Source organism: Melozone crissalis, unplaced genomic scaffold, assembly GCF_028551555.1.
Source record: "Melozone crissalis strain CALT ecotype California unplaced genomic scaffold, PUWL_Pcris_2 ptg000034l_1, whole genome shotgun sequence".
In the NCBI taxonomy this organism is placed as follows: Eukaryota; Metazoa; Chordata; class Aves; order Passeriformes; family Passerellidae; genus Melozone; species Melozone crissalis.
The window spans coordinates 25,517,292-25,774,822 of NW_026535812.1; the positions used below are offsets into that span (position 1 = coordinate 25,517,292).

The 257,531-nt window shown below is 54.4% G+C and overlaps 14 protein-coding genes and 2 long non-coding RNA genes across 21 annotated transcripts; 10 read left to right on the top strand and 6 right to left on the bottom strand.

Annotated features, from left to right (window-relative positions):
• Nucleotides 1–1,458: 1,458 nt before the first annotated feature.
• Nucleotides 1,459–2,240, bottom strand: RAP2B (RAP2B, member of RAS oncogene family). The gene has a single exon (XM_054282733.1). It carries the CDS (start codon nt 2,200–2,202, stop codon nt 1,651–1,653), a length of 552 nt encoding a protein of 183 aa, XP_054138708.1. The 5' UTR covers nt 2,203–2,240; the 3' UTR covers nt 1,459–1,650.
• A 32,445-nt stretch (nt 2,241–34,685) lies between these two features.
• Nucleotides 34,686–35,527, bottom strand: LOC128940925 (uncharacterized). Its single transcript, XR_008483318.1, has 3 exons — nt 35,158–35,527; nt 34,993–35,036; nt 34,686–34,926 (listed from the first exon to the last, which is right to left on the bottom strand). It is a non-coding gene; the product is annotated as an uncharacterized LOC128940925 (long non-coding RNA).
• Nucleotides 35,528–37,159: 1,632 nt separating this feature from the next.
• On the bottom strand, nt 37,160–39,486 carry P2RY1 (purinergic receptor P2Y1). Its single transcript, XM_054282730.1, has 2 exons — nt 39,395–39,486; nt 37,160–39,039 (listed from the first exon to the last, which is right to left on the bottom strand). The coding sequence occupies exon 2, from the start codon at nt 38,969–38,971 to the stop codon at nt 37,880–37,882; it is 1,092 nt and encodes a 363-aa protein (XP_054138705.1). The 5' UTR covers nt 38,972–39,039; nt 39,395–39,486; the 3' UTR covers nt 37,160–37,879.
• On the top strand, nt 38,989–51,697 carry LOC128940926 (uncharacterized). Its single transcript, XR_008483319.1, has 3 exons — nt 38,989–39,077; nt 49,417–49,539; nt 51,528–51,697. It is a non-coding gene; the product is annotated as an uncharacterized LOC128940926 (long non-coding RNA).
• A 15,309-nt stretch (nt 51,698–67,006) lies between these two features.
• Nucleotides 67,007–126,003, bottom strand: MBNL1 (muscleblind like splicing regulator 1). 5 transcript variants are annotated; one of them, XM_054282723.1, is made up of 11 exons: nt 125,924–126,003; nt 110,014–110,901; nt 87,059–87,229; nt 84,807–85,007; nt 79,604–79,861; nt 78,680–78,733; nt 77,731–77,884; nt 71,795–71,830; nt 71,012–71,106; nt 68,039–68,113; nt 67,007–67,265 (listed from the first exon to the last, which is right to left on the bottom strand). In XM_054282723.1, exons 2-10 carry the CDS (start codon nt 110,185–110,187, stop codon nt 68,057–68,059), a joined length of 1,200 nt encoding a protein of 399 aa, XP_054138698.1. In that variant the 5' UTR covers nt 110,188–110,901; nt 125,924–126,003; the 3' UTR covers nt 67,007–67,265; nt 68,039–68,056. The 5 variants fall into 5 exon arrangements, with proteins under 5 accessions (XP_054138698.1, XP_054138699.1, XP_054138701.1 ...); XM_054282724.1 differs by lacking the exon at nt 125,924–126,003 and adding an exon at nt 125,691–125,764; XM_054282726.1 differs by lacking the exon at nt 78,680–78,733.
• LOC128940700 (basic proline-rich protein-like) lies at nt 121,157–126,240 on the top strand. The gene is made up of 4 exons (XM_054282309.1): nt 121,157–121,163; nt 123,924–124,018; nt 125,119–125,832; nt 125,965–126,240. Exons 1-4 carry the CDS (start codon nt 121,157–121,159, stop codon nt 126,238–126,240), a joined length of 1,092 nt encoding a protein of 363 aa, XP_054138284.1.
• A 15,129-nt stretch (nt 126,241–141,369) lies between these two features.
• On the bottom strand, nt 141,370–143,640 carry SUCNR1 (succinate receptor 1). Its single transcript, XM_054282310.1, has 2 exons — nt 143,593–143,640; nt 141,370–142,317 (listed from the first exon to the last, which is right to left on the bottom strand). Exons 1-2 carry the CDS (start codon nt 143,638–143,640, stop codon nt 141,370–141,372), a joined length of 996 nt encoding a protein of 331 aa, XP_054138285.1.
• Nucleotides 143,641–143,749: 109 nt separating this feature from the next.
• Nucleotides 143,750–145,557, top strand: LOC128940702 (nematocyst expressed protein 3-like). Its single transcript, XM_054282311.1, has 4 exons — nt 143,750–143,968; nt 144,239–144,310; nt 144,662–144,724; nt 145,486–145,557. The coding sequence occupies exons 1-4, from the start codon at nt 143,750–143,752 to the stop codon at nt 145,555–145,557; spliced, it is 426 nt and encodes a 141-aa protein (XP_054138286.1).
• A 3,262-nt stretch (nt 145,558–148,819) lies between these two features.
• AADAC (arylacetamide deacetylase) lies at nt 148,820–155,137 on the bottom strand. The gene is made up of 5 exons (XM_054282728.1): nt 155,000–155,137; nt 151,281–151,503; nt 150,983–151,052; nt 150,487–150,658; nt 148,820–149,428 (listed from the first exon to the last, which is right to left on the bottom strand). Exons 1-5 carry the CDS (start codon nt 155,135–155,137, stop codon nt 148,820–148,822), a joined length of 1,212 nt encoding a protein of 403 aa, XP_054138703.1.
• A 20,608-nt stretch (nt 155,138–175,745) lies between these two features.
• On the top strand, nt 175,746–187,884 carry IGSF10 (immunoglobulin superfamily member 10). The gene is made up of 8 exons (XM_054282722.1): nt 175,746–175,942; nt 177,002–177,131; nt 177,756–178,146; nt 178,653–181,541; nt 181,722–182,337; nt 183,172–183,494; nt 184,414–185,308; nt 185,966–187,884. Exons 1-8 carry the CDS (start codon nt 175,746–175,748, stop codon nt 187,872–187,874), a joined length of 7,350 nt encoding a protein of 2,449 aa, XP_054138697.1. The 3' UTR covers nt 187,875–187,884.
• An 11,675-nt stretch (nt 187,885–199,559) lies between these two features.
• On the top strand, nt 199,560–203,724 carry P2RY12 (purinergic receptor P2Y12). Its single transcript, XM_054282732.1, has 2 exons — nt 199,560–199,601; nt 202,578–203,724. Exon 2 carries the CDS (start codon nt 202,595–202,597, stop codon nt 203,600–203,602), a length of 1,008 nt encoding a protein of 335 aa, XP_054138707.1. The 5' UTR covers nt 199,560–199,601; nt 202,578–202,594; the 3' UTR covers nt 203,603–203,724.
• A 2,427-nt stretch (nt 203,725–206,151) lies between these two features.
• P2RY13 (purinergic receptor P2Y13) lies at nt 206,152–207,947 on the top strand. Its single transcript, XM_054282729.1, has 2 exons — nt 206,152–206,301; nt 206,885–207,947. The coding sequence occupies exons 1-2, from the start codon at nt 206,252–206,254 to the stop codon at nt 207,927–207,929; spliced, it is 1,095 nt and encodes a 364-aa protein (XP_054138704.1). The 5' UTR covers nt 206,152–206,251; the 3' UTR covers nt 207,930–207,947.
• A 15,063-nt stretch (nt 207,948–223,010) lies between these two features.
• On the top strand, nt 223,011–225,260 carry GPR87 (G protein-coupled receptor 87). Its single transcript, XM_054282999.1, has 2 exons — nt 223,011–223,044; nt 224,239–225,260. Exons 1-2 carry the CDS (start codon nt 223,011–223,013, stop codon nt 225,258–225,260), a joined length of 1,056 nt encoding a protein of 351 aa, XP_054138974.1.
• Nucleotides 225,261–233,004: 7,744 nt separating this feature from the next.
• On the top strand, nt 233,005–239,964 carry P2RY14 (purinergic receptor P2Y14). Its single transcript, XM_054282891.1, has 2 exons — nt 233,005–233,044; nt 238,263–239,964. Exon 2 carries the CDS (start codon nt 238,281–238,283, stop codon nt 239,292–239,294), a length of 1,014 nt encoding a protein of 337 aa, XP_054138866.1. The 5' UTR covers nt 233,005–233,044; nt 238,263–238,280; the 3' UTR covers nt 239,295–239,964.
• Nucleotides 239,965–242,955: 2,991 nt separating this feature from the next.
• GPR171 (G protein-coupled receptor 171) lies at nt 242,956–244,569 on the top strand. Its single transcript, XM_054282312.1, has 2 exons — nt 242,956–243,910; nt 244,502–244,569. Exons 1-2 carry the CDS (start codon nt 242,956–242,958, stop codon nt 244,567–244,569), a joined length of 1,023 nt encoding a protein of 340 aa, XP_054138287.1.
• A 7,271-nt stretch (nt 244,570–251,840) lies between these two features.
• On the top strand, nt 251,841–256,016 carry CLRN1 (clarin 1). Of its 2 annotated transcripts, none has more exons than XM_054283054.1 (3): nt 251,841–252,093; nt 254,687–254,920; nt 255,751–256,016. In XM_054283054.1, exons 1-3 carry the CDS (start codon nt 251,841–251,843, stop codon nt 256,014–256,016), a joined length of 753 nt encoding a protein of 250 aa, XP_054139029.1. The 2 variants fall into 2 exon arrangements, with proteins under 2 accessions (XP_054139029.1, XP_054139030.1); XM_054283055.1 differs by having other exon boundaries at nt 254,687–254,866.
• The last annotated feature ends 1,515 nt before the right edge of the window (nt 256,017–257,531 follow it).

Genomic DNA, 257,531 nt, shown 5'->3' on the forward strand with positions numbered 1-257,531 from the left:
ATTGACCTTTAGAACTTCACCCCAATAAACCACGCTGCTCCCAGGAGGGAAAAAGGGCCAAATCTTCCAGGGCCTGATGCAGTGAGCCCCCACTACCTTCCTAAAGCTGCCTCTGAGCACAGCCTGCTCCCCACAGCTTGGCAGCACACTGGGCCAGGACTGAATGCAAGCAAAAACCTGCATCAGAAACGACTAAATACCAGGTAAAACAGCAATCTTGTGGTTTGCCTTTTTTCCACCACTGTTCTCAGCTAAATCGACCCCTCCACCTTTCACTGCTACTGATACAAATCTGGATTAAGATCCTGTGTGAAAGTCAGTGTTTCATGTGATACATAACAATGCACAAAGTTGTTTTCTAAAAAACAGCATTTGTATTAAAATTCTTCAAATGGATAGACATCTCTTCAATGCATGTCTGCAATTAAAATGACAGTTTTTGGAATTTTCTTGGTACATCACAACGATAAGATTTCCTTCTTTGCTGGCTGGAGGCATATCCCACGACAAAAATCAAAGGGAAATAGAACCAAAAAAAATTTTTAGAAGCCCCCCCACCCAAAAATCCCAAAAGGCTAAATTCTTGTAAATTTGAAGTAAATGAAGGCCAAACTTGCAAGACATGGAAATAACAGGTAAAAGGCTCAGATGGAAATAAGAAATAAATTCCACTAACAATAGGCCCTTTTGTCCTGGCTTGCTCGGTGTGATTACTGCAAGGAAACTGTTAAGTAGTTTTTGGAGTAGTAGATAATGGGATTCTGTGGAGCTTTCACAGGTTGGCACCGGCTGGAACAGCTGAGTTTTGAAGGCACTCTACAGACACAGGGCTGCTGTTGGCCCTGCATCACTCATGGGAAGTCTTTGCACTTGAGAGAGCTAATCATCAAAATCAGGTATTGCCAACCCAAATCCAAAACCCCTCGGCAAAAAAAGCACCACCGCCCTCCCACCCCCCGCCAAAGGAAAAACCAAAACCACAACGAAATCACACACACACGCACACCTAAACAATTGTGCAGATTTGTAACATTTTCACAGCTGATTTAAAAAATAAAAACAAAAAAACCCAAACAAAACCAGGAGAAAAACCACCACGCTACCACTCTCCTGCAAACTCCCATCCGATACAGCAGGTAAACAAAATAGAGCATTATTCCAGGGATATCGGCGGCGCTGCCCGGCGCGCCGTGCCTGGCAGCACCGATCGGGTCACAGTCCCAGTTCCATGTGCAACTCTCCGGGCGGGACGGCCCCGCACCGCTCCCGCTTGCATAGAGACGGCGGCAGCGCCGGGCCGGGCCCCGCTGCTGCGGGGCTGCCGGGGTGTCCCGGGGTGTCCCGGGGGTGTCCCGGGGATGCGGCCCCGCTCCCGTCCCGGGGGTGCGGCCCCGCTGTCCCGGGCCCGGCCGAGCTGCGGGCCCCGCTCCCCGCCGCTGTTCCGGGCGGGCTCCCCGCGTGGCTCCGCTCCCCGGGCGGCGGGACCGGCCGCTCCCGCGCCCGCCGCCGACACCGACAGGAAATATGCCATGACCGAGACTGGACGAAACGTACATGCCGAGAAAAGCCACATTTCCACCACGATGAGTTTTGCCGCCGACGTTTTCTCTCCCCGAGCGTGCCCGCCGGGGCGCGGGGCCGCCGCCGCCCTCAGAGGATGGCGCAGGAGGCGCAGCACGGCTCGTCCCCGTTGGGCTGCGCCGCGTAGTTCATCTGCCTGACGATCTCGGCGAACAGCTCGTCCACGGACGCTTTGTTTTTGGCCGAGGTCTCCATGAAGGGGCAGCTCCACTCCTCGGCCAGCGCCTTGCCCTCCCCGAAGGAGACCTCGCGCTCGCCCTCCAGGTCCACCTTGTTGCCCACCAGGATCATGGGCACCCGCTCGTACCTCTTGACGCGGATGATCTGGTCCCGCATGGGCTTGATGTCCTGGAAGCTCTGCTGGTTCACCAGGCTGTACACCAGGATGAAGCCCTGCCCGTTCTTGATGTAGAGGTCCCGCATGGAGGCGAACTGCTCGGTGCCCGCCGTGTCCAGGATCTCCAGCACGGACGGCGACGAGTCCACCTCGATCTCCTTGCGGTAGAAGTCCTCGATGGTGGGGTCATACTTCTCGATGAAGGAGCCGGTCACGAACTGCACGGTGAGGGCGGACTTGCCCACGCCGCCCGAGCCCAGCACCACCACCTTGTACTCCCGCATGGCTCCCGCCTCCCTCCGCCGCCTCCCGCTCGGGGCAGCCGCGGCGGGCGGGGACGGGGCGGAGGGAGGGAGGGGACGAGGGACGGCCCCGCGCCGGGGCGGGGAAGCGGCGGCCGCGCCTCGCGGAGCGGCACCGGGAGAGCCCCGGCGCTGGGCAGCGCCGAAGAGAAGGAGGAGGAGGAGGAGGAAGGGGCTGAGGAGGAGAAGGAAGGAGGGAGGGAGGGAGAGCGGGCGGCAGCGCCGCCGGTACCGGCCCCGCTCCCGGCGCGGCGGGGCGGAACAGCGCTACCGCGGCCCATGGCGGCCGCCCCCGCCCATTGGCTGCGGCCCTTGGACCGCCCCCGTCCATTGGCTGCGGCGCTTTTGCCGCCCCCGCCCATTGGCTGCGGCGCGGCACCGCCCGCCCCCATTGGCTGCCGGCGGAGAGCGGCGGCCCGCGCCCCGCCCCGCGTGTGTGACCCCCGCCCTGCGCCGGGCCGCGCCGCGCCCGGGACCGGGACCGGGAACTGGAACGGGAACGGAATCGGGATCAGGAACGGGATCAGGATCGGGAACGGGACTGGGAACGGGATCGGAACGGGATCGAGATCGGGATCGGGATTGCGATCGGGATCGGGAACGGGAATGGGATCGGGGATCGGGGATCGGGAACGGGATCGGGACCGGGACCGGGATCGGGATCGCCGCGCGTCCCCTCCCGCCCAGGGTCCCTCACGCGGCGCGGGAACGGGGGCCGGGCGGTGGGGCCGGCAGCCCGGGTGCCCCGCCCCGCTGTCCCCGCCCCGGTGTCCCCGCCCGCTATCGGCGCTGCCCGGGCCGCTGTCCCGCACCTCCCGCCCTATCGCCGCGTGCAGCCCGTGCCAGGCCGGGCCGTGCCGGGTCGCGGTGCCCCTGTGGCTCCGGAGCCCTGCCGTGCCCCGTGTCCTCCCCGCTGGCCCCGGAGCTTGCCGTGCCCCGTGCCCGGTCATCCCCGCGCTGGCTCCGGAGCTTGCCGTGCCCTGCCCGCTTGCTCCAGCCCGGAGGACAGCCCCGTGCCCGGCTATCCCCGCGCGGCGGGTCGGGAGATGTGGCCGCGGCCGTGTCGGTGCCGCTGCCCCCGGTGCCCCGTGAGCGGCGTGCCCCGCGGGGCTGAGTCACGGCGCTGGCTGCTGCCGCTCTCTGTGGAAGTCGTCCCCTGCGCTTTCTGTTAGACATTCCTTTCAGGAAAGTATCGTTAGTTGTTTTGGCACCCTCCGGTCCTTGCTGTTGCATCTTACTCAGTTCTTCACAACTCTCGGTATTTATTCACATAATGGTGACATTTAGATCCTTGCTACCACACCTTGTTTCCAAGCCTAATCTAAACACAGCTCTTGAGTAAGCAAAGTCTAAAGGATTTGACATAAGTTTTGTAAATAATGTTCTCTTCTTCCTGAACAGTTTTCACAGAGGCTGAATTCTACTGAAATTACTTTTGCAGCATTCAGGTGCTGTGGGGATTCACCCTGTGATCACCGATCCCCTGTGAGTCCTGCACCCCTGGTGATCCCCTGGAGCTCCAAGGGAACCCCTCTGCTGCTGGTGTGTAAGTCTTTGCAAATAAACCTCTCCCGAGGAGCAGAAACGCTGTGTTCCAGCTGCCCTGCTGTGGAAGGGACAGGGGCAGGAGCAGCTTTGTTAAATATGAGCGTGTGTGAAGGCCGGTGTGTGGTTTGTGGGTGCAGCCATGGCAGATGGGTGTCTCCGGGTGGGGAGCTGCCCTGTAGGCCCCACCTGGTTCCTGCCAGGTGCACATTCTTCTCATGAACCTGCAGAGCCTGTGGGCTGCAGGCTGCTCCTGAGGCTGGGCGCAGGTCAGCCTGGGGCTGCAGCAGGTGTTTTATCTGCCATCACAGCTTTGGGCCCCTTTCTGTTCTAGACTGCCCAGGTGTTTTATCTGCCATCACCTCTGGGCTGTGCTTTGGGCCCCTCTCTGTTCCAGACTCTGCCCAGGTGTTTTATCTGCCATCACAGCTTTGGGCCCCTCTCTGTTGGACACTCTGCCCAGGTGTGCCTTGCCTTGTGACAGGCTCTGGGCCCTGGTTTCCCAGAGCAGCACTGCAGCTCCTGGAAAGGCTGAGGAAGAGCTCTGGGTGCTTCCAGCCTCTTGTTCTGGGAGTTGTCTCCATGGCTGCTTAGCCCATCCTTTGGAAAATGAACAGCTGAGCTCCCTTGGAAGCTTTCAAGCCATTTCTCCACTTGCTCTTGCTGTTCCTTTCAGTGTCCATCTGATTGCCCCTCCCAGAAGTGCTCTGGGAGCAGAGCTACCACATCCCCCAGCTCAGTGTGAGCCAGCCAAAATCAGTCACAGGCTGGCAAAGTTCTCTTCAAAACCAGCTGTAAGAATTGCTGAAAGGCCCCAGTGTCACTGCAGAAATATTTTATTTTCTTCATCTGTGCTCAGGTTTTGGGTTTGATGTGGGCTTGCCCACCTTCATCACTTCTGTAGCAAACCCACATCTGAATTATTCACACTGCACTTACTCTCAACATGCCAGTAGCCAGTTTTATAAAGACCAGGCTGTAATGTTGGTTTTCATCCTATCTATTTAATCCCAGCTCACTGCTGGATTGTGGTATGTGTTGTTTTTTTCAGTGACAGAATAAATGCTCTCCATTTTTAAATTCTACACTCTGCTATTAATTGTTGCTGTTCTGAAGAAGGAAATGTATCACGTTCAAAGTAATCAACGATCTTTGTGCTGTTGAGTTTAAATATGGAATATGATTTCTCAAGTGCCGGTGCCCTACTACATGTATTAATTTAATCTCTCATACTACCAGCCAGCTCTAGGTAATTAGTTAGTGCAAGGAGTCTGTGGGAAGTAAGTGAAAGAATCAGGTCTGGCTTTCTCAGAAATGAATTCTGGTGCATGGCTACAGACCACTGAGGGATCTGTGGTATGGAAAGTTTGAAAATCCCTGGCTCAGGGTTTAGGCACAGAAATTAAATAAATTATGAGAGGATGCAGCACATAGTATTTGAATTATGAAGCATCCATTGCATTGGGTGGTTGTGCCTCATGAATGGTACTGGTTTAGATTTTCAGGAAAAAAATTAATGTTTTCCTGAAACAAGCTCCAGTTGGGCAACATGAAGGCATGGCAATGCGCAGAGTCTAGGCAAAATATAATCATGAGAGTTGGCTGATTAATTTGATTTTCAAAGCGATCAAGCATATTTTAAAAACAATTTCAGGATGATTTGGTGCTGTCTTAAAAATGCCAAAATAAAAATCAGCTGAAAAGCATAAATTTGGTTACTAAGCAGTTCGCCATGCAATATTTACATGTATAAGCAGCTTTTACTGTGCTGAGTAACCCTGCCTGTTCAGTAAAAGTGCTCGTACAGGCCGAGGTTGTTTCTGTGCACAGAGAGTGAGTCGTGAGCTGCTGCTGCTGCTGGGGATCCTTCGTGCAAGTGAAGCACAAGTGGCTTTGGTGGGTTTTTAATCTATTGCACTTGGTAGGCAAAGGTTAAACAGGGTAGTTTAGGTCGGTAACAGGTGCAATATCTAAAGTCTGGGTGCCCTGAAAGTTTGTGAAACACACAGAGCAGGCAGAGCCAGGTGGGACAGTGCCTCTCTGAAACCTGCAGCTCTCTGAAGGCAGAAAGAGCCGCTTGCCTTCACTCAGAGTTCCCTGCCCCTGTTAGTGGCCGCACATTGAAATAAGGTTATTAATACATGGGAAGTTCTTGTGGAAGAGACTTCTGAGATCGCAGTGCTCTGCCAGGTACCAGCTAGGCAGGGTGATAATTGAATTTTAAAGCTACAAATCATACTAAATGTTGTATTTTAATTTCTCAGCACTGCTGCTGAGAAAATCCCAAGGGAAGTGACGGGCTGAGGATACTGCACATCATTTCATTCCTAAGATGGCAATGTTCCTGGATACAACAGACGTACCTTACCACTCACTTAAGATTAAGTGACTTTGCTGGCTCACAACCCAATATAAAACAGTTAAACTGAGAAGATGCAATCATTTGGGGAAGAGTTGCTGTTCTGTCACTCCCATGCTGTCAGTATGTGACATTAATATTAATAGTAAACCTAAAGGTAAAGGGAGAATAATTACCAAGGGAAATTACAAAGATGAAATAATCTCAGAGTTCAAAGAACAGAATTGCACCAAATGTTTTCTGGCACTGAACAAATCTGGAGAGATTTATTAATGTTTACTCATTTTGAATGTATGAAATTGGGCAAGATTTTGGGGCCTGAATTAGTTTTTAGTGCAGTGGTGTGCAGAGAAGTCTTTATTTTGGATTTGGCAGCAGGATGATTTAGGTTGCTTTGGAGGGGCTGAGGAAGGATATAAATATAAAAATAACCTGGCATCCAACAGCATTTAAATCAAATATTTTGCTTATCTGCGCCTTGAGAAATTCTCAGTAATTCCATATGTGAGTCCATATCTGCAGCAAGCCTGCCTAATGTGTGTCTCTCTTAATGCAGTGGCATTGCCAGTTCCCGTTCCAGGACCAGGGTGTGCCCAGGGCAGGCAGAGCAGCAGCCAGGGTAATTCCAGGGGCAGCTTTCCCTGGGAGTGGAGCTGTTCATGGCAGCCCCGGGCAGGCAGAGAGCCCTGGTGGCTGCAGGGGACTCAGGCAGGGCTGTGTGTGCGGAGCTGGGCTGGGCTGGCTCAGCCCTGGCTCTGTCCTGGCACAGCCCTGGTACAGCCCTGGCTCAGCCCTGGCTCTGTCCTGGCTCAGCCCTGGCTCTGTCCTGGCTCTGCCCTTGCCCAGCCCTGGCTCTGTCCTGGCACAGCCCTGGCTCTGTCCTGGCTCTGTCCTGGCTCAGCCCTGGCTCTGTCCTGGCACAGCCCTGGCTCTGTCCTGGCTCAGCCCTGGCTCTGTCCTGGCTCTGTCCTGGCTCTGTCCTGGCTCTGTCCTGGCTCTGCCCTGGCTCAGCCCTGGCTCAGCCCTGGCTCTGTCCTGGCTCAGCCCTGGCTCTGTCCTGGCTCAGCCCTGGCTCTGTCCTGGCACAGCCCTGGCTCTGTCCTGGCTCTGTCCTGGCTCAGCCCTGGCTCTGTCCTGGCACAGCCCTGGCTCTGTCCTGGCTCAGCCCTGGCTCTGTCCTGGCTCTGTCCTGGCTCTGTCCTGGCTCTGTCCTGGCTCTGCCCTGGCTCAGCCCTGGCTCAGCCCTGGCTCTGTCCTGGCTCAGCCCTGGCTCTGTCCTGGCTCAGCCCTGGCTCTGTCCTGGCTCAGTCCTGGCTCTGTCCTGGCTCAGCCCTGGCTCTGTCCTGGCTCAGCCCTGGTTCTGTCCTGGCTCAGCCCTGGCTCTGTCCTGGCTCAGCCCTGGCTCAGCCCTGGCTCTGTCCTGGCTCTGTCCTGGCTCAGCCCTGGCTCAGCCCTGGCTCTGTCCTGGCTCTGTCCTGGCTCAGCCCTGGCTCTGTCCTGGCTCTGCCCTGGCTCAGCCCTGGCTCTGCCCTGGCACAGCCCTGGCTCTGTCCTGGCTCTGCCCTGGCTCTGTCCTGGCTCTGTCCTGGCTCAGCCCTGGCTCTGTCCTGGCACAGCCCTGGCTCTGTCCTGGCTCTGTCCTGGCTCAGCCCTGGCTCTGTCCTGGCTCTGTCCTGGCACAGCCCTGGTACAGCCCTGGCTCTGTCCTGGCTCAGCCCTGGCTCTGCCCTGGCTCTGTCCTGGCTCAGCCCTGGCTCTGTCCTGGCTCAGCCCTGGCTCTGCCCTGGCTCAGCCCTGGCTCTGTCCTGGCTCTGCCCTGGCTCTGTCCTGGCTCAGCCCTGGCTCTGTCCTGGCTCTGTCCTGGCTCTGTCCTGGCTCAGCCCTGGCTCAGCCCTGGCTCTGTCCTGGCTCTGTCCTGGCTCTGTCCTGGCTCAGCCCTGGCTCTGTCCTGGCTCTGTCCTGGCTCTGTCCTGGCACAGCCCTGGTACAGCCCTGGCTCTGCCCTTGCCCAGCCCCTGCAGCTTCTCCCTCCCGAGGAGCAGGAGCTGTGCACAGCCACCCATCCTGCCTGGCTGGGGGCTGGAGAGCCCCTCGGGGACTTTCCTCTGCCACAAGATCCTCAAATGCTAAATACCAAACTCGCACTTGTTCAAGAAATAATCACAGCTGCTGGTGGGTGTAAATAAAGCATTAAAAAATAAAAAAGAAAGAAAGAAGTGACACACATACACAGAAAAAAGCGTTCATTATTTCCATCAAAAGTCCTGCCAGAGATCTTATCACTATTGCTGAAGTAGCCTGTGCTGCCAGAACTCATCAGATGTTTCCCTTGAATTGGTGTCATAATGCCACTTTCTGGTTCTTTATAAAGAACATGTTCCATGGCATGCTTCTATCCCACTCCTAGACGTGATATTTATGTTCAAAATAAGCATAATGGCCAAAGTTCGGGGCTCTTTCTGTGTTCATTATTTGTTGTCAGCTCTCTCTGTTGACCCCAGGAGCAGTTTACCTGAAAGCTTGCAGGGTGTGGGTGAGCACACAGCACAGGGAGAGCAGTTCTCTGTTCCTGTGTGCAGCACTGGGTTCTGTGTAGGTGTGGTGAAACAACTTTTGGAACCATAAATGTAATCTTGATAGCACTTGCATGGAAACAGTGCTATTGTACGCTAATGAAACCGGTGTAATCAGCCTGGAGTGAAACTGGTGACTAATTCAAAAAGCAAACTTCCTGTCTGCAGCAAAAGCCCTTCTGGAGAAAATGCCTTTTCTTCAGTGCCCCGTGGCACCGTGTGACACTGCAGCCTTGCCTCTGCTGCTGGGGGTGCTCACACACGGGGATAATTGTCATTTGGGCTTGGCACTCTGGGTTTGTTTCATTCCTCATCTCCTGACCAGGAGCAGAGTCCCGCTGACAATGGTGTGTCAGGGCAGGGGAAGGAGCGCCGGGCTCTGGGGATGAGCTGGGAGAGTTGAGAGGTGCCACAGAACCAGCACGGGGGTGCCTGACCATGCCTTCCCCTGTGTGAGGGGTGCCTGCAGCACTCTGCCTTTGCCCGGGGCTGGGGTGTACAGCTCTGCTGGGGCTCTGGGTGGGTGCTGAGCTCTGGGGAATGTCCCACTCCTCAGGCAGCTGGAGGGACACCAAGGGCAGATTTGGGCAAGGATGGCATCGCTCAGCGCTGAGCTGAGGGCTGTGCTGTGCATAGTGCACAGAATAGCTCCTGCAGTACCCAGCAGAGCTCTGCTGCCTCGGGTCCTGGAAAGCATTCAGGTGTAAATATTGATTGTATTTGAGCATTTTAAAGTGATCTGGGGCTAAACATATCAACAAAGGAGATAAGGATTTTTTGAAACCCGTGTTAGGCTCAGTCTGATGTCAGTAGTTTGCAGCCTCAACAGCCTCCAATTCTCATGCAATCCTTAAACACAAGGCCATGTTTTCTGATTGTTTTACAAGGGCTGCTGCTGTTTCTGGCTGCTCAAGGCTGCAGGCATCATTGTGACTGGGCACTGATTGTGTCACCAGCCTAAGCACTGTTTCATCTTCCAGCCTGCAGCTGCTGGGGCGGATCAAGGTGAGTGTGGGAGCAAAGCAAGTCTTGCAACACGGGGCCTGCAGATAACCCAGGCAGCAAACAGCACTGATGGGCTCTGACAATGAGCAGATAACCCAGTGCTGCTGACAGCACCAGGTCTGTGAGCCATTGTCAGGCAGGGCAGTCAGGAATGCTGAGGTGAGCCCGGAGGGTTTGCTGAGGGCTGCTTGTCACAGGCTGTCAGGAGCCAGGGCTGTGTCCCTGGGGGCTGCCCACCCTGTGCAATGAACCCACTGCTCGGGTTCCTGGGGCCCTTCTGCAGCCCACAGCCCACAGCTGTGAGTGGGAGATGTTAACCCTCCTGGAGGGAGGTGCATTTCCATTCCTGTGTGCTGCATTTTGGCATTAACAGCTCCACGAAGAGGACACTGTCCACCAGTGTAGTGACCTCCCCTGGTGGCACCAAAGTGCTCCCAGCAAAACACACCCAGACTGTCCTGTCGTGGGAGAAGTATTGTCATGTACCAGAACAAACAGGGTAAAAATGGCTTTAAACACGAATTGTGTCTGTGCTCCATCACTTCACAAGGCTGAGGGACCTGCAGCAGGCTCCCAGAGACAGGTCCTGCAGGTCAGGAGGATGGACCCTGACCGGGCATCCTGCCTGAATGGAAGCACAGCAGTGTGGAATCAGGAGCTGGTCACAGTAAGGGGGAAGAAAACACAAGGTACTTTATTGGCAATAAACATATTTCCCAGGACAGAGTTGAATTCAGCTTGTTTGTCCCACTTGCAAACAGCAATGAGACCCCTGATCCTAGGAGCTGTTCCAGTAAATCCTGCTAACTCTGCCCTTCACTTCATTCTTGGCTGCTCAAGCACAGATGAACTTTGAGGCTCCCAGTATCACTGAGACAGATGTGGCATTTTAACACTGTCAGCAAGACAAAATGTCAGCATGGTCAGAGTTTCAGTTTTCCTCCTTGAAGGATTTTTGCCAGGGTTTCCCCCAGCAGCAGAGCCTGGAGCTGCTTCCCCTGCCAGCAGATCCTCTCTGGGTAATGTGAACTAGAGTTAAAACTCCTTGCACCCTCACAGATGGCATCCAGGCACAAATGGCTGTCAAAAACCAGTTTATCAAAATCACTGACAATTCTAATTCTGCTCTCCAGAGTGCTGACAGCAAACTCGATAGCATCAGCAAATTTTGGGTTTACACTCTGGTTTTCAAGGCACTAATACAAATACAAGCCATAGACAAAGCCCTGGTATGTCTTCCAGTTTCATGGCAAACTAGTGACACATCAGAAGTTTTTAAACAGGTTATTTATCTTCTGGGTGTTTTCCCAGGCTGTTTGATGGAGTGCTGTAGTGTTCAGCCAGGGCTGTGGGCTCTGAGGTGACTGACTAATGCAAATAGATATCCAAGAGTCGGGTTGGATCTCAGTGTTAACAAGTACCTTGGAACCTGTCTTTGTTCAGTAAACAACATATTTCATAGTTTACATCAGATTGGATCCTCCTGCAAATACAAACAAATACATTCATGGAACAAGAAAGTAAACTCTGTGGCACTCGTGGCTGCAGTGACTAATCAATTAAAAAGTCTTTTTATTGTTGACTGTTTAAATCAAAGCACCCAACCCTGTAGTGCAGGGCACCTAAAGCAAGAAGAGTTTGGGGTCTGCACAGCCTGGAGAAGTGTTTGGAAGGGGTTTGGGACCTGGTGATTCCTGGCATCTGGAAGGAATGTGTCAGTTCTCTGTGCCATGAGCTCAGCCTGCACTGTCATTGCTTAAATCATGATTTCAAAGCTCCTGTTATTCTCCCTGATGACAGACTCCTGTGAAAAGGCTCAGGCTGAGCAGGGAGGGTCCCTGTCCTTTGGGGAGGGGGCTGCCTGCTCCTGACAGGCCTCCAGCAGGCTGGCAAGGCTTGGCACAGGGACACGGGGACACGGGGACACGGGGACACGGGGACACAGGGACACGGGGACACAGGGACACAGGGACACAGGGACACAGGGACATGGGCAGCGTGGGGGCTGTGCTGTCTGCTGGGTCACACCTGCGGCAGCACCTGCAGCTACAAATACCCCTGAGCCTGAGTCACCCTCCAGTGGCACCCAGAGCCTTTCCTGCCTCTCCAGGCACTGCAGGCACAGCTGGGACGTTTGATGAGGTGTGGTGCTGACTCAGCTTTGGCAGCTGCAGCCAAATCTCACCATTTCCTGACCCGTGAGCAGAATGAATCAGTAGCAACCCAACAAACTCCAGGACTCAAAATACACTGGCTGTCCTTCTGCCATGGCTGAGAACACCTTACATCACACTGGGTGTCCTTCTGCCATGCCAGGAGAACACCTTAAATCACACTGCCCTGTGGCTTTGGGCAGCCCTGATTGGGAAAAAGGAGCCCAAGTCACCCAGAACGTTAAAACCCTCAGTAAATGGCAGTGCTGCCTCTGTGCTGAAGCTGTACCAGCAGTCTGCAAACAGACAGCCTGTGTTCTTACTACAGTTACTTCACTTCTAAAATAGCATACTGGTAGCAAAAGTACCATTTCAAAGTAAAGTTTGGTGTAGATATGGACCCAGCCACCGTTCCCACTCCTACTTACCGTATGGAGAAGCCAGTGACTGTTACAGCTCTGCCAGTGACTGAGCTCACGGCACAATGAAACTGTAAATAGTGGTTAAGCCTTGACAGTATTTAAACATTTAACTCACCGAGCCTGGTGTGAGTACACTTCCTCAGCATTAGGAAATCTATTGCTTAATTAATGTTTTATGGCAGTTTGCATATATAAAGCACTATATATGAATGCTGAGTATGATTCAGTTGTCAGTATCTGAACATGAATTACATTTCACACAGGGCTTGGGAGAAGAAATTCCATAACATTAGGCAAAATGGCTTATGCATTCCCAGTAATTTTACATAAAATCTATTCATAGTGCCCATTGACTGGAAACAATATATGGGATTCTTTTAGTTGAACTACTTAATTCAGCAGATAACCACTGCTGCTCCATAGTTCACAGATGAGAATGTGAGGGAGCAGCTGAGGCATCCAGCTGAATTGGATTAATGACAAAGAAACCTTTCAGAGGACAGAGGGGACACTGTCCACTGTGCCCACAGCACGGCCAGGGAGTGAAGTGACCACTGCGAGCTGGGCAGTAAATCTGCCCAGTAAAAATCCTGGCCTGGGGGCTGATCCTGGCCTAGAGCTGGTCCTGTCACAGAGCTGATCCTGTCCTAGAGCTGATCCTGGCCTGGGGACTGATCCTGGCCCAGAGCTGATCCTGGCCCAGAGCTGATCCTGGCCTGGGGACTGATCCTGGCCTAGAGCTGATCCTGGCCTGGGGACTGATCCTGGCCTAGAGCTGATCCTGTCCTAGAGCTGATCCTGCCCCAGAGCTGATCCTGGCCCAGAGCTGATCCTGGCCCTGAGCTGATCCTGGCCTGGGGACTGATCCTGGCCTAGAGCTGGTCCTGTCACAGAGCTGATCCTGTCCTAGACCTGATCCTGGCCTGGGGACTGATCCTGGCCTAGAGCTGATCCTGGCCTGGGAGCTGATCCTGGCCTAGAGCTGATCCTGCTCTGGGGACTGATCCTGGCCTAGAGCTGATCCTGCCCCAGAGCTGATCCTGGCCCTGAGCTGATCCTGTCCTAGAGCTGATCCTGGCCTGGGGACTGATCCTGGCCCAGAGCTGATCCTGCCCCAGAGCTGATCCTGCCCCAGAGCTGATCCTGGCCTAGAGCTGATCCTGCTCTGGGGACTGATCCTGGCCTAGAGCTGATCCTGGCCCTGAGCTGATCCTGGCCCTGAGCTGATCCTGTCCTATAGCTGATCCTGCTCTGAACCAGCCCAGAGGCACAAGGAGTTGTGGGACACAGCCAGGCCTGAGTGGTCCTGCCGGATCCAAACTGTCACAGTAATTTTTTCTATATGTACATAAAAATATAAACCATGGTATTGTATATTTATATACACAAATTTTGAGTATATATTTAAATATATAAATATAGATTTAAAGAGTATATATTTAAATACATGTGGTTTTATATGTAATACATGCTATACATACATTTGTCTTTAATGGAATACAACTATTCCACATTAAAAACAGATCTAAAATCCTGCATTCTCTGCAGTTTTTGCTCTTCTGCCCTGGGAATTACAGGCATCATTCTCCCCACCTTGCTTCCCAGGGATTCTGTGGCCTGAGCCCACCACCCACAGTTCAGCCCACAGCCAGGCTGGCTGCCTCCTCCCACAAATCCTCTTTTTCTTTCTTTCTTAGGTTTTCTGTTCCTGCTAAAATCGTTATTCCAGTTTCCAGCTCTTCCTAAATGACTTGCAGAAGGCAGTGACAGGTTGCAATTTGAAATCCACTTAGCTGGGTTTTTCTGTGAATAATCCTGTTTGACAGGCTTTCCTGCCCTCCCTCCCTGTCATTAGGCAGGGCTGCAGCTCGGGCTGTGCCAGGAGCAGGGAATGCTTTGGTTGGGGACAGAGGGGGATTTTCAGTGCTGCAGCCGAAACAGAAACAACAGAGCTGCTGTCTGGAACCCAGCTGAAAAGCAGCTTGATGGGTTAGATACCATGAGTATCTATTAATTAATGCTTGAGCTGACATTTCAGTATTGTGCCGGAGTAACTCGCTGTGTGAAAAGTTGTAATTTTATTCATATAGTTTTTAACAATGATCTATTAGATATGATGAATCTCCTTTTTGTTAACGCTTATATTAATGCATTCCAGGGGCAGGGATGGGGCAGCCACAGCTCCCCTGGGCAACCTGTGCCAGGGCCCCAGCCCCTGCCAGGGAAGGGCTGCTCCCATGTCCATCTTTGGGAACTTGGGGAGGACAGCCCAAGGCACGGCATGGCACAGCATGGCACGGCATGGCACAGCACAGCCTGGCATGGCCTGTGGCCGCTGCCCTCCTGCCCTGCAGGCGTGCCAGACCCCAGAGTCCATGCACAGCTCTGCAGAGTGGGGCTGTCTCCTGCAGCCAGCCCTGTGCCTGCCCAGGGAGTGCTGGGCTCACGGGGTCCTGCCCTGGATGTCCCTGCCCTGGATGCCCCTCGGGATGTCCCTGCCCTGGATGCTCTGTGGGATGTCCCTGCCCTGAATGCCCCTCGGGATGTCCCTGCCCTGGATGCTCTGTGGGATGTCCCTGCCCTGGATGCCCCTCGGGATGTCCCTGCCCTGGATGCCCTGTGGGATGTCCCTGCCCAGGGTGCCCTGTGGCAGCAGGGCCAGGGCCCTCCCTGGGCACAGAGACCCCACTGTTGGCAGCAGCAGCAGCAGCAGCAGCAGCCCCTGCAGCAGGATCCCCAGCAGCAGCAGCAGGATCCCAGCAGCAGCAGGATCCCAGCAGCAGCAGGATCCCAGCAGCAGCAGCAGGATCCCTGCAGCAGGATCCCAGCAGCAGCAGGATCCCCAGCAGCAGCAGCAGGATCCCAGCAGCAGGAGCAGGATCCCAGCAGCAGCAGGATCCCAGCAGCAGGATCCCAGCAGCAGCAGGATCCCAGCAGCAGGATCCCAGCAGCAGGAGCAGGATCCCAGCAGCAGCAGGATCCCCAGCAGCAGCAGCAGGATCCCAGCAGCAGCAGGATCCCAGCAGCAGGATCCCAGCAGCAGCAGCAGCAGCAGGATCCCAGCAGCAGGATCCCAGCAGCAGGATCCCCAGCAGCAGCAGGATCCCTGCAGCAGCAGCCCCTGCAGCAGGATCCCAGCAGCAGGAGCAGGATCCCAGCAGCAGCAGGATCCCAGCAGCAGCAGGATCCCTGCAGCAGGATCCCAGCAGCAGCAGCAGGATCCCAGCAGCAGCAGCAGCCCCTGCAGCAGGATCCCAGCAGCAGGATCCCAGCAGCAGGAGCAGGATCCCAGCAGCAGCAGCAGCCCCTGCAGCAGGATCCCAGCAGCAGGATCCCAGCAGCAGGAGCAGGATCCCAGCAGCAGCAGGATCCCAGCAGCAGGATCCCAGCAGCAGCAGGATCCCCAGCAGCAGCAGCAGGATCCCAGCAGCAGGAGCAGCCCCTGCAGCAGGATCCCAGCAGCAGCAGCAGGATCCCAGCAGCAGGATCCCCAGCAGCAGCAGCAGGATCCCAGCAGCAGGAGCAGCCCCTGCAGCAGGATCCCAGCAGCAGGAGCAGGATCCCAGCAGCAGCAGGATCCCCAGCAGCAGGAGCAGGATCCCAGCAGCAGCAGCAGCCCCTGCAGCAGGATCCCCAGCAGCAGCAGCAGCCCCTGCAGCAGGATCCCAGCAGCAGCAGCAGCCCCTGCAGCAGGATCCCCAGCAGCAGCAGCAGGATCCCAGCAGCAGGAGCAGGATCCCAGCAGCAGGAACAGGATCCCAGCAGCAGCAGGATCCCAGCAGCAGCAGCAGCAGCAGGATCCCAGCAGCAGGAGCAGCCCCTGCAGCAGGATCCCAGCAGCAGCAGCAGCCCCTGCAGCAGGATCCCCAGCAGCAGCAGCAGGATCCCAGCAGCAGGAGCAGCCCCTGCAGCAGGATCCCAGCAGCAGCCCCTGCAGCAGGATCCCAGCAGCCCAAGGCGTGTGCCAGGAGATAACACCCTGCACAGAGCTGTGCCTTGGGCTCTGCCTTTCCTCTTGGAGTCTGCTTCCCAGATCCAGCCCCTGCCCTGCAGAGGTGCTGCCAAGACCGTGACATTTCATTGCACTGGCCACCATTGTGCCACTGCCCTTTGCAAGCCAGAGAAGCTCAGTCTTTTCAGCTACGCTTTTGACAGGAGCTTTGAACAGCTGCAGTGAATGTGGGGAGCACTGCAGGAACAGTGTTAGCTTCAGCCTAACCACACACTGCAAGCATTTGCACTGCTGCGTCCCTTCGTGTTGAGGCAGTCTGGGAAAATTAATTTATTTGGCTTCTTATTGATTAGTTTGAAAGGGTTTTGCTTACCCTGTGCTCTGTAAGAGATATAAAGCCAATTATTTTGAAAAACTAATGGGATTTTCCAAATTGTAACAGACACATTTATTGCCATCCTATTTAAGAACAATTTCCCTCGCATCAAATTGTCCAAGTAATCCGTGCACACGGCACATTCGCTTGGAGATGTTTATTATTCTGGAGGGAAGAGAGGGAAATAAAAAAATAACCTCCTGTTGCCTTTTAATTGCTCATTTCCTGCTCGAGACAGCAAATGCCATTTGGCTGCTGCAGGAGAGATAAATGGGTGGGCTGGGTTCTGCCTGCTCCGAGGAGCCAGAGCTAGCTTTGTGCATTAGCACAGAACCAAGCGGAAAAATAATCACTGGAAAGCCAGCCAGAGGCAGCATTACTGTCTTAAGCAAGGAATAAATGCAGATTATTCCCTCCAAACACAGAAAGGTTCCAGAGCCACCTATGGTGGCACTAATTGATTCCATTCCCCTGTGCTGCTGCTGAGCACAAAGGGCTGTGTCAGATCCAGGGATCCAGGGAATTGTGGAGCATCCTGGGCTGGAAGGGACCCTGAGGACCAGCAGGTCCAGCTCCTGCTCCCTGTGGGTGGACCCTCAGTGTGAGGGTGGCTGCTCCCTGGCAGGGCAGCACCAACAGCCTACGTGCAGCCTCTCAGCATTTTTAGCACAGCAATGCCGTGAGTGTATTTTTGTTTGCGTTACAAAATCTCTGCCTTTAATTTGAGTCTGGAATGGGTTTTAGATTCAGTTCTATTTAAAAATGAGAAGAACAAGACCCCACAAACAAGCTGCTGCTCCTCACTCAGAACTGGTAGTCAGGGAATCAAAAATGAGGGTCCGGTTTTAAACAACATCCAACAGCCTGCACTAAGGAGCTTAACCTGCTGGGTTTAACAGAAAGATCATTACAGAAATTGGATTACAGCTTACACCTGCAAGGAGAACATGAGAGCCTCCAGGTCTGCCCGAGCTGCCAGACAGGTGTGAGTTAACACAGTGACAGCAGCCTGGAGCTCCAGCGTGGCACAGATCTGACCAGCCAGGATAACCCAGCACGGAACAGGGTCCTGAGCGCTGGAAGGAGCCTCCTGCCCCTCCTGGGTTTGTGACACCAAGAGTTTTCCCTGCAGGAGCTGCTGCAGGAGGGCAGGGATGCGCTGGAGAACTGCTGCAATTCATGGTCAGACTGGAAACCTTCAGTGATCTCTTTGGGTTTGGATTCCTTGGGTGTAACCTCAGAGTCCACAGCAAGCAGAAGTGCAGCCCAGCTGGGCCAGCCCAGCAGGAGTGACAAACGCAGCCCCCGATGGAAGGTGCAGAGCTCAGTGCCTCGTGCTCCTCACTGCAGAGATAACAGATAACCCTGAACAGCCCCACCCTGGCGGGCAGGGCTGTCGGCCTCGCTCCATCTTGTGCAAGATGTGATGAATCACATCCTGGGCGAGGAGGGGAGACAGCACCATGGAGCCAGCCACAATCCTCGAGGTACTGAGGCAGACGAGACGCTGAAATCCAAGGAATATCTGAATGCCAGACTGGCTTGTGTTGCAAGGGGCCTTAAAGCTCACCCAGTCCCAGCCCCTGCCACGGCAGGGACACCTTCCACTGTCCCAGGTGCTCCCAGCCCTGTCTGGCCTGGCCTTGGGCACTGCCTGGGATCCAGCCAGGCTGCTCTGGGCACCTGTGCCTTCCCACCCTGCCAGGGAACAATTCCCAATTCCCAATCTCCCACCCATCCCTGCCCTCTGGCAGTGCAGCCATTCCCTGTGTCCTGTCCCTCCATCCTTGTCCCCAGTCCCCCTCCAGCTCTCCTGGGGGGGGGGGGGGGGAGGCTCTAAAGGCACTGGAATGGGCTCAGAGGTCTCTCTGGAACCTTCTTTTCTCTGATACCTCGCGGTGGGGGCTCAGGCAGCCCAGGCGGGGATGGCAGGGACAGATGGCTCTGACCGGACCCGCTGCACTGCCCCAGCCCCGCTGTCCCTGTCCCGCCGTGCGTGGGCCCCCAGGAGCATCCCCCCCTCCCCACCCCGAGCATCCCCCGTGCTCCGTTCCGACCCGTTCCCGTCCCGTTCCAATCCGGCTCCCATCCCGTTCCCATCCCTCCCGTTCCTCCCGTTCCCGTTCCTCCTGGCCGGGAAGGAGCTGCGGACGCCGCGGGCGCCACCTGGCGCTGCCGGGGCCGGGGAGCGGGGCAGGGCCGGGGGAGCCGGGTCCCTAAAAAACGAAACCAGGAACTCCAAAAATTGGGGATTCTTTCCCAGTCCCACAAGCCGATAGCATTTAATCCCTTCCCGCTGAGGAGTTCACGGTAAATGGCAGGGCGCCGGCCAGGGCAGAGCGTTCTGTGTGTTTTACCGCCCGGGGATGCTGCCGTGGGCAGAATGCCGGCAGCAGTCGCTGACCCCGCTGGGCTGGGGTGGCACCGGGGACCCCGCTCCGCTCCGGCCGTGGATCCACAGCCGTGGGCACCGTGCCCGCTGTCCTGGCCCGGAGAGACCCCCACGGGCTCCGTCCGGCCCCCCGGGCTGTCCTGGCTGCATGGAGGGCGGATGGGAAGGAAGGCGTTTGGTGGGATACTGGAAGGACTGGGAGCGGGGCCGGTGAGGGGCAGCAGAGCCGTGGGGATGCGGCAGCTGCCAGCACAGCGCTGAGCCAACAGCCTGGCAGTGCCCGGGGTCCCGCAGAGCCCCCGGGGTCCCGCAGAGCCATTGGGTCCCACAGAGCCACCGGGATCCCGCAGCTCCCGGGGATCCCTCCGGAGCTGTCCTGCCCCATCCCCGCGGGTTTCCATCGGGAGCTGTCCTGCCCCATCCCCACATGGATCCACCCGGAGCTGTCCTGCCCCATCCCCGCATGGATCCCTCCGGAGCTGTCCTGCCCCATCCCCACAGGGATCCCTCCGGAGCTGTCCTGCCCCATCCCCACAGGGATCCACCCGGAGCTGTCCTGCCCCATCCCCGCGGGTTTCCATCGGGAGCTGTCCTGCCCCATCCCCACATGGATCCCTCCGGAGCTGTCCTGCCCCATCCCCACAGGGATGATCCACCCGGAGCTGTCCTGCCCCATCCCCACAGGGATCCATCGGGAGCTGTCCTGCCCCATCCCCACAGGGATCCCTCCGGAGCTGTCCTGCCCCATCCCCACATGGATCCACCCGGAGCTGTCCTGCCCCATCCCCACAGGGATCCATCGGGAGCTGTCCTGCCCCATCCCCACAGGGATCCCTCCGGAGCTGTCCTGCCCCATCCCCACAGGGATCCCTCCGGAGCTGTCCTGCCCCATCCCCACAGGGATCCCTCCGGAGCTGTCCTGCCCCATCCCCGCATGGATCCCTCCGGAGCTGTCCTGCCCCATCCCCACAGGGATCCCTCCGGAGCTGTCCTGCCCCATCCCCACAGGGATCCCTCCGGAGCTGTCCTGCCCCATCCCCGCGGGTTTCCATCGGGAGCTGTCCTGCCCCATCCCCACATGGATCCACCCGGAGCTGTCCTGCCCCATCCCCACAGGGATCCATCGGGAGCTGTCCTGCCCCATCCCCACAGGGATCCCTCCGGAGCTGTCCTGCCCCATCCCCACAGGGATCCACCCGGAGCTGCCCCATCCCCGCGGCCCCGGGCACAGCCTTCGCTCTCTCCTGCCTGTGCAGGGTGTGACCAGCAGCCCTGTGGGTGCCGGGGGGTTTTTGTCCCCCCACCCCGGTGTGCAGCTCTCGGAGCCGGCCGCTGCTGCCTCGCCGTCCGTGGCTCCTCGCCAAACGTTACTCACCGCACGGTACAAGACTTTTATATTTAGCCGGCGTAGAGACAATATCACCGACTTAAAAATAGGTAGAGATGAGGCTGCAGCTCACGAACGGCTCTGGGTGCCCAGGAGGGGCCTGGCCGTGCTCAGCCCCCGCGGGCAGGGCAGGGTCGGTGCGGTGCCCACCACCACGGCCCGGTGCCGCCACCAAGGCCGGAGCCGCCTCTGCCCTGGCACATCTGGTGGCACCGGGGCTGGGATGGGCACGGCAGCCCCGGCAAGGGAGCCCCATCCTGCCCCGGGCCCCTGTCGGGTCCGGCCGACTCCCGGTGCCCCCGAGCCCCGCGGAGCCGCCGCGCTGTCACCATGGAGATGGCGGCGGCTCCGGGCCCTCCTTCGGGGGGATGCAGGGAACAGAGAGGCTGCCTTGCAGGAAATTATCAGCAGCAATCTTTATTTCTGTGTAAATCATGATTTTCATTCATCCCCTTCTGGTTCCTTGTAGATACTGGATACCCATCCCAGCGCTGCTCTGACCGGGCTCTGCCTCACACAGACTGGGTGCCACCCACGGAGCCAGGCCTGGCTCCCCTGCAGCATGGCACACGGGCAGCATGTGCCAGGGACAAACTCGCCTCAGCTACGCCCGTCCCTCAGAGCCCCTGTTCCCGGGGCAGCTCTGCAGTGCCACCCTGGCAGCTCTGCAGTGCCACCCTGGCAGCTCTGCAGTGCCAGCCTGTCCCTCAGAGCCCTGCAGTGCCACCCTGGCAGCCCTGCAGTGCCACCCTGGCAGCTCTGCAGTGCCAGCCTGTCCCTCAGAGCCCTGCAGTGCCACCCTGGCAGCCCTGCAGTGCCACCCTGGCAGCTCTGCAGTGCCAGCCTGTCCCTCAGAGCCCTGCAGTGCCACCCTGGCAGCCCTGCAGTGCCACCCTGGCAGCTCTGCAGTGCCACCCTGTCCCTCAGAGCCCTGCAGTGCCACCCTGGCACGCTCCACAAGGGCTGCTCAGGAGGGGAGGCAGCCAGAGCTCCTTCACAGGCTTTGCTCATGGTTGTGTTTCCCATAAAGGAGCTGAATCTCTAGAGCAGGTTTCACAGCAATTACCTCTGCTTGGAATGTTTAACAGGGGCTTTCACACTCCTCCCTGAGCCACCCCATTTGGCTGAGGGGGTTCACCCTGGGGATTCACCCAGGTCCCCAGTGCCATCATACCCATGGCACATTTGGCTGCAGAGGCCAGAGGAAGGGAACACCCCACTCTGTGCAGTGAAAATCCGAGTCAGGGTGAGACCAGCGCCATGGAACAGTGACAGATTTCATTCTCTGCCCACACTTTGAAGGAGATGATGCTGCCTTCAACTGTCCAACAGCTCCTGGTCTGCCCCTGAGGTTCCGAGGGGAATGAGTGCAAGTGGCACTTGCAAAATAACCCTGGCTCCCACAGCTCCCTCCCTGCACAAGACAGAGCAGCTTTGGAGGCACGTGCCCACCAGAAACAGCAAGCCCAGCTGTTGCCAAGCATCTGTGAGTGGTGGGCAGAGGCAGCACTGAGGCACTCGCAGTACCTGAGGCCCTGGAAGCCGAGGGATGCATCACCGTTCCCACAGGAGTAAAACCCTCCACACGAAACCATGCCTCGTCGTGTGTTTGTAAATTGATTTGTGAGACATTGTTTAGGAGCTCACATCACGAGACCATCGTTCTTTCAGGGGGATTAGGAAATTGTTGAGATCAGGAGGAGCAATACATCATCTTTCCAAAAATAGAGCACCTCATGATTTTAGTGTGACTCCTTGTTACTGCCACACGTGAGCAGCCCGTGGTGCCAGGGCCTGCCCCTCACCCTGTGGGTTCTTGGGGAATGTGACATTTGCCCTGCTCCATCTCGGTGCGTTTCCTTTCCCATGGGATGCCTGTTTGCTGAGTGTGCTGCTGCAGCTCTAATCTGCACTTCCCAAACATCACGACTCCTTCCTCAGGGTTCCACCCACCTGCTTTGGGGGTGCTCATGCTGCTGTGCACGGTGCAGGGTCTGTGCCTGCACACAGGCGCTGTTCCCTGAGCCCCTTCCCCTGCCTCGTGTGCCCCCCACTCCCCAGGGCTCCTTCCCCCTGCTGCCACGGGACCTGGCACCCACAGCCCCTGCCAGCCCCCAGCTGGCAGCCCTTGTGTGCTGGCTCTGCCAGGCTCTGTGCCCGGAGAGCAGAGGCCAGGGTGCCAAGGGCTGGGAGCTGCCAGCGCCGTGCCCATCCCATCCCGTCCCGTCCCGTCCCGTCCCATCCCATCCCACCCCATCCCATCCCATCCCATCCCATCCCATTCCATTGCATTATCCCATCCCACCCCATCCCACCCCAGGCAGTGCAGGGGCTGCTCGTGGCACATGAAATCCAGCACCCAGGTTTGATTCCAGCCCACAAGTTTTCCTGGCAGAGCTGCTGCTTCCCATGGAGTCCAGCTGGAGCCCAGCAAACCCAGGAGGTTTCTAAGCAGGAGAGACACAAACCCCTCAGCTGTGCCAGTGGCACTTGCCTAAGCCAGCGGTGGGTTTGTGTCCATGAAGGTGACACAGAACTACCTTGACGTCTCCTTGCTTCAGCTCCTTACAGCCCTGACATATTTTCCTGAGTTTTTATAAATAACGAGTGCAGAACACACAGTGGTTGTAGAGAACTGGCTCTAGCAGCAAATCTCCCCTAATGGTTTCAGCTCCCGTGGGAAGAGGGATTCTTATCCTCAATGCATTTGTCAAAGAAGCTTTGCTGAGATATAAAATTAAGCTACTTTTTTTCTTTTTAAATGGTACTAATCAGCTTAACACCGTGAAAGACACCATGGAGAAGTTGCTCTGTAATTTCGGGAAACCTCGGAATGCTGACCTCACTGTGGAATTACCGCAGGGTGCTGTCCCCAAAGCTGTGTGTCGGCACTGGGAGGGGAGGGAGGGACACGTTGTCCTTCCCAGACGTTCCCTGGGTGGGGCTCAGTGCACCTGGGATGGACATGGGGACCCCAAGGTAGCACCCAACTTCCTGGGGCGTCCCCCCAGTGTTGGGGGGCCCGTCAGAGCTGAGCTCCCTGCTCTCAGCCAGGGGAATGCTTCACTGCTGCCTCTGGGGCTCCTCCAGAACAGCTTTTGTGGCAAAGGCACAACAGTGCAAGAGGGGAAGCGTCCTGGCCCTGCACTGTTTGATTCTGATATAAACAGCTCATTTCTTTCATTTAAGGAAAGTTTGCCCACAATTATTCCTCCCCAAAGTCTGGACAGGAGCCTCTGTGTGCTCCCAGCTCCCTGCAGGATCTCAGTGTGGATCCTTCAGCTGCAGCCTGGCCATGCAGCAGCTCCTTGGTGGCCAGCAGGGGAAAAACCTCCCTGTTACCCAAATAAAGCTGCAGATAAATATGGATATTGCAATGGAGCACACCCACCCCCTCCCTCCTGTGCTGCTGCAGCCCTTCCATGTGCATTCCCGGCTCCTGGGGTGTTTATAACCCTGGAAATGTGCATTTATAACCCTAGAAATGTGTGGAAATGTGCATGTCCAGGAAAGCACGAGGTGCTGCCAGCCCTGGCTGCTGTGCAGGGCTGGGGCAGCAGGGCTCAGGCCAGCCCCCCCAGCCCTCTCCCAAAGGGTGAAATCACATTTCCTGAAGAGGGATCCTGCTGCAGGTGTCTGGGAAGGGTGAGGGGCAGGAGCAGCAATTTCAGAGATGGATTTCAGCCACAGGCAGTGAGTGCCCCAGCAGAGCTGAGGTGCAGCAGCTCAGAGACACGTGGAAGGGAAGGGATAAAAAAACAAGAGAAGTAACCCCAGCAAGGTTCCTGCTTCCTCAGGAGGTTGTAAATGCAGTCTTTGGAGGCCCAGGGATGCTGATTAACTTGCACAGGCAGATAAAGACCTTGACATCAATTAAATACTGCTGATGAGGTGAGGTCAATAGTAATTATAACCTGCTCATATCTTCACACATTAGAGACATGTTTAATCTTTTTATTGAAAAGCTTTTTACTGAACTGAAGTAGTATGATAATTTCCTGCGGTGTCCTGTTTCTGATTAAGTAGGTGGAAAGACAGTGGACTGCACTTCATCAGCTCTGCTTCTGTCAAGTTCCTGCTAGAGAAACACCTTTAGGGCTTGTTTGGTGTTTGGGCTGTTAATTTTTTTAAAAGTCTTTTAAGTGGCTTTGAAAAGGAGGCTCACACTTCTATCAATATTTACACCCTTTCCAACGCGAGCCTCAGCGCCAGTGACCGGGACCATAGGACAGCAGCGTTTTGTGTTTGCCAGGGCAGCCCCCGCTGTGTTTCTGGCTGCTCTGCGAGCAGCGGGAGTGCCGGGAGGAGCGGCGTGCCCGGGGCGGCAGGGGGAGCACGGGGAGCTGCGCAGGGAGCCCTGCCCGTCCCGAGCGTGGCACAGCGAGCCCTGCCCGTCCCGAGCGTGGCACAGGTGTGGTGCCAGCTCCTGCCACCGCTGCTGGGCCTTCTGAACGAGTGTCCCGCAGGGAGCTCTGCCTGTCCCGAGTGTGGCACAGGGAGCCCTGCCTGTCCCACAGGGAGCAGAGGGAGCCCTGCCCGTCCCGAGTGTGGCACAGGTGTGCCAGCTCCTGCCACCGCTGCTGGGCATTCTGAACGGGTGACCGTGCCAGAGGGCTCAGCCAGCCCTGTGAACTACCCGCGAAGCCTGACGTCCCTTAACCCGGGCGGTTCGCAGAGGGAGCGGCGGCTGAACGCAGCCCTGGAGCAGCGACCCCGGCAGGGCTCGGGAAGGGGTTTGGATGGAGCTGCGAACCGGGAGCTGCAGGGGGGCGGCCGCGGGCTCCCGCCGCGCTGCCGGGGCTGGGAGCGCATCCAGGGACGGCAGCGCTGCCCCTCCTTGGCCGCCGCCCGGGGACGCTCCTCGGGGCTCCTGGCCCCGGCTGGGCTCGCTGCGGGCTCCCGGGAGCGGCGGCCGTGAGGGCACGGCAGGCAGTGCCCGGGGCTGGCAGCGGGCACGGAGCGCGCTCTGCCAGCGCCCCGGGGCGAGCCGGCAGCTCCCCATGGCTCCTGGGCTCCCCTCTGTAACAACACCCCTCCGCTCCTGGGCTCCCCTCGGCTCCCTCTGCTCCTCAGCTCCCCATGGCTCCTCAGCTCTCCTCTACTCCTGGGCTCCTCTCTGCTCCTCAGCTCCCCGGGGCTCCCCTCGCTCCTGGGCTCCCTCTGCTCCTGTTCCAGAGGCCGTGCAGGGCTTTGTCACAGCTTCTGTCACCTCACGCCGTGGCAGGAGCCATCCCGAGCATCACTGCTCATGCTGCAGGCGCAGGAGAGCCAGGGGCTGTGCTGGTCTGGGACCACGGCATGTCTGCCTGCCCACATCTGGCCCTGTGGCATCACCCCGGGGCTGCTGGCCGTGAGGAGAGTCCCTGTTCCCGCAGGACGGACCTGCCGTGCCCACCAGGAGCTCCTGTAGCTGATCTGGAGCAGCTGCAGCTCACACGGGCTGGGCTGGCATCCTTGGCACCCCCACGGCAGGATGGGCTAACGTGGGTTTGGATCGTGTTCCTGTAATGGCCACTTGGCACCAGGAGAGGTGTATTAGATTTGACAGGGAAAGTTTGTGTCCCAGTGAAGTGGCTTTCACAGAGAGCTGATGGAGTTAGTGCTTCTGACTCAGGGCTTTGTGCTCCACACTTCCCACATGGTTTGGGGTACCCCAGCACTTCTTGCCACTCTTCTGCCCTATGGCACCATCCCCTGGGCCCAGGGGCAGCTGGGGGAGAAGCAGATCCTGAAGGCACCGAGGCTCAGATCCAACAATGAGCAGAGGGATTGAAACACCTGTGGTGGCTTTGGTGACCCTTGGGGAGGCAGGGAGTGCCCGGCCAGGCTCAGGGCATCTGCAGAGGGAAATGGCAGTGCCAGAGCCTCATGCCCTCTCAGAGGTGTCACTGCCACCTGCCCCAAAGGGCACCTCATTCGACTGGATACAGCAGGTGAGCAGCTCTACAGGTTTGGGGATGATGAAAATGAGCACCACACTTTAATCCATTCAAAGCAGAGACCTCGTAAACCACTGAGCCTGGCACAGCTCTCAGGGTTATGTAAAGGAACCGCTCACAGCACGAGCTGGCAAATATCATGTACACTATCTAACAATTAGATGGCACTGAAACATGACTCATTTGCAGTGACTCCATGTGGAAGTTTCTACCCTGCCAATGGTACTGGGAAAGGGGAGCAGGAGCCTCTGGAGGAGCCCCAGGCTGGGTGTCCCTGTTCCCATGGTGGCTCTGGGACACACCTGCCCAGCCCTGGGGAGCGCAGAGCTGGGGCTGCAGCCAGCCTCTCACCTGGGGCTGCTGCTGGCAGCACCCTGCTCCAAAATCCCCCTGGGCACCTCCGTGGCCAGCAAGGCTCCTCTGGCAGCTCTGCTCGTGCCCTGCACCCTGCGCAGCTGCAGATGCCCAGTCTGTGCCCAGGGGCGGTGCTGGGCTCAGCCTCAGCACGGTGTGCAGCCTGGCTCGGGGCTGCAGCAGGCAGGGCCGCTGCTGGGGCCGCGTTTCACAGCGTGCAGGTTGCTCCTGAGCTTTGCTCTGCACATCCTGTCATCAGTTAGCTGCAGTTCATCTCATCTGAGAGGCAAATTCTTCTGTTTGCTATTTTAAACAATTCGGCCCAAGAGGCAGCGCAAAGCCCAGGATGCAACCCCTCAGCTCTTGGTGTCGGATGCTGACAAGGACAAGGGGGCAGAGTGGCTCTGGCTCCTCTTCCTTCTGGAGGTTTCCCTCCTGTGTGAGCTCTCTGATGCCTCTGGATCTGCTCCTGAGCCCTGTGGGTACAGAGTCCCCATGGCAAGGGACAAAGGCCCCATTTGTGCTCTGCCAGGGCATGGTGCTTTCTGCCTGCCGTGTTTTACAGGAAAGTATCAGGAATCTGTGTATCTCAGAGCTTTCGGGACATGTGCACATAGTCACACACACACACATCCCTTAGATCCATCTGTGTGTGGCTGATGGTGTATTTTTAGATGTGGTGTAAGCTGATCCTGCTCATGAGCTCTGGTCAGCGTGAATTGATCAAGAAAAGGAACGACTGAAATTCGTGTTTCTGTACGTTCTATGGAGGGGATTCGTGACAGAGGGTTTTCTAAGGAATCCCACCCTGGGCTGAGGGTAAAGCAGGTGAAAAGGCAGGGCCACCCGAGGTGCCAGCAGGGTCACAGCCCCAGCTCTCAGTGATTTAGGAGACGCTCCTGCTGACCCACACTGGGTGCTGCAGGGCCTGGCTCTATTCTGGGTGCAGGTGGCTATACTTAGGGCTGACTCATCCCTCCCAGTATCACTTACAGGAGAGATTTAATGAGCAGAGGCGGTGGCCAGAGCTGGTGGCGAGGGCTGGGGGCCGTGCTGGAGCCTCTGTGGTGGCGGCAGCAGCCGTGGTGGTGAGGGCACAGCCCCAGCCCAGTCCCAGCCCTGCCCTGCCCTGTCCCTTGTCCCTGGCTGCTCCCAGCTGTGGGACAGGGGCTGAACTGCAGCTGGCAGCCGAGAGGGAGGTGCTGTCAGTGCCCAGCTCCATCCCTGCTCTGGGCAGGGCACCCAGGAGCCCCACGGGGTTCTAGAGGCAGCATCCCTCTGTGCAGCCCTTCCTTGATGGCACCATGGCCTGGCACGCTACAGAGAGCTGCTAAATCCAGCCAAAAATTCAGCTCTGCTTCCTTCTGTGCACACACCAGGGGCAGCTGCTTATGAGCATTCACTGGGGAATGGGGCCCACTGGGACTCACTGGGGCTCATTGGGGCTCACTGGGGCTCACTGGGGCTCACTGGGACTCGCTGGGACTCACTGGGGCTCACTGGGGCTCACTGGGGCTCATTGGGGCTCACTGGGACTCACTGGGGCTCATTGGGGCTCACTGGGGCTCACTGGGACTCACTGGGGCTCACTGGGGCTCACTGGGGCTCATTGGGGCTCACTGGGGCCCACTGGGGCTCACTGGGACTCACTGGCACTCACTGGACTCACTGGGACTCACTGGGGCTCACTGGGGCTCACTGGGACTCACTGGGACTCGCTGGGGCTCACTGGGGCTCACTGGGGCTCACTGGGACTCGCTGGGACTCACTGGGGCTCATTGGGGCTCACTGGACTCACTGGGGCTCACTGGGGCTCATTGGGGCTCACTGGGGCTCACTGGGCTCACTGGTGTTTAACCTCTCAGCCTGAGCAGCCTGCTGGTGGCCCCGCAGCCAGAGCAGCTGCCACAGCACCCAGTGAGGAACGTGCCCCAGGGCTGTGGCAGTGCCGGAGCCGCTGGTGTGGCACCAGCCCTGCCAGCACGCCGCACCGAGAAGCGTTTTCCTTTGCAGATTTATCCCCATGCAGCGAGGGAAGGGGAGAAAACATTTTCCTTGAATCACAGCCAAAGAGACGAGTCAGCTCCTCCATCTGCTCCCCGCCAGGCTCTGGCTGTGGGTTTGCCTCTGTGGGTCCCTCTGGACCTGCTCTCTCTGTGTTCTACAGGACACCTGTGGGCAGGGTTCTTCTGATTATTTGCTGCTCTCACTTGTCCCAATTGAGTGACACTTTGCCCAGAGCCTGAAGGAGAGGAAACAGCCCAGGAACAAAGGAATACCTTGGTGAAAAGCTGTTCTGATGGTAGCGAGAGATGGCTTGAAAACCCAGAGTTTTATTCTGAAAAGAGTCCCTCAAGTAATACCTGAATATTGGCATAATTTATTTTTAAAAGTGTTTAACTTTATTTTTAGTGTGTCAATGTCAAGGTGAATGACAGACTTTCAATCTTCCCTTGGCTCCTCCTGCTCCGTGCTCAAAGCTCAAAGCTCCCCTCCATCACCCTCCGAGGGGCCAGGAGCCCCTCCATGGGCCAGGAGGAGGAGGAAGAGGAGGAGGAGGAGGGTGCTGCACCTTCCAGGGCGGGAGGTGACCAAGGAGGGGGTGATGGGATGGGGTGATCAGAGGTGAGGGGATGGGGGGTGGCCAAGGTGATGAGGCTGGGAGGGCAGCGGGAGGAAGCGAATCTCCCGGCTCCCTCCCTTCCCCAAAGGACTTTGTTTTAAAACAAGTAGTCTTTTAAAAATCTAGGGCAAGTCAGCCTTCTGCCAAAATTAGTCTTTGTGCAGGAGCATGAGAAGGAATTTTAATGGGTAGCTGCTTTGTGGGGATGAGGGGAATGACTGCTTTTACTATCTAAATGCTGTTTAAATAAGGCTGTAACATCAAACAGCTTTGCCACGCTCGCAGCTCTGTTTTACAGGAAGCATCACTGCCACCGCTCACAAATACACAAGAATGTTAAACAACAACTTTTAATTGGTGCCAAACGTGTCCTGACACATCGCTGAGGAGGAGGAGGAGAGCTGCAGTGCCAGGGCAGCACCCGGACCTGCTTCCCTCTGCCTGGCTGCTGTCCCTGTGCTGGAAGCTGCCGCAAGCCCCTGCAGGGCCGTTTGTGCTCCTGGATTGGCCCCATTGCAGCCGGGGGAGCAGGGAGAGGGGAAACCCACCCTGCTGCACCCATCTGGGTCCTGGGGCCTGTGCTGAGCCCACCGTAGGGATGGGGACAGCGATGGGCCAGTAACACCAAACAAATAAATAATTGTCCCCCTACAATGCAAAGCTTTATTATCTTCAATGTATGACTGAACTACTCTGGTGTTGTTACTGAGGATATTAAAACCCAATAGTCTGCTAAGAATTTAACTTCTGCGGAGTCTTAAAAGTACCCTTTAATTCTGAAATTAGCAATAACATAATATTTGGTATTAAAACTGTGTTATAATCCCCAAGAGCTCCTCCCAGCTGGGTCCCAGAGAGGCCGAGTGAGCAAATCCTCATCTGTTGGTCCCAGGGCTGTGCCTCGAGCCTCTGGCATGTGCATTTGGGATGCTTGGCTGCGTGCAGGGCATCCCTTGCCCTGCTCTGCCAGTCCCTGGGGTCTGTTTGGGTGGTACCAAGGCTGGTGCCCCTGCACAGCCCCTCCCCAGCTCTGCCTGGCCCAGCCCCTGACCCTGTCCCAGCGCTGGGCCAGCCCCGGCTCCACGGCTGGGTCACTTCTCAGTCACTGTCTTGGACAGAAATCAGCTCCCACAAAAGGCCATTATTCTCAGTGGAAGGAAGTGCATTGGTGACCCAGCAGCCTGGCTCCCCCAGGGAAATCTCTGTCAGCCCGTGCCTGAATGCCAGCACAGCTCAGGGCACAGCCTGCCACCCACCAGGAGCCAGCCTGGCCCTGGGCACTGCCAGGGCAGGGGCAGCCTCAGCCCCTGAGGAGCCTGTGCCAGGTTATACCACCCTCTGCATTAACGTTAGGCCTGGTTTTGGTTAGGAATGGAGCCAAGTGGGGCTCTCAGCTGCAGGGGAAGGTCCCTGGAGCAGCAGGGGTTGAAGGTCTCAGTGTGACCCAGGCCATGGCCCCAGCTCAGGAGGAGGGTGTGGGCAGATCCTGGCGCTGCTGCGTGGAAGAGCCATAAACCAAAGGGAGAAGTCTCCTATGAATTATTAACACAAACAGCTCTGCTGTTCCCTGGCTGTAGGGGAATGCCAGGAAGGGCGAGTGGTGTTTCCAGCACTTTAAATGAGCAGATTTCCTGATGATCACTCAGGGATGCAAGGATGCTCCCGCGGGCAGGCAGCAGCCCCTGGAGACCCTGGGAATGGGTTTGCTGGGGGGAGCCTCTGCCTGGCTCTCCTTTGGGATAGCCAGCTTGCCCTGGGGCTGCAGGACACGGTGCTGGTGGCTGTGGCAGGCCGTGGGTACCCCCATTCCCCAGGGAGCACTGTGTGGGCTGTGTGCCCCTGGGGACACAAACACAGCCAGCACTCACTCTCCTCTCGGTGAGGACAGCGTGGCACCGTGCTGGTGACATCCACAGCGAGATGCCACAGAGCCCAGCAGCCCCGGGTGTTGCTGTGGATGCCACGGACACGGCCCAGCCCCTCTGAACCATGCCAGGGCTCTCCTGCCTCACCCTGAGCATCTCCAGCCCCATGGGGATGCCAGAACGGGCTGGGCAGCGCTCCCGCCTCGCTGTCTGTGATGGTTTTGGGCAACCCCCTCAGGTCTGGGTAACCCCTCCAGCCTGTGAGGGTTTTGGGCAACCCCTCAGGTTTTGGGTAACCCCTCAGGTTTGTGTAAACCCCTCAGGTTTTGGGTAACCCCCTCAGGTTTTGGGTAACCCCTCAGGTTTGTGTAAACCCCTCAGGTTTTGGGTAACCCCTCAGGTTTGGGTAACCCCTCAGGTTTTGGGTAACCCCTCAGGTTTTGGGTAACCCCCCCCAGTCTGTGATGCTTTGGGTAACCCCTCAGGTTTGTGTAACCCCCCCAGCCTGTGATGCTTTGGGTAACCCCTCAGGTTTGTGTAAACCCCTCAGGTTTTGGGTATCCCCCCCAGCCTGTGATGCTCAGGGTACCCCCTCAGGACGTGTCCCCAGCAGTGTCTGGGCTCTGCCCCTCAGCCCTGCCCCAGCTCGGCTCCGTCCCAGCACGTTCCCGGCAGCTCCCGTTGGAGCCAGGGCAGTGCTGCCAGCAGAAACTCGAGCTGCACGGTCTGAAAACCCCATTTATTTAATTATTTACCTCTTCCACCCTCTGCCTCTCGCCACGGGCTGGCCTTTGCTTTCCCAACGCTGCAAATGAAAGTTTACAAACAAATATCCCCCGGGTCTGGGTGCTGCCTCGCCTCTGCCAGGGCACAACCTGCCTTTGCCCGCTTGGGCCAGGGGTAGGGAAACCTTTGGAATTGATGGTCTGGGAGGCCTTTTCCCACATAAATTATTCCGTGATTTTGTGGAACTGGGGATAAATTCAGTTAGCTGAGATACTGAATCTGGTGTTCACACACTGCCTGAATCTGCTGTGTCAAACACAACCAGAGCAGGGCCCTGGACTGGCCTGCCCTGGAGCATTTAAAGGTTTATGTGCTGGGGGAAAACGAGGTCTTCTCAGCAGGTTTGGGAATGGAAAGGGAATTTTGGAAAGGCGTGGAACAGCATGATTTGTTGATAGACAGAATTCATTTACTGGTAAGAAAATATCATTTTAATGGAATAATTCTAATGGGTAGCTGAACCATTTGCATGAAGGGCAAAGATAAATGAAGAGGAAGAAAATTAGGAGAAATGTAAATAAATCTTAAGATAAATCAGGTGAAATCAGTGAAGTACCAATACATACCCACAGCCACATACCCACAGGATGAGGAGGGAACAGAGGGAAACTGCTCATGGTGTGAGGCTGGGGCAGCTGCAGGCAGCCAGATGAGACAATGGCATGGAAAGGCAGCCCAGCACAAAAACTGAAATACCCACATGGCAGGGGAGGCGCAGCTAACATGGTTCCACGTTTCAGTGGGGTCTGAGCTGTTAACTCTCTGGGAAGGACAGTCCCTCCATATCCTGCAAGGAAACTGAGGCACAGCCACTGCCAGAGGGGAGAAGGCAGTTCCTGCAGGACAGGCTGAGCTGTGATCTGTACAGGGAGAGGGGCTGGCAGCACGTCCACCTCTGCCTGAATTCTGGGAATGGGAGAGGGCCTGGAGTGGGTGGGGATGGGGCAGCAAGTGAGCCTGCTGCCTCTGGAGCTGCACAGGGGAGAGCCTTGCTTGTGCCGCCTGCTGACCCCAAACACCACAGAGCCATGGAATGGTCTGGGCTGGAACAGACCCCACATCCCGTCCAGGGCACCCCAGCCACGGCAGGGACACCTCCCACTGCCCCAGGGGCTCCAGCCCCAGTGTCCAGCCTGGCCTTGGGCACTGCCAGGGATCCAGGGGCAGCCCCAGCTGTGCCAGGGCCTGCCCACCCTCCAGGGAACAGCTTTCTTCCAATATCTGATCTCTATCTACCTTCCCTCAGCGTAAAGCCATCTCCAAATGCCTCCTTTGTCTTTGAAGGCTAAGCATCACTCATTTATTCACTTTATTCACTTATTTCGATTCTCATTTGGTCTGCCTGCTTCCTCTCAAGGTTTTAAATTGCATATATTCTGCAAGCCTTTTATTACCTATTTTTAAAGACAGCACTGCCGGAAGAATCTCCTGGAAGCATGAATTACCAACACAAAAGGCAGGAGGAGTGTTTCATAATGCTACTGGGGCGGCTCCAACACGAGCTGCTCGGTGCAGCCAGCAACGCCGGGGCCACACTTCTGCTGCCACTAAAAATAGTGGCAACTTCAAACCCAAATATATTTTCGCTCATTAAAATTATGGACAAATAAGAGGATTTTTTTTACTCTTTAATTAAAGCAGCCGCGTAACCTGAGTGTAAATAAAAGGTAGCTAAAAGGTAGCACTGCCCCCGCAGATGTTGCAGTCAGGTTTCAGTTGTGTTCACAAAAAAAAATTGAATTTAACAATATTAAAATCACAGCACACCAGAAAAATAGGCATTTTCACATCCGCCCTTGGAACACACAGTAATTCACAGCCACATGCCAAGTCATGAGTTCTGTGCCTCCAGAGTATTTGAAATTGCTGTGGCTGTGCAGTCGGGCTCAGACACCCCAGGAGTGCCCCAAGTCCTTCCTCACCCAGAGGAGGAGGAGGAGGAGGAGGGCACACCCAGGGCACCCAGGTGCTGCTGTACCCTGCCCAGGAGCCCATTGATTCTGTGGTACATGAACTGGATTGAAACAAAAACCCATGCATGCAAATGTACAAACCGACAGCACTTCGCTGTGGGTCTCATGCTGACCTCAAGTTGTGTTCAAGACATGAAAGAGTTACTGGGCATAAATAGGAAAAAACATTAACCCGTGAGCTGCAGGAAGCAAGTACAGCCCGTGAATGAGAATTGGTGTTGGCGTGGGTCTGCCAAATGTTAAGCTCTAAATAACTGTTTACTTCAAACTTTGTGGTGTCTTAAGAGAATGATTTGTAGTTAGAAGATTCCCAAACATACCCAGGGGGAAAACAGGTTACAAGCATGACCACAAAATCAGAACAGGTTTAATCTCATTTGCTAGTCAAAGATTGCACAGCATGAGGGAAGGTGGAACTTCTAGGTGGTCAAAGTAGAGAGATAATGAGCTGGATCTTGTCCCTAGTAATCACAACCCATCGTTGTCACTGATTATTAATTCCCAGCCCAAAGGCCGGAGCTGCAGTCGCATTCACCTCACATGTTGGATGCATTAGAAGCTCCAGGTGAGTGTCTCAGGGAAAGGCCTCTTCAACCACACCCACCCCTGAGGGTGATGGACAATCACAGGGATCACCTGGGCCCCTGGAGCTGGTGGGCTGGTTGCCTTCCATAAATACAGCCCAGGAAGGAAGGGCCAGCTCAGGGACAGGCTGGCAGCTCCCCAGGGCTCCTGGCTCTGGTCCTTGCTCTGCTGGGTGCCCAGCTCCTGGCTGAGCAGCGCTCTCTCAGGTGGGACACCCAATGCATGGTTCTGGTGTGCTCCAGGTGAGGAGGAGCTGTGGGAGCAGGCAGGAACCTGGTGGGATTTAGCAATGGCTCCGAGTGCCCCGTGCCAAACAGCACGGCTGGCAAACGGAGCAGGAGCCCTGCGGGAGGCTCTGAGGCTCAGCTGCAGCCCCAGCCAGCACGGAGCGTCACAGGGCACGGAGTGAGGTGTCACCTCGGTGTCACCTCGGCCAGCACGGAGCGTCACAGGGCACGGAGTGAGGTGTCACCTCAGTGTCACCTCGGCTGGCACGGAGCGTCACAGGGCACGGAGTGAGGTGTCACCTCAGTGTCACCTCGGCTGGCACGGAGCGTCACAGGGCACGGAGTGAAGTGTCACCTCGATGTCACCTCTGCCAGCACGGAGCGTCACAGGGCACGGAGTGAGGTGTCACCTCGGTGTCACCTCGGCTGGCACGGAGCGTCACAGGGCACGGAGTGAGGTGTCACCTCGGCCAGCACGGAGCGTCACAGGGCACGGAGTGAGGTGTCACCTCGGTGTCACCTCGGCCAGCACGGAGTGTCACAGGGCACGGAGCGCGGTGTCACCTCAGCTGGCATAGAGTGTCACAGGGCATGGAGCAAGGTGTCACCTCGGTGTCACCTCGGCTAGCACTGAGTGTCACAGGGCATGGAGTGAGGTGTCACCGCGGAAGACGCGGTTACTGGCCCTGTCGCCGGGCGGCTGGTGGCACGGCTGGTGGCACGGCTGGTGCCAGGCGCCTTGGTGCCATGCAGTGTCCGTGCCAGCACCTGCAGGGCACCCGCACCGCTCGCTCCGGCCGGCCCGCACTGAGCGGGGCTCGGGGCCACCCCCAGGTCCTGCAGCTCTCCGGCCCCGCTGGACACAGCCCTGTCCCCGTGTCCCCTCCGTGCCCGCAGCAAGGGCACACGCAGCCACAGCCCGGGCAGACTGCGGGGGCTGCAGCGACCTCTGCCCAAACCGGAATTACCGGACCGTCCTATTTCCCAATGAACGCGAGGAACTGACCGCACGATGTTCGGAAAAGAACGGGGTTTTCAGCACAGAGCAGCAGATTCAAAGAATATCCTATTTTTATGCTCCCTCTCCGTGTAATTCATCTGCCGTTCCAAACAAGACGTGCCTCAGCTGAATGAAGCCTCAAATAATCACATAATAGGAGAAGTCATTTATTGTGAATCAGGCTCTTTCTGTGGTATATAAATAGTCTGTGCTGTTCCACAGGCTTTGTCAGTCAGGATTAATTAGCAATTGACCCTTGCTTGAGATTTCTTCGCTACCTCTACATTTTTCGTGGGGCTAAATGAGCTCTCCACATTGCTTTAAGAGGCTTCCTAAGCTGGAGTTTCATTTACCTCTAGGCTATAAATCAGTAGTTTAATTTATCACTAGGTTACATATCAGCAGTGAATAGTCAGGGTGGAATTGAGTTTATTATAAAGGTGTTCTGTTAGAAGACACAGTATTACAGTGATTGAAACATGCTCTTCAATTTTCCATTAATGCCCAATTCTGAATATGACCACAGAGAACCACACTTTACAAACTTTACATTTAGCATTCTAATAAATAAGTTCAATAAATAGGGACTCTGCAGAGGAAGCCGTACATATGAACAGAAGCTGCTTAACAATGTTGTCAAAAAATAACTAGAGCTGCTCTCATTTGTAACCAATCGCTGGAATTGGTAAGTAAAATATAAATATTTTACTCTTATGATGCAGACCAGAGGAACAAAGATCTGTTAAAAATCACCCTTAGGATTACATCAAACTTAATTTTGTACACTAAATTCGTTATTCAGAGCATGCTTTGATACCGCTTTTAGCACAAAATATTTTCAAATACATTTATTAAAAATATGAGAAACGAGCAACACTGCCCATGTAGAATTTCATCCGTGCCTGATCACTAGCTCTTGTGTTACACAATGTTGCAGTTTGGCTAATTTTGGATGAACTATCCCACATTTGGAGGAGATCTATAGTAAAGGGCCAGATTTAGCCTGTAGTATATTGCAACATCTTGTTAATACAGTAATTTATTTGTCAAAGTACAAAAAAAAATTAATTCCCCCCAATACTGTTATATATATATATATATATTATATATATAATCCATTTATATTATCCACTTTAATATCCACTGTTCTTGGCACACCACCTGTATGTGTAAAGGCTGCAGGGGCAGAACCTTTGTGTCGGCCACGGCAGGAGCACGTGTTCCTGCTGGCCTCGAGGCCTGGCTGCTGCCAGCATGCCCACCTGGGCTTGGCACGGCTGCGGGGCCGGCGTGGTGCCGGCGCGGTGCCAGCGCTCCCTGGCCGGCCAGGCCGTGCCGTGCCCGTCCCCGCGGCTGGCACCGGGCACCCAGCGGAGCCCGGAGCCGCGCCGTGCCCGGCAGCTCCCCGTGCCCGGCAGCTCCCCGTGCCCGGCAGCGCCCGCGCGCCCGGCAGCGCCCGGGGACGCTCCCGTGCCCACCCGGGGGGCACCGGGGAGCCCTGGGGGCAGCTCTGCCACGAACAACCACCGCAATCCCAAAGCACAACCATGCACACACCAGCAAAGCCTACCTGGAGTAAAACACCGGCACTGAAAGAGGACTGAACCATAAATGCCACCAAACTATCGAGTAATTATCAGCACTAGAAGTAGATGAAAAAAGATACTAAAACTGAAAACGGTAACTGCATCATGACTTTGATTTAAATCCTTGCGTACGACAGCGAGTCAGCAGAGAGCCTGGTCTGTGACTGAGCCTCAGAAGACAAGATACTGCTCTTATTTTTATTTCCTATTTTTAAAGACAGGCTGACTGAGAACATTTTCAAACGTGGGAGACTAAGTCATTAAACCAGATGCACTTGGATTGCTCTCCTCCTTTAGGGGATTTATTTCATTTTACTTTATCTGACAGAAGTCAGAAATAAATGAAACTACTGAAGGAAAGCTGAATTCTAACACGTTATTTTCCCTTAAAATTCTTCCACTGACTTTGTTAAGCTTTTCCTAAGACCAGAAAATGAGGCTTTATCTAAAAAAGAATTTGAGACTGGTAGCTTTTCCTCACACACTCGTAAGCCCTACAGTCTCCTACTGCCTCAAAGCGGAGGATTTTTTCGAACCGTTCCCAAATCTGCATTCGTTCACAAACTGGTATCTCCGTTCTGTTTGTACTCTGTTAAAATATTGAGAGTCATTTCCTCGCTTTTGGACTGCACGTTGTGCTCGCTCCTTCTGGATGATTTCCTGGTGGCCCTGGACAGCTTCCTTCGGAAGGTGTCGCCTGCCAGGAAGTAAAGGATGGGGTCAACGCAGCTGTTGAGGCTGGCCAGGCCCCTCGTCACTTGGTAAGTGGCATAAACCTTATCGTTGAAGGCACACATATCTGGGGTTTGAAAATCCACCCTGGCCCTTAGATTCAAGGTCTTCATCACGTGGAAGGGAAGGTAAGACACCGCAAAGACCGTCAACACAATGATGACCAGGTAAATGGATTTTCTCCTGAGAGGAGAATTGTCCAAATCCTTGTAAATCAAAGCTTTCACGATGAGCCCATAGCAACCAAGAATCACTATGAAGGGGATGCAGAACATCAGCACGGTGGTGCACATGCTGTAAATGAAGTAACTTCTCAGGTAATCGTCAGCCGTCGTGTCGTAGCACGTTATGGTTTTATTTTTCCTTATCCCTGTTCCCGAGTAGAAGAGTATTGGAGAGATGGCGGCCACCACGAGGACCCAGACCAGGCTGCTGATGTACATGGCGTTCTTCTTCTTCAGCCTGCCCAGCGACTTGAGGGGGTGCACCACCCCCGTGTACCTGTGCACGCTGATGCAGGTCAGAAACAGGATGCTGCCGTACAGGTTCACGTGGAAGATGAACCTCTGCAGCTTGCACATGATATCTCCGAAGATCCAGTCTGTTTTGTTGAAGTAGTAAAAGATGAGGGCGGGCAGAGTCAAGACATACAAGAAATCGGCCAGTGCCAAGTTGAACATGTAAACCGAGATGCCGCTCCAAGGCCTCATGTGGAAGACAAACATCCAGATAGCCACGCTGTTGCCCAAAAACCCCGTGATGAAGACCAGAATGTAGACGGTGGGCAGGTAATAGAACTGGAAGCCGGTTTTGGTCAGGGAGCACTTGGTGGTGACGTTTCCCGCAGACCAGCCGCTGCTGGACAGCAGGTTGGGCTCAGTTCCGTTCAGAGCAGCAGAGAGAAGGACTTCGGTCATGATCCTTCCCCCAGAGTCACATAGGGCTGAGGCGAAGCAACGAAGTCTCCACAGGCACAGAAACGCATCTAAAAAAGGAGGAGAGCAAAGGAGACCCAGCTGGAAGGTGAGCCCTGCCCTGCCTTCCCTCGGAGGTTTGCGAGCGGCGGCACCGGGCCCCGCTGCGCTCCCCGCCCCGCTCCGAGGAGCCGCGCACGCCGCCGCCACCGCGTGCTGGCCCGGCCGGAGCGGGGCCGGGGACAGCGACAGGGGCAGGGCGGCGGCCACGGGGCCGAACGGGGGCAGGGAGCGGCCGGTGCACCCGCGCCCCCGGCGATCGCCGCCGCCCCGTCCGGCTCCCTCTGCCCGCCCGGCCCCGCTCCCTCTGCCCGCCCGGCCCCGCCGCACCCCAGCCCGGCTGCAGGAGCGCCGGGGCCGCCCCACCTGCCTCCTCCTCCTCCTCGCCGTCGTCGTCTCAGCCCGCGCTCGCCGCTCCGCGCCGCCGGCAGCGCCCGCCCGCGGGGGGCGGCGTCCCGGCCGCGGCTGCCCCGGCGCCCATGGCCGGGCAGGGCCGGGGCCGCGGGACGGGCCCGGACGGCGGCAGCGCCGCGGAGCGCGGCCCCTCGGCGGGCACGGCGCGGCCCCGCCGGACTGAGCCGGGCGGGACGAGGCGCGGCTCGGCCCCGGCGCGCCCGCCCCCCGCGCCGCCCCCGCACGGGCGGTGCTGCCGCGCCCGCCGCACCGGGGCCGCGCCGCGGGCACGGGGACGGGGCCGGCGCTGGCGCTGGCGCTGCCCTGCCCCGGGGCGCCCGCCACGCCGCGCTCGGAGCGCTCCCGCAGGGCGGGGGAGCACACGCGGGGCGGCGGGCGCGGAGCCCCGCACGGCCGCCGGTGTGTGACCGTGTCACCGCACGGCCCGGGCGGGCGGGACAGCAACGCGGGCCGTGGCAGGGTCCCTTCAGCCCTCCCGGGGATAGGCAGCGTCACTCAGCTCCCGCAGCCGTGGGACGGGGTCCCGCAGCCCTCAGAGCGTGCGGCAGGGCGGTGCTGCGCCGGGGCTGAGACCTCTCCCTGCCAGCCGGTGGGTGCCAAGGGCGCTGCTCCCGAGCTGCTGCCAGAGGTGGAACAGCCCTTCCCTCGTTCTGCTTTCACTCAACCCTTTGAAATCTGCTCTGCAACCCAGTTTAAGTGACACGAACATGTTAATTGCTGCAAATGGAACAGCTGAGCAGAAATATGCTCTACTGACCTCTAATTAAGCGCTATACATTTGGCACTTGAGTCAGAATATGGTTATTATTTATTGTCTTGGCAAAACACAATCTGCTGGTTTCAGCCATTTCTTCCTCGCTCCCATTTTCGCTAAGTATGGTGGGTGAGACATGAGCCAGTCAGAGCTGCTCTCAGCTCAAAGCTGTGTTCTAGACAGAGTGTTATTAGTCCTTCATGAATATGTATTCATTCCTCAAACTTTTCAGTCTGTTTAAATTATAAAACTTCTTTGCTGGGAAAGCTTAATTGGGAAATCAGCTGCATATTGTACCCCTGTGGGAATATGCAAGTGGCTGCAGATGGAGTCGCTGGCCTGGCTTCACTTTTGGGGCAACTTAAGCTACCATGCCAAAGCAACAGCCTCAGTTCTGTAAATACAATACCTTTCCTTCTCGTATGTTAGTTTTTTTCCCTTCTGTTTTCATCCACTAACAACTGCTTATTCAGTATTTTAAGATTCTTTTAAATTTTAACACAAAATGGATGTGAAGTGAAAGGAAAGCAAAAAAGGAGACAAGAAGTGTAACACCTATGAAATCCATGTTGTACAGGGAGCCCGGTTTGCAGAGCTGTTCTGTGGTGCCCTCTAGGATTTGAGAGCACTGGAAAAACAAATCCTGACTCTTCATATTCCCAGGAAAGCAAACACCCAACCCACGAGGCAGACACATGGCAAATGCAGCGCAATGATATCAAGCCTACCACGCCAGCATAGGGAAAAGCCATCTTGCTCCTCTGAGAGTCAAAGCAGAATTTATTTTAATGAAGGACTTGGATTATTGTGTAAAAAAGTACTAAAATATGCAAACAGATGCTATTAGTAGAGGAGAAACCTTTTAGTTTCTCTACTCCTTTGTCAGAGCAGTTTCACTAGTGACTTCTCAGTGCCACGGCTCGCTGCAGCTTCTCGAGGCAGCTTGCTGGAGTTTCCTGTCTTGAGCAAATTTCGAGCCACGCCGAAGCCGTGCCGATAGCATCAGCAAACACACTCCGAGCTGCAGCCTGCTCCCTGGTTACCTGAGCAGCGCTGCAAACCCAGGCTGCGAGGCAAAAGGTTGAGCAGCCATTCTGGGAGCACACAGCTGCCGAGCAAGGAGGATTCCTGGGCTGTGTGCTGCTGCTGGAGCCAGGCTGAGGGGCAGGGGAGCGGGCCCTGGGGAGCTGCTGTGCTGGCAGCGCGGCCAGAGCAGTGGGAGGCTGAGCTGCAGGGAGGGTGAGTGCCCAGAGGATGATGCTCTGCCCGGAGGATGAGATCTGCCCAGAGGAGGCTGATCTGCCCGGAGGATGGTGCTCTGCCCAGAGGATGGTGCTCTGCCCGGAGGATGGTGCTCTGCCCAGAGGATGGTGCTCTGCCCAGAGAATGAGATCTGCCCAGAGGAGGCTGATCTGCCCAGGGGATGATGAATCTGCCCAGAGGATGGTGCTCTGCCCAGAGGATGAGATCTGCCCAGGGGATGATCAATCTGCCCAGAGGATGGTGCTCTGCCCAGGGGATGGTGCTCTGCCCAGAGGATGGTGCTCTGCCCGGAGGATGATGCTCTGCCCAGAGGAGGCTGATCTGCCCAGAGGATGATCAATCTGCCCAGAGGATGGTGCTCTGCCCAGAGGAGGCTGATCTGCCCAGGGGATGATGAATCTGCCCAGAGGAGGCTGATCTGCCCAGAGGATGAGATCTGCCCAGGGGATGATCAATCTGCCCAGAGGATGGTGCTCTGCCCAGAGGATGAGATCTGCCCAGGGGATGATCAATCTGCCCAGAGGATGGTGCTCTGCCCAGAGGATGAGATCTGCCCAGGGGATGATCAATCTGCCCAGAGGATGGTGCTCTGCCCAGAGGATGAGATCTGCCCAGGGGATGATCAATCTGCCCAGAGGATGATGCTCTGCCCGGAGGATGGTGCTCTGCCCAGAGGATGAGATCTGCCCAGGGGATGATCAATCTGCCCAGAGGATGATGCTCTGCCCGGAGGATGATGCTCTGCCCAGAGGAGGCTGATCTGCCCAGGGGATGATGAATCTGCCCAGAGGAGGCTGATCTGCCCAGAGGATGAGATCTGCCCAGGGGATGATGAATCTGACCGGAGGATGATGCTCTGCCCAGGGGAGGATGCTCTGCCCAGAGGATGTTCCACATGTGCTGCGCTTGCCCAGGTCACGCTGACCTCAGGGAGAATTCTGACACGACAGAGAGACACCCCTGGGGAATCTGTGGCTGCATGGAGAGGTGACAGCTGGACTGGCAGGACATTGCTGAGGTGCCAGTGTGCGTGCTGAAGGATGGACACAAAGGTGCAAACACCTGAAGGCAGAAGTGCTCTGTACTGAATCCATCCTTCCCATTCTTCACCTGCAGTACTCTTGATCTGTTACTACACACTCCAAACTCAGATTTATAATCTGGTCTGAGACTACAATTTATTCAGTCTTCCCTGCCAGGGCAGGATTTTCCCAGACACCTGACTCATCCCTGTAACCTTGTTCTGAGTGTCATCTCATTTTTCAATGGCTCTTGGGAAGGGTGGGTGCTGAGCAGACTCTGGTTGTGACAGTAGCTGACATGGATTACAGGCACAAGCTGCCTCCCTGCCCCGGCAGGGCTGATGGCAAATCCCTGCACCAGGCAGCCTGTGCTGTCCGGGCAGCTCATCCCTGCCCTCAGCACGGCCCTCTGAGCCTGCTGGGAATGGAGCTCTCACACCCTGGCTGCAGCAGTTTGCACATTCTGGCTGCAGTGCTTCAGCTGCAAAAGGTCCAAACGCATGAGTAAAGAACGAGGCAGATTTTTTCTCAGCCCCGCTGTTCCATGCCTTCTCCCACAGCCAGCAAACGAGTGCCTTCCTGCTTGCCATGCCGAGCTGTTCTTATTTTGGAGCACAACACGAAGCATGTTGCATTAGCACCTTCTCCTCCATCGCTCCGGCATATGCCTGGAGCTGACTTGGTTGCTGTCTGGTGGAGCTGGAGCTGAATTCCTTCCAGCTCTGCCTCTTAATGCATTTTCTGCAAAATCTGGGATTTTATACCGCTGATTTCCATTAAACTGAATGTTTTGTTCTGCTAACAGCTGATTTAACCCAAACGGATGATATATCCCTAACGAGGAACCAAAGTGTGCTGGAGCACAAATGGAAATTCCCAGCCAGTCCAATTAGTGCTGAGCTGTTGTGGCGTGGGGGAGTGGGAAGGGAACAGGCTGCTCCTACCTGTTGGTGCTGGTTATCAGGGGGCTCAGATGTCAGCATCTCAGGGTGTGCTGGTACCAGCAAGGGGCCCAGGCCAGGAGCAGGCTGAGAAATGCTGAAAGGACCCTGTGAGTGCTCACCACAACACCTGCCCGGAGAGAGGGAAAATATGTACACATATACACACAGAGAGGGTCTAAGGCATGCTGCATCTCACTCAGGAGAGCTGCTGGAAAGGACAGGTGAGCACAGAGATTGTGGGGTGAGCACAGAGCTTGGAGATCGAGCTGCTCTCAACTCCCCACCACAGGACACCTTACCTGCTGCAAAAATGCCTGTTTCACACTTTACCTCAATTGGCTTGTGACCTACCTATGGGCTTCTGTAGAGCTTCATTCGCCTTCACCTTAGGAAACTCTTCAGGTCAAACAACAATTTACCACACTGTTTTCTTTCTTCAGTTCCTGAAGCTTCTTTTATTCCTTTTTCATGTGCCACAGAAGACAGCAGCATCTCTTCCCAGCACTCGTTTATACACCCTGCAGGCTTTCCACGGGGAGCCCAAAATACAATTTATTTCATTTTAAAATACCTCTGCCTGCAGTGTACAAAATATTTTACAATATTCCCTTTACCACAAAATATTCCCCTTTTCCCCTTGTGAAGGGCAGGTTTCTGTGGGCAGCTCTGCACCAGCCCCGGGGACCCTGCGGCCCAGGGCAGCCCAGGAGCTGCTGAGGTAAAGGAAGGAGTTTGTGTGCCCGGGCAGCCGTGCCCAGGTGAGGGCAGGGAGGAGTTCATGCCCAGGTGAGGGCAGGGGAGCAGCCCTGCCATGCATTCTCCCTCACCATCAGCCCAGCCGCCGCTGTTTGCCTTTCCTCTGAACGCAAACCGGGGAAGTGGCAGCTCAAGAGCTGATAAGGGTAATTGGACGCGTCCGTGGCAGATAGGGCACGCAGGGCTGCCAGGGATGTGCAGAAAGGAGCTCGCCCTGCCCCATTCCCCGACAGGAGGGTGCAGGTGGGGACGGGCTCTGCTCCCTCAGAACCAGGGGATAACAAAGCCCGGTTCTGCCAGGGGAGCCTGAGGCCGAACGGGGGGAAATGTCTTCACCCAAAGGCCTGTGCAGCCTGGCACAGGGGTTTTAAATCCCTCCAGCATGGGGAGTCCACATCCACAGGGCAATGGTGGAGTCCCCGTGCTGGAGGGATTTAAAATGCCCGTGGATGTGGCACTGGAGAGCCGGGGTACGTGGTGGCACTGGGCAGGGAGAGGGGACTCGGTGGTCCTGGAGCCCCCGTCACTCTGTGGCTCTGTGGCTCTGGTGGTGCTCCCAGGTGGTGTCCTGTCCTTGGTGCCCTGGCAGAGCAGCAGCCGCTGTCCCTGGGGACTCCCCCGCAGCTGAGGGGTGACAGAACCGCGCTGTGCTCAGCCCTGCAGGGGCTCCCCAGCGCCTGCTGCGGCCTGGGAGCAGCTCCCTCCCCTCCAGCGCAGGAGCAGCCGGCTCCTCTCTGCTTCTCATGTCTGAGCTGACATTTGGCTGTCTGGAACACAAAAGCTGTTCCCGGGCTCGTTAAGTGGATCTCACGCAGCGCGGTGTGTGCCCCGGGAGGCAGAGTCCCACACGGTGTGGGCTCTGGGGCGCAGTGGCAGTGCCATGGGGACAAGGGGGTGGCTCTGCATCGGCAGGGGAGGCTGGGCAGCGTCCAGCACTGGGCAGTGTCCAACACTGAGAGTGTCCAGCATGAGCAGGCAGTGTCCAGCAGCCCAGGCTGGGGTCCCATGGCAGCCCCACAGAGTGCTCCCACAGGGGACTTTGCTTCTCCCTTTTGGCCTTTTTAATATTATAAACCAACAAGGATAATGAAGCTGTTCTGGAGTCCCTTCTGTATTCCAGAATATGCAAATGGTTTGTGATAGCAACGCACACAGCAATAATTGGAGTTAATGGAGGTGAGTTATTAATCCTAGTGGAGCAACTACACTTCCAGAGCCTAAAGATAACACAGGATCCTGGAAAACTTGTTCTAATTACAGCAGGGAGCAATCTTGCCTTCTTGCTATATGGCCATTTAAACTGAAATTACTATCCTCTGTAGAAAAGCTCTTTTGTTCAGCTCCTGGCCAAGAAAGACAATTCTGCTGAGGCAGTTTGATAGCACATTAATACTCACATTATACAATTTCCTCAAATGGCCAAGAAGACAAACAGATCACATAGCTGGGGAGACAAAATTAAATATTTCAATTAAGAATTTGCTAGCTAATGCATAGGGGGGATGAATGTGGCGCTGCCTCTGAGGCGCTGTGACCAAAGCTGTGACCCAGCTGCTGGTTGGGCACTGCTGAGGATCAGTGGGACCCTGCAGGTGCCTCCTTCCAGCCCTGGGAGCTCCTCACGTGGGGGCAGCAGCCAAGCCTGGGACAGAAGAGGTCAAACAGAGCTCAGAAAACACCTGTCGTTGCATCAGCATCACATCGTAGCCAGCTTCATCTGCTGATGTTTAGCAAGTGTTAGCAATACGTTCACACTGGATTTTCCATTAAATTTCCCTTTTGGTATTTCTTTATATATTTGTTTAAATGTTGGCAAAATCGTTTCTTGATGTTTCAGTGTAGATTTATCAGGTGCTCTGTTTGGTAAAATAAGTCATCTGAACCCTCAAAGCTGTTGGAATTCATAAAGTTAGGGACACCCATCCTCTGGGAGTTTGGTTGTTCATTGCTGCCCCGGGATGTGCAGGGTGTCTCTGTTCCAGCCCATGCAACTGAAGAACGAGTCTGGACTCTTCACTTTTCGCTCTTGAGGTTGTTTATTAATTCTTATCTATAAAATTTTCTTTCTGCCCAGCCGAGGTCTGCTCAGCAGGGCAGCCACAGGCACTCTGTGTTGTCCTTTTATACTGCAAACTACATATAACATATTTACACTTAATTCCTGATACCCATCACCTATGTTAGACAGTGCACTTCTATTCTAAATATAACATATTTACAATTACTTTCCAATACCTATCACCTATTTAAGACAGTGCACTTCTACTCTAACCCAATCCCAAAGTACCAACATCACTGCAGAAAATGGAGAACAAGAAGAAGAAGAAGAAAGGCTGGACACACCCAAGTTCCTCCATCTTGTCTCCATAGCCCCCATACCAAAAATCCTAAAATCTACATTTTCACCCTGTGATAATTTTATTATTATACTATTTAAACTTCTGTGACTTTCAGGTCCTCGTACAAAGCTGGTAACTTGCTCCAGGGGTCACAATCAAATCCCCAGGTGCTCTGGGCTGTGTGCCAGGGTCTCTGAGCCCCCAGAGGGGTCCTTGGTAACTCTGGGCACCCAGAGGGATGCGCTGAGCTCCGACACCTCTCTGCTCCCCTTGTACCCGGCCTGGAGCGCCCACAGCTCCCGGCAGTGATCCCCATGGCTCTGCCTAATGGGTCCAAAGGGCTGCTCTGGCCCTGCTGGTGCAAAGCATTGCAAACAAGGAGCAGCAAGGTGCAATTCCCTCCCGCCTTTCATCCCTGGAGCCTGAGCCCCCTCCTGCCCACAGCCCCAGCTCCCCCTGTCCGTCCCTCACAGCCGTCTGTCCTTCTGCAAACTGCCCTCCCTCGCTGCCTCCCACTCCTGCCCGACGGTTAATAGGGGAAGGAATGGCCTGGAAAATCCCAGTCGTGGAAACGGGAATCAAATCGTTCAGTTTAGCGCTGCCCCATAATGAATCCCGATTTTACTCTGACGCAAATCCTCACTTTTATTTTATTTCAGGAAAACCTGAACATGCAGTAATGACAAAGAATTTAAACTGAGCATTAAAAGCCCCCTTTTCTGAGCTCTCTTCCAACAGGTTTGAGGCAGATGGGGGTAGGAGCACCTTGAGCAACACCTCTGCACTGCTGTCTCCACAGCCAGATCCTTTCATCCCTTCCCAGCTATTGTTCCCTCCCTCATTATGCTGCAGCTCTCTGTCCCTGGCTGCTCTGGCCTCCTTCCTCCCGGGCTGTGTGGGGCACAGTGACCCCTGTGTGGGGCACAATCACCCCTGTGTGGGGCACAGTGACCCCTGTGTGGGGCACAGTGTGGGGCACAGTCATCCCTCATCACTGGGGCTGTGTGGGGCACAGTGACCCCTGTGTGGGGCACAATCACCCCTGTGTGGGGCACAATGACCCCTGTGTGGGGCACAGTGTGGGGCACAGTCATCCCTCATCACTGGAGCTCTGGGGCACAGTCACCCCTCATCGCCGGCTGCTCGCTGTCCTGTCTCTCATGACCGGATGCTCCCGGCTGGTGTCGGTGCTGCCCCTGGGCTGAAGCCCAGCAGATGAACGTGCTCCTGTCTCAGAGCCCCTGTGCCCCTCCACGCTGGCCTCGGGACTCCTCTGTCTGCACACACAGCCGAAGGTGGAGCTCAGCGGCCCCCGGGGATGGTGGGGAGGGAGGTGATGCCAAGGAGCAAACACAGAGGCACATCAGTACCGTAAATAAACCCCCAGAGCCAACCCTGCAGGACAGACATGCCAGCTGAGCCCTCGCTGCAGCAGACCCCGGCACTCCTCCCAAGGCCGTTTCCAGCACAGGGCAGCCCCTGAAGCACGGCTTTAGCTGGAGCTGCACAGCTCTGCAGTGCTGGGGGCTGCCCTGCTGCAGGGACCCTCTGTCCCCACGTTCCCTCCTCCCTGTGGAAATGCCAAACACGAATAAACCCATCTGTTTGCACCCTGAGCATGGCCCTCTGCCCCTGCTGCGGCACTGGGACCCCACACCCCTGCAGCAGGACCTGGCACCCGCACCCAGGTGAGGCCAGGGCATCTTCCCCTGCTGCCCTTGAGCCTCTGCTCGCCCTGTGCTAATGTTTTCCATCCCTTAATGACTGATTGTTTATCCAGCTCTTAAGGGATTAACCTTTGTCTTTTCAATTTGGAGCTTCAGGAGCTTATTCCATGAGCCCAGTCTAAAAATGTACCGGGAAAAAAAAATCACTGGCATAGATAATCCTTTTTATAACCTCTAGAATTTGACTAAAAGAACCCACTGTTAAGGAAAAATACATCTGTTAATGTTCAAACATGAGTGAGCCTGGTTGTTGCTGTACAAACCTTTTAAAGCTATTAATGATTGATTTTAAAGTCTCATATTTAGTGGGGGGGCAAGATCAGCACTGACTTGGAACCACAGCAACCTGGGGTGTGGGAAGGCAGAACCTCCTCTGTGAGTTCCTCTTTGCTGCTGTGATTCCTAAATGAGGTGAAATCAATTATAAATGGGGCAGATACTAGAACTGCGCTCTCAGATCTGCAGGGATGGACCCCAAACCATTCTGGGCCTCGGGGTTTCCTAAAAGCAGCTCATCCTTCATGGCCAGGAGCAGCAGCCGGGCACAGAGCTCTGGGTTTCCCTTGGCACACCGATTCATGCCTGACACTCCCATTGCAAACTACAGATTGAGGTGTTTTGTCCTGTTCTGGTGAGGAGCCCAATGGACAGGAGCAGGCTGCACAGGAACTAAGTTCAGGTTTAGCCCAAAATTGGGCACGGGCAGGAGGAGCAGGAAGTGGCACCTCTGCAGCAGCATGCCTGTCCCAGATGTATTTAAAAGAGAAATGATGATTTTCTTGAAAATCTGTTTGCATAATAATTTGCAAGACATTGGAGGGATTCTCCACATTCTCATTTCTCCATGCGGCTTGAAAGTATATTTGATAAAATATGCAACAAAGCACACGATTTATAAGGCAGAGTAAAATGGACGATTTGGGAATTGATCTCTTGTTGATATGAAACCTCATATCCGCTCTCTGTGGAGGTCTCTGAAAACAGCCAAGCTGCTGGTTTGCAGCCCAGCCTGGTTTGCTCAGCTGGCCTAACAGCGTGTGAGGGGAGCAGGGCTCTGTGTCCCGCTGTGTTTGTGCTGTGCCTGCCAGGGAGGCACGCTCCACGCTGTCTGCATGGAAATAAACACCTCCCTGCCACAGGTGCTAATGAGGCTTCGTCTGCTTGGCCAGGGAGCTGCCTCAGGAGCCCTGCCAAGCCCTCGGCCTGCCTGCAGCCCAGGGAGGAGCAGCCACAGCTTAGCACGGCTGGAAAGCAATGAGGAGTGGGATCAGCCTGCCCAGCCCATGGGACAAGTAATGGCATCACAGCTCTGAGGGCAAATCTGGGGGTTCAGTGAACTGGGGATGGATGGATGGGGATGGATGGGGATGGAGGGATGGAGGGATGGAGGGATGGATGGATGGATGGATGGATGGACGGATGATGGATGGATGGATGGATGGATGGAGGGATGGATGGATGAGGGATGGATGGATGATGGATGGATGGATGGAGGGATGGATGGATGAGGGATGGATGGATGATGGATGGATGGATGGATGGATGGATGGATGGATGATGGATGGATGATGGATGGATGGATGGATGGATGGATGGATGGAGGGATGGATGATGGATGGATGGAGGGATGGAGGGATGGATGGATGGATGGATGGATGGATGGAGGGATGGATGGATGGATGGATGATGGATGGATGATGGATGGATGGAAGCAGCTTCCCTGTGCCTGCCCTGCATGCCAGGTCCCAATGCCGCGTGTTTAAACCTCATCCCTTCTCCGTGCTTGTCTCTAGTGGGTAAAACCTGATTTTTAAAAAATTATTTTTTAGCACTGATTAATATTAAAGCACATCTCCTTTGGGGCTGTTGAAAAAAATGCAGAACCTTTGGTGAGGGGAAACACTAACGAACACCAAACCACATAATTTAATTTATATTTTCCCGTTTAAATTAAGGCAGAGTTTTAAAAGGCTTTTTAAAACCAGGGCAAAGGATTCTCTGGTGGTGTTAACTGGGCCACTTAGAGCAAATGGGCTTTAGCAGAGAAATGCCCAATTAAAGTGCTGTTCTAGCAGGGATCACGGAGCAGGCAGCGAATCCTCAGTGAAAGCACAGAGAAATGACAGGCTCGTGGTTATTGACTTTGGGTTTTGAAATGAAATTACAGCAATTATTTTGCTCCTGCGAACAAGAGACGCAGAATTAATAGAATTCGCAGGAGATGAATATTCAATTATCCCGGGCTGGGGGGGTTTGCGGTGCTGCCAGCCCGTGCCACGGCGGTAAAACAAACATTCCTTGGGAGAGCTGAGTCCCAGGCTGGGGCCAGCCTGGCCAGGGCTCCGTCCCTGCAGCGCCTCAGGCCGGGCCGGGCACTTTCCCAGCCCCAGGGACGCTCTGCAAGGACAAATTCGGCTGGAGAATTTCAGACTGCCCTGCTCGGTGCGGGCTCCAAGGCCAGGGCAGGCCCCGTCCCCTCCCCACGGCCGAGCCCCACGGTGCCCCACAGGCCTCAGCCACGCAGCCCGGGTGTTGAGGGCACTGCAGGGCACAAACGCAGCTCCACACACCCGCGCTGCAGAAATCCTGCCTCCAACAAGCCAGCAATAAGCAATTTACAGCCTTAAATCAGCCAGCAATAAGCAATTTACAGCCACGCTCCACGGCCAGGCTGATGTGCCGTGCCCACCCTGCCCCGGCCCCACAGCTCTTCCATTTAAGGGAAATTGAGGGCAAGACTTCTTTTTCCAGCTCACAGCTCAGCATTAGAAAAGACACAGGCAAAGATTTTTGAAAGTATTTTCTGCTGATAATGAAAAGTTTTGGTTTGGTTTGCCTTTCGAAAGTAGCTAACTACCACATGGCAGAAACAAATGGGAGACAATGATCTTTGAAACAGTAAAATGCATCAAAGTTGGTTTATTCCGGTGCTTGCAAGGTCCTTGAGCAGCCTGTCCGTGTTTTGTCCCGGCACTGCTGATCCTCAGTGCCCTGTGTGTGCCCAGAATAGGACAGAGCCAGGCCAGGAGGGGAGGATGTGGGCAGGCATCACACCTGGGGAGGCTCCTGGGTGCCCTGACACCCTCCTGCACCAGCAAAGCGTCCTGGCAGAGGAGACTGAATCCCCTTTACAGGGAAGTAGGAGGGAAAACATAAATATAAATGTAAATATTGAAATATTTAATTATATAAATACATAAATATGTATAAATATATAAAATAATATATAAATATATATTTCATATATATATGTATTCCCTATATATATATATTCTTTTAGGTTCCCACAGCCTTGCAGAGGAGGCATCAGAACAGCACAAGCAAATGTGTTTACAGCTTCACGCTTAAATTTGAAACGTGTTTCTAACCTGACATCTGTGTATTTTCAGCCCTTTCCAAAGCTCTTGTTTTGCTTTCTGTGGCTTCTGCTTCATTATTCTAATTTAATAAAGCCGCAGTGAAGGCAGAGTGCCGACTCTTTGTGGCTAATGAAAGACATTGATTTGTTTGTACTTCTTGTTATAGATTTTTCCTAATTACAGGCATTTTTCAGAGGCAGTTGAAAAAATAAACGAGCAGCTGGTTTGAATGTGCAACCTATTATTGTATTTCCTAGAGCTGCAGAAGAAGCATTAACGCTCGCAGCGGGATGGTTTCAATGCAGGAGGCAGAAAAGGTATTTTCCAGGTGGGAGGCCACTCACTCATCCACTGCCTTCCTTCCTTCGGTGCTGCTGACAGGAAGGGCTGGAAATTGGCTTTTTCTGAGGCAGCAGCTGCAGGGGTGGCACCTGGGCTCTGCGCAGAGCAGGGGGCAGGAGGAGCAGGAGCAGCATCCGCTGGAATGGCTGGGAATGGGCAAAGCCAGGGCTGGGCAGCACGGCTGGGATGGGGAACAGCAGGAGCCGGGGGCAGGATCCTCTTCAAAGCACATTGAAATGGGGGGGACAGAGCCAGGGGCAGGAGCAGCGCCCCAGAGCCTGCCCTGAGAGACCCCAGGACCCCTGGAATGGTTTGGGGTGGGCACGGGCCCAGCCTGGCCCCAGGGGACCCTGCTGCGGTGACGGGGAGAGCCAGGGACCCACACACAGAACACCCTGCATACACACCCCAGGGACCCACAAACACCCTGCACACTGACCCCAGGGACCCACAAACACCCTGCATACACACCCCAGGGACCCACAAACACCCTGCACACTGACCCCAGGGACCCACAAACACCCTGCATACACACCCCAGGGACCCACAAACACCCTGCACACAGACCCCAGGGACCCCCACACGGAACAGCCTGCACACTGACCCCAGGGACAGCCAGGGACCCACACACAGAACACCCTGCATACACACCCCAGGGACCCACAAACACCCTGCACACAGACCCCAGGGACCCACAAACACCCTGCACACACACCCCAGGGACCCACAAACACCCTGCACACACACCCCAGGGACCCACAAACACCCTGCACACAGACCCCAGGGACCCACAAACACCCTGCACACTGACCCCAGGGACCCCCACACGGAACAGCCTGCACACAGACCCCAGGGACAGCCAGGGACCACACACAGAACACCCTGCACACGGATCCCAGGGCAGCTCCCTGGGACCCCACTCACACCACCCACAAAAACATTTCCCCTTAAATGCTGGTGGAATATTTCCCCAGGTACACGCAGGCCTTTCTCCCCAGGCAATGATGCTGTTCCCCACAATGTGAATTCCAGGCCACAGGCAGCCCTGGCACCGAGGAGCTCTGCCTGGGGCAGGACCGTGGCAAACCCTGTGCAGCCCTTCCCTCCCGCTGCTGAGCCTGGCCACTCCTCATCACACAGCGCACCAGAAATCACACACGTGTTGCAAACTATTGCTAAACCCTGGAAACTGATCCGAGTCCCAGTCCCTACACGTTTGAATCACGCTCCCAACAAAGGCTGATTTTCCTATGAAAACAAACCACAACATGCTCCTCCACCCCTGGGCAGGAGGAGCTGTGGAGGTGGCTGTGTTTGTTTGTTTGTTTGTTTGTTTGTTGGTTTGCTTTTTTCCTTGGAGAAACCATTTCACACTCGAATCAAAACAAAGATCTATTTGGAGCCGGTTCTCTTTGCCAGGGCAGATTAAGAGAAAGCTGGATTTGAACCCAAACCATTCACATTTTGCCCTGGCAATGTGCTGTGGAAGGGCACAGCACAGTACTCCTGCCAGCTCTCGGCAGCTCTGCCTCTTCCCTGCCCAGATTTCTGCAGAATTGCAGCGCCAGGGTCAGGAGGGGGCTGCTGCTGGAACCCTGCTGCCTGTTGGAATTCCCTGCTGCCCCTGAGGCTGCAGCACGGTGCCCGGGGGCAGGGAGAGCGGGGCCAGAGCAAAGGCTGAGAGCAAGGTGCAGAGCAAAGGCTGAGCTGCACCTGAAACCTGGGCCTGAGAGCCTCCCCTTGGGCTGGGCTCATCACAGCCCCACGGCCCCACAGGACACAGGACACAGCCCCATGGCACACAGCCCCACAGGACACAGCCCCACAGCCCCACAGGACACAGGACACAGCCCCATGGCACACAGCCCCATGGCACACAGCCCCACAGCCCCACAGGACACAGCCCCACAGGACACAGGACACAGGACACAGCCCCATGGCACACAGCCCCATGGCACACAGCCCCACAGGACACAGCCCCACAGCCCCACAGGACACAGGACACAGCCCCATGGCACACAGCCCCATGGCACACAGCCCCACAGCCCCACAGGACACAGCCCCACAGGACACAGGACACAGGACACAGCCCCATGGCACACAGCCCCATGGCACACAGCCCCACAGGACACAGCCCCACAGCCCCACAGGACACAGGACACAGCCCCATGGCACACAGCCCCATGGCACACAGCCCCATGGCACACAGCCCCACAGCCCCACAGGACACAGCCCCACAGGACACAGGACACAGCCCCATGGCACACAGCCCCATGGCACACAGCCCCACAGGACGCGGCTGGGGCTCTCTGGGGCAGCTCGGGTTTCGCTGCCTCGGGCTGAGCTGCAGCCGAGTGGGAGGAGCAGAGGTCACTCTGCCAGCATCCGTGACAGAAGCAAAAATAATCCTGCTGCTCCCACACCGTGCATTTCTCAGCATGATTCATTGGAAAGCAGAATTAATTCCAGTGGGGCTGGCCACGAAGGCTGTCGCAACCGAGAAGTGGGGGCGGCAGCGCTGGTGGGAGGGCAGGAGCTTCCAGAGGGAGCCTGGCCATGGCAGGGAGCAAACCCCTGTGCCTGCCCCTGCTGTAGCTTCCTGGTGAGCAAACGGGATGATCCAAATTTACACCCCGGTGAAACACTCGGGAATGCAGGACTGGAAAGGGCTGTCAGAGACCTGAATTATCGCTGCAGGAGCGTTGAACTGTGAGATTCCCTTGTGACTGTCAATGATCCCAAGGCTCAGAGCCGCACACAGGGTCTGGGGTCCCGGTGGGTGCCTCGGGCAGGAGCGGCACGAGGGGCCACAAAGGAGAGAGGAGGAGAAATCCTCACAAGTCCGCTTGGAAAACAAGGAAACGGCATTGCCAGCTCGTTCAAACCCTCCTTGGCTGCCTCGGGGTGTGAGCAGCCAAATCCTCTGGGTTTGTGCCGGGTGCCGCTGCTGCTGCTGCTGCTGCGGGCGGGGATGAGCGGCGGGAGGGGATGACGGGGCCCAGCTCCGCTGAAATATTCTGGGACGGAGCGTCCCTCCGCTGGGCTGGGTGCCCGCAGAGCGTCCGGAGAGGCCGCGGCCGCAGGGGCGGGGGCAGGAAGCGGATCGGGCTCGGTGCCTCCTGCCCGCCGCAGCCCGGCCGCAATCGCCGAGCGGAGCTGGGGGCACCGGGACGGGGGGAGCCCCGGCCCTGCAGCATCTGTTTCCTGTGCCAGCTGCACCAAAAACCCCTTGGGGCCCCGCAGCCCCCTGAAAATTCAGCGGGGGTCAGAACCAATTCCCGACAGCCACTGCCCCGTGAGCAGCACCAGCCCCTTGCTCAGGACAGGACCCCCGGTCAATGAGCCAAACCCGGGCACAAACACAGCAGGCACGCAGGAGCCAGGGGGCCGATCTCGCTGCTCAGCCCGTCTCTGTCCCCTCAGCGCCTCCAGGATCCCGACCCTCTCTCCCTGGATGTGCCAGTGCTGGGAGATGCTTCTTGTGCACACGAGCTGGATGTGCCGTGCATTCCCAGCCCGTCTCTGTCCCCTCAGCGCCTCCTGGATCCCAATCTCCCCTCCCTGGGTGTGCCAGTGGTGCCTGCACGCCGCTGACGCTGGGAGCCGCTCCTCATTGTGCACACGGGCTGGATGTGCCGTGCATTCACAGCCAGCTCTCGCTGCCCAGGAGCCACCTTCCTTCCCCCTCACAGCCTGGGTGAAGCTGGGGCTTGAGCCAAGCTGGTGCAGCAGAACCGGAGCCTCTGTGCTCTCTGCGCTTCCCCTGCCATCCCAGGTGAAGGAGCTCAACCGTTTGGGGTGGTGCTTTGTTTGGTTTGGGGTGTAAGCACATCGAGTTTATTACTTTAACAATAAAGAGGAGATTGCACTCCTCACAGAGCAGGCACCCGGCCTGCAGGTGCCCATGCCCTCAGAGAGGGCAGAAAGGTGCCCTGGGCTGTGCAGCGCTGGGCCCCCACACCTGGAGAGGCTGCTGGGCCAATTCTCTCCATTCCCTTCCCCTTTCCTGTGGGAGCTGCTGCTGTGCCCCGGGCCAGGCCCCCGAGCCCAGGCTGTGGGTGACTGAGAGGGGCCCGTGCTGAGCAGAGCAGGGAGTGGGGAACGGGGAGGGGCACTGGGCTGGGGCTGTGGGGCCTTCCCCCTCCCCAGGCGCTGAAATGCAGCTTCTCCTCCTCCCGCCTGCAGCCTGGATCCCGCAGCACTGCCCCGTGCCTTTCCTGGCTAAAGGAGCCCGATTGCTGCCCTGGGGCTCCGAGCTGGGCACAGCCCCTGCCCAGCACCCTGCTCGGTGCCACAGGAGCTCGGGGCACTGCCCTCAGCCAGGACACCTGGCACCTGGACAAGGTGAGGGCCCTGCTCCTCCCTGCCCCTCGGTGGGCTGTGTGCGGTGGCCGTGGGTGCTGTGCCTCAGGAGCTGAGAGCCCGGAGCACCCCCAGCCCTGGCACGGGCCCAGGAGCTCTCTGGGGTTCAGGGGCTGGCCAATCAATCTTCATTCCTGCAAGTTCCCAAATGCTCTTCAAGGCCTAAGAAAAGTGACCCTCAGTAGCTCCCCTTTTATCTGAACTCTAGGCCGTTCGTGCCAAGGCCTTTGTTGACAGTTTGTAATTCTTTATTTATAAATTCCCTTCCCTCCACCGCGGGCTGCTCTGCGCAAGCAGCTGTTCCACACAAACACTTCTATCTCCCGGCCTGTGTTATCAGACTTCCCCCAGATACAGCCCTGCTTAATAATTAACGACTTTTTGCATTTGCTGGAATCCGGCATGGATTCCTGAGGCGCACTGAAGGAACCCAGCCCTGGAGGGCAGCTGGGGATGAGCGCTCCGTGCCGGGCGTGGGGCAGAGCCAGCTCCCAGGAAATTCATTCCTGCTGGAAGTTCGCTCGTTTTGCTAAGGATTGCAGCTTCCTGCAGCTCTGGGGAGCAGCGCTCAGCCATGGAAAACCCGCGGGTGTTTGACAGAGACCCCGAGCTCAGAGCCACGGGCGCTGGGTTTGCCACAGCTCCTGCCTGTCTGTGCCTGTGGGAACGCCGAGCACCGGGACAGCCTCACCTGGAGGCGCTGCCTCACCTGGGGGCCCTGCCCCCTCCAGAGACCCCGAGGGCGATTCTCTGTCCCCCCGAGGGCTCGGGGTGTCCCGGGACAGAGCCTGGGCCGTGCCCGCACACCCAGAGCCCGCCCGGCCCCGTCGGAGCTGCCCCGAGCAGAGCCCATCAGCACTGCTCTTCTTGGGCAGCTCTGACAGGTTTGAAGGGAGCTGCGAAGTTTTTACATTCATAGCTGCTATTCACTATTTCGAGTCGAAATATTAATTTTTTTTCACATTGAGTAGTGTTAAACCCAAAGTGCTGGAGCATGGCAGTGCTTCAAGCTGCTAACAGCATTCTACTCTGAAATGTACCCATAAATAGAGAGACTGGATAAATTATACTGTACAGCTCCATAAAACTGACATAAACCCATAAGCAAAACTAACAGGGAAGAAAACCTCTCCTCAGCAAAGCTTATCCGAGCCCCTTAATTCTCATCTCCAAGTCTTTCCTTGTTTAACCTTGGTTTTAAAAGACCTTTGATGAAAGTTTACCCTTTTCCCCCTCTTTCTTAAAATAGTTCCAGTTCCTTGCAGTTTTGCAGAGTGAGTGACAGAATTTTTCCTCTCTCATTGCATTTATTCCCTTGCCAGTGAGAAAGAAAGGCAAACATGGGATTCAGCCTGGGTGGGGAAATACCAGTGGGGCAGGCAGAGCCGCTGGTACCTGGGGCTGTCCCGCACCTGTCCCCCAGCGGCACTGTCCCCACCCTGGGCTCAGAGCGTGTCCCAGGAGCTGTCCCTGGGCTGTCCCCCAGCGGCACTGTCCCCACCCCGGGCTCAGAGCGTGTCCCAAGAGCTGCCCGAGCCCCTCGGAGCACCTCCGGTGAGTGGCTCTGGTTCCTCCCCGATAAAGCCCCGCACATTTCTGCGTTATCGCGCAGTTGCTGCCCCAGTGCGATGCAGGAATGCGCGGCGGGGAGCGCGGGGTGCCCGGTGAGCATCACCCGTGCCCGGCCCCGCTCGCTGCTCCTCCCGGGCCGGGCACGGGACCGGCCCTGCCCCGCCACCCTCTGCCAGCCCGGGCCGGGCTCTCCCTGGGCTGCTTTGGCTGCTCTGGCGCTTTTCAGATGTTGATTTCCTACAGGCACAGCAAATGGAGCTGCAGTGCTCCGCGGACAGATCCCCTCGCTCTCAGGCCTCTGCCACCCAGCAGGAGCCTGCAAGGAACATTTAATTACAGCAAATCCCCGCGTGATTTGCAAACAATTTTTATTTTAATTACAGCGCATCGGAATTATATTTTTAATGGATTGTACGATGCTGTGGTGATCCCCACCCACTTCCAAAGCTCAAGAGCACATTTTCAGATCTCCGTTAGTTTTTTACCCGGCACGAATGTACAAAGACAACAACCCGCCTGCAGAGACAGCCCCTGGCCGGGGTGGTGCCCACAGAGGGGCTCGGGCACTGCGGGACCAGCGCCGCTGGCGCCGGGGCCGGCTCTGCGCGGGGAATCCGTGCGGGAGCGCCCCGCTGGCTCCGTGCGTGCCTGGGCTGCTCCCAGAGCATCGCTGGGGTCTGGGGTGGGGGCGGGACCGCAGTGACCCCGCGGCTCTCCCCAGCGCTGAGCTCCGGGGCCCAGCTCCGAGCCGAGCCCACCCCTGCCGCACCCTCTGTCCCGGAAGCGCCCGGTCCGACCCGGGAGCGAGCCCGGGAGAGGAAGGGGCACGAGAGACCCCGCTGGCAAAGCCGCAGGACACGGCAGCAGCTCCAAACTGCGGGTTCAATGCTCCTGTCCCCTTCCTTTCGGGGAGAGGGCGGAGCCCAGCCCGTGTCAGCCCCACCGAGGCTCACGCAGCATCCCCGGGCAGCGGCGGGGCGGCGGCGGCGCTCGCCGTTCCCGGTGGCAGCGGCGGGCGGTGGGCAGGCACCGCGCACGGGGGCTGGAGCCGCTCCGAGCTGCCGAGGAGACAGCTGGGCCTCCCCCGAGCGCAGGGCCGGGCTGACTCAGCCCCGGCTGCCGGCGCTGCCGAGCGCGCCCGGGGATGCGTGCCCCCTCAGCCCGGGGATGCGCGCCCCCGCAGCCCGGGGATCCGCGCCCCCGCAGCCCGGGGATCCGTGCCCCCGCAGCTCGGGGATCCGTGCCCCCGCAGCCCGGGGATCCGTGCCCCCTCAGCCCGGGGATCCGTGCCCCCGCAGCTCGGGGATCCGCACCCCCGCAAACCGGGGCTCCTGAGCCCGGTGCCCCCGCAGCGCGGGGCTCCCGTGTCCCCACAGCCTGGTACCCGGTGCCCGGTGCCCCCGCAGCCCGGGGCTCCTGAGCCCGGTGCCCCCGCAGCCCGGCCCAGGTGCGCGGCCCCGGAGCAGCGCCGGGACGCACGGGGATGCTCGGCAGGCAGCAGCCCTGCCAAAGGCAACCCCGGCTTGGCACGGGACCTGCTCCCCAGGCAAGAAGAGACACGAAGCCGCTGACACGTTTCTTCCTGTTCCCTTTGAAAACTGCGTCGGAGCAAGGCTGACAGATATCATGTGCTGGGCTTAACAGATTTCTCCCCAGAATGAGGCTTCGGCTCAGGAGGGGAGGATGGGAGGGCGTACAAAAATAATACAGAATTCTGTTTGCCCAGGGGTACTGCCGCAGCACGCTCAGACAGGCTGCCAGGCCCCTCACCGACCCTCCTGGCCTGCAGCAGTCTGAGCTGGTGCCCCTCGGGAAGCAGCAGCTTGGTTTGTGAGATCATTAATACCCACCGCATGTGGAAAGGATTTGCAAACCAAGTACAAGAAAATGCTGCCCATCTGTTCTGAGTGGGAACCTTCAAAGTGCAGCATCACAAACTCTCGCCCAGGACTGTGGGGAGAGAAAAAGGAGGGAAGAAAAGAAAAAGGGCTGGAAGCATGCCCCTTCCGGCTGTGTGTGTGGCTGGCTGCAGGCTGGAGGGACATTGACCTGCTGGGCAGAGCAGGGGTGGGCACTGCCAGGGGCTGGGGCTGGCAGGGGCCAGGGAGGGGTACCAGGGGCTGCAGCAGGGAGAAGGAAAATGCCCAGAAATATCCAGGAATAGGAAAGGGCCAGGTTCCGTCAGTGAATGTGGAATGACACAGCAGAGGCACGTCAAACACAGAGCAGGGCTCTGGCCATTTCTAACACTGGGTGCTGCCCGTGGGTCATTGCCATGTTAGGGCACCTCGGGGCATGGGGCTGGCCCCATCCTGTCCCCTCCTGTCTGATCCCTGTGCCGGCCCCACAGGAGGGGACAGAGCTGGCTCTGGGCAGCCCCAGCTCAAGGGGGCTCATGGCCCCTGCTGTCCTGATCACCCTGCAACCCCCCAGGGCTGGCTCAGGCTGCAGGATGGGGTAGGGAGATAGAATATTAGAAAATAAAGATCGTGTAGAAAGTAATCTCACCCCTAAGGGGTTGCAGCTGGGCCAATTATCAAAGATTAGGAACAGGCCTGACTCTAACAGGCCACAACTGTACCCAAAGAGAAGAAGAGTGCTATAAAAGAGTGGGGTGGCTGGGTGAGAGTGGAACTGGAGTCAGTTGGCTGCTTTGTGAAGAAGAAACAATCAGCATTCTGAGGAGCTGCCCACAAGACAATATCAAGAAGGTGCGAAACTTTTGTGATAAGGAGACAACAGTGTGGAATCCCTGCAATGAGATGGCACCAGGATGGAAACCCAGGGGAGCCGGTGGCAGCCCCCGGGGCTCAGCAGCGGGCACTGGGCACAGCCCTGCCTCCCTTCCCTGGAAAACGCGGGGCTGTGCCGGCACCTGCCGAGCTGCGTGCGGGAACTCGCAGCTGGATTGGGTTCCTGCTGCCCTGGAAGCAACCTGGTGGCTGGATTCCTGAGCACGAAAACAGATTGGGAAAGAGAGGATTGCTCAATGCACCTGCTGGTGAGTCAGAAGGCACAGAGGCAGCAGGGAAGGACCCTGGGGGGACCAGCCCCTCAATCTGCAGGGAATTGGCGCTCCAGGCTCTGAACCACTGCCCAGGGCAGGGAATTGCCAGGGCACTGGGCTGGGCACGGAGTCCTGGCCAGGTACTGCAGCCAGAGCTGCCCCAGGCAGCAGCACCTCCAGCCCAGCCCGCCCTGGTGACACGGGCACGGCCAGGAAGGGGCTGTCACTGATGGCTGTGCCCAGGGCTCACAGCAACGGGGCTCAACAGGCTCACGGGGAAGGTGTGCGGCACTGCCAGGCCACAGGAGGCTCCTCCAGGGGAAATGACATGGATAACGCCATGAATGACTGGTGGATAACCCCCATGAATGACTGGTGGATAAACCCCATCAATGGCTGGGGGATAACCCCCATGAATGACTGGTGGATAAACCCCATCAATGACTGGGGGATAACCCCCATCAATGACTGGGGGATAACCCCACAAAAGGGCTGCCCAGACCCAGGGTGTGCATCTCGCAGCAGAGACACGCATCCTCCAAACAGCGTGGAGGCGTTTTGGAGAACAGGCACAAAGTGACTGATACTGGGTATGGGGAGAGGTGGATACAGGTGGGCAGGGGGACCCTCAAAAGGGAATGTTGGTACAGGCTCAGGGACCCCCCAAAAAGTTTTATAGGCCAAGTTGGATTTTGTGAATTCCCTCCAGCTCTCTCCTGTGAGCTGCTCCTCTCTCCTCTCTATCTGTGCATCTATTTTAGGATGAAGTTTTCACTTCAGCACAGATGTTCAGAACAGGGTTTCGTGCAGTAACGATATGTTCACATCATTTTCCTTTTTGCAACAGAAACCACAAGCTGAGGAGCTGGAGCCAGCAGCAGCTGGCAGAGCTGGTGAGGGGCACTCTGGGCACATTTCCCCCCCTTTGCTTATGGCTGCTGATGCCACGGGCACGGTGGCCACAGCCAGAGCCCTTGGCCACCACGAGTCGGGGTCTCCCTGGCAGCAGCCCTGGCTGTGGCAGTGCTGCCACCCCTCGGGGCACAGCCAGCCCCCAAAGCATCCAGTGCACCCAATATCTGGAGCAAAACCACCCTCACAATTATTCTGCTTCCTTCTTCCTGCAAGCATTTCCTGCTCAGGGAGCAGAGGCGAACCCTCCCCGGGTTCCTGTTCCTCCCTCCCTGAAGGGCCAGAATCCTCCCCCAGCTCAGAAAAGCCTCCCAGCTGCAAACACAGGTGATCCTTGGAACAAAATCCGTTTATTTTGCTTTTCAAAGCTGATGCAGTTGTCATTGCTGCTCCCGTGGTTGTCATTGTCCTGGCACTGGCCAGCGAGGTGCCACATCCCCTGGGGGTGGCAGGGACACCGAGATGCCACATTCCCTGGGGATGGCGAGCACAGAGAGGTGCCACATGCCTGAAGGGTGGCAGGGATGTGAGGTGCCACATCCTGAGGGGTGGCGGGCACAGCGAGGTGCCACGTGCCCAAGGGGTGGCAGGGATGCAAGGTGCCACATCCCCAAAGGGTGGCAGGGACAGCGAGGTGCCACAGCCGCACTTCCCGAGCCGCCTTGGCCCCAGCTCCTTCTCGTGGCTCTGCTCGGCACCCCAGCTCTGGATCCTGGATCCTCCTGCAGGGACAGCCCTGGGCAGAGCCGCTGCTCCGCGCCCTCTCCCTGCCCTGAGCCCGCAGAGCCCCGCGACAGGCCCGGCCCGAGGGTCCCGCAGAGCCCGGGATGGACCCGGGACAGGCCCGGCCCGAGGGTCCCGCAGAGCCCGGGATGGACCCGGGACAGGCCCGGCCCGAGGGTCCCGCAGAGCCCGGGATGGACCCGGGACAGGCCCGGGAGCCACCGCAGCCGAAGCTACAGAGGAAAATCGAGCTGGGCTCTTTCTGCCAGCCCTGAACACCGGCACTGCTCGACACGCCGTTTGCCCTTGGCAGCCAAATGTGGGGATCAATGAAATGCCGGTGCCATCCTGAGCATGGCACAAAGGGAGTGCAGGGGCCGGGGTGCTCGGCCAGCAGGAACGGGGTGTCCAGGTGCGCTGAGCTGGGAAACGGAGCCAATAGACCTGTCTGGGAAAGGCCAGTTCGTGCTGGGGGTCACAGGAGACACCCGCAATCCCCCTGGAAAACAACTGCCCCGAGGTGTTTCCTTCAATCAATTAAAGTTGTGACGTTGTGATCAAAAATTTTGATAATCAGTGATTTGGGAAACTGGAGGAACTGCAACAGAGGAACCGCAACACGTGGCAACAGAGCTCCCTCTAATGTCAGCTGCTGCCTGGCTGCACCCACCTGCTGCCCCATTCCCTCACCTCCCTTCCCAGTTCGCTTTGTTCGCTGCTCCCCCTTTCCCTGCACCCCCAGGTTTCTGCTCCCCACTCCTAACCCTAACCCTAACCCCAGCTCCCCTCACTCCCTTCACCCTGAATTCCCTGCACGCCCAGCTCCCTGTTCTGCACTTCCCCGAGGACCCAGCTCCCCGTGCCCCCTCGTTCCCCGTGCCCCCTCATTCCCCGTGCCCCCTCATTCCCCGTGCCCCCTCATTCCCTGTGCCCCCTCATTCCCCGTGCCCCCTCATTCCCCGTGCCCCCTCGTTCCCCGTGCCCCCTCATTCCCCGTGCCCCCTCGCTCCCCGTGCCCCCTCGCTCCCCGTGCCCCCTCATTCCCTGTGCCCCCTCATTCCCCGTGCCCCCTCATTCCCCGTGCCCCCTCATTCCCTGTGCCCCCTCATTCCCCGTGCCCCCTCGCTCCCCGTGCCCCCTCGCTCCCCGTGCCCCCTCATTCCCCGTGCCCCCTCGCTCCCCGTGCCCCCTCATTCCCTGCAGGGAGGGCCTGGGGTCCCAGTGTCCCTGAACCTCAGAGGTGTTGTCACAGGAGGGTGACAACAGTGGGGGCTGATCCAGAGATCCTGGTGCTTTTTAGATCTCCCAGGATCTAACAGGAATATCCTCAACAGGTGCCATTTTCATACACATCCTGTGGATGGAACGTGCTGGTGCAGAGAAGCCCCAGTACCAAATAAAATAAATTGTGGGCAGTCCCACAAGTGCTCAGACACGTTCGAGCCTACGTAATGCGGTGGAGCCGCTTTTAACCTGGTAGAGGAAAAGATAATTAAGAAAGAGAACTTTTATTAGGGCAATTTCACTTTATTTTTTCCATACAGCAAGGTCAACTATAGCAGTAATAATAAAATAAGCATAAACCCAAATTGCAGCCCAGGACAGAGTACGTAACTGGAGCAACTACAAGCAAAGTAAGTCTGTGGTTACGTAAGAGCAAACCCAAGCGCGCCCGTCCTTCCAGCAGATGGCCCGGGGGCTGCAGCTCGTTAATTCATGAATTCATTAATCACTGATTGTGGCAGCTCCCAGCCCTGGCACCACAGCACGAGCGGGCTCCTGCACCGTGACAAGGGAACCTCTCCCAGGCTGCTCTCACCTGCTGAAAGAACAGGAGCGCTGCGAGAGAACACGATCCCCTATCCTGCAGCTACGGGTGCTGATCCGTTTGCCTGTCCGTGGTTGAACTCTGTGAATGTCAGTACTTGTTTTGAAGAATCTTTTTTTGTGAACAAGAAACCACTGAAATTGTCAGAAACTGGTTTGAATAGCATATATCTTTAATATATTTTGATACTTTAAACATGCAGTAGATTTTGAATAATGTACGGAATATCTGAGCCATGATTCCCTGGATGGGCTGAAGTACCTGCGGTTTTTTTTTCTTTTTTTCCTTTTTTTTTTTCCTTTTTTTTGTTTCTTAATGATTTTCAGGCAGATTTGACCCAGTGGAGCTTCTGTCAGTCATGAGATCTCGGAAGGATGGCAGATCTTTCCAGCTGAAAAAATCCTGGCAAACTACAAGCTGTCCACATAAAGCAAAGCAACTTTTTGGAAGGGGGATGGAGTGCTAACTCTGTGCCACTTTTGCAAGCAATTTTGTTCAGCCTGTCATTTTATTTAGCCTTAACAAAACTCCTTGTAATTATAGACATTTTTATTCAAAATAAGATCTTACTATTATACAGGTTTCTCTCTTTTTTGACTATATACAGAAGTGCAAAAAGTCAACCTTCGCTCTCGACGTCCCAACTGCAGCATAATCAACCCTCAAGAGTTTGCACACACACACTAGAATTCTTGTTACGTAAACTTTGAGTATTTGGATTATCAACAAAAAGTCCCTTGATCTATTGATTATGCAGCTTATTTATAACAAGGCCTGATATTCAGGGATTTCAAAAAATATTTAAACAATATTTTAACATTTGAAATGGATACAGTAGAAAATAAATTTTATTCTAATATCTAGGAACTAGATTTTTTTTTCTCATAATAACTAATTACAAACAAAATAAATCATCAAAATATTACTCAATTGTCTGCCAGGATTGTTGCCATAGCAACAACTTAACTTCTTACTTAGCAATGATTATATAATTATAAGATATCCATATAAAAGATCTTTGTTCTTTGAATGAAAACTAGACAAGAACTAACAATGACTGACATTCTTACATTGTCGTATTAGATCAGTAAAATAGAAATCATTTAGTTAACAATAATACGAATACTCATAAGACACTACATATAGATTCCAAACTGAGTATGTTATGAAGAAAACTACTTTTTTTTTTTGTATTTTGAAAAAGTCATCAGTAAACTCTAATAAAACAAAATTCTATGAACTGAAATGGTATCAACTGGTAATAGAAAATGAAAACGAGCTAATAAATGTAAGAAATAAAAACTACACTTTTAACAAGAAAAAAATAAGTAAATTCTCTATGGTAAGTCACTACAATAACATGTGAAGTCACCTATACTTTCTTAACACGATTGAAATTACATTGGTATGGGTTTTAACCCGTAATGTAATAATCTAAGGCTTTAATAGATGTACAGTACAATCAGGAAAATCAACACATCATTCTTATCTATAAAGCATCTCTCTCAAGCATAAAAACTCGCGGTAAACTCGGAGTATGGCGAGTTCTAGAACCGAACCCGCGCCTCTCCCTCCCTGCCCGCCCGGGGCCTGGCCCCAGGCAGCCCCTGGCTGAACAGAGCAAAAATATCCTTTACTGGCTGCAACATCCAAACCACAAAAAGGAATTCCTTTGGACGAATCCATTCTTAGAACTTGAATGCACATCTATTTGTTTGTTTTCATTTTGTAAAGGCTTTCTAAGGCTATAAGCAGTTAATCTGAACAAAAAAAAAAAATCACATATAAAACTCACCCGAGTATTAACCCACCCAATTTCTACACTAATTAACGTCTCATTTGTCCTATTTTGGTTTGTCATGCATCTGCTGTCAGTGCTTCTGCGTCTTTGTTTAGAGTCGCCGCGGACGCGGGACTTGATGAATTAAAGTGAAACCCATCTCTGCAAAACATTTATAGTCCTTGTGACTCGAGACAGAGGCTATAAATAGAGCAAAAGAAGTTCCTCAAACATTTGTTACTGTGTCTCAGAAATGGCTTTTCCCTTTGCAGATCACCTTATACAGTAACTATGCATAAATACGACATACAACGCCTTGGGAGAGTTTCTAGGTAATATTGTCCGTAAGGGTTATGCACAGCTGGAGCATCTCTCTGCTGCTGCCCACTGGCTGTGAGGAGCAATTGGCCATTTCTGAGACAGCTTTGGTTTGAAACAGAATGGTGCCCTTTGACTGATCAGTACTCATCAAGTCAGTGAAAACGCGGTTCTGAAAATAACACTGCGGAAATAATACTCTGATGGATGTACAGTCTATGGCACTTCATGAGAATCCTTAACAACGTGGTACTTAAAGCCATTGATGTGCTTTAAAATATACACAGTTGTGGTTTTGCTTGGCACATTCATCTCTGTCAGATTCCTCTCTTCTCATTTCTTACAATCTATTACATTAAAAATATTACTCTTAAACAAAAAATTACTGTGCATGCACGCTCTCGTCTATAATGGCAATTTTAAATACAAGGTGCACCTTTGTTATTTGTAAACCTTGAAAGAAATAAACTTACTTTAAAAAATTATATCTTGGTCTACAGACGTACCAATACATAATAGATGTCTGGTTACAGCATCGTCGGTCTTTCGGGCGGCGCGGGGAGAGCCCGGGAAAGGCGGACGATGCTGCGGGCCCGGACAAGAATCACCTCAGCACAAATACCAATTCAATTTACAAAGTAGATAGGCAACAGTGTGCAGCGGAGTCCCACGGTCTCGCTCCGTCTCGTTAACATGCAATGTGTGATGTCACTGCTGAGGGGTTCCCGGTGCTGCTGGACAGTATTTACATACGCTATGGCTAATGAGCTCGGCCTCTTCCCACCCCGATCCGGCCTCTTCGCCGCCGACACCATCTGGGAAGGGAAGAGCACAAAGTGTTCTGGGCACAGCCAGGACTCGGGTCACACACACCAGCCCCAGCTCCACAGGGGCTGTGTCCCTGCAGGGCAGCAGAACCGTCCCATCCCACTCGAGGCATCCCACGCACCCCAGCCCGTGCCATCCACCCTCCCCGCATCGCTCCAGCACTTTAACAATGTCTATGCTCAGCTGAAAGGAGCAGCTGTGACTAAAAACCCACTGTAGCCAAAGGGTCAATCCTCACCCTCAGAAATAATGCCATTATGGCCAAGGAGGTCAATAAAAACACGGCAGAAATGGAGCACAGGAGAGAGGAAGGTAACACAAAAGAGGAGCCATCCTGGGATGGGACGGCTGCACGGGTGGGAATCTCACAACAACAGGAGAATTAAGTGTTTCCAAACCCAGGAAATGCTGGAGTTCCAAATTTTGAGATTTAAAAGCCATTCTTTCTGAAGAGAACCTGATGGAATCGTCTTCCCCCCAAGTATGCTCTCAGCTCAGTGCTGAGGCCACCACAGACAGAGCATAAACCTCTGTGAACCCTGATTCTGCTGGGTGGGCATGTACAAACTAACACATGATGTGCCACTGGTACCCGTGGGATCTCCCCCCAGAGAGGAATGGCCCCTCAGGGGTCAGAGCCTCCACCCCCAGAGCTTACTGGTTTTATCAGAAAGAAGTTAAAAACATTCTGTCCCTTACAGCAACAAATTGCACACATAAGAGTAAGAAAAAATACAGCAACAACTCATTGGGAACTTACTGTTTGATGACCAAATGTCTACATCTGTGTAACATACTTGTGGCTAGTCAGATGTTCGGCAGATATTATGGGTATCTACAGGTAAGAAATGTAAACAGTGAGTGACAGGTGCAATGAGCCCACCCAGAGGCACAGCATTTGCTACAGAACATCAGTTTGGGAAAGGGATGATCAGCTGTGAGTCGGTGGATTTTATATTGTAACTATGAGTTAAAGTCAACTGAAGTGCTACAATAGCAACTTATAACTGGAAAACACTGGGTTAAGTACTAATGGACAAATATAAATAAGTATTACTGGTTGTTCAGGAAATAGGAGAAGTTAACATCTACAAGTCATGCAGTGCAGTAATTGAAAATAGCCCTTTTTGTTGGCCTACACAAAATTCTGTGCTTTCAGTGTCTCAGATGATGAACTCTACAGTGGCCTCGGTTCAGTGCGATTTTGCGAAGCGTTCACTGCTGTCGGTGTCCTGGGGTTTGAATGCCAAGCCTACGATGCCCTGAGCTGGTGAAGATGCCTGGCAGAGAAGGGCTCTGCCCTTCCCGGAGCGGCCGGCACGCAGAGCCTCCCCAGCAGGGAACAGCCCCAAAGGGCTGGGCTGCACACGCAGGGCTGAGCACGGGGCTCCCCTCGCGGCCCACCTGCCCAGCGTGCCGTTTAACAATCCAGGATCACACAGAGGGCCAGCAGTGCCGCTGGCAGGGGACTGCGCCCTGGCCGCGGGTCACGGTGACACTGCAGCGCCCAGGGGAGCAGACGTGCCCGGGCACAGGGAACTGAGCTGGGGCCGAGCACACAGCGTGGATCTGCACAATCCCAAATGGCCGTGGCACCTGGAAAGACCCTTTTCCCTGATGGGCACCAAGGCTGGCCTGTGAATCTGCCCACTAAAGAGAACGGGGGTTCCTTCTCAGCTAACTCACTGGCAGGTCCTGCTGCTGTTTTCCACCCATGGGCCCTCTCCTCCCCTGGCAGCTCACACATCACAGCATTGCCAACTCCACAGAAACGGGCTCGGAGCAGAATGAAGCTTCTCGTACCATGTTTTCCTGCTGCTGCAGGACAGGCTGCGGCACCCGACTGGAGCAGCATCAGGGGCAGTGCTGTCGAACAGACCAAGGACCTTCCACACCAGCCCGGGCAGATGAAGGGCCACATCTTTATAAGCCTTTGGCATGCAGGCACACGGCATTGGGTGGCATTAAATACCTTCAGCATTGCTCACAGGGTATATACATATATGGGCATATATGTATATATGGAGGTTTGGCTGCAGAACTGCACTAAGGGTGTTATGAGGCTCTGGGGAGGAAAGGCATGAAATGACCAGATTCTACAGCAGAAGGTTTTCCCTGTGGTCTCCCTGGGAAGTGCATGGTTACTAACAGAGAGAGGATTTAAAAATAATGACTTTTTCTGTGGCTGGTCTTGTTCTAAGAACCCTCAGGACATGCACAGGATACAGAGACACACTGAAAGTAGCTGTCTGGTGCAATAAACTACAATATTAAGAGACTTTGGGCATACAGGAGGTTGCTTGCTGAGGTGGCACATATGCAGAGGTAGCCCCACCTATGAACTAGCTTTTCAAAACACAAATTCTTAGGCCAAGTTTAAAGCCCTGAGTGAGCTGTTCATTCAGCAAACACTTCTCAAGAGAAGAACGTGCCAGCTGCTGAGCAGACTAACCTGGGCTGGTTTTGGCATTCTACAATATCCAGGTCCCTTTGGAGGCTCGGGATGTGCATGCCTAGGTGTCACTGCAATGATGCCATTTGGAATTGTATTTTTTGAGAGATGAGGAAGCAGACAGGTTAACGAGGGATGTACAGCTGGGGCAGCACACAATGGTAGTGCTCAACAGGTAAAGGTGCAAAGGCTCGAAGCCAAAGGCCCTGGGGCTCACTCTGCAGCTCTGGCTGTCCTGAGCCAGGAGCAGAGTGCATCAGGTAAGCCTGCCTTAACATTGACATTTACCTGCACAGGAGCGCACCTGCACAACGCTGAGGAGAACCTGGAGCTCCCTTTTCTAAGGGGCACACATGTGATCCCACTGAGCTGGAACCAAGACCTGTGTATCAGACCAGGACTGACAGCTTCCTGGCATGGACAACTAACTGCCCAGCAAATCTCAAAGAACAATTAGCTTTTAGAAGAGGAACAGGAGGCTCTTTAAAATGTTTTTATTGTTTCAGCCAGGTGTTGTGCAGAAATCTGCTTTTCTGACAGCGTCCTGTGCTCAGGTGCAGCTCCAGGCGCTCCTCTGGCCCAGGGACTCATCTTTAGAGCACTGGTTCTGGCTTTCCTGGCAGGACTTCTAATCACTTACGTGGCAAAGCTTTACTCTCATGTTCCTGAAATACATCCAAACACGGCAATGACTGGGGTGCCTACTGAGAAACAAACCCAGACTCCAATGGGCATTTTCTTATCTGAGCTCTGTTCAGAGCAACGGGCCATTGCAAGGAGAATCACAAGGCTGCAAACGAGGCTTCAAGGAAGCCTTTTTGTGTGCGGCCCATGCTCACAGGGTTTTGTTTTACGCTTGGAAGAGGAGAGTCAGAACATGTTTGGACTGCTAAACTCACACTGTAAGGACCTGCAACCCCTCTGCACAAAGACTCCCCTGGCTTTCCCTGAGTTCTGCACTGAAAGGAGCTGTTGGCTCCACAGAAATGGAAATAAATCATGGGTTTGTGTATTATCCCTTGCTCTTTGCATCCCTGAGAACAGAAATAAGCAGCGTGGCCTATAAATGTCAAGACTGAGTCAGAAACTCTATTGTCAATTATTTTTAGCATCAGAAATGGAACTGCAGCACCTTTGGAGCACAGCTAAGGGCCGATTAGGCTGTGCTGCAGCTCTCTGAGAGAATGTGTAGGCCAACAAGAGGTCAGATCCAAACCCCCATGCTCATTAAAGCACCGATTTCGAGTTGTCTGTAAGGAACAAAGCTGTAAATTAGCAAACCTGGTTGGCTGTGGCTGTTGCAGCGAAGGGAACACTTGTGGCAGATGTTGTTGCTGCAGACACAGTGGCTGGCGTAGCACCGTGCACCATGGGAACTTTCGGAAGGAAAATCAAATAAGCAAACGTACAGAAGAGTGTAGCAGTATGGGACCAGAGCGACACGTGGGAGGGTCATTGAGCATGGTTTACCACAGCAGAAAGCCCGAGACACCATTGCCAGCGCGTGACATGCAACCACAGTGCAAAGCAGGACAGCATTCCAGGAGGGAGGGGAGGGAGATGGAAGAGAAAAAAAAGGGGAAAATGCTCGTTACCATCAAATCAAGAAAATCGACACAAACAAGCTTAACCATTTCAATATGAAAAACAACAGGAGAGTTTTTTCAATGCCCTTACATTTACAAATTTTTGTCCTTTAGAAATTCAACCCAAATATTAACTGCTAACAGAAATTAATCTCGTAGAAGGACAGAATACAGCTACGTGGTTATGGTAAGATACAGTCTTTAGTTAACACAAGATAGGTTCTAAACACTGGAACTCATAGTCCAGTCAAAATCCACCAAGGAACAATGTGCAATTAAAAACTGCTGTACAAAATTAACATCTACGTGTCCGTGTCAATTAAATAAAACAATCACATTTAATTGACAGGTGTTAGTGCAGGAGGCTCGGGGAGATGGACCGGCACGAGGGCTGTACGTTAAATCTAGCAGTGGATTTTGAGGGTCTGTGAGCTGCACCACAGGTTTAAGATAATCAAGAAACAAAGCTGGCACCTACCAACACTTGTAGCGGGTGTCATGCACAATATTGAGCCTGCTCATCATGCATTGCAACAGGAAGGTGGATTTGGAAAGGGAAAAGAATTAAAACAACCCATCACACGTGTAATTAGAAATTTCATTGAACAAAGAAGAAAAATTGTTATTACGGGCACAGTGGCATGTAACTGTCAGCACAATCAAACCACACAATAGCACAGTGATCCGTTAGCACGAGGCCCGGGGACAGGTGGGGCTGTGCTGGGACCCTGCTGGGCCCTGCACGGCCAGGAAAGCCTTCCTCAGCTCTAACTCACAGCTCCTGGAACCTTCCTGCCTTGGGACACAAGCTCGTCTTCTCAGATCAAAGGAGATGCTTCCAACTCGCCCTGCCTGGCGCCTGCGGTCCCCAGTGCAGGGACCAGGGACCAGGGACCAGGCCCTGCTGCCCTTGCTGGAGCCAGCCAGGCAGATGGGCAGCGGGACAGAGAGAGCCTCTCCTCTGCTCTCCTCTCCTCTCCTCTCCTCTGCTCTCCTCTGCTCTCCTCTCCTCTGCTCTCCTCTGCTCTGCTCTGCTCTCCTCTCCTCTCCTCTGCTCTGCTCTGCTCTCCTCTCCTCTCCTCTCCTCTGCTCTCCTCTGCTCTCCTCTCCTCTCCTCTCCTCTCCTCTCCTCTCCTCTCCTCTCCTCTCCTCTGCTCTCCTCTCCTCTCCTCTCCTCTCCTCTCCTCTGCTCTCCTCTCCTCTCCTCTCCTCTCCTCTCCTCTCCTCTCCTCTGCTCTCCTCTCCTCTCCTCTGCTCTCCTCTCCTCTCCTCTCCTCTCCTCTCCTCTCCTCTCCTCTCCTCTCCTCTCCTCTCCTCTCCTCTGCTCTCCTCTCCTCTCCTCTGCTCTGCTCTGCTCTCCTCTCCTCTCCTCTCCTCTCCTCTCCTCTCCTCTCCTCTGCTCTCCTCTCCTCTGCTCTGCTCTCCTCTCCTCTCCTCTCCTCTCCTCTCCTCTCCTCTCCTCTCCTCTCCTCTCCTCTCCTCTGCTCTCCTCTCCTCTCCTCTCCTCTCCTCTCCTCTCCTCTGCTCTCCTCTCCTCTCCTCTCCTCTGCTCTCCTCTCCTCTCCTCTCCTCTGCTCTCCTCTGCTCTCCTCTCCTCTGCTCTCCTCTCCTCTCCTCTGCTCTCCTCTGCTCTCCTCTGCTCTCCTCTCCTCTGCTCTCCTCTCCTCTGCTCTCCTCTCCTCTCCTCTCCTCTCCTCTCCTCTCCTCTCCTCTCCTCTCCTCTCCTCTCCTCTCCTCTCCTCTCCTCTCCTCTGCTCTCCTCTGCTCTCCGAATGGTCCCTGTGCCCTGAGCAGCTCCCAGTGACACCCCACAAGCCCTGCTCAGCCTTCTGTTCTACACTGTAGGATGTATTTCAAGCTGCTGGTGCCTGGGCTCACAGCCCCAGCTCCCTTCAGGCCACACACCTGCAGAGTTCTGCCCTGCAGCCAGAGCCACAGCAGGAAGGTGATTTTAGGATCATTCTGGCATCATTTTAAAGTACCACCAAGCTGGCAATTCTCTTTAAGTTACACAGCAAAATGCCTTCCACCAGATTGATCTCACAATCTTCTATTTCTGCTTCCAAGATGATAAGCATATACTGATCTTCCAGAATATCCATTTTAATAAGTTATTTACTTTTTAATTTAACAAATAACATTTATTAACACTGTTAATGATAAGTGACACAGCAGAAATGGAAACAACCTCTGAACTCCAGGAATGAGGTTGCAGTGGGAATGGAAACACATCCTAGCATGCTGGCAGAGGCAGCCAGGCAAGGCTGCCCCTGTGACATCCCAGGCTGTGCTGGGGACAGGAAATGGCCCCGGCCGTGATGCTCAGCCTCAGGAGCATTCCACCATGCAGGGGAGAAGTCAGGCCACTCTAATTACTGCTGGGGCCAAGGTTATCCTCTGTCACTGCTGTATCTGTAAGGCAAGGGCACCATCCTGTTCCCTAATTCCTCCTCTGTGTCAGGGAAGAGACTGGAACACTGGCAAAGAAAGGGTAAAGGAAGGGCGCCTCTCCTGACCTGCCCTGGCACAAATCACGGCTGAAGCCAAGGGAATCTCCACAAGATCAAAGAATGGAGCAGAATTTGGCTAAAAAGTACAAACAGTAAGCAGAACTGCTTTCTTGGTCCCTCTTGTGGGCTCTCCGTGGCATTAACGGGGTTTCAGAGCAGAAGCTCTGAGCTGTGGCTCTGCAGAGGTGCCCCATGCACACGGCTGTGCATCCTCAATGGTCCATCAGCCCAGGCACAAGTGTATGTTACACCTGCTACACATGGGCTGGGTGTTATACCCACTCTGAAACATCCCTGTAACACTCTTCAGTGAAAAGCTCCAAATTCCAGTCTGAATGATCATCATTCACATTATGACCAGTGCCCACAGTTTTGAAAGGGAATTAAAGCAAATGAACATGAGGCAGAAAGTGGAATGCCTGCTGGGGTGGCATAATTCCCAAATAGAGATATTATGCTTTATGACTCTCTTACCAGTAATAAAAATAATTTTTGCTATGATCCTAATATTCAGCTCGACTTCAGATGCTTTGACTTACGAATGAGAACACATGAATAATGAATGTTCACTTTCAATGTTCCCTGGCTGTTCAGCACAAGGCAGATTTTTAATTTGAGGATGTTCCGACTTAAATGACCACAACTTCATAACCAGATTATTTCTGCAACACAATAAAGCTATTTCTATAAATATTCTAGGTTTACTGTTGTTTTAATGATTTTTTTCTCTTCTCTCCCTTGTATTATTTCCCTCAGTCTATTTTTTCTGCCCAATCTAACGCCTAATTAAAAACAACACTCCAGCCAGCACAAGCACTCCTGTGGAGGTGAGCAGTGGTGTGTGGCCTTTCCCTCCCCAATGTTTTGGGGGACAGCAGTGGTTTTGCTCCCAGGGAGGAAAGTCCCTTTAGGAAAGCCTCTGGGCACTGTCCCAGGCAGGAGCAAGGGAGTCTCTGGTGCTGAAGCTGCAGTAATTGAACAAATACACAACGGGTTAACCTGACACAGAGGGAGCTGCAGCCTTTCCTCACTGGCTCTGGGGTTCAGCTGCCAGTGCAACCCTGCCCCTTGCAGCTGCACCACCCCACTCCTGGGAGCATCCTGCCAACCTTGCTTCTCAAGCCAGCCTGGTCACCTGGGGACACACCTGGGGCAGAGCAGCTGCACTCACACCCCTGAGGAGAAGGGAGCTGAGGCACAGCACGGCCCCAGGCACGGGGCAGGATGTCACAGCAGCCCCAGGAGCACTGCAGCAGCCCCAGGAGCACCGCAGGACAAGGAGCAGCTGAAGGTCTGAGCACCTGGAGCTCTGCACGTTCACAGAGGGTCACCCAATCTGCCAAGGTGTCCCCAGCTTGGGGACCCAGGGACCAAAGCCAGGCACGCAGAGCCTCCTGACTCTAGGGCACACTAACTGCCCTCATCTCAACAGCACAAATGCTCCTGGCTCTTTCCTGCCCTGAACCCCCTCTCAGCCTGGGGACAGCTTCCAGCAGCCACGGTTTTGGGGACACCTCAAGAGGGGAGCTGTGCACAGAGGGAGCTTTAGCTGAGAGAGGTGATGTGAATGTCTGAGGAACATTTCATCACTTGAGGCGTGCTGGAGTGCATGCCCACTCCCAGGCATGGATGCTCCCTGATTGTGATCACATCCCTGGCACACAGGCAGCCAGAACAATGCCCCACAGCTCAGAAGAGGTACCTGAGGTTTCCTGCAGTATCACTGGGAGAACATGAGCAGTGAGGGGCCCTGCAGAGGGGAGGGTCCTGCCCGGGGCACAGCCACCCTGTGTGGGTTCTGCAGGTGTCCTGCCCTCCAGCTCTCCTGCACGCTCTGCCTGAGGCAACTAGAACACAAATGAGCACTCACACCTTGGGTGTGTGAACCTGAAAAACGTCACTTTAATGGAGAGGCCACTGAGCTGCCCTGGCCCTGCTCCGTGGCCGTGGAGCTGGGGGCACCCACGCTCCGTGCTCTCCGTGGCTTCGCAGGGACAGATGGAGAAACTCTGTGTCCACGAGACTGTGCCCAAACAGGAACTGATCCCGGCTCATTTGAAGCGGGATAAACTAAAAACGGCAAGAAGCCAAAGACATTTTTCAAACTTTTTGGAAAGTACTGGACTACTGGAAAGCTCAAATTGCAGCTATCTGAAAAATATAAAGAGAGAATTCATAATAGCTCAGGCTAAAAACTCCCTTACTTTTATTGTGTAACATACACTACACTCCAGTGGTCAGGAAAGGTGTAATGAAGCTCAAGAACCACTGCCAAGCTCCTGGAGGTTCCAGGGTGGATCTGCTGGAGGAAGAGCTGAGGTATGGTGTGTCAAGAGCCAGTGGGAAAGACCCCAGTCTATGATGAGGTGCAGATGGGGTCTGGCACACACAAACCACAACCCCAGCTCCTGAGTTCCAGGGGGAAGTACAAATGCAGCTCCAGCATTTCCAGAAACCATCCAGCCCCTTGCTGCTTTCATGGAAGCCAGAAAATTGCAGGTTACAGACTCCACTGGTCATGCTGTGCCAAAAGAGATCTGTGAATTGTTTAACATTCACAGGAAGGATTCTGAGTCTATCTGGACGGGGCTCTGAGCAGCCTGCTCCATTGGAAGGTGTCTCCCCATGGCAGGGGGTCTGCAATGAGGTGGGCTTTCAGGCCCTTCCCAACCCCAACCATTCAGCAGTTCCACGAGCCTGTGACTGCCTATGCATTTGTATATGGATTTTAATATGAGGGCTAGGGATCTGACCTGCAGCTTGCCCAGCCCTTCTTGCTATTGACTCCAGCAAGCCTTGCAACATTTACCAATACATTTCAGTGGCTGCAATGCATTTTTGCATTATTAAAATGCACTAGATCAAGAAACTGATTTTGTGCCATTTAAAGTACACAAGTTGGTTGCATGCCAGATCAAGACATAATAGTGAAGGGCACTGTACTGATCTCCTGGGAACATACTTGCCAAAGATGCTCTGGATAAAATCTTTTAAATTTTTGGGTAGAGATTGATTAGCTGTATTTCTTCCCCTTCCCAGTCTGCATTATGAAGGGCTGTCCTCACAGACTCTATCCCATTTTTGAGTACAGATCTATCAGCTCTGCACACTCCTGGAATGATGGTGCTGCTTTAGTGTGGGTTCAGGATTCAGCTGTGTAACCAAGGGCAGAAGCTCCCAGGACATAGTGGAGATCATTTCTCATGCAGTGCCATCAGCAGAACCAAAGCACATACTCCAGCTTTATGTTCCATCACTAATCCTCCAAAAGGATTTCTGCTTGGTCCATAGTACAGGCATCAACTCCTCACCAATTACACCAGGACTCTTGGCTGAGAACAAAGCACTTGGCTTTACTCAGTCTAAGACCAGCCCTGAGACATCAGTGGTGGATGCCCAAACTGTGACAGCTTGTGTAGGTTTGTGTTTCTCCACCTGTGAGACTGCCTGTGCTGCCTGGGATCACTGCACCCCATTAAAACCTCATTAAAAAACCCCTTCGTGTGTGTGTGACGCAGAGCCACCACTGCCAAGGCCAAGGGGCTTACAGGGAAACAAGCACAACAGCTGAGGGATGTGGAAGGAAGAGCAGTTAATCCAGGGAAAGAGGAAGGAGAGAGGAGATTTCAAATTCTGATTGGGGTGAGAGAGCACGATGCTGATTTTGTGTTAGACTGGAAAACACCCACCCAGCTTCTGCGAGGAGCAGAGAGAAGGCAGCGTGCCCACAGGCAGCCCCTCCTGTGCCCAGGGGCACTGCTGTGCCCTGCCTGGAGGGGCTGCCTGTGCCTGGCACAGCGGCCTCAGCACACAGCACACAGCACCAGCGACCTGCAGCTGCGTCCTGGTGTGCTGCTCAGAAACGCCCCGCTCCCGCCCCTGAACAGGCCAGCGATGCACTTACCTGGTGGGAGGAAGGCTGTATGCTGCTGTAACTGCATGTTGGCAAGAGCTTGCTGGTATTGGAAGATACCAGTGTTAAAGACTGCGGTGGCACCATTGGTTTTTTCAAGCGCAGGCCTCTTTGGTAAGGGGGGAAGTACAGCTTGAGGAATTCCCTGAATGGTGGATGGGTATAAAAATAAAGTCCAGTAACAAAAAGAAAAAAAAAAAAAAGGGAGGGGGTGGGTGGGGTGTGGAGGAGGATGGGAGGGAAGGGGAGAGGGAGGGAGGAGAAAAGGAGAGAGAAAAAGGAAAAAAGAAAAATCAGTAGAAGGCAAAATAACCGGGCAGCACCATGTTTCTCCATGAGCAAGCAAGCGGCATAGCAGACTGAACTACCAAATAAAAGGCGAGGGAACAGCTTTCCAGGGAGCACTGTTTGCCTACCACTACAGCGGCACAGGGAGCGGCGCGACGGCCGCCGCGGGCACCGGCATCAGTGCCACGCCAGGGAAAGCTTCGGGTGGGCCAGGAGCGAGGCTCTCGGGGAAGCAGCACTGCTAGCTCCATGAGGATCACACGTAGAAGCCATGTTAATAGTCACCGTCTGGAGCGGATGGCAGGGCCGCGGTGACACCCCAGCCCCCGGGCCCCAGCGCTGCCCGGGCATGCAGAGCGCGCCGCATGCCGGCCCCGGCCGCCTCCGCGCCACCAAGCCATGCCAACGCCCCAGCGCCGGCACCCGGGAGGGACAGGGACGGGGACGGGGACGGGGACGGGGGAGGGGACGGGAAGGGGCCGGCGGGGCGCGGGGGCGGCGGGGAGGGCACCCAGCCTGGCCCGGCCGCCCGCACGCCCTGCGCCGGGGACGCGGGGAGGGAAACCGGGATGTTCCATCGCTACACATTAACCCCAAACTCGACTCTACGATACAGCTACATGCCAAGCTAAAAGGTGAAAGGTCATAGTACCAGGTCAAAGGTTGCCTCGAGGGGTCGCTTCAGTGATTTGACAGCCGACTGAGTCTTAATTAGCAGGCAGCGAGCACATGATGGCAATGGCCAGTGGGGTCAAGCGCATTAACATAAACAGCAAGCAGAGGTGCGTCATGGGGGCAGCAGTGCATTTGGGGAGGTGAGAAAAAACAAATAAAAACAAATCACCGGATGCCGTGTACAACGGTAACAAGACTAGGCATGCACGGGCCGGCGGGCAGGGCGGCGGGGCGGCAGGGGTGCCCGCACGGCCGGGCTCACGCGCGGCCTCCGCCTCGCCCCGCCGGCCCCGCCGCCCCCTCGGCGCTCCGCTTCCCACACCCACGGGCTCAGCACAGGCGGGACCCCCTGCCACCACAGCCCCCCGCGCTGCCTCGCCTCGCCAGCACGCCGGCTCCTCACGGGGCCAGGCCCGGCCGCTGCAGCTACGGGCCTGCACCGCGACCGGGACAGCCACCGCCAGCCCGCGGGGACACGGGACGGGGACGGCGGCAACACGGTAATCCGCTCCGAACTACACCTCTACAAACACGGGCTTGCAGAAACTAAACACGGGTTTATCTGGCTGTGCAGCAGGACAGATACACATCTGCCCACACACACAGATGTACAGCCAACCAGAGGCGCGAGGAGCCCACACGTACAGACACGCGCACACGTATGCACGCACAGAGGTACGCACAGAACTCTGGACATCAGCAGGCAAAATTAGTCAAACACCTCAATGGTCCGGAACCACTTCACGGCACATCTGGCACCACATGCTGAGAAAGCTCATCGCACCGGGTAGTGACCGGGTCCCCAAGCACACGCACCCTCCTCGGCAAGGACAAACAAACACACATCCACCATTGCCTCTCCTCAATGTATGGCTACGTCCACAAGCGCTCCCACACTCACCATGGCAGCTGCAGTCGCTGCTGCTTGGGCAGCTGCAGCTTGGTTAACCTGGTACTGGGCAGCCTTGATCTTGGCTTGCAGGTGTGCGGGAGGGTGAAAATATTTGCACTTTTCCCGGGAGCACCTCCCTTTGATGTAATCCATGCAGACGGTGACGGTGTTGTCGTTGGTGTCAATCATGGCGCTGTCGGCGGGGTGAGCGAACCGGCAGTCGTTCTCTCCCCGGTTGCAGTTCCCCCGCTGGTACTCTCGACACACCTGTGACACCAGGAAAAGAAAGACACTCACTTTGGGTGATGGGTGCCGCAGGCACGGCTTGGAGCAGAGAAAGCTTTCTGAAAATCCGCCAGAGCATCACGAGGAAGGGGCCTGGCAAGGCGGCGCACTGCAGGGGGATGGAGGGCTCAGGCAGCCAGGTCTGGCTTCTCCAGAGCCACTTCTGATGTGGAGCATGAAACCCCACGGTGGCCAGAGCCAAGCACACAGCAGGTGTCACTCTGGCTCCCACTGAGCTGCCCAGGGGGCTGTTCTGTCTCCTGAAATGTGCCGTGGCTGCTCTTGGGCACCACCCAAGCACCCCAAGGTGCTCAGCCATGCCCTGCTGTGACCTGGCTGTGTTCCATGTCCTCATTAGGGTGAGTGGATGGTGTGTGGCCACCCCCAGGGAGCCCAACCAGGTGGGCACTCTGTGTCCATGCGCCCCCACGATCCAGGCACCTGCCAGGAGGCAGCAAGCCGAGCCCACGGTGGTGGCACAGCCCCTGTGCTGCCCAGCCACCACCCTGGGGAGGTGGGGAACAGCTGGAGCGGCCACAGCTGGAGCAGCCACTGCTCTCGCTGTCACACGCCAGCAGCCAGATGGAGCTGAGGGCTCACACACTGCAGCTGCGTGGGTGACAGCCCCTGCAGTGTCCCCGTGGGCTCCAGCCAGCCCGGAGCCCACACAGACCCCCAGCCACCCCAGCACCACAGACACAGACTGTGCCACCAGTGGGACAAACACCAGCCCCTCTGCACGCGTCCAACCCTGTGTCTGACGCCCTGACTGACACACTGACACAGGCTCCTGTCATGGTCAGTTCTCCCCAGACTGCAACAAAACACACTTTGCATTCCAGATTTCCAAAGGCCATCGGAAACAAGGGGACAAAAGCAACCGGGTCTGCATAAAAATAAAACCCTTTAGTAGATGGAATTTCCTGTTCAAGGTGGGTGCCTGTGAGCTTGGATCGTAAGTATTTCCTCAAGGACGTTGCTCTGATCCCTGCAACAACCCAGATTTGGTGGTGGTTTGGTTTCCCTTCGCACCAGTCCTGTGGCCGCTGTTTAACCCTCGTGCCAGTGCCACCTGCAAATCCTCCATGGGTATGAACTGACCCCCTGCAGGACCAGGACCAGGACCAGGTCAGCTGTCAAAACATTTGTGCAGGGCCACTCCTGCAGGATCCTGCTCATGGGCTTTTTCACATGGTGGCAGGCTCCAGGTGTGCATTGACACTGAGCCAGGCCCGGCCCCTGCTCATCCCGTGCCCTCCTGCTCAGGGCTCACAGAACAGATTCTGCAGCACAGAAACAGCTCAGGCAAATTCCTGGGCTGGAAAAGATCCACTGGCCTGCCAGGTAATCCTGGAGCCAGATCCCTTCCCTGGTCCAGTCCCCTGCAGTGACAAATGCCAGCCAGCACAACAATCCTGATCGCCCCGAGCTGACCAGCTCCAAGAACTTCTAAGCTGCTTCTTTCTGGCAAAGCATGGCCTGTAAGAGCCAAGCAAGAAACAGCAGCTTGGCTGTGGTCATTCCTGACTTGGGAACGCTTCTAATAGAAAATGATGGCATTCCAACAGAAACAGCTGTTTTTGATAAAGTGTTAGGCAATTCCTTTTTCTCTCACTTTTCTGTTCTTCTTGCTTCTTTTCTAGTTCACTGAAGAACCACACTTTGTTCGAGCTATTTCCTGCAGGGGAGGAGTGTGAGGAAAGCTGTGGAAAAGCCTGAAGCCATGACATTTCCATCCTGAGATGCAGATTCCTTACAGGAGTGGCTGAAAGCACTGGACACCCAACACCTGCACTCTCAGTGTGAAATCCAGATGAAAGCAATCCCACTGCTAGTATCAGTCCCTGACCTCACTTCACCAAGACTCACATTAATTCAGGAGACACAGTGCTGCCCGACAGAGTGTGGTGTCTGCCTGCATCCCTGAAAACCCCAGGTGTGCCTACTGAGAGCTTTCAGCCTGGGAACAGCCTGGCTCTGTATGCCACAACGTGTGCTGACTTAATTCCTGCCAGAGTATATCACTCGTGAAAATAAATATTTAAAATTCTAAGCAGACCCAATCATACTCCAAGATTAGATGCTAACATCATTGTGGTTATTTTTCTGCAGGACAGTTCATTCCAAGGGAGAGCGAGTGGAGCCTTATAAAGCTCTGACCATGCCATAACAAATGGCAACGCCACAGCTGCAGCTCCCTGGAAGGGCAGGTAGACACTGCTGGCTCCTCTGGGAGGCAATAGCCAGGTCATGCAGAATCCCCAAAATCCATTCTGCATTTCTACAGCCTATAAAGAACATTCAAATATTTTGCTGTTCATAAAAACTACATGCTTGTTTAGTGTTTGGATACTAAATTTGGATACTCCAGATCAGATGACCACTGTACTGGAAAGCATTTGCAAATTATGTTCTCACCTACATGTTTCACTGTTTAAACTGAATTTGCAGAAGGGAAAAACAGTATTGTGACCCTGAAAGTGCTACTCTATCATCTCCCTGTCATGCAGAGGAGTTTGGCTCAGCAGTGCAGCACTTCTCTGAACAGCAAGAGAATGCAGCATCCAGAGGGACAAATCCTGCCCACTGAGGTCTCAGACGACGTCAGCTCCCTGTGCACAGCAGTCACAGCCTGTGGCCAGCAGCAGGGCTGCCTGGAGGGGCACACAAAGGGGTGCTGCTGCTTCCCGGGCCGCCTGGGGACAACGGTACATCCTGCTTATGGCCAGGATGCTTTTGAGCCCTCATGTCCCACCCTGACCATCCATGGGCACTGCAGGGCTAGAAGCACAATCAAACACAGCAGCTGATCTTGGCCGCACACCCCAAAGGGTTCCCACCATAGGCATCCTCCTCTCCAACTCATTTCCAAATCCATTATGATTTATTTATGAATTTACCTAATTGCATTTTGGTTTTAATCCACCTCTGGCAGGTGTCCATCTTTACACAGAGTCCTCAAGGGAAAATCCTCCCTGGGTGATTCCAAGCAGCCACCCGTGTGCCAGCTCAGAGTCGGCACGGCCGCCTCCCCGCAACCTGAGCGTGCTTTGGGGAACGCTTCCCTCGGGGAAAACAGCTCTAAAAAGGGAAGTGATGTGATCCCACAGGAGGGTGACCTGCGGTGATGTGAGCTCTGAGAATAGTGACAGCGGCAGCGGGAAACGCTGGCTGCCAGATGACCCCGCACACTGCTCCCAGCTCGCCCCTTCTGGGCAGCAGCCTGTCAGCCAGGGATGCAGCTAAGGAAAAGGAATTCATTTGGAAGGAGAGCTCATCCCTGGTAGTGCAGATGCACGGGCAGAAGGAACAGAGTTACACATACAGCAGGCTGCATAAAACAGAGATCCTTCTTGCTCCTCCCAGCGTGCCCCCTGAGCTCAGTGAGCAGACCCACTGCCAGAAGGGAGACAGCAGCAGCCGTGCAGGAGACAGCAGCCTTGACCCTCACCCTGCTGTGTGCAGCACACACCAGGGTGACAGCAGGGCAGCCTGGCTGCTCAGCCTCCCCCTTTGCTGCCTTTCAACCCAGCCAGGGCTGCCAAGCACCTGCTCTCAGGCTGTGCCCAGGGGCTGAGCTCTGTGCTCCCAGGCTGTGATCCACACTCCCAGGCTGTGCTCCAGGCTGTGCCCACGGGCTGTGCTTTCAGGCTGTACTCCCAGGCTGTGCCCACGGGCTGAGCTCTATGCTCCCAGGCTGTGATCCACATTCTCAGGCTCTGCTCCATGCTCTCAGGCTGTGATCCACACTCCCAGGCTGTGCTCCCAGGCTGTGCTCCACATTCTCAGGCTGTGCTCCATGCTCTCAGGCTGTGTTCCACACTCCCAGGCTGTGTTTCACGCTCTCAGGCTGTGCTCTCAGGCTGTGCTCCCAGGCTGTGCTCCATGCTCTCAGGCTGTGTTCCACACTCCCAGGCTGTGCTCCCAGGCTGTGCTCCATGCTCCCAGGCTGTGTTCCACACTCCCAGGCTGTGCTCTCAGGCTGTGCTCTCAGGCTGTGCTCCATGCTCCCAGGCTGTGTTCCACACTCCCAGGCTGTGCTCCCAGGCTGTGCTCCATGCTCCCAGGCTGTGCTCCCAGGCTGTGCTCCATGCTCTCAGGCTGTGCTCCATGCTCCCAGGCTGTGCTCCCAGGCTGTGCTCCCAGGCTGTGCTCCATGCTCTCAGGCTGTGCTCCATGCTCCCAGGCTGTGCTCCCAGGCTGTGCTCCATGCTCCCAGGCTGTGCTCCATGCTCCCAGGCTGTGCTCCCAGGCTGTGCTCCATGCTCTCAGGCTGTGCTCCATGCTCTCAGGCTGTGTTCCACACTCCTAGGCTGTGCTCCCAGGCTGTGCCCACGGGCTGTGCCCCAAGCTCACGGCAGCCTGCAGCCCATCCCTGGCTCCCTGCCCACGCTGCCGCAGCACCGATAAGGTGCTAAAAACACTGTCGGGCCTTTCAGATAAGAGAGACTGGGAGCGAGGGAGAGCGGCAGCTCGAGAGCACCGACACTTGGCAGGGCTGTCGCGGGGGTGATAAGCCAGGTGGGGAGGCCAGCACGGAGCGTGGGCACCGTCTGCCCGAGCAGAGAGGCCGAGTCACCTGCACCCAGCAGCTGCAGCTCTGCACCTCTCCCTAGTGCCCAGGGGCTGTGCCCCCACCATGCCAACGCCTTCTGGGCACACACTAACGGCTCCGGGGCACCCCTGCTGCTGCCACGATCATTCCTGAATATTCCCATTTCCCTCTGCAAGCGAGGGTCAGAGGCAGAGTGGCAGCCTGAACTTACTGTACAGCCACTCAGTCACTTGTTCTCACCATCACACAGACACCGCATAACCAGCCCAAGTGAAACCCGCATTATTTGCTTGCACAAGGAAAGTATTTCCCACCTAGAAGACACAATAAATGATAGCGCTTGTGAGATAAGTTCCAGCAGGCAGCTCCTACCTCCAGCCTGTCTGTCCTCATCAGCTTCTGGGCGGCGGCGGCGGCGGCGGCGGGGACCGGCACGCCGGGGTTCCCTGTCACCAGCATCGGGGCCGTGGGCAGGATCTCAGCAGGGACCAGGCCTGGGGACACGGGCCCCAGGTAGGGGTTGAAGGCGGCTGACGCGTTGGTGGCTAAGCTGGGCGCAACAGAAAACATTGGCTGCAAGTGGAGACAGGGAAACAGACATTTAACATTTGCTGTGCAGCAGCTTGCCACGCTGTCACCAAAACAGCTCCTCAGCATGCCCTGGAGCCGAACGAGGTGAGTTTCTGCTGCTAACTGGAAAGGAGCATTCGCTGTGTTTGTGGCTCGTGGGGAACACCCCTGCAGGTGTTGCCATGAGCAGGAGCGCGGGACAGGGATCCCCACCAGCCTCTGCTGGCCCTCCTGCTCCTGCTCCTGCTCCCTGCACACTCACAGCACGTGGCACCCCTGCAGCAAACTCACAGGGACCCACACTCCAGCAATGCCATAACGAGTGACAGACGCTCTCTGTGGGGTCACACAGAGCCTGGGGCTACCGGGGGAACATGGGCACACCAGTACAATGCTGGCTCTTGGGGAAAGGCACCTGAGAGCCCTGACCAAGCACCAAGCACACTCCACTTCAGGCACAGGCAAAGCTCTTCTGACCCTGGTGCAGCTAGAGCTGGCCCAGAACTCCTGAGGTTTCACAGCCACAATCCTCCCGTTTTACAAACAGGCTGGCCTTGCAGATAATCAGACACTCACTGCATCAGGGAGATGCTTTAGCTAGGCCAAAACATTAAACCAGTGGAAGGAAGAGCACATGCAAACATGATTTTATTTTGTTTGTTTGCAAGTTTTCAAAAGAGAGTCAAGTACCCTTGTGGGTGAGAAGATAACTGGGTGTAGAGCCCAAATAATGCTGTGAAAACCCAACATTGCAGCAAGGATTAAATAACTCTCCTGCCCCCAAATGCAGTGTAACTGCCAAATAAAATTCAGCCAGGAGTGTTTGTCTTTCACTATCTAAATAAGGCAGCTACTCAAGGCATTTAGGTTCTTTTCCCCAACTAATTTTTAGAGGGAAAAACAACTACAGAGTTAACACAACTCTTTCTCTGTTTCATATCAATTTAAGGCAGACAGCAGAGAACAGCACATGTTTCTGTATTTCTGAGGAAATGACTGAATTGTTTGGAAGCAAGAGACATTGGAAATAATGAACAAAACCATGCAGAGATTACTGGAGAAAACAGAATGAGAGTTGTGTAAATGGGTATAATTTCTGTAATGCTTATGATTCTTCATCCATGTGAATGAAAAACAACCTGGCAAATATTACAGGAAATTAAATATTACCCTTAAATACACTATTAATTAACTGCACTTTTCATTACTGGGTTATCAGCTATGTAATAATGAACTTCAAAACAGAACCAGTCTGTTAGTGTGTAACTTAAGAGATGTTGGTGTTTGATTTCAGCCCAACACACTCAAACAGACACCTGTGTGCCTGCTGTACAGCAAATAAGAGTACCCCAATTATTTTCTACTGAGCTTATTTTCTAGCAATATAAATATCCTGCAGCCTTTTGAGCACTGCAGAATGACAGCATGTTATCAGAGCCAGCTGGCATTGCTGGATGGGCTCACACTACTGATGCACCAGCCATGGCCAAGCTGAGCCCAGCTCCCCCTAAAGCTCAATTCCAGCAAGCAATTCCCTGGGACAGCTCCCTTGAGTGGAGGGAAAACACCCAGTGGGCATCCTCTCAGAGCCAGGAGTTTCCTAGAGCACATAATATTGCAAAGGAAACGAAAATCTCATGCAGATCACTCCCTTACCAAACTCTGAGAATAAAGGTGCGAAAGATAAATGAACCCAAGATTACTGAAATAATTAAAAATATCACTTCAGGCAAGGCAGAACTAAGCAACACCAAGACATACAGAGAGGGATTTCAGCGATTTCAGAGGGGCATTTCACTGATTTCAGAGGGGAGTTTCACTGATTTCAGAGGGGTGTTTCAGCGATTTCGGGGGGGAGTTTCAGCGATTTCAGAGGGGCGTTTCAGTGATTTCAGAGGGGCATTTCACTGATTTCAGAGGGGCGTTTCAGCGATTTCAGAGGGGCGTTTCAGTGGGCTCCTCTCCCATTCCCGAGCTCTGTGGGGTTTCCCTGGTGTGCCAGCCTGTGCTGCCTGCACCCAGCCCAGCTCCTGGGGACCCTGGGGTGCACGTACCACGGGCTGCAGCGGGGCTCCGGGCATCATGGCATTGGCCAGCTGCATCTGCTGGGCCAGCATGGCCATGTTCTTCTGCTGGATCAGGTTATTGCGCCCATTGATCTCCAGCTGCGTTTTTAAGTGTGGTGGTGGGTGAAGATATTTGCAGTTTTCCCTTGAACATCGACCCTGAAAGAGAGAATGGACACAGCAGGATTAGAAGCTGCATCTTTGCTCCTTTTGCCATGGGCTAAAGCAAACACAAGCAGACACACTTACCAGATACCTGGAAAATGAGACCTTACATGAGCACAATGTAAAAGTCAGAGCAAATTACTGCTAAATGGGTAACATGGAACTACAACGTGTGGCTGGAATCAGAGGAGCAGTTAACCAACCTGATTCTGAAATCCAGACTAAACTCAATGTCCTCACTTCAGTGCTGGGGTTTAGGCTGTTCCACAACTCTCTGGATGAGATCCAGAGCCCGGCAGTACACGTTGTACATCCCAACCACTTAATGTACTTCATACACTCAAATGCTTTACAGCCATAAAAAATCATTCCTGTGATCTAATGCAATGTCCTCTGGCTCCCAGGAAACAAGGAGCCTCACTGCTTCCCCACTGACACCAGCATCTCTATCCACCTAGGAGATGGTCTTTAAGGAAAGCTGTTTACTCAAAGACTACCAGAATGTACCACAGCCCCAGGTAAATTGTGCTTATGCTTTGCTATCACCAGCTACCATCAAAACACTTACATCCTCCTTGTTTGCATGCAGCTCTGGAGCTCAGGGCACCTTTAACCTTCAATCTCTTTTAATTTACAGATCTTAGCCAATTTCCCAGAAGAAATGCAGACTCGTCTGTCTGGGAGCAGGGTTTCTTGTCTCACTTTTATTCCACGGACCTTTACCCACAGAGGGCCCAGGAGCTGGGAGCTGCAGCTGGAAACCAGTGGCACAGATGTCCCCAGAACACGGGCAGCATTCGTCCCCTGCCCCTGCAGCGAGCAGCTCCCAGTTACCCCACCACTGCATCCTGCTGACTGCATCAGCAGAGGGCAAGGCAGATCTTCATCTCTCTGAACCTGCTCTGAACTCTTCCAACCATTACAAAAGGAATACTATAAGTGAGTAAATTCAGAGGTGGCAGGGGATGCTGCAGTGCCACACTAACTCCCCACACTTATTGGAAGTGTGGCTGCAAGCACACATTTGCTTTGCTCTCCCTGCAGCAGTGAGTCTTTTAATCTCATGCTGCCCCTCCATTTCTTTTTTTGGTGTTTAACGCACAGATTTATTTCCTACTCTGTATAGTTCACTTTCATAGTCAGAAATGAAGAAATGCCATCCGCTCCGGACGGGAGCAGGATGTGCCTGACCTTGCTGTGCTCAGCCTCCTGTGACACCTCATCAGGGGCAGCACAGGGCTCAGCACGGTCTGGTGATCAGGACTTGCATTGGGGGGACTTTTCACCTTGCCTTCAGGGGAGCAGGAGCTGGTACCTGTCCCCAGGCGCCTTCCCACAGGGCACAGGCATCCCCAGCTACTCACCACGGTTTCACGTCCCACAAAGCACAAGGCACTTTGGGTGAACACTTACAGAACTGTGCAAAACGTGGCAAACTCAGACTAAAGAAAATGACCAATCATGCCTTGGAAAAATCACTCCCAAATTCTACATTCAGAAAATCCAGGGTATTCCTAGAAGACTTGGATCCTCTGACAGGTGTGTTGGATCATGACAGCACACCTGGGTTTTTCAGACCTGCACACAGGTGAACGGGAGTGTGCCCATTTCTGTGTGGTCCCCACCAGGCTCTTCCACACACCTCCAGTTTTCTGGGAAGCACAGCACACCCTGCTTTTAACATCCCACACTATATGTTAGGAATATAAGTGCAACTTCTATGATAATAATCTCCTTCCAGAAAACACGCCAATTGCATATTTAATAATGGAAAAGCTTTCTTGGGATCCCCTTCTGACACTGCAAGCTCCTTTACTCGCTGAGTCTGTGACTGTGTAATTTGAAGCGGCCATTCATGGTCAGACCTACAACCCTCTATCATTTAACAGGCCACCTCCTAAAGACCAAAGCAAAATCTCCTTGTGGCCAACAGAGACTCCAGTGAGTGCTGCACATCCCACCTGCCCTGCATGAACACACGCCAGCCCATCACTACTGTACAATTCTTAATGACTGACAGAATTTTCAGCACTGAAACACGAGTGGGTGCTCTGGGGGTGCTGTGGCACCCACTGCCGCTGCTGGAGCTGTGTGTTCCCTCAGCCAGGGGCTCTGCCTGCCCCCTCTGGGGATGCCAGAGCTGCAGCAGCAGCAGCCACAGCCCAGCAGTGCAGCTGGAGCTCAGGGAACCCTTCTGATCCAAAGCAAACACACAAACACCTCCCTCTGTCAGGGAGCACAAATCCCTGTGGCCCAGCGCGTTTGAACCCGAGCAGGACGATGGCTGCTACGTACCAGGAACTATTGCCTGAAAATGGGAAAACTATTTATCCTGATGCCCAGGGGTTTTACAGGAAAACATTTAACTCCACGTAAGCTATGGTTTCCTTTTTAAAAATACACTGCTTGCGGGCGCTTTGTGTTGAGGCCGCCTGCCACATTCAGAGAACCCTTTCCAGTATCTCACGGGGCTGCATGGCTGCCTTGGAGCAGCCAAGAGTCGGTGACTGACACCCGTGAGGCCAGCCAGAGGCAGGGCTGCCATCCTGAGCTGATGCACACGGCTGATGCACAGCCTGCCTGCAGGCCAGCCCAACACTGCTGCAGGGGCACTGCACGCGGCGGGACCATGGCCCCTCTGCCCAGAGCTGGGACCAGGCCGTGCCCAGAGCTGGGACCATGGCCCCTCTGCCCAGAGCTGGGACCAGGCCGTGCCCAGAGCTGGTTCAGGCAATGGGGGCAGCGCTCGCCCCCAGACCCGCAGCTCCCCCAGCCCACAGCCCCACAGCCTGCCATGGGGGGCTGTGGGTCTGGACACCCCCAAACAACTCTCGGAGCAAGCAGAATGGCAGCTGGGGCAAACACACATCTCCGGGGCACGGAGGTGAGGGCATCACCCCTGCGAAGCCCCCTCAGCTCCCCAGGGCTGCTGCTGTGGCACACGATACTGATGGCAGCGCTCTGCAGACGCTTTTTAAAGTGAATGCTTTCCTGTGAAAACACACCAAAGTGACCACTTAGTGACGTCTTTGTGTGTGATTTTGCACATAAAAGCCTCAACCCCTCTAATGGATCATTTGGCTAGCACAGCTAATAGCACTCCTATGGGAGCTGTCCTACTGCCATGAAATACAACAGGATTTAAAAAAAGAAAGAAAAAAGCAAACAGAGCAAGCAGACTGCCAGCACACCAAACAGGAGGAAAGACACCAGCTCAGCAGCAAAACCCTCCCTGTGCTCCTGCTGTCTGTGGGTCCCTCCTCCTCCTCCTCAGCCCCGAGGGAGCACAGAATGATCCCCAGTGCCACAACAGTGCCGTGAGGATGCGGATAAGGGGACGTTCACACCTGTGCCACTTTTGTTTGCACCCACAGTGATGTTAACTGAGCACCTGTCCAGCCCCAGCCACCCTGAGCCGGGGTAAGGTGGCTGCTGGGACACCCCCAAGTGAGCCCAGTTCTCATGTCGTAACAGCATCAGAGATGCATCAAGCACATAGGGACATACAAGTACTCACATAAATTCTTTAACTTTTACAAATTTTATTTATATTTATGTATTTAAAATTTTATGTGTTTTTAACATTTATATAAATATTCGATTTATTTATATTTATGTATTTAGAAATGTATGTGCTTTTAACATTTATATAAATATTCAATGCAATATGTGGTTGATCTCGGTATTACTACAAATGTTTGTATATCCCCATGTCTGCACGGACACCACCACAGCACTGAGCCCATCACAGGGACCCCAGCTGGGCACCCTGGCAGCTGGAAATCACTGCTGGATTCACTGCTGGATTTTCAGACACTGGAATTGAATCCTGAAATGCCAGCACACCCACGTGTTTGGGGTTTTTATTGACAAGAGTTTATATAAGAATTATACCTTTCCTGATTTTCTTGTTATACTTTTAGTTGTATTTTTCCCTTATTTTTAGCAAGTACAGTACCTTGACATGCTGTTTTCAATACAATTTAAACATTATTAGAATACATATGTCAGGCAAATATATTATTGACTGAAAAATAATAAATTCCCCAACACTAGTGGGGAAAATAATTATTAAAATATTATTTTATTCAAGTGAAGTTAAACGATAAATTCTGACTGAAATTTGGGAAGTTTATTAAACTTCATTTCAAACCAGGATTTGAGTATACAACTGAGCACAGGTGAAACTAAGCACTCTGAGAGGAAAAGTTCTAAATGTGAAATTTCATAGCATCACAGAATGACAGACTTGTTAGGGTTGAAAGTGACCTTAAAGATCACCCAGTTCCAATCCCCCTGCCATGGCAGGGACACCTCTCACTGTCCCAGGTGCTCCCAGCCCTGTCCAGCCTGGCCTTGGGCACTGCCAGGGACGCAGGGGCAGCCACAGCTGCTCTGGGCACCTGTGCCAGGGTCACGCCAGACTCACCACCCTCACAGAGAAGAATTTCTGCTCAAAGAACAAATTTGCCTGCACCTATCTTTACAGATAAATAAAACATTTTTTCTGAAACCAAGGTCAGCCTCAAATGGGAACTGTTCTGTGGACCAATGCCGAAGCCTGGAGATAAGATTTCAATTTAATCCCCCGAGCTCTGCTCCGAGATGCCACTTTTCTCAGAATCAGACAGCGAGCCCTGCCCAGGGGCACGGCAGGGGCACAGGTACCTGTGCACAGGTACAGAGCGGGTTCCTGGCACAGGGGGAGCAGGGGCTGCTGGCACTGGAAAAGCCAACAGCCGCTGTCTCAGCGTGAGGAACTTTGGCCCAGAGTGTACAAAGGATCCAAGTTTGAACGAGCGGCATGAGAAATGATCGTGACTCCCTTCAGCAATGCCAAAGCCCTGACAGAACAAACCCAGGGGCTGCAGGGCGTCCCCTGAAATCCCTGAAAGCACCATGGAGAGGTGCCCTGATTCTCAGGAATGCAAACAGCTCCAGGTCCCTGACTGACACATGCAAGAGACATTTTACAGCACAATAAACGCCTAAGAGGGAATCATACTGCTTGATGACATCCAAACCTTTCTACTTAATTACCACACACCTCCAGGACTGCCAAAATAACCCAGAGTGGCGTGGAGGCAGCAGGGAGAGCTGTCAGGGCTGGGACGGAGCTTCTTGGGCACTACAGAGCCCTCAGCCCGTCAGAGCAGCAGGGACCCCTGCGTGGGTGCCATGCCCACTGACAGGCTGCCTTTGGCAGCTGGCACCAAGTTCTGCCTCTGGCCACCAAAAATTTCACACTTCTGGCTTTTCTGTGCGGTTGGCTGACATGATAAACAAATGAAGGCCATTCAGTCCAGTCAGTAATAAAAGCAAAGAGAGGCCCATATAGCACACCTGGCACCCAGGACAGGCTGCTGGGGGAGGCAGGGCGCACCTCACCCTCAGGGCTCTGGAGCCCCAAAGCAGTGCAGTCTGATGTCACTGCACCACTGAACACTAAACTTGGAGAGCAACTTCCACAGGGGGCTGGGGCAGCACTGAAGTCCATCAGAGCAGGTGGAAGGTGCACACTGAACCCCTTGGAGCAGCATGGGGTGACCCACAGGTGTGACAGCGAAGGCTCACGGCTGTCACCACCACAGCGCCACTGACCGGAGGCGTGTGGGGAACGGCCAGCGCTGCCCTGCCTTGCAAACCCAAAGAATGAGAGAAGTTCACACAGGAATGGAAGGAAAACCACCCAGAGCTTCCAGTAACAGGACACATCAGGCCAGTGGATGCCTCTTCCAGCCAGAATCCCACTGTGACTAAAGGACAAACCCACAAACGCACTTGAGTAAGGCAGAAAGCACTGCCACTGTCCAACAAGAATTTTAGGAACTAAACAAAGTAGAAGAATTTATCTTTTGGGAAAAAAAAACCCAACCAAAACAAAATCAGGGAATCTTTAACAACTTCTAAGAAAAAATTGCACCTGTTTTCCACAAGAGGGAACTTTTGACAAGACATTGATTTCCTACAAAACACCCTTTAACATCAGTCAGCGCAGCTTGCCAGGACCAGCGGCAGACAGGAGACCCTTAATCAGCAGATCAGGAGGAATTAATGAACCCAGCCACGATCACCTACGAGGGCAACACACGAGCCTCGTGCCCAGAGGCACCCCCAGATCAGCAGCAGCCTCCAGCACCGTGGTGCCCAGCCCAGGGCACCGCCACATCCCCCTGCCAAGGGCACTGCCATGTCCCCCTGAGACAAGGGCACTGCCATGCCCCAGCCCAGGGCACTGCCACATCCCCCAGCCCAGGGCACTGCCATGCCCCAGCCCAGGGCACCGCCACATCCCCCAGCCCAGGGCACAGCCATGTCCCAGCCCAGGGCACTGCCACATGTCCCAGCCCAGGGCACTGCCACATCCCCCTGCCAAGGGCACCGCCACATCCCCCAGCCCAGGGCACTGCCATGTCCCCCCCCAGGGCACTGCCACATCCCCCTGCCAGGGACCACCCCCTCCCACCCCAAGGCACCCTCCTATCCCACACTGTTCCTCTTCCCTTCTGTGGCCTGGCAATCAAGTACCCCTGGTCACTTTGAATTTTAATTTTTTAATAGCTCATACTGTCTGGTTTGAAGTGAAAATCAAAGAACAATCATTAAAAGATAAATATTGGGCTGACAGAAAACTAGCCTTGCATCTTTCCTTAAATGTGCAAGACAGACTGAACACAGCTCTTCTCCCTTTACTCTCCACCATATCACAATTATCACATAAGTAGGATTGTTAGCCTTGGCCTTTGTTTCTGCACGTGTCGCCACCATAAAACCCACGGAGCCTGATGGGTACGTCACCCTGGAATTTGGCAATTGACAGAACTCAGCGCGTGCAAAGTAAAACAATCAAAATTACTACTTGTTGTAGTGCTAAAGTGCCATAAAAGAGTAAAACAAAAGAGAGATGCTCTTTCCCTGCGTACCCAGCCCTGCTGTAGCCTCGGGGTCATGAGCAGTTTAATTCTACGTATCAGAAACTATTTTACATGCTGTGACATTTATGTGTCAGTTTTCACACCCAATCTCGGCCAGGCACTATTCATTTCCTACCAGCCCTGTCCCTATTTGCTTCCAGGTAAAGTTTCCCTCCCTACCTGCTGCAGTCCCATGTAATCAATTGTACCTGGGCACAAGCAGCACCCGAGCCAGCAGCAGCTCCAGCGGGACCCGGCCGCGCTGCTGGGGCCCTGAGGAGCTGGCACTGGCTGTGCCCTGCCCGGTGGCACAGCAGCAGCGCCTGCAGCCAGCAGCCCCTCTGGGGACAGGGACACCTCCGGGTGCCACTGGCACCATCCCACCCTCCCAGCACCGAGGGAAGCGCCTCAGGCCGCTCCCAATGTCTGAATGAGCCCTCGGTGGCAGCGCAGGGCAAGGCCCCGAGCCAGCTCTGCAGGGCCACCCCTGACACACAAAAATAGCTTGTTTATTCCTCCCGAGGTGTTATTTTTACACCGGCGGTACTGGGCGGCCATGGCCGTGTGCTGCTGCGGGTCCCGGCGGAGGCACGTGGCGGGGCCAGGTGCGCCAGCCTGGCACGGTGCCGGACTGGGGACATCCCCACCCTGCCTGAGCCCTGCCTGGGCACAGGGGCTGGGACAGGTCCGTGAGGGAAGCCTTCAGCCACTGCCCCCTGCCAGCCGTGCCCAGCACGCAGGAGAGGCAGAGAGTCACCCTCCACCTCCCCACGGCATCGCCCAGTGCCTCCAGGCTGCCCGGAGCTCCAGAGGGAAAACCTCTCCCGAGCTGCTCCTTCCATCTCCCATCATCCAAAGGAAAGCCCTGCTAAACCAAAGCGTGCCTGTGGCTTCAAACGAGGCAGGAACGACTCCTCTGGACACACCCAACAGGCAGGGACAGCTCAGGACAGCGCTGCAATGCCACCCTGGCTGCACCTGTGCCAGGTGTGCTCACATTGTGAGCCACAGTGCAGCTCTCCCTCCACAGACCAAACAGTCCAAGTGCATTTCTGCAGCATCCAGGTAACGTTCTCCTGGGGTTCACAGCTCTCTATAAATCCTGGCTTTAGTGGAAATAAGCCCAACAGAGTGAAAGTGAACATCCCTGAGGGCCACAAATAACAAATTAAGATGCAAGTGGGAGCAGGACGGAGCAGAGTGGGACAGCGGCAGAGGAAGCTGCTGGCAAGTAAATATTGCCCAACACGACAGCAGGATTGGGGAAAAACTGACAGAGTGGAATAACAGGAAGCTTAGTCACTTCTGGACAAAAAAAGCGAGCATGTGAGCGAGGCGGAGGGGAGCGGAACACCGGGACGGATGGGAGGGCTGGGAGAGGAGCAGTGCTCCACTATGGCAGGGGAGGCATGGACACATTTCCCTGGCCAGGAGAGGCTGTCCTGGGTGTCCCACTGCACCAAACCCTGCACAGGCTCCCCCAGGGGAACTGTGACCCCTTAACCCACATAGCCAGCTCCTCCCCAGCACGGAGAGCACGCCAACTCAGCATGGAGAACACTGGTCTGGGGTGGACAAGAAAGCACCAGCAACAGCCCCCAGAGAACACTGTGCTGGGGATGGAATTACCGTGGGTCTGGCGGCTCCCAGGCCAGCTGGTACTCAATCATAGAGGCACTTTGCAGAAGCCTCAGGAGTGGGGAGCAAAGCTGAAAGGAAGATCAGATTTCCCTGATGGCGAGGAAAGTACCCATTACTGTTGAAATATGGTCTGCCCGTCACTGATGAGGGGATAACAGCGCTGGGTAAAGGGACTAGAAAAACACAAACCCAAGACTTTACTACATCATCCACAGAGGCAAGAGAAAAGACAAATTTGAAGTAATCAGAAGCCAGATAAAGAAAGCCACCAAACCATGGCCAACTGATGACAAGCTTGAGTAACAGTTTTTTACTGCTTAGGCAAATGAGGAAAGAAAAAGATATAAATAACAAAGGGTACAGCAGAAGAGAAATAAAAAAACTTAAACTAAGTTTATAGTTCAAAAATTCATAAAGGGGACTCAATCTAAGTAATTCAGACTTCAGGGACAAAAAAAAACGATACCAAAAAATGTTGATGCATTCAACATTAGAAGGCAAACAGAGAGTTAAAAGTCTTTAACAAAAACAAATTGAAGCAAGCAAGAGTAGGAAAGGGAAAGTGTCGTGGGTAAACAAAGGGTGACACATCAGGTTTGTTTTACCTTGCAAGTGTGCACGAGGCCCAGCAAAAGCTTCCTAACCAAATAAACACCCTGCAGTCCCTGCGGGAACCAGCGGAGCCAGGGCAGGGCTGGGGGCCCCGCTGCAGCAGCACTGGGAGCTCACATGCAGCACCGCTTCCATTGCGGGACACACTTGTCACATTTCCGTCAAAAACCAAACCCTGAGGCACTCAACAGCTCCCTGGAAACCAAGCAGGAGCAGAGGACACCCCAGCAGGGGCAGGAAGCTCCGTGTCCTGTGGCAGCCAGCAGGGCAGGGCACAGAGGGGCACGCAGGGCACAGAGGGGCACAGGGGGGCACGCAGGGCACACATGGCACAGGGGGGCACGCATGGCACAGAGGGGCACGCAGGGCACAGGGGGGCACGCAGGGCACAGAGGGGCACGCAGGGCACAGAGGGGCACGCAGGGCACAGGGGGGCACGCAGGGCACAGAGGGGCACGCAGGGCACGAGCAGTGCGTGCTGAATTTCTCACCGGGGGGCTCAGCCATCCCCAGGATAACCAAGCAGGGCAGGGCACAGAGGGGCACAGGGGGGCACGCAGGGCACAGGGGGGCATGCAGGGCACAGAGGGGCACGCAGGGCACAGGGGGGCACGCAGGGCACAGAGGGGCACGCAGGGCACAGGGGGGCACGCAGGGCACAGGGGGGCACGCAGGGCACAGGGGGGCACGCAGGGCACAGAGGGGCACGCAGGGCACGAGCAGTGCGTGCTGAATTTCTCACCTGGGGGCTCAGCCATCCCCAGGATAACCAAGCAGGGCAGGGCACAGAGGGGCACAGGGGGGCACGCAGGGCACAGGGGGGCACGCAGGGCACAGAGGGGCACGCAGGGCACAGGGGGGCACGCAGGGCACAGAGGGGCACGCAGGGCACAGGGGGGCACACATGGCACAGAGGGGCACGCAGGGCACAGGGGGGCACACATGGCACAGAGGGGCACGCAGGGCACAGGGGGGCACACATGGCACAGAGGGGCACGCAGGGCACAGAGGGGCACGCAGGGCACGAGCAGTGCGTGCTGAATTTCTCACCTGGGGGCTCAGCCATCCCCAGGATAACCAAGCAGGGCAGGGCACAGAGGGGCACAGGGGGGCACGCAGGGCACAGGGGGGCACGCAGGGCACAGAGGGGCACGCAGGGCACAGGGGGGCACGCAGGGCACAGAGGGGCACGCAAGGCACAGGGGGGCACGCAGGGCACAGGGGGGCACGCAGGGCACAGAGGGGCACAGGGGGGCACGCAGGGCACAGAGGGGCACGCAGGGCACAGGGGGGCACGCATGGCACAGAGGGGCACGCAGGGCACAGGGGGGCACGCAGGGCACGAGCAGTGCGTGCTGAATTTCTCACCTGGGGGCTCAGCCATCCCCAGGATAACCAGGCAGGGCAGGTGCAGCCTCCCTGCCCTCGGGGCAGTGTCCAGCCCCACCCCTGACATGCCCACGGCACGATCCAATAATCATTAACACTGCACACGGAATCATTAACACTGCACATGGAAGCACCAACCAACACGGGAAGGTTCAGCCCACACCAAGGCTGAATCCCCTGCTCAGCTCTGCGCTGCACTGCTCAGGAGGGGAAGGCAGGACACAGGGCTCAACAGGCCCTATATCAGTCACAGGTTTCTTTCTCATGCAGCTCAGGAATAATTTCCTGCACTAAGTGCTTTCCAGGCCTCTTAACATTGATATTGCAGATCAATATTTCACAAAGACAAAGCCGTCTGATGGATGTGTGCACTCATTTAAGCATCTCTAACAGGCGGTGCTGCTGTAACTACACACTCTGCACCCCTGCTACCCTCTACCCCAGAGGTTTGGCCTTGCTCACTTTCCACATGAAACAAAATGACAGCAAAATGACAGAACAAAGACCTACTGTAAGGCAGTGTGCAAATAAAGACAGTATCTATCTGCTCTGTCCGCACCAGTGCAAATACAATTACAGCTACCAGGAAACACTGCTTGCTCTCAGCAGCTCTCCAGCCTCTCTCTGATAAAGCCTCTGCATAGGCTTTGCTTCTAAAAATGCAGCTCCTTGCTAGAACAAACACTCACACAGAGCAGGACCAGGTGAGAGCCTCTGTGTGCTCAGAAACGCAGGGTGAATATTTGATGCAAAAGTCTTGAAAAGCTCAACTCTGTCGGGCACACACTGAGGAGAAAAACGCTCAGAAAGGCTTATGAAAGAGGTGACAGTGACACCAGAGGAGCAGAAAGGTGTTTTCAGTGTCTGTAGGGCCTCGCAGAGCTCGTGGGCATGCAGGAACACAGAGGTGCAGACCCACCTGCCCTTGCCACGCTGTGAACAGAGCAGGTCAGTGCACACGGACTCGTGGCAAACAGGCGGCAGGGTTTATTTTTCTGAAGCTAAATAGCCACAAAACATGCCGAGCACTGCTCTGCGGTCAGAATTCCCTTTGACAGTTTATCTTCACCTGCCGTGTCCCGTCCCAAAGGAGAGCTGGGCAGGGCTCTGCTCCTCCCGAGGGCAGCACAGGAGGAACACACAAAACCCCAGCCCACTGGCAAACAGGAAAGAGGAGCGGCATCGTTTTACAGAGGCAGACCTTCTGTGGGAAGCAGCATTGCCAGGAAGAATTTCTTTACAGAAAGGGTGGTCAGGCCCTGGCAGGGGCTGCCCAGGAGGCGATGGAGCCCCCAGCCCTGGAGGTGCCCAAGGAATGACTGCGGGTGGCACTCGGTGCTCTGGGCCGGGGACAAGGTGGGGATCGGGCACATCTGGGACTCGGTGATCCTGGAGGTGTTTTCCACCCCAAATGACCCTGTGGTTTCTGCTCCTGGCAGTCTGATGGCGTTGTAGGACATTTCAGCAGTGTCACCGCCTTGGGGCACACGCTGAGCTGCAGGAAATGCCACCTCTGCAGATCCTGTGTGTGTGTGACCTGAAGACTCAAGCACTCTCACTTCAAGTGTTCAGCCACATAGCTGGTGGGAAATGAAAAACTTTCCATGTGTGGGAGCCAACCGAGCTGATGAAACAAACAGGAACATTCAGAGGGAGGACTGGCGTATCATGATCTCACTGCAGAAGCACTTTTTCCCCAAGTTCAGCATGTGTGAGGCACAATCAAAGCTCCAGAGATGAGAGCATCAGCCTCGGGGCTGGGTTGCAGGGCTGCCTTACAGGTGCTTGCTCTTCAAAAACCTCCATTCTCTTTTAATATATTTCACTTAGATCTATGAGAGGAAACAACTTGTTTGTGAGTATTAAAAGGAAATAAATATTGAACTCCTCTCTTTTCCATGACCTTTTTTTTATCTGAGACCTGACTCACTCTAAAAGTAGTAAAACAGCAAAGCAGTGAAATAGAAAATGAGAACTTTGTACCCCACAAGCTCCCTACAAAGACACAAGCTGACAGTGACAGCCTTGCCCACCATGATGCCCACGAGCTCAGAACCCCAGCATTCCAGGGACACGGAGATGTGCTGCTCCCAACAGCTGATCCTGCTCTTCCCTGGCCCCACAGCCTCGGGGAATCCCTGCCTCTGCAGCTGCCAGGGCTCAGACAGCTTCTACACAACATTGAGGAGCAGAAGCTGAACCAAGTCATTTGTCAGGTGATCAAAACAGAACTTGAGCAGTCACTCAGAAACACTTAATTATTCGTGATTTAAACAGAACAGAGAAGAAAGAATGGAACAGCTACAGATGGTGCTGGACAACTGACCCATGGCTGTACTCCAGACAACGATAAAATCCAGCAATGCCTTCCAAATTTTAAATATTAAATACGAGTGTATTTTTAGCAGCTACGATTTTAAGTATTTTTAAGCATAAAGTAGCTTCTTAATTCACAAAAGGTCTTTGCAGTTTCTGAATGCTCCTTTTTGCATAAAGTCAACACACAAAACACACGGCCTGGAAAAAACCTGGAGGAGTCATATACACACAGACATACATACATGATATATAAAATACAATGAGCACAAGCACATACACAAGCAGTCTACAGTGCGTGTGTAGCCCAGAGCAGAACAGCTGACAAGTATAACAAATAACTTCAACCTTCCAGTGTTGCTACTTTGTCAGTGTCTAATTCCTTAGGTATCTAAATTTACCGGAAACATCTAAACCATAAATATGTGACAAATGCTGTGTAGAAATATTCTACATTGTTACAAACATTAGCGGTGTCTTCAGCCAATGGACTAAACATGGACAGGAGACCTCACTTCCCTTCTGATTTTCAGCGCTGGACTTAATGAAGCCAAATGCTAAAGGATTCCAACAAGGCAAAACAGAGGTGTGCTTTCCTCCACAGGAACAACAACAAAAAAAAATCCATCAGCAAGTGTTATTTTTCTTTTCGGATATATTTAACCACGCCAGTAACCACGTTTGGAACTAGGTGCAGAAGACCTGTTGCACAGAGCTGGCAGAAGCGGGGAACAAACACATTTTGTCAAGGAATCTTGGAGCCTGCCCGCACACTACACCCTCTGATATCTCCTGATCTCCCTGGCTTGTGCTTTGCTCTGGCTTCCCCTTCCCCTCCCATCTGCTCACACAGAGCCCTCTCTCCTATAACAGCATCTGACCTCTTCAGCCTTTTGTCTCTCTTCCGTCCCTCCCTTTAATTTCTTTCTCTCTTCTGCCTTGTCTTCTCTTCTACTTGGAGACTTAATCACCTTTACCACTCTCATAAAAAATCCCATTTCCTCCTGCTCAGTGCAGCCATGGAGAAAATCCCCAGCCCTGTCCTGGCTGCAGTGAGCTCACTCTGTGCTGCATGTCTGTTTTGCCAGCTGCAGGTGCACACACTGCCACTTCCGCAGCAAATGCCCAGCCTGGTGAGGTGCTCCCTGGACTCACCAACCCCACCACAGCCCTCCACTATCACCTGGAAATTTAAATCAGAAATTAAGTATTTTACTATGAAACAATTCCTTGTGTTCCACTTATGAAACAATTCCTTGTGTTCCACTGTCAACAGAGCTTTGCATTTTAAGGTACTTTACTGGGAATTAAAGCTGCCATATCCATCCATCCATCCATCCATCCATCCATCCCTCCCTCCATCCCTCCATCCATCCATCCGTCCGTCCGTCCATCCGTCCATCCATCCATCCATCCATCCATCCATCCATCCATCCATCCATCCCTTGCATGCCCAGCCCAAGGGAAGCACCTCACTCTGCTCCACAGACAGGAGGTGCAGCCAGCAATCAGCCAACAGCAGGAGTAAATAACAACTAGTAGACACAAAGTACTGACTCTTCTGTCTCCTCTAAGGGAACTCTTTAACCCTTCAGTTTGCCCAGGCAGGGGCTTTCCCAGCTCACCTGCATTTTTATTTGGTTACAGCCACTGCAGACATCTGGGCTGTCTCCTGACTCAGCTCACTGCAGGGAAAATTTTACCAGGGCACCAGACAAGCAAGGGTATGTCAATGCAGATGATTTTCCGAAAAAATCATCCACCCTACAAGCAGAAAGCAAGCAGAATTGCAGGCACGGTTTCCCACCTAGAGCAGGCTGTAAACCCTGAGTGCACTGTGAGAAAGGGGCAGGGACAGCAGCCCAGCAGCCCGTGCAGCTGCAGCCCAGCCTGTCTCTGATGGCACAGTGTGCTCCGAGCTGCTGCCTGCTGGATTCTGCACACACACACTGCCAAGTGTGCTCTTCCTTTGCACTCAGTATTCGCTTCACCAATGTCACTTTACAGCGAGCCCCAAAGACCCAGAAAACATTTCGTTCTGCCTATTCTTTTCAAAAGACTTCGGTTAAATGTGCACACTCTTGTTCCTATATAACAGAACCAAGCAAGAAAAATGGTGCTGTTTGACATTGCTGTGGGGGCTACTGCACACCTAAAAACCTGCTGGGCTCCTGGGGGGAGTGAGAACCTCTCCCTGAGACAGACAGAGCTGGAAAGATGCTCTCAAATTAACAAAACACAACCTCTTCCTCACCCAGTATCGTGAGGGTAAGCAATGAACCAAGTAAGCAATGAACCTTACAGGATTTTAGACAGAATCCCAGTCTAAAGATAAAGAGCGAGCAGAAAACAATGATTTTTTACTCCTGCAAAGTGCTAGTTACCTACTACACCTGCAGCTGCCCTGGCTTTGGAGCTTTCCAGCATGTCCACACACAAATGACCCTGTCCCCCAGGGCTGAGCCAACTCCTGCCCATGCCCTGCCCCAACCACAAACTGCCCCGTTCCATCCCAGATTCAATGGCATGTTCGCTCCTCCTGTCCCACAGGTGTGTCCCCCCAGCAGAGGTGGCCCTGCAGCCAGCCACCCTCCACATCCCCACAGCTCCCTGTCTATGGCAGCTGGCTCCTGGTCCAGTGGGCACGTGTGGGACAATTCCCGTACTTTGCAATTCCTCTCTTTCAAATTTAAATCTCAATCTCACAACCGTTTATGCCTTGATGTAAGCCTGGAATTAACCCATGCACATTCAGTGAAATGGCACCAACAAAAAGTAACCAGCTTTTGTCTCTCCCAGAACTGCTCCTCTTTTCAAGCAGCACTCTCTTTTTGCTAACTCTCGGTACTATTTTGCCAAGTTAGGAATGGTCCAGAGAAATCTGGAGCTCAAGAGAGTCTTTCCAGGAACTTGACGGGACTTGAAGTGCTCTGAGATGAAGCTGGATCCAGACCTGCTCCCCAGCCAGCCCCTTCCCCCTGCCGCTCCTGTCAGCAAACTTGGGAGGCATCATCAGCATTCTCCCATCAGAGCCCACCAGCCCCTTCTGAAAAGAGAGACCTTCTTGGGATCTCCAGGGCTGAGGGCTGAGAAGCCTATCCAGGGAGTGGAATATAACGAAAAGGCAATCTGAGGAAGCAGCTTGCTAGTGCCAGGGTGAAGCCCTCCACAAGCACTACACTGCATTTCTTCTTCTTCTTTAAAAACCCACTTCATCAGATCTATTTTCCTTTATTTGATCAAATATTGCAGTTGCTTTCAACTACCTCAATGTGTGTTCTGCATCAGTTAAATCCTGAGATGTTTCCTAATGAAGAGGATAAGTCATAAGTATTTCAATAAATTCAACCATGAACCCAAAGCTTTTCTTACTAGCATAATCCTGTGTTTCAGGACCTGACAATTCAGTGTTGACTTAAATCTTATTTCAACAGCAGTAATCCTCCTAGTGGCACTGTGAATCGGGGGACGAGGCAGCGCTCTGGATCGGGATGAAAGCAGCTCCTGTGATTTCCTGGGGGCGTTTGGAGTGCTGCCGGGCAGCCCTGGGGCAGGAGCAGCTGTGAGGCACCGCCGGGAGCACAGCCCAGCACGGGGCACCAGGGACAGCCCAAACCCTGCTGCTCTGTCTCTGGGGGATGCTGGAGCTGAGCACTGGCAGGGAGGGCTGTGGGGCTGTGCCCTGGCTTTGGTGCCCACCTGCAGGACAGGCTCCTTCCCAGGCAGGGACATGGCAGCAGCTCCTGGCACGCAGCGCACGCTCCTTTCAGCAGCACCCGGGGCAGTAGTTCCTAAATAACATCCAGCTGGGCTGACCAGGCTCTGCAGTCCCAGCAAAGAAACACCAGCGCTTCTCCAAAGTCAAAAAACAGATGCGATCGTTCGGTATTGAATGTAATTTGTTGCTTCCAACAAATTTCAGCGAGCCTTGGCAACAAGGCATCTGTATTCGGAAAAACAGACACTTGGGGTCATCCTGGGAAGGAGACAGGCCTCACAGGCTGCTCCTGATCACTCAGTTAGGACTTGGGACAAAGGTCTGAATGTTCTTGACATGAGGTTTTCTTATTTTTTGCCTCTTTACATCTTCTCTACAAACCAATTGAGAATTGTACTGATTTTGACTATGCCCAGCAGAGTTCCTGACTGTAACAGGAGCCCACGCTGGTTTCTATTATGCACAGCCTTTAAGAAATGACAGTGCAAATGCTGCAGTGCAATGCTTAAATTTCTACCTAATTTCTTTCTGCCGAGGCAGAGCTGAAACTGTAAAATGAGCTGCGAAGGCTGGAGTTAGTTGTAACTCCTCTGTCCAAAGGCCTGATAAGATTTCAAAACACCATCTATCTTCCCACAGAGGAACACACGTGCTTTCAATTGTTTGGTTTGCTAATGGACTATGTGCCACTCCACCTAACAATTGCCCCATTTTCTCCATGTGTTTGCCACTTTTCCCTTTGCTTCCTCTTCTGGAGCTCAGCCTGCTGGCAGACGCACAGGCTGGAGAGGAGAAAAATGGCAAATCAGACCTTAGGAATTTGAACATTGTTTATGTTTTCGTTTTTTGCCAGGGGTTACTGCTTTACGAGCTTCCTTGAAATCAGCCATGTGTCCGTGTGCCTCCCAGCCCCGAGCCTCGCCTCCTCCCTGCACCCCCGGTCCTGCCACCGCCCCGTGCCCCAGGGATGCCAGACACCACACAGGTAAAACCACCCGGGAATCACCTGCTCAGGTGCTCTGCGTTTCTTCTTCTGCCTTCACTGAAGAGGAATCAGACCCATGATCTGCCACTCTCAACATGATTAGTGCAATAGGCTTAGGGGATTTTCTTCTCTTTGTAATAAATGAAAGAGTTCTTACTCTACACCCTTAGGAAAGCGTCACACGAGGGAGAACAACAAGCCAAAAAAATCAGTATTTTTTAAAGCAGTGACAAAGTAGAGGGACTTTAGTAGAGAGACTTGAACAACTAACAATTACATCTCTGAAGTAGAAGAAATAAGATGCTCGTGAATTTCAGCAATAATATTAAGAATAAGTTTATGTATTTTTAAGCCTTCTTGGAAAAAGTGGCAGTCACTTTTACAGAATTCAGGTGTTCTATTTAAAAAAAATAAACACTTCTACATCAGAAGATAAAATACTATCATGCCAAGTGCTGGTGGGTCTCAGACACAAGGCACCAGAGTTTCAACCTCAGACATTGTCACTAAGTGACTTACACTTCTGGTTTCCAGCTTTTTCTTAGAATTAAAAAAAAAAAGCAGAGAAATGTGGAAGTTTAAGACTTTCCAGCTGTTGAACAGAGAGTAGAAAAAGCTTTTACACTTCATTGGGACACCCAGCTTGAACACGAAGGAGCCGCCTTAGTGGGAGCATAGCTTAGGAGACCAAAGGCCAACTTGGAAGCGCAGCACGCGCGGCGCACGTTATCTCCAAAGCCACGGGCTGGGACCTGCGCTCACCACGGCCACCGAAGCCACGTGAGGCTCCGATCACTCTGAAGCAGCAGGTTTGGGAACACAGCAGCCCCCACCCTGCAGAGAGCCGGTGTGGGGCTGGGCCAAGCACAGCGGGGCAGCGCTGGGACAGCACTGGGACAGTGCTGGGGACACACTGGGACAGCACTGGGACAGTGCTGGGACAGCACTGGGACAGCACCAGGTCCGCACTGGGGACAGCACTGGGACAGCACTGGGACAGTGCTGGGGACAGCACTGGGACAGCACCAGGGCACTGCTGGGACAGCACTGGGACAGCACCAGGTCCGCACTGGGGACAGCACTGGGACAGCACTGGGACAGTGCTGGGGACAGCACTGGGACAGCACCAGGGCACTGCTGGGACAGCACTGGGACAGCACCAGGTCCGCACTGGGGACAGCACTGGGACAGCACTGGGATAGCACTGGGATAGCACCAGGATAGGACTGGAATAGGACTGGGATAGCACCAGGGCAGCATCAAAGGCAGCACTGGGACAGCACCACAGGCAGCACGGGGACACCCAGCCCCCTGCCCCTCCTGCCGTGTGACACTTTGCCCAGCACAGGGCTGGCAGTGGCCACGGTGACGGTGGCCTCGGCGCATCTGCAGCTCCCCCAGAATTTGCATTTGACATCCATCTCCCCATTGTTCAGACATCTTTATCTCAGCTTTCAGGAAACGCGGATGACTCATCTATCGGAACATCTGACGAAGCTAACGTAATTTCAAAAACGAGTTCTACTTCGGCTTATTTTTCCAAGAAAAAGAAAGAAGAAAAAATGTTTCAAAATTATGGTAAAAATCAAATTTCTGTTGCAAACCAGTTTCCTGATTTAGGAACTCGAGCTTATTTTTGCTGCAGACAGTCTAACAGGCTTTTAGGCATCCAAATTTAGGAAAAAAATCCTACGGCATTTAAACAAGGCAGAGCCAGAGCTGGAGCTGAGTCAGCCGCTCCAGCGCATAATTTGAATACACTACATAATCATTCTTGGTTTAAAATTATCCTGCTAATATCTGAGGGCCAGATTATCCCACACACGTTCATCTTGATTCACGCGCTCCCCGAGGCCAGCCCCGCAGGTTCCATTAGCGCTAATTAGGCAGCAGGACGATAACATCTATAACATCTCGCTGGGGCTGTCCCAGCCCTGACCTCCTGCAGCACCTCAGAGGTCAGAGCCACCGGCCTGGCTGCCTCTTGCTCCCCACGCTCCCAATTACCACGGGCCAGCTCGTTCTGCTCAGGTGAGGAAAGGAGGAGCTGCCAGGTGCACCCACGGGACGTGTTTGCAACCAGAGACGGTGCCCAGAGCCCAGCGCCACTGCTCCCACACAGCACAGCCGGGCACCTCGGGGGGCAACACGGCTCTCCTTGCTCTGGCCCTGCACAGAGCTTGTGCCTTCATTTCACAGCAGGGGGAAATAGTAATTTTAAAAAAGGCGCTTTAGCCAAGCTGCAAGTTTCACTTCTGGCATCTATTTTTGCCTCCTCCCGGCAGGGCAGGGCAGGGCAGGGCAGGGCAGCGGAGCCCGGCTGCGGCGGCTGCGCCCGCAGAGGACACCTGGGCCGGGGCCAGAGCCGAAGGGCACCGCACGCACAGGCTCCCTCCGAGATCTGCTCCTGCTCCAGGAATGGCCCAGCACACAGGCCAGCCCCAGCCCCGAGGAGTCCTGCCCAGGGCTGCGGCTCTGCGGCACCCACACCTGCCTGACGTCAGCTCGCACACCGAGCCTCGCAGCGACACATCACAGCATCGCGCGGCGCGCCGGGCTGCAAGGCACCGCAAAGGTCGCCTCGTTTCAACTCTGCCAACATGCAGGAGTTTGTAGGGAAAAATTCACTGACTAAGTATCTGTCTCACGTTCAAGAGATAATGCAAGAATAGCAGTATAATTAATACTATATACATTAATAAGAAATCAAATATTTTAACATTAAGGTCAATTTTTCAGCGTGCTGCTATTTTAGTAAAGAACAAGGACATTACATCCATATTGAATTACTGAAAAATTAAAAATTACTTCTGAATGTCCTAACCAAAAATCTTTTTTAATCTGCACTAAAGTATTGACTGACCTTATAAGGTCCAGACAGAGCTGGTGCAGCATCTCCCTAAATTGCTTTTGCAGAACATCTAAAGTTTGGGATATTGCAGACAAGGTAATGACTAGAGCCTGTTGAAATTGGCGCACACCAAAACTGACACAGAGCTGAAACAAAACCAAAACTGAGCAATGGCTTCAGCAAATGGGATTGGACTGGGAATTCCCCAGAGGGGGATATTCCAGGTGCCGTTTCCCCAGGGTATTCCCGTGCCTGGTCCAGCTCCCTAACTAACGCCCTGCCCAGGGGCTGGGACACCGCGGGATCCTGCCCCGCATCCCCGGGAGCCTCTCCAGCACACAGAGCTCAGCCCCTGGCAAACCTTTCAGCATGAGCACGAGTAAACAGCTCTGGTCAGCAGTGTATTTTTAAACAGCAGATTCTTTCCCAGCTCCCAGCTCGGCCCCTGCGCTGACTCCACAGGGCAGCAGCACGCTCCTTTCCGAGGATCCGCAGCAGCGCTGTAACGTTACCCACGGTTATCACCCACGGACCTTGCAGCGCTTGGCAAAGGTCAGCCTCAGCTCCTGCATTAAAAAGGGAAGCGAAGAGCCCTGCTGACGGCAGCAGAAGACCAGTCACGCTGCCGGGGCTGGGGAAAGCAGGCCGGGCCCTGCTCCATCCCCTCTCACACAGACACCAGCTCACGCCGCCGCCCGGCTCCGGCACCGGCAGCACCCCCGTCCCGCACTGAGATTTTAAGGCACTTGCAGCGAGCACTGACATCATGTCCGGGTCACTCTAGCGGCCGCTTTCCAGCCTTTCGGCAGATCCTCGCCACGAGCAGCAAGGCCAGCGGGGTCAGGCCGCGCTGGCCAGACACACGTTGCTGGGAAACCGAGCCGGGGACACTGCGGGTGCTGCTGCACCAGCAAACCCACGGTGGCACTCACAGCAGCGGCTGAGCGGCTCCGGGGCCGGGCCCGTGCTCCGGCAGCACCACCACCCCGCGGTGACACCGCGCAGCCACCCACGGCCACGCCGACACGCGCTGGCACACGGGGCTGGCACTCCCCGCTGGCACCACGGGCAGCCCTGGCTCTGCTCCTACCTCCGGCACCTGCTTAATGCATAAAAACGTCTTACTTCCACATTTTAAAATTGATACCCTGCACTCACTGTAATTGCTGTATTTAAAAATACATTGAACGACAGAGAAACAAACCCTTTCAGTATCTGCAAGTTAAGCCATGGCTGGGGGTGGTGGAGCATTTCAGGCCTGAGAGCACTGTAGAGCTTCACCCCATCCCCTGACCAGAGACAGGACACACAGTGAAGCTCGGGATGCTGCGGATCTACAGAGACCTGCTGTCAGCCACTTCCTGCCCCGCTCACGCTGCGCTGGGCCCGGCTGAGCCACGAGCTGCACGAGCTGCCCCAGCCCCAGCTCCCTCCCAGCACGGCCCTGCCAGCAGCCAGCTCCCCTTCTTGGGGTCAGGGCCCAGGGAGAGAAAATCACACTGGAGAAAAAACTGACAGACAAATTTCTGCTTCCCGAGTTTTGATGCTTTCAAGACTCCGCTGGATTAATTCTGTGCTGTTTGTGGTATGAGTATTTTACATGTGAAGTTACTCAAATCGTGAAAACCCAAGGGAAGGAGCTGGGACCTGTACATTTAACACCTACCGCTGACACAGCAGCTACAGTGAAACAACAGCCCTGTATTTATGGTGCCTAGATGGGATGTACCTCCTGAAAAGCCTCTCTGCTCCTGCCACGCTTGCACGTCCAGAGGCACCTTGCTTCTGCTAAGTGCTGTCCTTCCCCTAAGCGAGAGCACTTGGGAGAAAGATGGGATAACCACACCAGTGCCAACACAGAAAGGCAAGCAGGGTGCTCACAGGCACCCGAATAACCCAGGGAGGAAAACACTCTTCTAAGGTTCACCATCAGCTGTCCAGGGACACCAACAACCCGCTGGTAGTTACGAGATGGAAACAAATCCTCATATTGCTTACGTGGTTTGTGCTATTAAAAACAAAGAATCCTCACAGTGACTTTGCTGTTTCTACGTGAAGTGCCCTTTATTCCAGCTACAGGCAGGGAATAATTTGGAGGCGAAGAATGAGCCCCTGTAGCCATACTGAGGATTTGAGCCCCGCCAGACGTATTTTCCCTTCGTTCCCTATATCCTTCCCCTTCCCCTGAGGAAAGCAGCAACACAAATCGACAAGCGTCAATAAAATAAAAGCAGCAAAATACCCCACTGCTGGCAGCCAGCACTTGCTCCTGCTCGGCTGCAGGATTTCTCTGGCTACAACTGCTTCTTTCATTAACCATTTATCCTTGAAAATAATGTAATATTTACTCACTTTCAATGAGTCAAAGCAGGCGATTACGCGTCCGTTTTCAACTTGGCAGCTTTTCGATGGGTGTGCAAATTTACATTCCGTGTCTGGTCGTGAGCAAGTCCCCCTTTGGAACTCCCTACACACTTCCAGCGTTAGCCATTTTGTGTCCCGGATCGGTGTGACGCTAACAGCCATCTTTAGATTTTACAGGTAGTTAAAATTTCCAATAAAAACGGGCAAACGGGTAGCTGAACTGATAAACTGAAAATTACGAAAGTGCCACCTCCAGAACACTTTTTTTCCCCGCTCCCTATTTTAAAACGAGTGCGTGTAAAACCGGGCGGCTGCGATCCCGAGAAGAGCTGTGTCACAGAGTCGGGAGCCGGCACCGTTAGCGGGGCTGGGAGGCCGGGCGGGCGGCGGGAGGGAGCGCGGCCGGACTAGCCCCGCGCAGCGCTCAGCATCCCGTCCTGAGCGCGGCCGCCGCAAGCATGGGCGCGTGGGGCTCCGGCAGCGGCTCCCGAGCTGCTCCCGGGGACGGCGGCGGGCAGGTGCCTCCGGGCAGCGGGCTCGCAGCGGGCTCTGCGGTGCGACCGGGATCGATTAGTTTGGCATAGACAGATGCAGCAGTTTAGAGCAACGACCGACACCGGGTTTAGGCTGGGCTTTTTCTCCTCCTCTCCTCGGCTTTCGGGCAGCAGAGCTCTGACCTTCGCGGCACACTTTAGTGCACAGTGCAGCGGCGGCGGGGGAGCGGCGCCGGACCCTCCTCCCGGCGGGCACGGGGCTGGCAGCGGCGGAGCGCTGTCGTCGCAGTCTAGCTGGCAGCAAGCAAGGCAAAAGCAGCGGCTGCTCTAGAAGCGGTCCCAAGCAGCAGCGACGTCAGGAAAGGCACTTCTTAGTACCAACCTGTGGAGAGAAGAGACACGTTACGAGCGGGCGGCGCGGGCGCCCCGCGAGCCGCCGCCCCGCGCAGGGCACTCACGGCTGCGGGCGGCGGGGCCGCGTCCCCCCGCGGGGCCGGGCGGCAGCACCGCCGCGGGCCAATCGCGGCGAGCGTTGCAGCGACACTCCGGGCAGGGAGCCAATGGCGGGGGCCGTCTTATGAAAGGTCGCGCCTGTCAGACGCCGGCCGCGCCGCGCTGCCCCGAGCGCGCCCGCCGGGGGCCGCGCGTGCGGCCCGGCGGTACCGGCGAGCGGGGCCGGCCGGGAACGGCGCCGGGAACGGCGCCGGGAACGGCACCGGCAGCGCCCGCCGGCCCTCCGAGCGGCTCGGGCCCGGCGCAGCCTGACCGCCCGCCGCGGCTCCCCCCCCGGCGCGCGCAACGCGGAGGCCGAACGGGACCGGCACCGCCCCGTCGGGCCGCCCGGCGTGAGCGCACACCGAGACACGCTGACCCCGGAGCGGCTCGGCCCCGGCGGCGCCCGCCCGCCCGCTCGGACACGGCCGCGGCCCCGGGGACAGCGGCCCTGGCCGCCGGGAGCAGCGCTGCGCCCGCAGCGCCCCGCGGGAGCGCCGCCGGCCGCCGCAAAGCCGCCCGGCAGCGGAGCGAACACCGCCCGGCAGCGGAGCGAACACCGCCCGGCAGCGGGGCAAACGCCGCCCGGCAGCGGGGCAAACGCCGCCCGGCAGCGGGGCGAACACTGCTAATACCGCCCGGCAGCGGGGCTAACGCCGCCCGGCAGCGGGGCCAACGCCGCCAAGGATGCCCTGGGGGCTGCAGGGATTTCCCTTCATGCCGCCGCTCACATGCCCAGCTCTGCTACAGAAGCTGGTGCCACCTGCAAATGCAAATCCACTATAATGAACTACATTATAGTTCTGTCCCTGTCTGTTATAGTTATAGGTATATATACTACATTATAGTTCTGATCCTGTCCCACCTGAGGATCGCAGTGCCCAGAGGACGCTGCACAGGGGGGAGGGACCCTGGTGGCACTGCGGGGACGCACTGGCAGCGCCAGCCACGGGGATTCTGCCAGCACTGCAGCCCCAGCAGCATCCTCTGCCTCTGCTGAGGGCAGGACTAGCCCCATACCTGTCTTTCTAAAGACGCCGCTTCATCATCTTCCCATTTCCCACCGCCCTCCAATGCAGGTCACTGACACAGACCCCAGAATCACACCCTGGGAAGCAACGCTGTCAGCGTGCATGCAAACCAACAGATGAGAAAAAGCTACAGTCTTTTTCTAGGGACACAGTGATCAGAACAACCAACTCCAGGGGAAGGAAAACACACCTAACAGCTAATGAGATTACAACAGGCACCGTGTGTTCTTTGCCAGGACACTTGAAATCATGCCACGTTTTTAATCCCTGCTAGCAAGAGACAAACAACGACCTAATTACTTGCAAGCACAGGTTAACAGCTAAGTGTCTTTGTGGTAAACACAGATACTCATTTGCTTCAACTGCCTAAAAGTCTGAAGTTCGGGGTCATCCTGCACCACCGGTCACTACTCCTCAGTGCTCGGGATACTGAATTCTTAGGTCTCGAAAACTTGTTTTGTTACAAATGTCCAGGCAAAGCAGTTTGGTTCTTGCACTTCCCAGCCGTGACAGATTAGCACCAAGAGATCTGAAAGCAGAGGATGTGCTGCTGGGGCCGTGTGCCAGCAGGTCCCCCAGGCCTCCCTGCAGCCTCGTGCAGCAATACCAGCACATCAGAGCGCTCCTGGAAGCCTAAACACATCCCCCAGCTCTCAGCCAAGGTGCACTGCAACTCGTCCTCCACAGCCAAGAGCTGGATCTGTGTCCTCCCACCGTCACTCCTGCACTGCACAAAATGACTTGTGTTATTGTGCTAGGAACATCTGTTCCCTGTGAGACCCTCAGGACAGGGTGCTGCCAATGCCAGCAAGAAGGGCTCTACCACAAAGCTGTGGAACAGCTCTAAGCAGGGTTTTCTCCTGTTCATCAGCTTGGTAACCAATCCATACCAAGCATTGATTTTTCCAAACACCAAGAAGAGTTAGAACAGCAAATTGATGCATTTTATATGCTAAAGCCAATGCAAGTTAAAGGCCACAGTTCCCAAACAAGATATTTCACTCTCATTACAGAAGCAGTCACCCCTAACAAGAAAGGAAAGAGAGCATGAAGGCAGCACCCAAAATAAAAACAGATGAAAGCTGGCTTTTGTGCTCTCATATACTGACAGGAGAAATATCCCTGGGAAGGCCATGTTTTACTCCCAGGTTTGTAAGAAGTTTTCTGTTAGGGTTTGGACAATCACCACTCAGAGAGAAATCCTGCTCGTGCTGAGGTCAGTGACACACTTGTGACTGCACTAACTAATTCCACCCTTCCTTCTTCAGGCTGCCACCCACAAAAAGAAAAGCATTGCTCCAAGGAGCTGATGCCTCGAAGGTAAATCTTCAGAACACAAAAAAATACTAGATGTATATATTGTACGAACAGTTGCTTGAAGAAAAAGTGTTTTGTCATAGTTTGTTGTCTACCTGAAAACAGCCAGAAATGTCAGCTTTAAAAATAGCCTTTGAGCAGAAATAAAGCCTGACGTCAGAGCAGAAGTTCATCTTCAATATCCACTAAATAAAGGGAGATGTTAGCATAGAATTATCCTTTTTTATCTGCATAAACTGTTTTCCCATCACTTGAAAATTCTCTTGTGATACTAGTTCAGTCACCGAGGAGTCCCCAGCAAGCTTCACACGCTAGAAGATACACTGTCTGCAAAACCCAGCTGATACACGTGATGTCTCCTTGGGGCTGTCCCTGATAAGGTGGGAACGACTGTAACAAATCCAGAGGGAGAACCATAGGGACAGGACAGGAAAAGGACTGAACTTCTTATTTTTCATTCAATTCAAACTGATTTAGGGGCTGACAGTTTCTAGACCTCACCTAGCAGAGCAGTCAGTACTAAAGATTCTTGTGATCCACAGGTGGGTTTTAAATTTCACCTTTTGAAATCTGGAAGCGTTTGCCACTTGTCTTGGGAATACTGCAGCAGTGGTTTGGCCAAGGCAGAACCTTGCCTTGACTGAATATCAAGCTGCAAGGATTGATAGCAAATTAAAAAGTAATTCTCAGAAGAGACAGAAGAGAGAATAACACCGAGGAGTCATTCCTTAGGAGGGTAACAGAGATGACTTAGTTGTCTCCTGAGCTGGGTCAATGAAAATGATTAAGAAACAGCCTCACAAATCAATGGAAAGGTTACCTGGAAATGTCCAAGAAAGTGAATCTGACACAGAAGAGACTCCTGTTACTTCCCCTGATTGCTATTAAGACATGTGCAGACAGATTAGCAATGCATTTTCCCCTCTCATTACAGTCTTTGACACAAAAATAAGGTAACTCCCTGCATCGAGAATCGCTCCCAAAGAGGCACTGTTTTCACTGTTCCTGTAACTGGGGTGGCTGGACATCCCTGGTTATCTCAATTCACACACGTCTCTCAAAGAAAGATGTAGAAAGCTGGGCAGGCAAGAAGCCCAGCTCTGAAGAAGAAGATGGCAGGGAAGAATGCTATTTTTATGCTTAGAGAAAGTGGAAGCTGAAAACACCAGTCTCAATGACATGAGAACTGTCAGCAAGAACAGATAATTACACAACGTGAATTCATCCTCATGACAATGACTCTAATGAGATAGGAAATGGAATAAAATCAATATTCTATTTACACTGACAGGGCAGTCTCAAAGCTTGAAATTGCCAAATGGCTGTCTTTTAAATCAAGGAACACAAAATTACTGACTCCTTACAGTATTTTCAAAACACCTCTGCCAAACTCAAAGTTTACCAATAACATATCTCAATATAAAATTTGGAAGAGATACAGCAATTACTCCACGGCACAACTGAGGGATATAATTATAGCACTGTCACAAAATTAAGCTGAAACAATGAGCTAATTAACATCTTGTCACATAACAGTATAGGACTGGATAAAGGAAAATGTTCCTTAGTAAAGTGCAGCTGAAGATTGTCTCACACTCCGGGCTGCACCCGCTGCTCCCATGGGCCAGCAGGGAAATGGAAGCGGATTCCTTTTACAGTTTTGTACTTTGTGCATTTCGGGCCAGAATGGGAGGGCAGAGGCAGCAGCAGAGAGCAGCCGGCCCCGGAGCAGGGCTGCCAGGGCTCTGCAGCCTGGGCTGCGTTTCACAGCAGCCTGGCACTGGGAGCTGGTAAAACTGCAAGCGCGTGTTGGCTTTGAGCTACCCAGTGCCACACCAGATTAGTAAAAAAACTGCCAACACTGCTTCTGTGATGCAGATATTCTGCATGACATACATAGCTTTAGTACTACTACTACTGCTAGTAGTAGTGTTTTAAAGGTTTTTTCTGTACTGTTTTAGCTCTGACAGACTTTCCTGGTGCAACCTCCCACTGACTTCAGTGGCTCCTCCAGCACATTCCCATCAGACATGGTTTTATCTTGAGTCTATTTCACAGTTTCTGAAACTGTTTTAGCAGAACCACCTAACTGTGACATTCCATCTGAATTTAACACACCCAGGAGTACTCGGTTCATGAAAACTTGATAAATAATGAACAAAGAGGCACCGTGTTGTACACTACATGCCCCGGCCACGTGCAGAAATCAGGTATTGCCCCGAGATTTCCATCCCTAATCAAACCGGGAGCCAATTCCCACCAGCAGCGCACGGGCACTGACATACAAATCCCACAGCCCAATCCTCTCTTACTTTAGATTACAGTAATGCTATTTTCAAGTCAGAAAGCTACACTGCAAATTCCATAAACCCTCTTACCTTTAAGGAGCAGACAGTTACGGATTAACTGCTCTTGCTGTAATTTAAAAAATATTAAAGTCAAGAAACATGCCTGCTGATTTTTTTTTTTTAATAACCTGGAGTATATATTAATCCCTGTTACAAAATGTGAGACTTCAGGGACACACGGGATTCACAGTTTGACAGCATGAGCTGGATGTGTACTCATGAGCAAGAACAGGCACGGGCCAGGCCCTGTCTCTGGACGAGGACGTGGCACACAAGATGCTATTCTGTTCTTGCAACTTTAAGTCAGGGACACAAAATGGGCAAGGACTACTCTGCCTTTAATCCACTTTTCATCAATTTATGTATTACAAAGCATTTACATATCCATCCCCACCCACCACTGAAGTCACAAATACTGCTTCTGGTAATAAAAACATATTTGCACTGTAATTCCCTTGCCATAACATTCACATAGTGTATTTTAGAAATGGGAAGTTCTGTATTATCCTGGCACAGGGGAATTCCTACCATAAAAGAAGTGACATTGCCCAAGCAAGCCTAAAAAGAAGTTGTTTATCTTTAAAAATAACAGTAATCTAGTGATTTAAGTTAAAATTCCAAGAAGTAACAAACTGAATTGAAAAAACAAAACCTGCTTTACTAAAGTAATTTTCATTTTCTTGCTCTAATACTAATTTTAAACATGTTTCTATACAAAGGCTTTTGAGAGGCCATAATAAATCAAGTACGCACCCTTCCAAAAACTACAAGCTATTTATTAATCCGGCTCTTGCACATTTTGTTTGATTAACTGCGAATGTACACAAGCCCAGCAAGGCAGGAGAGCAGCAGGATGGCCACGGCAGCGGGGTCAGCCCAGGAGCAGCCCCCAACCCTGGGGCCTCCCCGGGCAGCACAGGGTGCATGAACAGAGCACGGCCCCTGTAAAACACACGCTGCAGCTGTGCCTCGGGCCCACCAGGAACACAGCACTGCTCACTGCAATTTCACTGTCATTCTGCTCACGCCTGTCTCGGCTGCGGGGGCTGTCCTCAAGAACAGCCACACGGCAAACCCCAGCATGAGTCCCACAGCCCAGGCTCAGAGCCAGCAGGCACCTGCAGCAGCAGCAAAGAGGCAGAAGCCGTCCCATAGGGACAGGTGATTTCCAGCTGCACGTGCGTGTATGAATTTATACAAAACACAACGATTAGCTTCATCCATTAGAAGAATCTCAACAGAAAAAACAAAACCACATCCATGACTCAGCAAGGGAAGGAATCACTTCCCTCTGACACCAAACTCAGCTGATGCTGATGGTTTCAGCAGAAGTGACCCGGAGGAGCTCTCAGTGGTGAGAGGGGCAGCATTCACCAACCCTGGCTTCCCACGGGTCTGATGCCTGAACATCTCCAGCCCTGCAAGGGAAAACAGACCAGCACCTCAGTGCTGCCCAGGTCCCACCTCCCTTCCTCCTGCAGCTGCCACACGGCCCCGGTGCAAAGGGTGGCTTTTCCTTCCCCAGAGACAGCTGCACAAAGCAGTGGGCAAAAGGAGTCCCGAGGGAGCGCTGCAGACAGCACCTGACGGATCAGGACGTACACATGGTCACTACTAACATTATTAATTAATTAATAGCACCACTTCCTCCGGACAATAAGCTCCTCCCCTTGGCCTCACTAACTCATGGCTGGGCCACTCCTCCTACCTTTGCCCACATCAAAAACTCCAGATTTCAAAGTTCTTGCCCGTTCACATGACAACCACTTTGTTAGGACAATAATTTCGAGTCAGGTGTCTGGATGCGGCTACCACATCCCTGCACACATCAAATTAACTAACAAGATTAAATCTGAACCTAATTACCAGGAATAGAACAGCCATTCATGTCACGTGCCCCACGCTGGCGTGCGGTCCTGCTCCTGGTGACAATGGCAGCAGCTCTCCTGGCCCCGAGGACACCTCAGGAGCACAGTGGGGCACGATTCCGTGGGGGACACCTTGCTGCTCTCTGCTCATCAGGCACGCTCCCAGGCAGGCCCACCATGGATTGCTTCACCTTGCATCTGCCTTGAGGGCAACCGAACGGGGACGTGAGTCCAGCTCATGAGGAACTCCTTACACCGAGCTCTGCTCGCAGCAGCCTTAGGCCCGGTCACTGCAGCTCAGCCACGGCCAGCTACGGCAATGCAGGGACAACCACGAATTACAACTACCTGGGAACGAGGGACAGCAGAGCACTCCAGCTTGGACTGAAGGACTGCTGCCCAAGTGGCAAACCAGCGGCCTGGCTCTGCAGCATGGCCAGGCAGTGCCAGGCACAGCACCCCCGGGGAAGGAGCAGAGTCCCCACCCTGAATCCACGGCAGCATCACGGAGAGGCAGCACTGCCACGCTGGGGAAGGAGCAGAGCCCCACACCCCGAATCCACGGCAGCATCGCGGAGAGGCAGCACTGCCACGCTGGGGAAGGAGCAGAGTCCCACACCCCGAAACCACGGCAGCATCGCGGAGAGGCAGCACTGCCACGCTGGGGAAGGAGCAGAGCCCCACACCCCGAATCCACGGCAGCATCACAGAGAGGCAGCACTGCCACGCTGGGGAAGGAGCAGAGTCCCACACCCCGAAACCACGGCAGCATCGCGGAGAGGCAGCACTGCCACGCTGGGGAAGGAGCAGAGCCCCACACCCTGAATCCACGGCAGCATCACAGAGAGGCAGCACTGCCACGCTGGGGACACCTGGAGCGGGGAGGCGCTGCCAGCTCAGTGCGATGACGACACCGCCCACACCGCCCGACTCGGTCACCAACGTGAATCACGGCAAGGACAGTCCTGAAAACACTCCAGCGTCTGCTGCGAGACAGGAGACACAGCCGACCGCATTTGCATTCACAGCTGCCTGCTTCTCAGGGAATCTCAGATCCAAAATAGAGCACTTTCGGCGCTTTGATTCATTCTGGCCTTACATTTAATTGATGTTTATAATCACATCCTTCCAGGATGACACAAACGTGTACGACTTCTCAGAAAATACAATGAATCTATGTAATTTATTTAATTAGTTACATAAGAATCTAAACCATGGAGAATGGGATTTTTAATTCTCTCTGCCCTGTCACCATCTGAGGTATCAGAGATGACTGTTATACACTAAATATAAAATGTTTTTTCCATACACAGCAAAACTAAACCTGTTTAGGAGACGCTTTCCTTGACTTAATAGAGATCCTTACATATACAACGCTCAGCAGCACAGACACGCTTACTGATGTGATCAGTTTTGGATCGTGACCAATCTCACGCAAACTAAACAAATACACACGTCTTCGGATAGCAAGCAAAAGCTCCAAATTAGTCACTGGTATTAAAAAGAAGTAATAAAAACTGCATGACTTTTATTTTAGGAAATAAGTGGAAAATATCTTTGAGACACGTTTTTAATCAGTATTTGCTTCAGTATATTGTTACGCTTGTTCATTTTGAATTATGGCACGTACGCAGCTAACAATAACCATGAGGAACAAGGCTCTAAGAGCCCCTGTTCAGAACAGCCTCTCTGCACACAAGCCCAGCCAGCAGAGCTTCCACCACACAGGGGACGAGCCACAAAGGGGCTCCTGAGCTGGGCTGGTCCCTGCCGCTGTCCCTTGGGACTCCTCACACGGAGCACTCTGTCCTCTGCTCGGGTTCTCCTCAACGCGTCCCTTTTCCATTAACACAGCAAGCTACCCAAGTTAAACCCGATGAAGGCATTTTGGAAAAACCTCAAAGATCACTGCTTTCCTTGTATTTTCCTTCCTACCTCTAAAAGCCATATTTTAAAACACCAAGAATGAAAGTTTAAATTTCTACTCTTACACAAAAAACAAAAATGGGGATATTGGAAAACAGAAATAGGGATATTTGGAAAACGGCTTCTGAAATAACTTAAGAAAACCTAGCTTTTATAAAAATGGTGATTAAAGGCAGAAGTTGTAGAATGCTCAGAAGTTGTAGAAAACAAACCAAATCCAAAGCAATAATTTTGGCAGTCATGCAGAAAAATTAGTGAAAGAAGTTCAAGTGCTTATATTTCTGTTCCACCATTAGCTGTATTTAATTATAAGAATTGAACAGAGCTGTGTCTACTTTTCACAACAAAAATCACATCATTAAAGATTTATTTATTGAATATATTTGCACACAAATACAGGAGCTCAATAAAATGTTGATAAGCAGCAAATAAGATATCTGCCCAGGGACTTTCTTCCCAGCAGCCTGCAAAGCTCCAGCACCACAGCAAGCACCCACACTCCCAAAACAACACTTTAAACTGCTACACATCAAAAAGCTGAAAAATACATAATTACATTATCAGGATCACGGACTCACTACCTTTGATTTGTCACTGCTTGAAAGAAGGCTCAAAGTCCACAGGAGTTGTGCCTACGTTTGGAGCATGGAAGGATTCATGACCCAGGTAAAGAGTACCAGACTTCCCTGAAAACCAGAGGTGGGAACACGAAAGTCAGGAATGCTGCCCAGGCACTAATAAACTCTTCTAGACACTAGAATCAACACTTTTGTTCGGATTTTATTCCAAGATTGGAAGAGCCACAGAAGAAAAAGGCAGAGTTTATTTCTGCCCAGAAAGCGCCGCCGTGTTTATCAGGAGCCTCCTTCCACGGGAGCCAGAGGCACGGGCAGCACTGACACAGCGGCGAGCGCGGCCCGGGGAGCGGTGAGGAAGAGGAAGGGCGGGTGGCCCTGGCAGCACCCGACACCTCCTTTATATGGCCAGTCCGGGCCCGCTGCTGCGCCTGCAGCTTGGCATCCTGCTCGGAAAGGCTGAGCCAGCCCGGCCGCTCCTGCGCGCTGCCCGGGGAGCAAAGGCTCCCCACCCCGGGTACATGCAGAGCCAAGGGACATGGCAGGCTCGGCGTGCTCCCACAGCAGGGCACTCACATCGAAAGGCAACGCTTATCTCCCGAGCGCCGGTACCGTCACTGCAGTGCAGATAGCGCCACTGCAGCGCCACGGCCCCAGCAGCCTCGGAGCGCAGCCGGGGCTCCGGCCCGCACAGCGCGCTCACGGCAGCGCCCGCAGCCCGTCCCCGCCGGGCCCGGGGCAGCCCGGCCCGCACAGCCCGGGGCAGCCCGGCCCGCACGGCGCGCTCACGGCAGCGCCCAGGGCCCTGCGGGGCTGAGCGGGCACCTCTGACTGCTCTCCCTTTTTTAGAAGGCAAAAATTCCAATTAACTTCTCGGGAAGCAGGATTGGGCCGGGAGCCCAAGCATGCTCTGGGTTCCCCGGTCCTTACTCACCGCTCGCAGTTGGGCTCGCCGGCCGGGACACAGCCGGGCAGCAGGAATGCGGGGTGCTGCGGGAGGGCCGGCAGCCCGGGCCCAGCCCGCTCCTGCAGCCGTGCCCCGGCCCGGCAGGGCTGGACGTGCTGCAGTAAACAGCAGCCATGTACGGTACAAACGCTGCCCCCGGCCTGCCGGGCCGTCCGAGCGGGAATGCAGATGCCAGCAGCCGCCTCCCGTGCCGGCTCTGCAGGCAGACCTGAACCCACGGCCACCCCAGGCACGACACGCTATTTATAATGCTTTCAACATTTCGCTTTTCTCTGCAAATAATACCTGCTCCAAGTTCAAGTCCAAGGCTTATTTTGCCTTGCCAGATGATCTGCGACCGTCTCATGACTTATTACATTGTTATCGCTGCTAAGCTGAGCAAACAGGGCTGCTAAGTCTATTAATCTTCTGAAACACGAAGTCTGAAACTGCAGAAACAAAACATCTCACTACAAGATACATAAAATGTGCTATAGAGAGATAAGGGGGGAATTCAGTGCATGCTCTGTTAAGTTTTTTCAGCGCCACTGCAAGCAAGACTGACGCACTTTTGCAAGAGCCGACTCTGGATGTAACACCAACAAGTTACATAAGGGAAAAGAAATTCCTTTTAGGAGAGCAGCGTGCCCCAGGGCGGACAGCGAGGTGCACTTCCCACAGGAAAAGCCGGGCCCTCAGCAGGCGCTGGAGCTGCCACCTGCACATTCTCCAGAGGGGCTGATAAAGGAGCCCAGCCCAGCCAGGCCAACCGCGGCGGGCTGGGCAGGAGCTCTGAAACACGCCCAGCCTTTGGCGTTTAGAGCAACCCATCTAGCACTTACTGCTTTTTATCCTGTGGAAATCCACTCCTTTCAGCTATTCATATACACCTTGCATATTTGTGTACCAAAATATTTTTCTGAGAAAACAAGTATTTGGCCTATTTGACCAAAGCAAAGAGAGCACACAGGAGTCATAGATTTTATCACAGTGCTCAGATCAGGGCAGCTCCAGGAGGGGGTTTGGAAGGACAGACAGACCCAAGCTGAGCTGGCCCATTCCCCAGGCTGGGCTAATGCTGGTCGTGCACTTGCCTTATGGGAATTATAATCTGGCTACACAAAACTCAGGCCCAGCTGCATTTTCCTCAGGCCTGGCTGCCTCAGTTTCCCTGTATAACCCGTATATTCAAACCAAAATGAACTCAAACTGCAGGATTTTGCACCCTTTTGACAGAATGCTGTCATCTTACACACCGCTGCTGCTCTTACTAATTTGTACCAACGGCAATTTTACCTTCAAAATTTCAAACTTAATCAAGTTGAACTGTAAGAACTCAAGTCAGATTTTACTGAGGATAGATTATACCTATTGCAAACTTTTTTTTATTCCCAGCTACTTTGAATAAAGATATTTTGGATTAAAATATTCTTCTATAACAATTACATGCACATAATCTGAAACGTGGACTGTTTGACAGGGTAGAAGTTGACACAAAGTGGACATTTAAAAAATTTAATTGATCTTTTAGGAAAAGCAATTCTTCTGACAGATAGTGGGACTTCACCCTGAGGTCAGCACACATCAAACCCAGCGCCCAAACCGCCCAATGGGCATAGGAAACCTCCTATCTGTCAGCCTGCCCCAGCTCAGGGCGCTGCTGTCGCTCTCCTGCTGCTGCCTCTGACACTGCTGAACAGACTTCAGAGCATCCTCACAACAGCAGAACTTACTGCTGGTCTTGAATGCACAGATCAGGGCAAGCAGCATTTGTCTCTGGCTCTTTGCTCTGAGCAAGGCACTGACCAGGCCATTGCCCCTGCACAGACTGCTGAAGGGAGAGTGGGCTGCAGCATCCTCACAGGAGCCACACCAAGCCTTCACCCCACAACTCGGGACATTACCTGTATTTGCTCAGCTCAGGATGCATTGAAGCTTCATCACAACCACAACATGGTTTTAATAGTCCCTTCTCTTTCCTTGTTAATTGCTGGGAACTCTCTTTGACACTAATGGAATCGCAATTGCAAATATTCACAGCAGAGCAGATATGTCCAAATGTCACTGAGGACAGCACTCAAACATATTTACATGTTTATTCTTTTGGTAAATAACTATGGGGTAGGAGGAAAGAAACGTTGTTTACTTTGCTGCATAACTTGGGAAACTAAGTTTACAGTATATAATTGTTAATAAAATTAAATTTAAAAATAATAAGCATAGGCAACTGCTCTAATGCCTAAGGCACACAAACAGTGGAGACCACAAGTCATGCGAGGCAAAGGAGAGCCCCTGTGTAGGGCTGAGCACAGCAGGACACACTGAAGTGTAGGAATTCCCAGGGAAGCAATTGAACTCTGCCAGATCCTCCCTCTCCCTTCCCTCCGGACAGAAGTAGTAGCAGGAATTTGCTGATAAACTCATAGTTGCAAAAATCATCCTTGGCATGAACATAAATCATGAGGAATGGGAACAGAATTTTTCCTGCAGTTTTACCTTAAGGAGCTGGCCTTAGCTAACATGCTGTTTACAGCATTCCCATCGAAAATATGCCTAAGGAAAACACCCATTAAGCCTTTGAAAGTAACGGAGTTACCACAAGGCCTTTTACAACCCAACACGCATGACTTCCCCAGTGTCAGAAAATGATGTCTGCAGATTATTATCCACCAGCTCCTGAGAAGGAATCAGCCACTATTTAGGAATCAAGAGGTGCTGAGGCTCATGCCCCTAATTACAGGCATCTCTGTGTCACTACCACCTCCCCACTGACGCTGAAGCAGCAGAATAAAAAAGTACTCGAAGGAAATAAAAACAGGGAGGGAAGCCTATGATTTAATCTGAGCTGACCAGCAGATCTTCATCTACACCACACGTGTAAGAACCATCCTGTGGCCACAGAAACCCCCCTGGACAGCGAGGTGAAACCAGGCGGCTTTGACAGCCTGTCTGCTCCGGGCAGCCAAACCCTGCAGGGCAGCACCTCCCACGGCCAGGTGGGCTCCAGTGTTTGCTGGCACCCATGTCCATCTCCTGGGCATCACCCTTGTGCTGCAGGCTTCCAGCACAGGCGGCTCGAGGGCAGTCAGAGCAGCACCCAACGCAGGGACGGAGCAGGACATGGCCGGGACATCGCACCGAGGCCACGGAATGGGGCACTCACCTGCCCTCCAGAGGACAGGCTGCAGGAGTGCATTACAGATCCTCCTACGCAGGGGAACCAGGCTGGAGGCAGCTGTGGGATACACCCCACTGGCTCTTTATTGCCCATGCCTGCTTTCAGCCCAGAGCAGAGAGACGCCCAACACCTCTGGTTCCTGCAGTGGCACAGCCCAACCTTCCACATGCAGCAGTCCTGTCACCATTGCAGTGAGCACGGGGTTACCAAGCCTTTCATTTCCTCTTTTATCTACTTTAAATTATCATAATACTGCTCTGTGCCAGTGGGCCTGCCCAGGGTCAGTGTCACATGCAGCCAGCACGAGGGAAGCAACCTGCAACCTCTTCTCAGCTCTCACCCCAAACCTCCCCTGCAGCAACAAGTGCCATCGCTTAATTATTCATTATGCAAATAATTTTCTTGTCACTTTGGAATATGTTGTCGTTTCATTAGAACCCCTTCTCCGTAGTGCCAAAAAAAAAAAATACAACCCAGTTAAGTTATTCACCATCACTATTCATTACTTCCATCCCTCTTTCCCGTTACACCCCTTCCCTGAACCTGCTCTCCTGCACTTCATTACCTCTGTCACCCGTGTCCTGCTTCTCCCTTTCCCTGGGGCATATATTCCCCACCTCAAAAAAATCACCAAAAGAAATTATTTCTTTCTAAGTCAGACAATCACATATTTTTCCAAGACAACCATTTTACACAAACATCCCTGCATTTTCCTCTTCCACTATACCGACATCTTAACAAACTGACTTGTTTGCACCTGCAAACCAAAGTTCGGAATTCAAGAACTTTCTCCAAAAATGAAACAAAAAGCTCTCTTTCCGTCACGCTACCGCGGCAGCCGCCGGGGCCAGGCCGTGCGGTGAGTGCGCACGGGGCGCTGCCGCCCGCCCCGCCGTGTGCGGCTCCCGCCGGCCTCAGACCCCGCACCGCCGTGTGCGGCTCCCGCCCCGCCGTGTGCGCCTCCTGCCCCGCCGAGCTCCCGCCGGCCTCAGACCCCGCACCGCCGTGTGCGGCTCCCGCCCCGCCGTGTGCGCCTCCTGCCCCGCCGAGCTCCCGCCGGCCTCAGACCCCGCACCGCCGTGTGCGGCTCCCGCCCCGCCGTGCGCGCCTCCTGCCCCGCCGAGCTCCCGCCGGCCTCAGACCCCGCACCGCCGCACCGGCCCCGCGGCACCCACCGCCCGCCGGGCGGCCCCGACCCACGGCCGAGCCCCGGCCCTGTGCCGCGGAGCCGCTGTTCGCCCCGCGGCCGGGCGGGTCGGGCTCCGAGCTCCGGGCGGGGACCCGCGTGGGGAGCCCCGCGGCGGGCGCTGCCGCAGGGACGCGCGGGCAGCGGGGCCGCGCCCCGGCCCCTGGCGGAGGCCGGTGGCTGTCCCCGGCCCGCCGAGCGCAGGCTCCCCCGTTCCCGCGGAGCCCCCGCTGCCGCGGAGCCGCCCCGCAGGGCCGCCGCCCGCCTCCCCCCGCCGCGGGCCCGGCCTCGCCGCCGCACTCACCCGGGCCTGCCGGCGGGGCCCTGCCGGCGCGGCCCGCTCGGCTCAGCGGCTCATGCTGACGGTGCCGCCGGCGCGGCGGGCGGAGGCAGCGGCGGCCCGGGCTCCCCGCGCCAGCCCCGGGCCCGCTTCCGCCGCCGCCCCCGCCCCGCCCGGAAGCGCCGCCCGGCCCCGGCCCCGCCGGCAGCCCCGGGCCCGCGGGGCGCCCGGCCCGGCCCCGGCCCGGCCGCGCTCACCTAATCCCGGTGCGGCCTCCGCGCTCCGGGCGCCGCGGGAGCGAGGGGAAGGCGCGGAGCGGGGCGGCGGCGCGGCGGGCTGCCCTCCCCCGGGGCCGCCCTCCCTCATCCTCCCCGCGGCGGAGCGGCCGGCGCCTCATGAGTCACCGAGCCCGGGCCCGCACACGTGCCCGGCCCCGCCGCCTCCGGCCGGGGGAGGCACGGCAGGGGCGGCCTGGGGGCGGGCGGCGCTGCCCGGGCCCGGCCGTGTCCGCAGAGCGCCCGGCGCGATGGCTCCGGACCCCCCCAACGCCGTTCCTGAGGACGCGATCCTCTAGGGAATTGCTTCCCGAGGCAGGCAGAGGGACCCTGCTTTCCTCCCGGCTCCCGCTCCTCCTTCCTCTCAGCGGGAGCGGCCGATGCAGAGCGGCGTTGTGCCGGCTGCTGCGGGGGCTGGCGGGGCTCGCCCGGCACCCACCGTCAGCGGCTCCCCGCTCCCGGCCCTCCGCAGCAGCAGCAGCAGCAGCGGCACAGCCCACCGCCCAGCCGACAGGTCCGCTGTGCCCCGGCACAGGGCACGTGTCGGTGCCGCCGTGCGGGTGACACCGGCTGCAGGGCGCAGAAAAGGACACCCAGCAGTCTGGATGAGCCAGAGGGGTATCGGTGTGTCCCCTGCCAGGACACGCGCACAGGGCCATGTGCAAAGGGCTCATCGAACCCCCGTGGTGCTAACCACACTTTAGGAAAGACAAACAAACTGAAAAGCGACAAGGAAAGAGACGAGGAAAGAGACGAGGAAAGTGACAAAGAGTTTCTCTCCAGTGTCACATATATTAAAAATCTTTTAACACAGACACATGAGCAGAGGGTTATGTTTTGTGAGATGAAGTAATGACAAATCCTTACTTTACTTTGGAAGACAGATTTTGTTACCTGGTCTCAAGATCTAACTCCAGCTGCTTCCTTCATCAGGCTTTTTGTTCTATTTGGCAGCCTGGAGGGGATATAATTAACTTTGCTTTTCTTGTGCTCTAATCACCCCTGCAACGGAGCAGGCAGCACTTTGGAAACAGGATGGGTTTAGTGAGCATCCCTCCTCAGAGCCGCCCGGCCTGGGGAGCATCCAGGTGTGCCACATGCCCGAGGGAATGCCGGCACCTCACTGGCTGGGAGAGCTTTCTGATACCTGCTGGCTAGATCTGGTGGCTTTTTGCTAGAAACGGGAGACTGAAAGGACAAAGCATTCAATTTTCTCTCAGAAAAATGTTGTGTTCTTACGCTTGCATTTCAATGAAGTTTAATCCCGATCAGAACAAAATCCATGACAACTGGTATGCCATGGTATTTAAGATTTACCTGCCTCACTGTGGGGCAGTGCAGGTGTCCCTGGCTGCACAGCCCCGATGGGCCCTGGGAGTGAACATTGTACTGGGCCATTTGTGCTCTTCCTGTTCCCGTTCAAGCACAAAGAGCTCCCTGGGCCATTTCCTCCCTGAGAACCGACATCACCGCTCTGGGCGTTTTCAAAGCACTTGTTCTGCTCACAACGTTTTTGTACAAACTCCTCCCTGCCCAAATTCTTTCTAAATAATGGCATGAGACAGTGTCTTGGTGCTGGGAGACTGGAGCTGTGTCCTGGGCACAGTGAGGGCATTTCTCACTGTATCCTGAAAAGTGAATGCATTCCATTCACGTTGGTTTATGCAGGTCACAGGGGATCAAACCCTAGGGCATGGATGTCAGGCACAAGCTTTGTCATAACAAAATGTCCAGGCAGGGCAGGGTCAAGAGAAAACCGAGAGGAAATTTCAGATCCAGGGGTCTCCCACAGCAATCACCACCTGCGGTTCCAACAGACTAATTGTCTTACAGCAAGGATAAAGAAATATGTCATTGCACACTCAGCATTGTGTGCTGCTCAGCCCAGAGGACAAAGAGAAACACTGTGTGCTAAGGAAGTTTTTTGAGGGCTACTTTGTGTTTTAGAGTCCCTTTTTGCTTACACAAGGCGAACAAGAAAGAGGAGCTCTCCCGGCTGAGTCAGTGCAGCCCTGGTGCTGTGGAGGTGAGAGGCTGACCTGTGAAATTGGTGCCTGCCCTTCCCTCTGAGCCTGGCAGGCAGCAGGGCCAGTGGTCACCCGGACGTGGCACAGGACCAGCGTGTCCCAGAGGCTGATGCCAGGGTGCCTGTGGGCATGCTCTTGGCAGCTGCACCTCGAGCAGAGCAAACACACGCCCCCGCTGCAGGGCTCCCCCCCGTCAGGAGCACAGGGGCTCTGTACCTGGCCTTACACACAGACAGAAACCACCTGAGCTCCAAGCGTGTCCCGTGTCATCATTTTATCTCACCAAATAGCTGCTATACAGCAGCCACTAAGTCAGCCTACACTCTGATCTTCCTTCCCTCCTAGAGCCTTTATTAAAGGCAGCCACACGAGTTGCTTCAAACCCGGACTGAACACGACTGCGGCCCTGCAGAAGCCGTTTGCTTCCTGATGCCCTTATTTGTGCAACACTGGCGAAGCTCAAGTTCCCCAAAAAGGCCTGACACAAGCTGCAGCGCTGCTGCCGCACAAGGCCCTGCAGCCTCCCTGCTCTTCCGGAGCCGCTCTGCACGGCGCACGCTTCCCGCCAGGCCACAGCACATCGCTTTCTTTTAATGAGCTCATCTGCATCTGCATTTCTGTAAATATAGCACGCACAGTTACCACTTGGCCCTTACACTGTTTTGTACTTTTGTTTCAAAGCCTCCTGCAACTACGGTGTGATAGTATGTTTGTTGAAAGCAATAAGATACTTAAAATCTCTCCTAGTCTACAAGCACACAAATGAGAAAAATCCACAGTGCAATTCCTAGCAAATAATTGTGATACCCATTATAGGTTTTGCACTTTGTACAAAGGCAATTTCTTTCCTTCTCTGCAGCAGCTCATGCTGGAGCCCCTCCAGCAGCACCTGTTCACTCCCCAGCCCCATGGGAGCAGTGTGGGTGCTCAGCCCCATGGCTGCTGCGTGTGATCCAACGTGGTGTTTAGTCACAGAAAACTGGCGGGACGTCCACCGGCAGCAGCGGATTTCACGGTAGGAAGCTGAGGGTCGCTCTCAGAGGATTAATGTCATTTCAGCCTCCCATGTGCTTAACCAACAGCCCTCCAGAGTGCCAGAGCAGGGCTGAGGCGCTCCAGGGATGGACACCCACCCCCATGTGGAGGGCCAGCACTCACCCCGCTGGGAAATGCACCCAAAGCGGGGCACAGCCATGGCCTCACCAGCCCTGTGTCCCCTCTACTGCCAGAACTCAACAGATGTTAGACCAGCTCGCAGGGCTCCTGTAAGCATGTGAGAACCTCTCTCAACTTTTCCAGCACAGTAAGCACCACAGGTGATGAATGGATCAAACTGCAGCAAAAGCAGAAGAAAGAGAAGATGCACATGCCGGCACCGTGGCAGTGCTTGTTCCACGTGTCCCTGGGAGCAGGCTGCTGCTCACTCAGGGTGCAGCTCCTCCACACCACAGGGGTCCCAGTGGACCCCCAGCACACACCAGAGAGGGTCTATGGTGGGTCTGACTGCAACTTTTAATGCTCTTCAGAACCACAGACTTTTGTTACTCATGCCCTGCATAAAAGCATTAACTGTTCATTTCTCTAATAAATTATTCAAGTCTTCACTAACTCAAGATAGCGGGGTGCACATGCAAAAGCAGCACAATGAAAGACGACAATGAAACCGTCCAGCTTTGTGAACAACTCACCGTCCGTCCTTCCCGGCGGCCGCAGTGTCCTGCTGCTCTGGGCACGCCGGTGAGCCCCGCTCCAGGGCAGCGGCTCGGTGCCACCTGGGCTGGTGCTGGGGCACAGCAGCGCGGCTGGCACAGCCGCCGCCCCCGGGGCCAATGACAGCCAGCAGCTCTCTGCGGAGGTAGCCTGGCCTGGGGAAGCGGTGACAGGCCGGAGAATGACACTTACCAAACCTGGGGAGCCAAGGAGTGAAGTGAGCCCTTCCTGCAGCGCTGGCCGCGGGCTGGGCTTTGCACATGTATTTTCTTAAGGAAGCAAAAGTTCCTTTCTGCTGGTAGAGAAGGCCACGGCAGAGGAAGTGCTTTGCATGGCGCTGCAGCCCCGCTCGCTGACGGAGCTCACCCGCACCGGGGACACGGACACGCGGCTGCAGCCCCGCTGTGCCCCGTTAATCTGCCCGCTGGCAGCTGCTGGGGGAAGCGGGCCATGGGCCACGCTCCCTGGAAATGGGGCAATGGCTGGGGCGTGCCCGGGACTCCTTCCTGCTGCAAGCCGCAGATAACGGCTGCTGGCCTCGCAGCCAGGGGCTTTCGGGCCCATTTTCGCTCTTTCTGCTGGGGTTACCACCGGCTCCGGGCTTCCAAAGGCAGCCGCCCTTCCACCCAAAGCTCTGCTGCGCTCAGGGCCAGCTGGAAATGTCCCTCGCTAATACCAGGGGGAAGCACCGTGGTGCCCCACGTTCACTGGCCATGCCAGCTCTGGTACACCGTGCAGCGGCTCCCGCCTGGCATGTGCACGGTGGGCATGGCCCAGGACAAGGGGTGTGTGGCAGTGCTGCAGGGGAAGGGCCGTGTGGCTCGGCTGTGCCAGCTGTGCCCCGCAGCCGGAGCAGGGGGCTCGTACCCACAGCCCCGTGCCAGCAGCGGAGCCGCCTCTCCGGACCCGGGCCCTGCGGTGCCCGAGCTCAGACTGTGCTGCGGGTGCAGCTGGAGGTGCACACAGGCTGAGCAGCCTGGAAGCGCTGCTGAGGGAGCCTGCAGTCGGCTCAGCCATGCACAGCATTTCCTGTCATTTCTTTCCGCTCCTGCCCGGTGTCCCCCTCTGCTCCTGCCCTGCAGAGCGCTGCTGGATTCACCATCCCACCCTACCGGGCACTGCAGCAGTGGAAGGAACAGCTCTCCACGAGTCCCTGAGCCTGCTCGTGGCACGTACCAGCCACCAACAGCCTGGCACGGCCCAGCTTGGCCCCAGCACTGGCAGCACAGTGGGGGGAACAGGTCTCTGTGTCTGCACAGCTTCCTCACTGAGGCTGCCCCAAGAACTGCCCTGTGTGACAAAGACAGTCCCGAGTCCTGATTTCAATCACTAATAAATAATAAAATCAATTACAATAGTCACCTGAGAAACATCCATTCCTATTACAGAATTTTGTGTTTTGTCAGGGATAGGGATGCTCTGCACTAGGGGTCTCTTCCCATCCTGAAGCCTTTTCCAAGCAGAGCACAGGCACCCTGGTCCCTTCTCTGGGATTCCCAGAGATTCTCTAGCTTGGTCAGAGTAAAACCCCCAATAAGGGTGAAAGGTACCCAGAAATCTCACCCAGAGAGATACAACAGATAAAATTTCCCATGGGTCAGCTGTCTGTGCAGAAACCCAACATCCTCAAGGCCTCCCTCAGAAAAGAGGCCTCCATGGAGAGGGGGCCATGACTATCTGAAAATCTTGGGTGAAATGACAGATTTCTCCTTTCTCCTGATGCAGCTGTGGCACTGCCAGGCACAGTGAGCTGCAAACAGCAAACAGCCCCATTTAATGGGATAATGACACGATTACCCGGGCTGCAAAGGGAGCAGGGCCCATCCTCCTTCCCCTGGTGCCAGACGTGCAGCAGGGGCAGTCTCCATGCTCTGCTGCATGGGTAAAGCTGCTCACTGAATACTCATCACAGACACACTCGTTGGCACAGTATTACTCAGGCCATGGTGTGCTCTGTGGCGTTGCTTCTGGATTGAGACAAAATGTGTCATCAGCCCCAGATGTGCAGGGTGAGCGCTGGTGGTGGCACAGATTACAACGCTGCCCAGCTTTTTTCCTTTTTTTGTTATTATTCTTGAAGAGTCCAAAGCCTGAAGTTTTTCTTATGCTGCAATTATTAAAATAAAGAGTTCCTTCAGAAAGGCAGCAAGGCCAGCCCGTGTCATGGTGCTGCTGAAGGGGTTTCTGTTCCCAGCATTTCAGGAGCTTTAATTCTTTCTCATTAAAGCTGACAGTGTCTGACCAATTGCCCTACTCTGTCCTTCTTATTATTTTTCCAAATTTCGTTCACATCTTTGTTTTGAAAAATAACAATTGTTAAAATTTTCAGGGGCAGGAGCATTTTGTTTTGTTTGCAAAGGATAAGAAGTCTCTGGTTAATCTATAAAAGATTATCTGAATCAGAGGAAGTGTGGGAAACATATGGACAATCTCATCTCTCCCTCATTAGGAGATAAAGTGTCCATGCTCCTCATTTCCATCCCAGCAGTGGAGATAACAGCTTTGCCTTCCTGCTGAATATCGTGTCAAACAGATCCAGATTGGAAGCAAAGGTCTCTCCCCTGATATGGGAACCAGGAGCAGGATCCTCATGTTTTTATATTAAACCCCTGTGTGAAATAATAATAAACTGACCCTTTTGTACCTTATTGTGCAGTTTAGGCAGGTTTTGTATTTTCCGTGAGGAATTGTGTCACCAGGGCAGACCTGCCCTGGGCACGCCGGCCTGGCGGGCACTGGGCAGGAGTGGGAGCATCTCAGCATCCATGAGCTCCATCCCAGGGAGGAGTGCTGGAGTCCAGCATAAAGGAGGAGGAGGTTGGCTCAAAATTAAATAAAACATGTAAGTCCCAAAAGTGAAATTCATATGTAAATGCAAACTGCACCAGGTGAAACAACAGACACTTATTTGCTTTGTTGGGCATTTTTCCCTTTCAAAAGGTAGATCCCGAACAAGTGATGCTACTAAAGACATTCCCGCTGTATTCTTTTCCTTTTTTTTATTTTTTTTCTTTTTTACTAAATGTATCTAGGTATAAAATAAAATCTAGTTTTAAGAAGTTTGCAGATTTTCAGGCCTAGGACTTTTTAAATTTTCTTTTCCAATCCTACTTGTTATCATCCCAGTGCCCAGCCTAGCGCCAGTGGAACTCCCCCCTTCCCTGCCTTCCGCAGCCTCCCTGGGCTTCCAGAGCCACGGCACATTCCTGCCCGCAGCGTGGCAGCCAAATCAAATACCAGCTCCTGGGAATGTGGCTGGTTTCCCTCACATGCCCTGGGTGAGGCTCTGGGGCTGGCCGTGCGCCGTGCCCGCGGTGCTGCGGCACATCGGGCACTGCCCGCAGCTCCCCCGGCCCAGGGCGGGTGCAGGTGGGGCTGCACCAACTGCACACCTCCTGCCACCTCCTGTGCCTCCTGCACACCTCCTGTGCCTCCTGCACACCTTCTGTACCTGCTGCACACCTCCTGTACCTCCTGCACCTCCTGCACACCTCCTGTGCCTCCTGCACCTCCTGCACACCTTCTGTACCTCCTGCACCTCCTGCCACCTCCTGTGCCTCCTGCACCTCCTGCACACCTCCTGCACCTCCTGCCACCTCCTGTGCCTCCTGCACCTCCTGCACACCTTCTGTACCTCCTGCACACCTCCTGTGCCTCCTGCACACCTTCTGTACCTGCTGCACACCTCCTGTACCTCCTGCACACCTTCTGTATCTCCTGCACACCTCCTGCACACCTCCTGCCACCTCAGCACGCAGCTGGCATCTCCAAACCAGTGCACAACCGGGATTTGGGCGCTTTGATCCCATCTCCAAACTGCCATCTCAGATCTGAGCTGCCCAGCTGTGGGGGCACTGCCTGTCCCCTAAATGACAGAGGCATCAACAGCTCACAGCCACATTTAGAAACAGAGAAATTCTTCAGGGAAAAACCACAGCCAACTACCTACTAGTTACTCTCAATATTTAACCCAAAGCACGGCTGCTGCTGGGCAGGGAACGCTGCTCTGGTGAAAGCTGTGGAGTTTTACCAAAGTATCCCTTTTGCTTCCAGAGCGCTTGCGCATCTGTGACCCAAAACAGCCACGTTTAAAAGTGTTCTGCTGTCAAACTGCCGAGGGGCACAAGTGGAAGCGCAAGGTGAGTCTGCCTTCACACAGAACACAGTAATTCCAGCCATGGAGGTGTTTCCACAGGACAGCAATAATGCACAGCATCACTCTGTATAACCCAGCCATGCTCCAGCATGGGCACAGACCAGCAGGCAGTGACAGGGAGCAAGTCCCCTCTGCCAAAGGAGGACATGAAAATTACATTTCAAAGTCTGGTTTAATTTCTGTGTGGCCATGGAGGGTTGTTGCTACTTGGCCTATGCCCACACTGAAATATTACATATAAGGAGAGAGGCAGACGTGACAGTGACCCATACATTTTTAGCCAAATAACAAGGATGGGATATTCTCCCATGTTTTAGCAAGCCCCAGCAGTGCCCAGCTCCGGCCTGGCGCCGTTTGACAGCACCCTGGTGTGAGTGTCGCAGCCCTTCACCGGCTCCGGCAATGCCGAATCCGCGCCGCTCCCTCTCGGAACGCCGGGCTCGGGCGCCAGGAGGGCAGCGCCGTTCCTGCCCTGCCAGGGCCCGGCCGGGGGCAGCGCCAGGGCCGAGCCCCGCCGGGCAGCGGGCACGGCACGGAGGCAAAGCCGAGCAAAGCACGGCCGCGGCCCTGCGGCACCTGGCGGGCAGGGAGGGACACGGTGTGCGTCGCCGGGCCGCCCGCAGACAGCCGGGCCGGGCACGCCCTGCCAGGAGCGCCGCGGGGCCGGGGCTGGCACCCAGCGTGTGCCCGCCGTGCCGGGCACCGGGGCCGGGGGCTCCGCGCCGGGGCTCGGCACCAACACTCACCCCGAGCCGGTGCCGGTGCCGGTGCCGGTGCCGGCCAGCGGGGTCCGGCTGGGAGCGGCCGCGGGACCCGCCCTGGCCCGGCTCGGGCACAGCCTGGCCGGGGACATCGCAGCCCTGGCGGCTGCCCTGGCCCCAGCCCGGGGATGCGCTCAAAGCCCGGGGCTGCCCTCCCTGACAGCACCGACAGCAGCCTCCCAGCGGCTCGGCTCGGCTCGGCTCGGCTCGGCTCGGCTCGGCTCGGGAGATGCTGGCCGCAGAGAGGATGCTCAGCTGTGTGGGACAGCCAAGACCCTCCATGTCCCTGCCTGGGTGAAGGCATTGACTTTTTGGCACTTTTTGAAGGGATGCCTAAAGGCTTCCTCCAGCCTTGCAAACACTCCAACCAATCTATCTTTCTGTCTCTTCAGGAAACCACAGTCCCCAGTTTCTTGAGAAGACTCTGCTAATTCACATGGGTCTAGTTGAGACCTACTTTCAGACACATCCTCTGCTAACAGACACCCTCCAAACAAGCACTTTATTGCACATTTTCCCAGCCTGAGGAATTAGCCGACACAGATAAAGACGTTACTACCATGGAGCAACTTCTCTGGCTGACAGCCCTCATCTGGACACACCAGCCCCATCCTGTCAGGCCCAAAGCAAAATAATCCGAATAAAAACATAGGAAGGTGACAAGAGTGTTGTTTCTGTCTTGCTCTCATCAAGGCCGAGTCAAAGAAGACAATTTCAGGGTTTTCTTCTGCAATCACACGTTGCTCAAGAACAGCCAACAGGATGATGGGCCCCCAGTGAAGCAGAGCAGGGTGACGAGCACAGCCCCAGAGAGGACAGACAGAACACACACACCCTTCTCTCTGACACAAACCAGGAGCTGCCGTGAGCTGCTGTGCTACGGCACAGCTGTTCACAGAGCACCCATCCCCTTGGGCAGTGTCCAGGCTCCTGGATTCCAGCCCCTCCACAGCCTGCCGTGCCACGGACAGAAAACCTGAGCAGTGCCCAGCACAGACCAATCGGTGCACTGGGCATACTGGGATGCAGGGTGACACCCCCAGGGCCCGGGTTAATGATCAGCGCATTCTGCAAACACCAGCTGCTTTCTCTAACTCGGTATTTGGAGATGCACTCTTTCTAATTAAGTAGTGACTATAGTTACGTGTCGTAAAAATCAGATTGCAGATAATTAATCATTAGGTCATATTTTAATTGGGTTATTTTTAGTGAAAAGGCATCCTTTGTCTCTTGTGGTTTTGAAAAGTATATAAAGAAAAATATGAAAGATACTATTACAGCAGGAGAGAAAAATAAATAAGAAGTGGCACATCCAGACAGTGAGTGCATTCAATAGGTTTACAGTCTGCATGATACAGGCATCAACCAGAAACTTGCTTTAAAATAAGATGTAAGGAGCCCAAGGAATCAAAATCAAGTCTGTCATGCTAAGAAATACTTTTGGAGAAACTTACATTCGATGCTATCAATACAACAGGCTGAATCACTGTAATGATAGGCAGCAGCTTTCAGAAAAACTGATTTCTCTGCTATAATTCAATATAGGAATAATGTAGCTAAGAGGAACCATTTAACTCTGTTTATTTTTATCTTTATCGGTGTAAAGCAATACTGGGTACTACACAGAGTGGTCTGAAAGGCATTTCAGGAGGTAAGCAGGCTTATCCTTCCTCACACAGGCAGCAGGTCTGGAAAAGCTGCTTTCATAAATATGGCAAAAGTCACACCAAACCCCTTGGAAGTTTGTGTGTCACAGCAAGCAGAGGAACTGTTAATGAGAACAGGATAATTGTAACTAAACATTAATTCCTCTGTATTTATTTTGGTACAAGGTCAATTCTGATGTTATTTCTTCCCTTGCCAAGTTGTACCAAACACTCTGCCCAAAGGTGTTGCGGGCAGGAGAAAACAAAGACTGAATTAATCTCTGATGGGAACAGGAAAAGTCATTTTGGGATCCTTTGAGGTTACTACTGAAATCCTTCTAGGAAATGACAGAAATCAAAGCAGAGGAGAGAGCATCTGCTCGTCAGCTCTAGCTCCAAGCACGGGATGAGGATGAAGGAGGTGCCCTGGTGGCGAGGCAGGGATGGGGCTGGGACAGGCACTGGGGTCACAGCCAACCAAACCCTGCATCCAAAGGGGCTTTATGCAATCAAGCCATCTAAAGCATCCTGTGGCACTTCCCCCAATGGAGCACAATGAGCAGCACAAAGCATCACCATTTTGTAATGATTGCCCTGAAATGCACAACAACTAATTAAAAGGAAATAAGAAAAAAACACCCTGAAAGACAAATGGGCACTGAAAGTAATTTGATCCCAGGGATCAGGGAAAGTTTATTTCTCTGTGACAGAACTATAGACACAAACCTCAGAGAAACCAGCATTTCTTAGGGCAGTCAATAGCTAAAACATTCCCTGCAAAGATATTGGGTTGAAATACACAGAAACTAGAATATCCCCATATACACCATAAAGAAAAATAAACATTAGGGTGATAAAGTACTTCCTCTCCTGTCAAAAATGTATTGCTAGATATAATATCATGGCAATTGGACCTCATACATGAGGTTTTTAAATCCAGGCCCCTGTAGAAATGTGCTGTAACAGGATGGTGTTTGTTTTCCCTGGCTGCTGCTCACCCTGGAGAGCCCCCAGCCATTGTGCTCCTGCAGGAGGAGGATTTCCGCTGGTAAACCTGCCAGGGAGCACAGCCAGGCACCCCAGGAGCTGCATTTCCTTAGGAGAGCGGGGAACCCCTCGAGTGCCAGGGGCTGCCCAGTGACAGAGGCCATGCGAGCAGCCCAAGGCCCACCAGGTGAGGTCGTGTTTGTTCTGAGCCTCTCCATGGGCTGATCGGGGGAAAGGAGCTGTGGGGACTGTCTGCAGAAGAGAACGAGAGAAAGTCCCAATTGCTTTATAACTACCATTCCAAGGATGGGGGGAGCCCATGGGAGCACTCACACAGCCCCAGCCGTTTGCCAGGCCAGCTGAGGACACAAGTGCTGTGTGTCCCTGCAGAGGCAGAGGTGCTGTGTGTCCCTGCCGTGTGTCCCTGCCGTGTGTCCCTGCCATGTGTCCCTGCAGAGACAGAGGTGCCGTGTGTCCCTGCTGTGTGTCCCTGCTGTGTGTCCCTGCTGTGTGTCCCTGCAGAGACACAAATGCTGTGTGTCCCTGCCGTGTGTCCCTGCCGTGTGTCCCTGCCGTGTGTGTCCCTGCCGTGTGTCCCTGCAGAGACAGAGGTGCTGTGTGTCCCTGCCGTGTGTCCCTGCTGTGTGTCCCTGCTGTGTGTCCCTGCAGAGACACAAATGCTGTGTGTCCCTGCCGTGTGTCCCTGCCGTGTGTCCCTGCCATGTGTCCCTGCAGAGACAGAGGTGCTGTGTGTCCCTGCTGTGTGTCCCTGCAGAGACACAAATGCTGTGTGTCCCTGCCGTGTGTCCCTGCCGTGTGTCCCTGCCGTGTGTCTCTGCTGTGTGTCCCTGCCATGTGTCCCTGCAGAGGCAGAGGTGCTGTGTCCCTGCCGTGTGTCTCTGCTGTGTGTCCCTGCCGCGTGTCCCTGCTGTGTGTCCCTGCCGTGTGTCCCTGCCGTGTGTCCCTGCCATGTGTCCCTGCAGAGGCAGAGGTGCTGTGTGTCCCTGCTGTGTGTCCCTGCCGTGTGTCCCTGCCGTGTGTCCCTGCCGCGTGTCCCTGCAGAGCCCGGGGCAGCTCCAGGCAGGTCCCTGGGCTCTCAGCTGCTCCTCGTACCTTTATTTACAGAGACATTTCCCCGTGGTTTCACTTGTAACCCAGCTCGAAGGGTTGGTTTTTTTGCACACTGCCTCTCCGTTACTCCACCTGCAGAGGCCTCCCTTCACCCCTCCTGCCTCAGCACAGAGCAGCTCTCCTCACGTTGGTGCTCATTTCCCACAAACCAAACTGGGTCCCTTTATTTCTCTGCAGGAGCTCCTGGTTCCATCTGGCTGTCCCACCACAGCCCTACACCACAATGCACATACAAGCTCTCTCTCCAGCACATCACCCAACCAGCCTTCCCCAAGAAGTGCCACACTCTGCGGTAAACATTTCTGCTGTAACTTTAGTTATAAAAGAGACTTTTGAGAACTGCCGCCTCATTCTTACCTGCTCAGCCTGCTCCTTCCTTGTGGCCCCCACCAGCACAGCCCACAGGCAGCACGGGATCCTTGTGCAGGCAGGAAAGCAGCACCACAGCCCCTGTTTAACCCTTTGGGCCCCACATCCTGTCTGATGGGGCTCCTGGGGCAGGTGGGACCCATTGCCCCCTCTGGCCCCTCACCTGGACACTGCCCAGCCCTGCAGCCCCTGGCTGGGCGGGTAACAGCTCCCTGTCCCCCAGCTGGGCTGTGCCAGCTCAGCCCCACCGTCCCATCAGAAAGAAGGAATTGGGCCAGAGCACGAGGGCTGTGTCTGCCCCTGAACAGCATTCACCAGACAGGGCAGGCCTCTGGGAAGGGAAAAGAATTCCTAAGACCAAGCCTTGGAGCAGCCAAAAGCACAGGATTTATTTCAAAAGGCAGCGGGCAAACTGCTGGATTGCTTTATTTATAAAATAATTGCTTCATCTGGACGGTTGTGAGACCTTCCATCCTGTGACTCTTATGTGGCTGAGTCAGGAAGTGAGGCAAGAGTGCAAGAATGAACAAAGCAGCACTTAAATGTTCCACTTCACTTATGTGGGTCAAAATCTCGATAAGACACAGAAAGCCGAAAGGAAAACGAGCCTTGCAGGCACCTTGCTCTGGCATCCCCGCAGTGCTGTGCCCCCAGGCGTTGCTGTGCTCTGCTCAGGCCCCGATGCTGCTGACCCAAAAGCTGCTGGAGCAAACAGGTGAAGCTCCAGGCGTTTCCATGAGTGTGCCTCACACCTGGGTGCTGCCCGGAGGCCTCGGGGTGCAGAGCTGCCCTCACCTCACCAGCCCGGGGGCAGCCTGCCCAGAGGGTGCAGCTCCTCCCGGGCTCCAGGAAGGCTATTTTCAGCTCATGTATTTTTAGAAAGTGAAAACCAAATTGAAACCAAAGCAGAAGTCAGCTGAATTAGTATCTTCATTACTGTCAACATGGGCAGTGAAACTCTGAATGAGTGACATGGTCAGGACCCCTGTGCTGGTGCCCAGGGCAGCCGCCCCTCACACAGCACTGCTCTGAACCCACGGCCCCTGTGCGGGCAGCCTTGCTCTTCTCTTACAAATCATGGTTATTGACACACTGCAGAGCAGCAGCTGCTGTGGCACAGAGCACCGCAGAGAGCTGGGGCAAGGGGCAGAGGCAGCTGAGCACAGAGCTGGGCAGTGCAGGGCAAAAGGTGATGGGAACAAACCCGGGAAATTCCCTCTAAACGTCAGGAAAAACACATTTTACACATTCCAAGCTGCAGAGGACCTGAGGTTTGGTAGGGTTTGGAATGAATAAGAAATAGATCCGCGTGTTTTCTCGTGGGTGTGGAGCTGGTTGTGGGTTCCCTGCAAGGACAGGCTCCTGCAGCTCGCACTGAAGGGGAGGCTGGGCCCAGCCCGGTGTGCTGGCCCTGGGAAAGCGGCTGTGGGGCTGCAGGGAGGGCCGGGGCAGCCCCAGCCCCAGCCCCTGCCCTGCCCTCGCCCTCTTCCCAGGAACAGTTATTTTTAGGTCACTTACCGCCACTAAAACATACTTGGACTGTTTTCAGGCTGACTCACAGCTGAATTCCTGTTCTGGAGGCATTTTCAGTCCACACCCAAAATGAGGAAGACAAAACAAAATGAAACCAAAAAGGCCCTGTCTGAATCAGAACCAAAGCCTGTGCCCAGCTGTGCTGATGCCAGTGCCTGCAGCCCAGGTGTGATTCTCCCTGGGGGAACCTGCACCCACCTTGGTCCTGCTTAGCCCAGCTCAGGTGAACCTGGCGGTGCTTTGGAGCTTTATTAACTGAAATTTCTCCATGTACCACCCAGCAGTAGAAGAATCAGGCAGAGAGGAACATGCATGTGAAGCTTGAACATGGTGGTTTATATTCTCTTTTTTATCACATTTTTAATTGCAAAACCAGCAGCATCACAGTTAATTGTGTAATGATCAGAAGTTTCACTCATTAGTTTAGGGAAATAGAAGTCATGGAGGCTTTAGAGATTGCCACTAATTCAAAGGTACAAAGGGCTGTCCCAAAGGGGGAAGGACCAGAGCCCAGCAGGTTTTTGAGTCCCTCTGAGGTGCTGGGCTCTGTGTAGGGATCAGGCAGGGGCTGGCTCCTCATTAGCTCCTGGTTCATTAGTGCAACTGCTAATGAATTTGAACTCTGAGGTCGGAGTTCTGCCTCAGGCTATAGGTTCCACGGGCACTTATAGACAGCTATAGTGAGGCTAGGTGGCTCCATACGCTGTGAGTGCCCCTGTGAGCGTGCCTGGCTGTCCTGGTGACCCATGAAGGCACGTTTGTCCCAGCCCAGGCCCAGGTTGTGGCTCACAGAGCAGCTGTCTGAGAGCAGCGTGCTGTCCCTCAGAGAGCTGCCTTGGTGGCCTTTGATGGCAGTGTCAGTGGCCTGTGGGGCACCCCACTGCTGGCCTGTGGGAGCGAGCACAGCATCCCTCCCGGCCTGCCGGAGGCAGCTCAGCAGAAATCTCCCGCACAACGAGGTGACAGGCGCATTTAGAGGAACACAGTCAGCTCATACCTATCCTATTGCATGAATAAAGTTATCTAAAACAATGGCACATTGCTGAATGCTCTCCCTCAGAGAGTTTCCTCCCAGACCTCTCCCACCACAAGGAGACTGCTTACTCATTCACTTCCCAGTGGCTGTCAGCCTGCCCAGGAGCTGCCTTGTTTTGGCCATCAGCATCTCTCTGAAGTGGTCACCCATCAGGAAATAAAAGACGGGATTAATGGCGCTGTTTAGGAAGGCGAAGGGCCTGGTGATGATGTAAGCAGTGGTGATGACTCTCTGCGTGCCCCCGGAGACGTTGAGGGCCGGGATTCGGGAGGCGATGCGCACGTTGCGCATGACGTGGTAGGGAGTGAAGAGCAGGGAGAAGGTCACCACGGTGAGGATCACCAGGGTCAGGGGCTTCTCCAGGGTCAGGGCGGAGCGGACCTGCTCGCTCCTGTTCTGCAGGAAACAAACCATCTTCACGTAGAAGCAGCCCATGGTCAGGAGCGGAATGAGGAAGCCAAAGACGGTCAGGAACATGCTGTAGACGAGGCTCGCCACGGGGTCCCCAGAGCTGGCGTAGTCGAGGCACTTGTAGTTATTGGCAGCTGTGACGGGCTCCAGGAAATGCAGCAGGGGCAGCAGCTCCAGGATCACCCCGACCCACACGGCCACAGACACCGCCACAGCCGTGCTCCTCTTCTGCAGGATGTGGTCCCTGAAGGGGTGCTTCATCAGCATGTACCGGTCAACGCTGATGACCATGAGGAACAGGACGCTGCTGTACAGGTTGGCGTGCAGCAGGAATCTGTTGCTGTGGCACAGGGTGCTCTCTGCCCACTGATCTTTGGAGTAGCTGTTCACCAGATTTGGCAGAGTGCACAGAAATAGCAAATCCGATATGGATAAATTGAACAGGTAGACGTTGCCGCTTTTCCATTTTTTCAGGCAGAAAACATAGCCAAACACCACGATGATGTTTCCAAGGGCACCTATAATGAACTCAAGGCTGTACATGGTGGAGAGATAATACTTTTCCAGTACTCTGTTTGTCGGAAGATGGCCACTGGTCTCGTTCACAGCCTGGAAAATCACAAGAAAAAAAATAAACGGCGAACCCAAGTAAAGGATCATAGCACAGTTATTGTTATATCATTGCTGTAATCAGTGCATGCAGCCTGCAATTTCCTTCCAGCCTACAGGGTAAGTAGATATGTGACCTCAAATATCTCTCCCACACGGGACTGGTACTTGCAGACACTGATCAGAGTTACAGAAGGAGATGAAAACTCGCCCGAGCAAAGACCTGTGTGAGGAACTCAAAGTGGGAGCATCACCCGAATGAAGGCATCAGTCACAGTGTGCCAGCTTGGCCAAAGCCACGGCAGTGCCGGGGCCAGGAAAGCGAAACCAGCCCGTGGGTGCCCTGTCAGAGCCTCGTGGAGCCATCTGCCCCTGTTACCCAACACCAGTCCCGTGGGTCCTGCCTCGTCATTGAGGGGTTTGCTGACAGGGCTGGTGAGGGATGAAGGCAGCAGCCCTGCTCAGGACTGGCTGGGGAGCCAGGAGAGATGTGTTTGTTAAATTAACCCAGCCCTTAATCGAGCGCTTGGTGAGCTGTGCTGCAAACTGGGTACCGGAATTGCACGGAGGATGGAGCACATCTCCTGTGCCTTCTGCCAAAGCTTCCTTCAAAGCTGCACCACACATGAGCTTGCTTTCTTTCTAAAGGCTGGTTAAAAAATGCTTTCCACTCCAGGGAAGGAAATAGAGCAGCATCTCAAGTGTTTACTCCTCTCCCTCCTCAGCAGCCACCTGTCCCTGCCACAGGACACACAGAGCTTTTGGTGACAGCCTTGGATAAAGTGTCAGCAAACAACAGGAAAGCAGGGAAAACCACATGCCAGAAACTGGGATATAGATCAAAACTGAACTCAAGCTAAGGTTAAGATTTCCAAAGCTGTTTTGGTGTCAGGAACTTGTTCACAGGTCTCTGTCCTCAAAGCAGAGATCAGCTGTATTTCATTTTGAAGGGAGATCATAAGGCAGAGCAAAAACTCCATCAAGCCATTTCCATCAAGCCTCTACACTTACTGTGTGCCCCCCAGGAGACAGAAATGCTACAGAGAGCCCTTGCTGTCCTCCGACCTCACCTGCTGAGCCCTGTCTGCTCGGTTCTTGAGGAGAAGCTCAACTCCTTAGTGAGATTCTAGTCCAGAAAGCACATCCCAGACATCAGCAATTTAAATAGCGACAGATATTGAAAGTTCGGTATGGACAGATGCATTAATTCAGAAGTTGTTAGGAAAAGGCTGATGGATCAGTTTAAGGCGAGAAGGAAGAGCAGTTGGAGCCCACCCAGACGCGTGGGTGCCACGCAGGGTGCCCGTGGTGGAGCCTTACCATGGCCGGGCCGCGCTGCCTCGCCGCGGGTCCGGCGCAGCTCTGCGATCCGCCGCCTCTCGCTCAATCATTAACGCCCGGGGCGAGGCGGATCTGTCTGTGAGCTGCCGGGATGCCAACAGCACTTCCCCTTGGCAGGAACCCGCGGGGAAGCAGCGGGGAGAGGCACCCCCTGCTCCCGTCCCACGCCCTGGGACAGCCGGGGCTGCAGGAGGGCAGGGCCGGGGCAGGAGGAGCGCCAGCTCCTCACACAGCAGCACCAATTCCTCACACAGCATCGCCAGCTCCTCACACAGCATCACCAGCTCCTCACACAGCATCGCCAGCTCCTCACACAGCAGCACCAGCTCCTCACACAGCATCGCCAGCTCCTCACACAGCAGCACCAATTCCTCACACAGCAGCACCAGCTCCTCACACAGCAGCACCAATTCCTCACACAGCAGCACCAGCTCCTCACACAGCAGCACCAATTCCTCACACAGCATCGCCAGCTCCTCACACAGCAGCGCCAGCTCCTCACACAGCAGCACCAATTCCTCACACAGCAGCACCAATTCCTCACACAGCATCACCAGCTCCTCACACAGCAGCACCAATTCCTCACACAGCAGCACCAATTCCTCACACAGCAGCACCAGCTCCTCACACAGCAGCACCAATTCCTCACACAGCAGCACCAATTCCTCACACAGCATCACCAGCTCCTCACACAGCAGCACCAATTCCTCACACAGCAGCACCAATTCCTCACACAGCAGCACCAGCTCCTCACACAGCATCACCAGCTCCTCACACAGCAGCACCAATTCCTCACACAGCAGCGCCAGCTCCTCACACAGCAGCACCAATTCCTCACACAGCATCACCAGCTCCTCACACAGCAGCACCAATTCCTCACACAGCAGCACCAATTCCTCACACAGCATCACCAGCTCCTCACACAGCAGCACCAGCTCCTCACACAGCAGCACCAATTCCTCACACAGCAGCACCAGCTCCTCACACAGCAGCACCAATTCCTCACACAGCAGCACCAGCTCCTCACACAGCAGCACCAGCTCCTCACACAGCAGCACCAGCTCCTCACACAGCAGCACCAGCTCCTCACACAGCAGCACCAATTCCTCACACAGCAGCACCAGCTCCTCACACAGCAGCACCAGCTCCTCACACAGCATCACCAGCTCCTCACACAGCAGCACCAGCTCCTCACACAGCAGCGCCAATTCCTCACACAGCAGCACCAGCTCCTCACACAGCAGCGCCAGATCCTCACACAGCAGCACCAATTCCTCACACAGCAGCGCCAGATCCTCACACAGCAGCACCAATTCCTCACACAGCAGCACCAATTCCTCACACAGCATCACCAGCTCCTCACACAGCAGCACCAATTCCTCAAACAGCAGCACATCACCGCCCCACAGCTCCCTGCTCTACTGGCATTGCTGTAGAAACTACTGGCAAAGATAAAAATATAATAACACTGCTAATGCGGAGTGACCACACCCCGCAGCCAATAATTGCGCCCCTCTGCCGTGGGCAGGGACGCTCCCACTAGAGCAGGCTGCTTCAAGCCCCATTCCACCTGGCCTTGAGCATCCTCAGGTATGGGGCAGCCACAGCTTCTCTACCTTTCCCTCCCCTTTATGTGATGTACTTCCCAGCTATCAAATATTAACCCCATTAATATATATAAAAAGCTATTGTAGCTTTTCTCTGTGGACAAGGCCAATAAATCAGCTCTTATTTAGGCATTACAGAAGCTGATTTGAAATTTCCCCCATGGCTAATAACTGACACTGGCTTCTCATTTACCACCTTTTAAATGTCTTGTTCATTCAGGCAACTGCTGTTGCACTGAAGGATAAAATAGGGCTGAAGAAATGGAGCATTCCTTCCTTCCTGCTGCAGTAACTCCTCAGAACACTGGTGAGGGAGCAAGAAATGCTCATTGCAGTAGGTTTATGTTGGTCCCTGCTTTACAGCTCTGTGACCATTGCCTCAGCTGGTTGTACTTCTAAGCAGTTTTCTATCCCCTGGCTATTTTGAGGCTGTCCCAGTCACACACGCTGGCATTCCATTGCCTTTCAGCAGCCCTGTCCATCAGGAGCACCTGAGCTGGGCTCAGCACGGGCTCTGTGCTGGCTGGCACTGCAGGCCTGCAGCTCCCAGTGCTCCTGCAGGGCAGGCTGGGTGCTGCTGGGCTCTGATGGGGCTCCAGCCCAGGAACCAGCAGGGACCCCAGATCTCCATGGGGTGAGCAGTGGTGGCAGCCTTGGGGCCCTCCCCGAGCCCTCCTCAGGAACAAGGGCCCGGCTGAGCACACCAGGAGCAATCAACCAACACTGCCAAAAACACCAGAAACACAAGGACACTGTCCAGTTCTGGGGTTTGGGGTTTCAGGGTGGCTCGTTGGGGAATTTTTGGGTTTTTTAGCCGGCGTAGTACTGCAACAAAAAGTTAAGGATTCTTAAGAAGAGGGTGATGGGGAAGCCCAGATTGGTGGGGATATTTCAAGGATGCTTCATTTCCTCCTTGACTCACCTGCAAGCATGAAGCCCCTCTGCTCATGCAGCTCCCACTGCACCCTGTGGTAGGAGAGTCTGAGATCAGCGTCCCTGTGCTTGGGCATCCTTGGGGGGTTTGATCTCTGCACCCAGAGCTGGCTCCTAACGGGGTTGTGAACCCACCGTGGTGAGGCTGAGCTTTGTCCTTGACTGTCAACCAGCAAACCCCATCCTCCCTTCAAGGGAAGGCTTGTGGAGATGCACCAGAGCCTTCCCTTGTGGTGGTTTGTCTTGTTTTTGGTGTGGATAAGCTTATAGCAGCTCCAGCCTCTCCTGCCAGCAACATCAATAGTGCAGGTTTCACTGCCTCGTTTTGTGCCTCACCAGGCATTTCCAATCCCAAAATCTATTTTAGGAACCTAAACAAAAACATACAGCCCAATCAATCATGAGCCCATATTTAGGTGTTGGTGCTTAAAAGCCATTTACTTCTGGTTCCAAGAGCATCCTATAAAAACACGCAAGGGAAGGTTGGCAATCTTTGGCTGGCATTGTTTCTTAGAACACAAATTTCTCTCCTGCCTTACAGGCAGTGTCCCTGGCAGAGCCGATGCCTGAGCCACGATGGAGGGAGCACAGTGTCATAGGTGGCAGCTGGATGGGGAGGATGGCCCAGGTTTGCTCCAGCTGGGCTGGCACAGGCTCCTCCAGCAGCCCTGAGGGAGGCAAAGCCCCCTGAGGCCAACACTCAGCCCAGTGCTGCCCTAACAGCAATGTCCCAAGGCTGCCCTAACAGCAGCGTCCCAGGGCTGTGGGCAGGAGAGCACCAACGCCCCTCTGGCTCAGAGCAGGGCAGCCTGCTGAGGGATGGCATGTGGGCACGTCCCCTCCAAACCAAAGCCACAGCCATCCCCCCCTGAGCAGTCTATTCAGCAAGGTTGTTTCCTGGAAACCCCAGCTGGGCTCATTCCAGTGGCATTTACAACCCAGAAATGCCCATCCCAGGGAACACTCTTGTGGATGTGACCCTAAAACTGTACAGAAAATCAAACCAAAGGTGTTAATGAGCAAAACCCCGAAGTCCAGCTGTCTCAGGAACACTGAGAGGCTGTTAATTATTCCCAAATGTGGGAGGAATAAAACTGCAGTGGAGCTGTGTCTGGCAGCAGAGGAGCCCAGGCTGTAGCGGGCACTGGGCTGTGCTGGCACTGCTGCAGGGGGACCTGAGCAATAGCCCCCAAACCCTCTGGGACTGAGCACAGGAGACAGATATGCACCCACAGGGTGTGCAAAGGGGCCAGGACAGACCCACCCGAGCGCTGCTGCTTCCCTCCTGCACAGCTCAGCAGCTCCCATGCCCAGCTGGACTGGGGGCAGAGCTGGAACCGGGGCTGTCTGCAGCAGCCACCCCTGGGCTGCCGCTGCTCCCGATGGATGGGACACCGAGGCACAGAACACTGCTCTGCAATCAAAAACCAGTTTAATGTTTATATTCATCTGAATGAAGATGGAAAATAGCAATCATCCCCTACACACGCCATCTGAACAGGCTGCACACACTCAGGAAAATAACCCAGAATTATTGAAGATTCAGTACCTTTTATGCAAAAGAAAAGCAGGATACGTGAAGTACCTGACCAGTGGTTGATTTACTTAAATCAACAGCCAACCCTTGTATTCATGCTTCAGTCCAAAGTTTTAGGGTTTATATTTAACACACAAAACATTTGCATAGAGGTTATTTGTTCCACATAGCCAGCTGAACTATGTTTCTTTTCCAAGCCTATAAAATTTCTAAGCTAATTCTACTTTTAAGAAATCATATGTGAAATCTGATAAAAAATTTCAAGGACAATTAGAACACCCAGTACAAGACTTAATAGATAAGTAGAGCACAGACCATGCAGCAGTGTTATCCTAAGTCTGGGACCTTCACAGCTTCCTTTTTCCAGTGAATATCCAGTGCTGGTTTGATTCTCTAATTCCTGCTAGTGCAAGGATTAAAGAAAGGAAGTAGGAGTAAGACATGCGCATTAAAAAAAAAAAAAACCAAAAAACCCAACACAACAAAAAACCTCAAATAAACAAACACCCCAAAAGAAACAAACAAGCAAAGCCCAAAACACTTGCACAATTTTTAGCCATCCCAATGGGTTTCCAAGCACTTCTCTCAAGCCGTGCAGAGCAGGAGCAGCCCGTGATGGGGCAGGTTCCTGCAGCTGCCCCGAGCCTCCTGCAGCTCCCGGTGCTTCCCTGCACCCCACCAGCCCTGGCAGCAGCGGGGCCCTGCTGCCACATCCCACGGAGCCAAAGGGGACAGGAAGAAACGGCCCCGAGCACGTCCCGTGTGCCCACAGGCACCTGGCCCTGGGCACACACCAGGGACTGAAGGTGCGATAGGAGAGAGAAGCAGCAGCAGAGAGCAGACACAGATCCCAGAGGCTGCAGGGCCAGAGGAGGAACCCGGGGCAGTCCCGGCACTCTGGGGGTTTGAGGTTCGGACGGTAGCACTGGAGGAACGCTGGGTGGGGATCAGGCTGATTTCCTGCCAGGCAGGGTGGGAAACGCTCCAGCCCCAGCACCATGAGGATCACAGGGGGGACGGCGATCACGGCCAAAATCCAGCGCAGCTCCAGTCCCACCTGGGCAGGCGAGGGGCTGACTTCGGCTCACAGGTTCTCCTTCAGCCAGCCCACGCAGGTGTCCAAGAGCCGGCGGCCCAGGGCCAGCTCCAGCGGCCAGGCCAGGAAGGTCATGGCGCCGTGGAAGGCGTCCTTGGCGTGGTGGTGCGTGACGGGCACGCCGGCGGCGCGCAGCCGGGCCGCGTACATGGCGCCGTCGTCGCGCAGCACGTCGTGCTCGCAGGTCAGCACGAGGGCCGGGGGCAGGCCGCGCAGCCGGGCCTCGCGGGCCAGCAGCGGGCTCGCTCGCGGGTCCAGCAGCCCCGGGAAGCGCCGCGCCAGCCCCGCGCCGGCCAGGGCCGGGCCCTCGTAGGCGTGGGCCCCCCGCATGTCGGCGGGCAGCCAGCGGCTCCAGTTGACCAGGGGCAGCAGCGGCGCGGCCTCGGGCGGCACGTGGCGGCCGGAGGCCATGGCGGCATGGAGAGCGGGGTCAGGGCTCAGGTACTCGCTCCAGAAGCGCACCATCAGCGCCCGCGGCAGCAGCGGCTTGTGCGCATTGTCCCTGTACGACGGCAGGTCCAGGTCCAGCGCCTGCAGCGCGGGGTAGATCAGAACCTGAGCTTTCAGCTTGGTTTTCACTTCAGGGTCCTCCGACAGCTGCAGGAAAACAGAAACCATTGCAAAGAATCAGTAAAGGTGTCGATTCTCCCACACTGACAGATCATTTGAGGTGAAGAATGAAAACCCGCATTTTGCAAAGTGAGCAAAATAAGATTATCAATAAAACCAGGATAAAGAAATTCTGAATCTATAGGCAGGTTATCTAAGACAGCACGCTGTAATAAAAATTCTCAAACATCAAATATAATTTCATTTTATTTCTTATATTGAAGGATAATGATTTTGGGGAAATACTCTTTCTGAAATTTTGATGCTTTCTGAAGTATTGGCAGAAGATTTTCTATAGCTACTGAAAATTTATATTCTTACGTCATGAAACTTTCAGGTTTCTGGGTCTCCTTATAATTTCACACAATTTATAGCATGTTCATCAGTTTGGTTTTTAACCCTAAGATGTTACAACTGAAGCAATTGCAATTCTGTGCGTTTTAGAGATGTAACAAAATGTGACGAATTGAACATTGACATTTCTTACATGTCAACCTTTTCCCCTCTTCACTAATAAATTTTCCATTTCCTCCCTCATCTTCTGCCTTCAGCATCCGCAGCAAATTCACCACCATTCCCAGGGTTTCGTTACAGCCCAAACAGCTTCTCAAGAGAGCAACAACATCGTGCTGGTTTTATTTAATAAAGCTGAAGGAGAAGCGCAAAAGGCACCAGACTGTATGCTCAGACACCGCAAAATTTAGTGAGGGTTTTTTTGTTTGCTTGTTTTCCCTGCTATTTGCATCTTTATGAGTCACATAGTTAAAATTCCCTTTGCAAACATCATGCCTAAACCAGACAACACGAGCTTACGGTTGGAGTGATGTAAGGCCTGACTCTAGAGGGCAGAGAGCCTTTTGAGGTGTCTGGAAGGCATAAAGCTCCTGTGATGGCGCTGAGTGGCTCAGGCACAGCTGCCTGGTCCCCAGAGCCCTGTGCCAATCCCGCAGTCTGTGACACCCTGACAGACCATGAGAGCAGCTTTCCTCAGTGGTGGTGAGGCTGCACAAACACCGATTTTGATCTGCAAACCGCTGGTGCTGTACCTGCTGTGCCACGGCCGCAGCCAGGTTGCCCCCGGCGCTGTCCCCGGCCACGCAGACCCGCGCAGGGTCCACCCCGTACTGGGACAGCACCGTGTCCTGCAGGAAGAACTTGGTCACCGAGTACACGTCCTCAAACTGGGCAGGGAAACGGTGCGGAGGGGCCAGCCTGTAGCTGGGGGAGGCAAGAGCAGGGTGTTAGCACCTGCTGTTAATAAAGAGAAGGGCTTGCTCGCATCTCCCTGTTGGGGGATGTCTGTTTCTGTGCCCAGAGAAGTGGGAACTGTCTGTCCCAGCTTTATTACCCACCCACCTCCCTAAAGCCAAAATAGCTGCCAACCACAATTCCCCTGTCACCCTGGCAGCCTCTGTTCACAATTGTGTATAAGTCAGCAGGAAAGCACGCAATCAAACACAGAAACATTGAAAAATCAGATTAATTGAAACAGATTAATTTACTCCAAGCCCTCATCCCATCTGGAAGGAGAATATCTCTTACTTGACTGACACCACGACAGCATTCAGCTCGTTTGAAATCCGGCGTGACATGAGATCGTAGCCGTGCATGCCTGCAATGGAAGCCCAGCGTGTGTGAGAATGGGCACACGCACACATACACAGCCCAGCCTGTTCCCCTTGGCAGCACTTTGAGCTGACTTTCCCAAACCCCCCCTGCTTTCAGCTGGTGAGACCCCCGTGCCCTGCCCCTCCTGTGCCAGGTCCCACGAAACCAAAGGCAGCTCCTGGCAGGGCAGTGAGGTGCGGGCACAGACCCAGCCGCGGTGTGCAGGGCTCACCTGCGTCTCCCAGGCACCAGCCGCCGCCGTGGAAGAAGAGCACGGTGCTCCGGAGCCCTCCAGGCGGCCTCTGGGGCAGGAACAGGCGCACGGGGACCCCGCCGAGCTCCGTGTCCGTCACCGTGACGTTCTCGTCGGACGTGGGAGCCACCAGCTCCACCGCGGAGATCAGCCTCAGCCCCTCCATGTAGTGCATCAGCCCCAGCAGCTCCCCCAGCTCCGACTGCAGCACAAGACAGGGCAAGCTGATTCCAGGGCAGCCTCTCCACTCCCAGAGAGAATTCCCTGCTGGGTTGGATGCTCTGTGCCGGCGTGTGAAGTTGCTGTGGCAGACACACAAACAGGCCGGAGCACAGTGCCCCCACCTGAGCCTGGCAGTGCCAGGAGCACTCATGGCACGCACCCACACTGCCACCAGCTGCCCAGCAGGGCCAGAGCCCGGCCAGAGCCAGGGCTGCTGCTCCGTGCCACACTCAGACTCGTGCTCGGTGTTCATGCGGGTCACCTCTGCAGCCCAGTGTCAGCTCAGTGAGCCACCAGCGCCAGCACTGTCCCAGAGAGCCACCCACAGCCCCTGGCCTGCTGCTGGCACCAGCATGGCATGGGCACAGCCCAGGGAGCACTGCAGAGCCACCCAGAGCCATCCAGAGCCCCTGGCCTGCTGCTGGCACCAGCATGGCATGGGCACAGCCCAGGGAGCACTGCAGAGCCACCCAGAGCCACCCACAGCCCCTGCACTGCTGCTGGCACCAGCATGGCATGGGCACAGCCCAGGGAGCACTGCAGAGCCACCCAGAGCCACCCAGAGCCCCTGCACTGCTGCTGGCACCAGCACCTGGGCTCCTCCACCAGCACCCCAGCAATGGGACATGACCCTCTTCCCGCCCCAGCCTCACCACACCACAACTGAAACAATAAGAAATAAAGCCAAGCTCTTACATGTTATCCGAAGGTGAAAACAGATGAAATTCAGGGCAGGTTTGGGTTTTAAAAGGAAGAAAACAGCCAAGCCTGGTGCAGAACCTGTTTGGAGTTTGGCTTCGCAGAGAAGCTTTATTGTCCCCAGGGAGATTGTGGAACCCCCACACTGAGTGGTTATCTGCTGACAGGTGTAACCTCTGGCCTTCCCACTCTGATAGGGGAACCATACAGTCTGACCCTGCCTGGTGCAGTTTTTTCCTTCAAATTGTATTTAAATCAACTGCTTTATCAACATCTACATATTACCAGGTTTTGAGCAACCTGGCCAGGTGGAATGTGTCCCTGACCTTGGCGGGAGGGTGGAATGAGATGAAATTTAAGATCTTTGCCAACCCAAAGCAGTCTGGGATTCTGGGATTCCGTGCTATAACCTTCTTTTTCAGGAGCTGGAATAGCACAGAGCTCAGCCCCTGCTGGCAGCCCTTGACAGGATTGTCAGCACATTTTTGAGCCACCTCTCTCCAGGCTTGGAGCGGGAGATGCCGGGGGAGCCCTGCCAATCCCAGCGTGCTGGAACTGGGAGGGAGATGAGTGGGCAGGCCCTGGCACACGGCAAAGGGAAGCACAGGTCCTTGCCTCAGCTCCATGAAAGCAAACAAACACACATGCCCGCGCCAGAATTGCCGTTTTAGCCACCACGTTGACACAGTTTACGTAAACATGTCTCAGTTGTTGCTTTTCCCCCAAGGATTAACATCTTGGAAAAACAAATGTCTCAGTCAGAGTGAGTCCTGCTGTGACTCCAATGAGCCTGTGAAAGCCCATGGTGGGAGGAATTCCCTGAGCCCCAGCACTGAGGGTTTCCAGAGCTCTCAGGGCTGTTTTCCACAAGTGGACAATTTACATTGTGGAAAACCACTGGGCTGCTGCCTGCGGTTTCCAGGCCATATCAATAAAAGGAAATGGTGCCCTCATCTGAAAATCCTCATTGTCCCAGTGTGAGATCACTGGGTGTTATGGAGCAGCAGGAAAGCCAGCCACTTTGGGGCTGGGATCCCTGTGCTTTGGCAAGCACTTTCCTTGAGCACGAGCACTTTCCCTGTGCTTTGCAAGGCATTTCCCCAGTCCCTACGGCACGGACAGACCCACACCCTGTGCAGGGGAAGGGAGTGGCTGTGCCCCGGCAGGGGCAGTGCCCCAGGGCTCCCAGCAGGTCAGGGCTCCAGAGGGGCAGGGATTGGGATGGGGACCCTCGGGGGGCAGCCCATGAGCAGGGCCCAGGCTGGGGCTGTGCTTCCCCAGAGCTGGGCTGAGGAGGGGGAGCTCTGCGGGGATGGCACACAGCGGCAGCAAAACCATCCTGCTGTGTTTTGTACCTTCTGCAGGCGTTTCAGACCAAGGGCATGGGGCACTTCCTGGAATGCCTGAGGGGTTTGGGGCTCAAACTCCACAGCAAGCGGCAGGTTTGCTCTCAGAGGCTGCTCCCCAGCTTGGCAGCACGTGCGCACAGGACACAAGCACCAACAGGCCAGGGAGAGTTCCCAGCCTCCCTGCTAAAAGAGGGGGCACCGAGGGCCCCTGAGCTCACCCAGCAGGGCTGGGGGCTCCCCAGGAGCCGCCACAACAGGGCATGGATATGTGCCATGCCGTGGGGCTCTTGGCACCCCCTTTGGGAGCCCAGAGAGGATTGCACTGCCCAGGAGCGCTCGAGGGTGGCACGGTGTCCCCTTTGCTCAAACCAGCCTCAGGGAGTCAGAGAGACTGCACCAGGTCCCCTCTGAAACCCAGCCCTGCCCCAGTGAGCTCGAGTCACTGCCCTCTAACTGCAGGGCCACTCAGGGTACACTTGGGACAATTTAGGGCCACCTCACTCTAATTTGCACCGGTGCAGCTCCAGGGGGCTGGGGCTGTGCCCATCCCTCGGGATTGTGGATTCACAGGAGATGAGCGCGCGGTTACAAAAGGCGTGCCCACAGCCCCGCCGTGCCCAGGCAGGCAGGAGAGCAGCAGCAGGCACAGCCCCACCTTGCAGGCGATCACAGCACCGCTGCAGCCAGCAGGGCCTCCCTGCAGGGGGACAGGGTGGCCGGGCAGCACCGGGCGTGCCAGGGCGATGGGCTGCCCGTGCCCGCCTCCAGCAGGGCATTCAGCAGGGCAGGCAGCAAGGCAGCGCACCAGCACTGCTGAACACGGCTGCTTTCCTTCTCCCCGCTCTCATCTTCCACCACTTAGCCCCGAAACCAAAACACGAGTCCCTGACACACAAAAACCTCCTCGTCCTCCCTCCTCCTGCGGGCTGGAGAGCCAACAAGGGCTGTCTCACACAGAGATGTTGTTTTGTGCGGTTTTCAGGCCTTTTTGCCCGTGGATTGCCATGAAACCACAGAAATCAAGAGAATGTGAGAGCTGCTGTAGCGTTCCCTCCCCGGCCAGCCGGGGGAGCGGGCACGGGAGCCAGGGATGATTCGGGCAGCAGGGCTCGAGCTGCACAGCCCTTCACGGCAGGAGAAGCCTGTCTCTGCCTGTCGGTCCAGCCACATTCCCATGTCCCATTCGCTACTCTGAACGGCCCTTTCTCAAGGCTGCAGGACCAAACCTTCCCTCATTTCTTTCTAGCACAGTCACAGTTCAGCGTTCCATTCAGTGACTCTGCCCTCGTGTCCGTGTGACACGATCCCCGTGTGACACACGCAGCGCACACACACGCACACACACACACACACACGCGCGCGCGCACACACACACACCGTGCCGTGCCCCGAGCCCACAGCACCCCCCTGCCCGGCCCCACAGCTCACCAGGTGCCCCAGGGCCCTGACGGCAGCCGAGAGCAGCATCACGGTGCCGGGCTGGGCCAGCTCCGGCGGCAGCGGGCTGTAGACGTAGTAGGCGAGCAGGGCGGTGAGGAGGCACAGGCACAGCAGCCGGGCCCCCATCCTCGCACGATCCTCTCTGCGCTCCGGAGCCGCTCTCACCCTCCCACCGCCTCCCAGCGAGCCAGCGCAGGGCAAAGTTAATCCCGTGTTTTGCTTGGGTCCCGGCCAGGAGGTGATTTCTTGCGTTGCCACCCGGGGCAGAGGTTACTCCGCTGTGCGGCTTCCAAAACAACAGGTTGCACCAGCAGATTCCCCGTGCAGCCGCCGGGAGCAGCCGAGCCGGCCGGTCCTGCTCCGAGCCCCGCACGGAACCTCGCACCGAGCCCCGCACGGAACCCCGCTCCGAGCCCCGCACTGAACCTCGCACCGAGCCCCGAACCGAGCCCCGCACGGAACCCCGAGCCGAGCCCCGGCCCTGCCCCAGCCCCGCACTGAACCCGGCTCCGAGCCCCGCATTGAGCCTCTCCCCGAGCCGCGCATTGAACCCTGCATTGAACCCCGGCCCTGCCCCAGCCCCGAACCGAGCCCTGTACCAAACCCCGAACCGAGCCCCGCATCGAACCCCGAACAGAACCCCGTCCCTGCCCCAGCCCCGCATTGAACCCCGCGCCGAGCCCCGCGCTGAGCCCCCGGGACAGGCGGCGGAGGGAGCGGGACGGGAGCGGCGGTGGCCGCACGGTGACACCCAGGTGCCCACAGCCGTGCCGGGTGTCCCGGGGCACCGAGCTGCCGCTCGGCAAGGCAGGAGCTCGAGCAGAGCCCGGGACACAGCGGTTTTACCTTTTCGCATTAAAATGTAGGCGATTTCTTCGGCTAAATTCTACCAGCAGCAAATCGGCGCAGCCTCGTGCTCTCCGGCTGAGCAGCCTTTGGGGAAGCAGAGCAGGAACACCACAGAAAGCTGAGAGCTGAGCCATGTGCCACCTGCCCAGACACAAATGAGTTAGTCAGACTTTCAGACTTTTAAGTTCTGCCACCTCCAAACTATTCAAGTATTTTAAAAATCCATCCCTGCTCTCTGTCCTCGGCACTTTGCAGCACAGCAGCCAGTGAAAGCCCAATGTTGCTGACCCCACTCCCCCAAAACCGAGAGAGAACACAGCTCCACGGCCACTCCACCCGCCCTGCCGTGCCAGGTGCTGGCCAGGGCACAGGTGAGCCCACTCTGGCACAGGTGAGGGCGGCCTGGGTCCCAGCAGTGACACGTGGACACGCAGGGCTGGGCGCGGAGCAGCAAACCCACGTCCTCTTTTGCACAGCTCAGGTCTCTTGTCAGGGGCTGAGAGGTAAAACACAGGTAAAGAAGGCAGATCTCAGGTGGCACGGGAAGGTGAGGCCCAGCTGATGATGGGGCATGCAGGACAAAACCCTCTCCTGCCCTGTCCCTCCCAGGAGAGCAGGAGCCCCCAGGACAGCTCTGGCACGGGCAAACAGCACGGAGGAAGAGGAGGCCAGACTGGAACCACCAACACTGGTGTTTTGTTTTGCTGCACTTAAGGAAGGGTTCCCACTCTCCTTCCAGGCTGGTCTCCAGGTGGAAGCTGTGCAGCGACAGCCGGGGCTCTGCTCCTGCCCCGAGGTCACCCTTGGCTCAGGGCAGGAGCTCACAGCGCTTAACCTTGAAAGACCCGCGTCTCATCTCATGGCAGAGCCGCTCCCCTGGCCTCCAGTGAACCACCCCAGCAACCTCCCTGAACCCACGGCACTCCCAGATAGAGGAAATCATAAACCGATGCACCCAAAGGAACCGTGCAGCACCAGCTGCAATACAGAAATGCCCCTATGCCAATATTGTCAGAGCCCTTTCAGTCAAAGGGACCGGTTGGGACAGCACAAGGCCTCTGTCAGACAGGGGATGGGTGCCAAATGGAATATGTGGATGTTAAAATCCAGATCCATCCCACGCAGTGCTTACCCTTCCTGCCTCACCCCAGCACCAGCCCTGCACTGCCAGTGCTCTCCAGAGCCCACAGCAGCACCAGCACTGCTGCCTTGCTGTGCACCACCTGCTCCCCACCACACACAGCTTTCTAAAGCAAAAATTCAGTTTAGTCCTTTCCCTCCTTATTTATTACATTCAGTATGGTTGGATGGAACTTGGAGTACCGGGTCTAGGGGAGGCTGTCCCTGCCCATGGCATGTGGGAGGAATGAGACAATTTTAAGCCATCCCACAATCCATACCATTCTGTAGTTATGCAAGGATGAAATGTCACATTGCTGCTTTTCCTGCACGCCGTGTACCAGGAGCCATGCAGCATGCCCTGCTTCCCACCCCCCGCATTCCCATGCAGTCCAGGCTGCTGGTGTTTCAGAAAAACACGAGAGCAAGGTTAAGCAGGCTAAAACCAGGGTAAAAACTGCAATGGGAAGAGCAGCAAGCAGCGTGTGCCCCTGCTCAGAGCCAGCGTTCCCTGCATCCCTGTGCTCCACGACACGGACAGTCACAGCCAGGATTGCCTGGGTGTGCTCAGCTGTGCAGAGACGGGATGGACTCAGTCAGGCACTGACCTGCCCCCTCAGTAAATCAGCAAACAATAAGTGTTGCAATATCAGGCTGAGCTTTCAAACTGTGGTTTGGAAAGGAGATATGTGTAAGTTTATAACCTTGCACCTTGTTTGTAAGAGCAATCCAGGCTTACAGCCCCACACCTGTTTGTAAAGCAGTCCCTGTTCACCCCCTGGCACCCCAGTGCACCCCACTGCCCGCACCCCCAGAGCATCGCAGGCCCTTGCTGTGTCTGTCAGCCACAGAGTCACTCAGGCTGCAAAATCCCTCTAAAACCAACCTCAGCACTGCCCAGGGCACCGCCAGCCCCTGTCCCCAGGTGCCACCTCCACACGGCCTCTCCAGGCTGGGGACGCCAGCACAGCCACGGGCAGCCTGTGGGCATCGATCCCCACTGTGCCACCTCAGCCTGCCCTGGGGTGCAGGTGTCAGCACTGCCTCGAGTGCGGGCACAGCACTGCTGTGGCCCTGGCTGTGCCAGGGTGCTCCTGGCAGCGGTGGCATCTGGGGCACGTCCCTCCTGTGGCCCTGGCTGTGCCCAGGGGCGCTCCTGGCAGTGGTGTGCCTGCACAGGTGTGCCCACATTGTCCCGGCTCACACAGGTTGCCTGCACAGGTGTGCCAACACCGCCTGGGCCCACACAGATGTTCCCGCACAGGTGTGCCAGCGCAGGTGTGCCCACATTGTCCGGGCTCACACAGGTGTGCATGCACAGGTATGCCAACACTGCCCAGGCTCACACAGGTGGGGGGACCCACACAGGTGTGCCTGCACAGCCGTGCCCGCACAGGTGTGCCAACACTGCCCAGGCTCACAGAGGCGTGCCCGCACAGGTATGCCAACATGCCCAGGCACAGGTGTGCCCGCACAGGTGAAGGGGAGGCAGGAACGCTTTGGTGCCAGCACCGCAGTGCCCGCCGCAGCGCTGGGCTCCCGCGCGAAGGGCGCTTTCAGCAGAGGAAGGGAGAGGCCGCCGGGCGGCAGTGCAGCCCCGCACACCGCCCGCCCTCCCCGAGGCACCGCAAACCCCGGGAGCAGCCGCAGCAGCGCCGCGCCCGGCGCTCCCTCCCCGGCAGGGCTGGGACGGACACCCGCAGGCTCCAGGAGGGGAAAGAACACCAAGAACAGCACCGGAGCCGCTGGTGCTGCCTCATCTGCCCGCAGACAATTCAGGTGCAACCTTGTAGTAAAAAGCAAAAATTACTTACTCTGCCCTTCGATGCCTCTGATGGACACCCCCTGACTGGCCAGTACAGTCAGAGCAGCACAGGGCTGAAAACACCCCTTGAGCCTGGGGTCTTCAACCCCAGACAGCTTTTGGGTTGATATTCAGAAACCAGTGCTCGATTTCATACCACCTCACTAAGCTCCAGCTATTTCTGCTTTCTTTCTTCTCTATTGGTATCTGTACTTTTAATGCTGCTCACAGGACTGCAAGTTGGCCTGTTTCTGTGAAATGGAGGGATGGCATCCACAGGAAATTTTATACAAGAGAATTTGGACACTGCTGTTTCATCTGTTGCTTATTACCAAATTGCAAGTAGTGTAAATGGAAACAAATGTCTTATTTGACAATGCGTTCATACCCTGAACTGAAAAAAGCAATTCTCTGAAACTTCAGCAAGCAGAAGTATGGCACGTGCAGTATTTCTGAACACAAGACAGAGCAGCAGCTCCAGAAACACACTGTGTTCATGAAGGCATTAAAGCAGCCAATAAAACACCTTCCAACTCTGTCTAAAAAGAACATTATTATCAGGATAAGGCAACGGGGCTTCTCAAATAAGTCAGTGCTTTGCTTTGATGCTTTCGGACTGAAATCTTGCTTTTAAACATGCAGCTTTTACTGTTTGGCAGGAAGGCAGCAGCGCTTTTGCTTTCCGCTCTCTCTGTTCCAGGCGAAGCTGCTCCAGGGAGTGCAGATCCTGCTCTGCACCAGCACAGCAGCTGCTCTGCCAGGTGAGGAGAGAAACCTCAGGGAGCACACACAGGGCCAGGACCGCGCACTCCCACCCACCTCACTGAGCTTCTCCTCACATTAAAGGTTGTGGCTCAAAGTAAATGAAGGAACCCAAACTTACATAAGGATTTTGTCTAGCTCACACCTCCCGCTGCCACCTTCTCACTGTCCATCTAGTTCTGGTTCTCATACAGTTTCCTGTTTTACAAAAACAAGCACAATTCCTGAACTCTGGATCCAGCAGCTCGCTGGAGCTGGATTTGCCATCCTGGGGGAACAGAGGAGGCAGAGAAGAACCTGAGGGACAATCAGCAGGGATCTTACACACAGTTAAAGCAGTAAATTTTAAAAATTAGAATATAAAATTGAAGCCCAAGGCAGTCACTTGGGAAGGGGAATGGCCACCCAAAATACCACGAACAGGAAAGAGACCATTTGGGAAATGTTTGCAGCAAGAAGGGGCTTGGATCTGTTTGCCCAAACATGTCTCTGGCTCTGTGAATGCACAGATGTGCACCAGCAGGAGCACGTGTTGGAGGCTGAATTCTGAAATTAGCGACACTTTGGAACTGCAGGGCCACCAGGCATGCCAAGGATGAGGAACAGGAGGGACCTTATCCAAACCAGAGGCTCGCAGCTTCTCCAGCTGGGCTGCCACGGCACTGGGGGATTGAGCTCTGAAATGGAACTGCAATAGCAAATGAGGAAAAAGCACAATAAAGCCCAGGATTTGGTTGCTTTGCTGTTCACCTCACCAAATGAACCCTTTGGGATGTTTCTGAAGGGTACACACAAGGTTATGCAGAGCTCCACCTGCCCTGGGGCCAGGGCAGGCACTGCAGGTCTGTGCCTGAGGGCAGAGGGGGCAGAAGGAGGGAGGGCAGCTCCTCCTGCACAGCCCCGGGGCCTGGGGGGCTGCCCAGGCTGAGGGACACCCCCGGGGTGGGCTGGGATAGGGTGGGATGGGATGGGGTGGGATGGGCTGGATGGGATGGCATGGCATGGCATGGCATGGCATGGCATGGCATGCAATGGGGATGGGTGGATGTGGGACTGCCCAGACACGACACAGCCTGTGCTGCTGCCAGGGGTGCTGGGCACTGCCCGGCCCCGCTCCTGCCCCGCTGGGCTGGCCCTGCTCACACTCCCTCCTCCAAAAGGGAAAAAGGAAAGCAGGGATGGGGATTCCCACGTGCTGGGAACACTCTGATATTGCTGCTGAGCAGATAGAGCCACAGCACCAGCAGAAAGTGCCCATTTGCACTGGATCTCACATTCAATAAACCAAATCTGCAGCAGCACTGGGAGCTCCACTGGCTGGGAGATAACCACACGGCTTGTGCTGAACGAGCTCAGTGTCCTGGGGAAGGCGTGGGCTCCTGGGACACAGCGTGCCCCCCAGGTGCATTTCACGTTTCCCCCTCCACAGATCTCTCATCTGCCGTTTGTTTCTCCCAAAGCTGCCCCAGGCCCACCTCCCTGCAGGGCCCTGCCAAAGGCTCTCCCTTGCATAAGCAGGTCCTGCTGCCCAGGCCTCATTTCTGCAAAGCTTTTTGTTTCATTCTGTAAGCAGAAAATCTTGACTTTCTTAATTTGTTCCTTTTGTGACTAGGAGAGGGAAAGGACACAAGCAGCAGTAATTCTCACCAGCTGCTGGAAACACCAACACAAAAGACCCCATGGATGTTTCTTTATGCAAGAGGAGGTTTGGCCAAAGGGCCACCGACACCTGGCTGTGTATTTGTGAGAGAAAGGTTAAGCCAAAACCCTTGTGCCACCAGGTACCATCCCCCGGGGCCATCCCTGCAGCAGGGCCAGGAAAACGGATTTGAACTGCTCCTATTCCCACTGGAAACTGGGGGCTCAGCACGTGCCTTGAGCTGTCTTATCTCTCAGCATCAGTCTCATTACATGGCTGTGGCAATGGGAAGATGCCAGCAGCTCACATTCCAAGCAGCAGACCAAGAACTTAATATTACAACTTACTTTATAAGCTTCTTGACCAATCCCACAAAGCAAAAGCACATTGACAGTAGTTCTGTCCAACCACCATAAGCACACATACCTTTGGTTAAAACAATGCTTGCTTATTTTGAATACAATACCTGCTTGTAAGCCTTAAAACACAACGCACAGAGCTCCAGTATTAAGCTTTAACCGTCCCAATATCTCACTGATAAACTTTTCTGTAGCTCAGAGAGTTATTCTAGACAAGCATTAATACACAGACCATTGTTCTATTTGTCCTTGCTTTTCTACAGTTTAAACACTTTTTCTGCTGACCAATCTCATGGCTGCTGCTTGGCTCTACTCACAGTTCTGCTGCCTCTGGGGCCTGCATCTTGCAACTTTCCCAAACCCCTCTGATTTTGTGGATTCCCACACTCTGGGGCTGTTTCCCTGCCCTTGGGGCAGCGCCCAGCCAGGCATTGCCCTGGTGCAGGGATGGAATGATGGAACGTGCAGGGATGGAATGATGGAACGTGCAGGGATGCAATGATGGAACGTGCAGGGATGGAATGATGGAACGTGCAGGGATGCAATGATGGAACGTGCAGGGATACAATGATGGAACGTGCAGGGATGCAATGATGGAACGTGCAGGGATGGAATGATGGAACGTGCAGGGATGGAATGATGGAACGTGCAGGGATGCAATGATGGAACGTGCAGGGATGCAATGATGGAACGTGCAGGGATGCAATGATGGAACGTGCAGGATGATGCTCTGGGGCTGTTTCCCAGCCAGGCATTGCACCCACGTCCCTGAGGCCATCACTGCTGCTGCTCGGGTCTCCCCATTTGCAGAGCAAGGCCCAGGGCTCCCACTGGGTGATTTGAAGTGAAAACCATCTACAATTATAACTCACTAAAACCTGTAAAAACCCATTCCTGTCTTTAATAATAATAGTGCAAGCTAAGCAAATAGCTCTCAAACCACTTCTCCAAATATTAAATCAGCTCCAAGACCGTGTTTCGACTGTGGGAAGGTGAAGCACGGATGGAAATGGACTCCTGGCTTTGCACAGTCCAGGGGACAGGGGCAAACCTGACTGCTGGTGCCTGCAGGCTCCTGGAAAAGCCTCCCTTTGTGGCCCCATCACTTACAAAACACTTTGGAAAGTGCATCCCCTCATTGTCTCATGTGTAAAACCATTAAAATGCTGCAAGAGAATCCACAGCCTGTGCCAATAGCCAACAGAGCCGAGGAAAACAATATCAGAATATTAACAGGACTGAGATTTCTGCTGGGATTTTACCAAGGACTGGCCAAGAGGGTTGACCAAAATTCATAGAAACAGCCTCAGGATGTGAATGGTGATTAAACCCCCACAGCTCCTGCTCTTAAACAATCCCAGCAATCAGCATTTCTTGCCCCGGCCCCTGACAGCCTGGGCACCCTTCCTGTGGCATTTAACTGAGTGCAGCACTGCCCAGAGTGCTGCAGGAGCTGCACGCCCACCCAGGCAGCAGGACAATTTTACAACAAAAGGATTTTTAAAATTATAAAACGCATTACAGAAGATTTAGCTTCTATAAGCAGAAAAATCGACTTCAGGAGGAGGTTGACTTCAAGCCACAGAGGCAAATATAAAATTATCAATGTCTGCATTTGAGTGGAAACTCTGAGTTCCTGAGCAATTTCATTCCCGCTGTAATGCTGCTCCAAGCAGGAACTTTCACTGTCAGCCCTGCTGTAATCCTGCCACAACCAGAAACGTTTATGGTTTTTCCACGGGCTGCATTCTTTCTGGCCAGGAACAAATTCAGGCTCTCGCTGCCAGAGCCAGCTCATCCCGAGCTGACAGCCCAGGAGCAGCCTGGCTGCTCAGCCTCGGAAAAGGGGCAGAACCGCAGAATTCCCCAGGCAGAAAGGGGCAGAATTCCCAAATTCCCCGGCCAGAGCAGCCTCAGGGAAAGGGGCAGAATTCCCAAATTCCCCGGCCAGAGCAGCCTCGGGGAAAGGGGCAGAATTCCTGAATTCCCCAGCCAGAGCAGCCTCGGGGAAAAGTCAGGCATGTCATCCAGTTACTCAGGCTCTCTGGTTTGTCTTGGTCCTGAAATAAAACTATTTCAAAAACCACACCTGGAAATGCGTCACAGCCTCCTAATGACTCGATGAACAATTCAAACACAATCTGCTGCTGCAGGGGGAACAGGCTCCCTCCTTCCATCCAGTAACAGCAGCTCAGGAAGGAAAATCTTCCTGATATTCTGGGCTTTGCTCCAGAGCACAGGGGAGGGCAGAGGGGCAGGGACAGAGCCCCGGAGATGCCCATGCAAAGGGCACCTGATGCCCACCGGCACCCCCAGAATGCTGCATACATGGCAGTGACCACAGGAAGGAACTGCAGCTAAAAACCTCCCGCAAGAAAAGAGGAAAGGGAGAAAAACCAGGAAAGGTTTTTCTGGAAGAGGAAGAAAAGGAAGAAAACCAGGAAAGGTTTTTCTGGAAAAGGGAGAAAAGGAAGAAAAACCTCCTGCAAGAAAAGGAACTGCAAGAAAAACCAGGACAGCATTTGATGTCCAAGGAAGCGGAGAGGAGGAACACCAACGAGTCACAGTGCTCCGTGCAATGGCTTAACAACTGTGGGAGCTGTTGCATCCAGCATTCCTTGACTCCCTGCTGGCTGCTGTTTCCACGCTGTGCTTTGGTTTCAACACAGAGTTACAGCTCATAATGCTGGTGAATAAATCAGCCAAGAACAGCGCGTCCATCCAGGAGGACGGAGAGAAGCTCCTCATGCCCTGCCCGGCCAGGCCGGGAAGGAGCGGGATGCAGTAATGGGGGTGAAGCTCTCTGTTCCCAGAGCTGCTGAGCACCCATTGCAGGGGAGGCTTGGGGGGCACAGCCCTGCCAGCCCTGCCCTGTTCCAGGGCTGCTCTGGCCCCACAGAGCCCTGCACAGCCAGGCAGCTCCTGCTCGGGGAAGGTGTTCATGCTCAGCTTTATGTTCTCCCACCGTGCGCCCCTCCTGCACTCCTGCTGCTGAAAGCTCATTTCACTGAGGTGGCTGCTCCTCTCATGGCCGTACAGATAAAATTTATTGTCTTCTTAATACAGGGAATAAAATGGTAAAATCTGTCACACACACACACTGCTGTGCTGGCTTTGGCTGGGCTTAAACCACAGCAGCTGCTTATCTCAGAATCAGGATAAACACACCACACTGGCTCAATGCTGCACGGCAGGAAAGGTGCTGGCCCCAGATCTGTTCTGCAATGCTTATTACAGACACGTGCCACTAATGTCAGTACTTCTCATGCTTCAGAAAATCATTTATCCACGTGACACGAGGGGTTTGTCTCTGAGCATTTCTGCCCACCACAACCTCAGTGCCATTCCCACGGCCTGGTTGGGTTTCAGGCTCCCCTGGACACCGGTTCAGGGGGGTTAAGCCCTTGTGCACGTCAGTGGGAACTCTACAGCAAACCTGCATCCTCCCAGCCAGGAGAACCAGAGCAGCAGAGCTGAGACCAGGGTGCCAGGGCCCTGCAGGGCTCCTCCAGCCAAGCAGGCTGCTGGCATTTGCCAGATGTGCTTAGTTTCATTTATCCCCTCAAATATAACCAGACACATCCAGCCTCTCGAGCCAGCAAGCGCTCACATAAACATCTGAGCTGGGGAAAAAATAATGGAGAGCTGGCAGAAAGGGAGCCAAATGTGTTTGTCAGAGGCACTTGGATTTGCAAAGCCAGCCCTCCACAGCCAGCTCAGCTCTGGAAATCAGAGGGAGTTTACCCATGTCATCACTGGATCAGAATCTGGCCCCCCAGCCCTGCTCACCACGACCCAGAGATGGAACCCAGCTCATGCACACCCAAGCAGGTATTTTCTGCAGGGAGTCACGAGGGAAAGCTGCCAGCAGGACAGGGTGAGCCCTTGGCACCCGGGCTTGGTTAGCATTGAGCCAGCACTACCAGGGAAAGCCAGCAGGAGACCCTGCCCAGGAGAATGCCGGGCAGAGCAGGGCTCAGCACAGGAAAGTGCCAGAGGTTCCAAAGGAAACCCCAGCTCCGTGTTTGTACACAACATCCCAGGCATCTGCGCTTCAAAGATTCCAGCTACGTGGCCTCTCTGCCAGATGTTTCCTGTTCTTCTGAGACCAGAGAGGGATGGAGGGAGCAGAGTGCAGCTCCTGGGCCAGAGCAGCCCTTTGGAGCCAGCCTGGCACAGCCTGGACCCCCAGCATCCCCAGTGCTCCTCAGAGCCCCCCAAGGCGCTGTCCCAGTGCCTGGAAAGCAGCACCAGGGGCCCAGGGTGCTCCTGTGAGGCACTGCTGGGGTGTGCCAACCCCCACCCCACGGGCACACGAGGGAGCCTGGCACCCCAGGGCTGTCTGAGCCAGCAGCACCAGCCTGGGGTCTGCAGCAGCCCCCCGCCCTGTCCCTGACCCCCCTGCCCTGGCCCTGCTCTGCTCCCTTGTCCCTGATCCCCCAATCTCATCCCTGCTCCCCCGTGCAGGAATTGCAGCTCCCAGAGGGAATCTCACAGACCCTTGGTGCTGCAGTGGGACTGACACAAACAGGAATAAAATCCAATTTTCACTCACACATCGTGCCATCCCATGACCAGTGGGGCACAGAGGCTGCCAGCTTTGCCCAACACACACGATGCTAATCTCAGGACTGTAACATCCTCCTAGGGCAGTCGCTTTGGACCTCACATTGTCAGCAAAACCAGAACAAAGACAAAGGTTTTCTGCTAAACACAAGGAGATAAAGCGAACCAGAGGCCAAGAGCATGTGAATTTACAGCTAACTACTCCCAGGCAGCAACTCTGGTCTTGGCTAATTTCAACATCAGAAAATGTTTTTCCAGGAAGGACTCAGAAATGAGCTGAGTCTTCTAGAAAGGGAAGGAAGCCAAGCTGTCCTTTTTCATTCTTGTACTGAAAAGGGAATTCTGAAAGTCCTTTTCTAGGAAAGGAAAGACTGCATTTCGTTCAAATGCTGGGAAAGCAGTAGTTTTGCCCAGGTAAGCTTTGGGCTCTCCCACCTGCGGGCACTGCCCGGGGCACAGCCCTGCTGGGAGGGTCAGGGTGGCTTTGAGCTGCTGCCCCAGCGCTGCCAGCCCTGCCCGGGGCTGCTCCTCGGGGACTGAGGGGACAGGAGGGGCAGGGAGCAGCCCCAGGGCCCACACACCCCTTCCAGCAGGGCACCTGGTGCTGCGCCGTGAAACACAGCACAAGTGCGCGCCATGTTTGCAAACGCAGAGAATCTCCTGTGATCGAGTCCAACATTTACTGCAAATAAATCCGGTGTTTAGAGTTGTTGTCCAAGTGCTCTGCGCATAAACAAGGTTTATTAACGTGCTGGCAGAGGTTTAGAAGCTGTTTAATTGCACGAGTCCCCGCTGGCAGGGGCGGCTCAGCAGGACAAACCTCTGGGCCGGACCCGGAGCAGCCTCAGCACAGCACCAGCCTGGGCCCCAGCATCTGCAGGGCTCAGCTCCCCTGGGAAATCCCGGCTGCACCCACGCTGACACCACCCAGCCCTGAGACACCAGGGAGGAAAGAGCCGCTCTCTGTTCCGCTCAGGAAATTGAGGCAAATGCTGTAGGAATAAGAACAACATTGCTGGGGCTTGTGAGCAGAGCTGCTGAACGTGTGGCTCAAGAACTGCTGGAAGAATTAAGGACACATTCCTTTCAGCTCGATTCAACAATTTTCTTTATGTAAAAAATTGCAGCATTACGCTGACTGTTGTGGAAAATTCACCGGTTTTTAGCAGAGACGTACCAGCTTTAAACAGAAAGCCCTCAGCCTGCATTCACATCTTGCTGTAGTTTCACCAAGACCAGCATTAAAGTCTTCCTTGATCTATTTCCTATTGTGAGGTTCAGCCATTCCAAACCAGAGCCATTGCCATGTCCTGATCAAAGCAAAGCTTTTCTGTACAGCAGTGATGTATTGTGCCTACAGCAGCAATGCCTTGCACCCACAGCCTCTCCAAAATCAGTGATTTGTCTCAGTGCAGCGACAGAAGTCAGTCATGCTTTTGGGCTTGACCTGACTTCAATTAAAGACTCAGGAAGACAATCAGAGTTTGAGATTCCTAATGCAGCCCATTTAATTTCCAGATGCAAGCCAAGGAATAAACAGAAAAGAACATTTATTTTAGCGGCTGTCGAGTCGCTTCCAAGTGCTCTCTATCCCACATCCCTGACAGGATAAATAAAACCAGATCACGCTGGGCTGAGCGCAAGGGATCCCAAACCCCAGAGCCTGAGGGTCCCTGCTTGCCCGGGGGTCCCTGAGGGTCCCAAACCCCAGAGCCTGAGGGTCCCTGCTTGCCCGGGGGTCCCTGAGGGTCCCAAACCCCAGAGCCTGAGGGTCCCTGCTTGCCCGGGGGTCCCTGAGGGTCCCAAACCCCAGAGCCTGAGGGTCCCTGCTTGCCCAGGGGTCCCTGAGGGTCCCAAACCCCAGAGCCTGAGGGTCCCTGCTTGCCCGGGGGTCCCTGAGGGTCCCTGCAGCACCTCCTGCCCTGAAATGCCAGGGGAGGAGCACAGTGCCCCCCAGCCTGGCACAGGGCCTGCCCCACACTCTGCCCCTTCCCCGAGCCCCCAAATGATGGAACTTGCATTGAGGGCTGTGCCAACAGCAACAGGGAGGCCAGGAACCAGAGCAAGCTGCGGGGTGAACAAACAGAGGCTTGCTGCACTTTGATATGTACAAAAGCATCGGATTTCCTGACTCCAGCGCTGCAGCTGGATGTGCCATAGGAGGCCCTGCTGGAACAAAACTGCTCTGGAATAGTCTGCAGCATTCATCCCTGGAGAGTCGCTTACATTCATAATGGAAAGGACATTCGATCCGACCGACAGCCCCGACACAAACCAACGCACAGAGGAGTCTGAAACCCACTCCGAACCAAAGGGAACACGAGAGCAGCCCCAGGGAGCCCGGCAGGAAAGGCTCTGCCCACACCAGCCCCTTTTGTTCCAGAGCTTTTGTTCCATCCAGCCCTGCTGAGGGTGCCCAGCGCCACCAGGGACGTGCCAGCAGGGCTGGGCAGGGTCAGAGCTGGCACCTCCTCCCACAGAGCACCCACACCTGGAGCCGGGTGCCAGGGCAGGGTCAGAGCTGGCACCTCCCCCAGGGCACACCCACACCTGGGCAGGTCAGAGCTGACAGCCCAGGGCCAGGCAAGGCCCTGCTCCACACCTGGCACTGCAATGGCACCAAAAGGCATTCCACAGGTAAATAAGTGCTCTCACAAATAGACACTTCCTTGGTGTGTCAGATTGGGCCCTGGTTTCCTGGAATTGGAGTGGAATTCGCTTCACTGATAAAAACAAGCTTGTTTGAGCCTCTGGGCCCAGGGGCCTGGATCTGTGCCACTACCAACACATCCATAGCTCAGAGCTACCACAAGACAAAGCTCAAAATGCTCTAGAGATCCCTTTAGTGGTGTAATTAATTCAGAATTGCCCCTTCCCTCGCAGTCAGTGAGGCAGTGGCCCGGGCCCCCAGCCAGCACCATTACTGGGTTACTGGGAATGGCACAGGCGGCCACTCCAGTCCAGCAGGGCTGCCCCCGTTCGTGCCCCTCACGTTGCCCAGGTCACTCCTGCTCGAGGGGTGAAGCCATCAAATGTGGCACCTGCCACACTGAACTTCCTCCTGTGCTCCAGCAGCCTCCAGACACCTTCAGCATTGCACCTAAAAACACCCATTTTAAAGCACCGAGTGACACTGCTGGGTGTGACAGCTCAGAGAGTTCTCTGCAGGGGTTTGAGGTCAAACTCAGCCTGAGAACCAGAGTGCAGAGCACAGGCAGACTCTGCACGGCCTCACTCAGGGCTGCAGCACAACTGGCCTGAACAGATTCAGAACCTCACCTGCAGATGTTTGTCAAGTGGCTTTTTGACCAGATCTCGATTTTGCCTGTGGTGGTTCACTTTAAACCACAACACAAATAAACTTATTAAGTCTAATAAGTGACACCACAGCTCCAGCGTGGTTTAAATGTTGAACCACCCCACATAAACAGCTCAAAGCAGAGCAGCTCATGAGCATTTAACTTGCCACAGGGCACAGCCACTTCCAGAGCTTTGGGAAGCCAACAGCCACATGGCAGCCCCTGCGAGCCATTCAAGGAGCCATAGGAAAATATTGTTAAGACTTAAGTGGCAGAACAGACAGTGGGAGATCATTGTCCAGCTATGACCTCATTGTTTCAATTAGGAGAATTACAATTTTAAAGGATTTTAAATTAGGTGTTCTCAGTTACTTGAAAGTGGTGGAGAACTACTGTGCTGAGCACACAAATGGAGAAAAAGGAGAAAGTGATAAGTTTGAGCTCTCCGCTTTTCACTTTTCAATCCCTACCACACTATCCCATGCCTTCTCCTCCCAAACAATTCCTCACGTGCTATTCCAGAGAAAAGCTATTCCATCACTTAGAACCAAGGGTTTTAAAATGGCCCAGCAGGTGAGCATCCCCTCTGCCCTCATCAGCTTACCAGTGCCAGTTCTCCACCAGCCCAGCACTGCTCATTTGGCACACACAGCCCCAGAGCCCACACTGACTGTCTGCTGGCACAGCCACGGCAGGAAAGTCTGCCCGTGCGAGTTAAACTCACTCAGGAGAGTAAATCCAGTTCTGTGTGACCCACCACGGGGAGCTCAGCAAGCAAACCACATTCCCTGGGTGCAAACCCCTCCTCCTCCCTGTGCTGCCAGCACGAAGACCCCAGGGTGGCACTGAGGCCTCCTTACCTGCAGAACAGGCACCTTTGCCTCCCCCCTCCCCACAGTTCAGCACAGAGGAGCTCTCCTTTTCTAGTCTTGACTTTTACAGGCTCACGCAGTAATTCCTGCATCCATGAGGCTTCTCACACCCTGCCATTGCCGGTTTCCAGTCCCAAACCTCCAAGCAGGGACTCAGGCACAGCAGAGAGCCCCTGCCCAGCCAGACAGGCCCTGCCCCTGTGCCTGCCCTGAATAGAGTCCAAATAGGGCTGTGCCTGCAGGAGGCACCTGTGCCCCACCCTGCTGGCACCTGAGAGCAGAGCAGCTCCTGCCCGAGCAGGGCTGGGACAGGCTGATGGGCAGGGAGGGCTGCAGCTCACACCTGGGCTCTGCCCTGAAACTGTTCCTTTAATTGTCTCTGGGAAATAAAACAGAATCCAGAAACACACTGTGACCCGTAACTTGGCAATAAACAGCGATAAAACAGAATTCAGAAACACACTGTGACCTGCAACTTGGGAATAAAGAGCCATGCCTCATCTCCCTTACCAGAGGTTTCTCTTGGCTTCTTTGGGTGAGGGCAGGGGTTGGTTGGGTTTTTGTTGGAGGGTTCTGTTTGTTTTGTCAACAATTTAAAAGCTGAATTAAAGACCAATGTGCAGGGCTATCTTCAGCAGATGACAAATTGTTGTTCCAGAACAAGCAAAACTTGTGCAGCAAAGATCAGCTTTTGGTTTGCTGGGAGATGTTCAGGTTCTTGTTAATGAACTGCAGAACACTTTCCTTTAATTACTGCATTAGACCCATAGGCTATGGGGGCTATGGATTTGTAGGCTTGCTGCCTTATCCTGTGGATGTAAATCCATGATGTATAGTGGCCATCCAGAAACAGGAACATGCCTGATTAATCACCCCCACGAAACAACTGCAGAGAGCAAGACAGAGACCTCCAAAATCTGGTTCAGTGCTGCTTTTGCAATTCCAACCGTGAAATACCACTGCACTAATGTAAAAGACGAGTGTTGAAAGCATCCAGGCTGCACCTGCAGAAGCGCTTTGGCAGGAGGGCCTGGAGTGGATCTGCAGGTGCCTGACAGGAGATTAAAGATCTCCCCGAGAGCACAGGAACCCCTGGGGGAGCACATCAAACATGGAACTACCCGGCTGCTCCGGTAATGAGGGGAGCAGACCTTCCTCGGGCACACCGAGGGTCAAACAGGCTTTTCCTGTGACTGCAGGGACAGGCAGCCCTCCCTGCTGCCCACCTCCAAAAACTGCCCAGGACACAGAGAGGGGTCACAGCGTCCCAGACAGAAAATACAAACCCTTCTCCACTCAACAGGTGCTGGCCGTGCTGGGTGAGGCAGCCAGAGGAGCTGCTGTGGCTGCCCACCCGTGGGTGATTCACCCAGCCCCGGGCCATCCCTGCTGCAGGGGCTTCAACAGCAGCAGCACGGGGGTCCCTGGCCCCTCACAGCCCGTGTGCACATCAAGGACAGCCCATCCCTCCCAAAGAGGAGGGACTGTCTCCAGCCCGGGGGCTGGGGGAGCACGGGGGGGACAGGAGGGGTCTGGGGTACAGAAGGAATTGAGAGCACTGGGGGGACAGAAGGAACCTGGAGCACAGAGAGGACAGGAGGAGTCTGGGGTACAGAGGGGACAGGAGGAATCTGGAGCACAGGGGAACAGGAGGAATTGGGAGCACAGGGGGGCCAGAAGGAATTGAGAGCACAGGGGAACAGAAGGAACCTGGAGCACAGGGGGGACAGGAGGAACCTGGAGCACAGGGGAACAGAAGGAATCTGGGGCACAGGGGGACAGAAGGAATGGGGAGCACAGGGGGACAGAAGGAATGGGGAGCACAGGGGGGACAGGAGGAATCGGGAGCACAGGGGGGACAGGAGGAACCTGGAGCACAGGGGAACAGAAGGAATCTGGGGCACAGGGGGACAGAAGGAATGGGGAGCACAGGGGGGACAGGAGGAATCGGGAGCACAGCGGGACAGAAGGAAGGGGGAGCACAGGGGGGACAGGAGGAATCGGGAGCACAGGGGGGACAGGAGGAACCTGGAGCACAGGGGAACAGAAGGAATCTGGGGCACAGGGGGACAGAAGGAATGGGGAGCACAGGGGGACAGAAGGAATGGGGAGCACAGGGGGGACAGGAGGAATCGGGAGCACAGCGGGACAGAAGGAATGGGGAGCACAGGGGGGACAGGAGGAATCGGGAGCACAGCGGGACAGAAGGAGTCTGCTGACAGAAGGAACCTGCTGGGGACAGGAGGGCGCAGGAAGGCAGCCATGGCCCAGTCTCCTTCACAGCCTGCACTCCTCTGAGGCGCTGCTTGGCTTCCTGGAGGGCAGCCCTGGCGCCCTGAGCTCAGCACCCCCTGCCCACGCAGGCAGCCCCACGGTCCCAGAGCAATGCCGGCACACAGCACCAGCAGCTCCAGCACTGACCCTGCCTCCAGAGGCGCTGGCTGCTGAGCTGGGAGCCTGTCCAGCTCAGTACAGCGGAGCTGGAATGTCTGGCTGTGGCCTCAGCCCCAGGAGAGCTGCACCCAGGTGTGTTGTTGTGAAAATGCCCAGCGCGGCGCTCGGAGGGTCCTGCCCTCCTTCCCAAGGATCCAGCCACCCACCGGGCATTGGGAGAGCTGGGCCAGCAGGAAGCTGTGACGGAGAGGAACAGCATGCAAACACTTTGCACAGGGCCTTTGAGGAGAATTGGCACGGTGTGGAGAGAGGAGAGAGCACGAGGAGGGACAAACGGAGGCAGAGTGGGAATGCAGGAACAGAGGCACCTGCAGGGCTGGCCTGGGAAGCAGCAGGGACAGGGGAACAGGGGAACAGGGGCATGGGCAGGGACCAGCCCATGCCTGCAAGGGAACAACCAATGTAAAACCCAACGTCATCAAACAAAACCCAGGTACATAATTCAGGCACCTAATTAAGATTAGAATTGCATAAAAACCCGTTTGCCGACCCTGATGCATGAAACACACCAGGGTGATGTTTTCCAAAGCTGCCCCTTGAATTTCTATTGACCTGCCCACTGTCCCTGCCCACTGTCCCTGCCCACAGTGCCCCAGGAGCACACAAACCACACAGATGAGCTGTGGAGCAGCTCTGCCTGCCCTCCTGGCTCAGACAAAGCCAGGTTATTCCACAGACAGGTTCGTTAGGAACTGAACTGCTGAAAAATGAGCTGAAATTGTGAAATTCCATTTTTGATGCATACAATTTGCTGTGCAGATCCAGTTCACAAGCACCTCCCTCACTCAGCCTTCCCCTTCCCAGCACTCCTGAGCTCACACTCAGTCACACTTTCTTGCCAAAATATAGTTTCACTCCACAAAAAGCTCCCTTCGTTCTCCCCTGTAATGAATTCCAGCTAAACCAATGTCTCACAGTCGGACACGGGCCAGGATTGCCAGCAAAGCAGCGAGCTCAGCTCACTGTGCTCCCCGTAAGGCTGCCCCGGGAGATCCCAGCCACATCACAATAAAATATTCCACATGTTCCCCAGCCACCTTCCGGAGGGAGAGCTCTGTATCTCTTGTAATGTAATGCTCTGCCTCTCAGCAGTGGGAGCTGCAGCTTAATGATAACAGGCAGCACATCCTGAGATGAAAACCCTGCTCTTAAAATATCGACAAGGTCCACGTACATTTAAAACATTTGTTTTTATTTTAATGCAGATTTTCAGATATGTGATTTTGGAAAATATTCTCAGAAGTTATTTCAGTTCATTGTCTACCATGTCTACAAATTAAGGAGACTGGCACAAATAATTTAAAAATGTCTTTTACCTTGAGTTTAAACTCACAGAAGCAGAGCATTGGAATGTGTCACTGCAGAAGCCTTGACCTCAGTCTCCCAGAAGAAAAAAATTGATGAACTGAAAGAGAGCAATTGATGCTTTTCTTTTCAGACAGCAATTAAGATGGAGAAAAGGCAGCTAACAACAGCCTCTCACCCTCTCTGGCACACAGGGGAACAGAATTCAGCGTGAGCTGTTAACATTTCCCTGTTCTTAGGGTGGCACCTGAAGATGCCGCCTCAGGATCCAGTGCAGGGCTCAGTTGAGGCGTTGTTCCTTTTCCTGGGACCCCCAGTGCGGTGACACGAGTGGGGCAGCGTTTCCTGGCCCAGCTCCCGTGCTGGGTCAAGGTGAGACCGTCCAACCCTGGGACAGCAAACAGCAGCCAGGGAATCCCAGCAGTGAAGCTCTAACTGCCCTACACAGAACACCCCGCTCCTGCCAACCTCCCGAACTCCCACAGCTCACACTTGATTTTGAGCTCATCTGAACCATTTCAGAACCTTTAAAAAGATATTTGAGCCTTTATCTTATCTTTAAAGCTTTGTATTGCCTTTACATCTCCAGTCGGACTCCTAGGAGGAGGTTTGCCCTAGAATGACACACTCAGAGAAGAAAGCTGTTGTCAGTCGAGTTTGAGGCTGTCACAGACAGCCGAGAAAAGCCCCTGGAGCACCGACAGACGCCTCCACAACGAGAGGGAACGTCCTGCAAACCGAACTGAGGGTGTCCCGGCCAGTCCTGGGAGGGGTCGGGCACGAACACCCCGGACAGAGAGAGAACGCTCCTCGAGTGCGGGGCAGCCGAGCCCCGGCGGGCGGCCCGGGGGATGCGGGGTTCCTGTGCGAGGTTTGGGGATGCGGGGTTCCCGTATGGGGCTGGGGGATGCGGAGCCGGGGGATGCGGGGTTCCCGTGCGGGGTTTGGGGATGCGGGGCCGGGGGATGCGGGGCTGGAGGATGCGGGGTTCCTGTGTGGGGTTCCCGTGCGGGGTTTGGGGATGCGGGGTTCCCGTGCGGGGTTCCCCCTGTGCGGGGCTCCCAGGGAGCGGCGGCGCCGGTCCCGCAGCATCCCCGCAGAGGCGCGGGCGCTCCTCCCTCCCTGCCCCGCAGCGAGCGGTGCCGATGGGGCTGCGGGGAGCCCGGGGTGCCCCGGGGGAGGAGGCGGTGTCGGGTTTGCCCCTGCCCGGCCCGGAGCGGGAGGCGCAGGTGGGGACGCGCAGGTGGGAACGAGGGCCGGTGCCGGTGCCGGTGCGGGTTTGTGCGAGGGATGCGAAATGAGTTAATTCTGCTCGGAATGGGAAGGAGCTGACGTGTGGAGACGCCTCTGGGGGATGAGCCGCCGGCGGGGCCGGGAGCGCTCGCACGGCCGGGCCGGGCACACGGGGCCGGGGCACAGGGCGGGCACGGCTGCGGCTGCCCCGGCTCTCCTGCCCCCGCAGCCCCGCACACCGCACGGGCACCGCGGGGCAGCCGTCGAATGACAGCGCCTTGGGTCGCGACGCCGACCCGCGGCTGAGGGGAAACCCGAGAGCTGGGGGCTGGTCCGTGGGCGGGTTTTCCTTTCAAGTTAAGAATTCCTTTTTGCGATGGCTTAACCCGAGCGGCTCGGCTCGGCTCGGCTGGCGCCCCGTGTTCCGCTTCCCCGCAGGAGCCGCCGGGGATGGCAGCGTAGGAGCGCGCACGATGCGGGCCCCGCGCACGGAGTGGGGGCCCCGCTGGCTGGGGACGCTGCTGGCCGCCTGCCTGGCCACCCTGCCGGCCGCCAGCGCCTGCCCCCGGCCCTGCGCCTGCCACGGCCCCGCAGAGCTCCACTGCACCTTCCGCTACCTGAGCGCCGCGCCCCCGCGCATCCCGCCCGACGTGCAGCGCATCAACCTGGGGTACGTGAGCCGCGGGGCCGGGCGCTCCGCACCGCAGTGCGATACAGCGCTGCGCTTTGCCTTTCGGCGCTGTGCGCGGCACTAATTAACCGCCCCGGTTCGGGGCTGAATGTAACCGCAGCTATAGGTGAGTCTGTAATGCTCTGCAGCGCTCAGCAGGGGCTGCAGCCGCAGCCTGCAGAGCCCGAGACCACCCACAGAAAGGAGAAATTCCGGGCATGTAGCACAGGACAGCGAGAACTTCACAAAGTTTTGAACTTAACTTTCCTTTATGTTACCTGAATGTGTTGTGTCTGTAGCACGGAAGCTGGAAGAAGGCTGAAATAGATTTCTCTCTGGGGAAGGATAGCCCAGAGCTCAGGAGGTGGTCTGGAAAGGGAGCACGGGTATTAAATCTGCAGAGACTTTGCAGTGATGCAACACCAAGGTCGGCGGTGAGCCATTCACTTAGGGGCTGGACTCGGTGATCCTTCTGGGTCCCTTCAGATCCAGCCTGCTCTGTGATTCTGTCACTCAGGATGTCCCACAGCGTTAGGGTCCATGCTTTCAGCTGCTCAGTTCAAGGGAAATTTCCCTTGTCTGGCCATGTCAGCCTCCACGGTGGCTCCGTTCTCTGTGTGGTTAAAGGAGCAGGAATAGATCACACCCAGGCTTGCCTGGCCTCTCCATGCAGTTTCCAGCAAGTGTCCTCTCTCCTAAATCAAATGATGAGACCCATCAGCAGTATTTGTCTGATCTGTGTGTCCCTTTTGATGCACATACCCTTTGAACCATGCAGATGTGTCTGCAGAAATACACAAGGAACTTTTCACTGAAGTGTAGCACAGTGAGCACAGACAGATGTGCTTCATGCTGTCACTCACCCCACCCACTGGGAATTCACCATCAGAGCCCTGTCCTGGAAAAGCGACCACCTTTTGTGCCAACCTGAAGGAATGACTCACTTGCCTCTTGGCAAGGGCAGTGCTGCTCACCTTCAGCCGTTCCCAAAGAGTGGTGCTTTTGTTTTGGGTTGGTTGGATTTAAAAGCTGCGAGCTGACTAAACCCATCCCATACAGCTACAACAGCCTGAGAAAACTCAGCCCCACGGACTTTGCTGGCCTGGAGAAGCTGGAGCTGCTGATGCTGCACAGCAATGAGATCAGCACCGTCCCTGAGAAGGTGTTCAGAGATTTACGCTCGCTGCAGGTAAGAGCTGAATGAGCAGTGTTAATTTGGTTATGATTTAACTCCCAGTGATACTGGTAGGCAGCCACAGGGCAGCCTTCTGCAGCATTTCAGTGTCCTGTTTCTTACCTTATTCATGTGGAAGCCAACAGCCTTCAGAATCCAGTGTCCTGGTGGGAAATGTCTTTCCTTCCCAGGCAGGCACTCAGGTACAGGGTACAGAGCACAACAAACACTTTGGTAGATATCTCTCAGCTGTGCCTTAGCAGGAAACTGCAGTCAAAACTCTTCCTACAGAGCAGAAAGATTGCAAAGCTCCAACTACTCTGTCTGAAAAAGGAAACCTGTCGTTGTTAATTTGTTAGTCAGTTTGGGGCTTTTTGAGGATTTTTTTCCCACTGAGATTTCCCTTTCCCTTCAGTACAATCCTGTCCCTTTCTAGCCTTCATGAAAAAAGGCCAAACTGTGCAGAAATTTAACACTGCATATAAACACTTCAGTTCTTTACAGAAATTCCAGTTACCTGGCATTCCTGGTCTGGTGAAGAACTGTCACTGCACAGAGCAGCCTTCAGCAGCATTTATTAGGGGTCCTATAACTTTAACATGGCTTAATATTATGCATTTGCTACTTTTTCATGAACAGGTCTTGAAAATGAGTTACAACAAGGTCAGAGTGCTTCAGCAGGATGTATTTTATGGCCTGAACAGCTTGGTACGGCTGCATATGGACCACAATCAAATCGAATTTGTGAATCCCAATGTTTTCTACGGACTCACCTCCTTGAGGCTGGTGCACCTGGATGGAAATTTCCTTCAGCAGCTGCACCCAGACACTTTTGTGACCTTGCGCTATAGCCAAATATTCAGAATTTCCTTCCTGAAGCACATCTCTCTGTCTGACAATGCGCTGACTTCACTGCCACAAGAGATGTTGTCCTACATGTCCGAGCTCGAGAGCATTTACCTCCATGGAAACCCCTGGTCCTGTGACTGCAGCCTGCAGGGGCTGGCAGGGTGGGCACAGGAGAGACCAGGTGAGCTGAGGGCTTTGTTCATGCTCTTCAATCCTGTTGTAGCATCCTGCTCTTCCTGATACAGGTAATTGTCCTTTACTCACCTGTTTATTCTCCCAGAAAGGACTGGAAGGTAGGATTTGTATAGGTGTGTGCAATCAGGATAAGGAGATTAACACCGCTGCATTTCCCAGATAAAATGAATCTTGTGGCCATTCCCAAGTGCAGCTTTTCTTAACGGAGAATTTTCCTTGGCCAGTCCAAAGCTTCTGTGCACTGGGAGAATCCACAGGGAACAAGCAAACTTCTGTGGAATTGGCAAGAGCAAGAGACACATTGCACTTGCCTCTTTAAAAAGAAAGTCAGGAACTCAAGGGGCTCTGGGACTTTCTCTGCTGCTGCCATCCACATGTCACTTCAAGCTTTGGTTTTGTTTTTTTCAAAAGAACCTCTAGTTAGTAGCTATATGTCATTTTTAACACTAAAACTTGTAGCACAGAAACTTACTGAGGTTTTCTTCCCTTCAGATGTTATAAAGTGCAGAAAAGAGAGAAATTCTGGTGTCCAGCAATGCCCGGTCTGTGCTAGTCCCAAAACTCACAATGGGAAGAGTTTAGTGGATCTCCCTTCTGCATCTTTCACCTGCACGAAGCCAGTCATCGATGACTCCCTGAAATCCAGGAACCTCTCGGTGCCAGACGACGGGGATTTCAGTTTTGTGAGTCCCAAGGACTTGATGGCTCCCATAGGATCTGTGGTTTTGAATATGACCGACCAGGCAGGAAATCGCGGCAACTTGGTTTGCGATGTCCAGAGACCTAAAGAAATGTCTCCCATCTCGTTTGACCAAAGCGGCCCCTGCAGAGTGCTCCAAGCCTCCTTCTCAGCATTCCTGGTGTGTGGCATCGATTATGGGCACATCCAGCAGCTGTGGAGCATCCTGGCCCTGTACAGCAGCTCTCCTTTGAAACTGGAGCAAACCGTGGGGACAGCTGAGGAGCCTTCTGTCAGCCACAGATACAGGCAGGCGCACGGCGAGAAGGACGAGCTGTTCACCAGGGTGGAGGCCGAGCTGCGGGCCGAGCCGGCGTGGCTGCTGCAGAGGCAGGTGTGGCTGCAGCTGGACAGGACGGCCACCACGCTCAGCACGCTGCACCTGCGCTACGCCACCCACGCCCGGGTGGCCCTGCCCAGCCAGGACAGGGAGCAGGGCAGCCACGGCTGGGCCCTCATTGCCAGGGACAACGGCACCCAGACGGAGCACACGGTGCTGGTGGGGGGCACGGTGCAGCTGGGGTGCCAGGCGGCCGGGCAGCCAGCTCCTGCCGTGGGGTGGATACTGGCCGATGGCAGCAGGGTGCGAGCCCCCCACATCAGCGAGGATGGCAGGATCCTGGTCCTCAAGAGCGGGCTGCTGACGCTGAGGACAGCTGACGTGTTCGACTCGGGGCTCTACCACTGCATCAGCACCAGCCCCGGGGACGCCGACGTGCTCACATTCCGGATTACAGTGCTGGATCCCCACGTGGGACGCGGCGGCGTCAATGGAGCCCGGCTGCCCGCTGCTCTCGGCAGCACGCTGCACCTGCCCTGCACGGCCACGGCTGCCCCGGACCCTGCCGTCACCTGGGTGCTCCCTGAGCACGCAGTCCTCCGCCAGTCTGCTGGAAACAAGCACATTTTTGCCAATGGCACCTTGAGAATACAGGGAGTGACGCAGCGAGACCTGGGCTACTTCCGATGCGTGGCGGCCAACCGGTTCGGGGTCGATCTTTTGGTTTTCCAAGTGCTGGCGAGACAGGATGAAACGGCTCTGAAGGAAAGGCATGGAGCTGTGGGAGAGTGGGAAGAGGGCTCTGGCAATGAGCTGCTGCGCCCTGCTGCGGCACAGAGACGCCCCTCAGGCGCTGCAGGCTCCCTGAGGGCTCTCGGGGAACCCGCGGCACCAGCGGCCAGCAGCCCGGGCACACACCATGGGAACACGCCTCGCTGGCCCCACACTGACAGCACGGGCCGGCGCTTCAGGGGACACAGGAGACAGTTTGTTCCCTCGGGCAGGAGAGCTGATCCACAGCGCTGGGCAGCCCTGCTGCAGAAAACAAAGAGGAACTCGACGGTGGCACACAAACGAGGAGAAGCTGCGACAGAACCACCCGTTCAAGCCCATAGGCTCTCAGAGGTACCCGGGGAGGAGGAGGAGGCATCTGGTGATCTCGTATCTCCAGAAGAAGAATTCATGATAGCAGCAACAGAGAGATCCCCAGTGCCTGCTCTGGGCAGAGCAGCAGAGCTCACCATCACTGCAGGGCCCAAGGGGACTGAGAATCCCCCTCCTGCCTGGAGCACCTCTGTTCTGCCCACAGAGCCAATAACTCCCCTACCCTCACCTCCTCCACACCCTGGGGCACTTGCCAGCAAAAGGCTGCAAACACTTCCCAAACCTACAGACGCATGGGAAAGATCCGATTTGAGTCACATATCAGCAAATGGTGTAAAACAGCCAGCTGTACCAAGTGAGACAGCCACACTCTTCCCTGCTGGGCAAAAGTCAATACATTCTGGGGAAAGTAATAACCAGCACCTAAATTCTGCATCCTTGACAGAAGCTACAGGCACCAGCAATGCTGTAACCCCCCAAAACACAGCATACAAGTTACATATTTTTACTGGGTCTATTGATAATGTCTCCACCGGAACAGATCACCAGGTCCCTGTGGCGACAGTCAATGCACCAAGCTCTGAATTTGGCCCCATTTATTTTCATAGTACTCAGAAAGGAGGAGCCCCTAATCCACCTGCCTCGACTTCCACTACTCACCTGCAAATTCAGGTTATCCAGGACGTTCCAACCCATCCAGCCCAGCTCCAGCAGCACCATGGAAGACGAAGGAAAATTTCTGGTCGGAGACGAATGGTTAGACCAGGACGTCTCCCAGGCATGAAGGAGCCCCGGTACAATTTTGGGAGGCCAGGGTCTGTCAGAGGAAGTACAGCTGTGGCTACAGGTGTTCAACTGAACATGAACTATGCATCAAATGTACCAACCTTGAACAACTCCAGCAGTTCCATCAATCCATTTAGCCCAGAAACACCCTGGTCCTCCCCCTCCACCATGAAAATGCCATTGGAGCACCCCGTGGGTACCCATCAAAACACAGCATTCCTCAGGGAGGAGGAAAAGAAACATGGTGCAAGGCAAAGAGCTGCTGCCACAGTTGTGTCTGTCACTGCAGAGGACACTGCCCCTACTGCAGCCAGTGGATTGGGTGTGAAGCCAACGGTCACACTCGTTCTTACTCCTCAAACCAACACCAGAGCCACCAAAAGCAAAATACTCAGAGTGGGAGGAAGGAGAGGTCAGAGGAGGAAGAGGCCTCCTAAAACACCTGCCCCACGGCGTGTGGCTGCAGCCCAGAGCACTGCAGGCACCCCTGCAGTGGGCACAGGCACCCCTGCAGCCCAGAGCACTGCAGCCATCCCTGCAGGCACCCCTGCAGCGAGCACAGCCACTCCTGCAGCCCAGAGCACTGCAGCCACCCCTGCAGCGAGCACAGCCACTCCTGCAGCCACCCCTGCAGCCACCCCCACGGTGACAGCTCCTGCGTCACCAGCTGTAAATCCAAGCCTTGCAGCTGCAATCCCTGTCCCTGGGAGCAGCAGTGCAGTCCCCAGCACCGAAGCAGCAGCACTGGGGGTCCCCGAGAGCCCCGAGGCGCCTCAGCACAGGCCCACGGCAGCCACACAGACAGCAGCAGCAGCCCCGGGCACCTGGAGGGGCACCCCGTCAGCAACGCCCCTGCCCGGCACCGCGACTGCTCAGAACCCCCCCATGGCACCCCAAACCCCACCGGGCTCGCACAGGAACACCCAGCGGGCCACGGCACCCGCTGCCAGTCCTGCCCAGACCCCCACCACGGGTGCCCAAGCCTCACCACGGCCGGAGGAGCCCCCTGGTTCCACCAGGGCCGTGCCAGGGCCAGGGCCTGCCCAGCGCACCAGGGCCGGTGCCAGGGCAGGAGGAGAGCCCCGCCTGGCTCTGGGGAAGGGAGCTGCGCGGGAGCAGCAGGCAGCACAGCCCACGGTGCCAGCCGGAGCCGTGCCCGCTGCAGCCACTGCAGCCACTGCCCCCAGCGCCCTGCGCCCCTCCGCCCTGCCAGCCCCCACGGCCGCCGGGCCCGCAGCGCCCCCAAGAGCGCCCCCAGCCCCCCGGGGGCACGGCCAGCCCCATCCCCAGCCCCATCCCCAGCTCCAGCCCCATCCCCATCCCCAGCCCCATCCCCAGCTCCAGCCCCAGCCCCATCCCCAGCCCCAGCCCCAGCCCCAGCCCCATCCCCAGCTCCATCCCCATCCCCATCCCCATCCCCATCCCCATCCCCATCCCCCTCCCCAGCTCCAGCCCCAGCTCCAGCCCCATCCCCAGCCCCAGCCCCATCCCCAGCCCCAGCCCCAGCCCCAGCCCCATCCCCAGCTCCATCCCCATCCCCAGCCCCATCCCCATCCCCATCCCCATCCCCATCCCCCTCCCCATCCCCAGCCCCAGCTCCATCCCCATCCCCATCCCCATCCCCCTCCCCAGCCCCATCCCCATCCCCAGCCCCAGCCCCATCCCCAGCCCCATCCCCATCCCCATCCCCAGCCCCCTCCCCAGCTCCAGCCCCATCCCCATCCCCATCCCCCTCCCCATCCCCATCCCCATCCCCATCCCCAGCCCCCTCCCCATCCCCATCCCCAGCTCCATCCCCATCCCCATCCCCAGCCCCATCCCCAGCCCCATCCCCATCCCCATCCCCATCCCCATCCCCCTCCCCAGCTCCAGCCCCAGCCCCATCCCCAGCTCCATCCCCATCCCCAGCCCCAGCCCCATCCCCCTCCCCATCCCCAGCCCCAGCCCCATCCCCCTCCCCATCCCCAGCCCCAGCCCCATCCCCATCCCCATCCCCAGCCCCAGCCCCAGCTCCAGCCCCATCCCCAGCCCCATCCCCATCCCCATCCCCAGCCCCCTCCCCAGCTCCAGCTCCAGCCCCATCCCCATCCCCAGCCCCATCCCCAGCTCCATCCCCATCCCCAGCCCCAGCCCCAGGGCACCGAGAGGGGGAACGCGCTGCAGGCACCACAGGTCCCATCTCCACGGGGACGGGACAGGGACAGCTCCGTCAGTGCCTCGTCTGACAGGAGACAGAACCAAGACACCACCACCCTGCCCAGCCCCATCACCGCAGGCTCTGCAAGCAGAAACCATTTCTCCAAGCCCAGAATAGTCGGAGGGAAGGTGGCTGCTTTCACCGTGCTGGCGGATTCCGATGCTTTCATTCCTTGTGAAGCTACTGGGAACCCCCCTCCGACGATACAGTGGACCAAGATATTAGCAGGTGAGCTTGATAAACCTCTCTAGAATTTACCTTCCATTAGCCCTGTAGTTTGGTACCTCTTCTGTGTGCCAAACTCAAGCATTGCTTCATTTCAGAGTACTGAGAAATATTAGTGAAAGGTAAACTTGGAAACAGTGACAGACTCGATGGAGAATCTTAGTGGTGATTCTGGAACAGATCTTTAGTGAAATTATTAGAAAAATCAAGTCTATGTTTAATTATAATTCCTTGCTTATCATGGGAAGAATTCAGTATTCATTGCACATTACCTGCTATTCCAGGACAGTGGGACAAGCAAAAACAAAAATGTGGTAAAAACCACTTAAATTAGGTTACAGCTGTGCCAGGTTTGGATTGCAAAGCCCCACGTGCTTTATCCAAACTTTGTCTCTACTGGACATTCAGCTTCATTCCTACTTTAAAGCTTTATCAGTCTAAATGCAGAATTCGCTGATTTCTTTCTGGTTTATCACTGTTGTCTTGGTTATTTGGGCAGAGAAGAGCAGGTCAGGGTATTTGGGACTGAGGAAAATGCATCAAGAGGCAGGCTGTGCCAGTCAGTGCCAGGTTATCCCAGGCAGTCCCAGGCAGTGCCAGGCTATCCCAGTGTGTCCCAGGCAGTCCCAGGTTACCCCAGTGTGTCCCAGGCAGTGCAGGCAATGCCAGGCTATCCCAGGCAGTCAGGCAGTGCCAGACTTTGCCAGGTTATCCCAGGCAGTGCCAGGCAGTGCCAGGCTGTCCCAGGCAGTCAGGCAGTGCCAGACTTTGCCAGGTTATCCCAGGCAGTGCCAGGCAGTGCCAGGCTGTCCCAGGCAGTCAGGCAGTGCCAGACTTTGCCAGGTTATCCCAGGCAGTGCCAGGCAGTGCCAGGCTGTCCCAGTGCGTCCCAGGCAGTGACTGTCCGTGCCTTGCTCCGCAGGGCGCGACGCCGCGGCCGCCGGCGGTGCCAGCCGCTGGTCGGTGCTGCCCAACGGGACGCTGTCCATCGCGCGGGCGGCGCCGCGGGACGGCGGGCAGTACGAGTGCACGGCGGCCAACGCGCTGGGCTCGGCGCGGCTGCGGGCCACGCTGGCCGTGCTGGCGCTGCCGCCGCGCATCGCCGCCGCCCGCCCGCCCACCGCGCTCTCGGGGGGCTCGGCGGCGCTGCCGTGCCGGGCGCGGGGCAGCCCCCCGCCCCGCGTCTCCTGGCTGCTGCCCGACGGCTCCGAGCTGCGGCCGGGCGCCGCGGGCCGCGGCAGGGCGGCGGTGCGGCCCGACGGCACGCTGCTGCTGCGGGCGCTCACCGTGTCCGACCGCGGCACCTACACCTGCCGCGCCCGCAACGCCGCGGGCTCCGCCGCGCTGCCGCTGCGGCTGCAGGTGGTGGCGGCGCCGCCCGCCATCCTGGAGGAGCGCAGGCAGAGCGTGGCGGCGGCGGCGGGGCAGAGCCTGCGCCTGCCCTGCACGGCGCGGGGGCGGCCCCGGCCCAGCGTGCACTGGGTGCTGCCCGGCGGCGCCGAGCTCGGACCGGGGCGGGCGCTGCCCGCCGGGCCGGCCCTGCTGCCCAACGGCACCCTGCTCCTGGGCAGCGCCGGCCCCGCCGACAGCGGCACCTACGAGTGCATCGCCACCAGCTCCACGGGCTCCGACCGGCGCGTGGTCAGCCTCACGGTGCAGCACACAGACGCGCCTCCCAAAATTGCCAGCGCCTCCCAGGAACCGACGCGGCTGAGCTTTGGGGACAGGCTGCTTCTGAACTGTACAGCAAGTGGGGAGCCCAAGCCCAGCATAATCTGGAGGCTGCCCTCCAAGGCTCTTGTGGACCAGTGGCACAGGTATGACCCTTTTTTCCTCCCCCTCTGTGGAGCTCCAAACACTGTCAGCTCTGGTGCTCATGTAAGAGCCTATTACAGCACTAATACGCTGTGAACTAAACCAAATTTTAAGTATTAATAGTTGTGAAACATCTGTTCTAACAGCATCTATATCTAATAACAGACCTATTAACAGATTACATCAATTGCCGTAGGTGAATGAGGTCTCAAAACAGGTACAAGTCATATTTGAATTAAGGTAATTGCTGTCACCATGCACTGGCTGGCTGCTGTCAGTTTAGAGGAGGGGGTTATTTGTAACAGATTTCTGAAGCAGGGATCAGGAGGGAGGGGTTTCTCTCATCTCTGCCATGTCTACCTTTGGGGTGTCCCCCCACCCTCTCCCACAGTAACACTCACCTCCACCTTAGGAGAGACAGCCCCAGCCCAGGGTGATCCCAGCAGAGCCAGCGCCACTCACATCCACACAACTCAGCTCCAGAACTGGCAGTGACATCGGGGCAGGACACGCTGGGTGGGCAGGAGGCATGGGCACAGCGCCTGTGGAAAGGCTCTGTGTTGTATCCTGCTGCTAGCACGTTCAGTGCCTTCCAGTGCTCAGTGTTCACCCCCAGCACTTGCCTCCATAATTCTTTTCCTCTCTCTCTGTCCCAACAGAATGGGAAGTCGGATCCATGTCTACCCCAACGGATCCTTGGCTATTGAGGCAGTTACAGAAAAGGATGCAGGCGATTACCTGTGCGTCGCAAGAAACAGAATCGGGGAAGATCTGATCCTGATGAAAGTCAGCATCGCAATGAAACCAGCCAAGATTGACCACAAACAGCAGTTCAAGAAGCTGGTGCCGTACGGGAAGGATTTCAGAGTGGACTGCAAGGCCTCGGGGTCGCCCACCCCAGCAATATCCTGGGGCCTGCCGGACGGGACGGTGGTGAACAACGCAATGCTGGCGGACAACAGCGGGCACAGGGCTCGCAGGTACGTCCTGTTCCACAATGGCACTCTGCACCTCAACAAAGCTGGAATGGCAGAAGGAGGAGACTACACGTGCTACGCCCAAAACATGCTGGGGAGGGACGAGATGAAGATCCACGTCACGGTCGTTGTGGCAGCCCCTCAAATAAAGCACAGCCACAAGACACACGTCGCAGTGACAGCTGGAGACACAGCCCTGCTGGACTGTGAGGCTGCGGGAGAGCCCAGGGCACAGATACTCTGGCTGCTGCCCTCCGGTGAGATGATCTCCTCGTCCACAGACAGGCACTCCCTGCACGCCAACGGCTCGCTGTCCATCGGGCAGGCCGGCCTGCTGGATGCTGGGGAGTACCTGTGCGTGGCTCGGAACCCTGGCGGGGACGACAGCAAGCTGTACAGGCTGGCTGTGGCTGCCAAACCCCCCATCATCAATGGCCTACACAGGAACAAAACCATCATGAAGGTGACGGCAGTGAGGCACTCCAAGAAACACATCGACTGCCGGGCAGAGGGGACACCTCCTCCCCAGATTATGTGGATCATGCCTGATAACATTTTCCTAACGGCCCCATATTACGGGAGCAGGATCGTGGTGCACAAGAACGGGACACTTGAGATTCGGAACATCAGGCCCTCAGACATGGGGGATTTTATCTGTGTGGCACGTAACGATGGGGGAGAGACTGTGCTGGTGGTGCAGCTGGAAGTCACGGAAATGCTACGGAGACCAATGTTCAAAAACCCTTTCAACGAAAAAATAATAGCCAAACCTGGGAAGCCTATCACCCTGAACTGCTCTGTGGATGGAAACCCTCCCCCGGACATAAGCTGGATGCTGCCCAATGGCACGTGGTTTTCCAGCAGCATCAGGACAGCCCAGTTTGTCACAGGGAGCAGCGGCACCCTGACCATCGCCAGCGCCCAGAGCCAGCACGCCGGGCGGTACCGCTGCGCTGCGCGGAACCAGGTGGGCTACATCGAGAAGCTGCTGCTGCTGGAGGTGGCCCAGCGGCCCAGGATCCTGAGCCAGCCGGCAGGGCTGGTGCGGGCGGCCAGCGGGGAGCCCCTGGCCCTGCACTGCCCGGCCGAGGGCAGCCCCAGGCCCCGCGTGGCCTGGACGCTGCCCGGGGGCCGCGTGCTGCAGCGGCCGCAGCTCCGCGGGCGGCTCCTGCTGCTGGACAACGGCACCCTGCTCATCGGGGCGGCCTCGCCCCTCGACTCGGGCACCTACCTGTGCCGGGCCCACAACGACGCCGGGGACTCCTCCCTCAGCGTCCCGGTCCTGGTCGCGGCCTACGCCCCGCGGATCGCGGGCAGGCCGCCCCCGGCCATCCACACCACGCCGGGGGTGGCCCTTCAGCTCCACTGCGTCGCGCTGGGCCTCCCCAAGCCAGAAATCACCTGGGAGCTGCCTGACCGCTCCGTGCTCTCCACGGCTCACCAGGCCCGGGGCTCCGGGGGCGCGCTGCTCCACCCCACGGGGACCCTGCTCCTGCAGAACCCCCAGCCCTCCAGTTCTGGCACCTACAGGTGCACAGCGAGGAACCCCCTGGGCACCGACACTGCAGCCACCTACGTCCACGTCATCTGAGCCAGGAGCGCTGCAGGAGTGGTGGGAACACAGGCTGCAGCCAGGCTGGGCTCAGCCCTGCAACGGCTTCAATCAAAGGCGGCCGCAAGCGCCTGAGTGCCTGGGCACATCACAGCATTCAGTCTGCAAAAGGAGAGAGGAAAGGGAAAATCAGCTCTAGCATCATTTGCTAGCATTGGTTCTCTCCATGTTCAGGGCATTTAAAGGAAAGCAAAATTAAGGCACTTAAGTGCCTGAGCCACAGCAGGAACAAACCCAGCAGTGCCCGAGCTACAGCAGGAACAAACCCCACAGTACCTGAGCCATGGCAGGAACAAACCCCACAGTACCTGGGCTACAGCAGGAACAAACCCCACAGTGTCTGATCCAGAGCAGGAACAAACCCCACAGTACCCGAGCCATGGCAGGAGCAAACCCCACAGTACCTGAGCTACAGCAGGAACAAACCCCACGGTGCCCGAGCCATGGCAGGAACAAACCCCACGGTGCCACGGCAGGAACAAACCCCACAGTGCCTGAGCCATGGCAGGAACAAACCCCTTAGTGCCCAAGCTACAGCAGGAACAAACCCCACAGTACCCAAGCCACCAGTGCTGGCTGCACCGCCCTGGCACCGGGGCCAGCAGGTGGGGCGGGCAGGAGGGCAGGAGGGCGTCCTGCACAGCGGGGACACAGGCAGCACCTGAGAGCTCTCAGAACCCCGCTCCCTTCCTGCGCTGCAGGCTCCAGCAGGGCGCTCAGCCTGCACTAGAGAAGCGTTCACGATGCCCCGCTGCAGCTGTGGCACTGAGCACACCCACACTCTGCGCCCACCATCCACCTCTGGGCCCTCAGCTTTACACATCTGCCTCCTCAATCCCCAGCTGTTTTCTTCATTAGACCCAGTGAAAGTGCACGTGCTTCTAATGCTTTTAATAAGTGATTCTTTGGAAATCTGATGTGCTGAATAAAACTGGAGTAATCCTGTACCCTAATAACTCCGTGGGCACTACAGAAACCGCCCCAGCTTTGCTCAGCAAAACCTGGTGCTTACTGAAGGCAGTTTCAGTGTTTTACAAGACTTCAGCATCTTTTCCCTTTCTGAAACCAAATCCCTCACTTTAAACATGTTGTGTAATCTCCTGGCTGCCAGGCTGTAGGAACTGCTGAGGTTATCAAAGGCACTAGCAGCACATGGAGGTTTTTGGGGGCACAAACCCAGCCCACAGCACCTTCTGCTGTGCAGGTGCTGGCAGAGGAGTCTGCACCAGGCAGGTGCCCATTGCAGCAGCACTCTCTCATCAGTTTGTTCAACATATAAGAACTATTAAAAACCCCTCAAAAATGGATGAAAATTATGTAAGATTAATACTTTTTAACTCAAAAGCTGCAATATCAGCATGACTGTATTTTCTCTACTTTTCTATAGCAAACTTTTCCTAGTTATCCTCACCTACCTTAAATATGTTTGGAAAAACTGTGGCAATAAAGGAAACAAGCATATTGAGAATTAAAAAGGATTTGGCAGTGACAAATGTTGGGTAAATTCATTCCCTAACCCAGCAAAGGCTCCAATCCAGCAGAAAGTAGTGTCTCAGAAGTAATTAAGTTTGTTCAGCTGTCTTCATGCAACTCTGGTTTATTACTAACAATTTAATTTTAAAGGATCTTCAAACAGTAATCCCCATTTTCCCCCCAGCCTGTTAGCAGTGCAGCCCAAAATTCAAGGATGCCAAGTTAGGAGCAGTGCCCTGTGATGGGGCACAGCAGGGGCTGGGGGCAGCTTGATAAAAGCCATGTAACTCTCTGTCAGCATGCAGAGGTCATCTTATACATTTGTTTTCAAAAGCAGCATTTCCTTAAACTTTTTAGCCACTCTCTAGTATATTCTGAAGACTTTACACAGTTATAATACAGGTTAGTTGTATTTGGAGCTTCAGGAATAAATATTTAATATTTATAACTGGAACCAAACATTTAAACTTCTGCTCAGAGAAGTCACAGGAATGTTTCTCAGTTCATCACACAGTGCTGCCCTCTGGAGCCAGTAAATCGCTGTAAAACTCTAATTCACTAACCAGAGGAAACAGAGGCAATCCCCCACAAAATAAAGCACATATCCAAAATGCTGGGAAAATGTGAGCCTGTGGATTTATTACATCTAGAAGATAGCAAATTACTCACCGTGGCTCTTGGTATGAATCACAGAGGAAACAACCCAAAGGTTCTGGTGATTCCCACTGCCGGCTCCAGGCACACCCCAGCCTCAGGAGCAGGCACCTTCTCCAGGCATGGTCAGGTGGAGACCAGGACAGCTCAAAGTACCAGGGTATGAGCAACATGAAACTCTAGTGAAACATCAAAAGGCCAGAAAACCATCTCAAAATCACAGCTACTTGAGCCACAGCATGTGGGCAATGCAGCTGGATGCTGAGGGAACGTCCATGGGCAAAATGCAGCTGGATGCTGAGGGAACATCCATGAACAATGCAGCTGTATGGATGCTGAGGGAATGTCCATGGGTGATCCAGCTGGATGGATGCTGAGGGAATCCCAGCACAACCACACCAGGGCTGGCCACACTGGTGCCAGGCACATTTCCAAACTCGTGCTCCCAGTGACTGCTGAGCTCAGGAACCCACAGCCCCAGCCCCAGCAGAAGGGAGAGCGTCTCAGACACCAGAGCAGGCTGCACAGCAGGACAGGTTAGTGTGGGAGGCTTTTCCAAACTGGTTCCATTCGAATGGGACCTGGGTTTAGCAGTTTAATATGTGAGATTTTCCAAACTGGTTCCGTTGGAATGGGACCTGGGTCTAAACCAAGGTGTTTGGTGTCAATACAACACGACCAGGAAGCATTTCAGAAAGCTGCTGATGCAGTCACAGCTGCAGCTTGCCCCAGACAGGAGGAAGCACACACAAACCTGGGTGAGAGCTATCAGGGCTGCCAAGCCCTGGTGATGCTCCCTGTCCCCAGCTCCTTCTGGGGGCACACACACATCAGCCAGACAGAAACACAGGGCACGCCACCACACTGCTTTCACTATTAGAAAACATCCACTTTCTGCATGAATCATTTCCTTGTGCTTTTACTAAATTTAAGCAAGTGGCTTTGCAAGGTTTTGGGGGTTTTCTCTTTGTTTGAAGAATGTAAGTTTTCTTTTCATCTCTTCTTTAAATGCAACACAGAAGGTACATAATGCAAGTTTAGTGTCCCAGACATGAATAAAAGTAACTAAGTGTCTTGCAGGGTTCCCAAATTTAATAGAATATGAAGAGATTCCTAGAAATCTCTTCCCGTGCCCACATTCCTGTATTCTTATTTTCTTCTATTTCTTCTTGTTATCACCAGCAATGTTTCAGTCTTTCCTTTTTTTCCCAGACACGAGGAATGACAGGATTAAAACATGAGCACAGAAAGCAATTCAAAGGAAATGCTGAAAGTGACACACATGACAGTTACTTTTAATTTCTTCCCTGCATGCCTGTAAGCCCTTTTGCTGTGCTCAGGCCCCCCTTGGGAGGGGTTTGGCAGGTCTGAGGTGAGTGTCCCGCTGATGAGGACCCCCAGCACGTCCCTGAGAGTGAGGACAGGTGTTATCCTGGGAGCTGTGGCTGCAGGAGGCCCGGAGGGAGATCTGGTTCATGGCAGAGGCCCCAGAGGCAGCTCAGAGCCAGCACAGGCTCCAGCAGAGCAGGAGGAATCACAGTGCCCAACCAGGGAAATGCTCCGGGGAGGAAAAGAGAATAAAGGCTCCAGTGCTTTCCCAAATGGAGGCACAGCCAGCACAGAACCTCTGAAGGAAGCAGTAACAGGACAAAAAGATAACAATTACACACATGCAGCCTAGGCCTAAAGCTGTAATGACAGGAGCCAGCTGTTTGAACAGTGCAGAGGCTCTGGCTGCTCTGCAGATCCACAGCCCCTGAGGATGGGCTGCAGGAGCAGCAGGGCCAGTCTGGCTGCACTGGTGCTCCCTGCACTGTCACACATGCATGTCTGGCTGCACTGGTGCTCTCCTGCACTGTCACACATGCATGTCTGGCTGCACTGGTGCTCTCCTGCACTGTGTCAGACAGTCTGGCTGCACTGGTGCTCCCTGCACAGTCACACATGCATGTCTGGGCTGCACTGTTGCTCCCCTCACTGTGTCAGACAGTCTGGCTGCACTGGTGCTCCCTGCACAGTCACACATGCATGTCTGGGCTGCACTGGTGCTCTCCTGCACTGTGTCAGACAGTCTGGCTGCACTGGTGCTCCCTGCACTGTCAGACATGCATGTCTGGCTGCACTGCTGCTCCCTGCACTGTCACACATGCATGTCTGGCTGCACTGGTGCTCCCTGCACTGTCACACATGCATGTCTGGCTGCACTGGTGCTCTCCTGCACTGTGTCAGACAGTCTGGCTGCACTGGTGCTCCCTGCACTGTCACACATGCATGTCTGGGCTGCACTGCTGCTCCCTGCACTGTCACACATGCATGTCTGGGCTGCACTGTTGCTCCCCTCACTGTGTCAGACAGTCTGGCTGCACTGGTGCTCCCTGCACAGTCACACATGCATGTCTGGGCTGCACTGGTGCTCTCCTGCACTGTGTCAGACAGTCTGGCTGCACTGGTGCTCCCTGCACTGTCACACATGCATGTCTGGGCTGCACTGGTGCTCTCCTGCACTGTGTCAGACAGTCTGGCTGCACTGGTGCTCCCTGCACTGTCAGACATGCATGTCTGGCTGCACTGCTGCTCCCTGCACTGTCACACATGCATGTCTGGCTGCACTGGTGCTCCCTGCACTGTCACACATGCATGTCTGGCTGCACTGGTGCTCTCCTGCACTGTGTCAGACAGTCTGGCTGCACTGGTGCTCCCTGCACTGTCAGACATGCATGTCTGGGCTGCACTGCTGCTCCCTGCACTGTCACACATGCATGTCTGGGCTGCACTGGTGCTCCCCTCACTGTGTCAGACCGTCTGGCTGCGCTGGTGCCCCAAGTTTGTTATCAGCTGAGATGCATTTGCAGGGCTTCGTGCATCACCTGCCTGCCTTTGGCATCATCCTGGTACTGCTCTTCTCTCCACTCACCGAGGATCTAAGAAAAAACACTGGACCAAGGTTGTTTTCTTCGTGTCATGTTCTCCCTTTAAGTATTGTGGCTTTTTAGCTATAAGGGATCATAAAATATTATTGATCTCTTTATCCTTCTCTCTATTTAAGGCTTAGAATAGGCTGAGAAAACTGAGAGGAAGAAGAAGTTAATTTTTAAAGAGCTGATGATCTGCTGTCATTTGTGTCACTGCATCTTCCTGTTGCAGAAAAACCCAATCAGCTTTGTCATGCATTTCATAGCAATATTGCTTTGAACACACTATTTCACAGTGCGTAAGTCAATAAGTCTCTTGCACTGGATGCAGCTTCCCAACAGGATCTGGTGGGGTCTCCAGATGAGAAATGACCACGAACTCAGGGAACCTGGACCAGCTGCAGATCAGGGAGCAACCCACACAATGAAAGGAAAACCCAAGTGGCAGAAACCAGGAATGAATTTCCCTGGGATGCAGAGCTGTGTCCCGGCCTGGGCCTGAGCTGAGGGGCAGCGTGGGAGCTAAGCATGGCACCAAATGTCACTGTCACAGCAGCTGACAGAAACTGAGCTCGGGGAAAGGAGGCAGGCCCCGCTGGGCACTGGGGATGCTCAGGAGCAGCAATGAGGGCACAGGAACCCTGGAGCGCCGGGGCTGTGAGGAAGCTCAGGAGGAACAAAGGAGAGCTGCAGGCGCAGCCAGCCTGGGACCAGGAGCGCTGCTGTTTGCAGAATGCAAAACTCTTCAACACTCTCTCTGTGCCAGCTGGAGAGCGTGACAGGTTTCCCTAAGGAAGGACAGTTTCAAATACATACAGACTTCCCAGGATCAAGCAAGGGGCTGGGAAGACGTGCTCTCAGGGCTAACACCTTTATGGTTTTTCCTAAAAAGAACTGGAATCAGACTCCAGTTCATTACATTTGTCTGCAACAAATTTAGGAGAAAAGATGTATTCACACTCACAAGAGGAACAAGGCCTCCCCATTTTCCCCTCCTGGGACTGCTCCTTTTGGCACAGCTCTGCAATTCCCTGGGTTCACACCATCAAACTGCTGACACACACCCACCTGACAAAGGCGCTCACAGCTCTGTGCCTGCCTTTCCTGAGTAACCTGACAGGGCAGGGGTGCCAGGAGCCCTTCCCTTTGCTCATGCTGACCCTTAGGCAGCGAGCACCAGAGGCAGCAGCGCTGCTGGCTCAGCAGGGACACGCTGCAGGAGAAGCACACACAGCACTGCAGCAGTGAAGTTATTTTGATACTTCCCATCCTCAGTCCCTTCCCTGTTTTGTCTGCCCGTTTTCCCCTTAAGCGGCAGCACCGCCTCTGTGTCTGTTTCTGTTTTAGTCAATTAAACCTTGGCAGAGGCATTCAGTTCAGGAGGGCAGAGCCCCAGCCAGCCCAGCTGCACCGAGATCCCCAGCCCGGGGGCTGCCCCACGCCTCAGTGGGACCCACTCTTCCCAGATGCCCTTTCTCCAAGTGCTGCTCTCCCTTTGATTCATTAACATTCTGCAGTTCAATAGGCAAGTTTGACCAGTGCCCCCTCAATCTCACTGCCAGCCCACTCCTTCATCCAGGGAGGCTGGGAGGAAGGACCTGGCAGGGAGATAACTCAATGAGAGAGTGGCACCAAGGCCACATGAACCCAAGGCCACCCCAGAATGCTCTGATAAAACTGGAGCTGCTTCCTCAGCACACAACTGCAGCAGCTACCATTTACCTGATGCTTTTCTTCTGCAAAGCCACTAAAAATTCTGAATTACTAATGCAGGGTGCCAACAAGCTGAACGAGTGCCAGACCAAAGGCAGTTACTTGTTTGGAAAATAGCACTCACCATTTGTGGAGAGCTGCTCAGAGTGATGCTTTTGCAACTCCCACAGTGGCGGACACCCAGGATTTGTGGCAAAACACAGAAAACCCACCTGAGACCCTGTTTCCTATCTGCATTTGAGAGGGACCTGCCTGAGTTTAAGCGCACTGGGACTCGGGGTGGAGGTCAGGGTGAACACCTGGAACAGTCACACACGTGCCTGCAGCCTGCACGGGGGCTGACCCACAGGGAAACGTGCCTTGGCCTGGGCTCTGCTCCTGCAGGACACAGGGACACAGGACACAGGACACAGGGACACAGGACACAGGGACACAGGGACACGGGACACAGGGACACAGGGACACAGGACACAGGGACACAGGACACAGGACACAGGGACACAGGGACACAGGGACACAGGACACAGGACACAGGGACACAGGACACAGGACACAGGACACAGGACACAGGGACACAGGGACACAGGGACACAGGGACACAGGACACAGGACACAGGACACAGGGACACAGGACACAGGGACACAGGGACACAGGACACAGAACACAGGGACACAGGACACAGGGACACAGGACACAGGGACACAGGGACACAGGACACAGGACACAGGACACAGGGACACAGGGACACAGGACACAGGACAGCAGCCGCGTCCCTGCCTTGCTCTCAGGGTTTCCTTTCCAGGAGCATTCCCAGCACTGAACCAGCACCAGCTGCTTCCCACACACCCTGCAATGAGCACACCACACAGGGCTCTGCACACCCTCACCAGCACCACAATCGCCCTCAGGACTGCACACACAGCCCCACTTCGATGGTGCTGTGAGCAGCAGCCAAGAGGCGACAGTCACAACAAGAACAAATTCCAGAAAACAATTTCTCTGTGGCAAGAAGAGGAAATCTTGTAAAAAATGGGTATTTTTTACTAACTAACGTTTCCTTTGTACGAAATCCTCCTCAGCCAGAACAGCTACAGAAGCTCAAAAAATGAAGAAAGAACTGAATGTTCTGACACTGAAACTGCAGCCTAACAGGTAAGTGATTAATTCAGCTGGGGTATGTGGTTATGATGGATTAATATCACTGAAATAGTAAAAGGATCCTGTTGTTTCACTGTGTCCATGTGAGCAGGGAACTGAACCACGATGAGACACTGAAGCCTATGTTGGTTTTGACACCACAGATTTAGGAAATTATTTTCCTTACCTCACCTGCATGACAAATGAGGCAAAATTAAATGCTGTAAATGCTTGAAATCACACTCTCCATTCCCATGTCAGGCTCCCAAACAGCACAGTGTGTATCCCTGTCAGTGCCTCTGCCCTTCTCAACACTGCCAGTGCAGAGAATGAATAAGTTTCAGCAAATTCCTCTAGTTTTACCTGCATCCAAACCATTTCCCAAACAACTGAGATTATTGGTATCAACTCCTCAGTAGTGAAACATCTGTGATTTTGAGCTTGCACTGTGGATATTTTCACCTATGAAAATATGCAGCCATCAAAAACCAGCTATGGGTGCACAGAGCTGTGTGAGCACCCAGCAGCACAGACTGAGGTGTGTGAGCACCCAGCAGCACAGACTGAGCTGTGTGAGCACCCAGCATCCCAGACTGAGGTGTGTGAGCACCCAGCATCACAGATTGAGGTGTGTGAGCACCCAGCAGCACAGACTGAGGTGTGTGAGCACCCAGCAGCACAGACTGAGGTGTGTGAGCACCCAGCATCACAGATTGAGGTGTGTGAGCACCCAGCATCACAGACTGAGGTGTGTGAGCACCCAGCATCACAGATTGAGGTGTGTGAGCACCCAGCATCCCAGACTGAGGTGTGTGAGCACCCAGCATCACAGACTGAGGTGTGTGAGCACCCAGCAGCACAGACTGAGCTGTGTGAGCACCCAGCAGCACAGACTGAGCTGTGTGAGCACCCAGCAGCACAGACTGAGCTGTGTGAGCACCCAGCTCAGGGACAGAGGTGTGTGAGCACCCAGCATCACAGACTGAGCTGTGTGAGCACCCAGCAGCACAGACTGAGCTGTGTGAGCACCCAGCAGCACAGACTGAGCTGTGTGAGCACCCAGCTCAGGGACAGAGGTGTGTGAGCACCCAGCATCACAGACTGAGCTGTGTGAGCACCCAGCAGCACAGACTGAGGTGTGTGAGCACCCAGCTCAGGGACAGAGGTGTGTGAGCACCCAGCATCACAGGCTGAGGTGTGTGAGCACCCAGCATCACAGACTGAGCTGTGTGAGCACCCAGCAGCACAGACTGAGGTGTGTGAGCACCCAGCATCACAGAGGTGTGTGGGGCACCTCTCCCAGCTCTGTGTCACTGCAGGACTCTCCCCCCTGCCCAGCCAGCGCTGCCATCAGGAGGGAGACCAGCCGCCACAAAATCAACTGGCAATAAAGAATTTCACTTCGGAGATCCCTACATCCCTAATGTGGGATCTGGGGCATGATTCAGGGTTATGTAACAGCTGAAGAAACAGCAGAGTTGACTCACCCCAGTGCAAGTTATGTTCTCTCTATTCTAGAGTGAAACTCGTTTGGCTGCATTTAGAAGTTCCCCTTTGTGCTCTTACAAAACTGCTTCCTCTCAGCTGCTCTGCCCTGCCGAGGATGCCCCACGCTCCAGAGAATCACAGACTGCTTTGGCTTGGGAGGAACTTACAGCCCATCCAGTGCCATCCCACGGCAGGGACACCTCCCAGTGCCCCAGGTGCTCCAGCCCCAGTGCCCAGCCCGGCCTGGGCACTGCCAGGGATGCAGGGGCAGCCCCAGCTGTGCCAGGGCCTGCCCACCCTCACAGGGAACATTTTGTCCCTCACATCCAATGTAAACCCAGTCTCTGCCAGTTTAAAACCATTCCCCCAGTAAAAACTCTTACTGCTTTTAAAAACCAGATTTTTCAAAAATCTACCTAGACAAAATCCATAATCTGTAAATTACACATTTAATAACAGGATGCAAGGACCTAATGCGGAACCTTCCCTCATTTCCAGACTTAAACAGGAAAGGATTGTCCTGAGCTGCTCAGTCTGAAACAGCAAAACTGCTGATACCAAACAACAACTGCTGGTGCCATACAACAACTGCTGATAACCAAACAACAACTGCTGATAACCAAACAACAACTGCTGATAACCAAACAACAACTGCTGGTGCCGAACAACAACTGCTGGTGCCATACAACAACTGCTGATAACCAAACAACAACTGCTGATAACCAAACAACAACTGCTGGTGCCAAACAACAACTGCTGGTACCAAACTGTTCCTGACAGTCTGACAGGATGCTGCTGCTCCTCCCTCCCTTCTGAGACACTGCACAGACTGACTGAACGCAGTAACTCAGAGTACTCTGTACATTTTCACAACAGGGATGAAAGTGAGCAGGATGCAGAGGCAGGCACAGGACAAACAGGAGGGAGGAATTCTGCAGAGCTCACCTGCACAGTGCTGCTGCCCTGCACGCACCCAGCAGCGCTGCCCTGGCACCTGGGGCCCTGCCCTGGCACCCGGGGCCCTGCCCAGCCTCAGGGAGCTCCCGCTGGCAGCTCAGGGCTCTCCAGGAAATCCAGCAGAGCTCTGGTCCCACAGCAGGCTGGGCTTTGGGTGTTGCTGTACATCATCATCTGCTGCACCTGGAACGTGCCCTGCTGGGACCCAAACCAGAGCTGCCTGCAAACGCACACGGCAGGAACGCTGCTGGCATGGCAAAATCCTGCTGGGTTAACATTTCATACACATTTCCAAAATCCTGCTGGGTTAACATTTCATACACATTTCCAAAATCCTGCCTGGGTTAGCACTTCATACACATTTTCAAACTCATTTTGGTAAGCAACATCTACCAGATAACAAGGCTGATACACCTAGTTTGTTCAAGTTTTCCTGCAAACAAAAACTTGAATTTCCCAACCGGTTCTTGGACGTTTCTAGGACTGAAATTGTGAGCAGCTGGGTAAGGCCCAAGACCCTCCTCCCCAGCCTCTTGCTGGGACATCAGGTGTCCCTACAGGGACCTACAGGTGTCCCTACACCCTACACAGAACTCACCCCCCAGCACTGCCACCCCCTCCAGTGTCCTGACCTGTGAGCTGCAGTGGGGCACAGGGAATTCGTTAAGGAGAAATGAGAAAATGTATCCAAATTAAAAGCTACATTTGGCAATAAGGTGACTTAACAGACAGGATCTGGAAATCAGTAAATAGAGATTTTGATATTAATGATTAGACAAAAGGGCAAGAACTGTCCCAGGCCAGGAACACCAATATGTGAAGTGGTTTTCTTGAGGGAGAAAAATAGCGTTAGTGAGGAATGCAAATTTCACAGCCAATATATTCCAAGGAACATTTGTCTCCAGCATAAGGTTTTGTATCACAGGGACAAATTTCCCTAATTAGCCCAACTGGGAAGACTTCCTCATTACTGGAAAGAATCCATGAATTGAAGTTAACTTAAAATATCTCCTGCAGCCCCGGGACCCCTGTCACTGCCAGCCCCTGCCTGGGGCTCCCCATCCTGACACCCCAGGCAGGAGGACAGGTCATTAGCAGGGTAATTAATTACAAGGACCGTGCCTGATGTTAACCCTCTGCCACAGCCAAGACACAAATCCAGGGAGCGTTCCACCCTGGGACAGCCCTCGCACCAGAAGCAATGCTGAAGGAGTGGCCAGGAGATAGAATCTTTAAAAAAAGTGAAGGAATGATTTTAAAAGAGGAAGTTTACGGAAGATAAGTAACTGTTCCAGGCACACGGAACCAAACACACGCCTCCCTCACTGACACACACTGCAGAGGAGACCAGAGCACAGCAACCCACAGAGGGTGAGTCTCTAAACGTGAGCATTTGTGCATTGTAATTTATTTATTATTGCTTCGAACGGACTGAGAGAAACAGCTCGGCTCAAGGCAGGCCACAAAGGAGCTGAAAATGTTCCTGTGAACACACAGTGGGGTTGGGCTTTTGGAAAGGAGACCAACAAGGATGTAGTGTTACTGCCTTAAATATAGCTGTTTCAAAACGTATACATATATTTTATTAACAGTTTTCAGGAATTTCTAACTCCACTTGACAAGAAAAAAAAGGTGCTTCCAAACAAGTTCTGTTTATCATATCTTCAACAAATTATTTACTACCCTGTATTATTACTAGACCCTATTTTGACTTGTTATTGTAGATTAACCTTAACAAAACTTGTTATTTTTGTTGTGTTACTGAACTTTAGCTTGTAAGCAGAAGAAATTAACATAGACGTCAGACGCTTGTGTAGTTCTATATTTCCTATTTCCTTTCCCTGGTGTTTCTGACCAAATGCTACTGCTGCCAGGTGTCTGTAAACCTACTAAAATATTATTACTGAGAAATACTCTCCTGCCCCCTATGAAATGGAACCACAAACCTGAACTATGCAGACCCAAACTAGGGGCACAAACCAGGAGGGGGAACAGCAACCGGGGCAGTTTGTGGGTATCACAAGATGAGGATTTGCATCTGAAGGGTTTCCATTCCTCCCTTACAAAGTAAAAGCCAAAAATATGCCATACGGGAGCCAAATCCCTTTTTAACTTAAAAATCAAAAAACTGAACATCCAAGCATAAAGCTTCACAAACTCGAAGGCGTTTGTGCCTCTCCCCGCACCGAAGGACGCCTTTACAGCGCGCTGCAGCTGAGATTCGGCAGGATTTCCACCCAGCCCTGCCTGCGCTGCCCCGCGGTGCCCCAGAGCCGAACCGGGCACCCCGGCCCGCGGGGACTGAGGGGGCTGAGGGGGCTGAGGGGGCTCCGGTGCCGCGGGGCTGCCCCGGGAGGGTCCCGAGCCGCGGGCACGGCAGCCCCGGGCTGGCACAGCGGGAGCGGGAGCGGGAGCGGGAGCGGGAGCGGGAGCGGGAGCGGGAGCGGGCTCAGCCCCGGCACCCGAGCACAGCCCCGGAACCGCACAGCCCCCGGGACCCCGAGCACAGCCCGGGCACCGAACAGCCCCCAGGGACCGCACAGCCCCGGCGACCGCACATCCTCCGGGGACCGAACAGCCCCGGCTCCCTGAGCACGGGCCCGGCACCGCACAGCCCCCGGGGACAGAACATCCCCCGGGCACCGCACATCCTCCGGGCACTGAACAGCCCCGGCCCCGCGAGCACAGCCCCGGAACCGCACAGCCCCCGGGGACAGAACATCCCCCGGGCACCGCACATCCTGCGGGACCGAAGATCCCCCAGGGACGGTACATCCTCCAGGCACCGAACAGCCCCGGACCGCACAGCCTCCGGGGACCGAATATTCCCCGGGCACCGCACATCCACCGGACACCAAACATCCCCCAGAGACCAAACAGTGCCCAGGGATCGCACATCCCGCGGGACCGAACATCCTCCAGAGACCAAACAGTGCCCAGGGATCGCACATCCCGCGGGACCGAACATCCCCCAGAGACCAAACAGTGCCCAGGGATCGCACATCCCGCGGGACCGAACATCCTCCAGAGACCAAACAGTGCCCAGGGATCGCACATCCCGCGGGACCGAACATCCCCCAGAGACCAAACAGTGCCCAGGGATCGCACATCCCGCGGGACCGAACATCCCCCAGAGACCAAACAGTGCCCAGGGATCGCACATCCTGTGGGACCGAACACCCCCCTATTCAAACTGTACCCTGGATCAGCACTCTGCAGCAGATCAGTAAACAGAATAGAGATGTTTGGAAACTGTGACACTTACTACATACAAATCCATTGAAAAAAAAGACGCAGCTCCTAAAGTGGTGTCTTGCACACCCCAAAGAAATTGAAATGTGTGTAGTTTGTTTCATTGTAACTGTTTATATTTAGTCTTTCAATTACATGTATATATCATATAACATTGACTTACTGTATGCAGCTTAAAACTTGAAGCACTGTTCTACAAGTCACATAGGGAAGAAATATTTCCTTGAATAATAACCTTCCCCAAAGTAACAAATCACTACTTCTTTCAAGGGCTTTAAAAGTTTTAAGAAACAAGGCTGTGTACAGAAATCACACTAAGGACTCACAAGCCCAAAAGAGGCAGACAGGAACGCAGCTCTGTGCTCAGACAAGTTGCACAATCTGACAAATCCCCACTCCCTTTACGAATAGTGCCTCTGGGAGTCAGTCAAAGGCAGGAAGCAATCTGCTAATTATTTCTTAAAATTTCATTTCTCCCTCTTTTCTACAGAAAACAGAAGCAGAAGCTGCTAGTGCATCATCTGGAATCCGCAGCTGTCACTGGCTAAGAAAGCAGCCTGGAGCCAGGGCACGGTCTGAGCCTCGGGCCGGGGATGCTCAGCTGCTCCCGCTGCCTCTGCCAGCTCCGAGGGGAGCCCTCCTGCCCTGCCCCGTGCTGGAGAGCTGCAGGGGCTGCCACGGGCCCCTGGCTGAGAGCAGCCTGTGCCCAGAGCACCCAGCTCCTCTGGTGCCCGCCCTGGCCCTGGGGACCATGTGCCCACCCTGCCAGGGCTGCCCCCACAGCACGGGGCTTGGCGCACCAACCTGCTTCATCTTCAAGGCAAAAGCCTTTTCCCCTACTTTCTAGGAAGAAATGCAACTTTGTCAGGGCTCTGGGCATCAGCTGAGAGCACATCAATTCCCTGAGTGCCTGTTTCCCACAGGCAGAGCCCAGACACAGAACCAGGTGCATCAGCACACACCTGAGCCCTGCCCTGGCCCAGCTGGGTGCGCTTGTTCACAACACAACAATTCAAAGCTGACTGAAAAGGCTGAAGCCTCATAACAGATAAAACTCTCAATTCCTCCTTTTTTCTTTCCTGTTTGTTTCTCCAGGGAGAAGAGCTACCACAATGCAAATGAAAGCCATAACCCAGTTCAGCTCCTCCAGGAATGACAGCAACTGCACCAGCGACAGCAGGGTCAGCCAAGTCATCTTCCCTTTACTCTACACATTTCTGTTCCTGGTGGGGATCACCATGAACGGCCTGGCAATGTGGGTCTTCTTTAAAGTACCCAGCAAATCCAATTTCATTATCTTCCTCAAGAACACTGTGATTTCTGACTTCCTCATGATCCTGACTTTTCCCTTTAAAATCCTCAGCGATGCCAAGCTGGTGTCCTGGGTGCTGCGAGGGTTTGTGTGCCAGGTGAGCCAGGTGGTGTTTTACTTCACCATGTACATCAGCATCCTGTTCCTGGGCCTGATAACGATCGATCGCTATCAGAAAGCCACTTCACCTTTCAGAACCTCCACTCCACGGAGCCTCCTGGCCGCCAAGGTCCTGTCCACAGCCATCTGGCTGTCCATGTTCGCTCTCTCGCTACCCAACATGATTCTAAATAATAAGAAGAAAACACCCAAGAACGTAAGGAAGTGTGCTCTCCTGAAATCGGAGTTTGGCTTAGTCTGGCATGAAATTGTGAACTACATCTGTCAGCTGATCTTCTGGGTTAACTTAGCAGTCATAGTGGTATGTTACATCCTCATCAGCAAGGAGCTGTACAAATCCTACAAAAGGACTCGATGCGCAGGGAAGGGATCTAAAAAGACTGTCAATCTCAAGGTTTTCATAATAATTGCTGTGTTCTTTGTTTGCTTTGTGCCGTTCCACTTCACCAGAATCCCCTACACCTTGAGCCAAACCAGAGATGTGTTTGACTGCTCTGCTCGGAACGCCCTGTTCTACATGAAGGAGACCACGCTGTGGCTGACGTCCCTCAACGCCTGCCTGGATCCCTTCATTTACTTTTTCCTGTGCAAGTCCTTCAGGAAATCCCTGCTGGACATGCTGTGCAAGCACAGGGCAGGGCCAGGGGCACAGACTAAGGGGGATGACTCCGACGAGACGCCGCTCTAGGTGCCAGGGCTCCTCTGCCCTTCACACGCCTTCGCTGGGGGTGGCAGGAGCACAGAGCCACGAGGAGCATCCAGAGCTCCACTGACTGCCTCAGAAACAGCCCTGCAGATGGAGCAGGAGCACCCCGGAACCACCGCCACTGCCTGCAAAAACAGAAAGCTTCAATAAACACCAGGGGAGACCCCCAGCCTCCACCCCTGCCCAAACCAGAGCTGTCAGACCCCAACCTCCACGGCTGTCAGAATTGGTGGGAAGAAGTCAGAACTGAAAGGTGGAACTACGAGGAAAAACTTAAAACAGAATCATGAAATGCTGCAGATGATACCATGAAGTGTAGAGATGTTGCAGAAATAGCTAAACTTGGGCCAGAGTAAAGTTCATGACAACACAAGACCTGAGAAATGCAGATAAAATGCACAGTGGATGTCATTTTTCAACACAGGGAGTTGTCACCCTGTATGCAACTGGCAGACAAACAGAAACATAGAGAGAGCCATTTGGGCAGATTTTTGGTAACAGAATAACACTTTGCTTATCTCATTCTATGCTTGCAGTTCCTAATCCATTGACCAATAATTAATAGTTGTATTTCAGAGGAAATTATTTCTTAATCGGGCTTATCTTGATATTAATTAAATCCCCAAATCCTTCCCCTTACTACATAAATAAATGAAGTAATGTTTTCACAGAGAACATTATATTAGAAAACATACAAACACTCGATTTAAATCTTACTGAGACCCTGGGGAAAAACAGGCTCATGGTAACTCCTTTACTGATGATTAAGGGCAGCTTTTTCCACTATAGAACATACTCAACCACTTCCTTTTTGCACTTGGAAAACTTGAAAAAAAACAGGGAAGTATTTTCAAGTACATGACATTTTGAGGTATCACAGCAATTACCCATGAAATAGATTGTGGGCTATTGGAATAAGTTGTGGTTCATTTATCACCGCTGCAAACAGCTCCAGCTGAGCAGTGTGTGTCCCCAGCACACAGGAGCTCAGCCTGCCACAGCCATCACCTGTCCATCCTTCCTGGGACCTGTCCCTGCCTGCCAGGGCGCTTGTGCAGCCCAATTTCCTAAGGAGTTAAAGGGCAGCTCACTCATTGCTCATCTACTGCCACCCTCGGCCTTGGGGTCTGTGCATTTCCTACAGCCCACAGGGGTGAACCCACCTGCCTCAAACTGTGCATTTCTAATAATCCATTGAGATGAACCCACCCTGCCTCAAACTGTGCATTTCTAATAATCCATTGGGATGAACCCACCCTGCCTCAAACTGTGCATTTCTAATAATCCATTGGGATGAACCCACCCTGCCTAAGCTGTGCATTTCCTACAGCCCACAGGGGTGAACCCCCCTGCCCCAAGCTGTGCCACCCCAGAGCGTGCTCCCCCAGCAGCCCACAGCTCCTGGGCCAGGCCAGTCCCCGTTAATGCCCAGGGAGGGCAGTGCCACGAGCCCCGCTCCCACCCAGAGCTCATCCTGCACACATTTTGCACCTACGCGTGCAGAGAGAGTGACAATTAGCCAGGAGCTGCTTTCCCTGGCCAGGTGAGCTGTCCAGACAGACACACCTGTCCCCCAGAGCCACCAGGTGTGCACAGGTACCTGCTGACAGCTGGGAACGGCATCAGGAGCCCAAAACACGGAAGGCACTGCCTTGGACAGCAGTGCTGGGGCACTGCAGGGGACTGTGATGGTCACCAGTGGGGACCAGAGGGCAGGGACAGCCAGGACACACCACACCGGTGGCAGTGCTGAGCGTGACTGAAGCCCAGCCATCCTCAGGGCTGCCTGCTCTCAGCAGCCATTAGCACCAGCACCTACATTAGCCAAAATGCCCCAGGTGCTGATGCACAAGCCCCTGGCACTGCTGCAGCCCGAGCTCCTTTGGAGCAATCCCCAGGAATGGCCTGAGCAGGAGCACTGCCCACAGCGAGCCCTGGGCCAGGGCAGCAATGAGCTCACACAGACAGCTCTGCTCTCAGAGAATTGCACCCAGTTCCAGCCCAAACCCAACACACACACCAACAATCCACGCAGCAGTACCTGCCAGGGCAGAAGGGCTGCGAGCTGCACAAAGGGGCAATCCCTGCCTGCATGGGCCAAACCCAGGAATCCCCTCAGGAGAGGCAGAGCCCAGCCCAGGCCCTGTGTCAGGGACACCAGGGGCAGGAGAGGGGGCAGGCCCTGGCACCGCTGTCAGGAGGCTCTGAGCAGACTCTTGTAATGCTTTGGTAATGATTGGTGCCCTCCAGAACGTGGAATGCACACACAAACAACACCCAGAGCTACACTGGAGGGTTATCCTGGAAAGCTGTCAGGAAACACTCTGCGTTTGCTCATCCTCCCAGCCCAGGTGCAGCAGGTCTGTCTGCCCCATGCACACGCAAACCCAGAAATGTGCCTGTCCTGAGAGGCAGGCTCAGCTTTGCTTTCCCAGCTCGGGAGCAGATGGTGTGCTTTCTCACACAGAGCAAAGGGAAGAGACAGAAGCAATAGCAATGTGACCAACTCGGGCGGCACTGAAATGAGGAAGGAAACCACACACCAGCAGAAAAACGTCTCATCTTTCTACACATTTCCCCACTCCCAGCACTTTGCTCGAGGCTTCTGCTGGCAGAGGAGCAGCGGATGAGATGGGGACAGCCACAGAGGGCCCTGTGACAGCTGCTGCAGGCTTGCCCAGGTACTCGGAGTGTTCGGGGTGTGTGGGGTGCTCAGGGCTGGCCCTCAGGGCTGGGAGCCGCCTGTGTGCAGCTGGCCTTGGAAATGCTATCTGAAGCTGTGCTGGTAAGGGAAAGAGTGGGTGCTTGGAAAGAATTACCAGAAGCCACGTACCCAGGAGTGGCTGGCTTTTGGACCACAGCTCTAACATTTCTATTTCTATATTATATTCAACACTAAAATATTTCTATTTTAGTGTTGAATGTTAGAGATATTCAGAATATCTCTAACATTTCTATTCAGCACTAAAATACATTTCCATGGAAAGGCCAGCAGTGCTCCAGGCAGTCTGCTCTGCTGACATTACCCTAGGCCTCCAAAATAAGTGTGAACCCTTTTAACTCTTCAGTGGATGCTAGCCTGCAAACAATTTAAATTTCAGCAAAGATTTAGATTTTCCATGAACCAGAAGAGAAATTGGCCGGGCTGTTTAAGCCGCACTCGGGTTTGGTGTTTACTCATGCAAACCTGCTGCCACAGTAAGGAACGTGTAACACTACTACAGAAGGGTCTGTTTTGTGTTCTCTCCCTCCTTCTCCCCCAAGTCTGTTCCCAGCCATGGGAGGCTCTGCAAACACGAGCTCTGTGGGTAACACCAGTGGAGCTCCCTCCTCTGCGCCGTGCCAGCGTGACACCACCGTCACCCACCTGCTCTTCCCCGTGCTCTACACCCTCATCTTCCTCCTGGGGCTCCTGCTGAACAGCCTGGCCTGCTGGGCCTTCTTCCACATCCCAAGCACATCAACCTTCATCATCTACTTGAAAAACATCTTGGTTTCTGATTTCATCATGACGCTGATGCTGCCCCTGAAGATCCTGACGGACTCCGGCCTGGCGCCGTGGCAGCTCAAGGCCTTTGTCTGCCGCTTCTCAGCCGTGATATTCTATGACACCATGTACATCAGCATCGTGCTGCTGGGGCTCATCGCTTTCGACAGATTTCTCAAGATTGTGAGACCTTTTGGGAAGTTCTGGGTGCAAAACCTGACCTCAGCAAAGATCCTGGCGTCTCTAGTCTGGCTCTTCTTCCTCGTCCTGTCCCTGCCCAACATGGTCCTGTCCAACAAGGCAGCGACGCCGCAGTCCGTGAGGAAGTGTGCCTCCTTGAAGAGCCACCTCGGGCTGAAATGGCACGAGGCTGTCAACTACATCTGTCAGTTCATCTTCTGGACTGTCCTCATCCTCATGCTGCTATTTTATATAGTCATTGCCAGAAAGGTATATGAGTCCTATGTAAAAACACAGAAGAAAGGCAACAGAAGCGAAAAGCGGATCAAGGGGAAGGTATTCATCATTTTTACCGTGTTCTTCCTGTGCTTTGCTCCCTTCCACTTCAGCAGGGTGCCCTACACCGTGAGCCAGACGAGCGCCCGCATGGAGTGCCGGCTGCAGAACCAGCTGTTCGTGGCCAAGGAGAGCACGCTGTGGCTGGCAGCCACCAACGTCTGCATGGACCCCCTCATCTACCTGCTCCTCTGCAAGCCCTTCCTGCAGAAGGTCTTCTACAGGAGGGTGAGGGCTCTGCAGGGAGCAGCCCAGGCAAGCCCAAAAACAGAGCTGGACACACGAGTATCTCCCACCGAGTCCTGATTCTGCAGCTGCACACTCTGCTCTGCATCCGCATGGAGAACTTGAAAAACAGTTTGGTTTACTTCTGCTGAAGAGCACATAAGGGTGTTTGCCGAGCAATACTAACACTCAATAAATGCAGCAAAATGGATTTTCTAAGTACACTCACTGCATAGCCTTAATGGCCTAAAGGCTCTTGCTCAAACTGCCTAAGACAATCCACAGGTTAATTCTCTCTGCTTTAAACTAAACCAACTCACTTGCTGACACCTGAGCAGCTTACTGACTCTGGCTGCTCTGCAGGGCAATCCAGCTTTATCTGGGAGTGAACCCCAGAGCTGGTGACCGTGTATGTCAGTAATTCCTACCCTGAGTGCCAGCTTGGCTGCACACCAAGAGCAGGCAAGGGGAGGAACAGAGGCAAGGACTCGGTCCCTTCCCAGCCCTCCTCGCCTCTCTCACACATGTAATTACTTTCCTGCCGCCCGCGCTGTTTCACCACCCTTCCTTCTGCTCCCAGCAGCAGCACCTGGTGGAGGGCAGTGCTGGCAGTACCCCAGTTCAGCACCCCTGTTCGGTACCCCATTTTCCCAGATAGTGCTGGCAGTACCCCGGTTCTGTACCCCAGTTCAGCACCCCAGTTCAGCGCCCCAATTTCCCAGCACAATGTTGGCAGTATCCCAGTTCAGCACCCAATTTCTCATGGCAGTGCTGGCAGTGCCCCGGTTCAGCACACCAATTTCCCAGTTCAGCACCTCAATTTCCCAGGACGTGCTCCTGCCCAGGCGAGCAGAGCAGCCAGGGCTGCCTCCCCACCCTGAGCCATGTGGGGCTCGGCCCCACGCTGCCCTCACCATCAAGGAACACCCAGAGACGCCCCCTTGGCGGCACCTTCACCCTTCCAGTCCCAGCCCAGGCCAGGAGCAGGGGCAGGGGGCCCTGAGAGCCTCCCCATCACCCAGCTCACCAGACCACTCACAGGGCTCTCCCTGCCTATCCCACGGGGACTGTGCCTGCACAGAAACCCTTCCTAACCCCAGATTCTGGAATTTATCTCACTAGTTCAAGACTGCAGTGTCCCTTATCCCAAACCACCCCTTCTCCTCCAGCTCTCCTGCCGGCTTTACTCTCTCTCACACGTGCCAGACACTTTGATCACCACCAGACTGCTATTTTTAGAATTCCATTGTTCACAGTAGCCCAATCCAACCCAGCAGGTTGCTCCGTACAGCTTGATTTTCTCAAAGCTGCTCTAGATTGCTGTGCATTAATTATCTCTGCCCCTGGGGTTCCCCAGCCTGTGCCACACAGGAGATGGATGTCTTATTCAGCAACTTCTGCCCACTGCATCTCCTCCACCAGGCGTATTACACATCTTCTGCAGCTGGAACACCCTTCCTAACTGGAAACTGAACTGTCTCCAATCAGCTTCCAATTGGTTCTGAATCTGCCTATAAATCAGTGTTATCTCAGCCATTGTCTACCTCTTACGTTAAATGCTGCGGCATTAAAGGCTCTCCCCACACACACATGCACTGTTATCAGGATTAACTTTGCTCCTTTAGGAAAAGTAAATACAATAAATTCTCAGCTGCTGAAGTAGTCAGCCCTTCAGTAACTGCTTGGAGGAGCATGCAGGAGGCTGGAAATGTTCCTCCCAACCTGCTGACACAGCCTGACAATAACAGAGGGCCCCGAGCCAGACACTGGCAGAGGAGGGTCTGTGCACTGGCCTTCCCCAAAGCACAGCTCACACAGAGCTCCAGGGACTGCCAGCACATCCAGCTCTGGGCCGGCACAGCAGGCGGGCACTGAGGAACTGAGAAGATGAAGAACAGAAATTTCTTGTACTTTGTGATTTCTGCTCGTGACCGAGGCTCATCCAACGCTGTGCACACACACTGGCAGCTCACACAGCTGAGAGCCCGTGTTGGGGTGGGTGTAACCACAAAATGGGATGAGTTGGTCCTTAAATAAAGGGTGTGACAAAGGTTTCTGAGCAGTCTTAATCATCTGTTTTTCAGCTGTTGCTTCTTAGGTAGGTAAAAGGGAGCCAAAGCTACCAAACTCTGTGGCAAAGGAGTGAAGGTGACTCCGAGGACAGAACACCTGCTTGATGCACCTAGGGGAAAAGTCCCTAAATACTAGCACTTGGGATTTTGCACGTTTTTTCTACAAAGTGTTAGATCACTGCCTCCAGATGGAGTGAAAATCACAGCAGTTAAAATGGCTCAAAGTTTAGCTCTCTGTTTTTTAAGGCTCAAACAAACACCCCAAGGAGAATTTTGCTTTGCACGTGATCAAACAGAGCCGTGTTTGGAGAGCAGCTCTGCCCTGGCAGGAAGCCCAGAGCAGCTGCCATGGGCTCCCCACATTCCTGCAGGGCTGCCCAGGGATTTGTGGAATTCTGCAAAGTTTACCAGCATATTCAATACAGCCATCACCATTTTCCCAAACCTGGTTTCTGTCCCAGCCCACCTGGAATGTGCTGGTGCTGCCTTGAGCAAAGCCCTCACTGTTCCCTGACAGAGCAGCTGGACAGGACAGCAAACACCAGCACCATTCTGATCCCATGGACAGGACAGCAAACAGCAGCACTATTCTGATCCCATGGACAGGGCAGCAAACAGCAGCACCATTCCCATTCCATTGACAGGACAGCAATCACCAGCACCATTCTGATCCCATGGACAGGACAGCAAACACCAGCACCATTCCATCCCATGGACAGGGCAGCAAACACCAGCACCATTCTGATCCCATGGACAGGGCAGCAAACAGCAGCACTATTCTGATCCCATGGATAGGACAGCAAACAGCAGCACCATTCCCATTCCATTGACAGGGCAGCAAACACCAGCACCATTCCATCCCATGGACAGGGCAGCAATCACCAGCACCATTCCCATTCCATTGACAGGACAGCAATCACCAGCACCATTCCATCCCATGGACAGGACAGCAAACAGCAGCACCATTCCCATTCCATTGACAGGGCAGCAAACACCAGCACCATTCCATCCCATGGACAGGGCAGCAATCACCAGCACCATTCCCATTCCATTGACAGGACAGCAATCACCAGCACCATTCCATCCCATGGACAGGGCAGCAAACAGCAGCACCATTCCACCATTCCCATCCCACCTATGCTCACTCCAGGCCATCACATCCCAAGGCAGCAGCAAGGCTCTCCTTTCCTACGGACATTCCCTTGCATGGTTTGTCCTCACTCCAGACAACCTAGAAACTGAAAGCTGGCACAAGACCTTGAACCCTTTTGCAGAAATGACCCTTGTCACACGCTCCCATGGGCCAGCTCCACACAGAAAGTACTGACAGTTGTCCTAAGCATCTCTGCAGGTCATTGGGTTCCTGGAAAGGGAACTACAGGGCACTCAGCAGGTGAGTTTAGTAGGAAATCACTCATTTGTGTACATAGAGGCTTATACAAATTTTTTCTTTTTAGTTTCCTCGTGTTTCAGAAAAAGGAAGCATTTTATACCCTCACATGCAGCCTCCTGCCTCACCTCAGAGGGACAGCATGGTAATTCCTGGGTGCCCAGAGACAAACTGCTCTTCAGAGACATCCTAACCCTTGGACAGCTACACACATCCCTCCACAGACACATCCCGACCCTTGGCACAGCTACCCACATCTCTCCATCCAGGCTCCCCAGCTCTGAGTACTCCGAGAACTCTCACAACACACAGTCGTGCTTCAATTAATTAGAAATGCAAAGCCATGATTTGCATCCTGAAGCAGAGCTGGGCAGACAGGTCCAGCAGCCACGGTCTGACCCACACGATGGCACAAGCACAGAGCCAGCAGGGCACAGGGGGGCACTGAGGGCACCAGGACAGAGCTGAGCCTGCAGCTCCAGGCTCGCTATCCGCACACAGCGAGGAGCTCGAGGGGAAAAGAGCTGAGCTTTGAAAGTCAGCTCTTGGTCAGAGACTTTCCTCCTTCCTTCCCTGTGAGTGAAGGCACCACACAGTGACTGGAGCGATCCACACCGGGAAAGGGGAAACGCCAGCCCTTCCACGACTCTTCCCCTGACAAAAGCACCTCCACCTGCACATCTGCAGCTCCAACGCCGCAGAACCCTCCCCGTGATGCAAGCTCTGGTCTGGCTGACACTTTTCTGCTTAAAAAGCAGAAACAGCCAGTCCTGCGCATTACCCAGGTGATGAATCTGCTGCAGCACAGCCTTGCAGCTCACATTGCTAAATATGGCAGTGAAGACGTTTTAGAATGAGGCAACGCAGTAATTGTTGTAATAACGTTGTTCAGGCTCTTATGAAATCTGAGAGTTGCTCTCTAATCATCAAAACACAAAAAGGGACATCCAGCCTGTAAATAACGTGAACAATAGTTAAGTTACAGGTTACCTTCAGCTGTTCTTTGCATCAGACCTTCTCACTTGTCCTGCGCTGTTTCAGGGCAGGCTCCCCCATTCCAGGGTTTCGTGTGCCAGCCTGCCCTGGCCTGCTCAGCCTGGCAGCAGCCAGCAGCACGTCTGCATCCCGCCTGCCCGGGGATGCCAGGGCACCGGCTGCCGGCCCATCGCGTCCTTCTGTACGCCAAAATACAGAGATTTTCAGGAAAAGTTAATGTGCCTTCGCACCATATCCAAAAACTAAAATTAAAACCCCATTCCAGTGCAGATTTTATTTATTATTTGAGTGTTACTAACACACCAATTTTGGTGTGTAAACTCCACCGCCAAAGTGCCAACCCCTGAACACCTGGGTCTCTGTAAGCAATTAAATCACGTTTTTTAAGCATTTCAGTTTTCACTATAAATTTCTTCCCTCTTTCCCCACGGCACATCCTGCTGCACTGGTTCTCAGACCCCAGCCTGGGAGACCACCAGCACTGGCAGTGATGAAAAGCAGCAGCACAAATGTGGGCTACACATGTTGTTGTGCCATGCTGGACTGCAGGAGTGGCTGCATTCCCCGAGCCCAGCTGTGCCCACAGAGTCCAGCTGTGCCCCTGGAGTCCAGCTGTGCCCAGCCGTGCCCCCGGGCAGGGATGCAGGAGCTGTGCCCCCCTGTGCCCAGCTGTGCCCCCTGTGCCCAGCTGTGCCCCCAGACAGGGATGCAGGAGCTGTGCCCCCCTGCGCCCAGCTGTGCCCCCTGTGCCCAGCTGTGCCCCCAGACAGGGATGCAGGAGCTGTGCCCCACACCGCGCCGGCTCTGGAGCTCAGTGCCTCGTGCAGGGGGGGCTGTTCCAGGGGGTACAAACCCCTCCAGCCCCCCTGAGCTTTGTTCCCCCACCCCAGCAGGCCGCTGCCAAGGCCCAGAGCACCAGGGACGGCTGAAGGGAGGCAAGGGGAGCCCACGCTGTCCTGCACAGTCAAAGCAAGGCAAAGGCTTCACCAGGTCTGCTCTCCCTCGCTGCAGGGAAGCCTCCTCCACCCTCAGGGGTGCCTGAGCAGTTCCATCCCTGCCGGCAGGGCATGCAGCTCCCGGGGTGAGCTCGGCCCCCTGCAATAACAGAGCTGAAAGCGCAGCAGACGAGCCCGTGCTCCTGCAGCCTCATCTGCATGGGCTGCTTTGCCTTGCAAAGCCGGGCTTCAAAGGGAGCTGCGCCAGCAGCCCGTGTGATCAGGGACTGCGCCTGGCCCGAGGGAGAGGTCCCGGGGCAGGAGGAGGTTCTGGATCTGCCCACAGCAGCAGAGTGGGATCCAGCACCGGGCTCCCCGGCAGAAGCTGCTCAGCCCCGGGGGGCAGCAGGTGGGTCCTGCTCCGGCTCAGCCCCTCGCAGGCTCCTGTGCACAGGGGCAATAGGGACAATAGGGGCTCGGCCCCTCAGGCATTTGAGAAAAAAATTGAACATGTCTATGGAAAAGGCCAGGCAGAACAGACAGAAAATGGCCTTGTGGCAGCCGCTGCTCTCAGAGCGCTGGGGATTATTCTTTCTTTTCTCCCTAATTTTTAATGAGAGAGATGGGAATTTGCTTTCTTTTACAGAAGGCGGCAGATATGGAAAATTACCCACTTCATCCTCCACTGACATGAAGCAGAACTTTGCCCCCATAGAGCAGTCCCAGTATAATATGTCCCAGTTTTACCCCATGATTGTTTCAGCGCTCTAGAGGCACTAAACAGTCTGATTGTACACATGTGTGCAGGCAGTGGGCTCAGCCCTAAGCAGCACCATGGCAGGAAACACCCGGGGCATTTCAGCTGCAACGCTCACTGACAGACCTGGAGCTCCATTTTCATCCCGCACGTTGTTTAGGAGGAAGGACCGGTTCAAAGCGCGACACTAAAGGCAATATAAATACAATCAAATCAATAACCGACAAGATAAGCTCGCTCAGTAGGTATTTCCATCAGTCCAGCGCCAGATTTGCAGGCCGGCAGTGAGTGCGGAGGCACGGCGTGCCCCGGGAGGCAGAGGCAGCAGCACCTGCGGCTCCGCAGCCTCCGCAGCACGCTCCCCCTCCCAGGTGAATCACTGTCTGGAGCCAGGAAGTGAGCGGGAGCTCCCCTAGCCTGGCATGTGAGTCATTCCCAGGAATGAGAGAGCCAGTTGCTCCACTTGCTCCTGGCCAGGGGAATTTGGACTCTCTGAGCAGGTATCCCCCCCAAAAAAGCCATCGGAAGCCCAAAAATCCTGCTGGCAGCCATGGTCGGCTCGGCTGCCCTCTCCCAGGAACTTCTCTCCTGCCCAGTGTAGCTCCAGGATGGGTTCTGCAGCGGTCTGAGGCACTCCGGGGATGCAGCTCCGAGAGCGGAAGGCGACGATGGTGACAGGTAAGTGAGCTCCGATCATCCGAAAAGCATTCGATAAGTTGTTCAGTGAATCTGCTAGCACTTTCTCACCCTTGGCTGGAAAAACAGGAATTCAGATATAGTTGCTGAAAGACAGACTTGGAACCATAAACTGAATGCCGGATCAATTCAAAGCCTGAAACGTTCTCAAAATAGCATGCCTTTACCAACCTTTTATTCACTCATACATGGTATTCATGGTGGGAAAAAAGTTCGGTTTCTACTGATCCTTCCTTCTCAGGTACGACTCAAAGTGCAGGTGGGTCCATTGTTTCAGTAACTCGCTTCCTGACAGAGCTCAACTCATATAAAATTAAATTCAGCAACTACAGTATCTGAACTTGCTTTAAAAGGGTTTGTACTGTATTCCCTTTCACCTCTTTCAGTACAGGAAAGCAAACTTGAGCTCTCTTCACTATATGAGGAGAATAAATGTTCTCTTCCTTCGTACTTCATTCAAGTCGTGTTAAAACTTGTCAGGTTCACTGGAAAAACCACATAGCTCTGAATGAGCAGACTAGACCTGATGAGTCTCACGGCTTGGGAAATATCTGAGGTGCTTGCAAAAACCTCTGTCTTTTATGGAGATCTCATGTTGGGAAGGTTGTTCTCGGTTACGGAGCACTGGCAGAGCAGCGCGATGCGAGGGTTTGTTAAAAATCACTTCTTTGTGCACTCTGGGGCCTGCAGCCCCTCCTGCGCGCTCCAGCTGGAAACGGGCAGCACTTCACACTTCTTTCCATCGTTTTAAAGAATTCTGCAACCCTCTTTAGAAAGGGAAACCAGGAAGCCCAGGCAGCCTTTGGCTGATGTCGCTGATTCACTCGCAGGCGCCGGCCCTGAGCACGGAGCCACCATCGCTTTTCTGGTTGGGAGAAGCTTGCCCTGCTCTGCTCCGGGTGGGCCAGCAGCCCCGGGGCTCCGGCAGGGCCTCGCCTGGCTCCCCATCCATGGGAGGAGGGACGGCAGCGCCGGGGACAGCCCCGACACAGGGGCCGAGCAGGGGACAGGGGCTGGAGGGTGCGCGGGCACCTCCGGCACGGACACCGTGGGTGTGCCTCGGGCTGGGGGAGAAACACAGCAATTTGGGCAGCAGCCGCAGCGAGCCCTCCTCCTGCTGCTCCTGGCCAGCTGCTCGGGGCTGTCCAGCCCAGCCCCGCGTTCCAGCCCCCTATCCCAGCCCAGCCCCTGCCCCAGCCCCGTGTCCCAGCCCCGGGGCAGGGAGGGAGCGCGGAGCCCAGAGAGCCCGGCACACACAGCACCGTGCCGGGCTCCAGAGCCCGACCCCGGGCACTGCCCTGGCCCCACACACCCTGCGGACATCCAGGGGCAGCACGGCCAACCGGGACAGGAGCCCCGGGACCGGGCAGCGAGGCTCCATCCCGGCTGCTCCACACCACAGCGGCCCTGCAGAGACCACGGGCTCCTTCCTACACCCCGGCACAGAGCCCTGGAGCGGTCAGGACAGGAACCCGGCCCTGGGAATGCTCCTTCTCCTCACCTGGTGAGCAGTCCCTTGCTCGCCTTCCCAAAGCAAAGCTCCACAAGAGCCTCCTCTTTGGTCCAGTGAGCACCACCAGAAGCCAGGCTCAAAGCAAAGCTCAAGAAGAGCCTCCTCTTTGATCCACTGAGCACCAGAAGCCAGGCAAGGCCCCTGTGCCCCAACTACAGCACTGAACCCGAACTGTGCAGTCTTATCAACAGAGTGGGGCTGGTGGAAACACACCTGACACACGCCCTGAGCTCCGGACCCTCGGCACACCTGTATCAGCTCCATGGGAGCCCAGGCTGCAGCAAACACCAACCCAGGGCTGCCAGGAGAGCTCCAGAGCAAGGAGGCAAGATCCATCTCTACATTTCAACATTAATCCCTTCCAACAGAAAAAAATACCGCAACACCTTAAGTGAACTCTAACATTGCACTGTCAACCATCAGAAGCTGGGTTTCCACTTCTGACCAGCAATGAACCTCACACAAGGCGCTGCAGCACCCGCTGCTTCTGGCTCTTGCTCGAAGCAATGTCAGCGGCATCCAGGGGGACAGCTGATGCTGAGCAGCACAAACTGCACTGGGACCAGCCTGTGTCACCCTCCCTGCAGCAGCAGGCACTGCCCAGTGCCAGGAGCCAGAGCTGGGGGGCAGGAGGGGCAGCAGCTCTCACAGCTGTGCCCAGGGGAGCAGCTCTCACAGCTGTGCCCAATGCCGTGCCCAGAGCCAGCAGAACTCCCCAGAAATAACGGCCTTGCACCAGGCTGGACTTCTCCCTGAAATCCCCGTGTCCTTTCCTTCCTCTTTCAGGCAGTGGTGCTGCTGTGAGCAGCAAACAGAGCACGGTGTGGCAGCAGGATGGACTGGAGCACAGGGAAACGGGCACACAAGGATTTCTTGGTGCTCCTGTGACGTGAATTAGGACTGCATACAAAAAATCAATAGAAATTGCTTCAGCACAAAGAAAAATGCCTGAAAGTTAGACTGGAGTTACTGAAAGACTTAAATGGCAGTGGCTATGTGTGCATACCAATTATTTTTGTTTCCCAAGATATTTTCTCCCAATGGCCCCTGAGGGATGTGATAGAGGCACAACAGACACGGGTCCAACAGATGAAGGTGCAGTGCTACCAATTACACAGCTGCATTTCTGTGTTTGTGCCCCAGACCCCTTGATTCCTTTTAAAGTGTCATTTTGAAATTTTTACTTGACGTTTTTTGCCGCGCAGTGAAATAAGCGAATAAGCAAACCTAAAAGGTGATCTTTTCAGCAAAAACCTCTGACTCAGCTGTGGCCTTTGCTGGGGGGCTGCAGAGAGTGGCAGCCACAGCTGTCTCCATGGCAGCTGTGGCACCAGTGACAGGGCACAGGCACATGCCACCCGTGCCATGGCACTGCCAGCGTGGCACCACGCTCTGCAGCGGTGCCAGGGCCCCCTGCTCACCTGCACGGGGGCTCTGGGCCCTGCCCTGCCCGTGGTCGTGCACGGGGCTGCAGCTCAGGGGTGAATCCTGGGTGGGGGCCAAGGAAAGCCTCTGTGCAGGGCCCAGGCTGCTCCACAACCAACAGCAGCATCTTCTGCAAAGGAGCAAAGGAGACATTCCAGAGCTCCTTTCCTCCTGGCTAATTAGAGGCTGCCTTATGAGAAAACATTCATTATCCCAGCTCTGCCAACCACTGTGTTGAGCTCTCTTTTTTCTATCCCCTCCAAAAATCAGCCAGCGATTGCCACCCAGCTCCTCCTGCAGCGAGAGCAGCTGCTCACCTGCTGCCCAGGTGATGCCAGCTCTGTGGGCAGAGCGCTCAGCCACATGCAAAAGCCACTGCCGTCCCCAGGAGCGGTGCAGCTGCACTCTGCCATGACCCTCAGAGGTGACACAGCCACCCTGGGCACAGCTGGGCATGGGCACAGCCAGGCACTGGCACAGCTGGGCATGGGCACAGCCACCCCAGGCACAGCCACCCCCAGGGCCACCCGTGGCACTCCCAGCTGTCCCAGAGGAGCCCTGACCCTCGCTGTCACTCAGTGCCAGTGCGGGGGCTCTGCAGGGCACAGGTGACACTGGGCACGGCAGGGATGGGGACTCACACTGCTCCCTGCCAGCAGCGTGCCCCAGCACAGAGCCGGGGAGGGCTGTTCCCTGGGCATCCCCACCTGGATGCCAGCTCAGGGCCGGGCAGGGGTGCCCTGGCCACTGCCCTTCGTGTCCCTCCCGAGGACAGACGGACAGGCAGGGCCAGGGTCCCAGAGAGCAGCCAAAGGCAGAGGGAAGCCGGCTGCACAGCAGCGTCCCAGGGCAGGATGCTGCTCTGAGACATGTGGGAGCAGAGCTGGGGGAAGCCCGAGGAGGAACCTGAAACACAGAAGGGGTGCTGTGCCAGATGCTGGAGCAGCTTTCCGAGCAGATGCAGGTTCCTATTTCTGGCTAGGACTAAGGAGAGGGGCAGCACGAGCCACAGCTGGGACAGTTACACATGCATGGGGGCACGGGGGGCACGGGGGGCACGGGGGGCACTGCTCTCACCCTCTCCCAGCCGAGGAAGGGACCCTGCTGGGTCTGACACCCCATGCTCAGTACCGGGGGGCTCGGGGCTCCAGCACTGCTCAGAGCACGGGGGACCCCAGGAGCCCCCACCCCACCCTGCAGGGCCAGCACCAGGCGTACAGGCTACAGAACACCAGAAAGAACCATCAGAGAGTGCTACAAAACACCAGAAAGAACCATCAGAGAGTGCTACAAAACACCAGAACCATCAGAGAGTGCTACAAAACACCAGAAAGAACCATCAGAGAGTGCTACAAAACACCAGAACCATCAGAGAGTGCTACAAAACACCAGAAAGAACCATCAGAGAGTGCTACAAAACACCAGAACCATCAGAGAGTGCTACAAAACACCAGAAAGAACCATCAGAGAGTGCTACAAAACACCAGAACCATCAGAGAGTGCTACAAAACACCAGAAAGAACCATCAGAGAGTGCTACAAAACACCAGAAAGAACCATCAGAGAGTGCTACAAAAACACCAGAAAGAACCATCAGAGAGTGCTACAGAACGCCAGAAAGAACCATCAGAGAGTGCTACAGAACGCCAGAACCATCAGAGAGTGCTACAAAACACCAGAAAGAACCATCAGAGAGTGCTACAGAACGCCAGAACCATCAGAGAGTGCTACAAAACACCAGAAAGAACCATCAGAGAGTGCTACAAAACACCAGAACCATCAGAGACTGCACAGCCCAGCAAGGAGGGCAACTCACCGAGGCAAGCAGCTACTCAAACAGGAATTTCAGGTTCTTCCACTGAGCATTACCAGCACATTAACATGCTCCTCCACCAAAAGGGAGCTGGACCATTTGTGAGAGAAGCCTGCAAGGAAGGGAAAGGCGGCAGTGCCATCGCTGTGGGACTGGGCTGGCAGGGAGCAGGAGACAGCGCTCAGACAGCAAAGATCCCTTGTTTGCAGGCAGGGCAAACAGAGCATGGAGGCTTGCTCAGGGACAGGGACAGGGACAGGTGTGGGTGACACAGAGGGCAGGGCACAGGCTCAGGCCTGCCTGCAGCAGCTCCATGCACACAGGCTCTTGCCCTGCACCAGGGCTTTCCCCCTGCATCTTTACAAACAGCTCTGTGATGTGGTTCTGCTGGGCAAAGGAAAGCAGAGCTTTGCAGCAGCCTAGGGCAGGTTTAAGATCTGCCCCACATGGCTATTGCTGCCCCAACCCTGTCATTTTCCCATCCTTACGGTGATTACTGCAGCAGGAGGCAAGGAGGCAGACACCAACAAGTTCTGGGCCCAAATAAAAAACATTGCTTGAGACTCTGCAGCCCCCTGACCTAGAACAGCTGGTCTAGGCCACAAAGAGAGTTTTCTAACTCTAAACAGTTTTAAACAAGATGAAAAAAGATTAGATTTGAGGATGTACAATTTCTTTAAACAGGAAGGTAATTTAAAGCCTTAGTCACCAGAAGAACTCTGCAGTCATTCCCTATCCACCCGACACTGAAGGCTGCCATCCAGCCTATTATTTAATTTCTTCTCTGAGGTTACATCAGTCATGCACATAAACCAGTCTGTCCGCATCAGCAGCAAGAGATTATCTCATCAACCACGGACAAAGTACAGAAGCTACAAGAAGTAAAATGTATTCTGCTTTACAAAGCTGCTGGATAAAGCAGCAGCTTCTGGTGCATCTTCACAGCCTTCCAAGCAGGATATATTTGTATAGCAGACTGAGACAGCTGCTTAGGATAAAATTGGTGAGGAAAGTGTCCAGAGAACTGGACAAGGAGAGGAAAGGCAGCCCTGCTGAGCACAAAAATACTGTATTCAGACAAGTACAAAATCCACAACTAGAGTACACAGACAGCGAGCATCTGCAAAATACCCTAAAATACTCTTCAAAGAGAGCACAGTGTTCATCTCCTGTTGCAATAAAACACATGAAAAAGAGTGAATTCTCCATATAACAAATGTGTTCCTACCCCTGCAATCTGCAATGTAGCAGGATTGTTGGAAAGAATGAAGCTCCAGAGAACAGATACCCCAGCTCTACACTTGATCACCTACCCCGGTGTGTAAATAATGAAGCCACACTGCTCTCAGTGCTCTGCCCACCACAGCACCCCTCAGCCTGGCAGGCTTTGGTAGGGAAGTCTGGAAACACCTTTGGACTGCTGAGACTGAGCAGGACCATGGCCCTGCATCCCACCTTCTGTCACACACCCAGCTCTGCAGCAGGACATGGCTGTGCATCCCTTCCATCACACAGCAGCTCTGCAGCAGGACATGCTGGGAATCCCTTCCATCACACAGCAGCTCTGTGGTACAGGACATGGCTGTGCATCCCACCTTCCATCACGCAGCTGTGCAGCAGGACATGGCTGTGCATCCCTTCCATCAGACAAACAGCTCTGTGCAGCAGGACACGGCTGCGCATCCCTTCCATCACGCAGCTGTGCAGCAGGAGCATCCCACCAGCACTGCTGCACAGCCCTGCACAGCCCTGTTTGGGGAAGCCTCCAAAGCTCTGAGCTGCAGGAGGTGTTTGGTGTGTGGGGAGGGCAGGCAGGTGCAGGTGCAGCCACCAGAGCAAAGCTGAGCTCAGGAGTGCTGGCAGGGCACGGGGCCCAAAGCCCCTGGCACAGCTCACACTGGGGAACAGTTTGCTGCTTTCTGTTTCCAACCACGTTTGTTGAGATCATTTTGGGACATATCCTGACATCAAAACCATCAGGAACAAGAAGACACAGAGAGGCTTGGCCTGCACACCAGCACCCAGCTCCCAGGATGGGTTCCAGGGGCCTGGATGTCCCTGGGCAATGTGAGGGTGGTCACACCTTCCCTGGGCAGGGACACAGGGCAGGGTCTGCCCTGGGCAGGGCTCAGCAGGGCCACGACAGGAATGGGGACACTGCAGAGGGACAGCAGGGGGACAGCACAGGGACAGCACAGGGACAGCACAGGGACAGCAGCTGTGTGCAGCCCAGGGCACACAGCCCCAGCCCCAGCATTCCCAGCCATGCTGCAGCATCCCCAGGGTTACACGGGGCACACAGCCCCAGCTCCCTCCTGCTCTGCTCCAACCCCAGGTACCACATCCAGCACCTCCTGCCTTCCCTGCACCGAGGGTTTCATGGAGCACCTGCCTGAAGAGCCTGAGAACAGGGAGATTTCCAGGGGCCAGGAATTATGCAGACTTAAAAGAAACCCAGAAAAGCAGGGAAACAAACACCTTATTTACATGAGGAGTTAGATATGCATCTTTTCATAAAATCACATACTCTTTTGATCTCTGCCTGCTGGGCAGAAAAGAGAGCTGCAAATCCTCAAAAACAGCAATGGATGGACTACTACAACTACAGCAATGATGGATTACTGCTGCTCAGACACACAGAAAACAAAACACCTGCAACACCTTTGACAGCCTCGTCACTGTCAGAGCAAACAGCACCAGCCAAGAAGCCAGGCTGATAAAAAGGTTAAAATACCCAAATTGAAGTTTTTTACAGATGCTTTCACGCACCATTACTTGCTTTGGTGCCATCTAGTGCTACACAATACAGTTCCTACATGGGGATGGCACCTAGAACAGTTCTGATCTGCAAAAGGGCTGCAGGAATCCCACCCTCTATTTGTTCCCATGAGAGCAGTTGGGTCTTGTGGAATTGGTGAGATCTGAACCATTTGCCAGTTTTCTTAGCAAAACTTGTAAGCAAAAAATGAATCCCAGAAAACTTACTGCATTTGCATACTGATTGAGGAAAGAACAATTTGGAGCACAGCCTTACAAACTGGTACTGGCAAAATCCCTTTTGACAATATCAAACATTGTGATGCCATATGGCATTAATGAGTTTTTGCAGGTTTCAGTGCTCCTTGTGTGCCAGTTTCTATGAAAAAGGAACAGCAACTTATCATTTCCACCTAAATTTGGGGAATACACCATGAAGTTATATACACATATGTCATAATTTCTGATAAAACTTTTTGCTTCAAGAAGTGAATGATGATTAAAAAAAAAAAATCTACTCACTGAAATGAGCAAGAAGAGGGCCCTGACAGCAGAGCCACTGTGCAGTGTCAGCCACCTCACCTCCCTCTCTGGGAACCCCAGAGGCAGCTCCTTTCACAGGGCTCCTCTCATGCAGGGGACATGGAGACGAGGTCCAGGGTGGGCTCTTCTACTTTCCTTTGGTTTCAATCTGGATTTTCTTTCCCCAGAACATCATCCTGACACAGGCCCTGCTGCATCCCAGACCCACGGCTGCCAGTGGGACTGCTGAAGAGCATTTCAGCCGGAAACCTACAGCAACACAAAGGATGGGGTACAATTTGTCCTATGGAAAACTGCCAGGTAAAATAACAATGGAAATACAAGAGATTGATAAGTGTTTATTTTATTACTCTCAGCTCCTACCAGTATTTGAAAGAAATCAGTCGTTGCAGCACGGCTGTGTGAGCACTGCCCAGCCTGCCCCACAGCCAGCCTGCTCTGCCTCACCAGACAAGGTCAGAGCACAAACAGCATGAAACAAAACATACCGACATTTATGGCACAGTTTATAAGCTTTTCACAAACATTTACATATGAAATCTTAAAATCCCCCAGAGACTGTGACTTTTAAGTACATTTAAGCAAACCAAGTTTAAATTCACGTTTTGATAGGCCTGAGGAGTCTCTCCAGAGCCCTGTCCCATGACAAACATCTCAGCTCACAAGTCACACTCTGTCAAGAAAGCCAAGAGCCGACAACCCACAGCTCTGAGTTATGGCTCAGCCGGCAGCCTCAGACTGCCCGAGAGGGCAGCTCCAAACTGGCCACGTCTGTAAAGCAGCAGAAAGATTTACCATTGTTCCCTTGCTTGGCCCTGTCTATAAAGCAGCAGAAAGCTTTACGTGTTTTTTCCTTTTTTTGGCCCATCTGTAAAGCATCATGAAGCCTTACCTGTTGTTTCCCTTGCTTGGCCCCATCTGTAAAACAGCAGAAAGCTTTACCTGTTCTTTCCCTCCCTTGTCCCCACCTGTAAAACACCATAAAGCTTTACCATTGTTTCCCTCACTTGGCCCTGTCTATGAAGCAGCAGAAAGCTTTACCTGTTGTCTCCCTTGCTTGGTCCCATCTGCAAAGCAGCAGAAAGCTTTACCATTGTTTCCTTTGCTTGGCCCACCTGTAAAGCACCGTGAAGCTTTACCTGTTGTTTCCCTCATTTGTCCCCACCTTTAAAACACCATAAATCTTTACCATGGTTTCCCTCACTCGGCCCCACCTGTAAAGCACCACAAACCTTTACCTGTTGTTTCCTTGCCTGGCCCCACCTGTAAAGCACCATAAAACTTTACCTGTTGATTCCCTCACTTGGCCCACCCATAAAGCACCATGAAGATTTACCATTGCCTCCCTTGCCTGGCCCACCCGTAAAGCACCATAAATCTTTACCTGTTGTTTCCCCCACTCGTCCCCACCCATAAAGCTTTACCATTGTCTCCCTCCCTTGTCCCCACCCGTAAAGCACCCTAAATCCTCTCCGTGGTGTCCCTGTCCCGCAGAGAGCCGCCCCAGCCCCGAGAACAGCAGCTGGCCCAACGGCAGCTCGGTGGCGCGGGACGAGTTCACCACCATCGTGCTGCCCGTGCTCTACCTCCTCATCTTCCTGGCCAGCCTCCTGCTCAACGGCCTGGCCGTCTGGATCTTCTTCCACATCAGGAACAAGACCAGCTTCATCTTTTACCTCAAGAACATCGTGGTGGCGGACCTGCTCATGACGCTGACGTTCCCGTTCAAGATCATCCAGGACTCGCGGCTGGGGCCGTGGCACTTCAACTCCTTCCTGTGCCGCTACAGCACGGTGCTGTTCTACGCCAACATGTACACCACCATCGTCTTCCTGGGCCTCATCAGCATCGACCGCTACCTGAAGGTGGTGAAGCCCTTCGGGGACTCTCGCATGTACAGCATCACCTTCACCAAGGTGCTGTCAGCCTGCGTCTGGGTGGTGATGGCGTTCCTGGCGCTGCCCAACCTCATCCTCACCAACGGCTACCCCACCAGGCGCAACGTGGACGACTGCCTGAAGCTGAAGTCTCCCCTGGGAGTCAAGTGGCACTCGGCCGTCATCTACATCAACACCTGCACGTTCGTGGTGGTGCTGGTGGTGCTGATAGGCTGCTACATTGCCATTTCCAGGTACATCTACAAATCCAGCAAACAGTTCATCAGCTCCTCCAGCCGCAAGAGGAAGCACAACCAGAGTATAAGGGTTGTCGTGGCTGTGTTCTTCACCTGCTTTTTGCCCTACCATTTGTGCCGAATACCCTTCACTTTCAGTCATCTGGACAAAATTTTAGATGACTCTGCACATAGAATCTTGTATTACTGTAAGGAAATGACGCTGTTCCTGTCCGCATGCAACGTCTGTCTGGATCCCATCATTTATTTTTTCATGTGCCGATCATTCTCACGAAGGCTGTTCAGGAAATCCAACATGAGAACCAGGAGTGAGAGCATCAGGTCCCTGCAGAGCGTCAGGAGGTCGGAGGTGCGCATCTACCACGAGTACACCGACGTCTGAGGGCACCCCAGAGACAGTGCTGACCTGTGAGGGTGCTTGTATATCATGTAAATAAAACCTCTCTAAGTGTCTGACCACGGAATCTCATTGAGGGATGAGCAGACACGTTCAGCTTTTCTGTGCCAGCTCACCAACATCCACCTCAGATTCCATCCCCGCAGGGATCGGGCTCACTCCGTGGGGCTGGGGGTGTTTGGGGGGGTGGGCAGGCTGGCTGGTTAGGGTTGGTTGGTTAGGGTTGGTTGGTTGGTTGGTTGGTTGGTTGGTTTGAGAGCCATCACTCCGTGGGGCTGGGGGTGTTGAAGTGGGTGAGCAGGCTGGCTGGTTAGGGTTGGTTGGTTTACAAATCACAACTCCATGAGGCTGGGAGGCTTTGGGTGGGTGGGCAGGCTGGCTGGATTACTGTTGGTTGGTTGGCTGGTTAGGGTTGGTTGGTTGGTTAGGGTTGGTTGGTTGGCTGGTTAGGGTTGGTTGGTTGGTTAGGGTTGGTTGGTGGATTAGGGTTGGTTGGTTGGCTGGTTAGGGTTGGTTGGTTGATTAGGGTTGGTTGGTTGGCTGGTTAGGGTTGGTTGGTTGGTTGGTTAGGGTTGGTTGGTTGGCTGGTTAGGGTTGGTTGGTTGGTTAGGGTTGGTTGGTGGATTAGGGTTGGTTGGCTGGCTGGTTAGGGTTGGTTGGTTGGTTAGGGTTGGTTGGTGGATTAGGGTTGGTTGGCTGGCTGGTCAGGGTTGGTTGGTTGATTAGGGTTGGTTGGTTGGCTGGTTAGGGTTGGTTGGTTGGTTAGGGTTGGTTGGCTGGTTAGGGTTGGTTGGTGGATTAGGGTTGGTTGGCTGGCTGGTTAGGGTTGGTTGGTTGGTTTAGAGGCCACCAGGAGGCTGCCTGGGCTCAGAAAGCAGCCCCGGGCCAGGAGGCTGCAGCCAGGATGGGCCCTCTGGCATTGAGCAGACCCACTGGCAGGAACCCTGCTCCCCGGGGTCTGCAGAAGGCAGCAGGGGAAGGGGAGGTAAGGAGGTGGCACAGGCCCCGTGGGGACCCTCGGTGTGCCCAGGGCAGGGCTCTGGTGCCTCTCAGCTCTGTGCCACAGCCCCAGGGCTCCGTGTCCCTCGCCCGGTGCCTGCACTGAACCCTCTGCACCCTGCGATGCCCGCGTGGGTCAGTCTGCCCTGGGCTCGCTGGGATTAAATCAGGTTTGTTTAGAACAAAAACTGCTGGCACAAAGCCTGACCGAGCTGGCAAAGGCAGGCTGGAGCTGGCAGGAGCCCTGAGCAGCCTGTGCTCACAGCCAGCCCGTGCAGTGCTGCTGCACAGGCAGGAGATGGCAACAGCCCATCGGCCTCTGCCCGGCACTCCAACCACTGCCCTTCCAATGCACACACAAAAAACAACACACCAGAAAATCCTCAAAATGCAGCACCCAAATGACAAAATTAAGCTCTGCATGAGAACATCTTTCATAAAGCTTTCCACTGAAAGAGCAGTTTCTTCTATTTTTTTTTAACACTATTGGTTTAGGTTTAGATGTTGGTTTACAAATAATTAAGAAGTTGAAATGTAAGTATGATAATATTTGGATTAATGCAAGTATTATGAAACCACTTACATGATTAGGAGAGAGTATTTCTGGTAAGGAAGTCAGAATACTTTGGCTATTTATCCTACTTTAAATAAAAATATTTTAAATAGCTAAAATACCACAGATAAACCCTGTTTCCCAATCAGCTTTGTAGAAAACTGTCCACACACAGCAGACAAGTTCTGGGACCAAATCTGCCATCTAGCACCCTGAGCAGTCCATGCACATACAAAACCATATTAAGAGAGCCAGTTTGGGGACTGGGCTGCATAGCTTAAATTCTGACAAACACCAGAGGAAACTGAGTGATAGCACCGGGGACTGGAAGATCTGCACACAGAGCTGACGTTCCCAACCAAAGTCTGTCCCCTCAGGGCTTATATGGTTAAAGCCAATCAAGGCGGAGTGCTTCTGGTCTCCCTTTCACAAGCGTAGATCACCGAGGGTTTATGGCTTGTTAAATTGTGCCTGATGGTTGCTGCGTTAAATCCACAATGGCCTTTTCCCAGGTGGGCGGTGGGCTTCCCCCGCAAGCCCAGCAAAGCCCCAGGAGCCCCTTCGGGGGCAATGTCCCCGCTGGTCCCGAGCAGAGGGCGCCAAAGGCGGCTCAGGAGGCAGAGCAGGGGCTGGGGCCGGCCTGGCACGGGGGAGCTGCTGGGGCAGTGCAGGGGGGCTGCAAACACAACCAGAGGGCGCCTGCATCCCCGGTGTGCTGTGAGCCCTCCCGACAGGATGCACACTCACCGCCCTCCTCACTGCCCACGAATTTCCAACTGAAGGATGGATTTTCATGGTGCTTCCTCCTAGGAGAGAAACTGCTGATCCCTCATAAGAGCTTCCCACCAAAATACCTGTCACCCAAAGCAGCCACACTCAGGCGATGGCATGGTGCCCTCCAAAGCTCAGCCTGAATGAATATTCCCCCTGTGCAGGGACACAGGGATGGAGCAATCAGCAGCGTCTGGGAAGGGCCCCAGAAGGGAAATCCGTGTGAAATGTGGGAAGGGAAGGCACAGCCACGCAGCCCCAGCATGCAGGCCAGGCTGGAGCAGCCCCTGCATGCAGCTGAGCCCTGATTGCAGGCAGCGCTGCAGCCTGACCCCTGCATGCAGGCAGCACTGCAGCCTGAGCCCCGCATGCAGCCAGAACTGCAGCCTGACCCCTGCATGCAGGCAGCACTGCAGCCTGAGCCCTGATTGCAGCCTAAGCCCTGATTGCAGGCAGCGCTGCAGCCTGAGCCCCGCATGCAGGCAGCCCTGCACTGCACAGCCGCCCCAGAGCAGCCCGCTCTCCCCTACAGGGTCTATCTGTGACAATCTGGTCCCTGCTTTGTGCACACCCACATGCACGACGGCTCTTTGAAGATGCTCCTTGGGAAGTATTTTCCCAGGGCTAAATATGAATTGTACAACAACATCCCAATCCCCGAGTACCAGATAACTATATTTAATTTTTCCAGATTTGACATGGAAATTTGGTCTCTAAGAGTTCATCGTGAAAGAAAAAGCCCCAAGGAAGTTGTGTGGAAAGTCTCTGACCTGTGACTGCCCTTTCAGAGAGCCTCATCAGAGCAGACATGGATATAAACTCTGGCTCTGCAGCCCCAGAGTCCCATTTTTAAGAGGAAACAGAGTTTTCTGGTGGAACTACAACAGCAGATCTGACCCAAGAATGCAAGGAGCAATTCCTGAACAACTCATTAACATTTGGGATTTTTTACACTCAGAAAGCAAGGAGCAATTCCTGAACAATTGAACAATTCATTAACATTTGGGATTTTTTACACTCAGGAAGATGTGCATTACAGTGTTTGTAACTCAGATGCAATTATATCTTTCATATTCTGATTGAATAGCCAAGGCAGAGCTCTCCATGTCAGGGCATTATTGTGGCAGAAATGTGATTTAACCTGTACTCAGAGCCAGCTCCAGATCACTACTGCTGCAGGACTTTCGTCATCACATTTATTTTGCACTCAGCTTCTGTGGTTTTTCTACTAATGACCTTTCCTGTGACTTTACACCAACGCAGCTTCACAGGAATCCTAAAAAAGGAAACTAAACCCACCAAATTTCTAAAAATCTGTCCTTGCATTGGCACCCACCACTCTCGAGGTAGATGAAGCAGTGGGAAAGCACTGACAAAGAGAGTGGCCGTGGCAGGTTCACCCAGCCTGGTCAGGGCTGGAAGCAAAAACCAGTGAAGAAAATGCAAAACTCAGCATGCCATGGAGGCCAGGGTTGGAAGGATAAAGCAGTGAAGAAAAGGCAAAACTCAACCTGCCAAGGGGCCGGTGGTGCAGGCGCCGGGGCAGATGGAGCCCTGTGGTTGTGTCAACCAGAAATGCTACAAACCAAACCCACCCCTACCTACAGAGCTGTCCTGTCAGAGCACCCACAGACACCGGCAGGTTGGGCTGCAGTCCCACCACAGAGCCTCACACATCAGGGGCAGCTGAGGGATAAAAGGCACCCCGATTCTGCATCTGGCTGGGGCGTGAGAATCCAACACAGCGCTGCAGGGACAGACGGACGGGTTTGCCCTCCTCACCTCCCCACAAGAGACGCCGTTTCACACGATTTCTGTCCTCATCTATGCCCAGTGCTCACCCAGATGTAGGCTTGTGATCAAGACACTTGTGACCAGATATTAACCTTGTGACCAGATATTAACCTTGTGACCAGAAATGGTGGAAGGATGAGAAAAAGGCAGGAGAGAAAAAGGTAAAAAAAAAAAAAAGGAAAGAAAAAAGCGAAAAAGCTAAAGGAGTTATTTGTTTTGTCCTCAGTTTTTGAGGAGAGTTTGTCTTGAACACAAAAGAAAGGAAATCAAAAGATCCCCATTTCCTGGAAAGGCTGCAGATGTAGAATGCATGATTCTGAAGTCAGAAAATAGGTGCTTTAAACACAATTATCTTTTGAGGAAGAGACATGGGAGAAATTGCAAAAATTATGTCGATGGCCTTTGAAGTACAAATGTGCAACTAGAAAAACTGCTGTCTGTGCCTGAAGGACAAGAGGACCATCTGCAGGAAAGCCTGCTTTGACTAAGTAAGGAAAATGACTCGATCAGATCCCACATGAAGGGTTTTCTAGTTCAGTCCAGCCCAGTCCCCTCTCCTGCCACCCCCTAAGGGCAAACACCAGCCTGGAGCAGCAGCGGTGCCACCCAAACGTGGGCACAGCTTGATGAGAGAGCCCCAGACAGATCCTTGTAAGGGCTCAGCAGGCACCCACCCATCACCCAAACAAAACCGAGCAGAAAACATTCGCTGGCAGATTTGACAGGGCAAAAACACAGCAGGAAGTCCTGCAATGCTTTTGTAATTAGCTGGCTTCTGGGGGGATTATCCTAAAAAACTTTTTTTTTTTTGCTCATCCTGCTTTCAGCAGTTCCCAGCACTGGCCACTGATAGCCCGGCATGGATTCGTGCTCAGGAGGGCTGGCAGCACGGGCAGCTCTGCCAGCTGGGCTGGGGAGGGCACAGCAGAGACCCTGGCCAGACACCCCTGCCCATGGCCAAGGCTTGGGGCTGCGTTTGGAACCCCTGCATTCAGCAGGAGCCATCAGCCCAGCCAGGGCTGCAGAGCTGCTCCTGCACTGCTGCTCCAGCCAGGGCTGCACTGCTGCCAGCCCTCCCTGCACTGCTGCTCCAGCCAGGGCCGCACTGCTGCCAGCCCTCCCTGCACTGCTGCTCCAGCCAGGGCAGGAACCAAACCAGCAGAACAGACCTGCTGGGACACGCCAGCAGCGCTCTCCCTCCCCTCTCTGGGGCACAAACCCACCACCAGGATCCTGCACAGGATTCCCTTCTTGGGCCCTCAGCTCAGGCAGAGTGTTCACAGCTTCTCTCAATAGCACAGCCAGCAGCTGGGAATTTTGGTGTTTGGGGAAGAAGCCGACTTGTATGGTTAAAGGTAAAATACATTATCAGTTTGTTCTTCAGCCACCTAAAGTGCATGGCAGAGTGCAGGGCCTTCTCTTGACCATGCTCACTGCCCACTTTATAACCCTTTGGAAACAGCAGCCGTATCTTGAGATCCTTAAACATTGGCTTTGGCTGGCATGTTGGAAAAATGCCCGTGTTTGTACAACAGAGCAGCCCCTGGGTCTGCCCAGCTGCCCAGAGCCATTCCAATGGGGTGAAGCTGTACACAGAGCTCAGGCTCCCCACCCTCTCTTTGAGCCCTTAATCCTCTGCCCTGGACAACTGCTTACTTCTCACTGCAAAAAATTAACTGTGCTGCAACATTTAATCCATCACAGACTGGCATCTTACACTGGAGAACACTGCACATCCTCTTCTTTGGGGCTTCTCTCTCTTAGAGAGCCTGTGGCTTTCAAACCAAAGCCTTATCTGATTCACTCCTCCCATCCCTGCTTCAAGAAATGGCCACAGGGTGCACGGGAATAGAGGAAAAGCTTGGCTGCCTGGTGTCTTCTGGGGAGCCCCTGAGAAGCCTTGTGCCCCATTTGTTCTGCCTGATCCATGGGGAAAGTACAAAATTGTCACTGAAGCCAGCACCCAAACCCAACCCCAAAGCCTTGGATTGAGCACTGCAGCTTTGGGCTGTGAGTCTCAGGATGCAGAGGGGACAAGAGTATGGGCAAGAATGTGCAGACAGGTCTGCCTGTCAGGATACTCCTTATTGCACTGAGAGATGTTCAATGAAATCTGGGGAAGGAAGGGACTGGGGGTTCAGGGCAGCTCCCAGTGGCCCCATGTAAAGGATGTGGGTATGGCAGCAGCATGCAGGGAGAAGGTGCATGTGTTTCCCCGTGCCTTTGGGCCCTTCTTCTACACAGATACACCCTCACAGAAGCAAAGTCTATGAGGAATTGTGTGTTTTCTGTAGGGTTTAGGTGACACACTGTCAAGCAGAGCTCAAGTCCTGCACTAAATGTTTACTTGTTCTAAGGTACACAATGTACATATTTCACAGTTTTTAAATAAACATTTAAACTTCGATTTATCTATCTCCCCAAACCTCAGCTCTCTCTCAGAATATATACTCCTTTCCTACTTCCACAGAGAAGATATTAGCTCTTCTATTACCATACATTTCCACTAATTCTGTGCTTGATTTCAAAGCCTCACAGAAAATTTTTGGGAGGAGCAGGAAGGGAGGAAGCCAAGCAGGTGTTTAAGCTTAAAAGAAAATAATAAAGCACAAAAAAGAAGAGAGGAAACAGCCAAGCACCAAAGATCCATCACGAATCCCCAGACTCCGTGTCCCAGCCCCGGCAGGCCCCACGCGAGCCCGCGGCTCCGGTCCAAGCCCCGCCGAGCTCCGAGCCGCGGCTCCCGGGGCAGGACGCGTCACAGCAAAGGTCGCGGCCAGCCCTGGGAACAGCTCGGGAAAAGCAAACTCCATCCAGCCCGCAGTCCGGCCCTCCGGCTGCTGTGCCAGCTGCGCTTTCTGTCCCCAAAGGCGCTGGGCGCTGCTCTGCGGCCGGGACAGCTGCGGGCCGGGAGCCGGGCACGGCCGAGGGCACGGCCAGAGCTGGGCAAGGGCACGGCCACGGCCAGACAGGGGCACAGCTGGGCAGGATCACGGCCAGAGCTGGGCAAGGGCACGGCCACGGCCAGAGCCGGAGAGGGGCACGGCCGAGGGCACGGCCAGAGCTGGGCAAGGGCACGGCCACGGCCAGACAGGGGCACAAGCCGGGCAGGGGCACGGCCAGAGCTGGGCAAGGGCACGGCCAGAGCCGGAGAGGGGCACGGCCGGGCAGGGGCTCGGCCCGGCTCGCCAGCCCTTCCCCTTTTGCTTCGCAATCCTCGCAGGGCTGCGCTGGGGCAGCGGCGGGGCGCGGGCACGGCGGGCGGGCAGGAGCGGCTGCGGCTCCCGGGAGCGGCTGGACCGGGACCGGCTCCGAGGCTGATCCGTGCCCCTGCCTGAGCGGCTCCCTGCCTGATCCCTCTCTGGAGCGGCTCCCGGCCGATCCCCCGGACCGATCCGTCCCCGGAGCGGCTCCCTGATCGATCCAGCCCCGGAGCGGCTCCCCCACTGATCCATTCCTGGAGCGGCTCCTCGACCGATCCATCCCCGGAGCGGCTCCTCGACCGATCCATCCCCCGACCGATCCATCCCGGAGCGGCTCCCGCCGATCCCCGCTCAGCCCGGCCGGAGCTGTCGGAGCTCTCGGAGCTGTCGGAGCTCTCGGAGCGGCGCACACCGCAGGCTCCGCGCAGCCGCCCCGCTCCGCTGCCCAGGTGAGACGCTGCCTCCGGCCCCCGCTCCCGTCCCCTGCGAACGCGCTCCAACACCCTCGCGTGTTTCTGAGTAACTGCCACCGCAATTTTACTGCTTAAATTGGCAAATAAGGCGAGCGTCCGCGCGTTCTGCAAGCCACTGACAACTAATAACACAAACGAGCAGTTCTAACTAACTAACTAACTAACTAACTAACTAACTAACTAACTAACTAACTAACGAAACCGGTACAGAAACTACTGTTTCAGCCATGGAGCAGGCTCCAGCTGTGCCAGCAGACAGAGAACCTGCAGGCAAGGGTTTTTCTTGTCTGCCTTAAAAAGATATTTTTCTTAAGCAACTAGTTTTGTTTTCATTTGTGGCTGAGAAAATGTAACCATATGAAACTCATAGCTTAAAACATCAGAAAATTGAATTTAAAATATTTGAATGACAAATACTACCACTAAAATATAATATTAAAGGGAAAAACTTTCTTGAGCCACGTTTTACTGCTATTAAAAACCCAGTTTCAGGACAATGCAGCTAATAATCGTTAAAATGTTTTATTGACCCAGGGCTCTGGTTTTACCTGGGATAAAGTTAATTTTCTCCCAGTAGCTGGTACAGAAATGTGTTTGGGTTTGGGATGAAAGCGATGGTTCTCTGATGAACCCTGATGGTTCAGCTGCTGATGAGCAGGGCTTGCACCAGGTCAGGTGCAGCTTCTCATGCCCTGCCAGTGCAGAAGGGCATGCCAGGAAAGCTGACCCACTTGTTTTTCTTGGGATTTATCTCTCTCCTTTTTATATTCCTTCATTACAATCTATTATTATTATTATTGTTATTATTATTGTTATTACCTTCTTAAGCTACTCTTACCTGACCTAACATTTCCTCTCACATCCACCACTCCCTAATTCCAGTATGAAAACTGATGAGATAGGAAGGCTCTTAGTGGAGGAATTTTGAGACTTAATTTAAAAAACTGAGTATTTGAATTAGTTCTGAAAATTATGCTGTGTGCAAAGAGCTCAAGGCATTGTCCAAGTTTCCATCTGAGTATCAGGGTTTGCACGAATACATCAGTCTACAATCTTTTAAGGTTAAAAGCGTGCTCAGAATAATGCATACTCTTGTCTAAAAGTCAGACATAAAAAGAGAATGAAAAATTCAGCTGATGAGGAAGAAAAAGCTGTTAAATTTCAGATACCAGAGAGCACAGAGGCTGCTGGACAGGAAGAAGAAATGAAACAGTCCCTGGCAGTTTTGCCAGACAGAAGTACAGTTCTGCCCTTGAGGTGTCCTGACACTGCACCCAGAGGGGCCATGCTGTAATGGAAATGCAGAACCTTATCTCCTGCTCCTGTGCACCTGCTGGCTCTGTCCCTGTGTCCTTGAGAGCTCCAGCAGCTCTGCAGGTGCCAGGGGAACACCACGGATCCTCTCCCCGCTGCCTGGCCCGCGGCAGATCCTCCCTTACTGTAATGGGAATGCCACCCATTCCTTCTGCCCTCCTAGCTCATCCCACTTTCCCCATGGCAGATCCTCCCTCACTGCCTCCTGCAACAGGAATGCCACCTGTTTACTCTGCCATCCTAATTCCAGCATTCGTCCCGTTTTCCTCCACTACATTCTACACCAAACAAGAACAGCCACCACCCAACACGCCATTTCCAGAGGCTAAAATATCCCATTATTTTGCATTCTTTTATTCTCCTAAGTATTAAAGCCCAGACATTGCCCTATGACAAATGTCATAATAAGAACAGCAAATAACAAAATTTCAGTCTCTTGGCAAACTCACAACAAGTGCAGCGCCCCAGCCACAGGCACGGTGAGCAGTGCCCTGCAGGGCAGAGCAGCCATTCCAGCTCCTGAGCCTCAGCCCTGCTGCCCCACAGGGACACCCACAGCTGCCTTACACTGCATTGCACAGCACGGACAGCACTGCCAGTTCCACAGCACCAACATTCCGACCACATCAGAGAGAAAATCTTAAAATAAGTTTCTTCTTTTAGCACGCTCAGCACAACTCGCAGTGGCTGTGGTGTGTGTGGTGCCTCTTCCTCCTGCAGCTTCCTCCTAACATCAGAGGTACCATCGAGCCTGATCGCCTCCCCTGATTAACACCATTTTGCAGTTCAAAAAGACTTCTGGCAATAGTGACCGCGCTGTCACCAGTTCCTGACCCAGTAACTGTATTAATATTTATTAAACAGCTGCACTCGTTTCCATAAATAGCTAAAATGTGTACTTGGAACGACACAACTTCTGGTAAGGCCAGGGTAAATAAATTAAAAAACAACTTATAAATATTATTCTTATGTTCAGTAAAGCAGGGTGAACTTTGAAACTTGACAGCCATGTCACAGAAGTCAAGAATTGCCTTAATGCTACCGTGGAAGAGTCACAGGGGACAGCACAAGCCTGACCTCAGAAGGGACAGAGCACTTCTAATGGTTTATGCAGCTTCCCTTTGGTGTGTTGTGCCAAGACAACGTGATTTACACACTGAGAAAGTTCAGAACTTTTTTATATTTTACCCAATCCATCTTGGCCATATGGCGAATCAAGTTTGCTGGTTTTGCACAACTAGCTGACATTATTCACAGAGAATCGATGTACTTTGTGCTGGCCCAAACATTCAAACAAGGACAACTGCTTGAGTACGAAAGGCTGTGTGCCGCCTGTCCCAAATGGCACTGACACACTCTGTGTGCCACCTGTCCCAAATGGCACTGACATACTCTGTGTGCCACCTATTCCAAATGGCACTGACACACTCTGTGTGCCCCCCTCCCAAATGCTGGCACTGACACACTCTGTGTGCCACCTATTCCAAATGGCACTGACACACTCTGTGTGCCCCCCTCCCAAATGGCACTGACACACTCTGTGTGCCACCTATTCCAAATGGCACTGACACACTCTGTGTGCCCCCCTCCCAAATGGCACTGACACACTCTGTGTGCCACCTGTCCCAAATGGCACTGACACGCTCGGTGTGCCACCTGTCCCAAATGGCACTGACACACTCTGTGTGCCACCTATTCCAAATGGCACTGACACACTCTGTGTGCCCCCCTCCCAAATGCTGGCACTGACACACTCTGTGTGCCCCCCTCCCAAATGCTGGCACTGACACACTCGGTGTGCCACCTATTCCAAATGGCACTGACACACTCTGTGTGCCACCTGTCCCAAATGGCACTGACACACTCGGTGTGCCCCCCTCCCAAATGGCACTGACACACTCTGTGTGCCCCCCTCCCAAATGCTGGCACTGACACAGACCCTGTGGCACTGACACAGCCCCTGTGTGCCGTGGGAGCCCCCCAGCAGCACAGGTGTGCTCTGCCAGGACACAGGGCTGTGTCTGTGTCCCCCACAGGTGTCCCAGCAAGAGCACAGCCCCGTGCCTGGGGATGGGCAGCGCTCCAGACCCTCAGCAAAGTGCCACAGAAGGCAGCTGAGGGGAGCTGAGGACGTGCCAATGACAGGGAAGGATGGACAGAGCCTGGCCTGGCCCGTGGCCCCCTCTCAGTGACACACAGCTGATCAATCCGCTGGTTTCAGATGTAAAACTCGTCTAGGGTGTCCTCTGTGCTGCACAGACACGGTGGGTGTCACAAAGGTTTGGTGTCCACATCTGCAGTCACACAGTTCTGAAATAATCCTTTGTTGTATGATGTCTCAGCACAAAACACACTTCATGAACTTCTAAACAATTTAATACCTACCCCCAAATCCAAGCACAGAAAGACCCACCTGGGGTTTCTTGGCTGTAGAAAAACCCTACAGAGAAGGAGCAAGTTCTTAATGCACCATGTGCAGAGAGAGGGTCCTGCAGAGACAGCCTGGAGGGAGAAAGGGAGCAGGGACACAGCAGGAGAGAACAGCTTCTAAATACAGTGTGTTAGTATTTAAATTAAAATGCCATTTGCTATTAGTGCCTTTCCAGAAGATGCTTCTGATTTCAGCAGTATCACCCCAAGCTCTGCCCTCATAACCTCCCAGCTCTAACACACCTGTACCTGTGGTAGTTTAATACCTACTCTCCAAACCATCTTTTTTTTAGAACCCCAGCCAAACAAAACCAAATGCCTTGATGGCAAAGGAGGAGAGCTGCTGCCCTGTCAGGATAGTGACCAGGACGAGGTTCAGAGCAGGTTTTGGGTGTGCTCAGGGTAACACACACACCCCACGCTCCAGAGCACACCTGGGCTGATCAGCCTTCACACCATCTGCAAGAGGTACAGGAAACAAACACACCAAAGGAGACCATTTTACCTATTTGAGAAAAAAATGCCAATTTCTAGCTATTGCAAACTTGCATTCAGGCTCCAACCCAGTCCACAGAGACATCAATTACCGACTCAGAATGGGGATAAAAGGAAATTTGTTATTTTCTACAAGACAAGGTGTTTTTTTTCCCAGCTCCAAGGCACATATTTTCCAGTTGCCCAGGGCTTCACTTGCCAAATACAGCAGCATTATATTTATATCTATATTTGTTCTGCCCTCCCCACAGAGGATAATCCACCCCCACAAACATTCTGGCAAAGAAAAGCAGACAGCAGATGTGATTTCTTCTTGGAGATTCTTTAAAATGTAAATCTGACTGACTTGAGAAGCCAGCTCAAACTCCCACATCACAAACTAACACAGACACACTGCTGGGCTGCTGGAATTTTGAAGTGAGCTCTGCCAGCTGCACATGCAAGTTCCTTGGAAGGGAGCACTGGGATATATTGCTATAGCTGGGTATCTCCAGCCTTGACTAACAGGAGCTTTTACAGAACACTTTGACCAGGAATATTCACATCCCTCATGTTTCATGGCAAATCAACGTTAAAAATCCACATTTAACATTTAAAAAACACATCTCATTAACCCTGAGTCACCAGATTGCCATGGATCAGTCCCAGCTCCAGCACAGGGGCTCACGCCTGCAGGAAAGGGGCAGCCCTGGGCTGGAAGGTAAGGGGTTAAAGTCAAACAGAGAGGGAAATGCATCCTCTGCTCAAAGCAACACCAGGGAGCATCACCAGCAGGTGAGACGGCCCTGCTCAGAGAGCTCTCTCCGTTCCCTGCTGGCAATGCTGAGCTGTGGAACGTGGCTGTTTGTGAGGGGCTCACTGGGCCTGCATGGAATTGAGGGCAGAACACCCAGAGCAGTCAGCAGAAAGCCCAGCACCACCCTGCCCTGCTCAGACTCTCTTTTTCTGCTTCCAGGAATGAGGATACTGCAAGATGCTCAACTCCAGCAGCAGCCCCTCGGGCAGCAACTGCAGCCACAGCACGGCGGTCACCACCACGGTCATCCCGCTGCTCTACTGCCTCATCTTCCTTGCCGGGCTCTCGCTCAACGCCCTGGCAGCCTGGCTCTTCCTCTACGTGCCCAGCACTAAGAGCTTCATCGTCTATCTCAAGAACATCGCCGTGGCCGACCTCCTGATGAGCCTGACGTTCCCGTTCAAAATCCTGGCTGACTCGGGGCTCGGCCCTGCCCAGCTCAGCCTGTTCGTGTGCAGGTACTCGGCCGTCGTGTTCTACATGAACATGTACATCGGCATCTCCTTCTTCGGCCTCATAGGCTTCGACAGGTACTACAAAATCGTCAAGCCTCTGTTCACCTCCTTCGTCCACACAGTTAACTACAGCAAGGTGGTCTCTGCGATCATATGGCTGTTACTAATGATTATGTCATTTCCCAACATGATTTTAACTAATGAAATCGCTAAGGACAGTTACTCCACAAAATGTATAGGTCTTAAAAGCGAGCTTGGCAGACAGTGGCACAAGGCAACAACTTACATTTGCACAGGGATTTTCTGGATTGTTTTTTTCCTGCTAATCATATTTTACACTTCTATATCCAAAAAAATATACAGCTCTTACAAAAAATTCCAGAGGAACTCAGACACGGCCAAGAGAAAAACCAGCCGGAACATATTCACCATCATGTTTGTGTTTGTCATTTGCTTTGTGCCCTACCACCTCTGCAGGACCCCATACACCTTGAGCCAGACCAGCTCCCAGTTCACCTGCCAGTCCCAAAAATCGCTGTTCTACGCCAAGGAGTTCACTCTGGTGCTGTCTGCAGCAAACGTCTGCCTTGACCCCATTATTTATTTTTTCCTCTGCCTCCCCTTTAGAGAAAAGCTGTATCAAAAACTGCACCTCAAGCCGAAAGCTTCAAGTGAGGTTGAAATTTCTAAATCCAGAAGATCAAATACGCTTGGGGAAAGCATAAACATAGTGTAGGTTTGCATCTCCACAATAACGCACATTTCAGGAAATTATTCATGAACAGAGAAGAAACAAGAGCACAGGACAACCAGCAACAAGCAGGAGAGGGGCTCAGCAAAACACCAGGTGCTACTTCCCTGCCTAAACCCAGTACTGCATGTGCCAATATATTCACTGTGTGCTGTGCCAGCTGATGCCCTGATGGCATTGGGGTGTGACACGACCCAGGATCTCAGGAACACAGAGGGCAGCACCTGGAACAGCACACCCTGGAGCTCCAGGCCCTGGGTCTCTGACAGGACCATCCAACAGACCCAAAGCCACAGCAATCTGCTTCTCTGGACTTGCATGAACAGGAACATCCCCACACCAAACTGCAGCCGCTCCCTCAGTGCTGGTGCAGCAAGAGGGAGGAGCACCACGGAGCCATCTGGGAACATTCAAGTACAGCTGTGTAAAAACTCTGGTGCATTTAAATCCAGAAAGAAAGGTTTGCTGGTTTTCTGTGATTTTTACACAGCAACAAAGCATTTCTGTCTGTACCAGAACAACAGCTGAAAGCCACCAACCTGCTCTATACAAATATAATCTTTGTTATAGCTTTATTTTTCAGAGCAGCTTTTTTTTAATTGATTTTATTATTGTACAGGAAAAACATACCAGGGCCTAAAGTATCCACTAAAGCTTTCTGAGAGTGGCTCTGGAGCTGACTGTCTTCATTTTACTTAATAAAGAAGCTATAGGAACATAAATATCTTTCTGCCACTGCTTTTTGTTTCAGTCCAAACAGATCCAAGGGTGAACATTTTTTACAAATTCGGTGCTTTCCCAGCACGTCAGGCTGGGGTCAGACAGCCCAAGCCAGCTGTTCACACGCTCAGGGAGCTGCTCACATTCCAAGATCTGCTCTCTTCCCGCAACACTTCTGCAGGAAGGGCAGACCATTACACTGTAAAGGTTCACTGAACCATCACTTTGTCTTTTTAGGCCTGGAAAAGTTCCCTGCTCTGTAAACTGACTCTGCAGAAAAGGGCAGACTGACTGACAGAGACACACATCCAGAAACAACTGCCACTGCTGCAGTTTGGGCTGAAAAAACCCCTACGAGTACAGGAAATCAGCTTTGCATGAGCAGAACACTACACAACGAGTCCATGTTGGCTTGCAGCTGGACATGGGATCATTCCAGATTATTAAGCTTTGCAAACATTTTGACAAATATGGTCTGAACTTTCAGTTCATGACTAAACCTAGAACCAGACATTCTTCATCTGTTCCTCCACACAGCTCTGGTGCAGGGTTTGTAAATTCATGTGGATTCTCAATTACAACCAAGGGCCAGCAGCTGGAGTTTCAGTATTGCTGTCAGTACCTCACCCCCTGCACGGGTCAAAGCTTTTCTCGCGGTTTCCCAAACCAACCAAACAAAAAATAAAGATTTCCCTGACTTCCCCAATGTGCCATGTTATTGTGATAGTCCTTGGAAAATATCCAAATATTTAGAATGTTCATTGCAATCAGCAGAACCCCTCGGTGTCTTCAGATCTGCCAGCTAAGGTGAAACAAACACCATGAGATCCCCAGAACCTTGAGGAACAGCTCCATTGCAAAGTCCTGATTTCAGGCGGATTTCAAACGTGAGATACACGTGGGGAAGGGGGAAAGCAGAGCTCCAGACTGATGAAAACAGAAGCAAAGGAGCCGATGCCACACAGATACAGCCCCCACACCTCTCCCCCAGAACAGGAAAGCGAGGGCTCCGGGCTGCTCCGTGAGCTCTCATTGCTTTCTGTCACTGCTCTTCTGGGTAATCCCCACGTGATTCAGCTGCTTGAATCTGGGTTTAACTGCGTCAATCAGCCCCTCTGGAAACCACAGCCCCGTCTGGGCCCGGCAGAGCAGCCTGGGCAGCAGGTCACAGACCAGCCTGAGAGAGCAGAGCAGCCTGGGCAGCAGGTCACACAGCAGCCTGAGAGAGCAGAGCAGCCTGGGCAGCAGGTCACAGACCAGCCTGAGAGAGCAGAGCAGCCTGGGCAGCAGGTCACACACCAGCCTGAGAGAGCAGAGCAGCCTGGGCAGCAGGTCACAGACCAGCCCTGCAGAGCAGCCTGGGCAGAAGGACACACAGCAGCCTGGGCAGCAGGTCACAGACCAGCCTGAGAGAGCAGAGCAGCCTGGGCAGCAGGTCACAGACCAGCCCTGCAGAGCAGCCTGGGCAGAAGGACACACAGCAGCCTGAGAGAGCAGAGCAGCCTGGGCAGAAGGACACACACCAGCCTGGGCAGCAGGTCACAGACCAGCCCTGCAGAGCAGCCCTCGGGGACACCAGAACTCTGCAGACCATGCTCAGGATGCCCCTGGCCTCCAGCACAGGTAGGTGGTTTCAGTCTCTGTCTGTACAGCCTGTTTAGATCTCCGTGGATGGACAGCCCAAAATCCAGCTGTCAGAGGTCGGGCTCAGCTTTTGGCAAGGCCCTGGCCGTGGCAGCAGCCCTGGCACTGCCCACAGCTGGGTACCCCTGCCCACGGGGGACGGGGACGAGCTGGGCTGCCCTGTGCCCTGTGCCACCAGCAGCACTGCTGCCCTCACCCAGAGCTACCTCAGCCCCTTGCCAGCACAGGGACACCTGCGCAGGGCCGGCTGCAGGGGCCAGGCTGCTTTCTCCAACACCGTAAACCACCCGAGTATCTGCAGTCATTTTGCTCTCCAAACTATGCAAATCTGGATACAATTTAACAGATTAAGTTGCGTGTGCATAGTTCTCTTACGTTGTATAAAATATTCTGTGCAATATATAGAAATAGAGTGTTGCAGTCTGATGCCACTGAAGGCATAAATGTGCTGGTTCCAAGAAATTGAAAGGAACAGCCTTTCCCACAGCCGCTCTCTGTAGCAGGCTGACACAGAACAGCAAACAAAAACCCCTCCGTCTTTGAGCGGTATTTAGTTAAATTAGGAACAAAATTTTCTACTTTCCTTTTCTACTGAAGCCTACCAAAGAAGTGAGAAAAATTATTTATTATCTGCTTCTTTCAAAATATGCTTTTCCTAAAGGCTTCGTAAAAATACAAGCTCTCTGCTCAAGCAGGAATGGAGAGCAGTTTGCAGCCTTAGGGCTGATGAGGACCATTTGCTCACCCATCTGATATATCTCTGTATTGGTTGGACAGTGCATTCCCTCTGAACTCCCAATGCATTTTACAGAAAGGGGATGCTACAAATACTACTTTTTTTTTGTTTCCAGGCATAGCTTCAATCCTTCAAAGGTTATGATGTTTCGGTATGATTGTTATTAACCAGATGCTTAAATAGATCCAAACCTTTTTCTCTAGCATTCTGGCTGGAGGAGGGTGTTGGAGCAAACACTGCCAGAAAAGCTGCTGTAGTGGAAATGCTGCTCAGAGGGCTCTATTCTTTCAGAAACAAATCCTAATACACTCCTAATTCTTCCAGCATGAGAACAAAACTCTCCTGAATATTTGGGAAGCACCATGAAGAGAGAGAAAAATATTTCTTCCGAACTGTATATTTTTTTTTTTAGAATTAATCAAGCAAAATTCTAAGAGAATAGCTACTGTTGCTGAGGAAAGGCTGATGGCATTGATGACCTCTTGGTTCTTTTGTAGATCTGTGATACCTCCTGTCAGCAAAACTAACTCACACAAGGAGCTTACAATGTCAAGCAACATTTCTGAATGTCATCTCTATGAAGAAATGGAACCCTTTACCTATTTTTACTACTTGATTTTCCTTATGGGAATTATTGGAAGCTGTTTTGCACTGTGGGCATTCACACAGAAGGACCAGAAACAGAAGTGCATGAGCATCTACTTAATCAACCTCCTCACTGCAGATTTCCTGCTGACTTTGACACTGCCAGTGAAGATTATTGTTGACCTAGGAATCGCATCCTGGAGTCTGAGAATATTCCACTGCCAAGTCACGGCCTGCTTCATCTACCTGAACATGTATCTGTCAATCGTATTTCTGGGATTCGTGAGCATGGACCGCTGCCTGCAGCTGATGCACAGCTCCAAGACGTACCGCGTGCAGGAGCCGGGCTTCGCCAAGACGCTGTGCGCGGTGGTGTGGGCCACGCTCCTGCTCATCACCGTGCCCAACATGGCCATTCCCATCCGGCGCGTCGAGGAGCGCCCGGGCGTGGGCTGCATCGACCTCAAAACCAAATTCGGGAGGGACTGGCACGTGTTCACCAACTTCATCTGCACGGCCATCTTCCTGAACTCCTCGGCGGTGCTGCTGGTGTCCAACTGCGTGGCGGCGCGGCAGCTGCGGCGGCACGGGCGGAGCGGGGAGCGCGGCGGGCGCGCGCGGCGGGCGCTGGCGCACGTGCTGCTGGTGACCGCGGCCTACCTGCTGTGCTTCGTGCCCTACCACGCCGTGCGCATCCCCTACGCGCTGAGCCAGGCCCGCGCCGGCGCCGCCTGCCCCCTGCGCCGGGCCCTCTTCAAGGCCAAGGAGGCCACGCTGCTCCTCGCCGTCTGCAACCTCTGCCTCGACCCCCTGCTCTACTACCACCTGTCCGAGGCCTTCCGGCTGAAATTCACCGCGGCCTTCGCGGCCCCCAAGGAGACAAAGGCGCTCACGGCCACGGAGACGGCGCAGCAGAGCCCAGGGCAGACCTGCAGCCCTGTTCATGAAACAGCAGCAGAGCCCAGGGCAGAGCTGCAGCCCTGCCCGTGAAACAGCAGCAGAGCCAAGGGCAGCCCTGCAGCCCTGTTCATGAAACAGCAGCAGAGCCCAGGGCAGAGCTGCAGCCCTGCCCGTGAAACAGCAGCAGAGCCCAGGGCAGAGCTGCAGCCCGGCCTGTGAAACAGCAGCAGAGCCCAGGGCAGAGCTGCAGCCCTGCCCGTGAAACAGCAGCAGAGCCCAGGGCAGAGCTGCAGCCTGGCCTGTGAAACAGCAGCAGAGCCCAGGGCAGCCCTGCAGCCCTGTTCATGAAACAGCAGCAGAGCCCAGGGCAGAGCTGCAGCCCTGTTCATGAAACAGCAGCAGAGCCAAGGGCAGCCCTGCAGCCCGGCCTGTGGAACAGCAGCAGAGCAGAGCCCACCTGCAGCACTGGCAGCTGCTGGGGGACTGCAGCTGTGGCAGCACTGCTGACAGCACTCCTGAAGAGCTGTGAGCCCAGGCAGGAGGGAAACACCACCAAGGAACACCTCTGGCTGTGTGACTGCTCACACTGCGCCCTGAGCGCTCACAGCCCCCAGGGATGCCTTCACCAACAGCCCAAAGAACAGTGCTGACCCACCAGGCATCAGCAACGCTTGAGAATACACGTTCAGACTCAAATATGTCTTGGAATTATTTATGGCAGACACGTGGACTCACCTTTACTAAGTTAAATATTGTGCATTTACGATATTAAAGGACTCGGTGCTTTCAAGTGAAGAAATTAGTAAACAGCAGTTCTTCAGCTGCAAAGCTGATGTGACAAGATTAACCAAAAAGCATTTCAGAGGGCATTATTTACTGCAAAAAGGGATTTTAAACCACACTGATTAAAAATTGTTGTATCTGCTTACACCACACCTGCAAGGCTTCATAAATAAATTTCCTCTTCTTGCCAAGTTCCACTGTCTCTCCCTGCTGGTGCCTCAATGAATACAAGAAAAGCTAACAGCATGTTATTGCAGAAAATTCAAGTGGATTGTAAAAGGAAGATAAAAAGCGTAAGCATCCATCATTTCTTTTTATCCAGGACTTCAGATTCACCACATTTCCAACCACAAATGCACACAATACCCCCAGCATTTGCATCTGAGGCCACCACACTCTCTTACCTCTGCATAAAGTCCTGACTCACTCTAGAATGACATGCTTTTCCTATTAACTAGTTTGGTTAGTTCTAAGGTGTTTTATTTAATCAATTTGGCTTGTGGATCAGAAAGCAACTTCCAGGACCACTGTTAATACGAAAGGAGAGTTCTCTTGTCTGTGTAAATTACAGATGGAACACAGCCATGGCCCTGTGCTTCCCAGAGCTCCTACAGCTCCCTCACAGAGCAGCATCACCACGGGCTCATGGTTTGGGGCTGCCTGTGCAGGGCAGGACAGAGAAACCCCCACAGACAGACAGACAGACACAGCCCAGAGCTGGTCTGACCCAACAGCCTGTGGCTCTGCAGGAGGAAAAGCCCAGTGAGCTGTGCTTCGGGCTCCCAGTGCACGCATTGCTGTCATTTGCACACGTTTGCTTTCTTTGCAGTGTTCTCATATGAAATATAAGCTGGGACCCAAAGAGAGAAAGCTTCTGTGTCCCCAGTTTTCCTACAGCTGATACTCAAATCAAAATTTTACCTTATGATGAAGTTGCCTCATAAAACCAGTGAAGGGTGATGTGCTTTGTGAGCAAGAGGAACAGGAGCGGTACCCACAGAGCCTCCAGCCCACTCACCACAGGATTTACACACTCATTCCTCCAGCCCTCCTCTGTCTGTTTCCAGGCTGCAACTTGCATCACACTGACACATTACAGCAAACAAAACACCCCCGACCTCTAAAGATGTTATCTGTCAGATAGGCATGGTTGAAAAACTCCCCAAAAGCTCCATTTTATTTCTGACTTTTAAAGAAACACCATGTGTGTTTAGAACCCTGCATTTACAGAGCAGTTATGGGATGCAATGTGATTATATCCAGTCCTTTGTCCTTGTGTGCTCTGCTGATCTCACTTGTCCCTCCCAAGCTGGCCACCATCTCTGAAGAACTTCAAAATACTTCAAAACACCAACCTGCAAACTACAGAGGTGTGCTTTTCCTCCTTTGCCCAAGATCAATGGAAGCTTCAGAGAGCAGTGGCCGCCACAGGGGCGGGAGCCCAGCACAGCACCCTCAGCAAGGGAACACTTCCCCAGAGTGGCTGGGAACCACAGACCAAGGGCATGGAGGCTCCTGCCTCCAGGTGTCCCAGCTCAGGAGAGCAGAACACAGGTTTGTGCTGAGCGGGGCTGCTGTGCACACACACACACACACACACACACACACACACACACACACACCTCACAGGTGCCCCAGCTCAGGAGAGCAGAACACAGGTTTGTGCTGAGCGGGGCTGCTGTGCACACACACACACACACACACACACACACACACACACACACACCTCACAGGTGCCCCAGCTCAGGAGAGCAGAACACAGGTTTGTGCTGAGCGGGGCTGCTGTGCACACACACACACACACACACACACACACACACCTCACAGGTGCCCCAGCTCAGGAGAGCAGAACACAGGTTTGTGCTGAGCAGGGCTGCTGTGCACACACACACACACACACACACACACACACACACCTCACAGGTGCCCCAGCTCAGGAGAGCAGAACACAGGTTTGTGCTGAGCCGGGCTGCTGTGCACACACACACACACACACACACACACACACACACACACACCTCACAGGTGTCCCAGCTCAGGAGAGCAGAACACAGGTTTGTGCTGAGCAGGGCTGCTGTGCACACACACACACACACACACACACACACACACACACACACCTCACAGGTGTCCCAGCTCAGGAGAGCAGAACACAGGTTTGTGCTGAGCAGGGCTGCTGTACACACACACACACACACACACACACACACACACACACACCTCACAGGTGCCCCAGCTCAGGAGAGCAGAACACAGGTTTGTGCTGAGCAGGGCTGCTGTGCACACACACACACACACACACACACACACACACACACACACACCTCACAGGTGCCCCAGCTCAGGAGGACAGAACACAGGTTTGTGCTGAGCCGGGCTGCTGTGCACACACACACACACACACACACACACACACACACACACACCTCACAGGTGCCCCAGCTCAGGAGGACAGAACACAGGTTTGTGCTGAGCCGGGCTGCTGTGCACACACACACACACACACACACACACACACACACACACACACCTCACAGGTGTCCCAGCTCAGGAGAGCAGAACACAGGTTTGTGCTGAGCAGGGCTGCTGTGCACACACACACACACACACACACACACACACACACACACACACACACCTCACAGGTGCCCCAGCTCAGGAGAGCAGAACACAGGTTTGTGCTGAGCCGGGCTGCTGTGCACACACACACACACACACACACACACACACACACACACCTCACAGGTGCCCCAGCTCAGGAGAGCAGAACACAGGTTTGTGCTGAGCAGGGCTGCTGTGCACACACACACACAGAGCCAGGGCAGGGGCTGGAGACAGGAGGGGAAATGCCTTTCTCTTGCCCAAATAAAGCAACACGATGGCACCACCACTGCCGTGGTGAGATCAGTCAGCTACCAACAGAACAGGGATGCTGCACATTTCTGAAGACAATGCAGCACAAAGACTCTGCTCTCCACTGATGCAGACCTTTGCTGGGCACGGCCAGAGCCATTCCCAACTCAGGGCCCCGGCAGCAGCTGGGACAGGAGAAGCTGCAGGGTCTGACCATCACATATGTCATTTCACTCTTGACTGGAAATAACAAATGTGGGGCCACACAGAGGCTTCCTGTGACACAAAGGCTGTACCTCAGGGTTCCTCCCTCCCAGCACCACCTTTACACGCACTCAGAATGCATCAGCCTCTCAGAATAACCAGGCTCTGGGTGTGTCTGACCTGGGGTCTTGCACTGCAGCTGGTCTGGCCTGCACAAGCACAGACCCCTCCCCAGAGGGGCTCAAACTGCTGCCCCACAGAGCAGCAAGGTCACAAGGAAAGCAGGCTTGAAGCTGTGTGCTCCTCTCAAGGTCACTGTCAGTTATTCAAGCCACAGAATAAATTTTTACATTCCAGAGAGATTCTGCACTTTGACTCCTTTAGATGAGCAGGAACCTGGTGTTGGATTTGCTGGAACAGTTAAGGATGAAAACACCCGGACAGGTAACTAAGCAATTTGAGCAACCAAAGTAATGCTAACTGCATTATTAAAACTATTACAAGACTGCTCAGAACATGCTCCACTTTCTCAGTGCTTGGGAAAACAGACTGAATCTGCAGATATTATTTTGCTCATCTTGTCTCTCTTTCCCGTCAGGCAGCCCAGTACACTCAGATTTGGGTCCCTCACAAATGTAATTACAAATGTTAAATTGAAGCTCTGTGACTCCAAGACCCACCAGAGCTCCTTTCCCACAGCGGGGTGGGGAGTTTTGTTTGTCTGTGTCATTTCCAGAAATGTGATCTCAGAAAGACAAATATCAACTCTCCGCATTTGTCACAAGCCCCGTTCCTGAGAACCACATTCAAAACAGGACTTTTTCACTCTAAAGTGAAAAACATCTCTTGGCATCATAAGAATTCAGATGGACTTCAAAGACAACATCAGAAACAAGACTAAATACAAGTACACATCCCTAAGCCTTAAAAGCAGAGACCTAAGTGCATAAATATCCGTGGAGTTCCAGGATTCTAATAGTGATTTCAAGAAATTCAACATCAATCCTTAAAAACATCAATCACTCCCTTCTGTCACATCACATTCACTCCTGCACACTGGCTGGAACATCCTCTACCAAGCTGCATTACCAGGGATCCCCCCACTGCTGAGGGGTATTTTGAGCTATACCTAACCAGGCTGTATTTTGCTACACAGGAGACTGGCATGTTCAGGTTTCACCAACCATTCTAAACATCTTAAAATGGATTAAAGAGGTGAAAAAGCCATTTATTCTCAGTTCCCTTCCATGGTGGTACCTGTGACAGACTATGATGGATAATAAAATACGCGTAGTTCACGTGTTAGGGGAAATTTGAGTGGGTTTAAGCCCTAGGAAAATGACAGGTGAACTCACAGAGGAGTTGTTACACACATGAGAAAGTCACTACTGCATTCTCCAGATTACCCTTCCGAGGACTCTGTTTCTGCCCAAATCAACTCCTTGCCCTGCTGGGGCTGCAGGTGAGTCATACATGTTCCAAGAATATGGTGTGATAAAATTTATTCCAACTGAAAACTGTACAGTAGCAATACAGACTGTTTACTGGATTTACACCTTGACAATAATCACCACTGTGAAAATCATTCTGGAGCTGTGCACAGGAGATGGTTTGAGTCAAGGAAATGTCACATGGAAAATACTTGTGGCCAGAAATAAGGTCAGTAGTTTTCTCTGCAATCCCACCTAAAAAGAAAGTGAATTTACTGCTTTATGACACAGAGTAGGTTTCTAGATTTTGAGTCCTCCTACTCAGGCAAATCTCCCGAGGAACCCAGAGAGAACCAGGAATGAGAGGTCCTGACCTTGCTCGGTGCACATGGCCACATTCACCAGGAGCAGCCCTGTCCCTGTGTTCATTGTGAAGTTACATCTTTATGGGCCACCAGAACAGTTCACAGCTGCTGTCATTGCTGAAACCTCAGGAACGAGGAGCTGAGCCTCTGTCAGCCACAGCAAGGGCTGGGTTTGGGTTGCACGCAGCCTGCTGGGGGCCCGTGCCTGTATGGAAACCTGCCACAGCAGCCAGCAGGGACAGAACCACAGAATCGTCCCGGGTGGAAAAGGCTCCTACGAGCATCACACCAAACCACCGGGACAGCACTGCCAACCGCCACTGAAACACGTGTCATCCAGGGTAAAGGCTCAAACCAAGTACTAAAACTGGAAAAACAGACAGGAAATAGGTTCCAAACATGCTTCACTTGGGCTCACATCAAAACACAGGCAGCGGACAGCTGTCCTTCAAAGAACATTTCTAACAACAATAACAATGTCACTAGGCAGATGTCCTAGCTGTGGACATGCTATTTACAAAACAAAAATCCCTACAGGCTTACGTGAGCTGCCGCCTGAAAACAGCGCGCACAGCCTCGTGACTTACAGCCTCCTCTGCCAGGAAAAAGCAGAAGTTCATGAAGAGGAAGGAAGCAGGAGACAAAAAGAAGACGAAGAGCACCGCGCGTGGTGACATCCCCGCAGCGCAGAGAGCGGGGAGCGCCCGACATCCAGCGGCCGTGGGGCGGCTGGGCAGCCCCGGGAACCTGCACAGGGCTCCGGGAACCTGCACAGGGCTCCGGGACCCCCTGCCCGGGGCTCGGCAATGCCCTCCCCTCGTCCCCCGGGCCAGGGCAGGGCTGCCCGGTGCTCACCACAGCCTGCCCCGCAGGTGACACCCGAGCCTGCACTGCTGAGGTGGATGTGGGGGTTCCCTGACCACGGCAGGAGGATGGAACTGGACGATATTTAAGGTCCCTTCCAACCCAAACATTCTCTGGGGCTTTGGAAGTTCAAATGTCAAAATGCACAGGCACCCAGGCACCATTCATCAAGCACTCTGCACCTCCACAGTTAACTAGACTCAGTCTTTAAGCCCAGATGGTATAAAATTCTTGAGCCACCTGCAGAGTGTGTGCATACCAGCCGGTTGGTGTGATTCAGAGAAAACCCAGGCCCCGTGTGTGCTGTGACACGGGCGGTGCCCAGTGCTCGCCCTGGCCGTGCTCCTGGCCTGAGAGGAGCAAGGCAGGAGCCCGGCAGCAGCAGCAGGACGTGAGATGCAGGAGCTGTGAGTTCCTGAGCTCAGGGTGGGCTGGGCCTTCTGTCAAGCTGTAAGAGAAAACCTATTTGTGTATATTTGAAACCTGGACTGAACAGCTTGCTGAGCATTCTGCACGCTGCAGTGTACATAACAGACACACTGCCCCTGCCAGAGAACACCCTGACACAGAAAGTGAGTGCAAGAAAGTGCCCAAATGCAACTGGATACTGAAGTGGGGCCTCCTGGCTTGGCAGGGTGCTGTACAGTACCTGGGCATTACCTTAAAAAACAGCAAAAAAAGAAGTACACCCAGATTGAGAAAAAGAAAACCCAAATCCCAAACCCAAGAAAACAAAACAACAACTGAAACATACAAGAGAGCAGGTCAGCATTACTGGCTTTAGAAAAAAACCTGCAAAAATAAACCCTCTGGAAGCTTTCTTTATGGAGAGCAGACAATCAGATAGAGCAGCCAAGCTCGTCTCTGCACCCCCAACTCATCCGCTGCCCGGGGGCTGGGACGAGCAGAGCACTCATCAAATTACAGAGATCCGTCATCCTAAACCCTCGCTATCAAGTGACAGGGGATGCACTGCAACATCTGCAAGCGGTACAGAAAGGCACGGGGAAAGGGAGCCTTGAGAGCATCCTCCAGCCAGGGCTGGGGCTGGCCGGGTGCCGGGGCTCCGGGCATCGGGGCTGGGCCGGGTGCCGGGGCTCCCGCTCGGGGTTGGCCGGGGCTCTGAGCATCGGGGCTGGGCCGGGGCTCTGAGCATCGGGGCTGGGCCGGGTGCCGGGGCTCCCGCTCGGGGCTGGCCGGGGCTCTGAGCATCGGGGCTGGGCCGGGGCTCTGAGCATCGGGGCTGGGCCGGTTGCCGGGGCTCCCGCTCGGGGCTGGCCGGGGCTCTGAGCATCGGGGCTGGGCCGGGGCTCTGAGCATCGGGGCTGGGCCGGGGCTCTGAGCATCGGGGCTGGGCCGGGTGCCGGGGCTCCCGCTCGGGGCTGGCCGCGCTCGGGGCGCTCGGAGCCGCCCGCCGCACGCAGCCCGTCCCCGGCCGCAGCGCAGCATGCCGGCGCCGCAGAAGAAGCTGCTGTTCTGCACGGCCGGGCTGCTGAGCCTGGGCTGCGCGCTGGGCGCGGCCGCGGCCGTGGGCAGCCAGCTCTGGGTGCGGGGCTCCGTCCTCTGCAGCACCGGAGCGCTGCTCGTCAACGCCAGCGGCCCCGAGCTGCACAAGTTCATCGGCGCCATCCAGTACGGGCTCTTCTCCGGGCAGCGGGTGCGGCAGTGCGGGCTCGGGGGCAGACCGCTGCAGTTCTCATGTGAGTACCGCGGGCCATCGATCCGTCCGTCGATCGATCGGGCTGCCCGCACCCTGCGGCCGGCGGGACAGGGCTGCCCCTCGCTCCGACACCGAGCCCTTAGTGCGCCGATCGGCAGGGCAGTAACTTGTTCTATGGTACTGGTACGGCCTGCCTGGTGCCTTCAAGAGTCTATTACTGCCGTTACACCGGTAGCCACATCCCAAGAGATTTATGATATTTCTTTTAAAAAAATATTTTGGGGGTTCAATTAATCTCTGTCATGTGTGCCGGCATTACAACATGACCTCTGTGCTGCCGAAAAGAATGAGCTAAACCAGCAAGAACCTCAGGAAAGAGCTGGGGCACTGGCTGCTATTGAGAAACCAAGCAGCCCAAAAGTTTGCACTCTGTGGCACTAATTGGAAGAAGGGCTGGGGAGGCTGTCTGGGGAATGCTGGCTGACTTGGTACCTGACACGGAGTGTCAAAGTATTAGTAATGGTTTCACTTTACATTCATAACCTATTAATCTACAAGGATAAGAAGATCAATGAGAAAATGATGAAGTGACACACAATAGGATCCAGCAGCAGGCAGAGCAGGCAGTAAAAGCCAGTTGCTGTGCGTACAATACCTCCCCTGAAGTTACTACAGCACGCAGATCACAATCATTCTGCTACAACAGCACATGTAAACTGCTCACACCCGTGATTTAATGCAAGGGAAGGTTGCCAGACTAGGTACTAGAAATTATTTCCTATGTAACATTTTCCAGAAATAGTAAGCCAAGCTAATTTGATATAGTACTAGAATTTGCTCTCTCTGAATTCCATCACTAGTCCGTGTGTACCACTGCAGTTCCCTGTTGATTGCTTTGTGTGCCATCCCAGTGTTACTGCACCATGGCTGTATTTTCAGAGGGACCTGTGCCCTCCCAAGGGTTTGGGTTGCTGTAGGTGACAGCTGTGACCCAGGGCTGGCCCAGCTGTGGGGCTGGCACTCAGGGTGGGTCAGCGACAGCTGTGAGGGGTCAGAGCATTCACCCCCAGAGCCCTGGGGACAAGGTGCTGCTCCTGCTCCCCGGGGCTGCAGCAGCCCCCTCCCATCACCTCCGTACCCTGGCAGCTCACCAGGAGCATTCCAGAAAACAGGACAAACTTATAAAATACACAGCCACAGCTCAACGCACTCGTTGCACTGCAGCACGCCTGAGGAGAACAGACACGGAAAATAGGCTACGTGATTTAGTTCTGTGCTTGCTCCCATTAAGTGCTCCCCTCTGACCACTGTATCTCTTTTAATTGTAATATGAATTTGCTCTGCCAGCAAACCCAGTTCAGCTGGGGAAAACTTCTGCTCCATTTGTTCCCACTCATTCCCATCAGTTTCTAGGTCAGTGGTTCATTTTCTAAAGGTCTCTGCCATGCACAGCACACATGGGTTCATTCAGGACCATGAGGAATGTTTTACTTTCAAGACAACATTGCTTCTGGAATTAAGTTTTCCAGATAAATCACATATAAAATGTTACTAGCAGAACCAGCTGTAGACACAGGTGCCCAGGGGAGGATTCAATACCATGCCATAACTTGTTTTCTTAAAACAAACCATAAAAAATTGCATTATTAAATACACAGTTTTACATGTTTTCCCAAAGCATCAGACAGTGTCACAGGAACTATTCCCTGTAGGAATCCTGCAGAGGGAACACTGCTGGATAAACGGATTTGATAGCTCGTTACCTGCTGCCCTGTGCTCCTGCATGGAGCTGCAGAGCAGTTTGCTGGTACAGACTTTACACAGAGGAGTAATTGATGTGAGGCTGCTTTTCTCTGCACACATTACAGCTAAACAGCACCAGGCATTATTGCCTCACTTTAGTCATGCCCCCATAGATCAGGAACAGTGAAGTACATTTCACAGTTCCTGCCAAAACACCTCTTTTTTGCCAAACAGACAGGAATTTTTAAAAATCATTCTCTCTTGCTCTCTGAATGTCTATCTCTGTGTCCTAGACAAACAGGACCACAATTTGAAACAGTAGCTTAGAAGCTGCATAAAAATATTTAGAATAAACTATTCCTGAATTTGTGCATCCACAATCACAGCACAATTTCCTTTCCCATGTCACAACCCTTTGTGGGACCTCATGAACACGAATGGAAAAAGTCTAAAGAAATATTTATTGTCTCATTCCCAGAGAAGAGGGGATGGCCGAGCCTTCAGCCAAGGGAGATCAGCCCCTAACACTGGCACTGCAAGAGACCTCAGCGACACCTTGTGCCAGACCTGCCTCCCCAAACACAGCTTCCTGCACTGTCCCCAAAAATGCTGTCACACTAAGGACCAAAGAGCACCCTCAGGAAGGGGAGGAGAGGCTTTTCCTGGAGCTGGTCTCTCTCCCTCCTGGCCAGCCTATGCCTCTGAGTTCCACAGAATTTTTCTGCCTCCAAACATCCATGAAAAACCATTTCTAGCGAATTATTTCATCTGGTTGCATTTAGAAGAGCAGGATCAAAACAATTATCACAAACGAGCCAGAACCCCCAGCCTGATATCAGAGACAACTTTTCCTAATGTGTATAATAATGTTGTGTTTGTTTTGTTTTCAGTTTTTCCAGATTTGCTCAGAATTATCCCCGCAAGCATCCATGTCAGCGTCATTCTGTTCTGCACAGTGCTGATTGTGTTTGCCCTGGTGGGAGCAGGGTTCTTCATGTTCAACGCCTTTGGCAGCCCCTATGAGACGCTGCACGGCCCCGTGGGGCTGTACCTGTGGAGCTTCATCTCCTGTGAGTGCCAGGCTGGGCTGGCACTGCCAGCAGCGCCCGCTGCTCAGCACAGGGGCAGCTTGAACCGGGCCTGCTTGGGCTCTCAGTGGGCAAAAGCAAGCCAGGCAGGACGGCAGGGGCTCTGCCACGTCAAAACGCGTGTTTTCCAAACTGAAGTTGGGAGATAAACTGGGGAGATCCCCCCGAGGGTGGGTGGCAGGACGGGAATGGGCAGGCAGCCGCAGGAGCCATGGCAGGGACCCAGAGCTGGGGTGGCATCGCTGACACCCCACACACAGCCAGAACCAGGAGCCACCCAGAGCAGGAAAGGGGGGAGAAAACAACCAAAACATGGCAGTGATGCAGCTGGCTCCACAACAGGAGGGGTCCAGACAACGCGAGCAGCACCCAGAGCAGCGCAGCCTTGCCCAGGACAGAGAGCTGGGCAGCCAGAGGCAGCAGCAGCGCTGCCATGCAGGAAAGCAGCCACACACTGCTCCCTGCACTGCTCCCTGCGCTGACAGGCAGGTTCACCCCGGCCTCACGAGGTGTTACACATTACAACCACAATTTCACAAAGGACTTCAGCACAAGTTCACGTTCAGGCATGCAGAGAGCACCGTTATGCTCAATGGGACAATGAGCAACTTAAAGCTGAACATGAACACAGACACCTCACTAGCTCAGGGCACTAAAGCAGCCATGCTAAATATTCCTGGTCCTGAGCCAAACTCAATTAGAAAAGCTTATCCATTTCAATAGCCATTGGCTTGGATTCCAAAAATAATCCCTGTTAAAGCCGTGTGGCCATACAAACGTTCTCCCTGTGGCACTGGGCTGCAGCACACACCGTGCAGCACAGCTGAGGGACTCTGAGGTAACGAGCATCTCCCTCTCCCTTTCAGGTTCCTGCGGCTGCCTCATCATGATTCTCTTCTCCTCAGAGGTGAAGATCCACCACCTTTCAGAGAAAATTGCTAACTTCAAAGAGGGAACTTTTACATTCAAGACTCACAGTGAGCAGTTTGCAAATTCCTTCTGGACCATCCTGGCTTGCTCCCTGGTGCACTTCCTCAATGCCCTGCTAATCCGATTTGCTGGATTTGAATTTCCCTTTTCAAAATCAGAAGAGTCAGGGACAATCACAGGAGCGGTTGACTTGATGTATTAAAATGATGGGATTTAAAAATATTTCAAGCAAAGAAATTTGTCACTATTACATCAACAACCACCAGATGTACCAACCTGTGAACGATTGCCCTAGAGAAGGTAAAAAAAGGGAAAGTTTCAAATAAGTGTTAATGTGGTGTAAGCAGTGAACAAAAGAAGATGTGCTGTATGGTAATGCCTGGATGGAAAAGCCCTCTAAGACATTTTTTTGCTGTAAAATGGACACATCAACCCTCGCCCCTGGACAGCCCCAGGCCAGCTAAAGCACGGGATGCTCCCCAGGCTGAGCATCACACCACCAAACACTGCCCCTGTGGGCTTACCTGGGCACCAGGAGATGAGCTGCTCCTCACAGGACACAGAAACACACAGAGACACAGAGCCCCTGCCCCATTTATTATCTGGGGGGCTGTGCCCAGCTGTGAGTGAGGGCAATCCCTGCCAATCCCTGCCAGCTGTGGGTGAGGAATAATCCCTGCCAGCATCCACCCAATGCCCAGGTACAGATCAGGCCCAGGTTCCAGGTATCACAGCCCTCTGCACTTCAGGATCCACCAGCCCACAAGGCCTTACTGACTTTGATGTCATTTTTTTGCATTTTTTCTACTGTGAAAGGCAAAACACTGCCGGGTTGTTGCAAAGGTTTGTCAGCTGCATCTTTCCCAAGGTAGCTCTGCCTCTTCATCTCCCTGGATCTCATCAATGTGGAAGGGCTTCTGCAAGTCAGCACAACTCCCAGCTTCTTTCATCATTTTCTTCATAAACTATATGCATAGTCCTCCTAATGTTAATGTATGTTCTTAAAGCATCATTTGAGTTGCATCTCATGGTATTGTTTCCTATACAGCAAACCCAAAAACACTCCTTTACTGTGCAGACAAGAGCTGCCCCAGCCTGGGGTCTGGGAGTGCTCACAGGGGTCCCTGTGCCCAAAGCCCGGCCTGACCACCCCCGCATCCCACCCTGCACCCTGAGGGAACCCCAGGAGGGACCCTGGGGGAGCCCCAGCATGGACCCTGGACCCCCTTGCATGCGTGAAAATGCCCCTGTTACTGCCCTGTGCTGGGAAATGCCCCCGCTCTGCCCCGCTGTGGGACACGGCCCCGCTCCTGCCCCGCTGTGGGACACAGCCCCGCTCCTGCCCCGGGCTGGGAAATGCCCCCGCTCTGCCCCGCTGTGGGACACGGCCCCGCTCCTGCCCCGCTGTGGGACATGGCCCCGCTCCTGCCCCGCTGTGGGACACAGCCCCGCTCCTGCCCCGCTGTGGGACACAGCCCCGCTCCTGCCCCGTGCTGGGAAATGCCCCCGCTCCTGCCCCGCTGTGGGACACAGCCCCGCTCCTGCCCCGTGCTGGGAAATGCCCCCGCTCCTGCCCCGCTGTGGGACACGGCCCCGCTCCTGCCCCGGGCTGGGAAATGCCCCCGCTCCTGCCCCGCTGTGGGACATGGCCCCGCTCCTGCCCCGGGCTGGGAAATGCCCCCGCTCCTGCCCCGCTGTGGGACACAGCCCTGCTCCT

What these genes read in the sequence shown, in the direction of transcription:
- LOC128940700 (XM_054282309.1), top strand. An exon ending in GCAGCACCTCCCACGGCCAG is followed by an intron (nt 124,019 to 125,118) that starts GTGGGCTCCAGT and finishes CGCCGGCCTCAG; the next exon opens with ACCCCGCACCGCCGTGTGCG. An exon ending in CCGCTTCCGCCGCCGCCCCC is followed by an intron (nt 125,833 to 125,964) that starts GCCCCGCCCGGA and finishes GCGCCGCGGGAG; the next exon opens with CGAGGGGAAGGCGCGGAGCG.
- P2RY1 (XM_054282730.1), bottom strand. Translation starts at nt 38,971, where the DNA reads ATGACCGAAGTCCTTCTCTCTGCTGCTCTGAACGGAACTGAGCCCAAC.
- P2RY12 (XM_054282732.1), top strand. Translation starts at nt 202,595, where the DNA reads ATGCAAATGAAAGCCATAACCCAGTTCAGCTCCTCCAGGAATGACAGC.
- P2RY13 (XM_054282729.1), top strand. Translation starts at nt 206,252, where the DNA reads ATGGGGACAGCCACAGAGGGCCCTGTGACAGCTGCTGCAGGCTTGCCC. An exon ending in GCTGCTGCAGGCTTGCCCAG is followed by an intron (nt 206,302 to 206,884) that starts GTACTCGGAGTG and finishes TTCTCCCCCAAG; the next exon opens with TCTGTTCCCAGCCATGGGAG.
- MBNL1 (XM_054282723.1), bottom strand. Translation starts at nt 110,187, where the DNA reads ATGGCTGTTAGCGTCACACCGATCCGGGACACAAAATGGCTAACGCTG. An exon ending in GAGCCCCGCTGCAGCCCGTG is followed by an intron (nt 85,008 to 87,058) that starts GTACGTGCACCC and finishes CTCCACTTGCAG; the next exon opens with CCAATGTTTTCTGTTGCGCC. An exon ending in CAACAGCCACAGCCAACCAG is followed by an intron (nt 68,114 to 71,011) that starts GTTTGCTAATTT and finishes TCTTACCTGTAG; the next exon opens with ATACCCATAATATCTGCCGA.
- RAP2B (XM_054282733.1), bottom strand. Translation starts at nt 2,202, where the DNA reads ATGCGGGAGTACAAGGTGGTGGTGCTGGGCTCGGGCGGCGTGGGCAAG.
- LOC128940702 (XM_054282311.1), top strand. Translation starts at nt 143,750, where the DNA reads ATGCCAACAGCACTTCCCCTTGGCAGGAACCCGCGGGGAAGCAGCGGG. An exon ending in CAGCACCAATTCCTCACACA is followed by an intron (nt 144,311 to 144,661) that starts GCAGCACCAATT and finishes GCACCAATTCCT; the next exon opens with CACACAGCAGCACCAGCTCC. An exon ending in ACACAGCAGCACCAGCTCCT is followed by an intron (nt 144,725 to 145,485) that starts CACACAGCAGCA and finishes TTGTTCATTCAG; the next exon opens with GCAACTGCTGTTGCACTGAA.
- IGSF10 (XM_054282722.1), top strand. Translation starts at nt 175,746, where the DNA reads ATGCGGGCCCCGCGCACGGAGTGGGGGCCCCGCTGGCTGGGGACGCTG. An exon ending in GCGCCCCCAGCCCCCCGGGG is followed by an intron (nt 182,338 to 183,171) that starts GCACGGCCAGCC and finishes CCAGCCCCATCC; the next exon opens with CCAGCTCCATCCCCATCCCC. An exon ending in CTTGTGGACCAGTGGCACAG is followed by an intron (nt 185,309 to 185,965) that starts GTATGACCCTTT and finishes CTGTCCCAACAG; the next exon opens with AATGGGAAGTCGGATCCATG.
- GPR87 (XM_054282999.1), top strand. Translation starts at nt 223,011, where the DNA reads ATGGGGTACAATTTGTCCTATGGAAAACTGCCAG. An exon ending in GTCCTATGGAAAACTGCCAG is followed by an intron (nt 223,045 to 224,238) that starts GTAAAATAACAA and finishes CCTGTCCCGCAG; the next exon opens with AGAGCCGCCCCAGCCCCGAG.
- AADAC (XM_054282728.1), bottom strand. Translation starts at nt 155,137, where the DNA reads ATGGGGGCCCGGCTGCTGTGCCTGTGCCTCCTCACCGCCCTGCTCGCC. An exon ending in GCTGTCGTGGTGTCAGTCAA is followed by an intron (nt 150,659 to 150,982) that starts GTAAGAGATATT and finishes TGCCTCCCCCAG; the next exon opens with CTACAGGCTGGCCCCTCCGC. An exon ending in CTGCGGCCGTGGCACAGCAG is followed by an intron (nt 149,429 to 150,486) that starts GTACAGCACCAG and finishes GTTTTCCTGCAG; the next exon opens with CTGTCGGAGGACCCTGAAGT.
- CLRN1 (XM_054283054.1), top strand. Translation starts at nt 251,841, where the DNA reads ATGCCGGCGCCGCAGAAGAAGCTGCTGTTCTGCACGGCCGGGCTGCTG. An exon ending in CAGACCGCTGCAGTTCTCAT is followed by an intron (nt 252,094 to 254,686) that starts GTGAGTACCGCG and finishes TTTTGTTTTCAG; the next exon opens with TTTTTCCAGATTTGCTCAGA. An exon ending in GCCCGCTGCTCAGCACAGGG is followed by an intron (nt 254,921 to 255,750) that starts GCAGCTTGAACC and finishes TCTCCCTTTCAG; the next exon opens with GTTCCTGCGGCTGCCTCATC.
- SUCNR1 (XM_054282310.1), bottom strand. Translation starts at nt 143,640, where the DNA reads ATGGTAAGGCTCCACCACGGGCACCCTGCGTGGCACCCACGCGTCTGG. An exon ending in CGTGGCACCCACGCGTCTGG is followed by an intron (nt 142,318 to 143,592) that starts GTGGGCTCCAAC and finishes GTGATTTTCCAG; the next exon opens with GCTGTGAACGAGACCAGTGG.
- GPR171 (XM_054282312.1), top strand. Translation starts at nt 242,956, where the DNA reads ATGTCAAGCAACATTTCTGAATGTCATCTCTATGAAGAAATGGAACCC. An exon ending in CACGGAGACGGCGCAGCAGA is followed by an intron (nt 243,911 to 244,501) that starts GCCCAGGGCAGA and finishes GAGCGCTCACAG; the next exon opens with CCCCCAGGGATGCCTTCACC.
- P2RY14 (XM_054282891.1), top strand. Translation starts at nt 238,281, where the DNA reads ATGCTCAACTCCAGCAGCAGCCCCTCGGGCAGCAACTGCAGCCACAGC.